General features: G+C 36.4%; 2 protein-coding genes across 6 annotated transcripts; both read left to right on the forward strand.

The window, feature by feature from the left end:
* The first annotated feature begins 63,855 nt into the window (after nt 1–63,855).
* Nucleotides 63,856–187,335, forward strand: LOC113058724 (protocadherin Fat 3). 5 transcript variants are annotated; one of them, XM_026226889.1, is made up of 31 exons: nt 63,856–64,019; nt 114,510–117,846; nt 131,056–131,174; nt 131,269–131,467; nt 140,298–140,359; nt 141,508–141,825; nt 142,681–142,894; nt 144,069–144,137; nt 147,018–147,157; nt 149,523–149,798; nt 150,531–150,741; nt 151,564–155,673; nt 159,816–160,012; nt 161,487–161,640; nt 161,718–161,951; nt 162,068–162,457; nt 163,993–164,207; nt 164,294–164,431; nt 166,215–166,358; nt 166,441–166,638; nt 166,717–166,941; nt 167,896–168,472; nt 169,176–169,310; nt 169,411–169,568; nt 170,067–170,535; nt 171,283–171,436; nt 174,310–174,983; nt 178,961–179,071; nt 179,602–179,661; nt 182,180–182,215; nt 185,446–187,335. In XM_026226889.1, the coding sequence occupies exons 2-31, from the start codon at nt 114,540–114,542 to the stop codon at nt 185,952–185,954; spliced, it is 13,803 nt and encodes a 4,600-aa protein (XP_026082674.1). In that variant the 5' UTR covers nt 63,856–64,019; nt 114,510–114,539; the 3' UTR covers nt 185,955–187,335. The 5 variants fall into 5 exon arrangements, with proteins under 5 accessions (XP_026082674.1, XP_026082675.1, XP_026082676.1 ...); XM_026226890.1 differs by lacking the exon at nt 182,180–182,215; XM_026226891.1 differs by lacking the exon at nt 144,069–144,137.
* A 19,169-nt stretch (nt 187,336–206,504) lies between these two features.
* LOC113058725 (melatonin receptor type 1B-A-like) lies at nt 206,505–218,001 on the forward strand. The gene is made up of 2 exons (XM_026226895.1): nt 206,505–207,723; nt 217,124–218,001. The coding sequence occupies exons 1-2, from the start codon at nt 207,525–207,527 to the stop codon at nt 217,990–217,992; spliced, it is 1,068 nt and encodes a 355-aa protein (XP_026082680.1). The 5' UTR covers nt 206,505–207,524; the 3' UTR covers nt 217,993–218,001.
* Nucleotides 218,002–253,158: the final 35,157 nt, after the last annotated feature.

Consider the following 253,158-nt stretch of genomic DNA (forward strand, 5'->3'; position numbering starts at 1 on the left):
ATTCATTTATACCTTCTGAATTAAATGCATAACCTTGGATTGATAGTACCATGCTCTTCTTTTAAAGCCATGGGATCAGGAATGTGTATTCATGAAATAAATAGGTTCAGTTTTGATTTTACATTGACTCTAAATCCACGTAATGCACGTCATGTTCAGAGTTTTTAATTTGATAGTCTTGTCTTGCAAGTTTTCTTTTTTTTTTACCAACATTTATTTATTTATTTAGCTAAAATTCAAAATTAAATATTTAAATATTTTTTTTTAAATAATTGTTATTTAAATGTAATTAATGAATTTAAATTAAATTAATTTATTTTAAAATAAATCTCTCTCTCTCTCTCTCTCTCTCTCTCTCTCTCTCTCTCTATATATATATATATATATATATATATTAAATGTTTATACTTATTTTTAGTCTCTCTCTGTACTTATGTATATTATGTAAATTATATAAATGTTATATATTTTAAATGATATAAATTTAAATTCAACTAATTATTTGTATATCAAAGTCAAAGTAATTCTGCCACATGTAAAGCACATTCAGAGAACTGAAGGGAACTGTCTTTATGCATACAAATAAATGAGGGGGTGTCATGAGTGCAGCAGCTCTTCTTCTGTTCAGCTGTTTGACTGAAAGAGGATATGCAGGCATCTTCTTCAGAAAAGTGGAGTGGTGGCACAGAAAGCTGGTTCAGGTCGCGGGACAGGCCTTCACAAAGTGCTGGGGCGGCCCAGTTCAGTCTTCATCCGTGTCTGTAGGGCATAAGAGTAAAAGACAAGAGTGTGCACTTCTCTTCACTGAACTGGGTCATCTGCTTCTCTTTTATTCCCATCAATGACTCCTCTGATCCGCCTGGGAGCCATCTGCATTTGCTGTCCCTCTATGGACTGATGTGTATCTGCATAAAGAGAGACACAACAAAGACTAAGCATCAATTCTTATAATGATTCAGCCGGAGATGGATGACCTGCCCGCAGGAAAGAGAAATCGCAAATGAGATCTCTTCAGTTCCTTTATTGTTTCTTCTAAACAGCAATGAGAATGATTGGAGACTTTTGCTCTGAAGTTTCAAAGGAGACTCAAATACAGGGTTATTATTTAAAAGTAAAAACATAAAATAAAAGGAAAGAAAAAACATTTGTAAAAAATTGTTCACGTCTTTAAATGAAATAAAATAAAATTGATATTATTTTAGCTAGCCAAGGCAGCATTCCTCATTTTAATTTAGTTTAACTTGATGTACTTATACAACAATTTAAACTTAAATATAAATAATTAAAAACTATATAGACATTAAAAACAAATAAAAATGAAAAAAAAAAAAAACGAAAGAAACTACAAAGATAAAAACTCTAGTAGTATCTCATTGGTGCTAAAATAACACTGCTCAAATCTAAAGAAAAGTATGAAATTGTGCTCTGGTCTGAAATGGTTTCCTCATGAAATTCCTCCCAGACCAAATTATCTGATTTACAGTATATGATCTACTTTAAATGTATAGCTCTAAACTTATTTTATTTATTTAGAATTTTTTGGCCTCTTTAATTCCCAAAAGGAATTTTATAGGAGAAAGTTCTAAAAGAAAGTAGATGCATGAATGAAATATAAATATAGTACTCCGTAGAAAGTCTCTTCAGTTATGAAAAGTATCCTCTGAGCAAATGTGTCCTCTAGGCGTTCTTCAGGTTATGAGAAAGACTGAGGGAGATCACATCAGATATATCTGTGGGCATCAGCACTTAAAGGAAAAGTTCAGCCGAAAATTAATATTTGAGGAAAATGTCCTTATCCTCAGGTCATTCAAAATGTAGATGAGTTTGTTTCTTCATTAGAACAGATTTGGAGAAATTGAGATCACCAATGGATCATCTGCAGTGAATGGGTGCCATCAGAAGTTAAAATGTCTTAATGATTAATTTTTTTCTTACAAACATGCAGCTTTTCGCTTTATAATACATTAAATGGTGGCCTGGAGTGGTGTGTATTACATGTGGATTATTGTGATGTTTTCATCAGCTGTTTGGACTCTCATTCTGACGGCACCCATTCACTGTAGAGGATCCATTGGTAAGCAAAATGTAAAGCTATATTTAGAAACAAACTCATCTTATGTTTTGGTGGCCTGAGGATGAGTAAATTTTCAAATATTTCTTGAAATGAACCACATTTGTAGAAATTATGAACTCCATTATCTTTAAATGGATTTAGGACTCTGATCAAAAATATTTTTAACAAATTATGAAAAGTTAGCCATACTTTATTTTCATACTGTCCCCTGTTTATGTGTTCTTGTAGTATTTTATGTTTCCAGTTAGACCAGGGCTCTCTTGAAATAGAGATTTTAACCTCTAGAGACTAATGTGGGGTACAATATAACTTCAGGTGTGATGCCACATAAGAGCCTGGGTCTCATTGGTCAAATCAGATTAAAACTGGTTTTATTTGAGTTTTCACTAGTGGTTTCACATTCATTGGTAACCAAGAGCAACCACACGTTGTGCGCTTTAGGCTATGCTTTTTTATGCACTGCAGCACTCACACACAATGAACAGGCCAGTCAAAATAAATGCACTTACTTTGCTAGACTGATAGATTGATTGAGAAATTAGCTGTTCAGATGAAGTAAGAAAGAATCACACCCGTGGTGGCGGCGTTTAGTTGCACATGCTGCCTGTGTTGTACATGTGTTTGTCTACAGTACATCCTGCTCTCTGCATTTGATGAATTACTCCTGCCATCAGCAATTGAAAACGTACACAATTCTGTTTTCCGTGGGCGGTAATGGCACAACGTTAATTGCGGCAGGAGTTTTGCAAACAAGGTGTGATCTATAATGAACCTAACGTACATATAAAGGAGGTGTGTTTATGCTGAAATGATTGATAATGATGCATTGTGGTGGTTAGTAAATAAGACAAGGGTTTTGCAATTCACCCCCGTGTGCTGTATGTGTGTGAGAGTGTATTTCCCACTGGATAATAAATAAATTATACAAAACACAGGTTCATATAAATTTTATAAATCCCACTTCTCCCCTTTCCACAGGATATTACACCTAAAAACTAGCCGTGGGCCGGTGCATCAACAATTTACACCACATTCTGCAATGTTTCTCTGACGTTATGAATGCATGGTGCTTACAAATGAACAGCACAGTGCTGCTTGTTCTGGTTTAAAATCACCAAGGCAGAAAAATAATGTGATCCTGTTGACATTTAATTAAAGAAATGAGCTTCGAGAGGCCATGCGTCGCAATGATTTTGAAGGATAAGACGTGTTCTTAGTTGACTAGAGAAATGATAAAAAAAAAAATAAGAATGCAAATAATCAAAACAAACAATAAAACACTGGCTGAGACAAACTGTAGGATATTGCTAACTAACATGGCAATTTTGAAAGAAAAAAAATGTTTGTGTTGTAACAGTTGTATGTTGTTAGATTAATTTAGAGATTATCAGTTTAAGAAAAGCAGTTACAATGCCCATTCAAGTTTGAAATTAAATCAGAATTGATTACATATAAATTTGGCATCTCTCCTTAAATGATTGATTAGTTAGTTGGTTGGTTGATTGGTTGATTAATGTGATGTACACTGTAAAAAGTTTACTTGAAAGTTTGGAAACCAGGAAAAGTTCACCCACAAATTAAGATTTGCTAAACGTTTTTCCAGTGAGTCTTCTGCAGTGAATGGGTGCCGTCAGAATGAGAGTCCAAACAGCTGATAAAAACAGCACAATAATCCCCAAACAATCCACACCACTCCAGTCCACCAATTAACATCTTGTCAAGGAAAAAGCTGCATGTTTGTAAGAAAGAAATCCACCATTAAGATGTTTTCAACTCCAAACCACAGTTTTTTGGGCTAAAATACAATTCCATAATATTGCTTTCTCCAGTGAATAAGGTACAAAACAGATGGATGTTAGAGGACAACAGGGGCTGGATTCTTTCACTAGAGGAAGTGTTGTTATGGTTTATGGGCTTGATTTTGGGCTAGAAGTGATGGTTTAAAGCTAAAAAGCATTAATGATGGATTTGTTTAATGTTAAGATGCAGCTTTCACTTCACTAGACTCTCTTTCTGATGGCACCCATTCACTACAGAGGATCCATTGATGAGCAAGTGTTGTAATGTTATTTTTAGAAATTTTTATGGCATTTTGAAGAGTTTACCATGGTAATACCATGTTTTTTGTGCGTGCATCATGAAAATATCAAAGAATATCTTGTAAGTACCTTGAATAACTATGTTAATATTTGTGTAATCCGTATGATGTGATATAAATAATTGCACTGTAGTTCAACTACAGTACTTAGTGTAATGTGCAGCTTTAACCAGAAAATTCTGATTTACAGATCACAGATCGACCGAGAATTCATAGACTTAATTAGGTCTATGAAAAGGTCAATAAATAAGTAGACTGTAATTATACCATGTGCACTACAGAGAAAAGCTGTAAAAAGAAACGCAAGGTTCAAAGCACAAAGTGTCTTTTTTTTTCTTACTTGCAGTTTCCTGCAGTTGCACAGACTCAGGGCTTTCTTTATTTCTCCCTTCCTGTGTCAGTCGTGCTAATTAGTGCCTCTCTCTCCATCAGCTATTTTCAGACTGGAACGCGAAATGACAGGAGTGTTTCCCTCACACAAACACTGCAATCTGTGTGCGACCGTTCAACAGAGAGAGAGAGATTGTGTGCATAAGTTTTTGTTGAGGACGGAGCCTGTAATAGAGAGTGACTGGAGTAGGTCAGGTAAATTCAGCAGTCAGCACTGTGGGCTAATTAAAGAGACACAGGCAGAGAGAGCAGTCCTAACAATGAGCCCAGGGCCTCATGATCAGCACATGTGATTAGCATCTGCTATTAGAATAAGTGATTAACTTCCCCAGCACTGTCGCTAATGCTAACTTCAGTTCTGCTGTCTCGATGGCTCAAGCTAACCTCTGTTTGAAGTTTGCATTAACCAACAGCACATTCGTATAAACGTTTCTCTTGTTTAATACAGTATATTATGGGCACTGTCGAATAAGATCATTTTCATGCTAATTCCGGTTCTTCTGTAGCAATTCACTTTACTCGGTGACCATCTTGTTTTCTATATCAGCAATATGCTCCTATTTACTTGAAATCTCTAAAAGTATTTGTCAAGATTATGTTTCATGAATAAGTAAATCTGACAGCAATGGTGCTGCCATAATCAAATGCTAAAAGAAAGAATTAGCTAATTAATTCCAGAAAAATTATTTTCATGCTAAAATGTTTTTTTTTTTTTTTTTTTTTGCTCTATTAATCAGTGAATGATTGAAAATTGGTGCTAGATGACATTTATTTTAATGCAGATTACAATTTAATGCCAACTAATTTTCTGATGTTGGCGGTTTGCTAAGGCAAGCATTATACTATTTCTCATATTTAGGGTTTGTAATTTGAATAAACCCATAACCATACGCATTAAACTTTAAATGTGTAGCCCATTTTGCTTTGTTTGTTGAGGTGAGTTGTACTGTTATACTTTCTGAAAAAGTGTGCTTAATAGTGTTGAATTTGCACTTAAGGTGTACTTCAGTGTTTTTATCATCTTTTATCATACTTTAAAGAAGTACACTTACAGTACAGTACGTGCATTGACTAAAATACTAATGCACATGTGAATTTATTCACATATATAAATGTGATGTTATATATAAAAAGCACAATTTTAATTGTGCGGTGTATTCAATATTGCATTTTAAAGTAAAAATATTTTACTTGTATACTAGATTGCATTTTCACCATTGCAAATTTGCATTACAAGAATATTTATATACATGACATACAAGTTTCAGTAGAAATTAAATTAAAGTTTACCTTAAACGTTTGTCTGTACATTCAACAGTACACTATAGCTATATTTCAAACACAATAGAAGTAATTGTGAAATTATATATAAAGATTTACTCCTACTTAACTCCTACTTACTGTAACTAATTTTAACTAATTTTAATATAAATTTAGTTTACAATACATTCTCATTTAAAATGCAATTAATTGTGTGAATAAATTACATTCTGTTTGCACAAAAGAACTTAATATTCCTTTTTTATTTTTTTTAAGTGTACTTTCTTTTTTAGAAGGGTAGCTTCGTGGCGAAAGGTTTTACACCACTCATATTTTTCCTAAATGAATAGCTTGAGCAGTATACATTAATGCTAGTACAGAATATTGGACTGTTTTTGCTTGTAAGAAGTTCTTGATTGTGCATATTTCTCTCCTGATTCAGACAAGATCAATTTTTCACTGGAGAAAGCAATATTATGGATATAGGAATCTTATTGTAGCAGAAGGCAAAAATGTATTCTCAATATACAAATATACACTTCTCAAGATGTTAATTGATGGTTAACGGATGCACCATTCACATTTTCTTCAGAAAATCGGCTTTTTCATTGCTATTTTTCTAAAATCGCATAGCTTTAGCAGTAAGCATCGATGCCAGTACAGTTAGTTGTCAGAGTGTGGTTCAGTACTCCAGACATAATCAGATGTAAGAGATTTGCTGATACACCAGCCTGAATAATCCTGGAGAGTGTTGATATGAGCGTTTCTCTGGCATTGAGGGCTGAAGTGCCCTCAGGCCCCGAGCTCTGATTGGGAGTCCTGCGTTAGCTCTGTCCATCCAGCTAATGCTAGAAGACTAATGATTTACTCTCCATCTCACACAGACCTACATACCATACTGCCTACATCTCAGACATTCACACACATGCTTTCACACTAACTTAAATGCTAAAACTAAAACAAAACAAAAAAACTATTTGCACGGCATCAACGTGGTTGAATGGATTTTCAACGACCTCTGGAAGTGGTCAAAGTGTATTTAATATTTTTCACTTCAGATCAGATCAACAAAAATTGATCTTAATATCAGGTGGAAACTGGGCCATTGCACAGATTTTTTTTTTCTTTCATTAGAAGGGAAAACCTGGATTTTCTGGATTTTTGTCTATCCATCATAGCCTAATTTTCATTATTTTTTCATCAAATATAGCATCTACGGATCAAAATTATATCATGATACTTGTTTTGATGGTGCACGGCTTTCGCTTTAAAGCAAAAAAATAAATAAAAATGAGAATTCGCATTTAATTTAACACCAAACACTGTTCAATACTGTGCACGTATGCTATCGTGCGGTTTTATTTTAGCTCCGAGTCATTAGGAAAGTGTCACCCGTGTGCACTTCACTCATTAAACTCTCTCACCCTCCCTAACATCGTCCCGCCGCTGGTGACAGTTGTGGAAGCCTTCTCGGCTAAAAGTTTGTTGTTTTGAATTATTAGCATAAATAGGCCATTTTTAAGTCGCTTGTTAGGTTGAGGCGAACACAGCACACCTACAACATCCACCTCTGCAAAAACTTCACGGATCAGTGCTAATCTTGTTCACTTTTCCTTCCGCTTTCCCCTTTCCTTTCTCTCTCTCTCTCTCACGTTTTCTCACTCTGCAGGGAATGTAAAAACGCCGAAATGAGGGCGAAGTAGAAAATGATGTGGAGATGTAAAGTGCTATCATCCGTCAGACACACACACATGTCATCGTGCCATTCATCAGCAAATTCAGGAACATAGCTCCAGTATTCAGAAGGTCAAAGCAATTTATCAGCAACGAATAGCATGCCACTGTTATGTGTGATGTTTTAGACATATATATAGTTGGCTGTAACCAGTTCATAATGGACAGTAAATGCACTGAAACACTGTTTTACACTCTCCAGCTTCAGGAACTCCAACTAACTCACTGGAAAACTCAGTTTGGCACTTTCAACATGATTTATGCATGAAGACACACATATAGGGTCATATGATTTCCACAATCTGAAAAAAATGTGAACGGAATCATGGAATCGTGACAATGATATTTATAGTATAAGGCGGAATGTCACGGAATTTGGTAAAAATTTGGTTGAATAAATCAAAAGTATGGCTATACACTTAATCAAACCGAGATAAAGACTATTGTTTTTAAATATTAAGGAAATAAACACATGAACTTCAACTTCAGAGCTGCTCTGAGTGTCTCTTCACCAGCATTTCACCATTTCATTTAATCAAAACTATCGTCATATTATATACACACAGAAACTCAAAAGCCTTCATGACAACCCGTCAAAATGTACAGTAGTTTAAGTGATTGATGGAGCTTAAGCGTAGTTCATATAGACCCCTGTGTGACAGCCAGTGTCAGCTGACGCCCTTCCCAATTAAATTAAATAAGATACACAAGTTAATAGACTCAGACTTGCCTTAGTCTGTCTCACAGACATGCACTTAACCTCCTCCATCCCCAGCTCCTCTTTATACAGGCATGATCAATTTATAGAATTCAAATTGTTATAATCATTTAAACACTCCAGAAAAATTTAAATGGAAAGCAGAATTTGTGAAAAATTTAATTTCACCGGGCCCTAAACACTTGCTCAGAGTCTCAGTGCTTCTGAGCTTTCTCATACACATAGGCGCAGTGTTATCGGTTGACACTAATGGTTTCAAGAGTCTCTGATGGTGAGGCAGGATCAGCTGGTCGATAGTATTGACGAGTCGTCAGTCACCAGTGCAATTTACCTGTTTTGTGCTGCAATAATCCTCCACTTATCTCTGCCATCAAACACCATGTACATGCTGAGTCTCTTATCAGGAGCCAAATGAAGAAAACATGATCGAAAGGTCAGCTTTATCATCCTGTTGCAGTTTATGAAATGATTTCCTACAGAGGGTGTCGTTTGTAGCTGGACAGTGATGCAAGAATTGACATTTTGATCTACATTTTGCATCATTGCTTAACTTTTACATTTATTTTTCAGTTTCATTTTAAGTTTAATAATCACACACCTCTTTAAAAGGGATCACCAAAACTGCATTTACTAGAAAAAATACAGTAAAAACAGTAATATTATGGCATTTTATTACAATAAAATAAAAAAAAATTCTAATGCATATGTAATTTGTAATGTAATGTAAATGTAACTTATTCTTGTGATGCAAAGCTGTATTTTCAGCATCATTACTCCAGTCTTCAGTGTCTACTGATCCTTCAGAAATCATTCTAATATACTGATTTGCTTATAAATGTTTTAACTGTCACTTTTGATCTATTTAATGCATCCTTGCTAATAAAATCATTCATTTCTTTCCATTAAAAAGAAAATACTCACCCATAACTTTTTTATAGTCCAGAAATAGGAACTAATAGGAGTCTAAATATTTATATACTCTCTGAAGTGCTATTTTTAAATCTCTTTTAGAGTAAATGCCATAAATACCATGGTTTTACCCTGCTAAACACAAGGTATTACCTCAGTAACATGTCCGTAAATCCATGGTTTTTGAAATATAGCCTACTTGCAAAAATACTCACTTAGCCAGCCGCTGTTGTAACACGGTTGTCTCACATCTTTGACAACTTTTTTACACAAAGTTAGAGTGCAGGTACATGGAAAGAATATTAAAGCAATGCAAGTTCTGCATAAAACAAACATTAGAGACGTGCTCTTGCCTTGAGTTTGGTCATACAAGATCACAAGGACTTACAATGCATTACATCATCTGTCTGGTGCAGAGAGAGATAGAGAGAGGGGTCTGTAGTTTCTGTCCCGTTTCTTTATTCATTCTGTCTCTTTGTCCACAAGTCGTACTGTGATGACTCATTATTGATGTTGTATGGATTGTCAGGAAGAATATATATTTCAGCATGTGAATGCTGGCTTATGACTGGATGAGTTTACTAGGAATGGCATGCTGTCATACTATCTATGGTGTGTGTAATATGAGGTGTGAGGCGTTTGTGCAGGTCAGCTGGGGTACTATGCTGTTTGGGTTATTATGTGCACAGCTGTTGGATTGTGTGTTGGACTATATTGGGAATCAAACACTACTTGGCTTACTATTTCTGAAGCGTGCAATACATATATATATCTTGCGTGATATGTGTTTTCAGCAGAATGCATGTAACAATCCCATAATGCAGTGGGATCAATTTGACGTCCCATTTCCACTATGACAAAATCATTCCCTTCTTGACTCGTTATTTGATTTGAATGTAAAGAGTTGAGACTATAAGTGATATTAAAAAAAAAAGCCAAATAGCCATTTGTTTGAAATGTTTAGTTCCATATTGTGTACATTTTCACATACAAAAAAGGCAACAAACCATGTATGTTATACAGTACTCTATACTATGTAAAAATATATATTTTTAACATTTTAAAATTTACATTCTTTTTTCCCGGTAAATTCTTCTAAATATAGCAAATACGTTTAACAAGAAAATACTAAGTTAATAAACTTCAAAATTTCATGTTTAATTAAATGTTACATACCTTTGTGTTACATATTACATTCTTTGCATTTAACTAAAAAGGTTGACATTTTACGCAAAAGAGAATTGTGAAAAAAATGCATGCATTGAAAAAGTTGACATTTTACATTGTGATGAAAAATAGCATGCAATGCAAATTTTTGGACATTTTAAACAAAATGGACTTAAGAATTACATGCAATTAAATAAATGTGACATTTTATACAAAATGGCTATGAAAAAAATGCATGCAATTAGTAAATGTTGAAATTTAACACAAAATTGCCTTACAATCTGCAAGCAATTACACTTTTTGACAATTTTTGCAAAACTAGGATTCTTTTTTTTTTTTTTTACAACAATTACAATTAAAAAAAAATTCTTGATATGATAACTGGAGGCCTCTTTCTGCATTAACGTGCAAAGTGCTGAGGTCATGTAAGACTCCATATTAATTGAATTGTTCATTGTCAATTAATGCATTATGTTTTGCATGCATTTAATGCAACACTCGCAGACAGATTATTTTGTGCATGAATCACCCGCATGCCAACAAACTAATGAGAAATCGCAACAGTAATGGAGAGTCTCAGCAGTAGAGCGCAGGCAGCAAAGTGGATCTGCTCAACCTGAATCCCTCCATAACTGGCACAGATTTGCAGTAAATTACTGTCATTTGGCAAAGCTTTATTTTACACCGATGATCAAGGAATGCAATGCTTATATTTCACCACATCCCTGAGCTCATTCTATCCAATGGCTTCGGTGTGCAGCGTTCCTAGCTTATATGAACTGAACACCCCTGATGTACAGGCTGTTGCACAGTATACTATTCCACTTCACATTGCTTTATTTTAATCAATGCACTGGCTGCAGAAGGTGGAAAAGCCAGATGGTTATAGTTTGACTCGAAAGCTGCATTCGGTTCAATTTCAGAGAGATTTGCTTTGCTCTCTCAGCACAGTTACACATCTGTCTCTCTCTGGTGACAGCCTCACTAAGGATTTTTGGTGTGCCACTTGAAATAATCATTCATTTCTAATCAGACGCCCAGATGGCAAATCACAGCAGATATAACACATACACATCATCACCTCGTCCAGCCGCCTTCACCTGCTCTCTTCATTTCACATTCATATCATGCTCATGTTTGCTTGCATATCACTGTGAGCATTCCTTTATTCTCTCACCGCTAACCCTGCCTCTCACATTTTGCCATTTTATTTCAGGTATTAGTTAACAGAATGACGCTTTCTTAAGCCGTTTCCCATATAATGTTGATTATTTCAGGTTTTACTAGCATTGTGGAGGAATTCTGTTTTCTGAAAGCTTAAGCAAAAAGCTGCCACACACACACTCAATGCACACAAACATTCGCTGTGTGTTTCACGTCACTGAAAAAAAATTACAGGCAATTATTAGAAGGTCTTTTTATGGCGAGATTAAATAAGCTTTACTGGACGAGGATTACCTGCTTCCCAAATGTACTGTGAAGAATTGCTTTACCAAATCAGAGCAAAATTAGCATTTATATACATTCCCCCTCAATACTGTAACAGTTCTGGTTTCAGTCATATTTTCACGGTCCAAATATAATGCTGAATTCCCTCTAAAATCCCTCCAAAGGCAGGCTACAGAGCGGTTGTGTTGCCTTTCTAGTTTTTATTTATTTATATTATATTCAGTACATTTTCTTATTATGTACGTATATACAAATATATAAAATTGAATATCTTTATATATGATATTCTGCATCTTTATTGAACCACACTACATTTTTTTACATTCGTGAAACACACACACACACACACATACACATACATTATGTATTCACTTTTATACATAACACACATACATACACACACACACACACACACACACACACACACACACACACACACACACACACACACACACACGCACACACACACACACACACACACATACACATACATTATGTATTCACTTTTATACATAACACACATACATACACACACACACACACACACACACACACACAAATATAATGTGTGTGTGGGTTCAAAAGTCTGAAACCCCACTAAGACTTCATTTTTTTGTTTTGTACTCCTCGAAATAAACATAATTTTAGGATGAATATAATATTTTAGTTTTTTACTGTTTATTAAATAAGTGAGCAATTTAATAGTGTGGATCCATAATAAATGCAGAATTCATTTACTGGGACCACTGTGGAAATATCTGCTCGAAATCTTCCATCTGAATCGATTATTCCTTTATGAATATTTAATCTCAGCCGTATTGTTGTAATAACTTGTGTTTGAAGGATCAAATGCGGATGAAAAAGCTTAATCAGCCAGACTTGGATCAGAGGAATAACTCTACAGCTTAAGAAAAATAATTAGATACCACAAGATGTCTTTTTCTCAGGAGACGTTTGAGTTAGAGTGTATGTGGTGTAGCATCTCTGAGCTTCTTCTGTGCTGTAATTACAGGAGTCTGAACCTCCAGGCCGAGGGGAACTGGATCCTCAGAGCAAATCCAACAGTTTCCTCTAATGCATGCTGCTAATGGCGTATATATGGAGCAGGGATGTTTAGTATGCACATTAATGTCTTATCTAGCTCAGTGCTAATGAATTCTGAGCTGAGTATGCCTTAGGCATCCATTTCAGAGGCTGTTTATGTGTTAGGAAAGCTGATGCCTTTCTGATCTAGTGAAGGCCCTATATATGACTGAAGGCAGGAGAGAGAATATGAGTAGGTGAAGCATCATTATTGATCTAATGATGAATCTGATCTCCCATAATGCCTCTGTCCATTTCAATTTCCTGCTCTTTCTGGTGTACATGTGCGCTCTCCTCTATTTCCTTCATGCTTTTTATTCCTTTATTTCCACAAATAGGTTATATAATGGGGCAGAAAATCTTAAATTAGAAAGTTATAGTTATACTGTTACAAAAGATTTCTATTTCAAGTACTGTAAATGCAGCTCATTTGAATGTTCTATTTTGATTCATGAAAAAAGATAAATCACGATTTTCACAAATATGTCAAGCACTTTTTTTTGTAAAACAATAATCAGAGGTGTTTCTTGAGCAGCAAATCAGCATATTACAATGATTTCTGAATGTTCATTTGACACTGAAGACTGGGGTAATGATACTAAAAAAATACAGGCGGATCACGGGAATAAATTGCATTTTGCAATATATTAAAATCAAGCACTGTTATTTTAAATTAAAATAATATTTTGCAATATTGTTTTTCACTGTATTTTCAATCAAATAAATGAAGCCTTGGAGAATATATATATATATATATATATATATATATATATATATATATATATATATATTATGTAATGTAATATAATATATTTTATTTATAATAAATTTTAAAATATTTAATATGAGTTGTTTAATTATTATTCATACATTTAAGTATTTTTTATAAAATGGAAGAAATCAGTCAGAACTGTGTTGCACACAAACTACAAACCATTTAATAGATGTTTTGATGTGTTTAAAACTACTTTCTATTCATGATTTTGGAAATTGATAGGGGTTTTTATGTTAGATAATAGTATATATAATATATCTCATAATTCTCACAAAAAACTTGTGCCACTAATGATTAAAAAAGAAATGGGACACCGAAGCAACCCCTATTCATGGATAATTACATTTTCATTCTCATTAGTTTTTATTTCCTGCCCACTCCTCCTCATATCTCTGAGTCTGTTTTTTTTTCTTTTGTCTGACATGCTCCAATTTCATATTCCTTCCCTCTTTCTCCCTCTTTGCCCCTTCTCTTTCATTCTCACAGGCTGTATCTCCTGAGATCTCTCTCTCTCTCTCTCTCTCTGTAACCAATGAAAGTCACCATGACTTTGACAGCCTAGGCTTCAGAAACTGGTCTATAATTAAATGTATTTGATTTTATTACGGTAATAAGAACTCTTGTCTTGTGTCTGTGTGAACTCATGCATTAGTTTTATATTCTTCATCTCAGATCTTCATCTCTCTCATAGATCACGAGACTTCACTGAGTTCTCAGTGAAAGTGAAATATATGTGTTAAGTTTCCTCAGATTGTTCTCCTCAAATTATCAAGTGATAATAAAAAGAGAATCAAGTTTTATTTTATTTTAGTTTTATTTTTTATTTTTTTGAGTAAAGTGGTTGACATGCATATATAGTATACACACACAAACCCATACACACAATAATTAAATATATATATATATATATATATATATATATATATATATATATATATATATATATATATATATATATATATATATACACATAAATTTCAATAATTTAAGAATTATATTATTATTATTATTAGTAGTAGTAGTAGTACATTATATCTTTTAATCACTTCATATAATCTTGATAAAAATATATATTTTTTATTTTTTGTGAAATTTTCAAGTGGATGTAAAAACAGAAATACATTATTTTTACATTTAAGGAAAATGCAATACACACACTAATTATTTGTAACTAATACATATAATTACGATTACATATTTTAGAATTATATATTTTTAAGCAATTTATATAAACATATATATTTTTATGATGTGATATGTTTATATAACATGTATTTGTTTTTTTAAATAATTTATTAAAATAGAATATTATTATTCTAAGAACTTACATACTGTATAGAGTATATATGTGCGTATGTACGTAAACATGCTGTATCTTTTGTGTGAATTTTGATTCGTTCAAAGACATTTTACATTGAACTTTTTTTTAACATTCACAAGCAATTTTACATAAAATGTGACATCTGTGAGTGAAACAGAATAAAAGCAAGATTGATTTTTAATATATCCTGGTTTGATTGGATCATAAAGTATGGATATTGTCATGCCTAAAAGAAAAGTAATTTCAAAGGTGCAACTTATCTTTGTGATAAAATATCTCAATTTCTCTGTGGAGTATTTGAACTGATGAATTGTAGCGACATTAAATTAGAAAATATTTTAACTAAGTCTCGGTTTGCTTTTCATTTTGCTGTCTAGGATAAACAATTAGTAAGTTAACGCACGCTCTAAATCATCCCCAGCTTTCTCTTTTGTTACTGAGGGGAAGCTCGTGCTAATATGATTTCTCATTATGATGTTGAGGTGGGGAGGGCTGAGGCTGAGCAGGGGATTGTGGGTAATGCGCCTCAGGCTGTGGGGCTTGACAGAACCCAGAGCTCTGGGGTATGAAGATGAGAAGCAGTAAAAGAGGGCTGAGAGACCGAGATCCCGAGCAGGGATTTGGTCAGTGACCCACTCGTTTTAATGCCTCTGGCTCTGTGTCTTTGTTGTTCTCTCTCTTTCGCTCTTTCTCCCTCTCTTATTCACTCTTTCTTGTACCTTTGTCAGCAAAAAGAGAGCAAGAGAAGGGGGAAGGTGAAGGAGAGGATTTCCTTCTGGTATTGAGTGCTCATCCATGTGTGAAATTAACAGACAGAAATCAGTGCCTCTTACATATATCAAAATATGCTTAAAAACTGACCCTTTATCACACACACACACACACACACACACACACAAATGAGGCCCACACTATGACCAAGGACAGATACACACATAAATGTTATATATAGGATGTATACTGTCTGTCTGTCTGTCGTATTGCTCCATCTATCATTTTATTGTTCCTTCCATCCATCCATCCATTTTTTTTTTACTTTAAGTCAGATAACTATATATTATATATTTTCAAATATATAGTAGGCTATATAACAATGTATATATTATGTATTTATATAATAGTTTTTTTTATTTGTGTGTGTATATATATTTTATATAATATATATTAATATATTATATAAATATATTATTATTTACTGTATTTATAGTTTTTAAAAACCAATACATATCTTATTTTTTATATTATTTATAAAAAAATGCATTATAACATGTATATGATTGTTTTTTGGAAATTTATTTAATGGTGTATAGGTTTTAAAATCTAATTTTACAATTAGAATTATTTCTGATATAGTTAAATTTTTTTAAATAAATAATAAATAGATATCTTTGTTGCAAAAAGATTGTATCAATCACAAAAAAACACACTACTTTAATTTACATATGAATTATATTTACTTATACACAAACTATATGACTATAAGTGAGTAAAGGGAGGATTTGCTGTTACTATGTGCTCCTGTGATGGTGACCCGTTGCTAGGGCCATGACATGGTCGTCATGGAAACAGCTGTAATGATACATTTACAGTGAGAAATATCTCACTTCTTAAGACCAGGAAGTAGAGAAAAATTTAGCTCAGAACCGTGGTCCAACTCTGTTTCCTGCTCTGCCCTTGATAGTGTGAGCTGAGAAAAACCCTGAACCTGAAACTTTTGTGCATGATCAGCATCATGTTTTCTGTTCTCTACAGCTTCTCTCTCTCTTTCCCTCTCGTTTTCTTTTCCATCAGTCTGTTTTGTTTGCTGGAGCTGGACGTGAATAACCTTCCCGTTCTCATTAGTCAGAGACTAAGCGTCGAGTCGTTGTCTAATAGAAGTGCACTGACGCTGATTGGTGTATTGCTTTTTCACAGCGGGAGGAAAATAACCATCTATTAAATATTAATCTCTTTCCAATCCAGCTCATAAGACTGAAAACTACTTCTCCAGCTGCACTTCGATTACAAGAGTCGCACGCAGACACACACACATTTTTATAGCTGTCTACATGTCAAGGATGGATCGGCCAGTGCAGACGTTCATGGTCTGGTGACATGAAACTGTCAGAACATATGTTAAAACACACACACGCACACACACACACACACACACACACATCAGGAACAGACAGACGTGTGATTGTCTCTGTGGATGGCCTGGTAAAGTCATTAGATATTTTACACCATCGCTTTAGGATCTCAGAGACCCCCACCTTAAAAAAAAAAAAAAAAAAAACACAAACCCATATTCATTCCTGCTCCACTAAGAATAACCTGACCATTACATCAGCCTGATGCCTGTTAACCAGTGACTACATGGAGTTTAACACTTACATATTTCTTACTGCGTAGAATATAGTACACGCTATTTTATTTATTTATATAATTTTTAAGTGGTATTATGTGAAACATTTGATGTGTCAAACAGTATGATGCAACAATAGCCATAATTTATCATCTAGTTATAATTAAAAAGATTTTGCGTAGCTCTGTTATTTTTCTTTTTAAATCCAATTTAGTGTAACGAATAAGATTAGAAAATGGAAACGAAAGACCGAATCAAACACATCACAGTGTTAAATGCAGTTTATGCAGGTTACATAGTTTTACGAGGTGTAAAGAGTTTTTTTTTTATGAAAAAAGTCACTTGAATCAAGTTGTTCAAGTGCAAGAACGACACAATTGACCATCTTTATGAGTGAGTCATTGAATCATTCATTCAAACGATTCATTCAGAAATGCTTCATTCTGGAGCATATCTGTCTTTATTGGTGAGTCATTAAACAATTGAACTGAATCGTTCAAAACTATGAATCATTCAGAGCTAAATAAGGGACTGTCTTTATGAGTATTTCATTATTTGATTCGCTCGACCATTTTATTTTATTTTTTAGTTGCAGAACACAAAATGACATACATGAACAGGGAGATGACAATCATGTCTAAAATATCAGTTAAAAGTTATTTTTTCAGTAATTCCCAGAAAGCCACAAAAATCTAGCATTTGTATTTTTTGTTGTGTATAAAGCTGAGGGATGAATAAAGAGAGCTGAATCCAAGAAGGGAAGTTTTTGTTTGTGAATGAAAAAATTATCATACAATATAAAGAAGTTGGCAACATATGAAAGGCTTCAACCTGTTTGTTTTCCAAAACTCAGATTTATGCTGGTTTATGAACGATTCATTGAATCATGCAACTAATTCCAGATCGCTGATTTATTCAGGAGTGAAACTACACTACCGTGCGTTGCTCAGAGATGCAGCGGCATCAGCTTTGTTCGAAAGCTATGCTATTACTAAAATTATATGAGATCATAACAAAACCTTAGCATGCAGAATTCAAATGAATGACAGCTATGCATGCTTGCAGAGTAAACAGTTCTGCTGATTAAAACGATAGCGGTGTAGTGTTCCCACGCACTGCTGGTTTGAACAGTAGACTGGTGTTTGCTGATTTGACACTACAGTAACTCCCTGCTACAGCTCCCACGGTCTGCCTGCTCTGATCAGCATCCTATTTACTTACTTTAAAAATTAAGTGCAAAACAAAACATCTCGCAAAACTCACACCTGCCATGAAAAAATGGCAACGTTGAACTTCAGAGAAAGAAGAGGTGGAGAACCCCTGCAGAATCACAGTGTGTTCATTAAAAACTCACGATAGGTTCCCTTTCCAAATATTTACCATGGTAACTATAGTTTGCACCAAAATGCCATATGACAAGTTGTTGTTTCCACTGCCCCCACAAAAATGACATTTCTGTTTTGCTATGACTTTTATAGAAATATGTTCTTACTGTGGTATTATGGTGGTGAAATGATGATATTAAATGGCAATTTCAGGGTATGAAATTGTTCATGAATGATTGACATATGTCAAATTGTTGTATCATAACTTGCCATTTCAGTGCCATAGTACAGTATATGAATTTGCGCAATGATATTTATGAAAATACCTTACAGCATCTCATACAGAGGCATCGCTGAAAATGGCTTTAAAACTTTATGACGGTTATGTTCTTGTTGTTCATAAAGAATTCATTATCATGATGAAAGCATAATCCGATGATCTTGTTCAATCAATGAGAAGGCACTTATCATTTGGAGATGTTGTGAAGAACGAACGCAAGTTTTAATGGAAGGTTTAAGTATCCATGACCCAAAATGTAGCAATAAACAAATTAGGAATATCTTTCATTAAAAGAGACGGATAGCCCTCTGATGATCTGTTATTTTGGAACACAATCATAGAAAATATCAATTGGAAAAGGGCATGACTTCTATCAGACAAATAGATAGTTTTTCCATTAAAGGAAGATTATCTAAGATTGCTACATAAAATACATACCATTTAATGATAAAACTTCTGTAGTCAGAAATGATAACTTGCTGTAAGATGAATCTAGAGAGTTTAAAGTTTAAGAAATCTCATCATAAGTTTGCCTAAACATTATGTAATACTATACTCTATTGATCAAAAGTTGGGGTTGATTTTTGAAAGACATCTCCAATGTTCTCCAAATGTATTTGATGAAAATATGATCAAAGCAGTAATATTATGAAATATTTGTACTATAATTTTTTTTAAAATGTAATTTCACAGAGTGAAATCTGAGAGCAATGTTGCCTCTGTGGGCTCATATGTGATGAGTAAATATTGGTCATGAAAGTGCTGGTATAAAAGAAGTGATGAGGGTTTGATTTGATGTCACCCCTGCAGCTCGCACGCAGCGTTACGAGCGCCTCTGGCCTACATGGTGCTTAATGCATTCCCTCTGCTGATGCGTGTGTTTTTAATTCAGCTTTAATTAAGAACGACGGTCTGAGAGGGGGATCGGGTGGAGCAGAGGAGAGTTAGCGATCTGGGATGAAAGAGAGCTGGAGGAGGCGGCAGATCAAAAGGATAAATGGTTTAAAAATGATGTCGATTGTTTGCTGAGAGCTGCGCTTTTCTGCTCTCCTAATGCAAACAAAAATTCAACAAAGTTTAGATTATAAACACATTTTATAACTCACTCGCTTTCGCTGTCTCATAATTTCCTCATTTATAAACACAAACTGTGACAGTCATAAACATTAGAACGTATGATCCAATTTTCTTGGGTGTTGTGTAATCATTGAGCTATTTATTAATGCTAAAGTGTGTGATTTCTGCTAAAGTAGTGTTTTCAAGCAGGTCTTCCATTGCTCAGACAAATCGATAATCCCACCACCATTTTTTATTGTATATTTTTCACGATTTACTCAGTGATTAAGTGCATCCACAAAAACATGCACACACACAAACAAGTCTGGCTGAAATGTAATTTTCAACCACGGCTGCAGAAAAATCAAAACATCCAATTTCCAGCCCGGCAAAAACAAGCAGCAGAAACGGTTTTATTTATTTATGGGTTATATATAGTTCATATCTTCTTTTTTATTATTATTGTGACGTGTGGGTGTTCTGAGTTGTCACCATGGAGAGAACGTTGCATGACAACTGTCACCAGGACGATGCAGCATTGCATTGACCAATCCCACACTTCATACATTTATAATGTGAGACTGGGACTGAACAGTCCAGATATAAACTTGACTCCATGTCAGGCTTCACGAGACCTGAGGCTTCTTAAAGGAATATTTCGCCCAAAGATTTACATTTTCTCACCCGAGATATGGATAAGTTTGTTTCTTCATGGGAACAGATTTAGATAAATGTAGCATTCCATCACTTGCTCATCCACTGCAGTGAATGGGTGCCGTCAGAATGAGAGTCTAAAGAGCCACGAAAAACATCAGGATAATCCACACGACTTCAGTCCATCTGTTAGCATCCTGTAAAGTAAAAAGCTGCATGTTTGTAACAAACAAATCAATCACTAAGACATTTTTTTATTAAAACTCTTGCTTCTGGCTGAAATATAAGTCCGTTATCCATAATAACGTTTCATCCAGTGGAAAACTCCATCATCTGTTGTCCACTCAAATAAAAATCCTCCCACATATTGTTTAAAGCTGTTTTGGACTGTTTTTGCTTGTGCTTGATCTGTTCATACTTCTCTCCTGATTCAGACTTCACTGGATAAGGCAACATTATGAATATAGGACTCATTTTAAAGAGTATATATTATAAAGAAGGCCAAGAACAAATATAAATAAACGATTGAAAATGTGGGGTCTGTCCTTCAGAAGAATGATGGCTTTATCACTTTATCACCAGTTTTCAGAGGTTAGACACAAACAAAAGCTTCACTTGAGGATCCACTCTTTCCTCGTCTGAAAACTGCGATGCAGTGTCAGCTGTGAGAAATATCATCAGAGAAAAGCAATAAAAGGACTTGTGCAATCAGAGCTGAGCTCATACACTGCTGAAGTATTGAGTGTGTTCGTCTGACGCTTGACCCTGCTTTAAAACTTCACTTAATAATTAACTTTTTATTGGGAAAACAGCTCTGGCATCCTGAATAAGCAACTACTTAAAATGATTAAAAGTATATGAAAAATAAAGAAAAAGACCTGGACTAAACTGAAATCAATTTCTATCTCTGGAACAGATGAAGCTATTTAGGCAAATGAATCAAAAAGCTCCTCTCAGTAAAATAATATTGAATGCTAGTCAATCAAATCCTGATTTAAATGAAACTTTACAATGAACTGACCAGACTGTGCTGAAGAAATGCACCTAACAAGGGCATGTTTAAAGGGGTCATATAATGAAAAATTGCATGTGTCTTGTCACAAGTGTATGAGAACGTTAACATAAAAACAGCCGTTAATGATCAGCCTAGTTGTGGTTTAGCAATTCTGTCTCTCAGTCACAGTGAGGTAATGGTTACCCAGCATGCTTTGAGGCCGGTGTTAAATCAGAGCGAGGCTTATTACTCATGATGACATCTTTGAAAGCAGTTTAGGGTCTTCGTATATTCATAATACTATATACTACTAGTATAGTATTTATTCATATTTAGAATTAGCTTTTATTTTAATATTTTTATAATTTTTATAAGTTTTTATAATTTTCTGCTCTTTTTTCATTTTTATTAGTTTTTGTTGTTTATAATATTTATTTTTGTTTCAGTTTTACTTTTAGCAATTGTACTATTTCAGCTTATTTTATTATTATATATATACTAATATAGTATTTATTCATTTTTGTAATATTTTGAATATTTTCTGTTTTGTTTTCATTTAAATTGGAGTATTTTTATGTGATTTTGTTTTTGTGATACTGTTAATGTTAAACATTTATTAGTTTTTATTTAGATTCAGTTTAAGTAATTGTAGTACTTTGACTTCAACTTAATTTTATTTCATGTTGTCAGTGTTTATTTTAGTATTATTTATACACTGTTATAGTATTTATTAATTTTTTGAATTAGCTTCTTTTTATATATATATTTTAGTTTGCATTTTAATGAAAGTCTTAATAATTTTGTTTTATCTTTTTATCTTGTCTTTTTTTCCAATTTTTTTTAGTAATTGTAGAACTTCAACTTTGTTTGTTGCCAAGACAAGTTTTTAATCTAATATTTGTATTTGTATTTTATTTTGTTTTATTTCTATTTTGTTTTATTTCCGTTTCATTTCAAGGAAAGGAAACTATTTGTAATAATCCTAATAATCTGATTGTTTTTGTCCAAAATGATGGATTGTTTTTTATTTATCTTGCTCCAAACCTGTAGAGCTTACTTTCTGCAGGAATCACACAGGTTTGGAATAACACGAGGATGAAAAAATGAAGACAGGATTGTAATTTTCAACTGTTCCTTTAACCTCATGCAATCGAATGCAGCCTGGGAAAGAGGCACAACTCTACTGTAATCACTTTAAGAAAAGCAAGAACCACTGGTTTTGAATCCAAAGTTCAGTAAGAGGGTAAAGAATGGTCACATGAAACCAAATTATGACTTTTTTTTTTTTTGCACTAGAAACTAACTCCAAAGAATATCATATAAGATCCCTGCAAAGATGCTGATATTTGTAGAACCACACAGTCACGGCCATTAATAGAGCTCAAATGGGTCAGGAGATTTCTTATCCAGACAGGCCGCTGACAAAGACACACGAGGCATATGGTGAAGCGACATCAGGCATCTCACTGATTAGTTTGCATCTCTAACGAATCAAATCAAACAAACAGCTCGAAATCCACACTCTGGCCAAACATATGTGAAGCCGAGGGGAAAAAAGCAAATGAAAGAGATTTCTCTCCCAGCCCAAACGCTGTCATAGATCATTTAACTGCTCTTTTCTGAAGCAGAGCACTGTGGGAAGGTGTCTTCAATCCCCTCTTCTTAAAGTGACTTAAAATTCTGAACTCACTTTCTCCACGTCTCGACTCCGAACACTGCCATAGATCATTTTCCATTTCGTAGCTCACATTTCTGTTCGCCGCTTAGGAAAATAACTAAAAAGGAAGACAACGTTGGACTGGTTTGAGCAGCCCCTGCACACACACACACACACACACACACACACACACAAGGGCAGCAGTTATAAAGTGACACATTACCAGATTGCCTTGATTTATTCATGAACAGCTTTTCTGTTTTTTTTTTCTTTTATTCAAAATAGCTAGATTGAGTCGCTGTTGCTCTTGAACAGAAATGCGATTACAGTCTTGCTCGCACTTCTATTGAAAAAATCCATTTGCAGGAACGTTTGAATTAATGTAATGCAAGGTGCAGTGGCGAGTGTTTGACAGCATCTCTCTTTCACTGCAGTGCTCAATTATGTCATATTGATCATCTGGAAACGTCTTGTCAATCTTTTTCGAAACTGTTACACAGGGTTCATGTACTGTAGGTAGCTAGATAGATGCTGTATTCATTATCTGAGTGTGTACTTGTGCAGTGTGTAGGCTTGAGTTCCTGCTGTATTGAGCTGCTGAATCATAAGTGACGATGATGATGATGATTGTGGCAATATATCTTAATGTCTGTCTGCTGGCTTCCTTTAATGGTGTTTCAGCCTGGTGGTTTCATACTCTCACATATACTCTTGAAGAAATAGTTCTGACAAAAATTGAAAAGTAATCTTGTACTCACTCTCATGTCTTTGCAAACTTCAGATATGATTCTCTTAGTGGAACAGCAACAAAGAAAGCTTGAAGAACTGACCACTTTTTTTCCCTATATACAGTATTGCTCAAACTTTGGAGACAGTCAGTTTTTTTTCTAAATAAATGTATCATTTTAAACATCAATGGTGCATTAAATTGATCAAAAGTGACAACAAAGACATGTAACAAAAGATTTATTTTATTTTATTTTATTTTATTTTATTTTATTTTATTTTATTTTATTTTATTTTATTTTATTTTATTTTATTTTATTTTATTTTATTTTATTTTATTTTATTTTATTTTATTTTATTTTATTTTATTTTATTTTATTTTATTTTATTTTATTTTATTTTATTGGAAGGGTGTATGATGATTTCCATAAAAGTTTTAAGCAGCACAACTGTTTTCCACATTGTCAATAATAAGCAATGTTTTTTGAGCAGCAAATCAGTATATTACAATGATTTCTGAGGATCATGTGACACTGAAGACTGGAGTAATGATGCTGAAAATTCAGCTTTGATCAAAGGAATAAATTACACTTTAAAATATATTTACATATAAATCGGGTATTTAAAATTTAGCCTTTTTTTTACACACAAATGCAACTTTTGTGAGCGTTTTCAGAAACACAGTGTAAGTAAGCAGGTTCTCAAGCTTTTGAGGACCAAAACAACCCAAGACACACGATAAAAGTTTCATAAATGCGGTCTAAATGACTCATGCAGTTGTTTTGTGCAAGAAACGGACTGCAATTTGAGTCATTAGTCACTGAGAAACAGCTTGTGACCTCTGGCGACCTTCACAGCCCACAGCAGATCTTCCTCCACTATATGCATCTTAAATGCAAATCATACAAACCTTTGCCTACTGTAATTTCTAGTTGATGTATGGGTGTTTCTTCAACTATGAGCATTTTTGGCCCTGTGGACTATAAAGAAGATAAACTCTGAAAACACGCTTTCACACTCTCACTAGTTTATTCATTTCACCCACTGTACAGACAGTTTTAAAACATATTAAATAATTTTGTTGTTGTTGCTTTTATATCTTATGTACCTTTATGGTTATTCTTTGTCTCTTTTATGATCTACAAGATAACTTAGATAACAGGAGAATAAAAGCATTTTTGCGATGTAATTTCTGGCACATCTCAAATGATGAACATTAATCTTTGATGGAACTGACATTTTAAACATTTTTTGGGACTATAATGCCAGATGACTTTGTTTTTCTGAGGCTAATTTCATAGCTACACTCAGAAAAAAAGGTACAAAGCCATCACTTGTGATGGTACCTTAAGCTACAAGAGCTAAAAAAATACATCTTTGTAACTTATTTGTCCCTAATGGTACACTTTATTATCTTAAAGGTACACAGCAACATTTTAAAAGTACATATTGATATATACAGCAGACTGTATATGTTAGTGCCTTTTTAACATTTTTTAAAACCAGTTTTTGTACCTTTTTTACAAGAGTGTATCAAAATTGTTATAAGGGTGTATTATTTTCTATATAAAAATAAATAAAATTTGTGTACATAATTACAATTTGAAATTATACACAATTATTTTTTACTATGATTAGCAGTTTACAAGTCATTTTATAAGGGGGTCTCATTCAAACTCATTGATTGTTTTTATTTATTTATTTATTATTTATATCTTTAACTTGGATGGAAGTTGCATGGAGTAAATACTAGTGGTGGACGAAGTACACAAATCAAGTACTTGAGTAAAAGTAGAGATACGTATACTAAAATATTACTCCAGTTAAAGTACTCCTTTTTCAATTTTACTCAAGTGAAAGTACAAAAGTACTCAATTTTTTATGTACTTAAGTATAAAAGTACTGAAAGATAGATGTTTGCAATTTTATATAGGCTAATTTAATTTTATATTAGCACTTTTTTTTTTATATATAATCCTACTGCTCAAATACCTGGGATTTTTTTCCAAAATAACCACTATATGAAGTCAAGATATATTTTTGTTGTTGATATACGCTGATGAGAGTAATGTTCACTGTGAAGCTTACACTGTGATGTACCTGAGAGAAAACAGAGATGACCATCTGATTTTCACCCGTAAGAACAAAGTATTTTAAAGTTTGTTGTTTTACAGAACATCACAGTTATATATGACATGATAATAAGGCCTGAAGATTTTAAGGAAAATATAATTATATTTTCATAATGATTTTTTCCTTCTCAAACCTTGTCTGGGGTGTAAAAACACCCCTGGCCAAACGGGGTGCATCTCTTCCCCTCTTTGATAATTACTGTAGTCACCATGTTCTGGACATCACATCCTTTCTTTTCTCCCCAGATGTAATCTATCTATATACATATATATAGGTGGTTGATTAAAAATATTTGGACATTATAAAAATTATCTCAAGTTAGCACCAGCAAGCTTGTTAGCTAGACAGTTAGCATCAGCTAACAATATTTACTTATTTTCAGTACGGTTATGAATAACGTCCTTAATAACAATGGATGAAAAGTTTAGAGCTCTACTGATGATTAAGTCTAGAGTGTGTCCACCTTTGTGTGTGGGTCCATGTACATGCTGAATCGACAGGTAAAAAAGCCTCAAGTCTAAATATTCATTCATCACCAATTAAGTGTTTGACAAACACTTCCTGCTTCGATGTTCAGATCTGAATTAAAAAAAATCTCAAACATGCTCCGATGTCCCGATCTGAATCAACCGAGTCGCGAACATGCTCTGAATCAACCGAGTCGCGAACAGGCTCCGAAGTGCCGATCTGAATCAACCGAGTCGCGAACATGCTCTGAATCAACCGAGTCGCGAACAGGCTCCGAAGTGCCGATCTGAATCAACCGAGTCGCGAACAGGCTCCGAAGTCCCGATCTGAATCAACCGAGTCGCGAACAGGCTCCGAAGTCCCGATCTGAATCAACCGAGTCGCGAACAGGCTCCGAAGTGCCGATCTGAATCAACCGAGTCGCGAACAGGCTCCGAAGTCCCGATCTGAATCAACCGAGTCGCGAACAGGCTCCGAAGTGCCGATCTGAATCAACCGAGTCGCGAACAGGCTCCGAAGTCCCGATCTGAATCAACCGAGTCGCGAACAGGCTCCGAAGTCCCGATCTGAATCAACCGAGTCGCGAACAGGCTCCGAAGTGCCGATCTGAATCAACGGAGTCGCGAACAGGCTCCGAATTGCCGATCTGAAAACTTCGACCAAAGAATGTAAAAAATAACTCAATTTCTTTAATAACTCTATACTCTAATAACTCTACAAATCTATGAAACACTCAGATCACGTATCTAAAAATAAATCGCTATAGTAAAAGAGAAATAATAAGAGGAGTGAAGTTTCCTACCGTTCTGCTGTGTATGGTCCTCACGCGCGTCTGACGCTCCATAGCGCGTCTCCGCCCCTCACACGCGCGTTTACAGCGCTAAATTAATCATCTTTGCTAATTATTATACATTTACTTCATTGTCAGCTTCAGGTACTTCATTTATTATTGTTCAATGAACTGTTTGAAAGAAAAAAAGGTTGTATTTCAGTAATAATTCTTATTATCAAAATAAAATATATAAAATAATGGTTTCTATTTTGATATCCTTTAAAATATAATCTATTTGCTGTATTTTCAGCATCATTCCTCCAGTCTTCAGTGTCACATGATCTTTAGAAATCATGAATATATGATGATTTATTATTAGAACTATTAATAGTTTTGCTACCAAATATTATTTTGGAATCTGTGATACTTTTTTCAGGATTCTTTGATGAAAAAAAGTTAAAATTAAATAAACTTGAGTAAAAGTACAGATACGTATAATAAAATATTACTCCAGTAAAAGTTAAAGTACTCCTTTTTCAATTTTACTCAAGTGAAAGTACAAAAGTACTCAATTTTTTATGTACTTAAGTAAAAAAGTAGTGAAAGATAGATGTTTGCAATTTTATATAGGCTAATTTAATTTATATTAGCACATTTTTTTATATAATCTTACTGCTCAAAATACCTGGGATTTTTTCCAAAATAACCACTATATGGAGTCAAGATATATTTTTGTTGTTGATATGGACTTTTGTTTTAGAGTGTTTTAAAGTTTGTGGTTTGACAGAACATCACATGATAATAAGGCCTGAAGTTAGGAAGAACATTTTAAGGAAAACATAATTATATTTACATAATGATTTTTTTCCTTCTCAAACCTTGTCTGTGGTCTAAAAACACCCTTGGCTTTTATGAAATGTAGTGAAGTTAAAAGTACGATCTTATGCTTTGGAATGTAGTAAAGTAAAAGTTACTCAAAATAAAACTACTCCAGTAAAGTACAGATACTTGAAAAATGTATTTAAGTAACGAAGTAAAGCTACTCCGTTACTGTCCACCACTGGTAAATACAGCTGGATGAAACAAAAACTGTCCGTCTTTTCAATACCCACTGTGTATGTAATACATTGCATTATATAGCTTCAAAAAATGCTATTTTGTATTGATGAAAGTTCATAAATCAGAAGTCTGGGAATGATAAAACCTATATGTGGAAGACATTTGAAAAGTATAAGAAATAAATCAAGTCCTGATAAAAAGTTTCCAATACCATTTTAACATGACCTTTATATAACAACAAGAACAATAAGATTGTTGCCTCTGGATCAAGTCTCAAGCTTCACGTATATGTCTTTGAATTCATTCTGGGAGCGTGTCTCAGACTGTGCTGTGGGCAGACTGAGGTCCTGCTGTATTGAGCTGCTGAATCAAAGGTGACACTGATGATGATGGTGGCGATAGATCTTACTGTCTGTCTGCTGGCTTCACATCTCTTGAAACAGCATCTCAATCACATGCACACAAGGATGCATCACACTTAAAGGTATAGTTCACCAAAAAAAATCCAAACAGTTGATAGAAACATCACAATAATCCACACCACACACCAGTGCATCGATTAAAGTCTTGTGAAGTGAAAAACTGTGTGATTAAAAACAAATCTATCATGAAATTTGTATCTTTAAACATTTGCTTCCAGTTTAAGTCCATGATCCATACTAACAGTTGCTGCAGTGTTGTGCTGTCACATCAAAGTCCACTGACATTTGTTTAGAGCTGCTTTCACTGTTTCTGCTTGTAAATGGTGTTTGATCTCTGCATACTTCTCTCCTGATTTAGATGAGATGACTTTTTAACTGGAGAAAACAGTATAAAATAGAATATAAAATATGAATAAATAAATACATTTTAAAATCTTGTCGACACAAGAATTGTGATTCTTTTTAACAGGACTTTAATTTATCAAGTGGAGGGATTAAAACATAATATCCAGCTCCTGTGCTATGACTAGACCAGGGACATATTAAAAGAATCTGCAGGGAAACTATGTATAATTTCAAAATGTCTCTTATTATTTGTACACAGAGCATTGGGGGTCTGGGACCCCAAACACAAAGGCAGCAAAGTCAATTAAAGTTAGTTATCTCGCTCTCTCTCTCTCTCTCTCTCTCTCTCTCTCTCTCTCTCTCCACTTATCTCTCTCTGGGTTTGAAAAAAAATCTATAAATGTCCAAAGGCACTGACCCATCAAATATGTGCTTTCATATATATGATAACTATAAACTTTCAGAAGCTTAGCCAAATTGATCTTAATAAGCTATTACTGTCACATCACGCACATGCAGTGTCAGTGTAGAAAATCTGTCAGATCAAATATGAATGTTTTTTTTTAAACTTCACATTGAAATCGCTCACACCGCATTACATCTGTATGTGCGTTTGTTCTGAAGCGGGAGAGTGAGTCTTTTGTCGCAGTCCCTGTTGCATCCCTGCACATGTGCGTTTGTGTCCTGAACACCCTTAACAACTGGCCTCTATCTTCCTGCAGTTGATTTGAATCTTAATGTGTCGTAATAATATTTGCTCAGATCAGTTCATTTCCCCGAGGTCTCTGCGATGTGAGCTGCGGTGGACCGAGTCAGTTTGATTCATTCATCTGGTCAGTGTCAAACTTGTTTTCCGAACTCAGGCGTGGATCATCAAATCTGCTTGGAAATTTAATCTAGTATGATTTGCAGTTAGCATGAATAACAGTTCTGTTGCTCAAACTGAGAGTACACCGCTAGCAACTCCAAGGTCATGGGTTTGAATGCAATAAAATACTGCTCAAAAAAATAAAGGGAAAACTTAAACACACAAGTGTCCCCTTTATTTTTTTAGCAGTATATATATGCAATATATATGCAACTGTAACTCGCTATTGATTATAATGGCAGATTTAAATATAAATATGTATAAATGTATGCAATGTTTGAATGAATATAAATACATCTATGGAAATGATGCAATAAATATTAATATAAAATAGGAATTAAAACAAAATGTTAATTATGAAGTATTGAATATATGTATATACTATATAATATATAAATATATTTTACAGTTAAATAAAATAAAATAATTTTTTACACCATTTACAATCTTTTAATGTGTACAGAAACTTGTAGTTCACAAATTAACCATTTTTACTGTTGCATTTGTACAGTATTTTCTGTAAAACACCTGCTGGAATCAAATAAAACAAGCCCAAAATATGACTTAAAAACACATATTTAATATAAAATTTACACACAATGCAATGTTAAACCATTTATGAAAATAATGCAATGAACATTCATTAACATAAAATGTAAAACAAAACACCCTTAATGGAAATTACTGTTAAAATCAGAAGAAACTATAATTTTTATATAAAATATATTCATATGTGATGAGTTATGCAGGGACTTCTGGGAATATCCTAGTCCAAAAACCATAAATTGCACAGTATTTTACAATAAAATGACATACAATACAATGTTACAGTTCACCGTAACATTAACCTACAGTTCACCAATTAAGCTTTTTTTCTATATTGTACCATTTTTCTGTAGAAATGACAAATAGCAGCTGGAATCAAATAGAACAGACCAAAATGTGATGCAAAAATATCCCTAAATTGCATTATTGCACAATTGTGACGCTTCAACCAATCACATACTCTAGTTCCAAACACCTTGACCAATCCCACGCCTCTTACCCCTGACAAAACCTTGAACTTTCAAAATAATGGAGCTCTTAGACGCTTGAACTCCTCATGGAGCGCTTTATGCTCAGCTGTGTGAATCGGCAGATAATGAAAGCATGTAGTGGAGATGGATGGGGACTCGGAGGAAGCTGACGCAGCAGGTGAACCTTTTCCTTCCCCTCCAGGTGTCTCTGTACGAGGGAATCAGGTTTAAATACAGTCGATCGATATAGGAGAATACACCAGAGTTCATTAACGGCAATAGAAATCTATCATTATAAACACTCTACGTTTAACTCATCCATTTTTGCTAAATAACTGGGAAAAAATGGTCCTGAATTAACCCTATATATGAATGATTGTATATACAACGGTCCAGCAAACGTCAACGCAGATATGAGGTGTGTGAGTGAACAATGAAGGTTTTTTGTTGTTTTCATGTTGCCTCTCTCTCTCTCTCTCTCTCTCTCTCTCTCTCTCTCTCTCACGCTCTCTCGCTCTCTCTCTGTCTCTGTTGTTCTCTCCATGACAGATGTTACAATGTCTCAATGGTTTTTATTGGACAGTGTAGAAAGAACGGTGGAGCTGTTAATATTTATCTCTCGCTCACACACACACACACACACACACACACACACACACACACACACACACACTCATTCAGTCAGTAGCCCTTCCTGTGACCTTCATAAGTGTCATTATGATGGCTGGCAGACTGAATGGAGACACACACACACACACACACACACACATAGACATGTGGCTTACTCATGTATAAATAAATCACAACCTTAATGTGGTTGGTTGATGAAGCATTTAAACAATTAACAGATAGAGGTCATTTGAGATGGGGAGATGGGTAATGGCCGAAATGGAACTGTATCGTCTGAGCCGATCTCTCTAACAATGATCCAAACACATCTCAGAGAGCTTTCAAACACAGGAGCAGTTCACTAAAGTTGAACGCTATGTCATCATGTAGACCCTCATGTTTATTTCTTCAGATGAAGGGAACGATTGTTGGTAACCAACAGTAGCCATTGGCTTCCATATTAAATAGTGTTCAGCAACTGAAAGAAAAATTCATACAGGTAACTGAAATATAACAGAAAACATAATGGAAATTATATTTGAGGACATTGATATCAAACTGGATTTCAGTTATATTTCAGATCTGCGTACAGCACAGGGGGGAATTTCACTGAATTAAATAACAATAACAATTTAAATAGAAATTTCATTTTGCTCCAAGTTCTATTTTGTTGTTATAAACTTATTTTTTGTTTTTGTTTTTATGGTCATTTTCTAAAGATGATTTATTTTATTTTTTGGTTTGTTCATAAACGTCTTGAACATCTCAGCTTGATCTTCTGCTCTGTTGTACTGTTTCTGAATCTTGGTGAAATATTTGTTCTAATTTCCGACTTGCTCTCCCAGAACTATTCTCGTATGTTTCCCAAACATCATTTCTTTTAAATGTTTAACTTGACACTCCTGCAGTGTTTCATTAGACTTCCTCCAAACACATCTGAGATATACTGCCATATTTAATGCAGCATATGCCTTTTTTAGCAGGAACTAATGTCATAATCTTTCCTTTGTTCTTGTGTATGCCATAAAAATGTCACATCTAGATCTCATCCAGTGTGTGATTTAAAATGTGTGTCACAAAGGCTCACTTTAGAGAGAGAGAGACAGAATAAGAGAGAGACATAAGCACGTGAAGGTGATTTCCTATTCATAGCATGTTAATGTGTCTGTGTGAGTGGATTGGATTGGTCTATACATCCCTCAGCTCAGAAGACAATAGATCATTTTAGTTTATAAAACCTTCCTGGCTGCCTCTTGAATCATACGACACACACACACAACATCTGGAGAAGAAGGAAGAATTCTCCATAGAGTATGTAGGCACTCCATCACAATGCATTTGTGTTCATGCACACACACACACACACACACACAGTGTTTTTGCCCATTTGGTCTGACCTTGTGGTGAGAAATCCCATGAATGCAACCACATCAACCCTTCTAACACACTCATAAACATAGTTTAATTAGAAGTGTTATAATATAGAATTAATATTTTAAAAATCTGTTTATATCATTGTGTTTTTTAAATACTTTTAAAAACATGTTAGATATAAAATAATATTTACATTTTTTCACTTCAGAAATACTTCAGATCTAGCAAATGTTGTAGGTCAATGTAAAGAAATGATGCTTTGTAAACATATGTAGTAAAAACGCCCTCATTACGATCAAAGTCACTTTTTGTAAAGCTTTTTCTATGCTTAATTTTCATTTTAGGGCTTTTCTCAAAAATATGTGATTAATTTGATTGATTAAGTGCCATACCATGTAATAAACTCAATTAAAATTTGCAAATGATTGACAGCCCTAATTTTAGGCTTTCTTGTTCTCCTTTGTTGGATAAAACACCTAAAGCAAAGCAGCTAAAGAGGCAGGGATATCTTAACTTGGACCTTCACACACTTCTGCTGAGAGAAAACAAGAGGGTGAATGATGTGTTTCAGTCCAGGTGGGAAAAGGGCTTCTCACGTTTCACAGTGTGGCCATTTGAAGCCTCATGGGCCTTGAGTTGACGCTTTGGGTTTTTTATGGTTGGCCCTCTGAGGTCGTAACATCTACAGCGATGATGCGATGAGACAGTGTGTCACCTGTGGTCTCACTCAAACCTCAGTGGACCTGTGCACACATACATGCATGATAGTGTTTCCATATGCACACACACACTTATCTAAGCAGACAGCAGGAACTAAAGTGGAGAGAACATGATTTGAAAACTCCCAAGTTGCACCTTATGATTTATTATTTTGATTTTGAATGCATTTCATCTAATTACTTAGCAAAATTGAGCATAGCTGCCTATATGCTAGATATTTAATGACAATAAGATGTATTGGAACAGAGCCCAAGAAAGTATATAATACCTGAGGGAAGAGATCCCATTCATCTCAATGGCAGTTTGTGCGCTGACTGAAGGAAGGAGGAAGAAGAGTCCATTTCACATTTTTAAGAGCTTGCAAAACAGTTTCAGTCACTTTTAAACATCTACTAGGAATTTGAAATGTATATGTTTCTTGCAACCAGGATTATTATAGTCAGCTAAAACTAAAAGCATAAAAATATCATTGTTGTTACTTAAAATAATCATTAACTGATAAACTATACATCAATGGAAAGCTTATTCATTCAGCTTTCAGTAAGTATGAATGTATGAATAAATAAAAAAGACACTTAAGACTGGTTTTGTGGTCCAGGGTCACGTTTTTGTTCTGACCAAACCAGGAAGTTACATTTTAAATAGCACAATAGAAAAGCAGTCACCAAACTTTGCACAGTGCTCATCTACTTTCTAAAATCTGCTCTTAAAACCTTTTTGTGAAGCTAGTTCTCTGTGTTGTCAGAGCCGAGTGGAGAATTCCCTGATTAGTCAGAGCAGCATGCGGCGAGGATGTTTCAGCTGTGAATGATGTCTCAAAGAGGGAACGCAGCGCCGAGCCGAGCCGAGCTCTACAGATGCTGTGAATCTTAAAGCAAAAGGGCCAGGAACTAAGTAAACTTCAACATAAGCCTGAGGAATGTCTGCTAAAGAAAATAGAGAGGTATTTTAGGAACAAGAATCAAACCAGTCTTCTGCTGACGTCACAGTCTGGATCCCGTCCCCGTGATGTGTGCTTCAAGGCATATCCTCTGAACTCTTATTCATTTTACTATACAAGCACGGGTCGAGATTATTCCAGTCTCTCTTTATGATTCCAGAAGCTCATCCAGAGTTTCTCTCAGGGCTCATTTCAGAATGATGATGAGCTTGAATCTTTGTTTAAGTGAAATTAATTCAGTGGCGTCACGGTCCAGAGGTCGTCTCTCCCTCTGTTAATAAAGTTCAGAAAGTAGGTAAGGACAATGCCAAATAGGCTGTGAATGTTTGGTTCATTTCAGGCATAAATGAAGCCCTTGTAGTCTCACACACACACACACACACACACACAGTCGGTTTACCTCACAAGGGAGCCCCCTCATTTAAAATTCCTCCTCACATCATGGCTGTGCTGCGACAATTTGCTGTGAAGAGCAAATGTGAAAAAGGACACATATATTTATATTCATACATTTACCGTATGGCTAGAAGATGTTATGTCCTGTGTGAAAGAGAAAAATATCCTAAATAACAGTGCTTGCAACACGTATAAAACAACCTTAAATTGTGGCATTCATTTAAAAAATAAAAACAGTTGTTGAGTGAAACTGAATTAAAGTGAAAGTAAGAATGATTTTACACTGAACATTCATTATTGATGTTTCATGAATTCATAATAGCAAAATCGAATTAATGTTTATATAATGTAATAATGTATAATGTAAATACTGAAAATATATTCCCCCCCCAACCAAAATATGTTGCAAATATTACAGTATATATTGAAAATCTTAAAAATTACAAGAAAATACATTTTCCAGTACCCAATTGCTTTGTTAATAGTCATACTTTGTACAAAATGCCAAAAAAAAAAAAAAAAAAACGTGGAGAAAACATGTTATAAGTGTTTATTTTTGTATTTTAATTTTTTTTATTATTTAATGTAAGGATTTACATGTTTCATCAGAAAAATTATATGACAAAGATGAAGTGGTCAAAAGTCAGGAAGCCAGTCAGGAAGGTTGCATTAAATTGATCAAATGTGACATTTAAGACATTTATAATGTTATAAAATATTTCTAGAATATCAAAATAAATCATAATAAATTATCTTTCAATTCATCAAGGAATCCTGAAAAAGAGCGAATTTCCACAAAATATGTAGGCATCACATCAGTTTTCAACACTGATAATAAGAAGAAATTAGTGGATATGCCAGTAAGGTTATGATGTAATGTTATGCAAATGTTATTTTCTTTGCTGCACAGCTTGCAAAATGAAACTTATACAATTTAATCATTTCCTTTAATAGTTGGTGGGGGGGGGGGGTAGTTACTTTATATATTAGTGTTGTCAGTAATCATTTTAATCTAGCTTTGGATCAGTGTGTGTGTGTGTGTGTGTGTTTGAGACGATAGGGGGTGAGCGTGCGAGGTCTGATGGTCGTTAATCTCCGTTTGTCCTTGAGAAGGTGGAGCAGTCTTGTCCTTCTGCCATCCATTTGCGATGCCAGCCACACACACACACACACACCCACACAGAGTCCCTGTATGCACTAATTGTACTCTGATGCAAATATATATCAAGACATTCCTTATCTGTCCACCCCACAAAACAGGGCACACATTAAGACACTCTCCATCTCTGATGGTGATTAAACTCGGTCCTTGCAGGGTTTGACTCCCAACAGCCCACAATAACACACTCGCTCAGTCTCGTATTCATCTGATTACTGTCCACCACCCTCTATCTGTCCGTCCTAAATGACACACCCCTCTATTGACTGCTACAATTTTTTATATGAAAGAAAAAATACAAAGACGTTAAAAAAAAAAAAAATTAAATCATAAAATCTTATATTACCCAACATGAATCTGAGACAACCAGACCAAAATATTAATAGCAATATTAATAGCAACACGCCAATGTATAACAGAACCATAACGGTAGAAGTAATAACATATGAGTAAAACATCTATGTAACATCTATGTTATATATATTTATATATATTTGCAAATGTTTATTGCTAACAACCTCCAGGTATAAACACCTTTTATTTCATGATGCTAACTGTTTGCAGGTAGGATGTGAATCATATTAAAATGAATTACAAGAACAAGTTTGTGGGAAAATAATTTGTATAACCCCTCAAAGATGTATTTCCCACAAACAGTCACCTGGAAAATGAATTATGCTGATGACTTCATGCTATTCCTTCTAAATCCCCAGTGAATAATCCACATTAGAATGCATTGGCGACTGATGTTGTCACATACGTAGGTATAGTATGCATATAATCAGCTCCTGCCTGGATGCTCCTAGCCTTCCAGCCAGACTTCATAACAGCTTTTGAATGCTAATGGGACAAATACAGGCCATAAACATTTGAAGGACTGAACCGAGCCTGTCACTGAGCCTTGCATTACACACGTGGAGGGTTATTCCTAGAATGCTAATGCTTTTTTTAAAGATTTTTTATGATTAATTTATGTAATACTTAGAGAGAGAAAGAGAGAGACGGGTAGATTACTTGCAAATTGTAGTCTGTTACTGCTTCCAAATTACATGACAAAAAACTAAGTTAATAATGTAATCCACTGCATTACACATTTAGGTAATAAAATCTGACTACTTTATGATTACTTTTAGATTTAGACCCAACTCGTTTATCACATTGATTTAAATGGGAAAGTCATAATTCATGTCGATATAAAAAATAAGACTTTCTGAATGTATATAAATAGTAGGCTTTTTTGGATGAGAACATTTTAAAGATGAATTAGGCGGATTCAATAAATTATGAATAATTAATGAATAATTAATGTAAATGATGAATATTAATGGATACTGTGTAAATAATCATGTAGTCAATAAAAAGTAAGTGTAGCCTGATCACGTTTTTTTTTTTTTTTTTTTATGTAATACATTCTAATTATAAGTAGTTTTTGAAATCTGATTACATAATCCAGATTGCATGTAATAAGTTACTACCCAGCATTTATACCAACCATGACAATGCAATCACTGCATATATATATACATTTTGCATGGATAAAATCTGTACAGAAAAAGCACAGAATATGTACAAATAAAGTTAATTAATAAAGTTAATTAATAAAGTTTGAACTCACAAGTTGAGAGGAACGTTTTCACATTTCTTTAGATATTCAAGAGTTGGAACAGTGAAGTTTAAGTAATTACGAATTCAAATGATGCATTTCATACAGGTTATGTGTGCTGTAGGTCTCGCTCTCACTAGCTGTCCTTTTCCTGCTTGTTTTGATCTGACTCAGACTTACTCAGGTTAACAATGCTGCACATTAATATTTTATCAGACTTCTCGATTAAAGCTTTATTTGCAGGAGAAAATGTCCTCTGTAATGAATTCTCTCTTTCACTTGATCAGACATGCACACACACATTCTTTCTCTCTAATTTCAAGCTCACAACCACATATATAACACACAGTGAGTGTGTGTCTGTAGCTCACAACCACATATATAACACACAGTGAATGTGTGTCTGTTTGTGTCGGCCAGGCGTTGTCTTTACTGTGAGGAACAGATGTTTCCACACAGACAGTAAAACCTGAAATCACTTACATTATGGTGTCAGCCGATGATCTCTATGAGAAAACATGTTCAATAATAATCTAAAAATGCAAAAGATAGTGTGAGGGATAGTTAAACATCACATCACAAATGATCCACACCACTCCAGTTCATCAAATTAACATCTACTGAAGTGAAAAGCTGCATGTTTGTAAGAAACAAATCCGTTATTAAGGCATTTTAACTTCAAACTAATACTTCCTGCTAAAATATTATCCCTAAAGCATTAGTTCACACCAAAATGAAAATTATGTCATTAAATACTGACCCTCTTTGTCAATTAGTCAATTGTGGCATCTATCATATTTGTGAATATTGATCATTGCTCATGGCAACACTGTATAACTCTCCAATTATCCAGAAACATGTTCCTACATAGCCATGCTTGTTCACTCTGCCGTCTCTACAAGTAAAATAATATGATCATTGAAGCGCAAATCAATATTACAAGCACATGTATTTATTTATTTATTCAGTAAGTAGTCATTCAGTAAGCCAGATAATGTTCAGCCGGATGATCATATCATAAAAATAAACCCTTTTATGCTGCTATAAGACCTGATACCTGATAAGACTTGAAGTGTTTTTTTTTTTTTTTTTTTTTTTTTTTTTTTGCAATAATGACCACTGTCTGTACATTAGCATATAAAACCCCTGTAAAGTGTTACAAAAATACCATTAACTCAGCATAAAAATAGAAGAAGTCAATGGAAAGTCACCAGCATGCCGGAAATAAATTGTGTTAGTATCTTCACATGCTTCCAACTGGCCCGAAGAAATGAAGAACTTCCAGCTCTCTTCATCTGTTAGGCAAGTCTGTCTTTCGCTTTTGTGCTGTCATTTTGTAGTTTAGCACTTATCACACAACCCCCAGTTGCACATATAAACTCCAGAGACATGCATAAAGCCACAATGCATCACCATCACCATCACACACACACACACACACACACGCATGATCTTCACAGATGGCCTTGACACTTCGGCTCATGCTTATTGCACGGCTGAATTCCTGTACTGATCCTGAGACCTGTTAGTTAATTTGTAGTTTTCTTCATGACAAAGGTGCCAGCGGTGTTTTCTCTGCCTCTTGTTGATGCATAGTGACAATGCCTTCAGGCTTTAGCGCCGTACACACACACGCTCGATCTCTAGTGGCTTCTGCTTTGATGAAACATACCCACATTCCAGTATAAACTCCACTAGAAGAATGAATGAGTTTGGACCATCATGTTCCCTTTCCAATCAGTTACATCCAGAGGCTCCCGGATCAAAAGAACAGCAGTCGGGGGCAAACTCATTCAAACACAACCCTAAATCAACAAACCTGCTCTCCAAAGACTGACACTGCATTCCAGTTCAGAAATCCGTTTACCAAACAAATCATTCCAAACTGTTTGGAGTGATATTGGACAGACGGACACCCAAACAGATCCCGAGAGAGAGTCAAAATGTTCTGATGCTAAAAACATTAGTAGACTAAATCTAAGGCTCAACAATACTCACTGTTTATAGTCCTACAGTATGCAGTCGTTAACTCTGATTTCATTCGTTTTCAACAAAGGATCAGTGATTATTGTGATTACTGGTCAAACTAAATATTACATTGTTATTTGACGTTTATTTTATAAACATTTACAGTTCTCTGAAATATGGTTTTACTACAGTTTAAAAACTTAAATTGTGCATTTTTTTTTTTTACTTAAAAAAATCCCTGATAAACATTAAGTAAACATCAAGGCTAAACGTTTTAATAATACAAAATTAAGTCTGAATGAGTAACAGTTAATTAACTTAATTAAGTAAATCAAGTTGTCAATCATCAGAGGCTAGTTACATAAGGACAAAATATTATACTTATACAATTTGATAAGTATAAATAAACAATTTCACACACATACACACACTACTAGTTTATGGTCAGTATGATTCTTTTATTTTTTCCTCAACAAATCTGCATTTATTTGATTAAAAATATAGTAAAAACAGTAATATTGCAACATATTATTGAAATTGAAACCAACACTTTTCTATGGTAATATTCTATGGTATATATTTCAGTGTCACATGATCTTCAGAATTCACTTTAATATGCATTTCTTATTATAATCAATTTTGAAAAAATAATATATTTTTTGAAGTTTTTTTTGACAAATTGAAAGTTTAAAGAACAACATTTATTTGAAATAAAAATATTTTGTAACATTATAACAGTCTTTACTTTCAACAATATATTATATTGTTTTTGAATAGTTTCTCAAAATATCAGGGTTGAATGACTTGACATCAAGGCTACAGTTTGGCTAAAACTGTGAAAATCTGGGACACAGACACTTTTTTGGACATTAAAATTAAAATATTCTTCAATATTAATATCCAACAATAAACTGACTAAAAATTGAACATGATTTTAATTTTTGAATAAACACCTTCTGTTCAGAAATACATCTATGATGCATTTAAAGTTGTGTTTTCTAGTCTTTGTGCAAATTCATGTTTCTTAAAAAGTTCAAAATGAGGTGCACAAATGTCTGTGAATATGTAAAATGAAAAATCACAGATGTCGATATCAGTGTACCAGAAAAATATCAGCCTGAACCTCAGAGAAGTTCTTCTGATAAAGAATGAAATGAAGTCGGGATGAAATATAGTACCAGCAGACAAGATTGAGAGGGAGAGATGGAGAGAGACGAGCTTTGATATTAAAAAACACAAGAATGAAAGGTGACAACACAACTAAATCTCTTCTTTTCACACACACACACACACACACTCACGCTAGCACACACCCAAAACGCCCAGACAATGTCATTAATATGATGTTTTAATTATTTAATTGGATAAAATGTCTCATCTGGTTTCATGGCATCTCTACTGAATCTCTGTGTGAGATTAAATTACATTAATAACCAGTGATTTGGTTCTGACCCACATTATGAGTTCTATTAAATTCACATTATTTGGGTTGAGGTGAGAGAGAAATAAGAGAGAGATGGGAGACGAGTGTGTGTGTTTATAAATATGGAGTGTTTTAATTATTATTAATGTATAATTATTATGTATCCCTATAATAAAATGTAATACCATATATGTGTGTGTGTGTGTGTGTGTGTGTATTATTATATTTCAATGTTTAAATAAAATTTTATTTAAACACATGTATTTATTTAATATACAAATATATATTTGCTCAAACATATGTAAAAATCTTAATTTAATTATTTTAGCATGTAATATTTTTTATTAAATGAATAATATGTGTACACACACAAAAAAATATTCAAATGCATCAAATTTAAACGTATTTAATTTTTAAAAAGTTCCAAAATATATTAAAAACTACATTATTATTATTATCATTATGTTTTTTATTATTATTATATTTTTCTATTTGCTAGGTTTTTTTGGCATATTTTAAAATAAATATGCAATAAAATATAATAGTTTTTAAAAGTATAATTCCATGTTAGAAAATAATGCATTGCAAATTTTCTGCAAAAAAAATATTATTTCAGAATTTTATGGACATTTCCATTACCTCTTAAACACAAAGTAATAAAGTGAAAAAAAATCTAAATACAGGTAAAACATCTGTAAAATAAAATCAACACGGAAAGTTCCTTCATATTAATACAGTTCATCACATTCACAGAGTGTAGGGTGGATACACAAATGATCATATAAAAACAATGGCTTGAATTAGAAACTGTTCAATTGTCAGTGAAGTACAATCATTTACTAGTATTATACACATTGTTGTGCTAGTATTATTAAACTCATTGTTTTACCAGTTGTACACGTATTGTTATCAGCAATGCTGTGCTGTTTTCAGAGTAGACACAGTGTCTCCACGCTGATGTTTTATTCGTGCACCTGGAGGAGAAACACATGTGAGTACTAACCTCAGCTCTCTGTCTGTCAGATGCACACATGCACATACATTAGAAAGGGGGAAGTTGCAGTGTGTGATAAATCGAGGGATTTAGGTTCATTCCCAGCATTCCCTTCACTCTCATTATGATCCCCGTGAGAATTCCTCTCACGCAGTGTGAAGCACAAGTGCACAGGGAATATCTGTGCTGCCGCATGAGTGTGTGCGTGTGTGTGTGTGTGTGTGTGTGTGTGTGCCGCAGCTCCATGACTTGTACCCTACTGTGGTTAACCATATAATCATCCATAACCTTCTAAAATGGCCTATATCATCTTCTCTAGCACGCACACACAAAGGCTGTTTACTCACAGTGTGTGAATTATCAGACCCAGAATGTTCCCAGCATGGCATCATGGGTAATGTGACTTTTCAGCATGGGTCCACTGCAATCACACAAAAAGAGAGGAAAGAAAGAGAAGAAAGATAGACTGTAAGGAGAAAAACTGATGATCGCCGGAGAGAAGAATACAAGAAAATAAAAGAGAGAATGTGCAATGTATTTTACAGTAAATGAGTTTAGGGTCTCTTTGGTGTCATTTGTGGAAGAATTCCTCTTTGCTTCCAAGACTGTGAAGCTTTTTTTAGAGCCTAGCGGTGTATGTGTGACTGGTAATTTTTTTAATTTACTGTAAATGCTTATTACATCAAAATGGGAGTTTTGTGTATTTTAGTATAACTATTATAAGATAGTGTATTCCAAGTTGAACTTATACAGTATTTATTTTCCAGTAAAACAAACTGGACATGCAGTTTTTTTTTTTTCACAAATACCTCCCTAACAATTCAAGTACCCAATCATTACCTTTAGTTGCACTAATGCTCATACTTCATTTAGTTTCCCAAACAATTAAAAACAACTGTTTATAGAAATCAATTCAGGTGTTTTGTCATACCTGTCATCACCACGGACTAAATCCTACTGACTTCCACCCAAAAAACTATTTTTTATCAACTTTCTTTTTGGAACCGATTGGTTAATTGATCTGAACTTTCATTAAAAAACACGTTTTTGTGGATATTTTCGTCAATCATGATCAGTCAGTTTAAAAAAGAAATGCAAATTCTATGTTATTTTAAAGAAAATAAGTTGATCAAAAGAACAAGATTTAGTAATAATGTATCATAATGAGATATTTACAATCAATTTTTAAAAGGCCATTTGTTTTTAGACTGGGAACACCACAAAATTAAGTGAAATTTGAGTTCAAGCAACTGGTAGATATTTGTTCTTGGTTTAATCATAAATTTGTTTTATTTTGATATAAAACAAGACTTTTCATGTTATTTGTACATTTTACTTCTGAAATGAATGTATCTTTATTTAAGAATCTTTAGACATTAACACTGGAAAACAAGACATGAATACTGATGAATAACATTACTTTTTTGCGGTGTGATCAAAAAGTAAGGTACAGTAAAAGTTTTGTGTTCTAGTGGTTTGGAGCAAAGCTTTTTTTTTTTTTGTAAAATTAATATATTTTCAAACTTTTGGTCATGTTGAAATATTGTGTACTGTTCAATTTATTCATTACATTTTCTTTACTTGGTCTTAACAGTCTTATATATGCCTTCATAAAACCAGATTAATATCCCTTTAAATAAATTAGTCCTGTCCGTTAGTCCAAAAATCCATCTTACTGATCTTACTGATCATTTCGCAGCATCACGTAAAACTTAAAGTCTTTGTTCACCAATATCACTGTTGAAATGCACTATATTTTGTCACCGCTGATTTATTTCACCTCTAACAGTGTCTGAACATAGAATAAAGCACATTTGTTAGACCACTATGCCTGGAGTCGTGTACACAATATTTGTCAAAAATATTATCCATTTACAGCACAGCTGTAAATAACAGTAAATCTGCATCTAAGGTCAGTAAATTCACAGTTATACCTCTGTGAAGCAATATACAGTGTATTAAAGTGTAATTCCACTCTGAGCTGGATGTGTTTTGGTGATGCGAGACGCCGAGATTTTCGGCTTGTGAAGAGTTATCGAATACTTCCACCATCAGAAAACCCATTCACTTAAGAGGCAGCTATCATCTTCCCTGGGGACCTCTTAACACACACACACACACACACACACACACACACACAGCCATCTCCTGAAGAGCCCCGTCTGATAGTGTCGTCTTGAGCTTGTGGAAGGAGCGTTTGACTGGCTATTACGACAGGAAAGTGCAGGAGAGAAAAGCAAGGCTTCAAACTTTGCCATCACAAATCACATACTGCTGCTACACGCTATTAGTACTTCACTGATGATGCAAAAATTGAATCCTCTTGAGTATGGCAATGTAAGTGTCTCAAAAGAGAACTGTCTTATGTTATGCAAGGGGTTATGGGTAACATTACAATATGGTGCATTGCTCAAATTTTGGCATGTTTGTCATTAGACTTTAGACAGAGACACTAATGCACACTGTTTAGGATGAATATGTATATATGTATATATACAAATATAAAACTTCTGGTTGGCTACGTTGACTCTTAGAGAGTGCACAATTAATCATTCTTACAAATTTGGTTGTTGAAAATCTCATACTTGAGACATTGGATTAAAATAATGAAAGCTAAATCATGTGAATGCTACACACATGTTAAATCATATGAAAGCAGCAAATCTAAGGTTTTCAACCAGAAAACTGTATATACAAATCATATCACACATATACATAAACTAATTTTAATGACCTTTCTATCTAATCATTTGTTAACCACTAACATTAAAAAGTTTGGAGTCCACAATTTTTGTTTTTAATTTGTCTCTTCTGCTCACTAAGACTGTATTTATTTCATCAAAAATATAGTCAAAACTGTAAAATTATGAAATATTATTAGCATTTATAATAACTGTTTTCTATTTTAATATATTTTCAAATTGAATTGATTCCTGTGATCAAAGTTACATTTTCAGCATCATTACTCCAGTGTTCAGTGTCACATGATCCTTCAGAAATAATTTTAATATACTGATTTACTGCTCAAGAAACATTTCTGATTATTATCAATGTTGAAGATAGTGGTGCTGCCTCAAATTTATGTGGAAAACCGAATGAATTTCTTTTCAGGATTTGAAATAGAATCTTTGGTAACATTATACATGTCTTTACTGTCCCTTTGGATCAATTTAATGCATCCTTGCAAAGTAAAAAGTATTATTTTATTTTAAAAAAATCATACAGACCCCAACATTTTGAATGCTAGTGTAATGTAGGCACTAAATGTTTAAGTGCACGGTCTGAAACAGGCCTTATACACAGAGATGCATAGACACGCTGAATGCATGACCACACTCTAAGAGAGAATTGGGGGATAAAATCTGAAATGAAATATGGTATGGAAAATGAGAGTATGGATTCCGTTACCCATAATCCTGACAATGAATGTGATGAAGATGTTTCGCTTCCAGAAAGCTTGATGTGCGAGAATTTCAGATCTCATGGGATAAAAGAGAGAGAGAAAGAACACGAGGGGGGAAAGAGAGTGTTGAGGTTAAGAGGGGTCAGACTGATATTGAAATGGATAGAGGAAGATATGGGGGGATGGGAGACACATGGAGGAGTGTGAAGGAGAAAGAGGGAAAGGAAGGAGACTTCTGATGGTGACATAAAGGGTACATGTCTATGAGAGTGAATGCAGTGGAAGCAGAGCGAGGAGGTGAGTAATTTTGGCTGGAGTGAGAAGTGTCTGTCTGAAAGATAAACTGAAAGCATTCAATTCTAGTTGGTTTTGATTTGATGCAAAGCATCAAGGCAGCCCTCATGTTTCATCAAAGGAATTAAAAGCTTAAACTGTGATATACCTGAGAGAAAACAGAGATGACCATCTGATTTTCACCAGTAAGAACAAAGTATTTTAAAGTTTGTTGTTTTACAGAACATCACAGTTATATATGACATGATAATAAGGCCTGAAGATTTTAAGGAAAATATAATTATATTTTCATAATGATTTTTTCCTTCTCAAACCTTGTCTGGGGTGTAAAAACACCCCTGGCCAAACGGGGTGCATCTCTTCCCCTGCTTGATAATTACTGTAGTCACCATGTTCTGAACATCACATCCTTTCTTTTCTCCCCAGATGTTAGCACCAGCAAGCTTGTTAGCTAGACAGTTAGCATCAGCTAACAATATTTACTTATTTTCATTATGGTTATGAATAACGTCCTTAATAACAATGGTTGAAAAGTTTAGAGCTCTACTGATGATTAAGTCTAGAGTGTGTCCACCTTTGTGTGTGGGTCCATGTACATGCTGAATCGACAGGTAAAAAAAAAAGCCTCAAGTCCAAATATTCATTTATCACCAATTAACTGTTTGACAAACACTTCCTGCTTCGATGTTCAGATCTGAATTTTAAAAAATCTCAAACATCCTCCGATGTCCCGATCTGAATCAACCGAGTCGCGAACAGGCTCCGAAGTGCCGATCTGAATCAACCGAGTCGCGAAAAGGCTCCGAAGTCCCGATCTGAGTCAACCGAGTCGCGAACAGGCTCCGAAGTCCCGATCTGAATCAACGGAGTCACTAACAGGCTCCGAAGTGCCGATCTGAATCAACCGAGTCGCGAACATGCTCCGAAGTGCCGATCTGAATCAATCAACCGAGTCGCGAACAGGCTCCGAAGTGCCGATCTAAATAAACCGAGTCGCGAACAGGCTCCGAAGTGCCGATCTGAATCAACCGAGTCGCGAACAGGCTCCGAAGTGCCGATCTGAATCAACCGAGTCGCGAACAGGCTCCGAAGTGCCGATCTGAATCAACCGAGTCGCGAACATACTCCGAAGTGCCGATCTGAATCAACCGAGTCGCGAACAGGCTCCGAAGTGCCGATCTGAAAACTTCGACCAAAGAATGTAAAAAATAACTCCATTTCTCTAATAACTCTATACTCTAATAACTCTACAAGTCTATGAAAGACTCAGATCACGTATCTAAAAATAAATCGCTATAGTAAAAGAGAAATAATAAGAGGAGTGAAGCTTCCTACCGTTCTGCTGTGTTTGGTCCTCACGCGCGTCTGACGCTCCGCGGCGCGTCTCAGCCCCTTTACAGCGCTAAACCATCTTTGCTAATTATTATACATTTACTTCATTGTCAGCTTCAGGTAGGCTACTTCATTTATATTGTTCAATGAACTGTTTGAAACAAAAAAAAGGTTGTATTTCAGTAATAATTCTAAATTATCAAAATAAAATATATAAAATAATGGTTTCTATTTAAAAATCCTTTAAAATATAATCTATTTGCTGTATTTTCAGCATTATTCCTCCAGTCTTCAGTGTCATATGATCTTTAGAAATCATGAAAATATGATGATTTATTATTAGAACTATTAATAGTTGTTCTACCAAATATTATTTTGGAAACTGTGATACTTTTTTCAGGATTCTTTGATGAATAAAAAGTTAAAATTAAATAAATAAACTTGAGTAAAAGTACAGATACGTATAATAAAATATTACTCCAGTAAAAGTACTCCTTTTTCAATTTTACTCAAGTGAAAGTACAAAAGTACTCCATTTGTTATGTACTTACTGTAAGTAAAAAAGTACTGAAAGATAGATGTTTGCGATTTTATATAGGCTAATTTAATTTTATATTAGCCCTTTTTTTATATATAATCCTACTGCTCAAAATACCTGGGATTTTTTTCCAAAATAACAACTATATGGAGTCAAGATATATTTTTGTTGTTGATATGGACTTGTGTTTTAAAGTGTTTTAAAGTTTGTGGTTTTACAGAACATCACAGTTATATATGACATGATAATAAGGCCTGAAGTTAGGAAGAATATTTTAAGGAAAATATAATTATACTTTCATAATGATTTTTTCCTTCTCAAACCTTGTCTGTGGTGTAAAAACACCCCTGGCCAAACGGGGTGCATCTCTTCCCCTCTTTAATAATTACCGTAGTTACCATGTTCTGAACGTCACACCCTAGGAAACTTCACTCATCTTATTATTTCTCTTTTACTATAGTGATTTATTTTTAGATACGTGATCTGAGTCTTTCATAGACGTGTAGAGTTATTAGAGTATAGAGTTATTAGAGAAATGGAGTTATTTTTTACATTCTTTGGTCGAAGTTTTCAGATCGGCACTTCGGAGCCTGTTCCCGACTCGGTTGATTCGGATCGGCACTTCGGAGCCTGTTCGCGACTCGGTTGATTCGGATCGGGACTTCGGAGCCTGTTCGCGACTCGGTTGATTCGGATCGGGACTTCGGAGCCTGTTCGCGACTCGGTTGATTCGGATCGGGACTTCGGAGCATGTTCGCGACTCGGTTGATTCGGATCGGCACTTCGGAGCATGTTCGCGACTCGGTTGATTCAGATCGGCACTTCGGAGCCTGTTCGCGACTCGATTGATTCAGATCGGCACTTCGGAGCCTGTTCGCGACTCGGTTGATTCATTTTTTTTTAATTCAGATCTGGACATCGAAGCAGTGACAAATGAATATTTGGACTTGAGGCTTTTTTTTTACCTATCGATTCAGCATGTACATGGACCCGCACACAAAGGTGGACACACTCTAGACTTAATCATCAGTAGAGCTCTAAACTTTTCATCCATTGTTAGGACGTTATTCATAACCGTACTGAAAATAAGTAAATATTGTTAGCTGATGCTAACTGTCTAGCTAAAAAGCTTGCTGGTGCTAACTTGAGGTAATTTTTATAAATAATGTCCAAATATTTTTATTCAACCACCTATACATATATATATATATATATAGATTACATCTGGGGAGAAAAGAAAGGATGTGATGTTCAGAACATGGCTACTACAGTAATTATCAAAGAGGGGAAGAGATGCACCCCGTTTGGCCAGGGGTGTTTTTACACCCCAGACAAGGTTTGAGAAGGAAAAATCATTATGAAAATATAATTATATTTTCCTTAAAATCTTCAGGCCTTATTATCATGTCATATATAACTGTGATGTTCTGTAAAACAACAAACTTTAAAATACTTTGTTCTTACTGGTGAAAATCAGATGGTCATCTCTGTTTTCTCTCAGGTACATCACAGTGTAAGCTTCACAGTGAACATTACTCTCGTCAGCGTAGTCCATATCAACAACAAAAATATATCTTGACTCCATATAGTGGTTATTTTGGAAAAAGCCCAGGTATTTTGAGAAGTAGGATTATAAATTTTATTTTTTTTAAATCTGCTAATATAAAATTAAATTAGCCTATATAAAATTGCAAACATCTATCTTTCAGTACTTTTTTACTTAAGTACATAAAAAATTGAGTACTTTTGTACTTTCACTTGAGTAAAATTTAAAAAGGAGTACTTTTACTTTTACTGGAGTAATATTTTATTATACGTATCTGTACTTTTACTCAAGTACTTGATACTTCGTCCACCACTGCATCTAAGTGAAGCAAAAAGATGTGTGTTTGTAAAAAACGAATCCATCAAGATATAGTTACAGTAGAGTAAAGAACAATAAAACTGAGTCAATAACAACAAACTGTGTATAGAGTCAATGAAACTGACTAAATAGAAAAGGAAGTTAGAGATGTTATTCTTAAGAATATACTGTAATTTGATCAGAGCTGACAGCATGGGTTGATGGAAGCAACATCAGATTAGTTTTACTATTTAATAAACAAACATGCTAGGGAGAGTGAGCATGTGTAGAACAACAGCAGTTCAGAATCTCTGGAAAATACTACTGAGAATGCTGTAGATTCCGTGGGGGTCTGTGAGTGAGCCAGGAGTGGAGCGGAGTAATTATAGAACGCTTTAGCAGGAAGAAGAGACTGATGTTGAAATTTTCTTTCATTTTTAGACAAGAAGGAAAAGAAAAAGGAGGGGACATCGGGAACAGGAGACAAGGCAGACTCCGAGGGAGTCCTGTAGAAATCCCCTGCAGGTGCCTCATGTACAGTAGTGTGAAACAGCAGCGAGCCTGAAGGGAGGAGTGTGTTAATGTGTCTGTGCAGGGTACTTAACTATACTTTAGGGACAACTTTGTCCCCAGAAATGAGCTGAATCTGCCAAAATATCCCTGTTTATATATATATATATATATATATATATATATATATATATATATATATATATATATATATATATATATATATATATATATATATATATATATATAAACACACACACACAGACACAGTGGGTACAGAAAAGGATCACCCCCCTTTAAAATAATCAAATTTTGTTGCTTTGCAGTCTGAAATGGAGACTGACACAGTTTTTGTATTATCTAGTGCAACTTCCGTATGACATACAGGGGGATGATTCTTTTCTATATCCACTGTATGTATACTATATATATTGAGAGAGAGGACATTTATGTAAATCAGTAAACAAATACCCTACCATTTAAAATATTTTGAAGTCTCATGTGCGCATCAAAAAGGCCCAAAATACATTAAAAACAGTAACATTGTGAAATAGTATTACAATTTAAAATAACTGTTTCCTATTTGATTATGTTTTAAAATGTAATTTATTTCTGTGAATCAAAGCTGAAGTTTTAGCATCATTCCTGCAGTCTTCAGTGTCACACAAGATCTTCAGAAATCATTCTAATATACTGATTTGCTGCTCAAAAACAAACAAACAAACAAAAAAAACATTTCTTATTATTATCAATGTAGAAAACAGCTGAATATTTTTGTGGAAACTGTGATACAGTATATTTTTATGCAAGATTCTTCACTGAAGAGACATTTCCAAAGAACAGCATTTATTTGAAATAGGATTCTTTTAAATAATATTCTAAATGTCTATAAAAAAAAATTACTGACCCCAATCTTTTCAACTATAATGTAAAGTAAACCTCTTATATCAAATAATTCCAAGCATTTTTAGACCCCCCCCCCCCCCCCCAAAAAAAAAGCACTATAATTATTGCTAATGATGATATGATAATTTATGTATTATTTAAGAACTGACATAAATAATACATTGTAAGGGTCAGCCAAATAGTCCCTAATTAGAGAACAGTTTAATAAATATTCTAAATAATGTTTTAATCAAAATGTGAAGAATGCATCTTTCTTTACCTCACATGTAATCAGTGGAAAGTCCCACTATGATTGAAAAACAAGCGTCTGTTCCAGCTGCCTGCTGAATGTGTTGGTGTTTGAGCACTGTGTGTAAGTGTGCGCAAAGCTCTGACCTCATTAGAGTGTCGCTCTCGTGCTGCTGTGTGTGAGTGAGGTGGCATGTCTGGTCTTGGCATAGTAAACGGCAGCAGAAGGACGGACTGCTACTCTTTCACCCCTCCAGACTGGACCACACACACACAGACACACACACACACACACACACAATTCTGTCTGGACAAAGAGACGTTTCCCTGAGACCCGTAAAGAGATTAGACAGCTATTTAAGACAATACATTTGCACATTTGGCAGCTATTTTATCTAAAACAACTTGCATTCAAGGCACATCAAATCTGTGACCTTGGTATTGCTAGCTTTCATCCTCCTAATTCAAGCAATAGTTCAGCCCAAAAAGGAACATTTGTTGAAAATGTACTCACTATCAGGCCATCCAAGATGTAGATGAGTGAAGTTTTATGTTTGGATTCTCATTCTGACGGCACCCATTCACTGCAGAGGACCCATTGGTGAGAAAGTGATGTGAATGCTGCTTTTCACCAAATCTGTTCTGATGAAGAAACAAACTCATCCACAGCTTGGATGGACTGAGCGTGACTTCAGAAAAAGTTAATTTTTGGATGAACTATTCCTAAAAAAAAAAAAAATTTGCCAAGAAAGTTTCATGGAGAAATGGCCAAAAGAATATGCATTCTCAACTCTGAAGTGAGTTGATTATTTTGTTATACAGTATATCATTTTTCATCTTCTATTACCCCGTGTATGTATGTGCAATACGCTTTCAACATGTTTTTGCGTACATGCATTGAGTATGTTTCTGGCCTCCGAACAAGCAAAACTCTGATATGCAAGTGTTAGAGAGAGTGCGTATGGTCTTATTTTTAGAGACATACTCTGTGCGTCAATGTTCACACAGGCGACATTAGTCTGTGTGCTGCAGCAGGTGTTGGTGATCACTGTAAGGAGAAGAAAGGGAAACTCAAAGCTAAAGAAAGTAAATAAGATCTAATTAGTGGCAAAAACTCCTTTAGCAGTGGAATGAGCTGAGGGATCATGGGAAAAGCAGTGGGAGAGAAAGGGAGAAGCAGCACAAATGATCAAAAGAGAGAACAGGGGGAATAATTCCTGTAATAAAGTGAGCCAACGCTGCGCCATGTGTCTAAATATTAAAGAAAACCGTAACCCCTTCCCCCAGCTTAACATCTACTTCCCTGTCTCCGCTCCCAAAGAGCATTTCTGACATCGAACCGGAAATCATGATGACAGACGGGTCACCGTGTGTGTCCCCGTGAGGAGGTGGTGGAATCTCTCATCAGACCATTCTGCAAAACGGCCTCTCCTGAGAATCTCGAGCAAAATCTGTGGAATTAAATCAGATATTGGTGGGAGAGAACGGCGCTTTTTCTAGAATCTTCTTAATCTGGCAGGAGGTGCAGGGTTTTGATGGATCATGTGCGGGGGTGCGCACGTCGTCGGATTGGCCGGGATTTCAAAGAGGTGCTTTCAGCTGAAACGTCTGCTTGTTTTTGTTCATCAGATTTCTCAGACTGCACTGATTTTCAAAGTCTTGGAAGTTATGGAGCTGAATACTGTGCACGTCTGTGCACTTCGGTGCGTTGACAGAAAAATGCTGCAGGGAGGCTTGACTTCAACGTATTACGAACGACTGAACGGAACGGCAGCCAATCAAAACGCAGCCTGTCAGATTCAATCGGCAGAAAAGTTCTGACGGCTGGTCTGGTTTGCTGAGAATTTGACTAAATGGAGTCTGTTTGTCACTAATGCAATACAGTTGCATTGAATAGTCAACTAGTTCTGCTACTAATCCATGTTCTGGGTCTATAACTGTGTGACAGCCATATACAGCCAAAAACAATTGAAAGGTTTGGGTCATATTGGTTTTGTATGTTTTTGAAATGTAATAAGATCAGAAATACAAAAAAAACTGTAATATTGTGAAATATTATTACAGTTGAATTGTTTACTATTTGATTTTGACGCTGCATTGTGTTTGCCAGTCATTTTCTTAATGTAAACACTGATCCACTGACTAGTCGACTGCTTTTCTGGATGACTAGTCTAGTATAAATGAGTTGCAAGCAAGCCCAACTCTGGATGTACTTGTGTACATACAGGCTTAAATGCACAACAGATTGTAGCAATAAATAAAATTAAATGCCGATTAAATGATCTAATGCACAGATTCACATGGTCTGTGAATTGTGATTACGTTATTCTGCTAATTTACAGCACCTGCATAAGCGGTTGGCTTGGTGTCTAGGGGAATCATTCAAAGTCATCTGCATAATTCATTTGTGAGGCAGCTTAAAACAGCAAGCCATTTGATAATGAGCTGACAAGCTAGTTTTAAACTTTAGAGTGATTTATAATTTTGTGGGAAATTGTTTACCCAGCTGGATGAAGGCCATGTTGAGCTGGCTGATATAGCTGGAAATGAAGATCTTTGTGATGATGCAAATTAGAGAGATGTGCGCTCTCATATGCTATAAACTGCTGCTGTGAGGGATGCTATATGCAATAAATACTGTTTTAATGCAATTAACAATTAAACTTTTAAAGGAATCATGCCAAAGAAAAAAAAAAAGGATTTTCATTGCTCTTTTGAAATAAAAGACTTCTGTAAAGTGTAGATGAATTTTGAGTTTTATACCGTACCAAACTTTAGCGTTGATCTGATGTCAGAATCTGCTTCTGCTGGTTGGTGTGAAAGTGGTTTCAATTCCATTCTTGAACAAATATATTTAATATATTATAAAAATTTATTAAACTTTGAAGAAAAATCTGTAAAATAACTACTCAGACCATTTTGTGATACTCAAGCTTTTGAGTCCATTTGACATCAGAATTTACTTCATTTGGTTGGTGTGAAAGCGATTTCAATTCCATTCTTGAACAAATATATTAAATCTATTATAACTATTTATTAAGCTTGGAAGTAAAAATCTGTCAATTTACTACCATATCATGAGTTTGTGACATCAGAATTCGCTTCGGTTGGTGCGAAAGTGGTTTCAATTCCATTCTTGAACAAGCATATTAAATATATATGAAATAAATGATCAATATTTAATACACTTTGGGTGAAAAATTAGTCAATTTACTACTTTTGTGAGTCCATGAGTCCATAAGGTTTTGAGTCCATTTGACATCAGAATTTGGTTTGGTTGGTTGGTATGAAAATGTATTCTTAAATTCAAGAACCTAAGAAAAAAAAATCTCAAATTACTTATGACTCATGACTGATAATGATATGACTCTACATTAGAGATTTGAAACTGACCGTCCGCCACATATGAGGTGTTTAAAGAATGAGGCACAGCATATCGTCATCTTCACATTACTTCATTAATATATCTTTGTAAAATTACATTAATTATCCCTGTGTTAACCTTTTGCATAGTCACATTTATAACGTACTAGCAGACATTTTTTACATTTTTAATTAAGACATGTTAACAGTAGTATTTAGTGCATGATTAGCTTCGAATGAGGCTGCCACAGAGTTCATCACTGCTTTGAAATCAAATTAATCAGTGAATAAGTCAGTGAAAATACTAAAAAGAAGCTTTTAAAAAAGGAACATGAGCGTTTCTTTAAAAAGCTGGTTTGGTGAGCGGTTCGTAGTTCACAACTGGAGTGACAGCAATCCATCTTTCCCGCTATACCTGTCACACTTACTCCAGTATAATGCATTTCTCAGGGCTGCTTGTCTCTGAATAAATTGCCTTCAGTAAACTGTGGTGCTGTGGTTAACCAATATTTACAGAGGTCACGTACATGTCGGTTTAATTCTAAACTCAGAGAGAAGGAAAAAAATGCACCATGTCAAACTACATTCCTTGTAAGAAACCTTGAATAGCATTAATGGACTTTAGGAGGACATCGCTACACGAGTTTAATACAAGTCCCCTTTTCAATCAGTCTCAGGCATAACTCTTGTAATATTTAACGCTAAAGTGCTTCAACATTTCAGTCGGTGGTTTTCGTGCATAACAAGTCTTCTGTGCCGCCCGACATCTCATTCCATCTGGCTGTATCTCACATGTGGTCTGTGTCAGTCTATTTTTGACTCTCATCTTCCTTCTATAAGCTGTGATTGAAGATTCGACACATTCTCCTCTCAGCGAGATATTCTGCTCATTTATCTCCCAAAACGCGGTTATTTGCATTAATATATGTCAGTGATAAAACGATCACTTGAATCAGTAGCTCTCGCTCTGCTTCTAATGTCGTCTGTCTATTTATCTCACAGTCTTATCTTCTAACCAGGCTCTGCTTAGTGGCTTTATTAAAAGACAGACACATCATTACTGTCTCTTTGAACCCCAAATACACATATTTGCCTTTCACATGGGTCCCAAAATATACTTACACCCACCGGTATATAAATAGCCATGTAAAGAAAAAATCTAAGCTGGAATTCCCATTAACCTAGCATTTTATTCAACAAACTCTATTCATGTCTCCCCTGAGCTCAGAGATGGGTTTATTTGTGAGTTTTAATTAGCAAAAATTCCCTCTTAATCGGTTATTCAAAATTAGGCTCTCAAAAAATGTTAGAAGAATGATTTAATTAGCAGGAAACATCAGCCTTTCTCTGCCAGAAAACTGCCAATGTCTGGCCCATCTTGATTGTATTAGTTTGTATATGTTGGTGCATGTGTGGTCCGGTCATGCAAACACATGTGTATGTATGTTTTTCAAACGTCTGAGTGGAAATGTTTAAAGTTTGCATTCATTTTTAATTAAATACAAATCTCAGCATGTCACAACTTTGCTTATTTGAGCTCAAAATTGTGGAAAATCTGACATATTTCTTGTTTTTACATCATTACATACAATCTTCTTATTTATTTACAGGTTTAAGTGGAAATCCCAGATTTTTAGACTTGATGTATGCATGCATGTGTCTAGTCTGTCTGAAAGATCATGCATGTTTGATTTATTGATTACAATGACCCAAGCTGCATGTAAACATTGTTTTCATGAAATATGCATGCATTTTGACTGCATATATGTATGAGCACATGCATCTACCTGCACTGTGCAAGTGAGCATATGTGTTGTGTTTGTCTTTTGGAAGCTAAACACTTTTGGTGCATTTACCTCATTTATCTCACTTGTGTCGAACTGTGTTTGTGGTCTTTGGATGTCTTTTAAAGGAACACCATTTTTAAGAACCAAACAAAGCTAAAAACAAAACATGAGCATATGTGTAAGTTTGTGTAGATGTGTTTATTTTAAAGCACCATGGGATGGTGACTGGTGACGGACTGTAACATATAAACAGCCTCGAAAGTCTTAAGTTTCCAAGTCTGTTTGATGAAATACATCTTGGATGGCCTGTATGTGAGCAATTTTTGGCTTAACCATTCCTTTAAAGTGTGTTATTTATACATCTCTTATATAAAACATTGATCCCCCGGCCATTAAAATATAATACAGTAATAGAGACCAAGTCGGAAACTATCTTTATCCATGTGTGTGCGTGTATCTCACCCTCAAAACTTGATTTAGTAGCAGAAGCCGGAAAGAGGAAAGAGATAGAAATAATGGCCTGATATCCAACTTCACCAACCGGATAAGAGACACCAACAACGCTCAGTCCAATAGACTCCACTTCCTGAGATATAATCCAATCTTAAAGATCAAATGTCCTTTTCTAAACAGTACGATCCACACCACTAGGCCAACTAAAGGAGGAAAGGATTATCTGGTTATTAAGTTCAGAAATCTACTGGAGTCTCTGCCTAGCAAGTGAAGCTGACAAAAAATCATTAGTTTGAAAGTGAGAACCATTAGTTGGACTGTGCCTGGGAGCTTTTATTTTTAAAACCGAGCAGTTTCAAGAATAGTTTCCCAAAATGAAAACCCTCTTTATTTATTTTCCCTAATTTAGTTCCAAACCTGTATGTTGTTGAATATACAGTTTTCAGTATACAGTAGCTCTTTTCCAGACGACCTCAGATCTGTCTGATCTGCCAGAAAACACTTCAAAAGTAGTGTACACTTTTGTAACTTTGGGTGAAAATGAGTGGGTCACGAAAAGCGCGAAAGTTATATTTACAATGTAATACCATACAATGTAATTCATATTTCTGAAATGACATATAACTATGTCACCCACTTCTCACAGTAGAGTTTGGTGCATTCAAAACACTCCTGTTTACAGAAGCTTCGAACCTGTTACGAACCATTTGTTTTGAATCAATGCTTCGGTCTCGTGACTGCAGCAAACTTTTATCATACTGTTTGGTTGATCTCAAGTTAATTATGATTTAAAATGAAAAAAAAATTACTGATAGAGTTGTAGATTGTGTTTTAATAAAAATGTAGAACATATTTTTGCCGTGTTATAATTGTATTCACACAGTTTTAACCAGTAGATATCCTCCACCTAGGGCATTTTTGAGCTCTTCAAAACCACTGAATCATTTAGTGAGTAACTGTCCAAGTATCAAAGTTTCTCCCATCAACGCCTCAGGCTGTCTGACTCAGGGAAAAAAATAGCTATGAATCGTTCAATATTCTTAGACCTTTAACTCCGAATGATTAATCCTTCTCTAAATGAACTCACCTAACCTGCCAGGGCGGCTTCAGAATCAACATATGACTCATGTATTAAAATGACTCATTCATCAGCGGCTCAATATAGTCATTAGTGAGCGCTTTCCTGCTGTGTCCAAATAAGCCATAGCTTGTTTCTTTTCATTTATTTTTTTCTATTTTTTCATGGTTATCCTTATTTTATAGCTTTAATTAATGAAATGAAATTGATAAGAAGGCTCAGTGACAATGAGACTAAAAATGTACCAGAACAAATGCGTTTTCGTTAAAATGGTGGTGATGGGTCTTGAGATCGACTGGAAATCTTGCAATGCATTGTGTACATTCTTCCACCAATGCCCTGTTGAATTTAATGAGTTAAACTAAGTCTAATTACAAAAAAGAATGACAGAGCCGGTGTAGTGATTCAGTTCTTTGATGTTCAATTCCAGGACCAATGACTCTTATGAGTCGTTTCTTTGAAGTGACTCAATAACAAACAGCAAAAGTGATGTTTGATTCCCGAACGAATGATTATTATGAACCTTGATTAAAAAACCTACAGTACAAGTGATGTCCGATTGATGAATGACTCGTATGAACCGATTCTTTTGAGTGATTCGGAAACAAACAGCACAGTCAGTGTAGTTCAGTTTAGGTACGGAATGGTTGTTATTGAATGTATCATAACTTGTTAGTGATGCACATCATGAGTTTTGCCCTTATTGTTAAAGATTTATTTTTGTATTTAATAATAAACAAAGATTTTAAAAACCGCCGATCTTTTCCAGTTAAAAATTATAAAGTCAAGTTTTTGTTTTGTTTTTGTGGTGCCATCTCTAAAATGGCTGTAACATTGATTAAAAGTCTTTGTAGACACATTTAGCAAATAATAGCTTTATATTTATTTATTAAAGAACTAGGAGTTTCACCAATTCTGCTACATATTAAACAAATCATTCACTCGTGCCAACTATTCACTGCTTTTCTGGATGGCTAGTCAACTAGTAAACATGAACGGTTTCCTTTTCTAAGCCCTGCTTCATCTTATAACGATACACTCTAGCTCTCTCTAATCAACAATTGTAGCTAATGAGAGTCCTAAAGCACCAAACACACACAATCACCATAATCCACATTCTCTAACATGCATTGGCCACGTGTGTTACATTACAGACACGCTCACACATGCACACTGAATGTGTAAAAGAGTGTAATACTCTGTGCCTAGAGTTCTCGGTTTAACTGCTGTCTGGGGATCATTGACGGTTCTGCATGAGTAACTGAAAATAACAATCATTCTTCACAAAAGCAATTATGTCTTCTAGCACTAGGGATCGACTCGGCTCGACTCAGCTCGGCTCGTCTCATTGGACCATTAGTGTAACAGTCTGGTACCGTAAGCTGTGATTGGTCAGCTGGACTTGAGTTTCATAGCTTAAATGAGAAAATGTCACAAACATTCTCAGTCAGTCACGCTTAAACTTTCAATATGTGTCTGTTTTCAAAACAGTCCAGCTTTACCAGTATAAGCGAATTTTAGTAGCAGTGTAGCAGAACAAATCTCTATATACACACGAGAGAGCAGGAATTGTACATTTTTGGGGGTTTTGTCGACACTTTTATCCAAAGTGACTTTTATTGCTTTCAGTTTGATCAGTTCATATATTTGCTGGGAATTAAAGCCATGACTTGGTGTAGCTAATTTGCTAATGATTCTCTCTCTCTAGTTGCATTGGGAAGGCTTAATCCTTTCAATGAATCATTTGCTTCAAATGATTGGATTTTGTGAAACAGTTGGTTCAGTTTTTTAACATGTTAATTATGGGTGTCTATTTTTGAAAGACTGGAGTAATGATGCTGAAAATTCTGCTTTGCATCACAGGAATAAATTCAATTACAATTACAACAGATAAATGCAGTCTTGCTGAGCAAAATATAGGCGATACTGACCTGCAGCCATAACCCAAACGTCAACTCTCAACCCTCAAATCCTCTATACCGACCATAAACTAAACCAAAGGACGCAAGCGTCACTCAACAGAATAAAACAGTCCACGTTTAACCAGCATGTCTCTGCCATCTCTGTCCTCGCCACTAATGCATTTGTGGTGTGAAACCCTGAGTCTCAGTAGTTGTGTGTGTGTCTCTGAGACCTGTATGTACACTATAGATTGGCAGCCAGTCAAATCCAGAACGGCTCCAGAACAGTGTTAACATCAGGACTTCATCAGCTCTCGCCACGTGCCGCTGCTGCACAAGACAGATGTCTTAATAATAAAAACAGCAGCTTTCATAAATGGAAGAAAACAAAAATCAATAATAAACATAAAATAGCTGGGAAAACAATACGCCTGGCTGCCATCAGAAAAAAAGTGCACTTCTCTAAAATGATTATTTCTTTTGATCTGCCACCGCCTATGCTTCTGAACTTTCCGTGTGTATTTGCGTGTAATTGATGCTCTGAATCCATTAAATAGATGTTCATCCTCCTTTTGGTGGGGAATCGTAGATCTTGTGGTAATAAACATCATGTAGGTCAGTTGCGCTAACCTCTACATCACATCTTTTGTCCTTCAGACATGAGCAAGCATGTGCACACACATACACACAGTAATCTGAAGGTGCAAAAGCAAAGCGGTTTCATTCAATCTATGCCACTTTACACCTGCTTTCTCTAACAGACTTTTTATTTATCTGCATTATAATTGGCTTGTATTGTTTTAAAATTATAGGCTAATTAGAATTAGTACATCTTAACATTACGTGTACTGTACACCTTTAGGAAACATTTTGGCATTGCACATATCATCTACATAAGCTGAAATTAAAACTATTTTAAAGACAAATTGTGCTATTTGAGTTGCCAAGGCAATAGTACTAATTTTAATTTAATAACTTAACTTAACCTAACTAAAACTATATTAACTCAAAAGTAAAATAAAAATTTATTAAACCTACAGTGGGTACGGAAAGTATTCAGAGCCCTTAAATTTTTCACTCTGTTATATTGCAGTCATTTGCTAAAATCATTTAAGTTCATTTTTTTCCTCATTAATGTACACACAGCACCTCATATTAACAGAAAAACCCAGAATTGTTGCACATTTACAAAAAAAAAACAAAAAAAAACTGAAATATCACATGGTCCTAAGTATTCAGACCCTATCCTGTGACACTCATATATTTGACTCAGGTGCTGTCCATTTCTTCTGATAATCCTTGAGATGGTTCTACACCTTCATTTGAGTCCAGCGGTGTTTGATTATACTGATTGGACTTGATTAGGAAAGCCACACAGCTGTCTATATAAGAGCTTCCAGCTCACAGTGCATGTCAGAGCAAATGAGAATCATGAGGTCAAAGGAACTGCCTAAAGGACTCAGAGACAGAAGTGTGGCAAGGCACAGATCCGGCCAAGGTTACAAAAACATTTCTGCTGCACTTAAGGTTCCTAAGAGCACAGTGGCTTCCATAATCCTTAAATAAAAGACGTTTGGGATGACCAGAACCCTTCCTAGAGCTGTCTGTCCAGCCAAACTGAGCCATCGGAGGAGAAGAGCCTTGGTGAGAGAGGTAAAGAAGAACCCAGAGATCACTGTGGCTGAGCTCCAGAGATGCAGTCGGGAGGTGGGAGAGAGTTGTAGAAAGTCAACCATCACTGCAGCCCACCACCAGTTGGGGCTTTATGGCAGAGTGTCCTGACTGAAGCCTGTCCTCAGTGCAAAACACATGAAAGCCCCCATGGAGTTTGCTAAAAAAAACACCTGAATGATTCTCTGGTCTGATGAGACCAAGACAGAACTTTTTGGCCTTAATTCTAAGCGATATGTGTGGAGACATCCAGGCACTGCTCATCACCTGTCCAACACAGTCCCAACAGTGAAGCATGGTGGTGGCAGCATCATGCTGTGGGGGGGTTTTTCAGATGCAGGGAGAGGACGATTTGTTGCATTCGAGCGAAAGATGAATGCAGCCAAGTACAGGGATGTCCTGGACGAAAACCTTCTCCAGAGATCTCAGGACCTCAGACTGGGCCGAAGGTTCACCTTCCAACAAGACAATGACCCTAAGCACACAGCTAAAATAACGAAGGAGTGGCTTCACAACAACTCCGTGACTGTTCTTGAATGGCCCAGCCAGAGCCCTGACTTTAACCCAATTGAGCATCTCTGGACAGACCTGAAAATGGCTGTCCACCAACGTTTACCATCCAACCTGACAGAACTGGAGAGGATCTCTGAGGAGGAATGGCAGAGGATCCCCAAATCCAGGTGTGAAAAACTTGTTACATCTTTCACAAAAAAACTCATGGCTTTATTAGATCAAAATGATGCTTCTACTAAATACTGACCAAAGTTTTTCTTTTCTAATAAATGTGCAAAAATTTCAACAATTCTGAAAATGAAAATGGGCAGTATAAAAATAAAAACATGCTTTTATATATATATATATATATATATATATATATATATATATATATATATATATACACACACACACATACACACACACACACACACACACACACACACACACATATATATATATGTATATATAACACTGTCTCTTTCTATGTATGCCACTTTAAACCTAATTTCTCTAACTCTGACACATACATGATATTTATTTCTATGCATCATTCTGGCTTATATTATTTTCAAATTAGGCTAATTATAATTAGTACATCCTAACCTTATGCCTACAACTTAAAGAAACCTTTTGGCATTGTTAGATTTTAATTAAGATATTATTTAATCCCCTTATGAAGCTGTTTTCATGATGAGAGCTATAAGGCTATTTCATTTGGTCTCAACAATGATAGCAAACCTGACCCTCACCCATCCACCTCCTGCATTTGATGTCAGCTCTGCATGATAAGTGGATATCCGCCTAACAGCACACCAGTGGGACAGAAAAATCAGCCCCTCCTGTCCCGGTGCAGTCAGGGGTGCACAATGAAAATCGATTTGTGCATTATATCATGGCTACATTAATTACACGGCAGTGCATTTCTAAAAGACCCCGTCGCTGCCAGTGTTCATCACTCTGACACAGTGTTAGATGGACTAGAGCTTCAGCACGAGTGGACAAGCACACTTATGCAGGGCTGACCCATATATCATCTGCTACCGCAGTGTCCAGCTGTTCTCAAATACAATGCACTACAATACAATTCAGTCTTATTAATAGAGCGTTTTGTCTGTTTGGGTCTGTAAACAGACAAAGCACAAACAGAGGGTAGGAAGACTCGAGTCAGGGTAAGTAAAATTAAAACCATAAAAAAAATGGACTAAATCCTAATAATAATAGTAATGACAAGAACGCACAACAAAATTACTTAAAATTCAAATTTAAATGTAAAGTGAAATTTAAAATGAAAACAGAAAATATTAGGTATATTATAAAAATAAAATATTATTTTAAATATTAACAAACTATAACAGTAAATCAGTAATAGTAGAACAACACTGACTTGAGTGGATGTGTTGGTTAACTATTTAGACAAGAAATAATATGTATAAATGTAGAAATGATGTATAATGAAGTGTACAATTAAAACAGAAATAATGTATTTGTTAAATAATAATTGCATAATCTAATCTTTAAAACATAAATAATTATAAAATAAATTACTGAAAAAAGTACATGCACTTAATGCAAATATAATATGCACATTAATGATTTCGCTTACACAATAAATAATGCCAAACCGTGTGTGACACTGTGTGTTGTGTGGATGTGTGTGTGCGCGCTCGTCCGGTAGGCTGCGCTATGCTCGCACCCGCGGGAGTCACTATACCCCCCCCCCCCGCCCCCTTCCGTGCGCGCGCTTCCCTGGTCCCACGCCGAGCGGGTGTGTGTGTATGTGTGTGAGCTCCGGAGCACATTGCTGTTGCAGGAGCTTCGGCGAGACGGTCGCTCTACGGTGCGCTGTCGGATACGGAACTTCTCATGGATACGGCAAAGTAGCACGCGGACGCCTGTCACTCACCGAACGGATTTATTACTCACGAGGATAGGTATGCGAAATAAAGTCATATGCAATGTGATCATTGATCAACTAACTGCGCTTGGGAGTGAAAGTTGGCTGGGCAGCGCACGGGGGCAGATTGAATGAAGGGGGGCAAGTATTGAAGCAGGTTTATTCCGCAGTAAAGGCATGCGTTGCGTTGGCTGTGCTTCGCGTTTGAGGTTTGAGACCTTTTCCAGTAGATCTTTTAGGGATAAATTGTGGTTGTGCATTGATGTTTTGAGTGCATTCAGGAGAGGCATCCTTATTTAGGTTTTCATGTGGGAATGACTGCACATAGAGGACTCGTGGACATGCAGAGGGCAGAGAAAGTTACTGGAGGTGTGGTGGATGTTAATGCATGCATGATGCAGTGACAAGGTGGGAAGATCAGAGGATCCCGACCATCCACACACATGCAGCACCCGGTGCATGTGTGTGTATGAATTCTCAAGGGGCACAGTGCATCTTTTAATTAAAACCCGCGGAGCACATGCACACAAACTGCACACTTCAGAGCCTCCTTGAGAGCGCGTGTAGTCTGTGTGCGCGCGCTTCACGTATTAATGTGCTGATTTCACTTTTTTCTCTCCATCCTCATAAGATTGGCTTCACACCGCTCTGCGCTCGGATGATGTTGGCGTGCTCCGCACATCAATGCGAGACACTCTCTCTCTCTCTCTGAAATGCGACACTGCCCTGCATTAGGCGAATGCAGAGAGAACTAGGGTCAACTAGACTCCGATATATGCATGCTTGCATTCATAAACATGTTTGCGTGCATGCATATAAAGTAAACTGTATGTCGAGCTGTTCATTAACCGCTATTACTAAAAAAGGAACAATATTTTATTATAAATGTAAAGGAAATTGTGAGCTACCTCTGGTTTGTTTTTCCACTAACTCTCACTTTTATAGATGACTCTATTATTCCCAGCATTAGATTAGTTTTGATATGGGTTGAGTTTGGGGACAAAGCCAGGTTGGGCCAGGCAGTGTATATTTATCAGAAGCTCTTTAATTGGTAATTTGGTTTGTGAAGAGATTTTGTGACCCACTTTTGAAATGAAAGGTCTGCTCCACCCAAAAATGAAAATTCTCTCGTTTACTCTCCTTAACGTTGTTCTAAAACCGTATGACTTTCTTTATTATGTAGAACACAATGACAAATATCTAAGCATCCATACAATGGAAGTCAATGGGGTCCAATGTTGTTTGGTTCCCAGCATTCTTCAAAATACTTTCTTTTGTGTTCCACAGAAAGTCAAACAGGTTTGCAAGTGCATGATGAAAGAACTTTCTTTCTTGGGTAAACTAACCATTTAAACATTTTGAGAAATTAGTTATTAGTGAGATATTTTTATATGGCAAATACCATTTTTTTGAATGGCCAATACTGATATCTAGAATAGAGAGCTTAGTGGTCAGTATAATGTAGATTTTTACATAATACAATTTAATAATAGTAATTGAGATCCTCAACCATGCTGAAATGTAAATGTTAACATTTATTTAACAAAATTTGCTAACATATTTTGCATAAAATAGAGGAATGGTTCACCCAAAAATCTATATTTAGCAATTTCTCATCTTCATGTTATTACAAACCAGAACACAAAAGGAAATATTAAGAAGAAATCTGTGCTTCTCTTCTCTATGCAATAAATGTAAATGGTGACCTTCGCTGTCAAGTGATTTTTTTTTTTTCACTGAAAATTTACTTCCATACCTTTCAGTCTATTTCTCAGATATACGTAGTTAACATATGTCTTTGGAAGAGTTTATAGTGCACAGGCTATATAATGCTTTTATCATTGAGCTTTCCTGGAGTTTGGTCACCATTCTATTTTCCATGGGAGAAATACAATTTAGAATGGCGTGAGTAAATGAATGATTATTATTTTCACCAATGCTAATCTCAGAATGGCTGATATATCAATCTAGCACTAGATAATATGACTCAACCCTATATTTATTAATGTATGTCAATGCATTTGTTTCCCTTTCACAATTGAATCACTATTGGATAGTGCAGCCAAGTGATGCGTTTATGCTCTGCTAATGCACAAACTATAACACATCAAACCACAGTGGAAACACATATTAAGATTAGGCTCAAAGTGCATCTAGGAACTGAGAGAAAGAGGAGCTAGTTAGTCTGTGTGAAGCGACACACACACTTTTGTCAGCGTTCCAAACAGCTGTCTGTTCGGATACATGATATGTTTTCTGGAAAACTTTTTTTTTTTTCTTTTTTTATACTGGTCCACCTGTTCAGTGCCGTTTGTCCTTCATGCGAGCATCAGTCTGTGTGTGTGTGTGTGTGTGTGTGTGTGTGTGTGTGTGTGTGTGTATTCTGGTAGAATGACCTCCAAGTCGCTGATCAATGCCGACTCTCTCTCTCTCAGAAACGGAGGGATGTGTCCCCGTGTGTGGGGCGACCCTTCCCCCAATCTGTTCCCAGCGCAGCCCTGTGTGTGTGTGTGTGAACCCATTCTCAGCATCTGTCTTTGCCAAATGCCAGGACTCAGTGGACGCTTCACAGTAAAATCATCGGCCCGTTCCGTGTGTGTGTGAGGGGGTAGGGGAGTCCTGATGTGCTGTTGTTGCGTCTCCCAGCGTCCACGCCATTGTTTGTGTGCGCTGTGTGTGTGTGTGTGCTTTTGTTCTCCGCTTGCGCTGGAATGCTCTTCAGTGCTGTCTCAACTGTAGAGACCCCCTCAGATCCCGTCCTGCACCCCACAGCCCCTCTCTCCAAAGTTTTCCTTGTTTTTCAGTCTCAATTTGTTTTGTCTTGCTCTTCTAGTTTGTCATTTATCATAGAGGACTGAAAGATGGAGTAATTAGAGTGGACTCTTTCTGAATGTTTCTTTCTGTGTGCGGTTGGGCCCCGTCAGAAGGACAGGGGCCACACTTACTGTATAAACAAATGTCTAAGACCACCAGAGTCTCTCTTGCTGTTTCTCAAAACCTACTGAGCTGCTAACAGACAACATTTCTGGGCATTATAGATGCATTTCACCCCTTGCTAAAGAGATTGTGGCAGATCGTTTTGTATATTATGGTACAAAATGATTGTTTTTTTTTCATATATAAATGGTACTTTAAATAACACTGTGGTATTATTAACATAATACATCTCAACAAAAACATGGGAAGAAAAGGCAAGTTTCATTTAGCTGAAAACCCAAAACAAATGTTTTTGAAATTAAACCATTTATTGCATTTTTTTTAGGAATGAGGCACCAAGTTATTTTTTAATAAAACTGAATGTTTCTGCTTAGCTGAAAACCAAAGCCAAAAATAAAGTTTTTGTACTTAAATTTGGGTCATTATATTGTTTATACTCTTTATACTGTTCTTGATGCTGTTTTTGTTTGTTGGAATAAAGTTCTTCAGGAATGAGGTGCAAAAATATTTTTTTAACTAAACTCTTAATTAAAATTAAGTAAATGGGTCTTTGAACCTTTAATGCTGTTCAGGGTGTCCCATTCTTACATGATACATTAAACCAGTCGTAGTAAAGTTACATTTAAATTCTTTAATCAAAACCAATAATTTTAATTAAAACCAAAAGAAATCTGTAATTAACTTTGGCCAATTGAACTCTTTATGCTGTTCTGGGTGTTGTGTTCTCGGGTGATAAATTAAATTAGTTGAATAAGTGATAATAAGTGAAGTGACATTCAGCCAAGTATGGTGACCCATACTCAGAATTTGTGCTCTGCATTTAACCCATCCGAAATGCACACACACAGAGCAGTGAACACACACACACACACTGTGAACACACACCCGGAGCAGTGGGCAGCCATTTATGCTGCGGCGCCCGGGGAGCAGTTGGGGGTTCGATGCCTTGCTCAAGGGCACCTAAGTCGTGGTATTGAAGGTGGAGAGAGAGCTGTACATGCACTCCCCCCACCCACAATTCCGTCCGGCCCGAGACTAGAACTCACAACCCTTCGATTGGGAGTCCAACCCTCTAACCATTAGGCCACGACTTCCCAAAATGATGTTCTTCGTGAATGAGGTGCCAGAAGTTTGCATTTACCAGGAAAGCATAACCGAATATAATGTTTCAGTAATTCAGTTTGGGTAATTGGGTAAATTAACATATGCTGTTCATGGTTTTGTGTTCTCGGTTGATAAATTAAACCAGTCGTATAAAAATTATTTGGCAAAGAGCCGCATCTTTATGTATTGCTAATCTAGCAATAGCAGAATCTTTGTCCACGGTGAAGTACAGGTACATCCAAACGGCTGATGCTTCTTGTAGCTTCTCAGCAATGTGTGCATGAATAAATACTGATGCAGTCAAAATGTCATTGTTTCTGTCAAGGATTTTGAACCTCTCAAACCATTTCGACCGAAACTGAAATTTGAAAATTTATGTTTTGGCCTTTTTTCGGTTGCAAAATTTTGGTGCATTACTAGTATTTTTGTACTAGTAACCAAAAACATGGTATTACCATGGCACCATATCCCGAAATCATATTAAAAAAAGTTGTTAATATAGCTATATTTAATACTATCTAGATCTATATTCCACTCATTTTTGGACACACCCTGTGTTTCTGAGTCTCTTAAAATACTTAAACAAGCACCTTGTTTGGACAAAAGTTACAGGTGTTTTCTTCCCTGTCTGTCTTTTATTTGCGTTTCTCAATGATCATAACAACTAATTAACAGTGTTGTAATTAGTCAGGTAATAAAGCTTCAAGTCAGAACAACCGCTCAAGGGAGTGTCTCTTTAATAAGTGCTGGTGTTATTGTGGCATTGACTGCGTTAAGCGGCTTCTCAGTGTGTGTGTGTGTGTGTGTGTTTGCTTTCTTGGGAAAGAGAGTGAGAGTCTTTTAGAGTGAGTCAAAATGAGTACATTGGGTTTGATCCAGCTCGGTAGACCAGGAGAGAGAATGAGAAAGCGAACGAAATGCAGGGTTTGGTCCAGTATATGGTCGACTGATGGTTGAAATCTGAGTATCTGATTTTAAGGCTAAGAATACATGTCTGAACGACACACACCATGAGTTAAACACAATACAATTGCATTTCCAAGATTTTTGGAGTATATGATGTTACAAGGTAAAATTTCATTTATAATTCAATTGTAGTTTCTTGGTAATTATTTGTGAAATTAAGCCATTTTGGAATAAATAAATATAGTTTCCTATTCAAATTTAAGAATAATGGACATAACTATATACCAACATAAGTTAATTATTACATTGTTGCATGACTAATCCACATGAAATAAGTGTTTTGTGTATAGATCTGTGTGTGTGTGTGTGTGCGGAGGCTGGTGAATGATGTGCTCTGAGCACATGCTTGTCGATTCAGTGATGCCCTTGTCTGTCTTGCCGGTGAGCTTGATGTGTGTTGATCCAGGATGCCACCATCAATGCCAACCACACACACACACACACACACACACACACTCTAAAACATCCTCGGTGTTAACAGTCTGAGAAAATCTCTTCTTTTCCTGTCAATCAAAAGATACTTGATCATTAAGCCAAAAATGGCTCACTTTAATAGCAGCTAACCCAGTCACAGCGTTCTTCTAAAAGAAGCAATTCGGATAGAAAACTTGTTGGCTTGTCTTTTGAAGAAACTCATTCTGTCCATCAGCGGACTGGTGATTATCTTGGTGTAAGAGTAATTTGTTGATTGTTAAAAATAAATAATGAATGATTTTTGATGATTGATTTAGCTTTAGCTTGTGGAACATGGTTAAAGTCAACATTAAGTGAAAAATTTACCCTAGTTGTTTTCTTTCAAAATGGAATACAACACCACATCAAACAACTTTCTTGTTCAGCTGAAGTCATCAAGGCCTCTTATATTCAAACCCGTTCCATTAAATGACATGTGATTGTTTCACTAGGAAGATGTTGTGAAAGTGAAATGGGTTTGTGAACTTTGTTTCATGTTGACAAGTGAAAGCAATGACCTTCATTGTTGTTGAAGGAGTGGAAAGGTTTTAGAGTGATGTCAAAGGTCAATGGCTAGGTGTACGATTACAGTGTAACATATGAAACTTGATCCCGGGCAAGTTTGGCGTTCATCTGTCAACACGTGATGTTAAATACTTAAGCCACTGAGAGCGATAACCATGTGTTCTGTGGAAACTTAACCTTAAAAAAAAAAAAATGTGAAAATGAAAGTCATTAAAAGTTTTTTTGTGTGTATCTTATATAAATGTGGCTTAAAATCTGCTAAGGGGACATTTGATGTAGCAAATCATGTAAAAATGTATCATCTTGTATTGGAAAATGAAACATTTCATTAAACTTTGGTAATTGCCTTAATCTTTTAAACATCTGAGAAATTTAAAGTCAGGTGCGTTCTCATCTTTGAAGTACCATGATTTTTTACTTTTGAAATTGTTAATTTTTCTTTTTTCTCAGTAATGAAGTGGTTTGAATTGCAAAGTTGTTTTTGTCGTTTCTTATAAGAAAAATATTTTATCTAAACTAGGGATGTTCATTTCGGTTATTTTTCCTAACTGACAATCGACACTCATTAACCGATTATTAATCGTTAATCGACAAAACTATTTTACATTTTAGAATTGAATTAAATTAGAAAGGTAAGTGTATGCAACCCATTAAAAATACTAACATTTGTTTCCCGGGAATAAATTTTACATGCGCAAGTGTGAGCAAAATTAACGATGCAACAAGTAGCCTAGTGTGCAGAGTTTCGGTTCATTTTTGTGCTGCGCAGAAGGAAACCAGAAGGCAGAAAGCAGCATCTTATTTTGCTTTAGGAGTATAAGGAGTATTTGTGAATGTACAAAAATAAGGGCAAACCTTTTACAACTTCGATAAACTTTATGACTAAAAGGAGTAGGCTAGTTGCTCCCACTGTTAGAAGGAAACATTTCAAGTGATTGCACTGACACCGCATACACGCACTCAGTTAAGCTTTGCTACCTTGACAATGTAATCTGTTTATTATCGTAATAAAATACAGTCAGTCAAACATATGATAAAAAACACACAATGCTCAGTTTAAATATATCATAAAATCAATGCTGTTAAGTGTTATTACCGTACCGCGGTGATGTTATGCAAAACATTTTGTTTTACATGGATATTGGAATAGCTAGACTACATATCATTCAAATATATAGCGAATACGGAAACGTTTGATTTTGTGTCAAATGAGAGACCCAACGCTGGTTTCAGTTTCGTTTTAACCTAAATTAACTCGTTTTGGCTTCTCTTTTATATTTTTAATTCTTGTTCTTTTCTGAATACTGTTAAATGAAAGGATTTGTTGTGCAGTAAGGGCAACTAAAATAGCCTGGCTATGTTTACAGTCTTTATTATAATTTTCAAAAACATTTAGAGTTGGCATAAGGCCTGTTTCTGAATGAAATAATAAAATGCAACTTATATGGGATTTATGTTTTTTTCTCTCTTTCTAAAAAATCTAATTTGTTTAAACGCGTAGTGTATTTTTACCATGCAGCAAATCTTTCTAAATATTTTTATAAATTACTGAAAATAAATAAATGACTTTTTACAACCGTTTAACTGATGGTATTAATCGGTCCAAATTCTTAATGGTTAGTTAACAGTTAACCGGTTACAATGAACATCCCTAATCTAAACCCATAAAAATACAGATCCTGTTGTAAAAAATAGTGATATAAAATAGTGAATTTTCCCTTTGTATTTTCAACTAATGGCATGTTACCAAACTTGACTGCATCTGACTGCAAATCTAAACTGCTTCTGTATGTTGTTTGAAATCCATTCAGTCTGAATGGCCAGATCTGAATTTATGTAGGTTTTTTTTTTTTTTTTTTTTTTTTTGGTCATTCAGTCAGTGTATCATAAGCGATTTATACACAATGTGCAATAGTAGTTTAACTGTCTGAATTTACTCAACTTTTCCCTACAGTGTGGATATAGTTTCCTCAAAGTTGCAAAACAAATTGGATTTGCAAGTGTGAATAAAACCATATTTTCCATCAGGAAGTCATGTGATCAGAAATCCATAAAGTGCTTCTGTTTTTAATGTCACTTTACATAAAGAGTTATGTAAAGTAGCAATTACGAGTCCGTTCACGGACTGGAAATGTATGCTACAAAGTGCGTTAAACTTGCTTACTGTTCAGAAAAGCTCATTTTCAAAGTGATTAGAATCTTAAAATGGACCACTCACCCACGTCCGCTCACACACATTGGTCTCTGCGCTCGTTGATATCTCCCATCCTCCTCCAGTGTTTGTCCCTGATGTGTTTCTCTAAGGCTCTGATTCATTACATCAGTTGAGATAAATTCTGTTTTTCAGTGGCTGGATTTTACAGGAAACAGGGGAGCAACTCGTTTAGGACACAGCAGTGGCGGGTCGATAGCTTGTTAGAGCTCGGTTTGTCAGGATGACGTTTGCAGAGGTAATTTACCCATAAACTCACTAAAGTTACCACTTCCGTCACTGTCGTCCACATGTTGATGAGCACAAATCAAAAGTGCATTGATTGGCGTGCAACATCTGCCTGTGCGTTTATGCAATTTGTGATAGTAGTTTATTGGTGCTCTGTTGGTTAGTGTTCGTTTGGATGTGAGTGTGACATTTATAATTAATCGGGTAGTAGTTTTATTGCTTTTTCCCTTATTAATGAATGATCACCATAGTTATGTATATGACGGATTAATCTATAAAATGTGGTAGCACTAGACAATAGAGGATATAATGGTGAGATTTTTTGGGGGGGAAGATTTGTGGCCCATATTGTATGGAGGCAGCACATAATTTGCAAGTTCATTACGTATGATAAATTTGTTTTTAATATTCGTATGGAAGTTATTCAACTATTATTTTCAAAATAATCCAGTAGGCATTCGGGAACTGCTGAATCATGTCATCATCTCATTAGGTGAGTTACTTTTACATGCATGTCTGTTATGCCATTTACAAGTACTTTTATTATGACAGACATCTTATGAGTTGTTTCTCAATTAAAAATTCAATGTAAAATTAATCAGTGTTTCACTAGTGTAATTGTGTGGCGGTTTTACTTTAGATTTAAAGTGTGAGCAAATTGTTTTGATGTTTCAGAATCAGATTATTTGCATCATAGGTTCATAATCCTAGACATGGTCATAGGTTCGATTCCCAGGAAATGAACTGATAAGATGTATACCTTGAATGAAAATGAAAAATCTCAGAAGTACAGTATGAGTTTGATCTGCATGCTTTCTACATATCTTTGTCTATCTATTATAATGGGAGATACCGGGTTTTGTTATTGTGATGTTCCACTTTAGAGGTTAGTTTTGAGATTAAAATATGTGGTCCATATTGTATGGGAGCCAGCAAATTTCTTGAGAAATTAAGTTTATGTATAATAAAGTTATAAGATAACTATAAGTTAACTTTGAAATCAATGCTGTTACTCTGGATAAAAATGCCTGTCAAATGCATGAAAGTATAAAAACTGATTATAACAGAAGTGATTGAGTTTTGTCATTATGATGTACCACTTGCCTCCAATTTAGAGTCAGAATGTTAAAACACTCTGTTTAGAAATGATTATTGTATTTTCTTGATTTCATTTCAGAATCAATATTGCAAGTGGAAGGCTTTTTACTTTTGGTAGATAGCTCTTGAAAGAGGTTGGCAGTTTGGCCGGTTTATTTTTCCTTCTTTTTGGGGGGCAAAGGTTAGTTCAATTTGGGAACTCAACTAGGAGTAGGGAGCGCCCATCCATAACTTTTGTGAGATTGTGGGTGATGCTTGTTTATTGTATATAATTATTTGTGTATCCATATGCATACATTCATTGCATATTCCCTGTGTTTGCACATAGTGGTTTACGTTGCTCTTTTGTTGTTGTTTATGTTGTTTTGTGCATGTGTGTATGTTCATACTCTGTTGTGTTGTACGTTTAGTTTGTGTGTTTGTTACAGCAGAGGGGATTGGTAAACCATGGCTGTTCTGCTCGTAATGGAATTGAAGCGTGTTCAGACTGCTCAGCTCCTTAGAGCTTTTTCTGTGTGTTTGTCTTTGTGAACACTTGTGTGTTCTTCACGTATGGAGGGTGTGCGTTCAATGCATTTGTGGAGGTGTTTGCGAGTCTGAGATCAGAGCGACTCTGTTTATGTGGGTTTAGTTACAGTAGGTGTACCTTAGGGACAAAACTGTGTCCACAGAAGTTTGCTAAACCTGACAGAAAGCTCCCTTAAGGGACGTCCTCAAAGGCAAAGTGGTTCATAAATACAAACTGTTTTCTTTTAGAGGTTGGGTTTTGGGATTGCCTGTAGACATTGAATTAGCTTCAGAAGCTGTATGTTCGAGTAAACTTGTGTGGGATCTGGTTTAGTGAGTTTATACAAGCTGTAATTGGGCTTGGAGCTGAATATTACTGCCAGAGATACACAAATCACAAATCAGAGATAATGTTTGGAAAAGAGAGATTTAGTGATGGAAATGGGGCTTGAAGACAGACTGGAAGTTGTTTCATTGCAGCAGATATGTTAGACAGTGATTAGTTTTGAAGGTGAGGGAAGCCCAGGCACACTGATACACACACACACACACACACAATGACACACTGATAGAAGCACACAGACAGACACACGTTTACGTAGCTATCTGATTCTATTTTTTTATTGCAACTGAAAATGCAGTGGACAAAACAAATCCCACACTGAAACTGTAGCTGAAAAAATTGCATTTGCAATTATTGTATGTATTTTTTTAGCATCTATCACTTGCTGAGCGAATTCTCAAATTTTGTAAGATGTAGCTCACTCAAAAGTGCACTCGAAAATGATTTTTTTATATAATTTACTCAACTGCAAAGAGCTAATGAAGCACACAATTTTTTTTTTTACTTAATTTTTTGTCTCTAATCCAATTATTTATGTAAATGATGTAAGTCCATTTGTTCTGGAACTGTTTGAATAATTTTAATTGAAACTGTACAGTAGATTTTCTGTTCCCAGCATGCTTTGCATGGGACTGGAATAAATGTTGAAAATAAATGTTCTGTGTATTTGATTACATTGAATGCTTATTATTTTTAATATTATCTTATGTGAGGGTCAAGAAGAGTTTCTGTTATATTTTTGAGATTTTGGGGATACCAGATGCACCACTTTCCGCGTTTAATAAAGTCAAAAAACTGTATTTTAAGGAAAGTGCTGTAAGTGACATTATAGTGTCAGTCTCAAGTGAGTATATTTCAGTCCGTTTCACACGCGTCACTCTCCTCTGATCTCTAGCAGATCGCAGGTCTGTCTTTCCGTGTGGGCTTGTCTCTCTTTGATGAATCGCTTATTGAAGGACAGCAAAGGGTCGTTCAGCCAGCGGTAGTGGAGCTCAGAGCGGGGCCATAATCAGTCCCCGAGGGTTCGAGCAGTGAGGACTGTAGCACCAGCTCTGATAGCAGTAATTACCCTGACCGTATATTCCCACAGCACTACAGGGGGACTAAACACACACGCATACCAACTACAAACTCCCACCGAACACTCGCTCCAGCAGCGACTGGAAGAGAAAGAGATTGTTCAGAGCACACCTGAGTCATTATTGTGACAGGAACTCAAGATTCATTGTTCTGAGAGGATGCATTGTGTTCGGTTATACTGTAGGAACTGTAATAAGATTGAAAATATGAATCTGTAGCCTTCCACTAAATTATTACAAGATGATGGCAAACGCAAGCAATATTGTGTATATAAATGTGTCTATATATATATGTGTGTGTGTGTGTGTGTTTACAATATGAAGCTGTCTTTTGTGCTAATTTGTGCCCATTTTTTATTAACTTTTGTGTCCATTAAATTCAGTTGACATTAATGCATGGTCAATAAATTAAATCAACCTTTTGGCATTATATGCCTACAGACAGACAGACTAATGTATTGTCCATGCCGTGATGTCATCCAATAATTAAGAATTAACTTAATGGACACAAACATTAAAGCACATTCTTCCAATTTCACATATTTCCATATTTCCAAATACAAGACATATTTCCAATAAAAATGTGTTCTATTGCATATTATAATAGAAGTTCATATGTACTATATTTTCCACTATCCTAATAGTTTTGTCTAAAGGAACAGGAAAAATCTTTCACAATATACATGCATGAATATTTTGGTGTGAATGCAGTTTGACATTTTTATCACTATCAACTGAAATTTTGGTATGTTCCTCGTTGCTCTAGGAAAAAACCCTAAGCAAGTTTTTGAACAGTGTTTTTAAGTGAACGATCCCTTTAACTGTGGCTGTGTGTTCTTGTCTCTACATGTGTGTAAAGCCCTATAGAAAGGCCACAAGAGTTCAGCCCCATTCAAAAGAGTCTGATTACCAGAACAGGATGTATTTGAGTGTTTGTGGACAAGGGACCAAAAGAAACCAGGAGAATAGAAAAGAAGAAATGAAATCCTAGGCCTGAGTACCTGATGATGAGGTCTTTTGAGAGCGTGTACATTGGATTTTTTTTCACTGCAGTCTCAGGTCTGATTTACTTCAACTGACCTGATGTCAATCTTTTTGTCCTTCAGTTTAACGGCGAGTCTTTTCGACACGGATTTGAACAACTGTCACAGACCATCTGAAAACGATTAGGACATCAGAACATCAATTCGCAGAAGCACAGACTTGATCGAAAAGAGAGATGCTTAACTTATCTGTAATAGACCCTAGGTCCTGTAGTGTTGATTCGATGTGAACAGAAACCACACCAATAATATGCTGTTCTCTTGTGTACCTGGTAGGGTGAACAGTGCTGTTCAAAATGAGGTGCGGATCTGTTAAATGGAGCAGATGCTGGAGATTTTGTTTTGGGAAAAACACAAAAATTGAATTCCCTACTTGTTGCATTGAAGTTTCAATGTCAGATTAATGTTCACACTAGTTACATTTAAATGTTGTATTATATTAGTTTCATCAGTTTGAATTTGAAGCTGTATTATACTGATGTTAGACTTTCCATTTATTTATAAATAATCTTTTCAAATACTTTTGATTTGTGAAATATATAAATCACAAACGTTTTGTTTAGGATTAATATAAATATTATACATTTTTAGCTATTTGTATTATTTGTTTATATTTTTCCCAATATTATTATTATTATTTATTTTTGAATTGTACCTATTTGTTTATCTTTTGGCGTGTGTTCAATGTCATCAAGTTTTCAAAGATAAAATCACTAGAATATTTGAAGTACTTTGTATTTTTTAATATTTCATTTGCAGGATTGCAAGGTTTTGATTAGAATTTATAAACGTTTTTTTAGTCATTTTTATTTATTTTTTTGCTTATATTCTACAAAATTATTATTATTATTAATTATAATTATTATTTGAAATATCATATGGTAAGTAAAACTGTTATTAACTGGCCCAAAACACTCTCACACTGGCTACAGGCCGTCAGACCATCTGTAATTGTTGAACCTTGCATTAATTTAACAAATCACATTTTGGTTATTCTGTATTCAGTCCTCTATGGGGTGAACGAGTGTGGGACTATTTGTGTTTCAAGCTAAATATTTGGCTTTGGGATGAATTTAGAGGGTGATAATTTTATCAAGAACAGCTTTGATTTGTTCCCCGCCTGTCGACTTCAAGCATCACCTCACACTGGGGCATGACGGGCTGCAAACGATCGCACGAGGATTCGCGGAGCCCTGCGGATGACGGGACGCTGTGATGGAGCCACAGCCGTGTTCGAGAGATGGGAAGCAGATGGTCTAATGGTCCGCCTGGGGGGCTGATGAAAAGGGAGAGAGTAGCAGCACTTGTTGCCTGAAGCCAGTGTTTTGAAACATGGCCGATATACAAAGAGAGCATGATGGCCACTCAGATGGGCAGGTTTTAGGTTGGAGCTCCAAACCCTTTCCCTTGATAATCGGCTGTGCTTTAATGGATTACAGCCAGAGGTGATTACAACAGGAGCTGAAGTACACACTGCAAATACAGTATAAACCTGCAGGCAACACCATCCCCATGGACTATAAATCTTCCCAAACTTCACACTAGTACTGGGTGCTACCATAGTATATACTCTACCATTGGAGAAATATTAGCATAATATTAATTACATTCCCAGGCTTTTTAATCTTTTGGTTTACGTCCATCAAAGTGTCCATTAGAGAAAATCATTTAATGCGATGAAGTACTTTTGGTTTGCAAAATATTGAATTCAAGGGATTGTCAAACAAATAACCATAACTACATGGTTATTTAATATAGGAATCTTTTTTTTTTTTTTTTTTTGGTTTAATATGTTGGTTTGCGTCATTTCAGATGTGTAATTTACTAAGCAATTCAGTTTACTTTGTAGTTTCAATTTTGCTCTTGGTGTATCCATCTGCCATTTTTGATTTACTTGATCCAAATGTATGAGCTGATTTAGTTACATTATCTAGCATATTTCACTTAAAGAAGACCAGTTAGTGTTGATGTTAACATTGCCTTGGGTTATTTGACCAAATGATTTATAGCGCATACATAAGCTGCAAAAAATGAACTTCAGAAAGTATTAAATCAGTCATGTGTAAAATGTGTCCACAAAGAGGCAAACCAGTGTATCAGTTTTTATTCGGTTCATCAGTTTTATCATAGCCACGAAATAACGAATAACAGAAACGAATGTGATTTTTATGTGAATTGAGTTCTTCCCCAAGTGTAACTGATGTGAATTAGAGGAAGAAGAGAGTAATACGAGACGGCACATTTCTTATAATAACAGCGCTGTAAGTTAGCGATCTGAAATTCGCCACGCCGTGTGATGAAAGCTAATGCTGTTGTAATGCTTTCTCAGTTTAACAAATAACACCTCTCTTGTTACAAAGTGCAAATTACTGAATTTACTCAAATTAGTCTTGAAAGGCCATTAAGTGTATAAATATATAAGCAGGAACTGGTGCTGGAGTACATAAATAGTAGTTGTCTGGCAGTGTTGGGTTGCACAGCGACACACACACACACACACACACACTTTAGCCCGTCCATCACTTGCTGATGTGGTCCTCAAAGACTGCTTGCAGCGCATGCCCTATATTTATGGCTTAGTCTGGAAAATACATTGCAGCCTGCCAAAGATGGAGAGAATTTAGGAACTTAAAAAAAGAAGGAACAAATATACGTTTGTGCAGCACACAGAGAGAGAGAGAGAGTTTATGTTGGGAAGCGGCGCAGGAAGATTCCTTTTAATAACTCTCGTAGGCCGCTCTGCTGATGCGCCGTGAGTCACTCTGATCTCCAGGAGAGAGGCAGACAGAGGCAGGGAGTTGTATTTTCGTCTGCTGACATGTGGGGGTGAGTGCAAGATGAGCAGCTCTTGGTCGAGTCTGCGGGAGACGTCGGTCACGATGGCATCAGTGTATCGCTGTGGCGAACACCTGCATCACGCCAACTCTACACGGGGGTCATGCCACAAGATATGACAAGCAAATGGTACGTAGCTTCGACAAGGAGGCCGAGAGATTGAGGTGTGCGTCTCCTCTAGTGAACATGGTGATAATGGACGGCTTCAGAATTGGGGAAAGCCATCCTGACTGAACGGTGGAGAAACCTACGGACGCGTGAACACACGGGCAAACTGAGCACTTTCACCTGCACTGGTTATCATTTCTTATAGATTCTGCAGTAACTTACTCCCTTATCTGTGCTACACCATCCCCACATATCCAAAAACACTATAAAGCTAGAATTATACTGCATTGTTTTTATTGTCTGTAATTAAAAGAAGAAATTAAATATATTCTTCAGCAAGGTCACCATAAATTCATCAAACAAAGACAAATGTTTACTGAGCACCGAATCAGTATATCAAAATGATTTCTGAAGAATCGTGTGCTACTGAATGCCAGTGTTATTTCCTGTCGTTAAGACACTATTATTGTTATTCTTAATTTTTTAATGAGTTTTTATATTTTCCTATTTCAATTTATTTAATATAATATTTTAGTAATTTTGTTATTTTTTTTTTTTGTTTTTTTATTTTTTTTTTTAATTTATTTTTATTTCATATTCCATTTAATTTAGGCTATTTTAGCATATCAAGTTAAACTAAATTAAAATGATAAATACAGCTTTTAATATTTTATTTCAGTTGACAGTTATTTTACTTCAAGTAACAGAAAATATTGTATATTTAAATTTTTTTATTTTTCAGTTTTAGTGGACTATAATAATAACCTTGCTGACGACTGGAGTAAACACTGCTAAAAATCAAGCTTCGCATCACAGGAATTTTTAAATATAATAAAATAGAAAGCAGTTATTTTAAATTGCAGTAATATTTCACTTTTACTGTTTTTATTTTTGATAAAATATATTCAGCCACGATGAGCATAAGAGACTTCTTTCAAATACATATGGCAAAGCTGATATTATATTTACTTTTATTTATTATTCCCATTAAACCTGTTGTTTTGGTAATTTTCTGGCTGATATTTCAATTTCTACCATTTCTTTGTGCCAGAAGGGGCCAATTACAGTTTCTGTGGTCTCTTCAAGTGTCATTTTTCTTAGCAGTTCTCGGGTTTCTATTGTCTCTTTCTGGCTCTTCTCTTGGGACACACACGTGACACCCTTTAGCATGGCACACGGCCAGTACATCTCTTTTTCAGCTGTAGAAGGGCTCCAATATTTCTACCGATTTCCCCAGATTGTACGAGTATTAGTGTCGTATTTTAACACAGAGACTCAACTGTACTCTACATTTATGGTTGAACTGGTAACTCGTCATGACTGTTCACTTGGGTGCGGAAATTTAATAACATCTTTTTTCATAATATCTCTGATAAAGCAATCACATGCATGGCTACACACGATACGACGGAACAAAAGGGCTGTACAATTAAACGACCAGTTTTACAACAGGCTGCTGACAACGTGAATTACGTTAAACTGATCCCCGTAGATCAGTGGCGCCCTTGACGTCGCTTCGCAGAATCGTAAAAACGGCTTAAAGACTTCCCCTCCGTTGTTCTCCTCCTCCATCTCTAGTGGGAGGGAGTTGATTTAACAGCTTCCCAGGGTAAAACCTTCTCCAGAAGGCCTCAAAGTCACTTGCCCCCGGACCGTGAAAACACATTAAGTGGCCATCATTGTACAATTGCACAGATTTCAAGCATCTTTGCAAACAACAACAACATGCATTTTGCATTTTTACATATATAAGTGTTTGCCACAAGGGGAAATCTGTCTTGGTGTTATATTTTTTTTGCACTGATGTGTCCTTACAGCAACTTTAACCCCATTAGACTGTGTCATGTACACACTTCTCTGTTCGACTGCTTCCATCAATGCAGTGCTAGAATGCTAATGTAGCGTTTGCTCAGGTTTCTTTGCCTACAGTCTCCTGATAAGCTGAAACGCGTAAAGGTCAAACTTATTAGCAACGCTGTAGTGTTTCCCCACAGAGTCTGTGAATTATGGCACGGATGCAGTGTCATTTTATCAAACAGCTTTAGTACGTTGTTGTACATTCTCAACCTTTCTTTCTTTAAGGTTATTGAAAAAGAGTTTTAATTCACAATGTAGCATGAAAATCTTTCAAGTTAAACTATGCAACATGAATTAATTCAATGTAAGAACCTATCACAATATGTGTGTATTATAACTTTATTGCTGGCTAAATCTAAGTTTCCAGTAATTATTATTATTATTATTAATTTTTTAATAATGCAAAGTTGTTTTTTACAGTTCATGGCATCCATGTTTAATTGAAAGATTGAATGAAAATGTATCTGTTTGTAAGTTAAACTATACTTTTATTATTTACTATATATTTTTTTATATTTTATGAGCTGAATGTTGCTACTTTTGACCCTCACATTGTTTGGTTGAATGCCTGAACATAGTTTGTTTTCTGGATTCAACTTTGACTACGTCCATAAGATATAATATTTCTAAAGTTGTCCATCAAGCACTATAACAGGAATAATCTCAGCAGGCCAGGATTTTCTGAAATTCTGTGTGATGTTTAAATGTGTACTAGACTTTTGTAGGTTGGATCTATGATATACATGAGTGCAAACTGTTCTTTGGTTGTTGCCTTTTATCGGGAACTGCTTAACTTGAACAATGTTAAATAGTTGCTTAGTAATATTTCCAATGGGGGAAAGAAGTCATATTTTTAACCTTATGCATGTCATATTGACTTAATATTTATTATAACAAAATATATAACAAAACAAAACATTGAACTAGCGTCTCGTGACTTTTAGAGCGTCTCTTACATGATTGTCATGTTTTTAAGATGATGTGGACCAATCAGAAGACCCCGGAGGCGGGGCAAGCTTTGCACTCTTTTATTTACGGAAGCGTAGGAGGCGTTCTACACTGCAAATCCTTCCTGTGTGCTGCATCTCTTGTATTTGTGTGAACACAGGCTGGGTTTAGCTGGTGTTTGTTCGTTCAGCAGGTTTTTGAACACTTTTTCAGCTGTTCATTCTGGGAGACCAGGTGACCTACCAGCTAAGACCAGCCAACTAACATAGGATGGTTTAATCCGTTTATTTCAGCATGCAAATTAAATGTGGTTTTAATTGGTTTTGAATACATTTTGACATTGCTTTACCCATATGTGAACTTGAGTGTGATTTCCCATTACATTAAACACCTCTGATGATATAACATAAGCTCAGTCAGTGAAAGAATTGATCTCATTTAACTCCCTAGCCTTCCGCGCACTTAAATCTAAATTAGGGTGTTGATTGAGACACACCCTGAGTGCGAGCTGAATCAAACTGCGATGGCCTGTTTAATGTGTGCACGTCAATCATTGATTCTTGCTTCAAAACATCATTCATCTTTCGATCTATACCAAAGCGTTCTCTCTCTGTCTGTTTGGCGGTGGGCAGTGAAGGGTAATTGAATCATTTGGGTTGACTGAGTGGTTTCTGGTGGCAGTTGATTATTCAGTCTCCCGCTATTTATTCAAGTTGTTTTACTCTCTCTTTCTCTGCCTCTTAGTTATTCTGCTGTGTGCGAAACACTTTTAATGGTCTCCGGTGGAATCTCAGTGGCATCATGGGACATGTAGCCTATAAGGTTTCTGGAGGCAGACAAAAGGCTGTAATTTAGTTTGTGTGGCTAAATGCAGGAAACGCATATTTAGATAATCGTGTAATTGAGTGTTGACTTGTCCTTGTTGATTAGTACATTTATAGTGCAATGGATTTCATACCATCTATGCATCGATTTTGACTCTTAGAATTAAATGTTATGTTATTTATGAACGTTTTATAAAATTGATCATTCCTGTATGCTGTCAGGTTAATTTAGTTGCATGGCCTAAATGAACAATTTTTTAAATTTGTGGGTGTTTTTCAGTCAACAAATAAGCATCCTTATACTTTGACGTTAGACGTTAGACATTGTCTGTTTCTTTCGGCATTCATTAGGTCTTATGCAGTTTCCGCTGACCTCATTAGCATATTCACAGCCTAGTTAGCATGTCTTTTTTAAATGTTGTTAACTCGAGTTGGGATCAGACCCTCAATCCAGGGCATTCATTTTAAAGAGCTCTCAACCAAATATGGTAAAGTAGAAGTGATTGCGGAGCAGAGTTTAGAGTATTGACCTTATCAAGTGTCAGCGCGTTGACTTCATCATGACTGATGGTCCGTTACATAAATGATCTTTATAATACTCTGCCCACACTCTCCACTGGAGAGTCTCCAGCAGTCTGTTGGAGACCGTTGAGTCTTGAAGTGGTGAAAACTGGATTATTTGGTAATGTAGACTTCAGTATCTCATATAAACTACAGTATCTGCTGTTTGAACCAGCTTGAGGTGTGTTTTGCTGGTGATAGTTGGTGACCATAGTGGTTTTCAATGTTCAAGTTGGTCTACTTTCATGGTTTTGCAAGGTTTTTGGGTATTTGTAAGCTGGTAGTTAAGCTACTTGTAAAGATAAGACCAACAAACCACCAACAAACAGCCAATAAGGACCAATTCAATTCCAATTCCAATTTGGTCCAATTAGGACCTAACTAATATCAATAAGGACCACAATTTTTGGGTCTCATTTGACATGAAGCAACTTGATTATAGGAAATGTAGCTTTCATATTTTTTTTAAATCTTAAATTAAAGTTAAATAACTTTTTACTTTTGTCAAATGTCTCAGCTAAGATCAGTAGTGGCCTTCAAGACAAAAAGCTAATGCTATTAAAGTGTAGCTTATATCCTAATTATTTAGTTATAGACAACAAATATTTAATGCTCCCAAAGACTACTGAGATAAAACTCAAACCAAATAATTAAAATCTTATATAATAATGTTGATGTCTTTTCTAAATAATTATCCCAATAAACCTATGTGCTTAAAGTTAAAGGGATTTTTGTGTTTATCAAAAACCCTTTTTTGTGACATAAAAGGCAAATGAATACAGCAGAGATAAAGGGAAAATTAATGAATGCCGACTGTCGGTGAACAATAACACAACATGTCAACCAGAAAATGAAATCAACATTCATAAATCAACAGTAAACTTTCACTGACGAAACTCATAAGATCTTTAATGAGCCCTTAAAACAACAGGGAAACTAAAGGCTTCGTGATGGATGGATGTAGATAGATGGATATAATGTAGATGGATAGATAGACAGATGTATTTATACAAATTTATTTTATAAATTTATGTATAGATGTAGATAGATAAAAATAGATTTAGGGGAGTAGATATAGATGTATAGGATGGATGTATGATTCGATAGATGGATATGAAGAGATGATGGATGGATGTACTGTAGATAGATATAGACAGATTTAGACGGCCGTAGATGAACAGATGTCAATATAAACAGATTTAGATGGATAGAAATTGCTAGATTTAGATACAGGTGAATGGATGAATAAAAATAGATAGATGAAGATAGATTTAGATATAGATGGCTACATGATACAAAAATGGACGGATGGATGCTTGAAATGTCAATCATTTTTGGGGACCAGGATGGAAGAATGCTTGATTTCCCAGAAATGCATTACTTGTCTTTAATTTCTTTGAATTCTCAGTAATCTTCTCTTCCTGTTCAGATTATAATTCAACTTCCTGTGCTGTGTGGCCGTTTCAATTCAACTTCTCGCTCATGAATTGAAAGGGAGTCTATCAGTGGAACAATGGCAGTGATTCAACACAAAGAGTCCCAGTTTGTCCCATGTCCTTTCCTGGTCCTGAGGCCAGAAAACAAAACGCTTGTTGGGTCGGCTGTAATAATGCAAGTCAGGGCATCGGGAAAACGTGCTTAAACCTCATTCACTGATAGAATATGTCTGTCCATCATTTAGGGCGAACTGCCAAGCGCCCGCTCGTCCTGAATCATCTTCATCCCTCTCTCTCTCCATCTCTGCTGCCAGCAGCAGTGGGAGAATGTGCCTCTTTAATGGGAAATGATGTCAGGCACTCTCTCTGTGAGTTTGGCAGGGCAGCGGTGCCCCTCTCTTGGCAGTGCTTGCGGTATGCTGGCCCTGTGAATACCCAGAGGTCACTGGCTGGGTGTCATGACAACCGAATAAAGTACCCGTCTGGCCCAGTCACTTCTCAGGGGGTCCGGACAGCCGAGTGGCACCACCTAAATCACACACACATACACTGTTTCTCACACAAACACACACACTTAAATTCACCCAGTTGTGTACAAGACGTTATATTTTCAACTTCAACTATGTGTAATGCTTGTTGTCGTCTTTGTTTTCCCAGACGTCGTGAATTTTTTATAGCCGCCAGCTGTTTTAAATGCCAATGGGTGCGTGTTTATGCATTTTGTCAGTGTGATTGATTTCCTGCGAGCTGATTTCTGCCTAGCTGTAGTATTTGCTGCACCTGGACAGATTCGTCGTCAAGACACTGATAATGCATATGTGTCACTGATTTGGTTTGCCTTTGGAAGATAAAATGTTTACGATGTGAGACATTGCTAAAACATACCTGTCAGATGCATGGTTGAAGGACATTCAGCAGATGTTTGACCGGTTTTGTGACACTAATGCTACTGAAACGACAGACAGACAGAACAATGATGGATGTATGGGTGGATGGATACATAACATTTGGATTCTGTGTTTAGCTGACTGAGGAACTGAATCGATCACAGAATAAAACACACAAACACACACAAACACACACATTTGTTTTTGTGAAAAGTGTGTTCATCCCATAGGCGTAATGGTTTTTATACTGTACAAACTGTATATTCTATGGCTACCCTACACCTAACCCTAACCCTCACAGGAAACTTTGTGCGTTTTTACTTTCTCAAAAAAACTCATTCTGTATGATTTATAAGCGTTTTGAAAAATGGGGACATGGGTTATGTCCTCATAAGTCACCCTCTCCTTGTAATACCTGTGTCATGCCCATGTCATTATACAGAGTTGAGTCCTGATATGTCACAAAAACAAGAGCACATATACACACAAACAGAGAGCATTTAGTAGAACATGTAAAAGAAGTACATGTAAAATCTCTCTCTTTCTGTCAGTTCCGGACAAACTCACACATGTGCAAAAGCTCTTAGGTGAGTGGGAGTGAGAAGTGACCAGCAGCTCTTATCACAGTCACACACACACACACACACACACACTCTTGCAGTGGCCGTGCTGAATGGATTAGTTGTATGTGCGCCAGTGAAAAGTGCTTCTGGCTGTTTGTTCCAATTTCCAGGCGATTCCTCATGTTTTCTAAAGATCTCCGACACAACTGCCCAGCTTTAACCATTACTATTATCTTTCTCTCTCAAACAAACTTTTCAAGCTCTCTCTAAATCGTCTTTTAGAGACTGACAACTACTCATTTTTATTTTATAGCCAATATGAATGCAGATTATTTATCATGTTAGGTGTGTTCAATAAATGATATACAGATCAGATGTACAGTATAGCTGTTTTATTTTTATTTCAGTTTTTAGTTTTATTCTTAAGTCTAATCATTAGACTGCATTGCAACATCAAAAACTAAATAATAAATTAATGTTTTAGTAATAATAGCAACAACAGTTAAAGCAGCAACCATATTATCAATGCTTGTTTCGAGATATAAATGGTCAAACAATTGTTTTCCATCCATTGTTAGAACAAAATTGTTATCCATTGTAACCGTATATCTATCTACTGTATTGTTCTGTCTGTTCTATTCTATCATTCTGTCTATCGTTCTGACAGTTTTTCTATTCTGTTGTTCTAAATATCATCCTCTTCATCGTAACCAATGGATGAAATCAAGTCTCACCCTAAACTGAGGAATCTGTTCTACTCAAAAACATCATATCTTGAAAATAAAATGTTTTTTGAATGCCAGACTCACTGAACCGTGATTGTGCAGCATGTAAGCGTCTTTGTTTATGAGAATTTTGGATCAAAATATTTTATTATTGAGTTACAATAATAGGGTGGCTGTATTCGCAGGGTTTCATTAAATTCAGAGGAGGATCAACTTTATTCCAAGCCATCAATGAACCTCCCTTTAAATAGCGAATTTAAATTTCAAATCGAACTTCAAAAGAAAGCAGCAGTCGGCCTGTAAATAGAGGCTCTCAAATGGCGAGGAATGAAAGTGCTTTGGAGGTGGCGACTGTTTAAACAAATGAACAGCACGTAAACGTTTATCACAAAAAAACACTTGAAGGTCATTACTCCTGCCAAAGGCTGTGTGGCAAAGAACAAGCCCCAGGACGTTTCTTTGTATTTAGTTTGTTGAATTGCCAAGCGTTAGTGTATGTTTGTTTAGCAAATGAATAAAAGCTGGAGGAGAGAAATTCCCTTTCAAAGCAGAGTCATTTCCTGACAAATAATGTGAATGCGGAGGCGCTTGTCACGTGTTCATAACAGTGTTCTGCTAAAATGAACGACCTCTCGGGTCCAGACAGATGACACGCTGGCAGAATGAAAGGTGTTTACATGAGCGGGTCAGTGACGGGGTCCTCCACATGTGTGACTGTACAGCTAGGCCATGAGATGTCATGCTCGTTTCATAGAAAGATAGTGTGCATGATGGAGTGAATGTGTATGGAGGTGCATTTTCTATCTGTTTGATATCCATCCATCTACAGTATATATATATATATATATATATCATTCTATCGTTCTATCTTCCATTCATTTTAACTATTGTATCTATTGTTCATTCTATTGTTGTATCATTCATTGTATTTATCTGTTGTTCTGCAGTCATTTGCTGTATTGATCTGTAGTTCGTTCTATCAATCATTCTATCAGTCGTTTGTTCTATTGTTCTATCTACAGATATACATCTAGATGTAGATATAGAAATCCCAAGTTACCTGAATTCACTCGGTGTGTGTGTTTATTCACATAAATATACATATATGCATGCATAGGTATTTTTAGGTTAGATGCTATGAGAGATGCTTATTTTCTGAGTGCCAATGTGTTCCTGTCTTATAGCAGATGCCATGGAGTGAGACTGCATTACCCATGATCCCGCTGTGTGGCCACCCCCCAGGGCATTCTGGTCTTGTTATGCTTGTGACACAGAGCAGGGGTCTTATTGACAACTCTACACACACACACACACACACACAGACACTGCACCAGCCTGTTAACTCCTGTGCACTCAATCTAGAGTCTACATCTTGCTCTTTCCTTAGTATTCATTTCAAAAGTGCATCAACAGACTTCATTTAACTTGTATTATATATAATTGTGCCTCTTCATCTCACATTAACATTATAATCTTTGTGTTTGGTCGCTGGGCCTCAAAGAAATGAGCAAATAGCTTTGAGTTTTGGCCTAGAAGGAGGTTTTACTTCCTCACTCATTTGTAGAGGGGAAATCAGCAGAATTCTCTGGAGTCATTTTAAATATGGTAAAATGTGTTTAATCGAGCTGAAAATAAATCATCAAATTAGTCAAATTAATAATAAACGCACCCGCAAGAGTTGGGGGATAGCGTGGACAGATAACATTACTTCTCATTTGCAACATTAGCTTTAGCGATAACGTTTAGCTGTTTTGTTTGTTGTCATAACACTGAGGGGATGATGATTGTTGTATTGGACCCAATAAATGAAAATACAAGGAAAATCACGATGGGCCTCAATGTTTATATAGTTGAGATCCAGTTAGAGGCACAATTAAATGTTGTTTGTTGCTAATATACACTGGAAAACAGCTCAATTATTACTGTTGTCATAGGAACAACAATATATATTTATATTTTAAGAAAATAAAGCAGAATGCAGATTCATGGCCAGGAAAAGTCTGCCATTGGCAGGCGTAGCTAAATGCTAATTTTGTGCCATGTGTGGGCCTGGGGTTTGTGTTTGTGTGTGCGTCCATATAGGACAGATGTTTGCGTGGGCTAGCGTGCATCCAGTAGAATTGACGGTGTAGGTGTTTGCTTGTATTCAGTGTGAAGTGTGTGTGATTGTCAGCTCTGTGTGTGATGGATCTGTGTGTGTTGTCGAGTTTGCAGTGGAGCGATTAGCATAGTGCCCGTCTCAGCGCACTTCTCTGCTCAAAGTGGATAATGGTTTGGGGAAATGCCTTTTGTCGTTTTTTTCCTTGCGTTCCCTTCTCGTCTTTCGAGGCAGCGGTGTTGAGTAAGCCTCCCTGTGTAAATAGGCCCATATGTGCCTGCTGCCACTGAATGCCAGGTAACCCTCTGTGCCAACTAAAACGTGTGTATACACACACACACACACGCACACACACACACACACATCTATATATTGGGATAGTCACGTCAAACAAGTCCAAGCATAGACCTGAGGGAATTTGTTCAGTTGTACAAATCTTTATTTAATGAGAAAAAGTAGAAAAGTTAATTCTATTAATCATGCCCCTGACCCATAAACATAAACTTAAGATTTCCTTTTTTTACATTTAATGTATATTTTACATGTATGCATGTGTAAAAATGTGCAAAACTAAATTAAATTATATAAAAATAAATTACAATACAAAAAATAATTAATTAATTAATTTAATGAAGAATGTTTTGTCCATAGTAAGTCTAGTTACAAATTTGGCATATATATATATATATATATATATATATATATATATATATATATATATATATATATATATATATATATATATATACTTTTTTTTTTTTTTTTTTTTTTTTTTTTTTTTTTATGCACAATGCCATGTATTCTTTATTTTGGAATACTGTGTAAATAGCATCATATTGTATTTGCCTATGGTAATCATTAGGTATCATAGTATATATATCAGAGTACCATGTGGTTTATTTTCTCTCATCCTGTAAGGATAGGAAAACCAGCACATGTTCCAGTTTTCAGACACACAATGGAGTTTGGATTTATGAATGTTTGTGTAAACGCAAGTATGTTTATTTCTCGTTGCATTTTTCGGTGTAGATTTGCACTTGTCTGAATTCTGAAATGAATTTTCTCCATTTAACTTTAGATGGGCACACAACAAGGACTCTGCCGCTGGAGTAACACACCATCTTGAGCGACACACTCAGAAACACACACATTAAGAGCTCTACGTGGAACTGGCATATATCTTTAGGCATTTTTTGCAACTGCTAAGTTCCACTCCAGATGTGCCCATGTAATTACCACCTCAGATACATCTGTGTGTGTGTGTGTTTGTGTGTGTGTGTGTGTGTGTGAGTGTGTGTGAGAGAGAGAGAGAGAGGGAGAGGGAGAGAGAGAGAGTTTGATTACTTGCTCAGGTTGAAACAGGAAAATGAATTCCTGCTGCTACTGTTACGCCAATTCAGCATTGTGGAAAAGGCCTTTCAGAGACTATTTATATGTGCTTTGTGTGTGTGTGTGTGTTCCCTCATTCTCAGTATATGTGGACATGTAGGCAGTGGAGATTGCTATTGGACGGCATAGGAAGCACAGCTTCTCATTTTAATAAACAATGCTTATGTGCATCCATTTCAGTATAATCTATATGTATCATATTACTTATATGCTTTTCCATATTTTAGTGAATGGAAGTGTGAAATATCTCAGCATCATCACATCGCTCAGTTAACACAATATGCCTCAGTCTGCATGAATATGTCTTTAGGAGTTAGCAGATGCAGAGCCTATAGAGCCTCAGTAATGTCATGCTTCAATGGGAGTCAATGGCAGATAACTGTACCATTGATTTTAAAGGAGAAAACCGTGATGGTAATTGGAAAATAAGCTCTGAAAATTACCCTGTGCATTGAATTTTAATTTAATTTAGATTTTATAATCTTTTTTGGTTGTAAGCATTTGTAAATATTAAATTGGTCGTTGATGTTTAAGTAAACAGATTTTAATATTTATTTTTATTTACTTATGTAGATTTTATTATATGAATAATATGGCTACTTTTGAATATTTCAATTATAAAAAGGCAAAAACATGATAAATATATTGTGTGTGTGTGTGTATAATAAAATTATAAAAAATATATATAGACACATTTTTTAACTTGAAGTTCAGTTGCTTAGTTGATGTTTTAATAAACTTTTATTAAAAGTTAATTTAAAAAAATCAAAAATAAAGTTGAATTACATATAAATTATAAAGCAAAAAGTAGAAATTGCTCTTATTTTCATAAGCTATTGACATGACTTTAAGGGCTCATATGATGCTTTTTTTAAAGATCATAATTTTGTTTATTTGGTATAACAGAATATATTGCCATGCTTTAATTAAAAAAAAAAAAAAATTATTTTTCAAATATTGTACATTATTGTAGGTCCTCTGTGCCCCGCCTCTCTCTCAGACACATCATTTTCTACAAAGTCCCTCCTTCCGACAAGCGCGGTCTGCTCTGATTGGACATCTGACCCAGTGCATTGTGATTGGCCGAACACTGCAAGCTCTCGTCGGAAATGTAACTCCTCTTTACCATAATCGCGAGCTTCATCTTTCAAAATAAATGTAAAGACAGTTAATAATGTCTTCGTTTTACCTTCAGTTCAAGCTCGAGAGAGGAACAGAGTCACGTGACAGACTCAGTGATGAAGCTCGTATGTGTTTGCAGACAGTACACAAGCCACAGACGGTTAAGACAGCTGACTCCACTGTGTGACACTGTCTCTCTCTCACACAAAAACCTGAGCACACAAACACACACACACACACACGACACACCAAACTCTGCATTTGATCAATAGCAAATACTTAAACTAATAACAAAACATACTTACAGTAGCTGATTCAGAAGCGCCAGATTGTCATAGCAAAGTCAGAATGACATCCTCTCCTAGGTTCACAAAATAGTTGTCCTTTCAGAAGGCCAAATCAAGTGCTTTTACTTTCTTCTAGATACACACAGCATCTTCCTGACAGGACTGCTTTAACACTAACTGCGGTTTCTGAAACCAAACCTTCTTTCTTTGGATTTGAGACTTTAGTCTTTGCAACCAAGAGCTTGTAACACTCCAAAGAGAATGGAAAAATTGAAATCACATCATATGACCCCTTTAATGAGCATATAACTTTTTTGCAGTGTACTTGATGGATGGGAAGCTTAGCTGCTTTGAAAGTGACATTGCAGAATCTAAAATAATACATACAAGTACACTTTTTGAGATTGATTACTGACATATGTGCTGTTTTAAAAGCAGCTGCTGCCTGTCCAAACAAACCAGCATCCCAAGAGCATAATGCAGTATGACCAGTCCACTGATATAAGCCTGTGTGTGCATGTATGTGTGCCGTTTTCCTCCTTGGCATCAAAGAGAGAGCATTGATTTCCCATCATCCATTATTCACACAAATGCAAATCAGTTAAAACCAAAAAGAACCACCCCAAAGCTTCTTTTAATTAAATATGCAAGAATCCCTAGGCGGAATTACCATGGAAACCACGATTACATCACAACCTCAGAATTCCAGCAGAGTAATATTATGGTTCTTACTATGCTCTTATGTAGGGTCTGCATTATTATGCATTATTTTTTTTTAATACGCTAATATTGAAATCTTGAGCTCGGTTTACTCCATCACTGTTGTGTATGATTAGACAACTTCACAGCCTTTGGAATCAATTGATCCACTTTTAATGAGCCGAACTGGGCAAGATGCGGCTGAATTTCTTTTATTTGCCTTGAGGGGTGAGAAAGAATAACGGATGAGCTGGTTTGAATGGTGAAAATATTTGGACGTTGTTGTGTGCCGCATCGAACCATACAGGTAGTTTCATAAATTCAGCTACCTCCTCCCAAGAGACCAATGTGATGCTGTAGACCTGAATTTCACCTGATATCTATCAGTGTAAGTCTGCAGAGCACAGTATTTCCTCACACTACACTGGAGATGGAGAATCTATTGACTTACATTACGTACATGCATACAACATGTTATTTTTCTGGCATGACGATATTTTACTTAAAAGATGTTCACATATAGTCCAAGAAGACAAAATAAAAGCTGAATTAAACAAAATTACCCTGATCACAAGTTTACATATGCTTGATTCGTAATGCTTTGTCATTTCATAGATGATCCAGAACTGTTTTTTTTATTTGTTTTGTTATAGTTGTTGAGTCCCGAACAGTTAAACTGACCACTGTTCTTCAGAAGAATCCTCCAGGTCCTGCTAATTCTTTGGTGTTATAAAATTTCTTTCCAGTGTTATAAAAGGTTCACATGTTGTATAAAAGGTTTAAACATTCACTGAGGGTAAAGAAGGAAAAACAATGTGTTAATAGCCGGGGGGTGAAAACTTTTGGATCTTTGTGTACATTTTTCTTTTGTTAAAAGATCATATTTAATACTTCCCTTCAGAAGGTACAGAAGACACCTGCATGTTTCCCAGAAGATAAAATAAGTACAATTTGATCTTCAGACTTATGTTTCCTTCTTACGTTTGAACCTTTTGTAATACTTGCATATTTACATAAACATATACACACTTGTATAAAAATCTATTGGTTCTTAAGCATATACATAATTGTATATAAAAACACATAAGAATCTATTGTCTTAAAACATTAATTAACATCTACAGCATCTGATTTTAGCTAAACGCACCTCGAGATTCGTAAAGGCCACATATAAAGTCTCATATTCATACATAACTGCCTTTTGATTGTAAATAACCACTTTTATCTGCTGAGATGTATTTAAAACATGCATTCGAATACAAAATTAGGCAAGGTTAAGCTCCTCATTTAGCGTTTGTCAGCATGGGTCAACGCTAACAGTGTCCTTTCCTTCACCTGTGTTTATTCAGATGGTCGACTGATGCTGTTTACTTGTTTGCAAGCAAAACATTTTTTGTCGGTTCCCTAGAACACGTTGTTAGAAGTCTGTAAATGTAGCTAGGGTAAAGGTGATGCTAAAATGCATTTGGTTAGCTTTTATTTCTCAAAGTTACGTTAGGCACATATAAAGTTTTTGTAAGCCACACATCTGGTTAATTTCAAGGATTTCAGACAGTGAGAATTACATGCTGTGATGTGGTGTCAGACTCATTTACTTAACTATCTAAAATTAGCATCGTCACTTAGCATCATAAGCGTTATTAGCATGGGGATGTGTGTGTGTTTGTGGGCTGCAGAGAAGTGAATAACTGCGAGTTACTGCTCTTTCTTTCCTTCTATCAGTTCATCTTTATCTCTTCTGTCACAAAACAACTTATCAGTGCAGATCTGGCATTCTGACGGTGTGTTTTTGGGTTGGAGAGCGAATGCAATCTGTGTGAAGAGCTCCTGTTGGATTGAATTGTGGCTTTCGGGCTGTATTTATGTAGGTATGTGTGTTTGCATTATGATTGTGTGTGTTTGATTGATTGAGAGTAACTGAAGAGTGTGTTGTTGTGTTTGTTATAAACAGCACTAGGGGACACTGTGTGTGTGTGTGTGTGTGTGTGTGTGTGTGTGTGTGTACATATTAGCATTTGAATGGTCTCGGGGTCATTGAGATGCAGTTGCTATTGACAGCCAGATGCTTAACATGACTGGTCACTGGAGTCTGAGCCACTGGAGAGTGTGTGAGCGTACATGAGTGTGTGTCAGTGTGTGTTTTGTGCCATTGGTCTGACAAATACAGAGACAAGTATAAATAAGTCACTGGTATTATTTCCCCCCAAAAATCACCTTTATTTTATTTATTTTATTATAAAATTGTATTTTATTTTAACAATAATTACTCCATAAATAAATGCATTAATACATATGTAATAAATAATATTTCTTAATACATAAATGTGTTTAATTTAGCATTTTGAGTGTGAAATCAATGTGTGTGTTTGTTTATATTATGCATATGCATAAGATTTATTTATAAATAAATGTGTATTGTGTAAAGATTTGTTATATATATATATATATATATATATATATATATATATATATATATATATATAATATATACACTTCAGTTACATTAGAAGTTAGTCAATAATCATACACACTTGTGACGTTTATATTTTTAAATCTTTGTAAGATCTGAGAGAATGTGCCAGAATTGACCGAAATAGCTGATTGTCTGCAATTTTGCATAGTGAAACTTGTATTTTATCATATTTTATTGCAAATTTCAAACAAAACCTTGCGTGAGAGGGAGAAAAATCAGCTGAGAGACAGTGGTGAAAGAGTTATGAGGCGTTATTAAATGTTTAATAATCATTATTGTTGTGCTGTGAAGCTCATATTTCCTGCATGGGTACTATGAGCTGGCGGCTGATAACAGTGCATCTCCTGGTGTGTGTGTGTGTGTGTGTTTGAGTGTCAGGATGACTGAGATAAGTGTGTGTCGTGATTTAAGATGCCTCTGCCATTTCAGACTGTCGCCACTAAAGATTTATTGCTAATTAGGTTAGAGAGCACTTGACCTGTCAGGTGTGTGTGCGCGCTCTTTTGTAGATTGGATTGGTTTTCTGTGTTCGCCTGACTGTCAACATTCTCTCATCACACTACATGAGACAGTCTGCCACGGCACACACACACACACACACACACACACACACACACACACACACACACACACACACACACACACACACACATGTAAAACTCTACTCGTTAGAATGTCCCTTTGACATTTCAGAAACCTGGCTCTCACAGTATAGCAAAACAAGACTAACAAACCGCTACCAAACCATGTTGTCGGAAATTTACCACAGTAATGCTATAGTATCACGCAAGAATATAATTTAATTCAAGCCTATAGGAGACGTTTAGTCTTGCATGTGTGACAGTTTGATTCCTGAATTATTGAGTTTTATGAACTGATTCTTTTATTGAACAAACAATATACAGCGCAAGCAGTGTAGTTTGAATCACAAATGAATACATTTTATGAACCAGTTATTTTTAGTAAATCAAACACATACAATACAGTGCAACCGGCTCTTTTTTTAGTGACTGTTTTTGATTAATCAAATGCGTTTTTAGTGAATCATTCACATACGGCACAACTCATCTTCAACAAAGGACTCTTAGGACTCTTTTAATCAAACACAAACACAACATAACTACTTTTTAGTACTAAAAAATGTACCTTTTTTAACATTAACAACAATAACCCTGACTGTCTTTTGACTTTGGCCACCCATCAACCTTCCTGCATGTGCAAACCCCATTTAGATTCGCATTTCATCTGGAAATTAAAAAATGTTTTTAAGTCTAGTAAAATGAAGGAAGGCAAATCTGGATAGAGGACCGGCCGTCTCAGGTCTCAGTGCTTGTGTTTGTTGAATAAAGCTCATAATTATGTTTCTAAATTTACATCAGTAATAACACAGAGCAGCTTCGGGCTGGAATGCTGCCGGCCGCGGGCCTGACCGCAGCACACACACACACACACACACACACACACACACAGAGCAGTGTATATAATGTCTTATTTTCTCCAGAGGGAGTTCTGATACCTCTCGGTTTCTTTGTCTTTCTTGTCTCATACTATATCAAACCTGATAATTTTTCTCCTCCACCCCCTCCATCCTTCATTTTTCCTACTCCACACACACACACACACACACACACACACATACCATTTCATTTCCTTATGGTGGGGCTTCTTTTCATTTGCCTCCAAGGTGTCAATGGCTCCACGACTCCATAAATAAAAGATTCATCACTCAAAAGCTAACAGAGCAACAGTATCTCTCTCGGTCTCTCTCACACTGTCTTTTTGATTCTTTTCCACACACTTTGTGTTAGCTGGCACTCACAAATATTACACAGAGTAACACAATCTCTCGACTGACCCTGCGTATGTGTTTGCACACATGTTGAAGAGTTTGACATTGACTCGCCGCAGCTGCTGCATGTGTGTGTGTGTAAGAGCAATAATAGTCGGGTCTGCTGCTCTCGTTTATTTTACAGCGCTGTCCGTCCCCTCGTTCAGCTCTTTCTCAGTTCTCACACAGTCTTCTACTGTTCTCCTCCGTTCTGGCGCTCTGCCCTCGCAGACAGGAACTCAACCGTCACACTCCTAATGTACTTCAAACCAAAGCTTTTACACTTCCACTGTGTGTGTTATTTAGAGAAACAGTTGTATTTTTAAAGTCTTTGATATATATACTCAACGGCTGGGTTTTTACAGCCAGTTTAGCTTTTATTGGACTATGATTGAAATAAATATTCTTGCTTGGTCAAGATGAAAAAGCTATTTGACTTCTGCCATGTGGTGCATTTCAGAACAAAAGGAAAAAATATTAAAGTAAATGATTCATAAATTAATAATTTGCTGATGAATCATGCACTATAACACTTTTTCTTTTTTAAGTTCAAGACATCTTTACAAGAGCACTTCATTTGGGAAACATCTGTTGTGTACAAAGATCTTTTAAAAAGTGGTATTACATGTGTTCTAAATCATAAAAATAATTTTCTAAATGTCAGTTTACAATCTGAGAGGAAATGTCTTTGGGACATACATCTTCCATAAGAAAACATCATCAAAACGTATAACCTGTCCTCACAGATGTTGCGCCTCTTAGAAAAAAAGCAATTGAGTTACAACTATGGACAACTTCATAGCTCGAGCTGCAATTACAGCGGCCAAATTAAGTAAGAAGTAATCAAATCATGTTGGTAGTAATCAAATTAAGGATATGATATGCTGATTAATTAATTGAGTTAATTACATTTAATTCCATGCATTAATGTTCGCTCAGAAAAGCCCTCAGAAGAAGGTTCACACAAGATATTTTTAAGAGATAGTTCAACCATAAATGAACATTCTGTCATCATTTACTTGTTGCAAACCTGTGTGAGTTTCTTTCTTCCATTGGGCACAAAACATGATATTTTGAAGAACGTTAGTAAAAAAAAAAAAACAGTTGTCTCTTGCCATTGGCTTCTATACTATGGGGGAAAAATGCTATAGAAGTCAATGGCTGCCGTTAACTGTGATGACAGAAAGATTATTCTTGGGTAGAGAGTAGGGAGCTATATAATATTCTGTGAAGTAATGCTTGTGTGCTGTACGATGACCGTCCCGATCGATGTGTTTGTGGCAGCATGGGTTTGTTTACCACCCACAGGCTCGTCTTTTAGGACTCCGTCCAAACGAACAGAGCCAAACCGGATCCAGTCTGAGATTTCACTTTTGGAGAAGCTCCAGGAGTTCCAACAGAAAACGGTTGCGTTATCCCAATTTGTGCCGGGTCTTTGAACCCAAAGTGTAGAATACAGAAAAATCCTCTCAGTTCCGTCCCACTGAAGTTCTCATTCAGTGTGAAGCGGCTCGATGGGACAGGCCACAAACAGATCTCTATTGGTACCCTTTCTTAATCTGATCTAATGCGTTTTTTTGTGTGGATGTCACACCACCCATCTAGTTTAAAAGGAAATCCCTGGTCATGGCTTGTCCCGAGACTTGAGACACTTGTCCAAGTGTTCTTGGATCAATGTTGGTGTGGCACGGATGAATTGGACTTTGTGTTACCTTTCAGTTTCTGTAGTCTCCTGATTTTAACGCATCAAGTGCATCCCTCTCTAAGTTTTAGGTTTTATTCAAATTGGTTTAGTTTAGTTCAGAATTTTTTTTAAATAGACTTGGCAGTTGACCGACATCGTAAAGGATAATTTACCCAGAAAACAGTAAATCTCCCCAAAAACATATACTAGTCGCATTTTGCATTAAATTATATGTTGAAAATAGAACCCATTGATGCTTGGACCAATAAAGTTTTTTATTTTATTTTTTGTATACTTTTTATTCTCAATATTGCAATACTATATTTCTTATTTTATGCATAATATTTAAATAATATTTGTAATAATATTTTGTTATTGATATTTTATAGTTGTTGTTAGTAAAATAAAGTCTCTGTTTATATATATATATATATATATATATATATATATATAAAGATTGGTCGTGAAACAGGCTGCTGTCTTATTTATTTGTTTTGTGTCCTTGACTTGTTTTGTGAGATTCACCCGAACAGAATCTGATATATTAAACCATTATAATGACTTTTTTCTACCTCATAAATTGAATGCAATCAGAATCGATTCCACAACACAACTCTGTCGTGAGGAAAAATAGCCTGTGTTTTGTAGTTTTTATAGTGCTCATCAGTTCTTAGATCATTAAAAGTTTCAGAGGTTTGACGTAAATAGGTTCACTTTTATTTATTCATTAATAAACGTAATTGGATGCTAGAAACAAACCCCTTGAGGACGTTCTACCTAGATGAACTGACTGGCCTTATCTTGTGGTCTAATTTCATGTTAATGAATCATATTAGACCAGAGTTTTTTTATTTTTTCTGTACCCTGTACTTGAATTATTCAGATAATATATGTATCCGCACCTCATTACTCCGCTATATGAATATAAAAGGGTTATTCTGTGCAAGTATCAGACTGATGAATCTAAACTGTATTTAATAGAGCTTTAAAAGATGCTGGGGAATTCATAACTCACAGGTGTGTGTGCTTTCGCAGGAATGGAGGATAAGTGAGTGTTTTTGTATAGGAGAGAGTGAATTTAATCTCTCAGATAAAGTAGATGGCTAGACTAGACCTCAAACTGACCTGCATTGAGTTCTTTTTCTGCGCATGTGTGTGTCCGTTTCACAGGTGGGAAATAGCCTTTGTCCTTCAGACGTGCTTTCGTAAGAAGCCTGGCTTTGTCTTTGATTGGAGTTCGTCCTTGGAAGTCGCACGTGTTGATAAATTTCTCAGGGCTTTTAGAAGGGCCACTGCACAAACACCTGGAGAACTCACACACTTTCTGTACTTAACAAATCCAAGCTACCTTGAATATTTACCAGGAAAGGACCTCCACGCCATCGTTCCTGGTCGTTTTTACTTTATGCTAGTGTCTGGAGCTGTCGGCATCCTGATGTATCCAAATATGTGGGTCCAAAACCACACTTAGCTTATATAAAAACCCCGTCCTGACATAAAGGATGAAGAAATTCAGGCAGTCTGTGGAGGTTTCCTGAACCGTGCGTGCAAATGACTTGTTGAACTTGTACAGTTTGACCTGAAAGACAGAAAAGGATAAGCTAATTTAAATGAAAATATGTTATCATCAACTTGCTACACCACAAGTTAACCAATCATCAGCTGCGAATCTACCAAGCTTTGGCCAGCTGTCAGCGGATTCGTATCTGATGACTGTCCAGTAGTCTTCAGATACCCGCCTTCCGATTGGCCAGTCATCTGCCTCGAATCTGGCCAATCATTAGCTACAGATTTGTATAATAGTATTGGGAAATCAGTCTTATTTTGACGTCTAAATGGTTAGTTGCAGTGCACATTCAAAAATAATTTTTTGTCCCATTTTAGTTTTCAGAAATCATGTAACTTGTAATCAGAAAGAGTTGTTCAGTCTGATTTGTGAACTGCTTTAACTGAATCGTTCGAAAGTTTGGATTCAAAGCGATTCACTTGTACTGTAAATTGCTCAACCAGCAAGAACTCCGGCCAGTCATTAGCTACAGAAGTTTTTCTCTTTGTCAGTAGTGTTGGGAAATCCGAGTTAACTTTGATAAATTTGTACTCATTTTCAAGAAACATCTTAAGACTCTTTTTCGCCAGCACTTAACCTACTAATACTAGCACTTTTCCTTTTCTTGTTTTTAATATTCATAAAAATAAAAAACCTGGCTATGCGTTCAGTACTGGACTAACTGAGACTTGTTATGGCACTTGTATACTGTTGTTGTTCTCTTGTTGACTTGACTTCTTCTATTGTTCTCATTTGTAAGTCGCTTTGGATAAAAACGTCTGCTAAGTGATTAAATGTAAATGTTAATGTAAATAAATTGGTTCGTTTGAAATTATTTTTAAATGAACATAAAAAAACAACTATTAATTGCCTATTTATATCATTTTAGTGCTAATAAATCTGACAAGTGAGTTTAACTCTAAATCAGATCAGTCAAATTCTTCCGAGAATCATTTAGTATGATTGGCGAACTGCATCAACAAATTCATTTAAAAGACGATTTGTAATTTAGTGTTGAAGTCTAACTCATTTTAATGAATCAGTTCTTTTCACTCAGTTTGTTTCAATAAAGTTTGGAATTAAAATTATGATTCGCTTGTAAATTGTTCAAACAACCGATCATCTGCCTTGAATCTACTGAACTCTGGGAATTCAGTAGCTATGGATTTTTTGATTGTTATTGTTTGGAACTTTGATTTATTTGGACAAATAAGCATTGAAAAAAATAAAAAAAACACTGAGTCTGATCAGGCAAATCTATCCAAGAATCGTTCATTCATATATATACGAACTGATTCAACTAATCCATTTAAAAGATTTGATGCAAAACAATGATTCATTTGAAAATTGTTCTAACAGCAAATCATCTTTCATGAATCTATTGAGCTCGGTCTCATTTCAACAAATCACTTCTTTTTTTTAAACACGACAACATATTAAAAAGAAAACAATCGATTAGTTTGTCTTTTTAGAGTTCCTAAACCCTGTGAGTGAGTCAGTATTCAATAGTGTTGTTGGGAAGTCTGACTCATTTAATGTCTTTTCCTAAAATATGTTTTCATAATCATGTTAATTTGTTCTTTTAGTTTTCAGAATACATGTAAGTGAGTATTAACTCAAAACCAACAATCAGATCAGTCGAATTCATTCAATAATCATTTATTCTGGTTTGTGAACTTCTTTTATTCATTAAAAAGGCTTGACTCAAATCATTGATTCCTTGGTAAATCGGTCTACTGGCCAGTCATTAGCCCCCAATCTACTGACCGCTAGAGCAAAAAGCCAAAAACAGAAATCCACAAAAGTAATTACAATCAGCAAGAGGAGAAAATACAGTTATTGACTTTTCTGATTGAGTAGAAGAACTTGAACTCGGCCTCCACACATCTCAAGAAAGAAATTATTGTAAGTAGTCCCGCAGCCGAAGACTAAATGAATCTAGTGTGCCTGTGCATAATGTATTTAATTATTTTTTCCTCTTGAGAGAGAATGTGAGACGAGTCAATCAGTGTCTTACCAACAATTTTAATATGGGTCTGCCTGCTGGTGTGTGTAAATGTATTGTAATGTCTGCTCTATGTATAGACTGTCTGTCTCCGTGTGTGTGGAGGTTAACAGGGTGTGCACTGGTGAGGGTTGAGTTACATACACGACCTGCTTGTAATAAGTGATTTACCAGTCCTCTCTCGACAGACAATGTGCATGTGACATTTAGAGATGTCTTTCGAATTGTTGCTCACTTCTGAGTGTACTCCTTTCGCCGATAACCCTTTAACATGCAGACAAAGAGAGCGAGACTGAGTTCTTGTGGAGACAGAGATATAACAAAAAGTAGAAAACCATGGAAAAGAGTAAGAGAAAACAGGCGTTCATATATGTACAGCGTTTTCCTGAGCAAACAGAACTGATTTTCAATCAGAGAAGCGAGTTCCAGTGACATGAGCAGCAAATGTGTCTAAAGAGGACGCGTTTAATAACATGACAAAGTTGAAGTTTATGCAAATGAGCAGCATTGAGATGTGACACCCTTGCATGATGTCATGTGATTTTTCTCTGCCAACGTATAGCAAAAAATGTTTTTATGTATTGATACTCATTTTCAAGCTACATTAATTTACATGAAGACATTTTTAAACTGGAATGACATGTGTGCAGGATTATGCTTTGAATGATGCAATCCAGGCATCTATCAGATGATGCATTTAAATTTGAAATGACATTTTTACCGCTAATAGAGAAAGGTTCTAGAAACACTTATTCAGATATTGTTATTTTTTTATTATTTCATCTTTATTTCAATTAATAAAAAATATTTTTAATAGCTTTACTTAATGTGTCAGTTATCATGGAAAGAGAAACCGCTTTATAAAGCATTGCAAATTACATGTCAAATGTCCATCCAAACAAGTTAAATATATAAAACAAAACAAAAACAACAAAAAACTGTTTATGCTGTTTAAATACTTAATCGATGGCTGTATGCCAATAATATATTTGTTTTTGATTCAATTTCATAATTTGAACTGCACCATAGGATGCATACCTTATTCGCTGATGAACCTAATTCATTTTACCTTTGTCTTTTTGCAAGATTTCCAGATCCAATTCACATCAGAGATGTTTGGTGTGTTGCATGGCTTTTCTGAAATCCCTATGGTGGAAAATACTTGCTTAACTTATACATCATTTGGGATCAGATTTTCAAAAGCTGGCCAAAAGTGGCCAACAGTACAGCCTCTGTGACCTCTCTTTTCTCATCTGTTTTTCTTCTTTCTTACCTAGTGTTAGATTTATACATGAAAAGTTCAATACCAGCTGGACTGCCTTTCTGTTAACACACACACACACACACACACACACACCGTTTAATGGCTATTGCAGACTTTTGACTATAATAAGCTAAATGATTGAGATATTTTACCTTAGCCTTAGGTTATTTGGGTGTTCAGAGCAAACTTGACATAGATAGACCTCAAGCGTACTTGTGTGTGTCATTTGTTTTTCATTGTAATTGATACTCTTTCTACAACTTACTACCGCAGCAACCTTTCCATTATATGTAATGAACTTACCAGATTTCCTCACTGTGCGTGTGTGTGTGTGTGTGTGTGTGTGTGTCTGTGTCTGTGTCTGTGTTTGAGTGTGTGCTTGAGCTATTTGCAATCACACGTATGGAAACTCTCCAGATTGTGTGTGTGTGTGTTGACTTAACTGAATGTCAAAAGGCTTCATAAATGTAGAGTTTCCTATTAATGATGTATGATTTCAAAATGTTATTACTGTTTAATCAAGACCGCCTGGAACTTTAATATATCACATACTATCTGCCTTTTGACATATGTGGACTTGGTTATAGTTTGAGGATAAGAAGTGAAGTAAATCTGAGTAAAACTCCCTTTGGAGACATTCGAAGATGTCTTCATTTGGAAAAGCCATTAAATGAGGAATAATATAGTTTATAGTTTAGGATTTGTAGTTGGTTTAGTTTGAGAACGTCTAAGCGATGTCCTGATTTAGGTGGCTAATTAAACGCGTTTATGCGCATATAAAACATCACAGAACTGGAGTGCATAAACGTATTTGGTCATGTCTGTTTAAGACAAATTATGAAGCATTCGTGTTTGTGTGAAATGCCTAAATGTGATTTGACAAGCGTGTGAAATTTCAGTTGCTCGCAGCAGTAGTAACAAAGGGAGGATCAGATAGCAGGGAGAAGTAGAGATTGAACTAAAGAAAGAAAGAAAGCGAGGAAAAGGAGGTGGAATCCGATCCGCTGGGGGCTGAGATTTCCCATGGCGCACTGGGACGGGAAGCTTCTGTGCCTTTGTTTGTGTTCGGAATGAGACGCTGCTATAAAACGTACATGGGCATGAGACATTATAGATTCTGAGACTGAAAATTTAAATACATCCATATTTCTGTTTGTATGATAATGATATAATGATATATAAGATTGTTGCGCAATCCATAAGAACATTCATTATCATGATAAAATCCCTGTAGTTCAGTACTAAATGGCTTATTGCGTTAAAAATAAAAAGCTGAAATTATTCTTTAAAGTGATGTAAAACTATTCAATCTCTTCATAACTTCACAACTAGTCACATTGAGACCTGCTGTTCTATCTGTCTTAATATCTATTGTTATATCGGTCTGTCGTTATATCTATCATTATGCATTATTCTTTCTGTCTGTAGTTATAACTGTTGTCAAATCTGTTTGTCGTTCTCTCTGTCTGTTGCTATATCTATGTCTGTCCGTCTGTCCGTCTGTCTTTCACACTTCAAGCTTTTAAAACTACCTCAAACTCAAGTCAACTCAACATCAGAGTTTGTCTTGACAAGGTTTCTTTATCTTTTTTTTTTAAGCTTCCTTTTTTCTCTCCCTGCGGACGATTATATTCAACTTCAATTCTTGATTGTGTTTTCTTCATCTACAGCAACTCAACTGTTTGACACCCACTGTATATTATGTATGTTATGGGGAAGTCGTGGTCTAGTGGTTAGAGAGCTTGACTCCTAACCCTGTGGTTGTGGGGCGGCAATATCAGGTGCCCTTGAGCAAGTCACCGAACCCCCAACTACTCCAGATGTGTGTGTGTGTGTGTGTGTGTGCACTTTGGATGGGATAATGCAGAGCACCTATTCTGATTATGGGTCACCATACTTGGCTGTGTCACGTCACTTTTGTAAGATTTTAACACCACATTAATGTTTTCTTTAATAAATAGAATGGACTAATATGACAGGCGGAAGTAGAGAGAGTAGAAAAACAAAACAGCTTGCAGTTATTAATTACAAAAATTACAGTCTGCTTTTTTTAACCTCATTATAACAGACACATTTTAGGCAAATTTCCAGACGCAAATCCTTGATTTTAGACTCCGAAAGGCAAGTGCTAATGAAATGCATATAAGATGTAAATATTGCACACAAACACAGTGTGAAAAGTAAATTTGCCTGGGAATTTATGTGTAGGCCAACTTTGATCTCACAGCATGAAGATTCTGCATAATAACAAGCTCCTAACGGAGAGTGGGTGTGGTCTGTTGCCGGGGTCTCTCAGGGGGCCAATCAGATCACAACAGTGTTTTGTCAGCCAATAAACATAGCCGTGATAACAGCCAATGAGGCCTCTGGTGACCACAATTAAAAACACAAAAGGAGGATTCCTCCAGTGAGAGTTTGAGCGTGCTTATGCAGTCAAACACTCCTCCATCTCTCTCTCTCCCTCTCGGTTTCTTTCCAGCAGCAGAGATTTCTGCTATATATTATGTGATATTTCTTTACAGCAGGGCAAATTAAAAAGAAATACTGCTCCAGCTTAGACGAAACACTACTGCTCTCTCTTTCTGGATCTCTCTTCTGTGGTTTCTCTGTTCTCATTCCCTTTTTCTTTCACTCATTTTCGGTCGTCTCTCACTGGTTTTTTCTTTCATTATCACACTCTGATCCTGCCCGTCCTCTCATTTTCTCTTATCACACCATTTCTTCCATCATTTGCCAGCTCCCTCATTCCCTGTCTTCTTCTCACTCTTTCCTCCAAGCTATCTAGCATCCAATCTCACTGTCTCTAACAGTACAACTCAATAAACACAAGACATTCGAACACGATTGGTGCGTCCAACATCGAGTACTATCTGAGTTGGTGGTAAATTTGAATTTGAAAGTATTTAACAGCTGCTAATAAAAGTATGTTCTACAGTATATACAGTAGAATAAATATGGGAAGTATGAATGAAATTTGGACGTACTACATCTGGCATGTTATTACTGTCACATGACCTATCTACGTCTATTATGTCACTTCACATCCATTCATAAATCCTCTCCCGTTGCCTCATGGGATAGTAAAGTGTCCATTTAATATACTCTTCAGAGTCTTGGGTGGAAGAAGTAGGTCATCCGGGTACTTTTCGCCTACTGTTTTTCGAATACTATGAATTCGGACATACTACTCGCCTGATATACTATAAAGTATGCAACATCGGACACCGCAAATTTTATTTCAGCTTCATTTCAGTTAATATTTTGAGAAAAAGGACAAAGCAACAAGAGAAAACAATACATTAGAAAACAGCATAACACATTTATTAATATTTTGAAATAACTTTATATATATAGGGACAGTTTGGATAAATCCTGGCAGCTGTTCAGGATCTCTCTCTCTCTCTCTCTCTCTCTCTCTGTCTGTCTCTGTCTTTTATATTATGCTCTTTTTTCTCATTTTTGTCTTTTAACTCTGTTCTTCCATTACAGCAAAGCTGACGTGCTCTCTGGGGGTTCGTCAGATGAGCTATCTTACTCTCTTTCTGTGTGTGTGTGTGTGTGTGTGTGTGTGTGTGTGTGTATGATGAACCACCTCAGGATTTCTGGTCAGAAGGAAGATCCTCTGTCAGATCTCTCTCTCTCAATCGCCTCAGCACTGTAAAGGAGAGAAGTAGGTCGTGTCACCTCAGGAGAAGTGAAGTGTGTTTATGTGTGAGTGTGTGATAGTGAACGTATTGTTATTCCAGCGGCACACAGAGGGTTTTGTGTAGGTGAAAGCCACAGTAGTGTGTAAAGACTTGCTGTCTCCTGAAGAGGAAAGATGTACAGACGTGTAAGATGGAGATATATGGTGTCAGTTTGCATGTGTGTGTGTATGTGTGTGAGTGTGCGTGTGTGTGTGTGTGTGTGTGTGTGTGTGTGTGTAGAGGACTGTCTTTGTGACTGAATCTCAGATTTCTGTTCACAACAACAGAGATCTAATCATATCCAACAGAACCTCACTGTTCACAACACATCACAGTCCACAAAACAGCAAAGCTCAGATCAACTCAACATAGGCCTGTTAATTTATTATTTTAGTTTAGTTTAGTTTAGTTTTGCTTGTATTATGCTATCTTTTTAATTTTATATTTTTATGGATTTTCACTATGTTTATATTTAATCATTTTCCTTTTTATTAATGCTTATATTATCTTTTTTATTTTATATTTTATTTTATATTTGGCCTATAGTATTTTATTTCTCTCTATCTTTTTATTATTGCTTATATGTTTTTCGATTTTATTTTTCTTAATTTTCTATTCTGTTTTTTATGATTGATTTATAAAAAAAAATCACTTTATTTAATATGTATTATTAAATAACAATGCTTGAATTGTCTAATTTTTTGTTACATTATTTATTTGTATTACTTAATTTATTGTTTTATTTATTTTATCCAGTGCAAATGTAGATCTAGATTACGAGAAAAATGTGTTTAACATATTTGTATATATTTTAAAATTAATTTATAATTTCTGTTGTTATTATTATTATTATTATTATACTGCTTTATGAATTCAAGTTAAACATTAATACATGTATTTTAAGGGGTATCTATAATACACTTTTCTTGTGACAAACAAAACAGACAAATAAATTGTTCTTTTTCAATTATATGCATTACAAATAATCAGTAACAGAATAAAACACAACGCATAACCAACACCAAACAACACAACCAAACACAATGTGACACAGTTCTATAATAAAAGTGTCACTCAACTCTGTGAACACTTTTTTAAGGCAGTCACTGCAGAGCTGGTGTTAACATTACTCTCTATACTTCAGCATACAGTAACTCGACACTAACAATGATACAGCACCAGCTGCACTTCACATTTCTATCCATAACAACTCCCAGAGTGCATCTGTGTCTGCATTATGATGTTTCCAACCAACAGTGCTTGAAAGCTGTTTCATTTCATTAGTAAGGCCTACAACTTTTTCATCCACAGCTCAATCTTGATGCACACATAACGTTTCCATATTTGACATTAATTAATTTTACACTTTCACATTGCGTTTCCATAGTGTCTTAAATCTGCGAATCCGCCCACTCATTAATAAATACTAGTTATACCGGGAATCATGTTTCTGTGAAGTGCAGATTTGTATGCTGAAATCATTTTTTCATTGGGGTGTGTGTTTGAGTGCGTGTTTTGATTTGAAACAGGTTTTTTGTGTCAGTGACTGAACAGCTTGCTTTTAACGCTATAGTGGCTGCAGAGCAGTAAAAGAAAAATGTAAAATATTAAAGGACTGAGGGTGCTTTACATGCTAACGACGACTGGCATGTCTGTGTCACACATGACTGCTGGACTAGAACACAGTAATGTGGTGTCTGCATGCTTCGGCTTGATTGATGTTTAATATAGCCTCGAGTGTGAACCCACACTTCAGTGTCAGCAGGGTTCGGTTCACACTGCGCCTATTATTCCTACAGAGATACAGATGACAGGGACGATGCTGTTTTGGAAACTGAAACACAAATGCGGACAGCATGGACCTTTTCATCACACTCACATTCATTTGAATGTTTCGGGACATCTTGCTCTTGTTGAGGAAAGTTATGGTTGTTCAAACTTTGAAGTTGGCTTGAGAAGGCCTGACCTGAAAGTTTGAAGCAGTAAAAGCTTGAAAGTTTAGATAGATGTCGATAGCATGTTGCTAGCCTGATTTAACATGTAGCTAACCTTTAACATGTTGCTAGCATGTGTTTAGCATGATTTAGCATGAAGTTTGAAATAGAAGTTGAGATTTTGTTTTTTTATGTAAACATAAAGCTGAACAAAGCACCCTCCTTCGAGTAAGAAAAGAAAGACAAAGAACGTGGGTTAAAATGATTATTGTGAAAAAATCTGAATTGGCCAGATTGTGAGGATGGACGGTAAGGATAACATTTTGTATGGCTCCTCTTTAATAAAACTCATGCATTCGGATGGCAGTTCATTCAAACTGGAACAAGGGTGTTGCAATGTAATTTTATTCATATAGCGACAATGTGAAAATAATGGCTGTCGCTCTCACTCTAATTGTTTTATACTAGATACCAGGGCCTTTTTATGAGACTGCAAATTAATTGGTTCAGTGATGTCCTGAGGAAAGCTGAATTAAAGAGAGACGTGGTGATTTTGGAGGAAAAAATGTGGAGGGAGTCTCAGAGCAGATTGAAGAACTCATTTAAATGCTGTTCATTTCACATACATTGAGAATTTGTAGTTTCTGGTAGGAAGTGTTGACCACAGTGCAGTGCTGTAGTTAAGACCGGTTCATTTGAGTCAAGACCGAGATCAGAAGAGGGTTGAGTCCAAGTCAAGAGTCCACATGCTCCAGAGTCCTTGACAAGACCAAAATTCAAGACCATGTTTTCATGATTTTGGTCTTATTGTGGACTCTGGAGCATGTGGACAAGACACTCTTCTGGTCTCATTATTGATTTGGACTCAAAAGGGAAAGTCATGGCTTAGTGGTTAGAGAGTTTGACTCCTAACCTTAAGGTTGTGGGTTCGAGTCTCGGGCCGGCAAATACCACGACTTTGGTGCCCTTTAGCAACGCACTGAACCCCCAACTGCTCCCCGGGTGTGTGTGTGTGTGTGTGTTCACTGCTGTGTGTGTGCACTTTGGATGGGTTAAATGCAGAGCATGAATTCTGAGCATGGGTCACCATACTTGGCTGTCACATCACTTTCACTTTCAAACACTGCCATAACGTCCTAACAAACTGTTTATGGAGAAGTTGTGGACAGAAAATGGTACTTTTAAAAGTCACAAGGATAAATAAAATCCGTAAAGTCATTACAGAGTATTGCTATTTCTATAGTGACGAATGTTTTTCATCACAATACTTTATTGTCTAAATATAGCTTTCATTAGAAAGAAAGTTGGTCGCGAGCCATTGCAAAGCTCAATAGGTGAGTGAATCATTCATTTAAATGGGTTATTTTCAATGAGTCATTCAAACCCAGTCACAATTCATGAATGATTCATTATTATATTAATTTGTTATTGATTCATTATGATTCATCATTCATTCTGATTCATATTCAAAGCGAATGTATTCTGTGGTTACAGACAACTGATCTGATTTTCAGATGTTTTTACCTGCAAAATGTCAAAGTTTTTGTAATGTTACAGGATCATTTATTACCCTTTTAGCAATATCAGTATTCTAAAGAGCCGGGAAGTCAACTGTAGGATAAAAGACAATTTGTGGTGACAGTTCTGCAATACGTCCCCTCAGTTTATAAACCAGACTCACAAATTCTTAAACTGTTCCCTCAATTTAGAAAATCATGCCCACGGATTAGTACCTGTACCCACAAATTTCAGATTATATATATATATATATATATATATATATATATATATATATATATATATATATATATATATATATATATTTTTTTTTTTTTTTTTTTTTTTTACTACAAGTAATTTCCCAGGCTCCGTAGTATTCAACATTGGTTTATTTGAGTTGAGGGTGTTGAAAAGTTTTTCTACAATCACTCAAGGAACAATCTAAATTGTTTCCCATGTTTAAATTCTTGCTCTCTCTCTCTTTCTCTCTCTCTCTCTCTCTCTCTCTCTCTCACACACACACACATGCATGCTGATGTACAATAACACATTTGACAACATAAACAAGCGCAGCTTAACTCCTTCCAGAACAGCACACAAAAACAGACCAGACATGACAGGAGAATCGCACAACTTTTCTCTCACGCACACTTGTTCCGCCTTACTTTGTCTTATGCATAATACATACACTCTCCACTGGTAGCTTTGAACTCACTGTCCTTCTCTCCTGCTCACTTCTTCCTCTGAAGGCTTTTTCTCTGCTTCTGTAGGTCGCATGATTGCATGAGGGACCACCAAATCACAAACGTCCCCTCAAACACACACACACACACACACTGCGCTTGTTAGCACCGCCCGTTTAGCCGCAGCACGTGTCAAGAAAGCAAGAGTGTGTGTATGCGCTTCCAGAGTTTGTTGGCTCAGACTGACAGGACACTTACAGAAACCAATGCCAGCAGCAATAAAGATCCCGCTTCAATTAATGACACCAAAACAAGCGCACACACACACACACAAACACACACACAGGCACATAGATCATCAGAACTCTCTGTTATGGAAATGGCCATTTGTTCTCCCTCACTTCCTCTGTGTTGTACAACGAATACTGGATTTGAAAACGACAAACAAGCAGTAGCAAGACAAACAGCAGTCACCAGTTTATGTCAAATGGAGTGGTTGGGAGTAGGTAAATTTGACCAAATAAATGTCCAAATTGTGATTCTGTTTGTGAAATTGTGAAACCAGTGTTGTAGTCATAAAATATTCCCTTTTTACTTCTAAACTTCACTTGAATTTGTTCTAGATCATTAGACGTGACGTTATGGTGCCTTCAGGGCCTGTGTGAAACTAGTTTCCTGTATGCTTTCATTCAGAAATGCTATCTCTAAACTGGTCCATTAAATAACAAGACAAGGTTTTAGTAAATAAGTATAAGTATTCCATTCCAAACATGTCTTCTTGGACCCCAATAGGTGGCCATTTGTGTTGCCTGTTCAATAACATATTGTGTTCTAGCTTTATTGTGATTGTCTTCCCTTGTGAAATTGAACCTTGGTTTTACTAAAAAAATATGGTTATTGTAGTTAAGTCTTGGTAACCACAAATTAACCATGGTTTTGCTACACTAACCATAGTTTAACAATGGTCTTTGTAGTAGAAATGTAAAAATATACAAAAGGTAATCAATCAAAAATACTCCACTGTAACAGTAATAAACCCATGGTTAATTTTTATAAGGGTTGACTGTAGGTCATTTGCTCTCCCCTCTGCCATAAAATTTCCTGGCATTGATATCAGCTGCTGCAATATTGGTATTGTGACAGCATTAATACAAACACATACATTTAGAAGAAGTACATCGGTTCGGCTTTTTTAAACGTGAAACTGACGTGAAAGGATCATGCCGTAGTCTATGGATATCATAACTTCTCACACACACACAATTCTCTCTGTTATTGAAATGTGCTTTGTTCTATATCACTTTCTCTCTGTTTCTCGTAATGTTGGATTGGTCGTCACGTAGCGGCTCGTCACCCCGTGGACGAGAGGGGTGGGGTGAGCAGAGCTCATTAGCATTTAAAGCAACATGGACTAGAACAGCGTGCTGAAAACAGAACTGATTTTGACAGGGTAAAAAGGGTGCTTTTACATTAACATTGAGACATTTTAACCAAAGTGTGTTATAGACTTTTCATTAATACCCTAAAGATTCATATCAACTTGTGGAAAATGGGCATCTGATGACCCCTTTAACATACCAATAAATAGTGTGTTCAGAAAATGTCTGAATATAAAAAAAAAATAAAATTGCTGGATAGTTTTGATATTTGATATGACATTTATGCACTGCGGTGTTTGTACTGGCCTCATAATATGCACTTTTATTGTGTTGGGTAAGTCTTTGGCCAGATGAGCTGAAGATTTGGTCAGTCTAAACAAGGCTTTAGGGGAGACAAGACGCTGCGTGTGTGCCGAACATTGACTGCTCCAAAATGCCTGCTGGTTTTAATCTTGACTCACTGTCTGTCAGTGTATGTGGACACAAAGAGAGAGAACAAGAGTGTGACAGAGAGAGAAACCGAGAGAAATAGACCCGGAGAAATAAAATAAGCTGATCTCTGCATTTTGAGTTCTGTGTGTGTGTGTCTTTTCCAATTTGTGAGACTGAGTTGGTGAGTGCGCTGTAGGATATCATTAGAGGTGGAAGGGGATGTGTGTGTGTGTGTGTGTGAGAGTGTGTGTGGTGTGTGTGTGTGTGTGTGTGTGTGTGTGTGTGTGTGTGTGTGTGTGTGTGTGTGTGCTGAGTCATGTGTGGGCTGACCACAGCAACTCTGTTCTGAGTGTGTATATTTTTTGTATGCAAGTGTGTTTTTGTATGAGCAAGTTGGACTGTGTGTGTGTGCATGGTAAGGTCAGCATTGCATTTTTGTGGACTGGAACACATCCTAACCATCCCATAGGGAACACACAAAACAATCAGTGTCTAAAACAAGAGTTGATGTGCCATACCAAAACACACATACACACTGACATGCAAAATACCTTATTTGCAAATACAAACTCCGAAACAATACTAATTCAGGACATACCTTAGAGTGCTATTGGTTTTGTATAAAGCTAATTATAACTAAACCTAAATGAAAATGTTACAATTTTTTAGTCAAATTATTTGTTATTTATTGGATTTATGAATAATTTTTCCAATTGAGGTCCTTTGTGAAATTCAGCTAACTTCTGTGGACAAATTTGTTCCCCAAGATTAGCGAAGTAAACCCACACTCACGGACTTCCTCTCCCGCAGCACTTTATCATAACCAGTATATTGCTGAATCCACAAAATTTGTCCTCTCTCAAGACCTTTTTAAAAACCATTTCATATAATGAATGTGTGTGTGTGTTCATTTTCATGGGTTGTATTTTTGATATTTCGTTCTCTATAATTATTTTGTTCCTGACTTGCATTCTCCTGCTGTTTTTTCTTCTGTGTAGAGTGTGTGTGTAAGTGAATTTTCCTGAATTGCATCCTCCTGGTTTTTCTGTAATATGTAATTGTGTGTCTGTGTCCATTTTGAGACCTGGGTAGTGATGTCATTCGGCTTGCGGTTGCCTGGCTACCAGCCCTTTTTCGGTACACGACTTCCTCTGCTTGTGTGTGATCTTTTTGACTGATCCATAGTGACCTCTGAACTTTAGATGTGAAAGGTCAGGTTGTGTACTGTCATGTCATCTGCTCTGACTAACATCTTCCTTTTTTTTCTCTCTGTCTCCAGGATGGGTTTGGTGATGGGAAGGCAGTGAGCATGGCCCTTTGGGCAGGCATATGGGCCATTTTCCTACAATTGGCCCTTTTGCTCTTCTCTCCACCTCCAGGCCACTGTAAGGGTGAAAATTCCCGCCTACAGTTTACTCAACCACTGTACCATGCATCGGTCTACGAGAACTCAGCTGCCCGCACCTACGCTGCCAGCCAGGTGCGCATGGGCATCCCTCTCCAACATCACTCATGGGAGGTGAGGTACCGCATCACCTCGGGGGATGAGGAAGGATTCTTCAAGGCTGAGGATTACACTCTGGGTGATTTCTGCTTCCTACGGATACGAACCAAAGGGGGGAATGCTGCTATCTTGAACCGTGAAGTTCAGGATAACTACTTATTGACAGTGAAAGCTTCCATTAAGGGGGATACACTTGAGGCCTGGACTAAAGTTAGTGTGCAGGTGATGGATATGAATGACCTTCGACCCCTTTTCTCCCCTACCACATATTCAGTTACCATTGCGGAAAGCACACCCCTACGCACCAGCATAGCTCAGGTCACTGCCACAGATGCTGACATAGGATCGAATGGAGAGTTCTATTACTTTTTCAAGGAGCGAATGGAGGTGTTCGCTGTGCACCCAACTAGCGGAGTTGTTTCTCTCAGTGGGAGGCTAGATGTTGACACTCAAAGCCGCCATGATCTTGAGATTCAGGCTGTGGATCGGGGAATGAAGCTCTATGGGAATAATGGTGTAAGCAGTACAGCCAAACTGTTTGTTCATGTAGAACGGATTAACGAGCATGTGCCCACTCTGAGTATTGTTACATTAGCACCTGTATGGACCGAGAAGTCCCCCATTGTAGCTGTGGTCACTGCAGAGGATCTTGATGAAGGGACGAATGGAGAGATTGAAACTGTAAGCATTGTGGCTGGGGACCTTGTTGAGCTCTTCAGCATTGAAAGGACAGAGATGCCAAGCGAAGAAACGGGAGTTGAGGAAGTCAGTCAGAAAGGATCTTACGAGTTTGTCCTTCATGCAACAGAGCAGTTCAACTGGGACAACTATCCGTATGGATTAAAACTCAGCTTGCAGGCTCGGGATCGTGGAACACCTCAGAAGTTTTCTGCTGTGCACATAGTGCACTTACGACTGTCACTTCCAGCACCAGCGGAAGTCACATTTCTGAAGCATGAATACGAGGTCATATTGAGTGAAGTTGCCCCTCCTGGAACTGTTGTGGAGGCTGTAAAACTCCAGCTAGAGCCAGATGATGCTGAGTACATTCTGACTCCCTCTGCTGATTCAGGGTTCTTCAGTATCAACACCATGACAGGCGTAATCAGCACAGCACGTTGGCTTACGCATCTCACACAGGAAGTATTTGAGCTAGAGGTCTTAGAAGTAGACAGTGACCTTAGGGTCAAGGTTAGAGTCATTCTTGAGGATGCCAATGACAATGCACCTTCATTTGCTCAGCAGTCTTATGAGGTATTTATCAATGAAAGTGTTGCTATAGGCACTGCTATTGTTGTAGTGACTGCGTCTGATGGTGACCATGGGGAAAATGGCTACATCACATACAGCATGGCTAGCTTGACAACATTACCTTTCAGGGTGCAACAGTTCACCGGAGCAGTCATGACAACGCAGGAGCTAGACTTTGAGTCATCTGTAGAGAGTTTCAGTTTTGTGGTTCGTGCTTCAGACTGGGGCTCCCCTTACAGGCGTGAGAGTGAAGTCAATGTCACTGTTCACCTAGAGAATGTTAACGATAACAAACCTCTATTTGAGAAAGTGGCCTGTGTTGGTGTGATTTCTCGAGAACTTCCGGTAGGCGAGGTTATCACCACAATGTCTGCCATAGACATTGATGAGCTAGAGCTAGTCAAATATAAGATCCTCTCAGGGAATGAGCGAGGCTACTTTGACTTAAATCCTGATTCTGGTGTCATGACCTTACATCACTCCCTAAACACTGCGGCGCCCAAAAACTTGTTCAGTCTTAAAATTACTGCTACAGATGGGGAACATTTTTCCGATCCTATGTTTGTGAACATATCCGTAGTGCAAGGGAAGTCACCGCCCAAGAGCTTTAGTTGTACCGAAACCAGAGTAGCCCAACGACTAGCTGAGAAACTTCTGAAGAAAGCCAAAGTTAGCAGTAAACCCAAAATAGAGGAAGGCTTTATTGACCTGTTCTCTGTGAACCGTCAAACGCCTCAGTTTGACAAATCCTTCCCAACTGACATCACTGTGCATGAGGATGTACAAGTTGGCACGAGTGTGTTTCAGGTAAAAGCCTTTGATGGAGACACTGGTTTCAATGGACAACTCTTATACGCCATTGCTGATGGCAACACAGACAGTTGTTTTACTATTGGAATTTTGAATGGCGTAATAAGCATCTTCCTTCCTCTAGACCGTGAGAGAACAGATCGTTATCTTCTAAACATCACATTGCATGATTTAGGCCAACCGCAAAGATCCTCCTGGAGGCTTCTTACAGTTTACATAGCAGATGCAAATGACAATGCACCTCAGTTTCTTCAAGATGGTGGCTACCAGGCCCGCATTGCTGAAAACACCCCCATTGGTACCGAAGTCATCCAAGTGGAAGCTACTGACAAAGATCAAGGCCTCAATGGCGAGATCCAGTATTCCCTACTCACCAGCACTTCACAGTTTGGCATTAACAGCTCCAGTGGGATTGTGTATGTTGCAGGCCAGCTGGACCGTGAGGTTGTTCCGTTCTTCATATTAAAAGTGGAAGCACGAGATCGAGCAGAGCGAGCAGCTCAACAGTTTTCTGTAACAACACTTAAAGTCTCACTCGAGGATGTTAATGATTGTCCACCTGCCTTTATCCCAAGTGTTGTCAGTGCCCGTGCACTAGAAGACCTCCCAGTGGGCACTGTCATTGCCTGGCTGGATACACAAGACCCTGACCTGGGAATTGGAGGGCAGGTGCGATACTCGCTTGCCAATGACTATGATGGCCGTTTTGAGGTCGACAAGACTAGCGGCGCCATTCGTCTTACCAAGGAACTGGATTACGAAACTCAACAATTCTTCAACCTAACAGTTCGAGCAAAAGACAAAGGCCGACCGGTGTCTCTCTTGTCAGTTAGCTTTGTTGAACTGGAGGTGGTGGATGTTAATGAGAACCTGTACGCGCCGTATTTTTCGAACTTCGCCATGAATGGATCAGTAAAGGAAAGCGTTCAGATTGGGACTTCTGTGCTCCAGGTCTCGGCAAGGGATGATGACACGGGGAGGGATGGCGAGGTACAGTACTCCATACGTGACGGCAGTGGTCTTGGGAGATTCACCATTGAAGAAGAAACAGGTATGTGTTGATTATGTTTTTAATACTGAATAACATTGTCTTTTTTTGTAAAGTGCTGCCAATTTTGTTGCATATATTGTGGCTTCCTTGTACAGCTGCAGTCTTTCAGTGTGAGTTAAGGGGATAACATTATAAGGTAACAATTTTTTTTTTTTTTTTTCACGGGTTTTTCTGAGTCACACTATTGTGTTGTTTTAAGTAGCTCACTTTGCTTGTATAATCACTAGGTATTGCAGAGAGCTTATACGCTGTGGATAGATCCTGTAACATGGAAAAAAAACACTGAGTTATATGCCTCTCACAGTGACTTTCATGGGCCACATAAATGAAGACTGAATAGGCTTCATTTGTTTGTCATTCACCTCAGGCCAGTTAAACACTGGATTGGCCTATATTTAATTTAGGTTGAGTTTTGACTGTTGAGATGGAGTGATTGAAGTGCGACTGAAATTTTAAAAAGAGTTATGGTTAATGTTTCATGCACTGTGTTCAATTCATGTGCACTGTGTTTTGATGGGATCTTTCTTTTTTTCCAGTTTTCTGTTAGAAAAAAGTAGGTAGGTTTGCGTATGTATGTGTGTCTGCAAAAAATGATTTCAACATAAAGAAATATGTGTGTCTGTAGCGAAATGTGTGTGTGAGGTTGATTTATGTGTTAAGTCTCTGTCAGGTGGAGTGAATTACCGCACAAAGCTCTTTTATTTACATTTATTGCAGTTGTCATGTCATTCTGTCTGACCCACACACTTAACCTTCACCTTCAGTTTTTTTCTCAGCCCCTTTTCTCTCACTCTGCCGTTTTCTCTCTTCCCTTGACAGTGCAGTTTCTGTGATAGTATCTGGGTTTTTATTAGCGTTGCTTCTGAAGGCTTACTATTACTCATACTTGGGGCTAGGGATTTGAACTAATTCCCCAACTGTAAGTATTTAACTTCAGTATGTCACTTGAATTTTCACCTGAAAAGCGATAAACTTCCCATAGACTTACAAAGTAGGAATCATTCAAGCTTCATCTAGGGACCAGAAAATCAGAGATGGGTGGGATCTTTTGACTTGTACCAGATATAAGTGTCCTGTAAGTCACCTGGCAACCACATAGCAACACCCTAGCAACCACTTACAGCAGCAACAAATTAAAAACCCATCCAAACTCCTTGGCAATGACATAGCAACACCCATGCATTCACCCACCACACCCTAGCTGTTTACAAAGGTAAACACCACTCCCTTTTTTCCCATGAGACAAGATGAAGTGTTTGTGTGTGTGTGTGTGTGTGTGTGTGAGAGAGAGCGAGAGAGAGATGTAAACCTGTAAGGTTGCATAGGTACAATAAACTGTGAAAAAGAAGTGTGTTGGATAAAATAACTGTTCATGTTGGAAAATCCAGCTTTAAGCTGGTAGCTGTGTCTTGGAAGCTTATTTCTAGTAAATCCAAAAATGTTATAAACTGGTGCAAGCTGTTTGATCAACTACAATGTAAGAACAAAGCCAGCTTGACCATACCAAACTGTATGTTCTGGTCCAAAATGGTCTACAACCTAGCACCATCTTATGTCCAGATTAGACCAGCAAGAAACCAGCTTCCATGTTTCAGTTGAAGCTGGATTTTTTTCATCAGGGGTTTGATAAAAGCAGTGATGGGTAGTAATTGAGAACATGTAATCTGTATTAAATGATAAGATTCCAAAAAATTAAGTACTTGTAATTAGATTACAGTATATAGAATTTTAAAGTTCTCATAATGTTTACTGTTACTTTTTATAGATTCTATGGTTACATATTATCTACTCAATGGCAGTAAATAATTGATAATGTATTGTTTTACTGTAATTATTTATTTCTAAAAATCCTACCATTTAAATAAATTCGTAAATGCAATACCTAATATGTGTAATCCAGCAGATTACGTTTCTAACTACAGTTTTCATCATGTATTCTGTAATCAGCAATGGACTACAATTAGTGGGTAATTTACCAAGCACTAGTTAAGAGTGTGAATGATAGCGATTGTGTTTGTATCCTTATAGTTGAAACCGTGTGCCAACCAAATGAGTTTGACGAGACTTGTAACAGTGTAAATCGAGGGACTGAGGGAAAAAGGTGTGTGTGTGTGTTTGTGTGCCTACTCACCCGCAAGCTGCCTGAAACTGATCCGGAGGTTTCAAAACAACCCTTAGATCTCCCGTGGTCTTTCACCTCTCCTTGGAATGAGGAAATCAGAAAAAAGGAGAGAAAGCCATGAATATTTGTCCGTTTCTTTTAAGACTGAAATGAGAAGGTTCACCGTGGCCTTTAAAGGGTATGAATCACACACACTGGTGCAGAACCTTTTACTTTTTAAACCCTGCTACAACTCACTGACAGCAACAAAGCAAAGTGTCTCCAGCTCTGTACTTCAGTACAAAAAAAAACGTGGTTTGTGAGATTTGTGTCCTGGCAGCAGGTGGATCAGTGTCTGTCAGGAGTCGACTTTGAGTCTTTGAGGATATCATACCTGTCTTTTTTTTTTCTTTTTTTTTCATGTAGATCTTTTCAGATGTTATTTTAGGTTGTGATTTTGAGTTGTTAAGCTCATTTTGAGGCAAAATCCAACTAATTTAGGTTTGTCTTGGCTGCAGTGAACTTTTCAGCAATGGCTAACAAATTTATATTGATATTTTTCTCACATATACATTTTTCATTCATTTGCATACCCGCACACTAACTGGCCAAACCCAGGGGGCAAAGGTTAGGAAACCCGTGTCAAAGGTCATGCACTTTGTCACTTTTCTAATGAAGAGACTGTTTGCATACAGCTGTTGTGTGTCTGTAAAGATCTGATGGAAAGAATGAGGACAAAACAGGGACTCAGCGAGAAGTGCGAGAACACAGAGGCAGTTTGCATGATGTACACCGCATGACATGCTTGCATGTTTGTAAGTGCGCATCCATAGACACACACACACATGCGCACACACACACTCAAGGGACACACATTTTGCAGTAGCCCAAGCAAGTAAGGGAATTTATTGCCCTTGTTGGCTCTGTGCTGGCATGAGCCATAAATCAACCGGGGATGGAGCGCAACTCTATAGATGCAATTACAGCTTAAAGAGCACACGCGCACACACAAATTGAAAGGAGACACTTCACACGTGTCTTTGTACATGCAATCATGACATGCCCAACACACACACATAAGAAGTCTCAGTCTGAAACCATAAGGCATCTTCTGAAAAACATGCACGTTATATCCAAAGGATTTTCTTTGCACTTGTGGCCAAGATGCAGTATATGCATTGTCAATTCAGCTCGGAAGCTTCTATTGTTTTCACAGAACAAACAGCGATTCAAGGCTGCTCAGTTGTACACAGAGCATCAAAAATGTCAAACACAGTGTGAAAAAAGCCCTTGCTCATTACAGCTGCCACTGAGCAGACGCTTTTCATCTGCAGGGACTTACAGTGCACTAATTGCACTGATGGTCCCTGCAGAGCTTCCTGGGGTTAAGTGCTTTGCGTACCACTGAAAGCATCCCGGCTTAAAGCCTTGTTATACTTTCACCTGGTTTGCATCGTTAGCCTCCGCTGACTGCACGAACACCTCCCCAAAAGGAAGAGGCATTTATATTTGTTGCATTTGCTGTTGAACTATTCTTTGAAACAACAGGGGATGACAATATGATATGGTCCACCACAAAAAAGTAAAATATTCAGCTGTGGGTTTATTTCACATTAAATGCAAGACAACGTTAAGCAAATCCTTCCTAAATAAATTCTTATTGTTTTTTTACAACAAAAATAAAACATACTTGACTGAAAAAGCCTTTTCCCTCTAAACCTCAGAAAGAACCTGATGGAGTTTGAACTTTACACAGTGTGAACTAAGTGTGCATGGCCGCACATGGCCGTCATTTTCGCGCCGCACCTTTGCACTTGAGTGGACGGGGAGAGTATATAACAGTATAAACAGTATAAATATAAATTAGACATTGGGATCCTTTACTATTAAACTGCTGATGTTGTACTTCAGTTCAGGTGGGTGATTAATCTTGGTTATTTACAACTTATAATCACATGAAATCAAAACAGATCCTGTTTGTTTTATTAATGTAGGTTCCTGTGCATGATGCATCACTGCAAAATGTGCTGAAATTACTTTCTGCTTCAGTTAAATTATGTAGGTAGGATGAAGCATGATTTTGCCAAAAATCTGAACATCTAACTTTAAAGGTGCAATAACAGAACATTTTAAATATAAAATCAGTAAAGCCTGTGTCATTTCTCCCCTGACTAAGCATTTAAAGAATTTAGGGGGAAGCATTTAAATAATCCTGCGAATGCTCTTAAAGAGTGCAGAATCAAATCATTATAATCGAATCTAATGAAATTTAATTGTGAATTGAATCAAATTGAATCGTTCTAAATTTGCAAAAAAATCGTTCTTGAATCGAACCGAAATCCTATGAATCGTGAATCTTGAATCAAATTGAATTGCTGCCTACCCAAAGATTCACAGCCCTACCTACCATACTTGCACAAGCACAAACACACACAGTAGCCTAATGAAATGCACACAAAACAGATTTTGTCTGTTTGTGCTCTAGCTAGCGTCAAAGGTTTTTAGTTACAGTGTGTTATAGTTGCAGTGAGCAATGTAGGCCAATCACATCTGTTGACAGTTAAAAAAATACAAATTGCATTCAGATTTCTCTCTGGAATGTGTTGCATTATTAAAGTAGATGGGGTTCATGTATCACAGTTCACTTACAGTATTATAAATTTCATTCATTATAAAACTTCCTCCAGATTTTCCTTTTTTCCAGAACTGCACCCTGTAAATGTGCACGTCGTCTCAATTTTGTCAAAATGTGTCTAAATAAACCAACTGACGCTCTCGGCCTCCTGCTTTCCGCATGGTCGCCACATGAGAACTAGTGCCTCAGAGTGTTCCTATCGGCTGTCCAAAGAATCTGACCATGGCTCACAATCATATATTTAATGTTCTTTTGTCACTTTACAGAGCCCAGGGCTCTCAGAGAGACAGGTGAGATATTTCAGCACATGTAATTCAGTCATATCTGTCAAAAAAAAAAATTCTCAGTGCCATTCCATTAAAAAAAAATGCTTACAGCAACTAAGGTCTTTGGATTGTTGATTTCAACAAATATCTGTTTTTATTGATTATAGGTACAGGTTGAAGGACCTGCCACTAGAGGGAGCACTACCAAAACAATAACAATCGCATGGTTTGATGACGCTAAGAATGAGCGTGGAATGATGGGATTTGTTGTCTTCTACCCAACGGCTGACGGCCATCAATCAGACGGAAAGATAAATCATTGATTTAACGCAAGTTCAATGATTTGCGCGAGTAGATTACATACAAAGTCAATTCAAAGACGCGATCAGACTATGGATCAGACGCACCATTGTGCGGGTCTAGAGATGCGATGCCCCGCGTTTGGCGTGTATACCCCATAATACTAATCTTGTTGATCGTTATAATAGCATACGTTTTCTGTAAAGATACGAATCAAAACAACTCACCTGTCGAGTAAAACACAAGCGAGATCGGCATCTCTTTCTAGTTGAAGTTTGTCACAAAGCTACTTCCGCATTTGTCCACGACACTGTTGTCATGTGGTTTTTCTACGTCAGTAAAGGTGGTAACAAAGGTGAACTAACGTCATTGACATGCGACTGCACTGCTCCGTGTCACTGATTAGAATGAGAATATTCTCATGATTTACAAGTAGTTGAAAACAGTAGAGATATTGTTAGCAATCAGCTGGACAAAATATATAACACTAGCCTAGCGGTTTTTGTATATTTTACTGGAAATATCTTACAAGTTGTACCTTTGAAGGGGTCATATGATGCGATTTAATGTTTTCCTTTCTCTTTGTTTTATTGTTTTTGTCCTGTCATGCCGGTGTTCTGACCGAGACACGCAAAAACAGTATATGTTGAGGGGCGTAACATTTCCATCAGACGCGTGAAACATTTGACCAAACACAACGCTATGAATAGTTGGCCAATCAGAGCATACCTTGCTTTTCAGAGCGACAAGCCTCGTAAAAGTCGACTCATTTCAGAAGGTGGGGCATAGAGGAGAAACAATATTTATTCACTGCAATAAAAAAAAAATGTATACATGTTTGTCTATCTATCTATCTATCTATCTACAGAATAAACATATTGATTCACTGTATAAAAAAAAAAAAGAAATAAGAATTTTTTTCTAAATTTCATGTCGTAATTATTTTTACATTTGTATTTGTGTTGTGAAATTATTGGCAATTTCTGAGTGGAAATTGTTACTACACCCAATTTTTATTACATTTTTTATTTTTCTAGTTCAGCATTTCACAAGACTTTGAAACGCAGCCAATCTCTTTAGAGCAAAGTACCTCTGCGGTCAAGTTCATGTCCCATCATATCCAATCAAACGCTAAAATGACACTGTCAGCCACGTAAATGCTACACGGGCCATCATCATACACCTGTCCCTGCTGGTTTCACTCTGATTTCCCCGTCCATCTCTCGCAAAGGTTCAGTGTAAGGGTCGTGTAACCTGATGTGATTGGATGAAACCCTGCCTCGTTCCCCCTTATAACCTCACAAGGCTTTGACTCCTAAATATAGGTGGGCAATAACAGGGGGAAGTGGATGAGCGCACCCAAATGACAGACTCAATAAAGGCTTTCTCTGTGTTTTTGTCCTTTCATGTCTCCCTTTCTTTTCATTCTGTCTGTCTTTTCTTTTTCCGTCTCTGTTGCAAAGTGTGCGTAGGAGATTCTGAGATTTCTCCTCTGAAGTAACACGGAGCACAATGCATCCTGCTTATGCAATGCATGTATTTGCCTGCTCTAAAAACATAGTGCTTAAGTGCAAGTACATTGCTGAGACGTCTGATAGCAGAAGCTGAATGGTTATCCATATGCAATATCTCAAAACCATTTTAAAAAGACAGAATTTGAAAGTATTTTAAGAATAAAAAATATGGTTAAAATGTTGTTTTGGCAGCAAATAAAAGCCCTTCAAGGAATGTTGTTTGGCAAAAATTCCAAATGAAAATGCTTATTCACTGTAAAAATAAAAAAAAGGAGAGGAGAGGTTTCAAAATGTAAATGTTTTCAAAGTTGTAAATAAAACTACATTAAATTAAAAAATATATATTTATTTATTTTTTACTTCAAAATGTCCTTTTTTTTTTTATTCAATGTTAGCTACTGATTTGTGAAATTTTCTAATTTCTGAGTGATTTCTTTTTGGATGCAATTCTTGGAAATGAATATGTAATATCTCAGATTCCTGGGATGTTGCTGATGCTGGCATTAACATGTCTCATATTTAGCTTTTAGTCCATACACTGTAAAACGCAGTGATTATATATGTACTGTATGAGTGTGCATGAATGCACCGGCGCTCTCTTGAGAGTATGTCTTCCAGTCTGATGCCAACTGTACAGAAACTACGGCTCACTACAGCTCCAAACCATTATGAAATCAACCAGAAAACATCTTAAGCAGTTTCCAGTTAAGCCTAATCTCAGTCTGTTTCTCCGTTAAAGGACTAATCAGTTGTAAAGTATTCTGTTCAAGCTCTAAATCTGTGTTTCTCTGTCCTACAGAAAACATAACAGCTGTGTTGATGTCTAATCATCAAAGTCGATCATTAGAATAGATGCTTCCCTCTAGTACCATAGTGACTCCACCAGCTGCCCCAGTTTCTTTTTTGATCAATGGTTCTCTATGGCAAGGTATTTTCTTCATATTGCAGTGAATTTGAGACCTTTATGGAGTTCAGAAATAGCTGCCAGTCATTCAAAGCACAGAAGATAGTGCTTCTCATTTGCTCAGAGCCAATGATGTGTGGCAGCAGTCGGTGCTTTTCTTTTAACGTTTTCCTTGTTCCACATCTTGGCCTTTCGTAAATCATTTAAAGAGGACACGTCATGAAAACTGGATTTTTTTCTTCCTCTTTTGAGTTCATTGAGTGATAATTTAATGTCTAAAGCTACTACGAAGCTCATCCACAGAACTAAGCTTTAAAAGCATGTCCTTCAGAAGTTCCTGATGTCAAATTAATATGACATATTAACCTGCCTATATTTAAAGTTTACACGTGTATGTATTCTTTAGTAATAGTTAAAGAGATTTTTATTTTTATTTAGCAATGGTACATTAACTTGATCAAAAGTGATAATAAGACTTATAAAATAACAAAAATGAATTGAATGAAGCAGCACTGTTTTCAACATTGATATTATTAAGAAATATGCAAATCAGCATATCAGAATGATCTCTGAAGGATCATGTGACACTGAAGACTGGAGGAATGATGCTGAAAATGCAGCTTTGCGACAAAGGAATAAATTACACTTTAAAATATATTCAACATAGAAAACAGTAATTTTAAATTGAAATAATATTTCACAATTTTACTGCATTTTTAATCAAATAAATGAGTGATGGGTTAGTTTTTAAAAACATTTTTGTATACAAATGTGTGTATACAAATCAAGTACTATAGTAAAAAGACCATGTTTAAGGCTAAACTATGGTTGTAATAACATAAAGAGACCATAAATAAAAGACTAAAAAAAGTGTATTAGAGGCTTTAAGTGTCTCTAATTTTGAGGTTGTCTGTTTGACTTTGTGTCTTGAGATTTGAGTTTCTGTCAGACTGTAGGCTGTTATGTAACTGTGATATTGTGTAATTGCGTTCTGTGGTTTAGTTTCCCAGGCCTCTGTGGTTGGCACATTGTCTTTGTGCGGTTTTCTCCAGAGCTCTGCGGCTTTTTAGTGTGTTATGAGCTTGTGTTTAGGGAGATAGTAAAGTCTGCTCCCTGTCATCACTTTCTTAACACCTTCCTTTAAAACCACAGGGATATTTTGAAACCACTGAATCTGTGAATTTCCTTTTCTGTCGTACACACACACACACACACACACACACACAAAAGCTGCTCTACTCAGACAGTGAATGTGCCACCTACGCTTGTGTCTCACTCACAGACTTGCACACACAAGTGTCTAACACACACTGACAGATAACACCTTCTACACACACACACACACACACACACACCATATACATCCTGCTAAAGTGTTAATTGGCTCATTTAAATGTGCTTTAAATAAAGGCTATGGATTTAGTGCATGTGTGTGTTTGCTGTTGCGTGTTTTTGATGGAAAGGCACTTTTGATGGTTTTGGGGCCTGTTATTCATACTTCGTTCAGGTTGCTAGGTTACGGCCTGGAAAAACGCTCCTGAATGAAGTGTGATGTCCCACTGAACACGCACACGCAGTATCACAATGACCTGTTTCTAGTCTCTACAAATGTATTTTGTAATTACACAGCTGAAATTACAATTGTTCTTTGCCCTTCTGGGTGCAATGTTAATGCACAATTGAATGCACGCATCTGAAAACTAAGCCAAAAATTAACATTCTGTCAACATTACACTTCCGTTCAGTGAGACATTTTTTAAGGTTTTTGAAAGAAGCCATTTATTCTCACCAAGGCTGCATTTATGTGATCAAAATACTAATATTGTGGAATATTGTTACAATATCGGTTTTCTATATGAATAGATTTTCAAATGTAATTTATTTCTGTGATCAAAGCTGGGTTTTTTTTCAGCATTATCCATCATAAGTCATTCTGATATGCTGATTTGATGCTCAAGAAATATTTCTTATCGTTATTAATGTTGAAAACAGTTGTGCTGCTTGATATCTTTGCAGAAACTTATACATGTTTATTTGTGAGGATTATTTGATTAATAGAATGTTCAAAAGAACAGTGTTTATTTGAAAAAGAAACACTTATTACCATAGTCACTTCTGATCAGTTTAATGCAGAATGAATGTATTCATTTCTTTAAAAACAAATCTTACTGACCCCAAACTTTTGAATGATAGTATACTAACTATACAAACTTGTATGACTTCCTTTCTTTTGTGAAACAAAGATTTAGCCAGGCTGCTTTTTTTGTCAAACAGTGAAAGTAAATGGGGACTTGGCTTGTCAAGCTCCAAAAATAACCAAATATCTCTATAAAATGATTACATATGATTCACTTCACCACATTTTAAGTCTTCTGAAGCCATACAGTAGCTTTGTATTTGAATTAAACAACACTTTAGTACATTATTTTTTTTTAATCATGTCAAATTTCAATTTATGCATCTTGATGCATCACATTTACACACAGTGTGAGATCCACAGGAGGAATTCCTAAATTTGTGTGTTTCTCACACAGATTTATTTTATGACTTGAGAAGACTTGTAATAAAGTGCACAAGTTGTATGAACTAAATTTAGAGAGTATTTTTTTCACTATTAGATTTGACATTTTCAATGTATGGAAAACAGCAGCCAGGAAATTCTATTAAATATCTACTTTGGTTAACATAGAAGAAAAGAAAGTCATAGGTGTTTGGAGCAAAATGAGAGTAAATGATTTTTCATTTTTGGATGAAATGTCAGAATTTATATTTCTGAGTGCTCTGTCTCTTTAAGAGGTGATTTCAAAACTAATGTATGAGTGTATCTGTGCAGGGAAACAGAGCTTTGACACACACAACACGTTTGTAATGCCAAATAATGCGTGTGCCATGTCTCGAAAGCACCAGGATCAATTATTAAACCTAAGATTAGTCAAAGATCAAAGATTGGAAGAGAGATTACATAAACATACAGAAACCCCTTCACATTTCCTCTCATCCTAAACACATCGCTCTTTCACCAGACTAATTTGTATTCTGTTCTTAATGAATCTATAAGAGGCCTGCATATTTAATGGGCCGGTCTATCTCACTTACTCTCCCTGAGTTACAGAAAGAGGATGCTGGGAAAGGCAGGATGTAGATAATTGGGCGCTCATTAATAATTGATCACTGAGATTATGCCAGTGAACAGCATTACTAACACACATATTTGCACACACACGTGCATGCCTCATGCCATCAGGCTGGCACCCTTTCATTGACTCCTATCGTCCTTATCTAGGTCAGACAGCAGGAACACAACAACCGACGGAAAAGCTTAATAATCTCCTCATTTCCACACGTTTATTTCACCTCACTTTTTCTCTCTCTCTCTGCTTTTCCTGTCTGCTCGCTCAGCTCTTGCAGAAATATCAGCTTCCAACCAGGACTGTGTGTGACTGCTTAGCTGTAGACTGGGGACACAATTGTACACAAAAATGAGCTAAATTTGACACAACCCCCCATTTGGAAAGCAATTATTATGTGTGTATATATATATTAATGGTTAATATAATACTAAAATGCCTTCTGGTATTATCAGTTTTATTATTTAAATGGTAGTCCCTGCATAAAAAAAAGCTATATATATATATTATTATTATTATTATTATTATTATTATTATTATTATTATTAAAATAGTTGTGGTTCTACTAATTATATTTAGCTTTATAATTATAAATTAGTCCCATTTTTTAAGAATAAAAAATTTTAACATTTTATGTTATTGGAATGTTTTGTATTTTATTGTTAATAATTTTTTTTCATAAAAAATATTGAAGGGTTTGAGTTTTGGAGTAATAATAATTAGGTTAATGAAAAAAGGAAGCTCTGCTTTTAAATATTAAAATGTATTATATTATTAGACTCTTTTATTATGTTACAATTAATTAAAAAGTGTTTTCGTAAAATAAAACAAATTGTAGCAACTAATTTTAAAATTAATTTGTAGTAATTATAATTAGCTATATATTAAACAAATACATGTCCTCTATTAGAAGTGTGTGTGTGTGTGTGTGTGTGTGCGTGTGTGTGTGTGTGTGTGTGTGTGTGTGTGTGTGTGTGTGTGTGTGTGTGTGTGTGTAATGTGGTTGAATAGTTGGTGGTAATAGTGTGAGATGACTCTGGTTTGTCAGGGCTGGACTTCCAATCTGTCTCTGATTGGCTAAAGTGAGTTTCTATTACCTCAGAGAATAGAATACACTCTCTCTCTCTCTCTCTTCATATCTCCTTTTTTTTTTTTCGAGATGTCTACTCTCATTTTGAGATTCCTCAGGCAGTTCTGCTGGTGTTCCGAATATATTACGTGTGCTCTTACAATGAACTAAAGGATTTGGTGAATCCTACAGGCTAACAGACTGAATTATTAATGCCTCACACACACAGTCACACACAAAAGCCCAGGCTGTTTTTCAATACAGTGAAAGCTGATCTGATTCCTTTATCTGATTCAAGTCTGATCCTAGTTTCCTTGCAGAACATTTACCATGGTAACAGTAATTTCTGGCAAAACACTGAGGTGTGTAAAAGTGCATAGAAATAATACCGAAATTATTGGGGGGGGGGGTTATATATTTATATATATTATATATATATAATACTCTATCATTAAATATTATCTTTATTTTTATAAAGATTTATTTACTTTCTGTTAAAATAATTTTATAGACATTTTTCTTTTTTTTTTTATAGACATTTTCTTTTTATTTGATGTACCTCAACAGTCGCGCCAGAGCAAAGACTCGCTTTTTGTGGCAAATCTGTGCCTGAGATGAACTGTTTTTTTTTTTTTTTTTTTTTTTTTTTATGTTCTGACAGTGGACATAATTAAATGTTTTGTCCCCAAGACTGAAGACCTCAGTTTACTGTTACATGGAACAATGGAAAATGGAAAATGTCGGGCTGTTGATGAGGTCAGAGGTTCAGGTTTTATTTTGTCTTTAGCCTGAGGGTTGTGTTTTCTTCTGCTGTGTTTCTGTCACATGACTTATGGAAGTGACCTCCTTATTGATCTAAATTGACCACAACCTGTGTGCTGCTGTATTATCACAGAAAAACTGATTTTTAAAGGTACCTCACCACCAGCATCACCTGCTGTGATAAATAATGACTGTTTTCAAACAGGTTTCCAGACGAAGAGGAACCCCTGATTCCTGTGTTATACTCAAACAGTTTTTTTGTTTTGATAGCCCCACACACAAATCCCTCACTAAGCATATAAATCTGAGACAGTATTTAAAAAATAAAACAGAGCAGACCTCTCAGCATTAGTAATTCTGCTTTTTGTCCGTAATTATTGCTGTCGCAGTTAAAATGAGTTTCACAGTCTCAGCGTAGAATGCATGAACTGTTGGCATTGAAACTAAATGATCAACCCTGCCACTGTTTCACTGGAATTAAAATATTCAGTCTGTGATGTTTTGATGTTTTTATCAATTTTATTTTGCAGGTGTCATCTACACTACAGATTTGTTGGACCGAGAGACGCAGGACTCCTATTGGTTAACGGTGTACGCCACTGATCTGGGAGTGGTCCCACAGTCAGCAGCACTGCAGGTGTACATACAGGTGAATAAGTGTGCATCCTATGGGAGAGTTTGTGGTTTTTGCATGAAATTTTCATTTATATATATATATATATATATTGTGTGTGTTTTAACAGGTTGAGGATGTTAACGATAACGCTCCCCTCACGTCTGAACCGATGTATCATGCCACCATTCCGGAAAACTCCCCAAAGGACCAGTCAGTCATTCAGATCCAGGCGCAGGACCCTGACGCCACGACAACTGAGCCTCGCCTGTCATTTCGGATCTCCAGCGGCAACCCGCAGAACTTCTTCAGCATCAACCCACGCACCGGTCAGTGTCCTGTCCGTCAAACTGTATCTGTCTGATAGATAACATACATTAATGTCAGTTTTAATAAGCTGAGTTTATATGTGTGTCCCTTAAAAAGTACCATGGTACAATGAAGGTATCAGATGGTGAAACCATGGTATTAAATGATTATCATATACATACACCTATATCCGTCCATCCTTCCATCCATCATTCTATCTATAACTATCTATAAACTGTGATTTACCATGGTATCACTTCTGAAAAAGCATGGTAATTGCAAGAGTGTATTGCAAGTCTGTGATGGATATAAAGCTAATTATTCCTTCCCATGCATTAATTATTTAGTAATTAAGTTCACCTGTTTAAATATGTTCATCTGGGTGTGTGAGTTCTCAAGGTCTGTTGCTGCTCTCTGCATTATGACATCATCGTCTGAGCCTACTGTAAATCCTAGCTGCTGATTGGCTGGTGATATGGTTTTGGATTTGATTGACAGATTAATTTCATAGCCACAGGCCTTTCTCTCCAGCCACACGCCCCGTAGTGCATGTCAGCAGGAAGCACCGAGCCTAATTAAAAACTTTGGAAAGGTCACAAAAGGTCAAGCTGTCAGAAAGACGGAAGGCAACGGGGAAAGGGAAGCGGCCAGAGAGAGAAAGATCAGAAAGTGTTGTGAGGTTTGACGCAGTAAGTCGGTTTTCGTAAACAGGGTTCCCAGAAAAACTCACAACACACCAGTTTTCTGCAGATAATTGTCTGATTATGTGTGTGTGTGTGTGTGGCAGAAGTTCGATCTTGTTGCAGATCAATGTGAAAGCACTGGTTACCATCTATGGACTATTTTTGAAAAAAAAAAGTATTCGTGTCTATCTCTCTGTCTGTCTGTGTGTGTTTCTGTCTGTCTGTCTGTCTGTCTGTCTGTGTTTCTGTCTGTGTGTGTGTGTGTGTCTGTCTGTCTGTCTGTCTGTCTGTCTGTGTGTGTGTGTCTGTGTGTGTGTGTGTGTGTGTGTGTGTCTTGTCTGTGTGTGTGTCTGTCTGTCTGTCTGTCTGTCTGTCTGTCTGTCTGTGTGTGTGTGTGTCTGTCTGTGTGTGTGTGTGTGTGTGTCTGTCTTGTCTGTGTGTCTGTCTGTCTGTCTGTCTGTGTGTGTCTGTCTGTCTGTCTGTGTGTGTCTGTCTGTCTGTCTGTCTTTCTGTGTGTCTGTGTCTGTGTGTCTGTCTGTCTGTGTGTGTGTGTGTGTCTGTCTGTCTGTCTGTCTGTCTGTCTGTGTGTGTGTCTGTCTGTCTGTCTGTCTGTGTGTCTGTCTGTGTGTCTGTCTGTGTGTCTGTCTGTCTGTCTGTCTGTCTGTCTTTCTGTCTGTGTGTCTGTCTGTCTTTCTGTGTGTGTGTCTGTGTGTCTTTCTGTCTGTCGTTCTCTCTCTCACGCAGAAGTGTGTACTGCTTGATTTGTCGTGTATTTGTTTGTTCTAGTGAAAGCTGTCTAAATGTTAATCTGACGGCTGCAGGCCTGGCCTCTGCTCTCATCTGTCAGCATCATGAGAAAGGCCTTTCAGCCTCGTCATGTTTAAATGTATCTGTGTAACAGAGACGATTACACATCACCATCTCGCTGGCACACACACACTGCAGCTCTGTCTGTTGGGCTTTTATTTGGAAACTTGTTTGTCTGTTTATGGATATAGATTACATGAATTATTGATGCCGAGTCAAATATGCCAAGCGCACAGAGAGGGATGAAATTACAGCTTTCAGAAAACTTCATTCAGTTCCAGGTTTAAATAAAGTAGATGTGAGGAGGGAACTTATGAAAAAGTATTGAGCAGTACGGTAAAGATGACTTTAGAGGGGAACGCAGGGGTCATTTCATTATTCTCCTATAAAGCAGAGTTGAAATTGATGTTTCTGAGATAGCCAAGTTGATTTCCAAGCGTACACCACAGGAAGAACTTGATGCACAGCTTTGTAAATTCAGACCTTGTTCTCATCAGAATCAGACTTGAATGAGGTACAGAAATCAGATCAGCCTTCGCTCTATTGAAAAAACTGTCTGAGCTTGTGTGTGTGTGTGTGTGTGTGATTAATGACATCTTTGAGACACTGGAGTTTGTGCATGCCACAAGGAAATGTTTATTTATTGACATATTTCTGAGAAATCAGAGCCAGGGTGTGTGTTTTTTGAAAGTGTGTGTAGTCAGCACGGTTGGCGGCAGATGTTGAGGGTATTTTGATGATGCACTGTGAAGTGGACTCCAAAACAAAACATCTTTAGTTCTTTCACAAGACTCTCTAGACACCACTCCACTTCTTGTTTGTGTGCTCCCTCGACAGCGAACACATCTGCTGGGACAGTTAGACTTGTAGTCTGATCCCTGCGTTGAGAAATGTGAGGTCTCTTATGATAGTTTACACATGCTTCGGAAAGATTTCCTCACTGTCATGGGGGACGTTGCTTGTACACTTTATTGGTTTTGCAGATGTGTTTGTAACAGAGGAGTTTATACACCAACTCCAAACAACTCAGTTGATCGATACTAGAAAGCCTCTGGTGTCGATACTGGATTCAGACAACAAATAAAAGACCAGCAGAGGAAAAGAATAAAAACATCTTAGCTTGGTGCAAAATAATTACATTCACTAAATCCTTTCATAAGGATAGCAAAGAAACTGCAACATGGTGCCAACCAACCCCACATAAATAATACAATAATAAATAAATAATAGTTTTGTATTATTATTGATGTTATTGTTATTAATAATTATAATAATACAATTATTGTTATTGTTGTTGTTATGCAAATAATATTTATAATAATAATAATAATTGTTGTAGTTTTGCTGTTAGGTTAACTAATAACATATAATATTTGCAAATGATTAAAATCATAATTTTTATTAGCATTGATATAATATAAGAAATCAACCGAAAATAACAACAATATAAAATATAAAAAATAATTATAGCAACATTGTATAAAAACATTTTATTATTATCATCATTTCATTTCTTTCTTTTGCTATTGTATTTAATAATAATAATAATAATTATTATTATTAGTATTATTAGTATTATTATTATTATTTTCATAATCATCATCATCTTCGTTGTTATATGTTGTTTTATTTTATTTTTATGTTGGTGGTGGTGATTTTTGTATTTTATATAATATAATATTAATAGTAATAAAAGGGTACAAATCATAAAATGTATTTTAATAATTTGCATATTTCATCAATCCATCGATAAAAGAGCAGATTTTTTTATATTACAGTAAAAAATAAGCAAGTCTTATTAAAGAATGGCCTTATTACATAGAATTATGAATTAAACTGAAGTAAGATCACATAATATTATTATTATTAAAGCCTACTCTTGCTGTCCCTCAACTCCTCTAGGGATTCACTGTATTCTGTGGCTCATGTTACAGTGATTAATACATTTAGACAGTCTGGTTTGTACACAGCAATGGGAAATTGCACCATTTTAAGGCAGGTTTAAACTTATGTTCAGAGTCTGTTCTCCCTAGTGCATCTCCAAACAAAGACAGAACTGAACAGTTTACACACGCTCCCTGAACAACATGAGCAAAAACCTAGCATTCACCCCAAAGAACAGAGAGATGGACTGAACAGATGAATAGATGATAGAAGTACCATTTTAAATGCATAGATGATTGAATAGGTAAATATATATGACTAGATGGAGGAATTAAAGTTTGTGTGTAATATTTTTTTGTGTGTTTCTTACCAGCCATGAAATGTCTTTTACATCATTTTTCTTTGTGAAAAAAAAATTAAAGTTACAAAATTTTTTACAAAATTTTTTACAAATGTGTTGAATTTATTTTTTTAATATAGCATTTCACACAGAATAATCGGGTGATTTTAAGTATCTGTAAAGATGACATTCTAAATGAAAAGCTGCTAAATTATTTATATAAATTTATAAATATATTGACATTTCATTACAGTGTATAAACATTTATGTAGTGTGTAAGGAATAAAAGCTTTTATATATTACAATATGTACAATATTTAAAATAATTAAACAGTTATATAATAAGATTTTTTCACATTTTGATTATATTATATATTTATTAATTATAATTTTAAATATTTCAATATTTTATAAATACATATATTTTATCTATATAATATTTGTTATGTATAATATAAAATACAATATAGGTATTTATATATAAAAGAAACGTTAAAAGCTGCTCTGCAGTCAGTGAAAAGACTCTCCGTGTAGACGAGGCGACAGCATGTAAGATCAGAGGAGAACTACACACAAACACTTCCGTCATTATTAACACATGAACGTCTTTCATTCACTTCCGTCAGGGCCAGACTGTCATTATGCAGCAGTTCCTAACTCACTCGTCAGTCACAGTCTGTTTGGTCAGATGAATGGTTGTGTGGATCGACGGAGGGTCAAGAGTCTTCAAAATGCTGCAAGCTTCTACAGTATAGCTCGTTTTCAGCTTGCAACTCTTGAAAAGGCTCGCTCTTTCTCTCTTCTGCTTGTCTCAGCAGTAATTTGCGTCTCTGTGAATCTCCTCTGCAGGTTTCACACATTCGCGTTTAGTCTCCTCCAACCCCGAGTTCTCCTCCTCGCCTTTCCTCCCCCTCCGTCTCATCCTCTCTCATCTCTCTCTTATCCCTTCCTAACACCTTCCTCTCCTCCCTGTCTCACTGTATCACCCTCCCATTCTCTCGTTCACAAGGCCTTAAGTGTCTTTTTGTCTCTTTCTTGGGTTCTTACTCTCCCATTCCATCCCCCTGCGACTTCTTAGCATCCTTCCGTCTTCCTCTCGTTCTGTGCTGTCTTCCTCCTTATGATGAAAGACTCTAAGAATAGCTCTCTCTCTCTTTCTGTCTGTGTCTGCCGCGGCTCGATAATCACTGCATCTTCTACAGCATGTAAACAGCCTGTTTTCACTGTTCCTGAACCAGCGATGCGGCGTGCAGATCCGCATTCATCCTGCTCTCCGTGATTGCGATCGTTCTGATTATCCTCCATAATGGATCATTTGGAATAATAGACGACTCACAGAGTTTTATCAAAAGCATTGTTCGTCATTTCTATGATCGCATTCATGGCCTGAGGAGCAGTAATAAGCTATATCTTTAAAGAACTCCTCTAGTGACGTTTCTTTATAAAGCTGCACGTTTTATCTATTATGTGTTGACAGAATTAGGCCACACTCAGAGTTAGTGTTAATGCATAATGTTTGCATTTTTATTACAAATTATTATGGATTTAAAAAAAAAATACAATTATTGTTAATACAAAAATTGGAAAACAGAAAGTTTTCTATTTCCATACATCTGTGAATGTTGTGTTTCAGTGGAAGCAAGAACAAGTCAGTTTTTGCATTAGGCACATGATCAATGAAAATATTTAAATCGGTTCGTATTTTATTAATCAAAGATGAATAATTGATCAAAAGTGACAGTAAAGAGATTTATAATGTTATACATTTTTTATTAAATAAATACAGTATATATATATATATGTTTTAAATTTTCTATTCATCAAAGAATTCTGAAAAAAATGTATCATGGTTTCCACAAAAATATGAAACAGCACAGATGTTTTCAACATTGATAATAATCAGAAATGTTTCTTGAAGCAAATCAGTATATTGATTTCTGAAGGATCATCTGACACTGATGCTGAAAGTTCAGCTTTGTCATCACAGGAATACATTTTTAAATATATATTAAAATAGAAACATTTATTTAGAACTGTAATATTTCACAATATTTCAGTTTCAACTCTATTTTTAATCAAATAAATGCAGTCTTGGTGAGAAACGGAGACTTGTGCAAAAACAAATCTTTTGAATGTTAGTGTACATTTGATCACCTTGAAATAGTACATAGTTGTAAATATCTGTTCCTCTGATAACTTTTACTAAAATTTTTCATAGCCCTACAAGAAGACATTTAAAGTTTACAAATATTCGAATGTAAGTATTTGTATAAAATGTTTCATGCCTTAGAGTTTGCATTACTACTTCAAAAATGATTTTATATTTATATATTTATGCATTTTTTTATATAATATATATATATATATATTTTTTTTTTTTAAGCCGACAAGCACATTGAATAACTGACAGAAGGTGTTTGCATGCAGGACAAAAGTGGGGCAAGTGGGGTAATATATTTTTCATTTATATCAATATATAATAATATATTAAAAATAAAACTAATCTAAATAAAAATGCTAATTAAACACAAAATCAAGTTTCAAACAAAGATGTACACTTGAAACGACAAAAGAATCATGGATAATTACTTAATTTGTCTATGATTTCAGTCTCTCATTATATAAAAAAAATTGTGCTGGACATCAATTCGTTGAGCATTTTTGACATTTACTTCAAAGACATCAAATGTTGATTTTAATAACCTTGTTCAATAAGTTGTCTATTAAAAATTAAACTGTGTAAGACTCTGCCAAAGTTTTTTAATTTGCATGAACAGCCGATATAAATTATTGGATGTCATTTTGACATTTAGAAAAAGCATGCAATTTAAAAACCAGCGTGACTGGCCTCTGCTGAATTCTGCCACTCTCTTGTTTCTTTGTCTTTTTCAGACGGCTGTTGATTTATAGATGCAGTGTGATCTCAGCGTGTGTGTGGCCATTTTACGTTCCTTTGGTGCGCGTTTCGAATTTATGACGCCGACCCCGCCAATGAATCACAGACACTCATATTGGCCAATTCCCACTTGCAGCACAAAACACGCGCAACACTGGCACTTTCCAAAGGTTTTGATGTTATTTTTATCCACAACGAGTTTCTTGGGAAATCAAGGCCTCCCGTGTGAACTCTAACAACCGAGGAACACAAAGACAAATGCTCCGTGAAATAAATGCATGTGGCCATCATAAAATAATCCCAAACTGAGATCCTACAGCTCATGCATATTCTAAACGCAACGCATTACTGGCCTGTATAGGTATGCTGTTGTATACTGTTGCTGTTTTAGTTAATTGCTTGTAATCACTCATCACTCTAATTAATATGCTAATTCCAGTGAATGCAGCTGTTCTTTAGCGAAGCGCTCTCATTCTCACTGATTGGATGCTTATACAAAGACACCCTCATTAGCAAATCCATTGCTGTTAGTTAAAACTAGATGAAAGCGATAGATCGGACAAAAATGAAACTTGTACGAGTTTATTTCCTCTCTTGAGCACAAAAGAAGATATTTTGGAGAATATTGGTAACCAAACAGTTGATGGTAGCCATTGTATTATTATTATTTTTTTCTTATTGTGGAAGTCAATGGCTATCTTCAACTGTTTGGTTACTAACATTTTTCTATATATCTTCTACAGTAGTTAACAGAAGAAAGAAATGATTAAATTTTGACATAATTAATTTGACTTTTTTTTCCTGGCGAACTGTCCCTTTCAGAGAAAGTTTCAACTTTTGAAAATCTGTATCCGGGGGATTGTTTATGGCAGTTTTTTCTTTTGAGTACCCTATATCACAGAAGTCGCATAAAAAGCTTGCGTGGGTGTTCGGCGTCCCACGTTAGAGCTCTAATTTGTCCGTTTTTTTTCCCCTTATGCGGATTTACTTTCCCACACATGCTGGTCCAGATCTGTAGCTGTGTAACGAGCCTCTGGTTGCCATGAACATGAGATCTGAAGTCTGTAGACGTTAAGACCTCGCTTGCCCACTATGACCAGTAAACCCTATTCAGGTAGCAGCAATTATCTGATGGGGCCTCAAACAGACGGTGTGTGTGTACAGGCATGATGTCATCAGAAAACTTTTGTCTCTGGTCTTTTTGTTTGCCCCTACATCGCCGTCCTCTCCCGTTCTTTTAGTTTCCCCTTCTGTTTTCTCTCTCTCTCTCTCAGTACTCTCTGTGACTGGATTCAACACTCTCTCTTTCTCTTCCTCCTCACATGTCTCTTCATCTCTGATATGGGTCAGAGACGGGGCGCCCTGGGATGCGCCTGATCAGAAAGCATACTTAAAGACCTGCAACCACTTTGACTTGCTACGGAGAAAATACTGGCACTGTAGGAGCAAAACTCTAGGGCTACGAAAATAAAATAAATCATTTTATACATAATAAATAAAAATCTCTATAGCAAAAATTCATTATTGTAGCAATAATTAATGTATGTATTTGAATGTAAGTGTTCAACTTTAGTTGTATTTATATTTAACTTACATGTGCATGTGTATATACAGTCTATACATATATTTTCAAATATAATTTATTCCTTTGATCAAAGCTGTATTTTCAGCATCATTACTCCAGTCTTCAGTGTCACATGATCTTCAAAAATCATTCTGATATGATGATTGCTGCTCAAGAAACATTTCTATTTCTACATTTATTGTGTACTGTATTTTTGCTTTATATTTTGATTAATTGATTTAGTGTTTTCATATGTATGTGTATATATATATGTGTGTGTGTGTGTGTGTGTGCTTGTTTGTATATGTTTTTTTTATTAATTAGATTAATTGTCTTCTTTCATGTGTTTCTATTAGTGCTTTTTAATATTGCACTGTAATCTGTAGTTGCATTCATGAGAAATGACATTTTCGTCCGAGGTGTAGCATGAAGTCTGAATTGGATGTGATGAAATAAAGACCTTGTACCACAAAACAGTGGCAAGTAAACTACTAAGTTGCTGTATGCAGCTAGTCATTACTTTCAGTGATGTTCATCTTGAAATGAAGCAAATTTTATGACTTTAAGAATGTGAAAGGTAAATCACTGTCATTACTTGTAGTTAGAGACTACGAGTGGTTGGGTCAAAGCATATTTATAAAGCGCCTGCTAAAACGAGTGATTTTGTGTTTTGCAGGTCTGATTACCACAACCTCACGGAAACTGGATCGTGAACAACAGGCGGAGCACGTCCTGGAGGTGAGACACGCTCAAGCTAACCCACGTTCACACAAACACACATCCGGTGTGAGAGCTGCGATCCATGCTGATTTGTGCTCCCTCCAAATTGCAGATCAATTTTGTGTGAGACGGGGGAATTACGACAATTTGCACTTCGTATGAACGCAAGATTATCGACGTGTTCTGATTGAGTCACGTAGACGCCTGTTTGAAATTCATAATGCTTGCTCTGCGAGTCTGTTAGTGTAGGTTTAAGTGTGAAAGTGAATGATTGTGAGTGGGTGTTTTGTGTTTGTAATAAAACTGATTTGTCATGTTGATCTTTTGAGAACGAAATTGTCACTTACCCGTTCACCGTGTGATCCCTTGACACCCAACCATTACACAGACCAAACGCCCCTTTTATTTATTACAACCCCCTCTTTTTTCTAATTCATTGCTGCCTCTCTCTTTCTCTCAGACAGACACAGGCGTGGCGCAGAAGTCTGTGAAAGGAAATGAATAAAGTGAATTGAATTAATCGTTCTGTTGTTGCTACCAAGACGGATGGCACACCGTGACTTTTGTTTTTAATGATATTATTTAAATGTTCCACAGCAGTCTTCTGATTGGCCGGTGGCCACGTGCGGCCATGCCGATTGGTGGATGAGGGATGGCCAGGTTTGCTAATGAAAAAGAAAAACGAATCGAATGACAGAAACAGGAAATGAGAGATAAGCAGAACATGACTCATCATCACTCCATTGTTCAAAGAGAAAAATGATGTAGAAGATCAGATGCAAAGACAATCTTATTTCTCCTTTCCTGTCTGTCTATAATCGTTTTTACCATGATTAATAGTGTTTACTAAGGCAAGCATCACTTATGCTATTACACATGCTACAAGTTTGATCTGAACAGATCTGTAACTCGCCCCACAATTAAATTAAATATAATTAAAATATTTTTCGAGCAGCATATTAGCATATCAGAATGATTTCTGAAGGATCGTGTGTCACTGAAGACTGGAGTAATGATGCTGAAAATTCAGCTGCGCATCAAAGAAATAATTGCACTTTAAAATATTTTTACATACAAAACAGGTATTTTAAACGGTCATAATATTGCATAATTTGATGCGAAGGTGTGTTTTATCCTCATGTTGATTGCTGTGGTTTTGTGTCCAGGTGACTGTATCAGATGGTGGTCCTTCTCCCAGACACACTACAGTATGGGTGGTAATCCAAGTGTTGGATGTTAACGATAACAAACCAACGTTTCCAGAGAAGATGTACCAGGTCCGTTTACCCGAGCGCACCCGTAAACAGCGAGGCGCTCCGATATATCGGGTGTTCGCCTACGACCAAGACCTGGGCGCCAACGCTGAACTCTCCTACAGCATCGTTGATGGCAATGAGGATGGGAAATTTGTAATCGACGCAAAAACCGGTGTGGTTTCATCGCCCAAGAAACAGTTCACAGCTGGAACCTATGACATTCTTACCGTGAGTCACCTTTGACCCTTGAGTTTCTGAATGAAGCTAATTATGTTTGTGCATATAATTATAATAATTGCTATATTATGTGACTAAAAAAAAAAAAAAAAAATAATAATAATAATAATAATAATAAAATAAAAAAGCAAAACAATTATAAATAATACAATTCAATTGAAAATAAGAACATAAAAAAATAATAAATTAAAACGAAAAAATATAAAATTTTATAATAAAATAAAATGAATGATAAATAAGAAAATTATAAAAGAAAATAAAGAAAATAAGTTAATAAAAAAATTAAATAATAAAAAACTAATAAAATGATATATAGAAATAGAATAATAGAATAAAATTAATAAAATGTAAATTTATTTTTTTTTTAAATCTTATAAAAAAATCAATTAAATTAAATTATGCTAAGCTTGATAGACCATCTTGGCCATGCTATTTAGAGCTGTTAGACCACTCTGGTAATGCACCAAACTTACGTGACTTGCCCATAAACCAGCTGGACCACCTGAAAATGGTATGATCTATTTATTTATTTATTTATTTTTTCCCACCTAACTGGAATTATATAAACCATCTATATGAGATACAAGGATAAGAAATAGTCTCAGAAGTGTGAACTCAAAGAGAATCATTTCCAGGTCTTGTAAAACTCTCAACACATAGCAGCTCAATTCTCTCAATGAGGGAGTTGACATTTTAAAATATTTTTTCTTGTAAAAGGTTTGTTTTCTTTTGTTTGTATTTCGCTCAAAGGTCACTACTAGATGCATTCTTCCATTTCAGTTCAGCCCTTTTAATGTTCACTTGCCTGGTATTTTTGTCTGACGTGTGTTTAACCTCTGAGCGCAGGTGAAGGCTGTGGATAATGGGCGTCCTCAGCGCTGGACGACGGCTCGTTTGCACATCGAGTGGATCCGCCGTCCTCCTCCCAGCCCTGTTCCTCTCGCCTTCGACGAGCAGCTTTACAATTTCACCATCATGGAAACCGACAAAGTGGCGGACATCGTCGGCGTGGTGTCCGCCCAACAGCAAGGCTCCGCCTCCTTGTGGTTTGACATCACAGGTGAGCGATTGGATGGGTTACATTAATGTGATGATCTATGCTACGTGGAATTGATACAATAGAGCTTTTTTAGCATTTAGAGTTGGGTTGGGGTTTATTGTAACTAAAAACTAAAATTACTTCAAAATTTTAAAACTAAATTTTAAATGGTGTGGGGTTTTTATAGAAATAATTGTACTTTATATATGATAAAATCTTTAAATATATGTATTTTTGATTCTTATACCTAGTCCTAAGAGGTTAGGATCACAGTTAGGTAAAGATTAATTAGGCCAGATATTTTCATCTGGTTTAGAGCTGGTGGAATGTTTGTGATTCACTGCATGATTTGTGTTGTATTGCTATCTTTGCCATTCCACGGTCACCATGGCGATTGCTTTCCGCTGTCTGTATCTATGGTGATATAAGGTTTGTATACACACAAACAAATAACTAATACACTGAATATTACATTATATTATGATTATATTAAATATATATATTATATTTGAAAATCTGGAATCTGAGGGTGCTCAGAAAAAAAATCTAAATACTGAGAAAATCATCTTTAAAGTTGTCCAGATGAATTCTTAGCAATGCATATTACTAATCAAAAATTCAGTTTTGATATATTTACAGTAGATCATTTACAAAATTTCTTCTTGGAACATTTGGAACTTTAGAACTTTACTTAATATCCTAATGATTGTTGGCATAAAAGAAAAATCGATAAATAACTTGTACATTTCTTTATTATATTATATTATATTATATTATATTGTATTATATTATATTATATTATATTATATTATATTATATTATATTATATTATATTATATTATATTATATTATATTATATTATATTATATTATATTATATTATAATATGCTCATTGAGCTGCTGTGTGTGTGTGTGTTGGTCTGGGGGGCAGGGGGAGAGTCCGGGTGCAGCATGCTTGCGGTTTGGTGTTCAGATACCTTCTGTTTGCTTCGGCAGCACCTGCTCTGCACTCTTTCTCTGCTCTGCCTCTCTTTTTTCCTCTTCTTCTTCTCATTCTTGTTCTCTTCACTGCCCTCTTTCTCTCCTTTCTCTTATTTCTTTTATCCTTTGACTCCTCATTCTTTACTTCTGTTGTTCTATCTCTTCTCCCTCTTCTCTTCCTCTCTCTGTTTTTCTAAATGCTTCGTATGGGAAGGTCCACGCTCTTTCCGTGAGATGTTCTATGTACTCCAGACCGCTTGTGGCAGGAACTGTTCTACAGAAGGTATCTTTACCAGTTCAGCCGAACTCTTTTCCTCTTTTCTTTCTCTTAACTCTCTCTTTCTTTCGGTTGTTTTGGTGTTGTGATCTCTTCTTCTGTCTTCAGCTATGTCTGCCAGTCTTTTTTTCTCTCTGCGTGTCCAGGGCTCAACAATAAAGGATTTCTTTCAGCCTGCCAATTTTTATTATTTCCCGACCACACATTATTTTTGTTTTGGTTTTTTATTATTTTGAGTCATGTATTCTGGTAAATAAGGTTCTTATAGCAACATTCCAATTTTAATTGGAAAATGGATATAACATTCAAACATTAAGTAAACCGTCAGTAATAATGAGAACAAAAAAGCATATTATGGGCAACAGCACAAATAAATACAATAGAACAGTGATACAAACTAATAAACAGTGCTTTGAGTTTCTATCACTATATTCAGGAAAGATACTACTGAAATCCAATAATACAATGTAAAATAACATAGTATAGTCTTCACTGTATAAATTAAATATAAATTAAAGCTACAAAAGTTATTCAGTTAAGTGAGTGAGTTACTTTTTTTTTAATTTGTTGTTTAATTTCTCATTGAGGACATGAATAGCAGCAGATTTATTAGGCAGCTGTCACTTTAAGAGCAACTGCATGGGTTCAATACACTGATACACATGCAGGTTTTCTCAGGATCTTTAGTTTCACTTCAGACAGAACCGACAAAAATGATGATCTTTAATGAATTCTGTGTGCATCTGTCCATTAAAGCAGGACAAAACCGCGAAAGAGAACTCGATTCACTATTCGCTCGCTGAGTGAGATACACTCGTGCAGAAACTGTTTTCGGTCGCACCTCATTGAGCTTTAATGGACGAAAACCGACAGAAACATGTCCAAATTCCAGTCTTGGAGAATTCTCTTTTGTGTCTTTAATGGTTTTAAATCACTTGCATGTTTACAATGGTGAAATAATGCTTTAAAACACGTACAAATTATAAACATATTGACAATTTCATTTACTTTCCTGAGCGCCTTCCATTCTGGCACTGGGTAATAGTGCAGTCCTTATTGTCCAGCCCTGATTTCTGTCTCTCTCTCTACCTGTTTCTCATTGTGTGTACGGTCTTCTTTCTCTCTGCATGTTCTCTCTTCGTGTGATTCTGTTTGTCTCTTTCTTCTCCTGTCTTTCTCTCTGTATTTATAAAAGTTCAGCAGAACTGATCTCGCTCTTTTGCCGTTTAACCATCAGCTAGCTCTGCTTTCCCATCATCCTTTGGTATTGTGTTGTATTGCTTAATCTTGATTGGTTGGGATGTGAATCTGAGGACGTGTTTTTTGATACAAATGTGCGTTTTAAATGTGTTTGATATATTGCTGTATGCATGCGTGTGTGCGCTTAGCATTTTTTGTCCAGTGGTGATAATGGTCTAACTGGTGCTTCCGTCCATCTGTGTGTCTGTGTGAGTTTGTGTATTGTTTATGAGGTACCTAAAACCCTTCTGGTGGTCGTTGACCCAGCCGTATCATCTGCCGCCTGATTAAATGCTTCATTAAACAGCCAATCGAGTGTGCATAAAGGTCAGGGGTCCACCTAGAGTTAGCTTGCCAGGCGAGAGAACGCTCAGTGTGGAAAACAAGGGTGTGTGGTGATGAATGAAAGGGTGTGTAAGTGTGTGTAAGTGTATGTCTCCACCAGGTGTTACAGCAACAGGCGGCATGATATGATTAATGTGCCCTGGGTAGAACGAGTGTGAAGAGGGAACATAACACACTTTCACCTCTGTTCACATGCATAGGGGTTCGAACACACTCATGCAACATCCTGAGCTATGTCTAAAAGCAACAATTCACCTGTAAATGACAGGTCTGTCACCATTTGCTCACCCTTATGTCATTATAAAACTATAGCCCTGACTTTTTTTCTGTCATAGGTGTTAGTCAGAATGGTGACAATGGAAGCAAATAGCAAAAAAAGTGTTTTACAAATGTTTTTAATGTTCAAATGTTATGTTTTAATGGACATGAATTATGATTGTTATTTTAGGTGGTGCAAGAAAATGGCAATTGTAATCTTAATATAGGGGGAATTTAATTTGATATGAAATATCAGCCAGTAATTAAAAAATATAATAATAATAAAATGATACATATAAACTACTTTTATGGTGCATTTTGGAGCTCGACGCCCTCTGGTTTAGTCTGTTGTGTGAATAAGATCAGCATGAATGTTTTTTTTGTGTTCCTTGGAAAAAATGTTTGGATCAATGTAAGGATGAGGAAATAATTACTGATATCTTTTGCTCTTTTTGGGTGAGCTATAACTCTAGCAGTTGAGTTTCGCTGTGCGATAATAGTTGTTTCTTCAATCTAAATGTGTGGTTTGCCTTTCTGTAGCTGCTGTTTAATAGTCTATACGCAGCGGAGTGTTTTTGTGTGTATGTGGGTGATGTGTTTGTCAGACTGTGTTTGTGTAGGTTGTATAGAAATATAAAGACAGTCTTAGAAAATGGATAAATCATCTTTTTTTATCACTTTAGAGTGGCGTGCACACATGTATGCATGGATGTCTGCATATATTGTGTGAATGTTTTGCATATGTAGGATGTTTGAGTTATGTATCTGGCATACAGTATGTAGAGTGTGTGTATTTTAAATGTGTGTGCTTTACTCATGGGATGTGTGTTGTGTGGGTGTAATGAGGAAATCCCATCCTACTTATGTTTCGCCCTTCAAAACCCTGTATCGCCCCCATCTGGTGAACATGAGTATTACAGTGGTGTGAGATTGAATCTGTGTGTGTGATATATCTGTATATATGTGTGTGTGTGTGAGAGAAAGATATTTCCATAATGTAGAGAGAGTTCTTGTGTGTAATGATGTTTTCTGTTTTCACGCAAGGCGGTGATGTGGACAGTATGTTTGACGTTGAGAAAGGCGTCGGCACTATCGTCATCGCTAAACCTCTGGACGCCGAACAGCGCTCGTTTTACAACCTCACTGTGGAGGTCACAGATGGGACTAATATAGCATACACTCAGGTAAACACACTCTCACCAACACAAACAAACTTAAGACACTCGGAAAGCTCTGCTCCAAAAACATGATACTAATAAACGCATGTAGATTTAAGATTTGATATTAATATAAATAGTAATTATAATTTATTTTGTTTCTTAATATTACATTTTAATCTTATATATTAGTATAATCAGTTTTATGTATAATTAATATTTATTTGTATTAATTTATAATCAGCATTCCTCCAATCATGCACCATTATATATTCATATTACTTTATATTATTATTATCATCAGCATAGCTATCCACAAGTATGCTAATATATTATATTAATATTATATATTAATACAATTTATTTATATGTAATTGTTTTTAATGTATTTAAATTGTTAATAATAATTCATAGTAATAATAAAAATCGTTCTTGTACGCAATTATTTTTTATTATTACTATATATTAAGTAAATTAATTAATACTAAATTATAATAAAATTAATACTGACTCATATTAACAAAAATAATTTGTGTATATATATATATATATATATATATATATATATATATATATATAAATTATTTTTGTTAATATGAGTCCGTATTAGATAGATTTTAGATTAAATTCTTTATTTTATAGAAAATATATATTAATATTTTAGTTTTAATAATATTAATATATCTATATTAATTTGTGTATAATCTGCATTTCTCTCCACTTAATATTTTTTGATGTTTTTCATTAATTATTTGGAAAAAATGCTTTTTCTTCCTTAGAATATGGCCAGACATGATCTTAAAAGGCAGCATAATGTTGTTGTTTTTTTTTCATATCTTTTGGAGCAGCTCTTTTTGTCTTTTACACACTTTTGATTCTTAAAAGTGTCTAGGAGGGAAGTTCACTAGGTTTCGGAACAGACAGACAGACAGGCTGTTTAGTCGATGATTGATGCTGATGTTTGATGCTGAGGGTTTGATTGATAATGTCTGTCATCGTTCAGATTACACATCCCTGATGTCAAGGTCCCATCGGATTGATAGCTCCGTTTCCATGGATACCAGCCTTTTTCAGTGAAATGTGTCCGTGAAGGTCAGAGTTTAAAGGACACAATCCATCCTGAAAGAAAAAAATGTGGGATAGCGAGGAAAAGCGAATGATTGATCTGTGTAGCAGAAGCTGCTGGGGTGTTTGGGAGGAGGGGGACAGGAAGTGCTGTCACATTTATTCAGTTAATTCACTCACTATGTACACAGAGCAAATTAACATATGCACACGCATGCACAAGAACATAAACACAAAAGATAACTCACTCAAATTCAGTCGATTGCATATTAAGCAGCACTTTGCATACACACACACACACTGTTCCATGCAAATGCACTCCTTTAAAAATACAAAGTACAAATACACACGTGAACCAAGAGCACTGGAGGGAGGGTCAGAGAAGGAAAAAATGGAAAAAAGATGCTGAAAGTGATTGGATTCCTCTCTAAGACTTGTTCTCAGTTTAGAAAGCACCATCTTTCCCACACTTTCATACACAAATGTACATTCATTCAGAGTCTGTGATGTACACACACAGATCTCCGTAAGGGCGAGTGTGAGATGTAAGTGCACGTCTGTTATTACTTTATAATTAGATCAGCCGGTGTGGTTGGATCTCACACACTCGCAGACACACTCTCAGTTGTGTGTGCTCCTCTGACCAGTGTGACTATTAATACAAGTTATTGACAACGAGTATTTGCATCAGCCCATTCGTTTGCGTTTTCTGCATTTAATCAACTTTGATTTGTTTCGTACACTCATGGTGCGTGCACGTTGTGTGATTTTCTTTCCAGTTTTGTCAGTATTGGTTAGAGAACTTCACTTAGTCTCACAGTAATAAAAAAATCCTGAAATGTAGAAAATCTGTAAACACATCTGTTTTGTTACTTAGATGTGATCAAAGTTACTAATATCATATACAGTGCTTGAATTTCATCAGTACAGATGATTTTTAGACATTTCTAGAACGCTTTTTCCACTTAAGATTATTTATTTTGATAGAAAGAGCATGAAACAACATTTTTGTATTTCAACTTAAACTTTATTGCTTTATTTAAAGCATTTTAGTGAGTTGCCCAGGCAAAATTTTTCATCTAATATTTGCATTTTCTTTTATTTCAACTTTATTCTAATTAACAAAAAAAAAAAAAAAAAAAATATATATATATATATATATATATATATATATATATATATATATATATATATATATATATATATATATATATTATATATATATATATATTATATATACAGTTAATACTTACAACACTTGTACTTAAGGTAAATTTCATGTTGACCTCCTGAATGTTTTATTATTTTTTTTAATTTTTTTTCACAGGTCCACATTTCAGTTCTGGACAACAACGACAACGCCCCTGTTTTTTCCCAGCCTACCTATGACATCACAATCACAGAAGACACGCCCCCAGATACTGAGGTGGTTCAGGTGTTGGCGTCTGACCGCGACGAGCGTCACCGTTTGACCTTTAGCCTCCAGAGCAGCGTTGACCCCAGCAGCATGCAGCTCTTCAGGATCGACCCTAACAGTGGAATCATCTACACGGCTCGCAGACTGGACCACGAGAGCCGGACACAGCACATCCTCACCATCATGGTAATTCAGCTTTTTATGAAAATGCCACATAACCAGAATACCACAGCAGCCACATACTAATGCGCTACATCTCTTAAGAATTGTGCTTTGACAACCATTATTTTGACTTGGGTTTTGTTTTATTTATTTTTTTATTAAAACTTGGACCAGTAAGGCTCATAGATCAGGAAATTGTATATATATTTTTTTACCAACATAAAATTATATTCTTGTATTTTTGAGAGAACAATGTGACTCTCGTTGGATAGGTAAAACAGCAGATGTATCATTTGATTAGTGTTGATGGTATAGCGTCCCTCCTGTCTCTCTTTCACGCTCTCCATGCTTGAGTGCAGGTACTGTATGACAGGAACAGGAGATTGCTCCTTGTGCTTTAGCAGCCGTCACTAGTTTAATGTCGTCTGTACCTGAGTCATTTCTCCACTGTGATCTAATTATTGATCTGATCTGTATCACTCCTGGTTTCCGCTCTCCCCTGACGAGGGTGAGAGACAGTGAGTGTCATATCTAATAAGCACATGGATATTCCTGCTGCCTGCAAACAGATGAAATTTGTTATTATAATCCGGAGAGAGATGTTATCCACTCCGTTTGGCAGTGAGCGAGTTTGTTTTGTGTGTGTCTTGCTGTTTCCTTGTGTTGGATATTGCTGTCTTTCTCAGACAGGGAATCATTTTTCCCTACTGCTCTCTTTATTTCACTCTGTCTTTCTTAACTTTCCTTCGATATTAGGTGAAGGATCAAGAGTTCCCGTACAGACGTAGTCTTGCTCGTGTCCTGATTGGTGTAGAGGATGTGAATGACCACGCCCCTCTTTTTACCATGGTGATGTATAATGGACAGGTGTATGAATCAGCGGCACTGGGATCGGCTGTTCTCACGGTGACTGCACTCGATAAAGACAAGGGCCAAAATGCACAAATCACTTACAGCATCGACTCAGGTATGCATGTACTTACATACACTACCTGTCAAAGTTTGGACAAACTTTTATATAATTTCTCATGGTCTTTACTTTACTTTTGGATAAATAGATTTTAGATCCATTAGATCCATTTTGGATTTTGTTACATAGGACATTAACAATGATTTTTTTTATTTTATTTTATTTTATCTTATTTTTTATTTTTTTGCATCCACATAGATAAATATTTCTTAATATTTAATTTCTTTACCAGCTGAATGATTTTTTTTTTTGTATTTTGTTTCATTTTGTTTAATTTGTTTTAGACCATATAGTGAAGAAAAAGCAGCTAGAAAGCAAGCATGCACAATTTTTTTTTTAAGAAGCTGATTTTTTTTTTTTTTACATTTTGTTTATAGTTTTTTTTTTCAGAATTTAAAAGATTTTATATTATTATTATAAAATGAGGAAAAGTAGATTTTTGACCATTTTATCTACACACATAATTTCAAACACGCATGCCATATAATGCATTATGGCACCTGTGTTCTTGTATACAATAACATGCAAGCTAATACAGTTTATTTGTTAGATCGGTAACACTCTAGTTGCTTATTAGCATGCCTATTATTAACATATTGGCTGTTTATTAGTGCTTATAAAATACTTATAATGCATGACATGCATAATCCTACCCAATACCCTAAACTTAACATCTATCTCATAAACTTTTAATGAGCAGCAAATTAGGAGTTAATTGAGGCAAAAGTCATAGTTAATGATTAGTTAATAGTGAGAATTGAGCCTTAAAATAAAGTATGACCGTAAGATCTTATTTTTCTTATTTCTCTTTCGATTTAGGGAACACAGGAAACACTTTCCGGATTGATCCTGTTTTGGGCATCATCTCATTGGCTCGGGAACTGGACCTGTCCAACATCGGTCATTATGTTTTGTCTGTCAAAGCAATGGATAACGGTTCTCCAGCATTGTCTTCAACAGCTGTCGTCCGGATTGCAGTCACCTTGTCAGATAATGCTGGTCCCAAGTTTCCCCAAAGTGAATACCAGGCGGAAATATCAGAAGGTGTTGCCATTGGAACTTCAGTCATCACAGTGAATGCTCTAAGTCTGTCAACCCTTACCTATGACATTCGCCACGGCAATGGTCATCGGACATTTCGGATCAACCAATACAGTGGAGTGATCACTACGCAGAAGCCTCTAGACTTTGAAACAGTTTCAACCTACAAGCTAATAGTCACCGCAAGCAACATGGCTGGACAGGCCTCAAATGCTACAATAACTGTTACAGTTCTTGACGAAAATGATAATGCACCGCTGTTCCAACAGCTGCGTTACCATGGAAGTATCAGTGAAGGTGCCGGGCTTAACAATGTTGTGCAGAGTGACAATAACCAACCACTAGTCATACGAGCAAGCGACGCTGACCGCAACCATAATGCCCTGTTGGTGTACCAGATCATGGAAGAATCTGCCAGACGTTTCTTTGCAGTAGATGCCGGTACTGGCTCCATTAGGACAATTGCTCAGCTTGACCATGAAACCACGCCTAGATTCAGTTTCCATGTTAACGTCCGAGACAGTGGACATCCACAACTCTCAGCTGAGAGTCCTGCAGAAGTGACCATTGAGGTGCAAGATGTTAATGACTGCCCGCCTAAATTTTCCCAGGATTCCTATGAAGCTGTCCTTTTGCTCCCAACTTATGAAGGTGTGGAAGCACTAAAAGTTTTTGCTACTGATCCCGATGGTAATGGCCAGTCGGAGCTCACCTACTCATTGACCGATGGCAGCATAGAACATTTCAGCATTGAGCCAAGCACCGGACTGTTGACTGTGAGAAACAGTACTTTTAGCAAAGAACGATTTCGCTTTAATGTCCGTGTTTCAGATGGACGCTTCTCCAGTACCGCTCTGGTAACTGTCCTGGTTCATGAAGCTCTGGACAGTGGGTTGGCTTTTACTCACAATACCTACAGTGCCAACATTGAGGAGAACAATGGTAACATAACAACTGTTGCTGTCGTTACAGCACTAGGGAACAAGTTGAACGAACCCCTGCGATACACTTTGTTGAATGCAGGTGGGAAATTTCGCATCAGGCCAACATCCGGTGCCATTGAAACTGTTGGAGTCCCATTGGACAGGGAAGAGAAGGAGGAATATGGACTTCTGGTACAAGCAGGCCGTGAGGAAGACCGTGTCCGTGTTGCAAGGGCACTGGTCCGGGTTCAAGTCACCGATGTCAATGACAATTCTCCAGTTTTTGTTGGATTGCCATACTATGCTGCTGTGCAAGTGGAAGCAGAGCCTGGGACAGCAATATTTCAAGTGACAGCAGTGGACCGGGACAAAGGACAAAATGGAGAGGTGAACTATTTTCTTCAGGATGAACTGGGACATTTCGAAATAGACCGTGTGAGTGGGGAGCTTCGCCTACGGAGAGCTTTCGAGGCTGATCTCTCTAGTGTGGAATATCAGGTTCTGGTGTTTGCCCGTGACATGGGAACACCACCTCTTTCTTCTTCAGTCACCTTTCCTGTTACAGTGGTAAACAGAGCAATGCCAGTGTTTGACCGACCATTCTACTCAGTAAAAGTGAGCGAAGACATACCAATATGGACTCCAATTCTGGGAATAAACGCCAGCAGCCCTGAAGGCCAGAGTGTCCTTTATACAATCACACACGGTGACCCGGGAACACTGTTTTCCATTGGATTTGACACAGGGGTTGTCAGTGTCATCACTGCCCTCGATTATGAGACCAGCCCTTCCCACAAACTCATCGTCAGAGCAACAGACTGCCTCACAGGCGCTCGTGCAGAAGTGGATGTTGAAGTTACTGTTTTGGATATCAACGACAACCCTCCAGTCTTCGAGCAGCCCTCGTACAAAGCTGTAATTTCAGAATCTGCCATGATTGGCACTGCAGCCTTGCAGGTTCTCGCAACAGACAGAGACTCTGAGAAAAATGCGGCTGTACGATACCAAATCATTCCAGACCGTGCCAACAACACTGACCACTTCCACATCGACAGCAGCAGTGGTCTTATTCTAACAGCTCGCTCCCTTGACCATGAGACCATCCAGCGCTATGTGTTTCTTGTCAAGGCAACAGATAATGGCTTTCCCCCATTGAGCAGCGAAGTTTGGGTCACAGTCGATGTCACGGACACAAATGACAATGCTCCTGTATTTAACCAACTGCTCTATGAAGCCTCTATCAATGAGTTGGCACCCAAAGGGCACTTTGTTACATGCATCCAGGCCTCTGATGCAGACCGTTCAGACACAGAACGCTTGCAGTATGGATTGGTGTCTGGAAACGAAAGGATGCTGTTTGAGCTTGATGCTGCCACCGGTGTCCTCACCCTGAGTGGCCAGCGGCGAATGCAGCGCATGCCTTCCACCATCACCCTAAATGTAAGCGTTTCCGATGGAGTGTTTACTAGTACGGCCCAAGTACACATTCGGGTAGAGCGAGCTAATCTACATGCCCCCCAGTTCACCCAGGGCATGTACGAGGCCGATGTACGAGAGAACGCACCAGTGGGATCAAAAGTCATTGCAATCAGGGCACAAGATTCTGACCCTGGACCATTTGGGGATGTGAGGTATGTGCTACTCTCAGATGCTGCTCGGGATTTGTTCAGTGTTGATGGCAGTGGACAAATAACAACACTTGAACGTCTGGACCGGGAAGAACGAAATGAGATGGTGCTGTCCATTGCTGCTGTGGATGCAGGCGGCCGATCTGGATATTGCAGTGTCCGGGTCATCGTATTAGATGAAAATGACAATGCTCCACTGTTTGGCGCCTCGGACTACCATGCAAGTGTGCGGTCCGAGGTTGAACCCGGTACCCTTGTGACGCAAGTACAAGCTTGGGATCTAGATCAAGGTGCCAATGGACAGGTGAGCTATAGTCTGTACAGCGAAGCCAGCATGCAGGTTAATGAACTTCTGGATATCGACCCAGAGAGTGGTTGGGTTGTCACAAAAGGCAACTTTGCCCCTTTGCGTGGATCTGTACTGTCATTTTTCGTTAAAGCCTCTGATGGCGGTGCACCAATTAGACATTCCCTTGTGTCTGTCTACATACATGTTTTGTCTGCTGATGCCCACATACCTTCCTTCAGCCAGCCACAGTTCTCCTTTACTGTGCCAGAGGACATGCCCATTGGTTCCTTGGTGGGAGCAGTGCATCTACACTCCTCAACTAGCCAATCTTCCTTACCAGTGAGCTTTTCAGCAGTGATCGGACAGACTCTAGAGAGTAACAGTGATGGAGTGTTTGTGGTTGACAAAGTAACCGGCATGATCAAACTAGACAAAGCACTGGACCGAGAGCTGACAATGGCCTATCATTTCAAAGTGATGGCAATGTTGCAGCAGGGACGTTTGGACGCAGTTTCAGCCGTAGATGTTGAGATCAAAGTACAAGATGTCAATGACAACAAACCATCGTTTGAGTCAGATAACTATGAGGCATCAGTCACTGAGGGTCTTTCTCCTGGGACTAGAATTCTGCAAGTGCGAGCCTTGGATCCTGATTGGGCAGCTAATGGTCAGGTGACTTACAGTCTTGCTCCCCCTGGGTTGCTCGGTGGCTCTGGTGGGGAAGACATTGAAGAGCATGGAGCCTACTTCACGATTGACAGCAGCTCTGGTTGGATATCAACAATGAAAGGGCTGGACCATGAACAGAACCCAGCCCATAGTCTCACAGTCTGGGCATTTGACCTTGGAGATCCTGCCAGCCAGTCATCCTCAACAACTATAACTATAGCAGTGAGCGACTCCAATGACAACGTACCACAGTTTCTTCAGCCCCGTTACTATGGAAGTGTACGTGAGAGTGATGCACCTGGTGAAGTGGTGGCTGTACTGAACACACGGGACAACGACAGCTCACCTGGAAACCGACAAGTCACCTATCATATTACAGGTAAGAACTTTTGAAACTGGCAAACTGCATGACTTTCCACAATGCAAAAAAAAAAAAAAAAATGCAAAAATAATTCTTAATTATAATTTTATCTAAGCTTCCAGTAAAAAATATTGAAAAACCTTTGACATAATTGTAATTTTTTGATACGCAGCAATACATGGCGTTCCAAACACAAAAGAAGATTTGGAACCAGTACAATTAATGTCAATGAGGAACAGTGTTATTTTGGACACTTTGAACTTTCTTCAAAATGTCTTTCTTTCTGCTGTGAAACAATCAAGTCAAATGGGTTTTGAATGACATGAGGGTCAGGGAATGATGACAAATTAAAGACTTTTTTCAGAGTACATTCTGCATATCATATATGCATAGCAAGAATACATTTTCTGTTCCAGCTTGACAATGTCCCATACACAAAATTACATCCATAAAGAAAGACAGAGAGAAGACAAACTGCCTTTTATGCCCATTGTTTTGAATATGTTCAACAAGCAGATACAGTTTGAGTGTCCTCATACTGTTGGCCATGTCCCGTATCTCTGTGTATGTCTGTGTGCTCTCAATCTAAACACAACCTGATTTTCTGAAGCCCTGTTCAGCATGTAAGCATAATGTAGAACAACGCTATAATGGAATGTCAGAAGTCCACAGTAATTACACCTCGTTCATCCTCTTCTGATAATGGATTATTCGCTCTAGGGCTACTAGCAGACTTCTTGCTGGAGAGCAAAACCACACTCGTTTTATAAGGATTTTAACAAAGCTGTGATGCAACTGCATGCAAATTACACCAGTGGGGATTTGCGATGTGGAAGCGCATCACTTCACGAACTGAACATAAAACAGTGATATTTCCGAAAGCAGTTGTTAAGAAAATGGCAAATATAAACCTCCTCTGTATCAAAATCTAGCTCAGCCAGCTTTAAATGTACCTTCATATTCAGACTGTGTTGAGCACCTTGCTTGGTGACAAGAAACATATTATACACACAAACACACACATACACACCTTGCACATGCTCCTAAGCAGCACACACTTGTAATTTAGGCGCTCAGAAACTCATAACATTGAATTAGGAGGCTGCCTTGTTCTATAATTCATGCTTTTTCTCACACACACACAGAAACGCACTTCTCGGCCTGAGCAGAATTTCGATTAAGCTTAACTTTTATGCTGTGATCATGATTTAGACTGTGCTGCCACCAGCAGGAGCAGTATTTTAACAAGATTTACCATGCACGACACACACACACACACACAAGCACACTGACTCTTAAATAAATTACAGCCCACAGCAATGAAACTAAAGTAAACATCGTGACTCTGGAACTTGTTCAGTAGCTCATTTTTGGTGTGTGTTCTGCTGAATATCGTCTTTTTTACTGTTGACATACATTTGTGTAACAGTCACTTTAGATAAGAATTACTTACATTGCATTCAAGGTATACATTTTACATTTCTAAAATATAAATGTGTGTATATATATATATATATATATATATATATATATATATATATATATATATATATATATAATAAAGAATTATTAATATTATCTATCTATCCTACTGTTTATAATAAATATCTAAATAAGTAAGTTATTAACTATATGTAATTTTATTGTGTGTGTGTGTGTGTGTGTTAAATATATACATTTTGCACACTGTTTGTCCACACTGTTTATGATTTTATATATTTTAAAGCCAAAAAAACCTACATAAAAATGAATAAGCATAAATATAAAATTATAAATATGTAAATACATATCTAAATTTAGTATAATTTTAAATAAATGAACTTTTGGTCCACTTTTATGATTTGTTAAAAATATTTTAAAGCAAAAGAAATATTAATTTAATTGATTGTAACTGCATCAAAAAATGCAGCCTTTAGAGAAAAAGTCTTTTAACATCACAAATATATCAAAATGAGTGATTGATCCCTTTAATTAAATCATAGCCCACGGCATGTAAACTTTGTGACACAAGCCCTTGTTTAGTTGGCATGGGACACTGAGAATAGTCTCCTTCCCTACAGTCCACACTTTCATGACGTTTAAATCCTCTTCAAGATGAACTCAAAGGTCAAACAGACTCTAATGCTCTTGTCACAGCCCAGCGGCACAAACTGGCTCAAAGGCCTGCAACACTGTATCACCATACACACCGGAGGGAAAGAAACAGACAAATACTAACAGATTTGAGTTACTGCTTTAGGAAGCAAGAGCATTGTGGGTTATACACCTCTCAGGATATTTTACTGCTGTGTTCAACAGAGCACAGAGCAATTAAACAGTAAACAGTTACTCTGTGGTAGTTAATTGGATAACTTGAACTTTTATTTAGAGGTTCTTTGCTGAAAGTCGTTTAAAGGTTCATAAAGTAAGAGTTAGATGAGCACACTGTGTATCTCAGTACAGCTACGATTTAACAGCCGTTAAATAGCTCTTCATGTTGCTGCCTCGTAAAGGTGAAAGGTCACTGCAGAAACATTAATCGGCAGAACTGACTGTAAATGGCTGGAATCACATCTGTTGAGTTTAATTGTTTGACGAGAAGAGGGAAATATGCTCTTTGAGAGTTATATTTTATGCAGTTGTGCATACAGTATAGTTGATTTTCAGACAAGATCTTTGTGTGACAAGATGAAGTACTGCACCTATTTAAAATAAAATTTGCATAACATTTATTTTCCAGTGTTATGTGACCATCAGTAAGTTGTATAGGTCTATAATATATTTTTTGTTTTTTAATGTGTCGTGCAATTCGGTATATTACATTCTATTTTATATATAGATACATATATAATTTCGTGTGTGTGTAGTTTTCTTTTGTATATTTTTTTTTCTCTTATTTTTTAAGCATCCATACATTAACAAAAGTTTGATGTATCTTCAGAATATTTTTTCAGAATATCAGTTTTTGAAAGAAGACTCTTATGTTCACTGATGCTGCATTTATTTGATTAAAAATACAGTAAAAACAGTAATATTGTGAAATATTATTACAATGTAAAATAACTATTTGCTATTTGAATATATTTTCAAATGTAATTTATTTCTGTGATCAAAGCTGATTTTTCAGCATCATTCCTCCAGTCTTCAGTGTCACATGATCCTTCATAAATCTTTCTAAGATCCTTACATTCTGCTCAAGAAACTTACTGAGAGAGAAATATTTTAAAGAAAATTATTATCAATGTTAAAAACAGTGCTGATTCATTTTTATTTTGGAATAATTACAGAAGAACAGCAAATATAAATATTTTGTAACATTCGAGTTTATTGTTGCTTTTAATCAATTTAATGCATATTTGATGCATTAATACGGTACTGTATATTGCATTATGCCAATGAAAATTAATCAAATATCATGTGATTAACCTGTGATTACTGTGCTAGAACACCTGTGTGAACATTTTATTTCAGATAAGTAGAGTCTATTTTGAAGTCTCCAAATACTTTGTGCATGACAAATACTTTGAGTCACTGTGCATGAGTAAAAAAAAAAAAAATGTGCAAGAAAATCTAATGTTTCAGATTTCAAACTATCACTTAAAAAAGCACAGAAAAAGCGTGCATTATGAGAAAGTGATTCTGAGCGTGGGATGAGAGAAACGGAGTGGGAAGACGTCCAGGTCTTTGTTGAAGTGTCTCTAATAGAAGCTGTTCTGTGTTATCAGCCCCCAGCTGAGATGAATTACACTCTTTATTAGATGAATAAGGCAGTGTGTGTTTGTACTATGAGTGTACAGTAATTGGATGCTTGTCAACGCAGCTGCTTTGATTATAGAGTCATTTCCATTTAACTCTCGCATTTCTTCTCTCTTTTCACCTCTGTCCGCTTGAGGTTTAAAAGATGACCTGTCGTAATGAGTCAGGTACGGCTGCCGTCCGTTTGACTAATTATGAGGACCTTACTGATGGCAGTCTGATAATTGAAATGTGAATATAAAGACCTGATTATTATAATTCATACTAATGAGTGTGCCATCACTGAGAGGACTAATGCAGGTTATTAAGACACGCAGATAATCCTGGAAGTGAGCGTGTGTGGATTTTATTGCTACTTAAATTGTCACGGACTATTGAGAGATTAACTGTGCGGTGTAATTTCTCTTGTGTGTGTGTGTGTGTAGGTGGTAACAGAGGCGGGGTGTTCGCTCTCGGGTTGGTTCAGGGCGAGTGGAAACTGTACGTTAAACGCCCGTTAGACCGCGAAGAACAAGAACGGTACGTCATCAATGTCACGGCGACAGACGGACTCCACGTTTCAACGGCAGCCGTAGAGGTCATGGTCATTGACACCAATGACAACAGCCCTGTCTGTGAACCGGTGAGTTCAGACTCATCCTGGGAAACATGCAGGAGTCATTGGTTCTCTTGCTGTTTTTGCAGTTGGTTAAAAATCTACACGGTAAAGCCAGGAATATTTTTGGAACCGGCGAGTCCACTTATGGCAGCCAAGCATGATCTATGAGCATAAAACATGACCTTGTTAAAATAATTTCAAACTGAAAATCAGGTCAACGGGGTATTTGGAATAAGTCACAAAACTCAGTGAGCTGTCTGGCTAGATAGCATTTTTGAGCATTAAAAGTGTATAATCTTTGGGTTAATTAAAAGTGAAGTGTTCATACATGAATGAAATGTTTAAATGTTTTTGAATATAGTTACATTTGAACTAAATTGGTCAAAAATGTTTGCATTGCAATATGTAGATTGCAAAAACTGAAGATTCAGATGTGCCCATAAGCATTTAAATCAAGGCTTGAAAAACGCTATTATGGTCCAAACATTCAGACATGCCTATGAAGGCCAAAAACAAGATTGCATTGAAAGTTTACGATGGCCCAAGGCATTTGAATGTCCAAAAATGTTCAAATTTAGATGTGCCCACGATTGCCAAAAAATGTCTGAATGCACCCATGCTGGCACAAAATGATTAAATCAGATGTTTATACAGGTATGTGCTTGAATTGGACAAAAACTATTGAACTGAATGTTGAAATGTTCCTGTGATGCATCTATGATTGCCAGAAACATTCGAATCAAAGGTTAAAATGTACCTATAATTGCCAAAAATGTACAAATGAGATGTTCTTCCCTGCCTTTAAGGGCCCAGAATGATTTAATGTAATATTAAAAATGTTCAGGCGATGGCCAACAATGCCAGATGCACATATGATGGTTTAAAATGATTGAATTTAATGATTTAATGGGGCTACATTGGCCAAAAATGTTTGCATGCATCTTTAATGGACAAAAAAAATTCAGATCAGATGTCCAGATGTGCAGATGATGGCTAAAAAATGATTTAATGTTTAAGTGGACAAAAAATGTTGAATGCACATTTGATGGTGAAAAATGACCACATTGAGCGTTTGAATGGACTTGTGATGGGTTGCTTGCATACATATTCTGTATGAGGTCGGAAAATGTTCAAATGTATATAACTGTATGATGGCTAGAAATGATTGAATTGAACATTTAAATGTGCCTTTAATGCATTTTTTGCATGCATTTATGATGGCCAAAAATAACATTCATATAATGACTGAATTACATGTTTGAATGTACCTATGATGGCCAGATATTTTCAAATCAAGTGTGCAAATGTGAAATAGTTCCTTAACTGATCATTAGTCCTGCAGACCTCGATGTTTAAATAACATTTTCATTTCGCTCTCCGTTTTTGGCACTGAAAATATGAGCACTGAAAAGCTCTTGACTCATTACAGCACAAGCCAACCTGAATGTGAAGCCCGGAGCTGATGTGAGCTCTGTAATGAGTGTGTTTGTGTCTGCAGGCCGTGTACTCTGTGTCCGTGTCTGAAGATGTGGCCATAAATAAGCAGATCCTCTGGGTCAGAGCCACAGACGCTGACGTGGGTGCAAACGCACAGATCCAGTTCTCCCTGTCCGGTTCTGGAGCAGAAGACTTCATCATACACCCACACACAGGTCTGTGAGTCAGCTTTGAAGAAGCATTCTGTTTATAGCCTTGTTGTTTCCTTACAAGTCTCTTTTTCGTTCCGTAGGCGAGCTGAAGACCGCCGCGGCGCTGGACCGTGAGAAGGTGGCGCAGTACTCTCTTGTTGCTCGTGCGACGGACAGCGGCGGTTTGTGGTGTGAGGCTGAGGTCGTGGTGGTTCTCCTGGACGTGAATGACAGTCCGCCGATGTTTAACATGCCTCATTACACCGCAAGTGTCCACGAGAACACCGCCACTAAAGCCCTGCTGACCCGAATACAAGCCATAGACCATGATCTGGGTACGAGCGGGTCATATTGAATTTTGACAGCATTGTTTTCGTTAACAGTAGACAGTAAAAGATCGTGATCTATATATACGCAGCTTATAAAATCCAGCATGTGTTTTATTTTGCAGGTGTTAATCGTAAAGTGGTCTATTCCCTTGTTGATTCGGCTGACGGGTTCTTCTCCATTGATAAATCATCTGGGATTGTTGTTCTGGAGCGTCTGCTGGACCGTGAGGTTCAGTCTTCATATCATATAACGGTCCGTGCGTCAGATCAAGGCGTTCCCGTTCGCCTCTCTTCCCTTGCGAACATAACGATCACAGTTTTGGACATTAATGACAATCCTCCTGTGTTTGAGAGGAGGGACTATCTGGCCACGCTTCCTGAAGATGTGTCAGTGGGTACAGAAGTGGTACAGGTTTACGCTGCCAGTAAAGATATAGGCACCAACGCTGATATTTACTACAACATCCGATCCGGAAACCAACAGGGCCATTTCACCATCAACATCAACACAGGTGAGATGCATTACATCAGATTTCTATGCACACTATACAGAAATGTTCAAATGAGAATTTAAATATATCATTTTGTTTGGTGTATGTTTTCAGTAATGCCCAAAAAAGTTCAAATCAAACCAAAAATGTTTGAATTCACAGATGACGGCCCAAAATGATTAAATCAGATATTCCTACACGCCTATAATTTACATAATTTATAAGATTTAAGTGAATATTTATATGTTCCACTGAATATGTTGCTTCAGTTGTGGCCAAAAAACAAACAAACAATCAAATCATATGTTCCGTATTTTTGGACTATAAGTGGCACCTGAGTATAAGTCGCATCTGTCAAAAAATACGTCATGATGAGGAAAAAAACATATATAAGTCGCACTGGACTATAAGTCGCATTTATTTAGAACCAAGAACCAAGAGAAAACATTACCATCTCCAGCCGCGAGAGGGCGCTCTATGTCTTCAGTGTAGACAACAGGAGCACTGAGCAGCATTGAGCGCCCTCTGGTGGCTGGAGACGGTAACGTTTTCTCTTGGTTCATTTCTCTTGGTTCATGTCAAATTAATTTTGATAAATAAGTCGCACCTGACTATAAGTCGCAGGACCAGCCAAACTATGAAAAAAAGTGTGACTTATTGTCCGGAAAATACGGTTTATGCATGTAAATAATGGCTAAAAATTATCAAACTGAGTGTTTGAATGTGCCTGTGATGACCGAACATGTTTGCATGTATCCGATTTCCAAAAAGGCTCAAATCAGATGTTCACACACGGCCAAAAATGATTGGACTGAGAATTTAAAAAGTGCCAACAATGACCAAACATATTTGGTTGCATGTATTATGGCCTAAAGGAATGAACTTCGTTGCTCAAATACCAAATGAAACATCTGAATGTTCCTGTAATGCTGAAATGTTCCAAAAATCTTTAAATGCAACTATGATGGACAAAATGTATCAAATCAAATATTCATGAATGAAAATTTAATTAAATATTTGAGTGTGCCTGCCAGTGTCGGGGAAAGTTACTTTTAAATAATGCATTACAATATTTCTTTTTACATAAAAAAAGTAACTTATTGCATTACTTTATATAAGGAACTTTTTGGCAACCGTAAAGGCCCTTTCACACTAAAAGTGAAAAGAATAAGCCTCAGGCTGAAGGAAATGCCTCTCTCATCCCGAGGACGGGAGAGATATCAGTGAATAAATGGGAAAACGATGTGACTTGAGTTACTTATTTTAAAAAGCAACTCATGCATTTCATTGTAAATTTCAAGGTAATGTGTTACATTACTAGTAACTAAAAAAAAGTCATCTGATTACTGGTGCCTGTAATGGCCAAACATGTTTGAATGCATCTATAATGGTCAAAAATGATCAGGAGTTCATATGATGGGCAAATATGATCAAATTAAATGTTTTAAGGTGCCTGTGATATAAGTGTAGAATATAAAAAACATTGTTATAAGTTAGTTTTATGTATATAATATGGACTCTGAGTTGTGCGATGTTTACCCTTGTGCCGTGTACAGGTGCCATCTCTGTATCTCGACCGCTAGACTTCGAGTCCTGCAAGGATTATTTCCTCACGGTGGAGGCAACTGATGGCGGGACTCCGCCCCTTAGTGCTGTTACCATGGTGAACATCAACCTGACAGACGTCAATGACAACGCCCCGGTGTTCAGCCGCGACGCCTACAGAGTGTCCATCAGCGAGGACGCTAACATTGGAGACACCGTGGTCAAGGTATCCGCTCATGAGATTGACACCAGTCCTCTTTAAGTTTCTTTGAGAGACACATTATAATTTGGTGATTTGTGGTGGTTGGACAGGTGACCGCGGAAGACATGGACAGCCAAGCGAACAGTGACATCCTGTACTCGATCATCAGCGGTGACCGAGAGAACCAGTTCTTCATCGAGCCAATCACGGGCCAGATCAAAGTCAACAAGCAGCTGGATCGAGAAACGGTGAGGATGTTACCATCACGAAAGAGTCACAGAGAAATATAAGGCTTTTAATAGGACAGACGCCCCACAAAGGGTTAATTTAATTGACACTGATCGGGGAACAGCCGAAGTAAAGAGTAAATCAGATCCTTCACGGCAGACATTCACACTGGAAAGTCTTTAATAACAGACACGGTGTCATATAGTGTTTGATTTAATATGAAAGATTCTCCATGTCTTCAGTGTCACATGATCAGATCATGCTGATTTGCTGCTCAAATATTATCAGGTATTGTAGGTGTTCAATTATTAATAACAGGTCTTAGCATTGTCAATATTGAAAACAGCTTTTGCTGCTTAATATATATATTTTTTTTTTATTTAATCTTATTTTTTGGCAAAACTGATATTTTCCTGGATTCTTTGATGAATAGAAATATTTATTTCAAATAGATTTTTTTATTATTTTTTTAAGTCTTTTGTCACTTTTGACAATTTTTTTTCAACGTCGCTAATAATAAGTAATGTTTCTTGAGCAGGAAATCAGCGCACTAGAATTATTTCTGAAAGATGATGTGGTATTGAAGACTGTATGATGCTGAAAATTCAGCTTTGAATTACATTTAAAAATGTATTAAAATACTGTTATTTTAAACAGTTATCTTTTTGTTACCACGTGCAAAATACTGCACATTAATATTAGACAAAATGTGTGAGATTAAGATTAACGCATTACACCTGTGAAACCTGATATAAAAAAAAAGAGATGGATGAGTTTGCTCTAGTAAAGCATATGCTTTTTGAGTTCATTTTTAGAAATTGGTAATATGAATATAAAAAAATATATAATATCTAATATAAATTTTTATAAAGCTGAATTTTGAAAAAAGCAGTCTTATTTCAGTCTTTATTTCTTATTTGCTATATATATATTGTTTTATTTATTTACAAATAGGAGGTTAAAACAGGATTGTTTAGACATTTTTTGTAACAATATAGATGTCTTTACTGCTACGTTTGTTCGGTTTAATGCATCCTTGCTGAATAAAAGTATTAATTTCTTTAAAAAACTAAATTACCGAAACCAAATGTATTTTTTCCCCCGTGTTTATTTTAAACATTTTATTTAAAGTAAATAAATAAAATAAAACAGCTGTCTTGAGTTGGCTTTAGTGGTACACAATGGTATAGAAGTCTGCAACCACTAGATGGCGCCAAAGCATTCCTAGATTACACGCAGGCTCTTCTTTATACTCTCAAGTCATTCGCTTAATGAAGTCATTGTTGGCTTTAGCCTCCTGAGTCTGTATAATTATAGATGGTTAAAATGTGTCTGATTATTTCCAGGCTCTTTTGAAATAAGACTGTAATGAATGATGCAGACATACTCTTTTAACTAAATCCTCTATAAAGTCCATTAATTGTAACTAAGCTGCGAAATATAATGATTCGTTTAGACGAATCCCTTCTGAATAGTGCTTAACATTGTAAGTAGAGTTTAAAATAAAATAACTATAACTGGGCACAAATGTCTAAAATACAGTGCTTTCAGTGAAGAGAGAAGAAAAGTAGATGAGAACTAGCACAAAGCAGAGAAACCGACAGCAAGTTACAAACCTAGATTGTGTGTGTGTGTGTGTGTATGTATAGAGCTTCAGATCATCTGTCAGCCTGTCATGAACTATTTATGACACAGTCAGAATGAAAGAGAGTGTATAGATATGTGTTCGTCTCTCTTAACTTTCTACTTTCTTGTCGTCTCTTATTCTATATGTTTTAAACCTCTCTCTCTCTGTATCTGTAGATGGCTGGTTACTTGTTGTCCATCAGAGCTCTTGACAGCGGGACGCCTGCGATGTCTTCAACCGTTCAGGTCAACATCGACATCACTGACGTCAACGACAACCCGCCCACCTTCACTCCAGCCAATCACACTGCGGTTATACAGGTGAGATTAAGAGTGGCAGGTCCATCAGCCAATCACGTTCAAGTCATTCCAGCAGTTTCATGTGAGCTTCACTCATCAACAGGAGAACAAGCCTTCGGGAACAAGCGTCCTACAGCTGTCCGTCATCGATAACGACGCCAGCCACAACGGCCCGCCTTTTCATTTCCAAATTCTAGCAGGAAATGAGGGGGCGTGGTTTAAACTGGATCGAGACGGGCTGTTGACATCCAATCAGGTGTTTCGTAGGTCAGAAGGCACAGAGTATGTCATTCACGTACAGGTAAAGAGAAAGTATGTTTGAAAGTCTCTTATGCTCAGCTTGCTTCAGCCAGTCACTGTCCGCTGTTTCACCTCATAGGCCAGTGATTCGGGAAGGCCGCCCCTGTCGTCGATGGCCAGCGTGCTGGTGCGTGTGATAGAGGAGAGCGTGCACAAGCCAGTGGCGTCACCTTTACACGTGCACATCGTGACCATGGAGGATGAGTTTCCAGGAGGTGTGATCGGTCAGATCCACGCCACAGACCAGGACGCCTTTGATATTCTCACCTACGGACACACACACCAGCAGAGCAGCCTGTTCAAGGTAAACCAGTGTGTGATCCAATGCTTTCCATTTTCTCTGTGCTCGCATCACATTCATATTTTGACAGATTTTTCTTCAGTCCTTCTCATGTCTTAGACTGAGTCCATTTTTTAGCCCTACAGCAATTATCCTTCAATTATTTTTATCATTTATTTATTATTATCATTCAGCTCATGTTTATTATTTAAGTAATTATTTACTTTAAGACAGGTTGAGATTCAAATAAATATAATAAAAAATTAGTTTTTTGTCTAAAATGTAATAATATTTTCAGTCAAAGATGGATTTATGGGCATTATGCAAAACCAAAAAGAAATTCAAATCAAAACTGTCATAAGCTCCTTTGAAGTTCATGCATTTTTTAAATCATGAATTTAATTGTAATTCATTAAATTATTTCTCTAATTTCAAGCTTTTCAACAAACTTTTAGTAGTTTTTTTGTAGATGTTTTTACAATGAGAACTATTAATTTGTTAATTAGTTTGCATACATCAAAAGTTCAGACTTTTTACTTAAATTTAAATTAATTTACAGTCAAATTAATTTGCAGTTAATATTAATAAAAAAATATAATTTGATAGTCTTTTCAAAGATTGACATACAGATTAAAAAACAGTTAAAATGTTCATTGATTGAATTTAAAAAAAATAATAAATAAAATAATAAAAAATAATAATAAATAAAAGAAATAAAATACTATAATAAAAAAAATAAAAAAAAATCTTTTTTCCAAGAACATGCAATTACATGTTCAGCTGATACAATTCTAAAATAAAAAAAAAATATTATAAATGTATACTAATTTAGAAATAGTATATATGTATAATATAAATATATAAATATATATTTTTTTTATTCATCAAACATGGTCAAAAACAACATTCATAGGGTGAATGTAAATATTGTGAATCTTAATAGATGTCTTACTGTGTGTGTTTTTGTCTCTGTCTCAGGTGAGTCCTCGAGACGGTCGGATCATCGCTCTGAGCGGGTTGGACACGGGCCGCTACACTCTCAGCGCTACAGTAACAGACGGCCGCTTCACTGTGAACGTGCCTGTGAGCGTGCACGTGGAGCAGGCCTCGGCCGAGATGCTCCACGAGGCTGTGACCATCCGTTTCGACCGCGTCTCCCCTCACGACTTCGTGTCCCGTCACCTCCCCTCGGTCAGACGCGTCCTGTCCAGCGTGATGGCGACGCCGCGGCCCGATGCTCTGCACGTGCTCAGTGTGCAGCCGGTGGAGTCCACGGGACAGCTGGACCTGCTGGTGGCGGTGGAGACGGTGGACGGCGGTGGGTTCTACAAGGCAGCGCTGGTGACACAGAAGCTGAGCTCGGCACGCAGACAGCTGGACCAGGTTCTGAGAGTCTCAGCGGTTCTGGATAAGAACTGCTCGGGTCTGGACTGCAGAGAGGCTCAGTGTGAACAAACCATCACGCTGGACTCACACAGTCTGCTCACATACAGCTCCACAAAAACCAGCTTCGTGTCGCCCAAGTTCCACAGGAACACACGATGTGTGTGCAGCGGTGAGTGTGTGTGTGTGTGTGTGTGTGTGTGTGAACAAACTGTTGGCCCAGGATCATTTTAAACCAGTGGTTCTCAACTTTTTTTGATTCAAAAGCCCCAGTTTTATTCAAAATGACTCAAAAGTGGAACACAATATCCATGCATATAGGCTACTATGATATTTCTGCTGTAAATAGGACCAAACAAACTGAATAGAATTTATGACCAATTTTAATTTATTTATAGATTAAAATAAATAAATTTTTAGAAATATAATTTATTTATTTTAATAGAATTGTTTATAGAAACTTTAAGTATTGATATTTAATAAACCACAATTAATTGTGTAATTCTTGAAGTTTCAACAAGTATGTTGTTAAGTGGGGGAATATGTGCAATTGTAGTTTTTTTTTTTTTTACGCTCCTACATTTAGTATAATTTTAAATGAAAGTTTAATAAACCATGATATCTGCATGTCAGTGTGTCATTGTGGCCTGTTGGTTGGACAGATACTATTAACCTTCCCATGTACACTTTGGTTTGCATTAAAAAATTAAATGAATAAAATAAAAAAACATTTTAATCAATATTTTATGAGGGATTCACAAGGCAGTTTATTACCATCTCACCATAACGTTCTCACTGTATACAAATGTACAGCACTATACAAAGAGCCTGTTTGTGTTGCAGTAGTAATTTGTCTGTCCCTCTCCTCCTCTCAGACGGGAGTTGTTCTGCTGCGTCGGAGGTGTGTGCGGACATGAGATGTCCCGGTGACATGCAGTGTGTGGGAACGGACCGCAGCAGGGGGCCGTACGTGTGCCAGTGTCCGCAGGGCAAACTGGGAGAGTGTGCAGGTATCGTATAACCCCGTGTGAAAGCTCTTTACAGTAAGAGCCGTTTCCTTTTCAGTGACTGATGTTGTGTGTGTGTGTGTGTGTGTGTGTGTGTGTTCAGGACACACCTCTCTGAGCTTCTCTGGGAACAGTTACATCAAGTACAGAGTGACAGATGGAGAGAGGAGCGGAGAGATGAAGTTAGCGCTCCGCATCAGAACGCTGCAGAGCAAGGGAATCATCATGTACACGCGTGCAGATCCCTGTAGTGTGCTGAAGGTATTATTATTATTATTTATTTTAACTGTTTTCTGTTTGAATATTTTCTCAAATTTAATTTATTCCTAGTGATGCAAAGTTGTATTTCAGCATCATTACTTCAGTCTTCAGTGTCACATGATCCTTCAGAAATCATTCTGATATTCTGATCTGATGCTCAAGGGACATTTATCGTTATTATTATGGAATTGTGGAAAACATTCAAAAATTCAGTGTTCTTTGATGAATAGAAACTTCAAAAGAACAGCATTTATTTGAAATATAAATCTTTAACTGTCACTTTTTGATCAGTTTAATGCATCCTTAATAAAAGTAATAATTTCTAAAAATAATAATAATCTTATCTTCCACGAACTTTTGAGCGGTGTGGTATATTTGTTTTACATTATTGAAAAAAAAACACTTATCACGTTATATGTTTGTTTTCACATGCCATTGTTTCACAGTCTGATCTTTAATGCATCACATTTAACAGAGCGCGTCTCGTTTGACTGACAGGTTGAAGAGGGAAAGCTGTGGTTCCAGCTGGATTGTGGGAGCAGTCCCAGGAGCATCGGGATCTCCGGCCGTCCGGTCAACGACGGGAGCTGGCATCACGTGGTCCTGGAGCTGCGAGGAAACTACAGCAGTCTTTCTCTTGACGACATGTACGTGGAGCGGCGTCTGGCCACCACCAAACACCGACCTCTGGGAGCAGATTTGGCCATTTATTTCGGAGCGCAGGTGTCGCCTCCGGACGCCCGTGGCTTGACGGAAAGGAAGGGTCCGGGGGTCACCAACGGCTTTCAGGGCTGTTTGGACTCCGTGGTTCTGAACGACAACGAGCTCCCGCTGCAGAACAAGCGCAGCCCGTACGCAGAGGTGGTGGGTCTGACCGATCTCAAGCTGGGATGTGTTCTGTATCCGGACGCCTGTGCCGCCCAGCCCTGCCTCAACAGCGCCACCTGCGTCAGCCTGCCGTCTGGAGGTGTGTGTGTGTGTGTGTGTGTGTGTGTGTGTCCAAACCCTGCTTAACTCTCCAGAAATGTCTGTTTTTAAGATTGTGCCCTGATTCATCTTAATGTTATTACTCCTCCTGGTTGCTTCATTTACTCTCCAGTAATCTGCTTGTGTGATGTAATTACTCTGGTTAACAAGCTTTGCTCAGTTTTGGCGTGAGTCAAATAAGCTCGCTTCTGTCTTCCGAGTGAAGCTGTAATTCACATCTACTGCGTCTGATGGAGACCGAATCAGCAATTATGATGATTAAATCAGCGCCGGCTTTCCACATGCTCTCGAGTACATCTCATCTCATCTCATCTTCTGTTCGGCCCTTGTGTTTTCTCTCGCATTTCTTTCATCTTTTCTCTTCTCTCTCTTCATGTCAACTTTCTGGTTCTTCTCCTCTTGGCTTGGTCTCTTGTTTTCCTTCTCTTGTCATCCCTTCTGCCTGACTGGAGTCGTCTCTCTCTCTCTCTCTCTCTTTCACTCGTTCAGTGGCTCTGATGAACGGAGCAGTGCGTTGTGGGAGTTTTCTCTGTAAAGGTCGTTTGGGAGGAGTGTCTGGCAGACGTATATGTTTGTTTTTGTGGGGAGGCCTGATAAAGCCAGCGCTTTGTTTACTCGCTGACATTTTCCACGCGACTTCCCACCGGCGTGCGTGTGTGTGCGTGTGTGTGTCTGCACGATGGTTTTGCATTTCATGAACTAACCGTCTCTCTCTCGTGTCTCTCAGGTTACTCGTGCAGTTGCAGCGCTCTGTACACCGGAGGACGCTGTGAGACCGAGATCAGCGTGTGTACGCCGAGCCCGTGTCAGAACGGCGGTGTGTGTAAACCCATCGGAAACGCATTCGTCTGCAGCTGCAAGAGAGGATACACCGGCGCAACGTCAGTTCAACGCCATTTCAGCTACTTTGGTCTTAGCTATTCAGTTTTTGAGCCCAAAACATCCCACATGATGTTTTAAAGAATTGATATATTTCTATACTAGATGTGTCCCTGGACTTCAAAACCAGTCATTAAGGGTCAATTTCTCGAAATACATCATCTAAAAGCTGAATAAATCATCTTTCCATTGATGAATGGTTTATTAGGATCGGACAATATTTGGTTGAGATACAACTATTTGAAAATCTGGAATCTGAGGGTGCAGAAAAATCTAAATAATGAGAAAATCACCTTTAAAATTGTCCAAATGAAGTTCTAAGCAATGATGTTCTTTTTTTATCACGTTTTGGTATATTTTCAGTAGGAAATTTACTAAATATCTTCATGGAACATGATCTTTATTTAATATCCTAATGATTTCTGGCATAAAAGAAAAATCTATACTTTTGACCCATACAATGTTTTTTGGGGGGTATTGCTAGAAATATACCCCAGCGACTTCATACTGGTTTTGTGCTCCAGGCTCACATACGTTAAAAAAAAAAAACGTTTTCTTTAATGTGAATTGTTTAAAAAATATAAATAGTATTACATATAATAGTTATAATAAAATATATTTCTGAATACATGTAAATATATATATATATATATATATATATATATATATATATATATATATATATATATATATATATATATATATATTTGTGTTATATTCATATAAATATTATTATAGAAAGAATATGCGCCTATATTTATAAATATATTTTTATTTTGAATAAATGTAATATTTAATATTTTTTTAATATAAATATAACTTATTTGTAAAAATGTAATATTAGCAAAATAATGACAGAAGTATATGTATATTCAAATTTAATTAACTTGTAATTAATAGTTGTAGCATAGATCAATTTTTAATTATATATTTTGAACTCGTTGTTAATAATAACTTTTGTTATATAATTATCATATATTACCAAGTCTATACTCTATCTCTCTCACTCTCTATATAGATAGATAAAGAGATATATAGATAGGTAATGTTTTTAAACAAACATTTTTGAAAAAAAAATTGATTGTAAAATTATACAATAATGTTCAGAATTTTAACGTATATTAATATAACATTATTCAATGTAACTATAGAAATAATAATTATTATTATTATTATATGTTATATCTTATTATATAATAATACAATATTATAATACATCATTGTATTATTTTAATATTTCATATATTAACAGGTCAATATTTTCTCTCTCTCTCTCTCTCTCTCTCTACACACACACACACACACACACATATATATATTTATATAGAGAGAGAGAGAGAGAGAGAGAGAGAGTAAACAAGCAACCAAATTATAGTGTGATTTTCTTTTGTGTGTAGTTGTACACAATGACACTGTGTGTGTTTTATGTGTGTAGTCTGTTAGATAGATGAACTTCAACTTTCCAAAGTCAGGAGCTGCTTACAGAATTTAATAACCAGCATCTGTTTCAATCTAAAACATGTGCACGAGTCTGTTAGTGTTGGCAGCACACCGTGAAAAACTGACACAGGCTTAACACTGACTTGCTTGCCATGTTTGCATACATATTCATACATGCATGTCCTCCTAGTATAATTGTATACAGTCGGTGTTGTCCTCTCTGAAGGGAACTGTAGCTCTACCTGTGGCCACTGGATGGAGGCATCAATCTGTCTTCATCTGAGCAGTGCTGGTCTTGTTTCAATCCTCTCTCTGTATGGAGGAGATTATACTGCTGCAGTCTCTCTTGGCTTATGCTAATGTAGTTCATTACAGACCACAGACACTTTTATTCGTTCTTTTAGCAGTGCTGAAGCAGATACACAGACAGCAGAACACTTTTTTTATTTTATTTATATTTACAGGGCCTTTCATGCACCTTCAGCGTCTCTCACACACTCGCATATCATATTATATTGTGTTATTTAATTGATATATATATATATATATATATATATATATGAAAAGTAAATAATATTACGTAAAATGTGAAATTAAAATTGAATTTATTATTTCAGTTATTTCAGCTTATTTTATTTCAACATTTCATGTCTTTGTTTGGTTACTAAAATAGCAAAAACTAATAATAAATAAACTAAATAAATAAAAACAAAACCTAATAATAAAAATAAATAAAAACTATATAGACAAATAAAAAACAATACAAATGACGTGCACAAAAAAAAATGACTAAAACATGACAAAAAGTTTAAAGTGAAAACAGAAAATATAAAAATTAAATTAAATGCTAAAAGCAATAGAAGTATATCAATTATACTAATATACTTATATGCATGTGTGTGTGTGTGTGTGTGTATGTGTATGTATACAAAATGTAATCAAATATTAAATATAAAAAAATTTTAACAGTTATTTTTACTTTATTGTATTAATATCGTTTTTCTTCTCATCTGTGTAGCATTAGTTGCCTCTAAACTTGTTTATAAAGCAGAGAAAGTTTCATTTTGATTAAAGTTTTATGAAAAAGCCCAGCAATATTTATTATGGGAGTTAACAAAATCACAATTGATTTTACTTTGTCTTTAATGAAACATTAGCTTCCAAAAATGGCTGAAAAAAAACATCTTTGTCCTCCTGACCAGCTGTGACAGCTCCAAAATCCTTCTCCAGATTTATAATAAAAATATCTTCTGATTGGCCTTTATTGTGTGGTGTCGCCCCGCATTAACCCTTTCACTATGGATTACTTTAGGCTGTAAATGTATCCCATCATGCCTGCTCTCAGACACAATGTCAGGTCTTTGTGTCAGACTGATGCATTCCTGCTGAATCCCAGTAAACTGATGCAGTAAAACTATTTATTTCTCCTCTGCAGCTGTGAAGAGGACGTGAACGAGTGTGAACGCGAGCTGTGTGAGAACAGCGGTGTGTGCGTCAACACTTTCGGCTCGTTCTACTGTAACTGCACACCGGGTTTCGTGGGAAGCACTTGTTCCGTTCGTCCCGTGGTTGTTCCGGATATGCAGGCTGGCCACGCCTACGTTGGGAAGGAGGAGCTTATCGGGATCGCCGTCGTGCTCTTCCTCATCCTCACCCTCATCCTCCTTTTCATCGCCTTCCGGAAGAAGGTATTCCAGAAGAGCTATTCCCGGAATAACCTTTCCATGGTTCAGGATCCGGCTACGGCTGCCCTGCTGCACAAAGCCAACGGTGGGCACTATCCACCGCTACGCTGCGCCATCGGAGAGCCAATCAGCTTGTACATGGAAGGAAGTCTTTCGGGTCCGCCTCAGGTCCCCGTCAGGCCGATGGCATACACGCCGTGTTTTCCCGGAGACACTCGGGGGACCCTGGAGAGACGGCCAGGTGACGGCCGAGTCATGGAGCTGACGGAAATGAGCACTTTCCATCCATCGGAGTCGCCGCGGATTCTGGGCGGGACCAACCGGAGGGGAGTGGTCGTGTGCAGCGTGGCGCCGAATCTGCCGCCTGTTTCTTCGTGCCGGTCTGACTGTGATTCCCTACGGAAGAGTCCCTGGGAAGAGGAGGGTGAGACATTTATCTGTAATATCTGTGTTGTGTTTGTGTGAGTTTCGAGATATTGGAGCGGATTGCTGTTTCTTTAATCGCTCCGCTCCGAATCCACTCCAGGATTTCTGTTTGCAGCTAGAGCACAGCTTAAAGAAATCTCACTCCGGTTTCACTCCAGAGCAGATTTTACACCCAGTTACTGCTCCACACATTTATAAATACAATTTGAATATACTATAGAATGTAGTATTAATAGTAGACGAACACTAGTAATTGTGCATGTGTATAATTTGAAAAAAAACTAATAAAGTCAATGTCATTCGCATCAAATAATCAACATCAAATCATTAATTTTGTATATTTGATCATTTTTTCTCTAGCACTATTTCCCAACTTCTATTGTTATTTGATTTTTTTTAATAAATTTAAATTAATTATTAATTATTAAATTAATTATTTATTACAATTTATTTAATATCAATTCCATATATGATTGTAATATAAATAGCTGAAATTATAAATAAAATAGTAATATTGCACGTATAAACAATTAATTTTGCAGGGATTTTTTATCCATTAAAAAAAAAACTTGAAATGAAGATAAAAAATAATTATTTTTGTTGCTATTGTTGTCATTTAAAATTGCTCAGTTGTTTATTATTTATATTAATGCAACATTTTGTATATTTAATTTTTCCAGTAATATGCTTCCCAAACTTTTTTCCATTAAAAAAAATGTAAATATAATTTTATTTTCATATATAAAGTTAGTTTAATATTAATAGCTGAAAAATGCTAGTAAGGTTGCATATGTGCTTGTGCATTAATTTTGCATTTATCCATAAAAATACAAAAAAGTACCCCAAATTAAGAATAGTCAAAGAAAAATTACTATAATTATTATTCCAAATTGCACATTCATCCATCATTAATTTTTAACTAGACATTATATTTCCCAATTAATATTTCCCAAATTCCATCTTCTTTTATTCCCACTGTTAAAAGTCTATTTCGAATAGTGTGTGAAATATTGCTGACATCAGATGCAGATGTTGAAGTGTATAGTGGTTGTGATGGAGTGCTTTGGGAGCGATCTCAGCCAGAACGTGCTGACCCTCTGATTAAAAAAAGAAAAAAAAGAAACTGCTTCTCGCTTCAGGCAAAATCATGCAACTCCTCTTTGCATCGCTCACATACTCTGGTGTGTTTGCACAAATATGTTTATGCATGTTTGTGTTTGCCAGTATCAATTTATCAGACGGCTTTGATCAGTTCATGCCCGCCAACTGTGAAATCCATCTTTCCCTTAACATGTTTTATTTAAATGTCGCATTTAACTTCTTTTAACCTCATGCAACTCAGAGATTGGCTGAGATCACTGCCGTTTCTCACACACACACACACACTTGCTTGTATCTCAGTAACCATCCTGAGGTGTTTTGGCATGCACATTTTGATATTCAGACTCTTAATGAACCTTACGCCAACACAAGCAACTTCACAGCATTCAAACTGTATGGCGATGTATCAATGGTAAAGCGACCTATGACTGTTTTCAGCTCAGAAACGCGACCTGCTGCCAGATTTCACCTTATCAGTGTATGCAGTGGCACTTTTATCTTCTAAAACTCAGCTCTGTTTCCTGCTGTGACAGTTTAGGCAGAAGCGCACAGGATCTGGGGGAAAAGCTTATATTTGTTGAGACTGTTTCCATCTGCAGCTTCCCACTAGCTAAGTTCATTTTTATGGTGTTTTCTGTAAATCAAATCAAAATACATTTACATATGAGGGTTACAGAACCGATTCTGCAGGTAGAAGCTGCTTTTTGTAAACCGAAGTCCCTTCAACTGAAAATGACCTGGAAATAGATTTATAATTCTATAAACAGGCCCCTGCAGAATCAACAGGACTGTCATTAAAGTTCTACACATCCCTTGCTTATCCATTTATTTGATGTTTTAGAACTTTATTTTGATATCTGGATTTAATTTAATCTGCTACCAATAAGAGTAGTATTTCTAGATCTGATTAATCAGTTTTACCCTGTTTAAATCCAGTCTACAAAATCCACAGCACTGCGATTGTGGGAAAAGACCTATTTTAACAGATTTGTGTGTGTGTATTTTATTCTGTTTGATTGAGGTGTTACTTTTAGGATTCATATTGAACCCCGTGTCACGTTTTCTGCATTTGTTTTCATACAGATCAGTAGAAAGTAAAAGTAGAAATAAACCTTGAATTGCGAGATCTAAACACAGAATTGCAAGATGTAAACTTTGTAAAAAAATAAAAATAAAAATAGAATAGAAATTGAGAGAAAATGTCACAATTATAATTTCACATGGCAGAAACAGGCTTGCATTTTTTCATTCCAAGATGTTTTGTTTGTTTCCTTTTTTTTTGGTGCATTTTTGTTTAAAACACATTCTTTATTTTAATTATGTGTTCTCTGTTGCTTTGTGTGTGTGTGTGTGTTTGCGTGTGTGTGTGTGTGTGTGTGTGTGTGTGTGTATGCTCTGTATAATGTCATGGGTATGACACAGGTATTACAAGGAGAGGGTGACTTATGAGGATATAACCCATGTCCCCATCTTTCAAAACGCTTATAAATCATACAGAATTAGTTTTTTTTTTTGAGAAAGTAAAAATGCACAAAGTTTCCTGTAAGGGTTAGGGGTAGGGCGATAGAATATACAGTTTCTACAGTATAAAAACCATTACGCCTATGGGATGTCCCCACTTTTCACAAAAACAAACGTGTGTGTGTGGGTGGGTGGGTGGGTGGTTGTGTTTGTGTGTGTGTGTGTGTGTTTGTGTTTGTGTGTTGTTTTTCATTTGTTTTCATTTGTTTTCTTATCCAAGATGACAGCAGATGTAATTCAAAATATTTCTCTGAATCTGAGATGAGGCTCGTTACTCTACGGTTGATTGACAGTGAATCTGTGAATCTCAGAATCTCTCCTGTTTCTGGAACAGAACTTTATTAGAAAAGAACCCAACTTTTATCTTCGATCAAAGCCATTATTAAAGTCGGGGTTGGTGATTTGGTAAAAAAAAAATTTGTTATTCTGGTTCAAAGTCTCTTGTCATCCTGATAGCAATCACTAAGCTAAGAGGTCTAAATATAGTTTATAGCATTTATATAAATGTAAAGGTGTAGGGCAATAAAATGTTTGTCCAATCAGAATGTCCTGCATGCATGTCCTGCGTATGAATTTGCATATCTCTGTGCACCCGGTTTAATTTATTCCTGTGATGCAATGCTGAATTTTTTAGCAGCCATCACTCCAGTTTTCTCTGATTTTTCTTCAGGATTTATTAAAATAGAATCCTTTGGTAAAAAAAAAAATCATGTATGTCCTTGGACTTTTCATCAGTTGTGTCTTAGATAAAATTATTAATTAAAAAAAAAAGTTTTTTTACTGACCTCAACCCTTTGCATTGACTCTCATTGTAGCAGCCTGGGATCTTAAACGTGACTTTACTTCCTCAATGACCAATAATCTGATTGTAACTGGCGTTTTTATACATCTGTTGCTGTTTTTGTGTGCATGCATCAGGCGATCTGAGACCGGCCCACCGAAAACATTTCCCTTAAGACTCAATATACTGTTAATCTTCACATCAATAAATACTTATGAAAGTATGTATATGGGTCCATTTACTGGAGAAGCTGAAGGGAAAAGCCATTTTTACTCTGGTATTAAACTCTCCCTCATCTGAATCCTCCAAGGCTTTTTACCAGCTATAATTTCTTCATTTTTCACTTTCTTGTGGTTTATGGTGTCCTCTGTTCAAACCCTCTTAGGTCTTAAACATCTCCACCTGCGTGACGGTTACATGCAGCTGTTCTGTGACAACATTAGAGGAAAGATCAAAGGAAAAATTAAAAGGCAAACATCAGAGAGAGCGCTTCTCGGATACAGAATGGTGTGGAGATTGTGTTTACTGTAAGTTCGGCTGTGATTGGTTGACGTCCTGATCTTTGTGTTTAGGTAAAGTGGATTTGCTGGAAGAAGTCACATGTTTCTCTGGCAGTAACAAGGGCAGCAACTCCGAGGTCCAGTCACTGAGCTCCTTTCAGTCTGATTCCTGTGATGATAACGGTAAGCCCAGTGTGTGTGTGTGTGTGTGTGTGTTTACTGTTGCTCCTGCTCATCGTGAAAGGATAAAACAACATGCATCTTTCCTCAGGATTCTTCATTTACTCATCCTCATCGGCAATTACAAAATTCCGTCGGTTTGTCTCTACTAATCATTCTGCAATTATTCTTTGATTGATATATTTACATTTTAAAATGTGACGTGACTTTAATTTACTCTCATGTAGTAATTTTGTGAAAAGACTTGAATGCTGCGTGTGTTTGTGTGTGTGTGTGTGTTGATCACATCATTACCATCTCTTCTCGGATTGGCTGGAATGATGTCACGCTTGCCTTTCATTGGTCACTGCTAAATTCATCAACAGCCAATCAGGCCACAGAAGCTTCTGCAGTGGACCACCAGTGTTACGGATATTGTGGAGTTGATTTCTCTTTTTGATTGGTCTGCGGCTCAGTTCGGTTCTTGTGCCTGTGTGTGTGTGTGAGCGTGTGTGAACGTTTCTGACCGGTCTTCATTGCTTTCTCTTTCCAAGCTTCCATAGTGACGGTAATTCGGCTGGTCAATGATGCAGTCGACACGATTGAGAATGAAGGTACTCTTTCCCACCGCTGGACTCTGAAGCAGCTTCCTTAAAAGAGCTTGAAGACTCATGCACAAACCTTTTAACACACAGCTGAAAAACACTCTTTCTTTCTCTCTCTCTTTTTTCTTTTGTTTAGGCACATACACATTTACTTAGAAGTGTACATATGGACCATAGACTTTAATTAGTCTCTCAATTAAATAATTAATCAAATTGTATGCAAATTATATATTTGAAGTATTCATGATTCATTGCATATCAATATTTCATACAAAAAGCCCTCAAGTAAAGATACTTAAAATTACATTGTATGTCCATTTCACTTTAATATGTATTTCTTATATATATGGAATAAAAATTAAAGATAAAAAAAATGTAAATTTATATTTTTAAAACAAAGATTATTATGATTGCTAACCCTGTCCCTTAAAATTAGACTTTTTTGTACTTTTAGTCTGCAGTCATTCTAATTTTATTGTTTATTATTTGTATTGCTATATTGTTTTTTCAATCGAGTGCATTCTCAAAGGAAAAGATTTTGTCAGATTTAGCTTTGTTCTTCTCATTTTTTCCCCAAACTATAGTTAACTACACTACAAAGTAACTTTACATTATTAAATACTAAGTGTGTGTGTGTGTGTGTGTGTGTGTGTGTGTGTGTGTGTGTGTGTGTGTGTGTGTGTGTGTGTGTGTGTGTGTGTGTGTGTGCGACAGCATTACTCGTGAGAAGAAACATCACCCCAGTCAGAAAGATGATCCAGCAAACACACACGAGTCCCTTCTCAAATAATTCAGCTGACAAACACACACCCCAGATCATGTTTTACCCTGAACGGAAAGAGCACAAATCTTGCAAACACACACGTTTGAAGCTGTTAAAAAAAAAGCTTTTCAAGTGTATCTTCAAAGCTAGACATGCTAAAGTAATGTAGGCTGATGAGCTTGTCTGAGCTTTTCCACTTTGATTTAGAGATTGTAAATATCACAAACTTCTGAATCTTGAAACTAGCTCATGCTGAGACGTCTCAAAACTAGTTCATATTTACATTTGTTTAAATCATTCTTTCATGTTGTCAGACTGCTCTTGCATATTCATTAAGGTTTTTCTTTTATTATTGGTGGACACAAAGATCTGTTAGCATTAGCATTCTCATACTGCTCATTTCCTGAGGAGTAATTTGCAGTATTATTTAGTATATACTGCTATAGTATTGATTAATATTTTTTATTCTTTATTTACTTAATTTATTGATTGGTTTTAATTGTAGTTTTTGTAATTGTATGTGCTTTTATTTTTATTTTTATTATTATTACATTTGTATATTCAGTTTTTATAATTTTAGTAGTTTAAAAGGGTTTTTTTTAATTATTTGACATGTAATATTTATTGTATATTTATTTTGTCATTTTATGAGTTTTTACATTTTCTTATAGTTTTAGTTCACAGTAACAGCACTGCTTTAAAGTGGACAAAAATACTAATGGCACCTTTAAAACCAGTTCACAATGACATATTATACACTGATGAAACTATTTTTAGCATAAACTATTTTTATGTATAAGCTTATGCAGTAATTTTCATAATTTCCCTAATAAACTAGTTACTGCAGTTATTGCTACTTAAAAAAAGAAGATTTTATTTAATAGTAACAATAAACCGCATAAGCAGCATTTTTATATATTTCTGTGTAGCTTTATATTTATTTTAGTTTAGGTAATTCAAGCTAATTAGAAACTGTTTAATTTTTAGTTTTAGTAGTTTTGTGTGTTGTGCTTTTGTTGTTATTTGTTTTATTATTTCTTCATAGCTTTAATTTATATTTATTTTATTTTTTAGTAATTTAAGCAAAAATAAATCATGTTTATTTTTTAGTTTAAGTAATTTGATGTGTTTTTGTCATTGTAGGTTGCAATTTTTTTGTATATTTTAGCAATTCAAGCTAAAAAGAAATCGTTTAAATTTTAGCTTTAGTAATTTTTAGTTTGGTGCTTTTGCGGTTATTTTATTTATTATTCTTTATTATATTGCTTTATTATTTGTGTAATTTATATTTATAAAATCTTTAGTAATTTAAACTGAAATATTTTTTTATGTGTACTTTTGTCATTGTAGTTTGCTATTTCCATTTAACTTTAATTTATATTTTAGATTTTGTAATTTTAGTCAGTTCAAACCGCAACTAATTTTAAGCTTAAGTTTTAGTAATTTTGTTATGTGCTTTTGTAATTGTTAGTTACTTTAATATTTCTGTATAGCTTTAATGACTTATTCATTAAATAAAGGAACCACGTTACATTTTTGTAAGGGATGCATCAATATCACAAAGCACACAGAAAATACAAATGCTAGTGTTTTTTCACTGAGATAAATGTCAAGTTTGATTTCAAAAACATATCTACATGCATGATTGAGTGCATTTGAATATGGCATCTGTACACAAACACGCGGTTAGGATGGGTTTACTGCTGACCCACAAATCTGTCTCTTTCTCTTTCCCTGTCTTCCTGCTTCTTTTCTGCCTGCCAGTGTCCGTTATGGATCAAGGTCAAAACTTCAACAGAGGTGATTCACGTTCTCTCTCCTGCTTTGTTCAGCTAATTCTCCCAGAGTTCTTGCCCTCCTTCCTATTCAGACTCTGTTCTCTGTCTATTCCTCCCTCTCTCGCTCTCCCTTTCCGTATTGCTGACAAACTGAGCTGTTGCATTCTGGGAAATGTCACATCATCCAGCAGCTAGATGCTCTTCGTCGACACACACACACACACACACACACATCAGAGTACCTGCAGTCCTCCGTCACCCTTTTCCTCTCTTTCTCGTCTGTCTCTTCCCCCGCAGTGCTTCCATTGCTGACTTTGTGTTATTCTTTTGTTTGATATTGATGTTTTCTGATAGCGGGGTTTAGGCCGTGTGTGTACAGTGTGTGTGTTTGTGTGTGTGTGCGTCCCTGCGCTTCTGTGTTTTCATGCATCGCTGCATGCAATCCTCACTCTCATTTATTTTGGTTTGTGTTTATTTGCTGAATGCGTTTCGCTTGTGTCAACAATGCGTCACTGACCTCTGAACCTTGACCTCTTGTCCTGGCTGTGTCTTCGGTCACCTCACAGGCATGTCCACTCACTACAGCAAGACCTGCATGTGGAGATGTTCACTGTAATGTTTATGCCCAAAATACCCAAATGGATCACGAATGAGCAACCAAGACTCGTTTGAAAAACGTGCCTGTGGCGACATTTCTGAAAATTAAATTAGTTGCTTCCTGCAGTTTCCAAAACATTTTTAAAGTGAAATATCCAGGGAGTGACACTAAAATTATGTTCACTTTCATCCAAAACACATGTGACATGGTAAACACATGAATACGGTAATGTTTTATTATGTTGGTAGTTGGATGAAATGCTTGGTTATATTAGAATCAAGTTACTTTTATAGTTTTTATAAATATTTAGAAATTATTTTCAGTAATTAAATTTTATATTTAAATTTTATTAAGTTTTATTCATTTTGCTTTGTGTTTATTTTGTATTCATTGATTAAAGGCAGGGTAGGTAAAACATGTATAAAAAACTTTTTTTTCCAAATGTGTTTAAACTTTATTTATATATCAATACATAATTAAAATGTAAGTACTCTGAAAAAGAAAGTATAAAAATCGAGTGTCTCTAGACTTCTAACGACTGTTTAAAAGACAGCTCATTATTTCCATTCACACCACCCCCTCCCTTCTGGGCTCCTTCCAAAGCCACGCCCCCAAAACACATGAACGCGCGACTCCGACCACTGAGCTGGAAGACGCATTATTTACCTGAGACGAGCGGAGAGGAAGGAGCACAGTGCATGTAGTGAAATCATGTCAGAATCACATGTAATAAATATAACTTTATAATTATGAAGATAAACAAACAAGATGTATTTTAGTACTCACTATCAAGCTAGCATATTGATATTGGTAAAGTTTAAAATATATATTTTTTGATTCGCTAACGAGCTAGTTATCTATAAGGCAAAGCTAAAAACAGGTTGCATGATACACGTTTTTCCATTACCATCATTTACACTGTGATGAAGATGAATTTCGTGTAAGATTCATAACATATACGTTGTTCTGCATGTAAGAGTTTCCATGATGAAAGCATTGTTGACTCTGATGAGGACTACACTCCAGAGACAAGTACCGCATCGTCAGCTCGAGGACAGGTCCGGGGTCGAGGGCGAAGCAGAGGAGGTCGTGCCAGAGGCCGTGCAACTAGGGTCCGAGGAAGTAGAGGCCGAGGACGGGGTGGTCGAAGTGTAGGGCAGGAGCACTTGAGTTCCCTCAGTTCTCGCCATCGCTGGAAAGGCACGCCGATATTAACTCGCGTTTTATTTCTTTGTTTATCCAAAGACTTTTTGTTCATTGCCTTTTCTTGTACTGTTACTGTCTTCCTTTTTTTGCCTGGTTTGCCTTCACTAACTGCATAGGCCGGTACAGTGAATTTTGCTTGCTGTTTCTCTGCCATTGTTTTGGTATTCCTAGGATCCGTGCCTCTTGAATTCCTCAAATCAAACGTGCGTACGCAGGTGGGCAGGTCATGTGTGGCAAAAGGGTGGTTGCCATGGTTGCGAGAGAGTGACAGTCGCCTAAGCCAATCCTATGTTTCGTGCCGAAAGGAAATAATGAGCTGTGTTTAATACAGATTAAACGGTCTAGAGACACTCGATTTTTATACTCTTTTTATCAGAGTACTTACATTTTAATTATGCATTGATATAAATATAAAGTTTAAACAAATTTGGAAGAAAGTTGTTTATAAATTTCTTACCTACCCTGCCTTTAAGTTTTATTTCCGTTTTAGTTATATTAGCATAGAATTTCATTTCAAACTAAATGATATATTAATATATATATATATTTGCCAAGGCAAAATTTCTAATCTTCATTTAGTTTCAAATGTATAAAGTATATAAAAAATCCTTATTAGTGGTATAAACATAACCGATAGTGTTTACAAAACCAAACATGAGATAAAAATGCATTTACATCACAACAGTGCCATTTTAGCTTACTTTACTCAGAAGCACAATGATTTACCAGGTGTGCTACTGAGCAAGTTTACTACATCAGAAATACCATACCATATGTAGCTATTTATGTTATGCATGAAACATGAAAATAAATTGCACTGGAAAACAGTGGTGTGGAATTTACTTTGAAACCATTTTCACTCCGAAATATCTAGTAAATTTCACAAATAATTTAAAAGAAACTGCAGTTAACATTGGATAAAACATAAAAAATGTAAGTAGAAAGACTAAAAAAACAAATATAATACAATATATATATATATATATATATATATATATATATATATATATATATAGTAGCTTGCACATTGTGGCTGCATTGGATCGAAATATAATATAAGGTATAAAAATTCAAGTTTGCATAATCACAAAAAAATTTGTAATCTGACATGTAATCATAATTTTTGTGTTAATTTAAAAAGTTGTTGGTGTTTTACCAGCACTAGTGCTCATTTCTGCTGGAAACAGTATAAGTACATATAATTTATTTTTTGGAGTTTCGGAAAGCTTTAATTAGAGGCACGTTTTTCCCATGAGCTTAGGTTGCGAAAGGGACGCACTACAGTCTCAACAAATGCACCATTTGGGACAGGGCTGATGTCTAACCTGTTAAACCTCCCTTCAGAATGACCAGGCATGCATCCCTACATGATTGCGTACCTACCGAAGGATCCCCTTAGTTGTTTGCCCACTCGATGTTTACTAACTTCCTGTTTCCTGTTTCTCCAGCATACCACTGGGACACTTCCGATTGGCTGCCGAGTACACGCCTGCCTGACATCCAGGAAGTCCCCACCTATGAGACAGGCGAAGTGGGCGTGGCCTTAGAATCCGACTATTACCTCGGTGGATTTGATATTGACAGTGACTACTCACCGCCTCAGGAGGAGGAGTTTATGTCCCATGACCAGCTGCCCCCGCCCCTTCCCACAGAGGAATATGACACCTCACCCGCTAATCAACCCGTGTCCAGAGAGAGCACTCTGAGCGGGGACCGCAAGCCCCGCCCACACTTCCACCCCAGCCAATACCTGCCTCCCCATCAGCTGCCACTCGGCTGTACGGGGGAGGAGTTTAGCACTTTTACAGGCAGGGAGGAGCGCCTGTCCATCAACGCCTCCTCTGCCTCTGACGTTTCCTCCGTGCCCTGCGGGTTCGAAGACTCTGAGACAGGAGGAAGTTTGGATAGTTTGGAAGACGCGCATATACACCCACATACACTGCAAACTGAGGTCTGATATGCCACCTGGAACTAAAGACGCAGTTAGTGATGTTAAAAGGATGTGTTGTCCCACGTAAAAAAGACACTAAACTCTTGCGTCTGTAAGATGCAGCAGATTCAGTCTGAGGATTGCTGATGCCGCAGACAGACTCTTAGCGCTGCCCTGCATGAGCAGCTGAAATATAAAAGCACAGGAAGTGTCTGGAAGTGATGTCATGGGTGGAGCCCATACAATTAAAGCAACAAGAAGCATCATAGCGAACAGAGACCAATGATCTGTAGACGTGTTTTCAGAAATCACCTGGTGCATTTCATTGTTCCTTCCAGTTCCTGGTTTGATGGCGCTTTGCTTTGAGTGTTTGAAATCTGGATCTGTTCTAAAACCTAGTGAGCTGCCTACCTAGACGGTATCATGCTGCCTTCTAAGATACAAATTGTAAGTGTAATTGTATTTTTATTTGGAATTTCACTAAATAAAATCCTTTCCAATTACATTTTTTTAAATGATTAATGCAAAAACAAAACTTGTAATTACATAAAGGACAATAAACAAAATCCTAATAGTAATAGCCAACCAAAATTAAACTTGGAAATTAATGAAAATATTTATTATTAAAACATTTTTAATACAAAACCATAGTTTTGTTCAAATACACAAATTTTTCATGCAAAAACAAAACTTATAATTACATACAATAAAGAATGAAAATAAATAATATACTAATAGTAATACCAAACCTATATTAAAATTTGGTAATTAATAAAAAATACAGGGTAAAAGAGGTAGCATCGCACATATACATCCTTGAATTCATTGTAAAAAAAATGATTCTATAAATAGATTTCATTCAATTCTGGAAAATATCAAGACAAGTTGTTAAATATAATTTACAAATTACTAAATAACGCAATATTTGTGTGTTTTGACATTTGTATTTGTGGTTAGCATCAAACTCTACTGTCAAGAGTCAACTGTGCCTCAAGACTCACATGAAGAAAATAATACAACTAAACAAAGCTTTAGCGGGTTTGCTGGTCTTAGCTGGTTTAAACTGGTTTAACTGTTTTTCTAGCAAGCATATGTTTTGCTAATGTTTCCAAAATGTCCAGACCCCCCTCTATAACGATCAGAAATATCCAGCTTGGCCACCTTGGCTAGTTTCAGCAGGGGTGCGCTTTGCATCAAACTGGGCATCTGAGGTGATTTCTTTGTAGATTGTTCCAAATCACTCACTTCAGTTTGGATGCCACCTTAGAAGGCAGCTCATTAGGTTTTGGAACAGATCTGGTCTGTGTGCACAGGTGGATATGAATATGAAACTGTTTTCTATAAACAGTCAAAAAAGCACATGAGTTTGCTGTATCTTCCCAAAATTTAGTTTTAGTGTTTATATATATATATATATATATATATATATATATATGTTTAAATGCATTGATTTTTTTTGCACTAAAACAATAATGTTCAGATCTACAATGGCCCTGTCTAAAATAATCCTGTCATGTCACATTTAAGGCCTTGGATTGGCAGTCGAGTTATCTTCTGTGTGAAGCATTAGTCGGATCCTGAATAGCACTATGTTTCAAGCCGATCATTTTAGATGAGTGTTTTAAAGGAACGTAACTTCTGTAACTTACGTCTCCCCTTTTTTGTCTCGTGAAAAAATCACGATTACATATCAGAAAGCCATAAGCAGAAGATCGTCTATTACGTTTGTGTGTTCACAGGTACTTACAATGCAAGAATGACACATGCCTGTAGCATGCAGTCCAAAAACCTCTGGTTCTGAACCGACCCAAACCAGAGAAAGGAGCGGAGCGAGAGAGCGAAGCAATAACGGCGAGTCAGAAAGAGGGAAACGCTGAGAAGTCCTGAAACAGAATACTGAATACAAGAAATGTAAAGAAAGTGAAAAATCAATAAAACATAAATCAAAATGAGAACAAGGGAGAAGGAAAGAGAGAGAGGCGTGGGACTGTGGACCAACTTCAGCTCGGAAAGGCGTTTCGGCCTGAAGGGAGCAGGATTGAGATGTTTGGCAGAGTTTGCACTGTCATTTTGAATGCCATTGGGCAGATTGTTTTTTGTAAAAGCTGTAATTTTGACGTCAGTTGTTGTACAGTGTATATAAGTCGTTCAGATGCAGATTTTGTAGATATTGAACTGCAATCATGGAAGGGTTTGTGCATCCTGTGAGCATTTGGAGAGGGTGAAATGGACAAACACAAACTCATGTACTTTTCCTGACATTTTTAACCGATGTGCGCATCTTTTTTTGCAACTGTTTTTCACCACTTTTTACTTTTTCACAATATCAGTTTCTCCACCCATCTTTTTAAATTGTGTTTTTATTTCTATTTCACAGTGTTTATATTATAGAAAAGGGAATTACTCTGCTCCTGATGGATTCCTGCAGGGGGTTTATTTTTATTAATGATTTAATTTCGCCTTTGATTCATATTGTTCTTTTGACTGTGTAAAACAGTATTAAAACATGCTTGTTATACGTGTAAACATGCTTTATTCACTCCTGTTTTATTTATTATTAGTATTATTATTATTATTAGTGTGTTTGGGTTTTTATTAATGCCAAGAATTGATCAAAGAAAAAACTAATATTGATCAAACTCATTATCACTTCAAAGTTTGTGAGTGATTTTGTTGAAAGGCAACATGAAATGAAATTTGTTCATCTTCGTTATCATTACTTTATAAAAGTGAAACCGTTTGTGTTAGCTCAAGTCCATTAAATATAAACAGGTACAAGGTTTGATTAGTTGAGATTAATAAATACTTTACAATTATTTTTCGTAGTTTAATTGTTAACTAATGGAAGATTTCTTTGAAGTATTACTAAAATTATTCTTAAAAATTATAAATTACATAAACAGTAATACTTTGCAATAAGGTCCTATTAGTTAACTTTAGTTAACTAACACATATCATTACATTTATTAATTGTAAAAGATTTTATAATATTAATTAATGCTTCAGAAGTATGATTCATTGTTCCTGTTAACAAACGTAATTAATGTTAACAAGTAGAAACTTATGATCTAGTCTAATTCTATAAAATTAAATCCTGCCTTACGTTATTTTCAACTGAATATGGAAATGCTTCCTGTTATGGACGATATAAATGTTTCATGTTGTCTTAACACCTAAACGCATTACAAATGCCATACGTTGTGTAATAATTTCTATGTTTGACCCGAACACACATTAAAAAATCTTGTTTTGAAGATTAACACTTAGCTGGTGAGCGCAATAACTCCACATCAGATGTTTACAATCGGTGTGTGTATAATAAGAGTTCGGGATCGATAGTTACTCATCAGAGTCTTTGCAGAAGCGAGGAGAACGTATGCGGTTTGCTGTTTAATCAGGTCTGTGTAAGTGTGTGTGTGTGTGTGTGGTTGCAGTGTAATCAGACTCTCACTTTCAGAGCTTCAGAGGCTCATTATCTTCTCCAGGACTGTGGCTTTTGGACTGGACATGGTGCTTAGATTTCTTGTCCTCAATCAATTTTGTATTTTATTTTTTTTTTACTTTAAGGGCCTATCCAGCTGAACTGATGTGCATGTCCTCTCTGATCACGATGGGCTTCTACTGAGAAAACCTCCAGATTAAACATGATGGACGGCGGACATAGATCGGTGCACAACTTCATGATTACTGCTATATTTTGATGACAAGAGAGGTTCAATTCTGTTCCAAAATTAGCAGCTAAGAAAACTGAAATGTATTAAGCATTGTTGGGTCATGAAGCAAGCAGAGTCATGGAAAGTCATGGAAAATGTAATAATAATTATAAATACTGTAGTTCATCAGATGGCCAGATTTGCTCACAAGCAATAGCGAAGATCAATTAGTAAGTGAATAGTTAATTTACTAAGGACAGAAAAGATGTAGATGAGTTTATTGCACAGAAATGGATGCTCTGCAGTGAAGGGGTGCCGTCAGAATTAGAGTCCAAACAGCTGATAAAAATATCCTAGTAATCCACACCAGTCCATCAATTAACATCCTGTAAAATAAAATCCTGCCTGTTTGTAAGAAACAAATTCATCATTAGGGGTTTTGACTTTAATACCATCATTTCTGGCCAAAATTTGGAGTTCATAATCCATAATAACACTTCCTCCAGTGAAAACATCCTTCCCTTGTTGTTTTCTCACATCAGATCCACTCATATTTGTTTAGCGCTGCTTTTGACTGTTTTTGTTCATAAATGGTGCTAGATCTGTGCATATTTCTAAAGCTAAACATAAAAAATTAAAAAAACGAATAAAATAAATAAACCTTAAATTAAATAATTGTTATATAAAGTTGTTATATGTTTAGGTTGTTTTCTAAAAAGTCCCTCCTTTCGACAAGTGCAGTCTGCATTGTGATTGGCCGAACACCGCAAGCTCTCGTCGGAAATGTAACTCCTCTTTCTATAATCGCGAGCTTCATCTTTCAAAATAAATGTAAAGACAGTTAATAATGTCTTCATTTTACCTTCAGTTCAAGCTCAAGAGAGGAACAGAGTCACGTGACAGACTCAGTGATGAAGCTCGTATGTGTTTGCAGACAGTACACAAGCCACAGACGGTTAAGACAGCTGACTTCACTGTGTGACACTGTCTCTCTCTCTCTCTCTCTCTCTCTCTCTCTCTCTCTCTCTCTCTCTCTCACACACATGCACACACACATACACCCACACGGAGCGCAAAACTCTGCATTTGATCAATAGCAAATACTTAAACTAATAACGAAACATACTTACAGTAGCTGATTCAGAAGTGCCAGATTGTCGTAGCAAAGTCAGAATGACCTCTTCTCCTAGGTTCATGAAAAAGTTGTACATAAAATGCGTCGTTGTTCTGTTGTGAATAATCTTAAAGATTCCTAAATGCATCTCCTTTCGGAAGGCCAAATAAAGTGCATTTCTTTCACCTAGATACACACAGTGGTGGACAAAGTACACAAATCAAGTACTTGAGTAAAAGTACAGACACGTATAATAAAATATTACTCCAGTAAAAGTAAAAGTACTCCTTTTTCAATTTTACTCAAGTGAAAGTACAAAAGTACTCACTTTTTTATGTACTTAAGTAAAAAAGTACTGATATATAGATGTTTGCAATTTTATATAGGCTAATTTAATTTTATATCAGCACTTTTTTTTTTTTTTTATAATCTTACTGCTCAAAATACCTGAGATTTTTTCCAAAATAACCGCTATATGGAGTCAAGATATATTTTTGTTGTTGATATGGACTACGCTGACGAGAGTAATGTTCACTGTGAAGCTTACACTGTGATGTACCTGAGAGAAAACAGAGATGACCATCTGATTTTCACCAGTAAGAACAAAGTATTTTAAAGTTTGTTGTTTTACAGAACATCAAAGTTATATATGACATGATGATAAGGCCTGAAGATTTTAAGGAAATATATAATTATATTTTCATAATGATTTTTTCCTTCTCAAACCTTGTCTGGGGTGTAAAAACACCCCTGGCCAAACGGGGTGCATCTCTTTCCCTCTTTGATAATTACTGTAGTAACCATGTTTTGGACATCACATCCATTCTTTTCTCCCCAGATCTAATCTATATATATACAGTATTGTTCAAAATAATAGCAGTACAATGTGACTAACCAGAATAATCAAGGTTTTTCGTATATTTTTTTATTGTTACGTGGCAAACAAGTCACCAGTAGGTTCAGTAGATTCTCAGAAAACAAATGAGACCCAGCATTCATGATATGCACGCTCTTAAGGCTGTGCAATTGGGCAATTAGTTGAATTAGTTGAAAGGGGTGTGTTCAAAAAAATAGCAGTGTGGCATTCAATCACTGAGGTCATCAATTTTGTGAAGAAACAGGTGTGAATCAGGTGGCCCCTATTTAAGGATGAAGCCAACACTTGTTGAACATGCATTTGAAAGCTGAGGAAAATGGGTCGTTCAAGACATTGTTCAGAAGAACAGCGTACTTAGATTAAAAAGTTGATTAGAGAGGGGAAAACCTATAAAGAGGTGCAAAAAATGATAGGCTGTTCAGCTAAAATGATCTCCAATGCCTTAAAATGGAGAGCAAAACCAGAGAGACGTGGAAGAAAAGGGAAGACAACCATCAAAATGGATAGAAGAATAACCAGAATGGCAAAGGCTCAGCCAATGATCACCTCCAGGATGATCAAAGACAGTCTGGAGTTACCTGTAAGTACTGTGACAGTTAGAAGACGTCTGTGTGAAGCTAATCTATTTTCAAGAATCCCCCGCAAAGTCCCTCTGTTAAAAAAAAGGCATGTGCAGAAAAGGTTACAATTTGCCAAAGAACACATCAACTGGCCTAAAGAGAAATGGAGGAACATTTTGTGGACTGATGAGAGTAAAATTGTTCTTTTTGGGTCCAAGGGCCACAGGCAGTTTGTGAGACGACCCCCAAACTCTGAATTCAAGCCACAGTACACAGTGAAGACAGTGAAGCATGGAGGTGCAAGCATCATGATATGGGCATGTTTCTCCTACTATGGTGTTGGGCCTATTTATCGCATACCAGGGATCATGGATCAGTTTGCATATGTTAAAATACTTGAAGAGGTCATGTTGCCCTATGCTGAAGAGGACATGCCCTTGAAATGGTTGTTTCAACAAGACAATGACCCAAAACACACTAGTAAACGGGCAAAGTCTTGGTTCCAAACCAACAAAATTAATGTTATGGAGTGGCCAGCCCAATCTCCAGACCTTAATCCAATTGAGAACTTGTGGGGTGATATCAAAAATGCTGTTTCTGAAGCAAAACCAAGAAATGTGAATGAATTGTGGAATGTTGTTAAAGAATCATGGAGTGGAATAACAGCTGAGAGGTGCCACAAGTTGGTTGACTCCATGCCACACAGATGTCAAGCAGTTTTAAAAAACTGTGGTCATACAACTAAATATTAGTTTAGTGATTCACAGGATTGCTAAATCCCAGAAAAAAAAAATGTTTGTACAAAATAGTTTTGAGTTTGTACAGTCAAAGGTAGACACTGCTATTTTTTTGAACACACCCCTTTCAACTAATTGCCCAATTGCACAGCCTTAAGAGCGTGCATATCATGAATGCTGGGTCTCATTTGTTTTCTGACAATCTACTGAACCTACTGGTAACTTGTTTGCCATGTAGCAATAAAAAATATACTAAAAACCTTGATTATTCTGGTTAGTCACATTGTACTGCTATTATTTTGAACAATACTGTATATATATATATCGAATAAAATATATATCTAAAATAATATATATATATATATATATATATATATATATATATATATATATATATATATATATATATATATATATATATATATAGGTGGTTGAATAAAAATATTTGGACATTATTTATAAAAATGACCTCAAGTTAGCACCAGCAAGCTTGTTAGCTAGACAGTTAGCATCAGCTACAATATTTACTTATTTTCAGTAGGCCTACGATGTCCAGATCTGAATTAAAAAAAATCTCAAACATGCTCCGATGTCCCAATCTGAATCAACCGAGTCGCGAACATGCTCCGAAGTGGCGATCTGAATCAACCGAGTCGCGAACAGGCTCCGAAGTGCCGATCTGAATCAACCGAGTCGCGAACATGCTCCGAAGTCCCGATCTGAATCAACCGAGTCGCGAACAGACTCCGAAGTGCCGATCTGAATCAACCGAGTCGCGAACAGACTCCGAAGTGCCGATCTGAATCAACCGAGTCGCGAACATGCTCCGAAGTGCCGATCTGAATCAACCGAGTCGCGAACAGGCTCCGAAGTCTCGATCTGAATCAACCGAGTCGCGAACAGGCTCCGAAGTGCCGATCTGAATCAACCGAGTCGCGAACATGCTCCGAAGTGCCGATCTGAATCAACCGAGTCGCGAACATGCTCCGAAGTGCCGATCTGAATCAACCGAGTCGCAAACAGGCTCAGAAGTGCCGATCTGAATCAAAGGAGTCGCGAACAGGCTCCGAAGTCCCGATCTGAATAAACAGTCGAGAACAGGCTCCGAAGTGCCGATCTGAAAACTTCGACCAAAGAATGTAAAAAATAACTCTGTTTCTCTAATAACTCTATACTCTAATAACTCTACAAATCTATGAAAGACTCAGATCACGTATCTAAAAATAAATCGCTATAGTAAAAGAGAAATAATAAGAGGAGTGAAGTTTTCTACAGTTCTGCTGTGTATGGTCCTCACGCGCGTCTGACGCTCCATAGCGCGTCTCCGCCCCTCACACGCGCGTTTACAGCACTAAATTAATCATCTTTGCTAATTATTATACATTTACTTCATTGTCAGCTTCAGGTACTTCATTTATTATTGTTCAATGAATTGCCTGAAACAAAAAAAAAAGGTTGTATTTCACTAATAATTCTAAATTATCAAAATAAAATATATAAAATAAAAGTTTCTATTTTAATATCCTTTAAAATATAATCTATTTTTTTGTATTTTCAGCATCATTCCTCCAGTCTTCAGTGTCACATGATCTTTAGAAATCATGAAAATATGATGATTTATTATTAGAACTATTAATAGTTGTGTCTGTGATACTTTTTTCAGGATTCTTTGATGAATAAAAAGTTAAAATTAAATAAATAAACTTGAGTAAAAGTACAGATATGTATAATAAAATTAAATATTACTCCAGTAAAAGTCAATTTTATTCAAATGAAAGTACAAAAGTACTCAATTTGTTATGTACTTAAGTAAAAAAGTACTGAATAATAGATGTTTGCAATTTTATATTGGCTAATTTAATTTTATATTAGCACTTTTATATATATATATATATATATATATATATATATATATATATATATATATATATATATATAATCCTACTGCTCAAAATACCTGGGATTTTTTCCAAAACCACTATATGGAGTCAAGATATATTTTTGTTGCTGATATGGACTTGTGTTTTAAAGTGTTTTAAAGTTTGTGGTTTTACAGAACATCACAGTTATATATGACATGATAATAAGGCCTGGAGTTAGGAAGAACATTTTAAGGAAAATATAATTATATTTTCATAATGATTTTTTCCTTCTCAAACTTTGTCTGTGGTGTAAAAACACCCCTGGCCAAACGGGGGTGCATCTCTTCCCCTCTTTGATAATTACTGTAGTTACCATATTCTGAACATCACATCCTTTCTTTTCTCCCCAGATGTAATCTAATATATATATATATATATAGTATATATATATAAGTGCTAATATAAAATTAAATTAACCTATATAAAATTGCAAACATCTATCGTTCAGTACTTTTTTACTTAAGTACATAACAAATTGAGTACTTTTGTACTTTCACTTGAGTAAAATTGAAAAAGGAGTACTTTTACTTTTACTGGCGTAATATTTTATTATACGTATCTGTACTTTTACTCAAGTTTATTTATTTAATTTAAAATTTTTATTCATCCAAGAATCCTGAAAAAAGTATCACAGTTTCCAAAATAATATTTAGTAGCACAACTATTAATAGTTATAATAATAAATCATCATATTTTCATGATTTCTAAAGATCACGTGACACAGAAAGACTGGAGGAATGATGCTCAAAATACAGCAAATAGATTATATTTTAAAGGATATTAAAATAAAAACCATTATTTTATATATTTTATTTTGATAATTTAGAATTATTACTGAAATACAACCTTTTTTTTGTTTCAGACAATTCATTGAACAATAATAAATGAAGTACCTGAAGAGCTGACAATGAAGTAAATGTACAATAATTACCAAAGATGATTAATTTAGCGCTGTAAAAGCGCTTGTGAGGGGCGGAGACGCGCCGCGGCGCTTCAGAGGCGTGTGAGGACCAAACACAGCAGAACTGTAGAAAACTTCACTCCTCTTATTATTTCTCATTTACTATAGCGATTTATTTTTAGATACGTGATCTGAGTCTTTCATAGATTTGTAGAGTTATTAGAGTATAGAGTTATTAGAGAAATGGAGTTATTTTTTACATTCTTTGGTCGAAGTTTTCAGATCGGGACTTCGGAGCCTGTTCGCGACTCGGTTGATTCAGATCGGCACTTCGGAGCCTGTTCGCGACTCGGTTGATTCAGATCGGCACTTCGGAGCCTGTTCGCGACTCGGTTGATTCAGATCGGCACTTCGGAGCATGTTCGCGACTCGGTTGATTCAGATCGGCACTTCGGAGCCTGTTCGCGACTCGGTTGATTCAGATCGGGACTTCGGAGCCTGTTCGCGACTCGGTTGATTCAGATCGGGACTTCGGAGCCTGTTCACGACTCGGTTGATTCAGATCGCCACTTCGGAGCCTGTTCGCGACTCGGTTGATTCAGATCGGGACATCGGAGCATGTTTGAGATTTTTTTTAATTCAGATCTGGACATCGAAGCAGGAAGTGTTTGTCAAACAGTTAATTGGTGATAAATGAATATTTGGACTTGAGGCTTTTTTTCTTACCTGTCGATTCAGCATGTACATGGACCCACACACAAAGGTGGACACACTCTAGACTTAATCATCAGTAGAGCTCTAAACTTTTCATCCATTGTTATTAAAGGGGGGGTGAAATGCTATTTCATGCATACTGAGTTTTTTACACTGTTAAAGAGTTGGATTCCCATGCTAAACATGGACAAAGTTTCACAAATTAAGTTGTACGTTTGAAGGAGTATTTTTGTTCCCAAAATACTCCTTCCGGTTTGTCACAAGTTTCGGAAAGTTTTTTTCGAGTATGGCTCTGTGTGACGTTAAATGGAGCGGAATTTCCTTATGTGGGTCCAAGGGGCACTTCTGCCGGAAGAGCGCGCGCTCCCATATAGCGAGGTTGAGCAGACATTTCACTGATCAGAGCGATTCACTGATCAGAGCGAGAGCATCGTGAAAAGTCACAAAAGGAGTGTGTTTTTGTTTGGCAGGGCAAGACAACCCTGCACAGATTACCAAAAAAAAAAAAAAAAAAACAGCATTAAGGGACCAGTGAATGGAGTTTATTATTACAGAGCATCAACGGAGTTGTGCAAGTGTTTTTGTTTGTTCCCTGCATTTCGAAGATACTTGTTCACAAGGCCCAGTTTGACGACGGATTTGCGTATCGTTGTGTGATGTCCAGAACATGGTGACTACAGTAATTATCAAAGAGGGGAAGAGATGCACCCCGTTTGGCCAGGGGTGTTTTTACACCACAGACAAGGTTTGAGAAGGAAAAAATCATTATGAAAATATAATTAGATATTTCCTTAATCTTCAGGCCTTATTATCATGTCATATATAACTTTGATGTTCTGTAAAACAACAAATTTTAAAATACTTTGTTCTTACTGGTGAAAATCAGATGGTCATCTCTGTTTTCTCTCAGGTACATCACAGTGTAAGCTTCACAGTGAACATTACTCTCGTCAGCGTAGTCCATATCAACAACAAAAATATATCTTGACTCCACATAGTGGTTATTTTGGAAAAAATCCCAGGTTTATTCCCTTTCAGTACTTTTTTACTTAAGTAGGCCTACATAACAAATTGAGTACTTTTGTACTTTCACTTGAGTAAAATTAAAAAAGGAGTACTTTTACTTTTACTGGAGTAATATTTTATTATACGTATCTGTACTTTTACTCAAGTACTTGATTTGTGTACTTCGTCCACCACTGTCCAAACAATATACATATGTATAACGTTACTGTTGATACACAATATAAAAACAGACGTCATGGTAGCATTTTAATAAAACTGTTAATATTACGGTAGCGGGGAATTTGGACATGCATGAGTTATTTTATTTAATCTGTGTTAGTTTAAGGTTATTTTATTTTATTTTTTAACCTAAAACACAGAGACGCTGATTGATGTGTCTGCATCGTTTGCACTGGAGCATTTCAGTGGGCTTAAACAGATCACTCTTTACAGCAGATTTAGTTCCCAAACAACTGACAATTTTGACCTAAATATGATTTTCAGTTACAATAATTAATCCTAAATTTCGACATTAATAACTTACTTTTAGCAACATCAGACGCACGCACGCTCACAAGATCTGCCGGTTCTTACTTCTGGAGACTCGCACTAAACGGTTCATTTGAATCAGTGAGTGGTCGACTCCAGAACAGCTGCAATCGGATCATTCTAATTCGTAAACGAATCATTTGATGCGATTCGCGATCCGATTAAAGTTTATTTTGAAAAGACTCGGTTCGTTCACCGCTTCTGCGTGTCGGAGCACGTGATATATTATAGGGAGTAATAATATGTTTTATGAAATGTAGTGAAGTTAAAAGTGCGTTCTTATGCTTTGGAATGTAGTGAAGTAAAAGTAAAAGTTACTCAAAATAAAACTACTCCAGTAAAGTACAGATACTTGAAAAATGTACTTAAGTACAGTAACGAAGTAAAGCTACTCCGTTACTGTCCACCACTGGACACAGCATCTTCCTGACATGACTGCTTCAACACTAACTGTGTTACTGAAACTATGCCTTCTTTCTTTGTGTGAACATTTGGATTTGAGACTTTAGTTTTGCAACTTTACAGATCTATTTTTTGCACAAAGAGCTTGTAACACTCCAAAGAGAAAGAAAAATGGAAATCGCATCATATGACCTCTTTAATAAATACTATATTAGAAAACATTGCTAACATAAAGCTGCTTGAAAGCTCAAGTACTGCTGATCTTTTTTTTTTCTTTTGTAAAATTAACATTTTCAATTTGCCACCTAGCAAGCACTTATTGTTAAGAACGAAACATCTGGAAAGTACTGCATATTTGCATGCAAAAATCAGATAAACACCTCAAGAGCCAATTCACGTACAGTGTAAAACATGGATGCCTTGAAAACAGAAGGTTGTTCTCACATCCAACCGGGAACTTTTTATGAAGTTTTACAGGCTAAAAGTTATAAATACAACATATACTGAGTACTTTCAGTGTGGATTCAGCCTTTCTGCGTTTGCCTGAGAAGATATTTTCATTGAATTATCATAAACACCTAGAAATGGGTACAGGGCCCTTGGGGAACAACTGGAGATTATAATATCGCTCTCTAACATGTTCACTGTTCTGTTACATGCATGCATAATTGCTTTTTTTAAATTGACTAGCATCTTCCTTGCTGTCCTCCTGCAGTCTGTTTTGTTTTTTTACAATAGCATCTGCATTTTCTTCATGCTGTCTATTTAGATCAATTGTCCTCACTCGAATGTATTTAAAGATGCAACAAGCGTAGTTGTAGTTTCGGCCCTTGATGGTATTATTCATTACCTCTGCTGAGATATTCATGAGCTGGATCTAATCGAGCACACAAGGCAGATGAGGACACGTTTGCTAATGTGTGGAGATGTGTTGTGGCGTGACACCGTGTCAGAGTTTGCAGGTGGTCTTCTCCATCGGATCTATCTTTATCTCCTCTGTTTACTGCAGTAATTGTGTGTGTTTTTGTCGTTTATGTCACTGGCTGTCGAAGAACTCGCTGCTGTTTGGTTGCTGGGGATTTTGAGCTTCATGAAGGGTTTAAATTGCAAGGCTCAGGTGTGACAAACAATTAGATGAAGACAATCCTTGAAGGTTGTCATTACGATCACTAATGGTTTTGTTAACTGAAGGGGTTTGTTGTATCTGGCTGCAGACTGACGGTCTGATGGGTTCAGGTTTTGTCAGCCAGGCTCTGTTCGATCAGATTGAGTTGGTTCATGTTGTGTCCTACACTACTGCTGTAAGAAAGTCCTGTTAAAAACCAGCACTTGTGGTTGCCAGATATTCACTTACATTTCAATTAGATACTTTATTATTAATATATAATTATATACGGTACAACAGCAACACTTGTAAAGTGAGGAAATCAATTTAATCAGGAAATGAAACTTTTTTTTAAGTAAAATAAACTTGTAATAAAATTAAATTGTAAACATTTAATTGAATTAAAAATTAAATTAAAAAGTAAATTAAAATGAAAAGAATATTTTATAAAGAAAAACTGCCATGTAATTACCAAAGCAACATTTATAAACTTTTTTTTTTTAATCTGAAGTGCGCTTATAACTATAACTAAAAAGAAAAAATAATCAAAATTTAAAGTTAACTGAAATTAATATATACAATTAATTTATATTCATATAATATAATTAATATGTATATTAATGCTTTGAAACGATGCTGTCATCCAAAATAAAAGATTTTGTTTACATAATATATAAGTGTATGTATTGTGTATATTTATTATGTATAGAAAAATACACAACATATATTTGAAAAATATTTATTTGTATTTACATGCATATATATATATATATATATATATATATATATATATATATATATATATATATATATATATGCAGGCGTTAATCATGATTAATCATTTGACCGCAGCATATATATATATATATATGTATGTATGTATGTATATATACACATAAGTATATTGTGTGTGTGTTTTATGTTTAATTTTTATTCATAAAATTAATTATGTATAATTAACTTATATAAGGTAATGTGTCACAAATTCATTTGTCAAAATAAAATACATTTGTAAATAAATAAATAAAAATTTATACGTTGGTATAACATTAATGTTATATAAGTTTATTTTGCTGGTGTATTGACTATTAATTCTGAAAAAGAAAAAAAAATATATATATATATATGTATATACTTTCAAAATGATAATAATAAATGTTTCTTGATCAGCAAATAAGCATATTAGAATTATTTCTGAAGAATCATGTAATGGCGTCTATTCTTTACAATATAATAATGCACGCCAGTGAACAGTATATATATGTATATATAATTTTGTTGTTGTTGTTGTTGCTTTTCAATGTGGCCTTATAATATTTTATTTAAAAACACAAATATATAAACCTAAATAAATGTCCATGCTTGAAATGTACTGAATTAATTTTTTTTAAACAGGGTGAGTTTTTGATTTGATAGGGGCCGTGTGGATGAGCTGCCGGCCGTGTCCCAGAATTCCTTTGGAGCATAAGGTAGCTGATGAAATTAATCACACACATTGATTTGACCTTGCGAACACTCACGCGCATATAGTGCTGTCATTAGGAAGAATGATGGAGATGAAGTGAGATGAGATCTGAAGAGATGCAGGTGTGTGTGCGTGCGTGCGTGTGTGTGTAACCACAGCAGATCTGCTTCTGTTTGACTTTCTGTGTGTTTGTTTGTGTCTCTTAAGATTTAAAAGTTAGTTTAGAAGTGTGAGTGTGGAGTGTTTTTTTGATTCTCTCTCTCTCATCTTCTTTAAGAGAGTCTTTAAGCTTCTCTGCAAATGTTTTTGGCTTTTGGCAGAAAAACAGAGGAAAATCAAAACAAAAGCCTGTTGAAGAGGAAGGTGAGAGGGGTATTTAGGAGGAGAACAAAGCAGCGGTGCCTCGTGTGAAGGGCTGTTGTATTATTAAGCAGATGAATCCAGCCCTGAGCTTTGAAACAGCTCAATAGCTTTATTTCCATGCCTGGATGGGTGTCCCAAAGCGTTCTGCTCCTTGTTCCTCTGCCAGGCCTTTTTTGTTCAAGCAGGTGACAGGTCAGTTTTAGTAGCACTCCTCAGTTTCTTTGTCTTTGTCTCTAGAGCAAGCTTTTACTGTAGTCCTTGCAGCTTTTTTTATCCTTCTGTCAGAGAAAGCACAGGTATATATCTATATACGCTTCTCAAGTGGTTTTGCTTCATGTCCTAGATTTTATGTTGGTGTTATTTCAGTATTGTTCAGACATATATACATTTTATTTTTACATTTTTAATTACTTTTTATTTTTTACTTTTATTTAAGTTTTAATAATTTTATTGTCTTTTTTATTTTTAGTAATTAGATTTTTTTAAATATATCTAAATGTTTTTCATTTATTTCAGTTGAAGTTATCTTAATACATCCTTTTTACAAACCTTTTTATTTATTTTATGTTTCATAATTTTATTTCAAGTAGCAGAAATGTGTTCATGGTTTAAGTAAACCATGTTGGAAATGGTGTGTGTGTATGTATATATATATGTGTGTGTGTGTGTGTGTGTCCATTTTGACATATATCACACTGAACCTGTTCATAAACCTGACAGTAAAAAAAAGATGTTAAGAATATGAAAAGTAATAGCAAATTTGACAAGAAATTGCATTAGAAAATATTTTAAATTCTACTCTATTTTTAAATAATATTCTAAAAAGAGATTTTATCACATTTTGCTGGCATAATACAGTTGGTTTTATCTCCACTCTAGTTTTCATATGTGATTTTTTTTTTTATTAAAAAAATGTTATGAACTTTTAGAAAGCGTTAGTTTGATTGAATGCATGACCTTTGACAAAACATTCAGGAAGTGTCTTTCTTCATGTTTTAAAATGCTACAGTTTATTAGCATTGTTTCTCTCTGTTGTCTGTGCTTCACCACTGTTATTGTGTGCCGCTTGCGTCCTCATTTTCTCAAAGACTGAATTGGCACCCGGATGTTCTCACCGTGTGTGTGTGTGTGTGTATGTACAGAAAAGCTATATTCTGTCCTGGTTATGTCGAATTGTATGTGCATGTTCTCCTTCTAGCTCTTTGTTAATCGTGAATGAAGCAATAGATCACAGTTGTGTTTTCCAGGATTGCGAGTAGAAAGCGCATTACTTTGCCTTTCTCGTTCTCTTCTCCGCTAACCACAATTTTCGTTTTCTTTTTTTCCTTCTTTTCTATGCTTTTAAACTTTTTAATATTTGTTTTTGTTCTTTCTCTTGCCTTTATCTCATCCCCTGATTAACACAGAGACAGACAGATAGACGGGAAGAAAACTGAAGCATGAACTGACTTCAGATCAGCTCCAGCTCAGCTTTATTAGATGCTTAGACTGACTGTAGATTAATAGAGATAAACATAATCAGTGTAAGAAAAAACTCTACATAATATGAGGATAAAGACAGAAGGGCATTTGTCATTTAAACAAGACTTACAGTAACTGTCCTAAGTTTCCTTCCATCGTTCTTTAGTGAATTCATCTTGGGAAACAGATTGGACCCTTGTGCTGACTTATGTGATGGTAACATCAAAATCAGTGGAGCGTCTCAGAGAGACTGATGTAACATGAAAGATTGATGTGAGACAGTTAAACCTGATAATGGAGACAACATGTCAGCAGGGAGTAAAGCCGAGCGATGACAGATCAGTGGACATGTTGTTGTGAACCGGTGATGCATGAAGACATGATCAGGACGAAGCTTCCAGACCCAGTGACCTCAAAATGTATTTGCACAATAAAGTCACACTTCAAATGTCTGTTGTTATGTTAAATACAAAATATCAATATCAGCTAGTTTAAACAAATTATTTGACACTATCTTCATCTTCACCTAGCTGATGATAAAATTATAAAACATTTATGCACACCAAAAGCTAATTCAATTATCTGGGCAAGTAGATAACATACAAAGTCAATGCAAAGTATGATAGATGCAAATTTTGACACGGTGATGTAAATGACGTGAACTGGGCGACGCGATTCCCACGTGATATTCACCTCAGTCGTGTCTTCTGCGCAAGTTGAGTGGGAAATCTTGTATGATGTGTTGTCGCACAAGCCAATCAGGGAGGAGCTTATTGACACATCAGTTTGAGACGACCCAATGTATCAGAAAACGGATGATAGCATTATTACGTTGTTATTTACGAAAAATATCCCAAGAGTTATCTAAAGCGATTAATGTGATGCTTCACTTTTGGTATGTACACAACACAAGGCCGTGTGTCCCCTAAAGTGTTTTTAGCCAGCTGAAAGCTTAATTATATTTCCTTATTTTGAGAAGCTTTTACTGTTATAATACAGAATAACTGTGGAAGTGCAACTAGTTTCTGCTTTCGCAGATCATTTATTTCTGAATATAAAAATGTTGACACAATATGAAGTAGTTCTACTTGTTCTTGCCCTTTTATTCTGTTTTTATCGTTTTGTACTGTTCTCTGAGATCCACTTATAATGTTATTTAAAAACTTGCATCATAATTTAGATATTTTTCTTCAAAATATGCACCACACTGGTAGGCTATTTGATAAGAAGCACAACATAAACTGATAGTAATAGAGAAACAAGCACACAGCCATCTTTAGAATTGTGTCTTTGAACATCTTTTGTGTGTGTCTGTGTGTGTGTGTAGTTCTAGCATCACTTGCTAATTAGCTGGTGAAGTGGATTTACTAACTGAAGTGTTTACAGAAGTTATCATGCGCATTGTAATGTTCGAAGTGGATGTCATAACAAATGTCACTAGACAGTTTTTTTGCGATTCTGTGTGATATGGGCTACAGTTTACACTCATGTGACTTTTGAAGTGGCTGTACGTTGTTCTTCCAATGTTCGGAACGGTAGAGAGGGTAACATTTTTTTAAAAAAATGAACTCATTAACCAGTCTCAGAACTGCACAAACCCTTTAACTCACCCACACACACCACTCTAGCACAGACACGCAGTTCAATTCTTTCACATGCCCTGCAAATGAAATAAAACACATAGAAAGTGACAAGCACCGCTGGACTCGAGAGGGTTTCCTGTAGTTTCACATCTTAGAAAGAGAGGCCTCTCTCTCTCTCTCTTTCTCTATCTCTCTCTCTCTTTGTCCCGGAGAAACTTACCCGCTTACATAACCTGATTTTCCTAACGATACAGACGCACACACTCAACCGAAGAGTCGCAGCCAGCAGTGCTTTCTAAACGGTAAACACCCCCTTTATTCAGAGCGGTGGTGTCGTGGGTGTTCAAAAAATAATCATTCAAACAGCTGGCACTGGACTGATTTGAGTAGGCACATTTCTCTGCCATATCTGTATTTGTAAACAGAAACAAAATATGTGTGTGTACCTGTATGTAAATCTATCCCTATTTCTCCTTTAACTTTTAAACATACACAAATACATAAAATATGTGATTATGGCAATCCATACATCGCTCTTTCATCATGAGCGTAAAGTTTTGATGTATTTCTATCATTGTGGAAAGATTTATTCAAACCTCACAGGGCTAAATTTATTTCAGTGTCTTCATGATTTATCCATATCCTTGGTTTAATTTAGTCATAGTTAATGATATGCTGGAACCCTTTTCCCCATGCTGCAAGGAAATTCACAAGGTGAAGCTGTGTTAAACTTGGATAATTTTCGTTTCTGACTCAGGTGGTGGCATCCTCAGGGGTGGCACGGACCCCCGCCCCGTCACACTGCTGTCAGACATGCTCTCTCTGCAGTGGTTGTGCCCTTAAATGAAGTGTGACAGAGCGGGTAACTTTTCTTTGGAGTGGCTCCCTGTGTCATACTTCTCCACCCTCTCTCATTTCAGCTGCTATTCGTCTGCACCATAGAAATAGGACAGACTTGATGAAAAAAAAAAAACACTTTTATCTGCTAGAAGCCAGGAAAAGTTCAGGTTAATCAAATCCAGTGGCATAGGTTTCAATTGATCACTTGCAAGGACACATCTACTCTTAAAAACGTATTTTAAACCATAGGAAATAAGTAAACATTGTAGTTTTGAAAATTGGATTTTTTAGCCGGCCTTTACTGGCAAGTGTTTATGAGCTCTTCAAGAGCCATAGCTCATTTTTAGCAGGCACGACTCCAGCGCTAGGTCATGGGGACTCTCAGGATGGGCCGGCTGTTGGGAGAAGTGAGTGGTGAGGTGGTTGCCAGGCTGCTTCATGAATATATTATATTCAGTGTTGTTTAAAAGTATGTGTAGTCTCAGTTTTAAACAATGCTTCAGGCGGTATGCCCACGGACCACCTACAGTCCATTCACACACCATGTATTGTGTGTTGCAAAGAAAACTGGATGGCACTTTCTTGACCTAAACTCTAATCTGATTGGCTGACTTCTACTCCATCTTGGAACAAAGTTTACAATATATGAGGAAGAGATAAGAACTGAGCAGAACTGAATATTTTGAATAATGTAAAATAGACTCAATTTACTGTATTTTCTGTCACTCAACATTTTCTGCCTGTGTTTTTTAACAATCTGAGATTGCTATACTAGGTTATTTATTTTCCCCCACACATGTCTATTATTAACATATGAATTAATTTTAGATGAACCCACCCCTATGGCACAAATAAATGTGACAGATCATTTTGCATGTCACTTAGATTCTTCATCCTGTCAAAGTGAATGATTTATGGCTAGAAAAACTGCAAAAATGTCTAAAGCACTGGGGGCAGGGCTTTAACTCCCAGCATGCATTGCTGTTTGGGAATATTGGAACAACATATTTAATTCGCTAATAGTAAGTTTAGTTAGATGTTTTTGTATTTTATTTTTTTTCTCATTACATTGCATACAGGTATTTATATATATTTACACAAGTTAGACCCATCACCCACCAGTTATGGTAATAAATGGCGTTCTTGTAAATTAATTTTGTCTTTTTCACAGCTTGAGTTCACTGCTCCTTACAATGGCTTTTAATTATTTAAAAGAGGCGATATGTTAACGAGACATCTTTATTTGCTCTGTGGTAATTTTACTACAGATTTATCTGATATAATGTATTCAGATAAATTCTTGGTGTTTGGTGATGTTTGTGGAAGCTGATCAGCAAGCAATCAGTGAGAAAACGCTGCAAGGCCTTTTAATTCAAACCCGTTGTGGCAGGACGCCCTCACGTGCACCTGCGCGCTCTCAGTTCAAGTTCAGACGCACGCGGAGGCTCCCTGAGCGAGTGAACGGAGCAGCTGTAAACAGCGGTGGCGCGCGCTCGCGGATTTCGGTCCTCAATGAGGAGAGCGCGAGAGACCGGTCGTGCGGAGCGGGTCGAAGGAGACGACTCACCGGCTGGACTTAACCGAGAACTGGACCGGAAACCGCTCGCTGAGGGACGTCGCTTTTGAAGCGGCAAAGCACGGAATTACCGCTCAGAAATGCTCGTTTTCTAAGTTGGATTCTTTCATTTAACGACAGTCTTGCCCCCTCAAACACGAAGACCATCGTAGAAAAAAAAAAAAAGCGTTTTTTAACCACACACACTTGTGCCAAAACCAGTCACACATTGCACTTTATGGTTTGACACTCCCCAGACGGGAATTCGACCGAAACGGGAGCCCATCATCTGATCTCAGGCATCGGATTCCGTCGCCACCGAGTGAGTGAATTAATGAATAAATAAAGTCTGACTGGACAGAGCGGCGAGCCGACGCGTCACACGTTTAACAGCCTTTTGACGCCTCTTAGCTCAAGCCTCGATGTAAGGCAAAAGGATGAAGAATTGGACGAGGAGGAAGAGGGTTGAATTCACGCCAGCGTGATTCTTCAGTCATCAATGGGAATACCGGAGACCTTCTCGTGCGTCTCTGCGCTCTCACCGTGAGCGAGTTTTAAAAGAGCGCGCGGCGAGGGAGAACGAGCACTGTGAAGTTGAACATATTTAATAATCAAGTGGAAAAAATGTTTTTATGTGGCTCATGAATGAGAAAACAATGCGCGTCACCGAGCTCCCCAAGGCTCGCTGAGAATGTGGGAATGTTTAATTGTTGACGAGGATGAAGATGGCAGAGGCTTCGTGAGAAAGATACCGAGCGTGTTTTTGTGAGAGAGGGTGAAGTTCATTCGACATGCCCGAGAATGTCTCCCTCATCAGAAACCGGACGGAAGTCGGGCAGGGTCGCGCTTGGGGTGGCGGAGCGGGCGCGCGGCCAGCATGGGTCGTCATGGTGCTCGCCGGGGTGCTGATCTTCACGAGCTTGGTGGATGTGCTCGGTAACGTGCTGGTGATCATCTCGGTGCTCAGAAATAGGAAACTGAGAAACGCGGGTGAGTGAGTGAGTGAGTGCGCGCGCTCATCCAACATTAATTAACGGAGACATGAGGGGATGCTCGCACATGACCCGTTCTTGCATTCAAAACAGCTGAACGCAAGGTAACGGAAACGCATTCCTAGACTCCGTTTCCAAAGTTAAACTACAATGCAAAACGATTTAAAAATCGTCCCTGGTGAACGACCCTTAAAAGTAGACTATCATTCACTGGCTCATGTCCTCATGACAATAAGTTATTAGGATAATACGCGTATGACTCATTTGCAGGTTCAGATGAGGGTTATTAATACTGTCATCAGCTGGCGTGCATGTGTTCCCGTGAGAAATTCAAGAATAAACCTAGTGCTTCATTCACACGGTTACCAGCCATTCACGTGTACACTCTGCCCTGAGCATGAATGACAATACAAATCTCGTACTAAAAGATGACAATTGGTCTTAAATCATTTCCAGTGATTTCCATCAACCGTCCTGCATGCATACAGCATTTGAGGCTCTGTATTTGATCCTTTAATTCCTTTCATTGCCTTTAAATCAGAAAATGTGGAAATTATTTCATTTCTTTGTTTTTGACACATCTGTCATTCATTGCTAGTGAACCCATTCATTATTTAGTTTGTTCATTCATTCAGTGTTCATTGAACAATATGTTTCATGGACACTATAGGGATGTTACATAACACACAGATATGGAAGACTGTTAGAGCCAGAGAATAACACTGTGCACTCAAGGCTGATACTTTAACGTACATTTGAAGAGAGTTGTGGTATGCTTATGAAGATGACAAATGTATTTTAGGATATTTAATTTTAAAATTCAGAGAAAAAAGGCAGTCCTTTGGTGTACATCAATAATTTACACACACATACATATGTGTGTACCTGAGATTGAATGCTGGGGTGTGAATTGCATGTCTGAAACAGCAATAGCTCAGATTTACCACCAGCATTTATCACTTGTGTGCTTGTGTGTGTTGGTGTGAGTGAGTGTGAGAGAAAATGCAAAGCAATTACAGTTAATTTCACTCAGAAAAAGCATTTTATTGGAGTACCTCATTCATTAATATGAAGTACCATATGGTTTCAACTGATAGATTTTCATTTGCATTGTTTTCATTATTATCTGGCAGTGCTTCCCAGTCTCAAGCTTCACATAGCTCTGATCTCTTCATAATGTGAAGTGTAAAAAACTTTAAAAAGCATGTTCATTCTCTAAAAGAAAGAATCTAGTATGTATTTAGAAAAAAGGGGACAAATTGAGATGTGAGAGAGTGAATGCATAAGCAAAGGACAATGTAAAAATAAAATAAATAAATAAATAAAAAGTGTTTTTTTTTTAAATTACAGGGTTGTTTTAAAATATTATTTTGTTCTGTCTATAATTAGCTTGATCTGACCTCAGAATGCTGAAGTTCTTGCCCTGTTGCCTCTGTGATGTCTTAAAGGTCAGTATGGTTTTAAAATGCATTATTTTAGATTACACAGGAAAAATAAAACTGTCAGTGGCAACAGAAAAAAGACTGAAAAAGAGAGAATAGGTAAACAGATTTTAACTGCATTATCTCCAAACATGCAGTCCGTCTCAAACCATTCACTAGTGCTGTGTTATTAGGTCAGGGTTTATATGTCGGCTGTGTTCTTTAATAGTCATCTGTAATATGGAGAGTGTGAGAGTGAGAACAGACAAAGTGAGAGCATGCAGCAAGGGAAGAGACATCTTTTCTATGCATGTCATTGTGTCTTTGGAGATTTTTGACATTTTCTTATCTTGAAATGTGCAGGTGGTATCATCCGATCACTGTTTTAACAAATGTACCCGTTCACCAGCACGACCCTGCACTCCAGCTTTCAAATAAAACTTGTTGTCTACATAAGGATGTAGAGAGAGTCCGAAATGACAGAAATGCTGCAGTCATTCCCCTCTAAACACTCCCTTTCACTCTTATTCTTCATCTCTATCATGCTTTCAGTCCAGTCAGCTGTTAAAGTCGTAAGTGTTGAGCTGGTGTTTATTCAGACAAATAGATTTGGTCCGTGACCTCTTCTGCTTGTGTTTGGTAGAGTATATTTGTGTACCACAAGGTGACATTCAGTGTCTCATTAGCATAGAGTTGATGAGCTTGCTGGTGCTCTATATAGATACTCAAAGGGCATGCAATAAATGTTGCCCTTGACTGCATCCTTCACTTTGACCTGTGATGATTAAGGAAACACTTGTATCTGAGCTCTCAAATGATGGCACGAGTGCCTTTTTGTTCTTTTACATGACCAGCTTTGGGCTGTGTCCAGTTGAACTGCAGGAGAAGTGAAGTATTGATTAATGCATCGGATCTGTTTAGTTTTTCCTAAAGGTTCCTATTGCTGTGCAGTTCCGGACAGAATGGCATCCTGTTGGGTCTGGGTAAACCTTATGCAAATGAGATGACAAAACCACGCCCCTTACTTCTGTCCAGCTGTGTTCCATCACACCCTGGCGGCCTTGCAAGAGGAAAAGAAAGTGATGTGTTTAAGACATTTTTCTTGTAAAGTTGAGGGTCATATCCCTGAAGAGCAGTACAGGCCATTCAGAAGATTGATGACAATGTTTCCCGAAGCATTGAACTATGCGGAGTGAAGCATTAATCGGATAGTTTTAAATGGAAAACTTTCTTCTTCAGAGGATCTTTTGGGAAAAAAGTGTGGGTTTTTTGTAGATACAATGAATGTACAACACTTGTCAAAAGTCATTCGGCAAGTCATTTCTTTTTGCAGTAATTGTAAGGACTTTTCTGTTAGCTTAAAAGCCATGACACACAAATCAACAACAAATAAGGGTTTTTCCAGGGTAAAAATGGTCTTTGATGGTAGTTGATGAACATAGTAATTCATGCACACAGTATAAAGTACTCCACTATGTGAACTGCGTCCCAATAAATCCAAAATAAATGCAAAATATACAGTTTGTCATATCCTGTTAACATGCATTGGGATACGTATGACCCTCAGTTTTGTTTTAAATGTCTTACAGTGACAGTAATTTCTTCATTTTTGTCAAGAGGAATGCAAAATCCAAAATTCTGTCCATGCATTTACATATGAGCTTCTTATGCTTTCACTGAGAAAAAAATTATTTTAACTAAACCAAAAAAAAAGTCATTTTAACTAAACAATGTCTTTCAGGGCTCATAGTCCAAACGTGCTTAGTTAAAGAAAATGTATGGATTATCATGTTTACTCAAAATTTCTTGAGAGAGGAGTATTATTTATTCTATTTTTACCAAAAATGGGGCATTATGGAGTGCTAAACACTCTCAGTAATGTCCGTTTCATTGATACTCGTAGCTGCAGGGTGCCTTTGCACAGAAGGTCCACAAGTGAGACTCAAAGAAGTCATAGTCTGCATCCAAAATTGCACACTCTTGAGTAGGTACTTTTTTAAATAAGTAATTACTTCAAGACTACAAAAAGAGTACATTGTATATAGTATGAATGTGTGTAGTATGATTGTAATGTGGATGTACTTTATTTGCCCTGTTCTCATTATCACGTGACCTTTTACTGTATGGCCTCATTGGATGGTAAAGTGTCCATCATATGCACACTTCAGAATCTCTCTGGACATTGCAGGTCATCTGGGTACTTTTTGCTATAAATTTGGACACATTTGTCACATACTGTTTTTCACTTACTATATAGAAGGGAAGTATGCGATTTTGGATGCAGTCGTAAAGTTGCAGGAAATCTCAAATATGGACTACTAAGGCATCCATCTATTGCTGTAGTTGAATAAAATGCAGGTAGAGATGTTTTGAATGATGAAACATGATGGCAATAAACATGATTGCCTAAGAATACGGCCTAAGAATACGGTATATTTATAATTAAGTGCTAATCAACATCCTCTGGATCACAGTATAGAATTCTATCAAATAATATACTTTCTGTCTCATTCAATTATAAAATTGGATCAGAGAAAGAGGTTATTTTAAACACTTGACTGATGTTGTAGTTAATATTGGAGCAAACAAGTTGTGATTTAATGCTATGCTAAGCTAATATGCTAGCCTAGCCCCATGGTTGCCAGAATGTGATTTATATTTTATGATTCATTTGAAAATCAAATCAGCATAATATTTCTTTTTTAAGAAGGTCATTTCATACAGAGGCAAAAAAGGTGAAGTGAGAAGTCTGATCAAAGTAATGAGGGAATAAAACAGCGTGACTAGACGAAGGCATTCAATCCTGCAGTCATCAACATGCGCTCCACATTGCCATCACAAGCACAGCAGTCATCTACATCACCCAGTAATCACATTAAATGATCAAATAAACCTTTGGCAGCTGCCAAAATATTAGGGTCTTGAAGCAGCTGCCACTGATGGAACGGCATTCAGACGTCATATTGCGCATGCGCAACTTCAGCTACTACTAAGAGAACAGAAGGTTTGCCGTAATCATTACAATGTGACAGATTAGTTAAGTAAATGTTACGTTTTATGGTATATAACAGTGCAATTGCTTCAGTTTATGACTCTTCTTCTGACAATAGATTATCATTTAATGGCAAAATGAATCCTTCTCTTGCTTTAAAAAAAACCCCCCTGTCTTGGGTTTCTTAATGATTTTTACGTTCTGGGCTTTGGCTGTGTAACCACTTACTTCCAGTAGGCATAGCCATTCCATTCACAGGTGTTGCTTAAAGTTGCTTATTACCCCTGTGTGTTGCATCTGGGCTAAAAAGTTGCACTTAAACACACCATGAAGATGACAGCCAACAGCCATCTATCACATATGTTTGAGTGGTAATAGTCTAAATTTGTCATTCAAAAAGCGAAACCGAAACCAGGACTGCTGATATACAAACCGTTACCAAAGCAGCACTGCCTTACCATTTTGAATATCTGAATTTTGTGCATCCTCTTAACTTTCTCATTTGCACACTTTCATCACTTTCACTTTTCTTCCCATGCACTGGTTCACCGACCTGAACAGCTAATCTGAGTAATCTGTCTCCCCAATTGTCCGATGCCGATTCAACACGCTCATTGGCCAAAGATGCAGATGCTCGACAACAGCCTGGTGTTTGCTGCCAGCTGACAGTCAACTTGGTGTGTCATGGCCTCTTGTAACTTTTTGCTGTGCACACTTGAGATAACCCAGCGATCTTGTAAAATCACAGCGAGAGGAGGCTCTTTGTCATTTCTGCAAAGAAGCATAAGCGGTCAGAGTTTAGGAGCTGTAAAAGTGATTGGTGCGTTTGGAAATGTAGAGGTCGAAGTGTAAAAGTTTGGAATGGAACACAGGCTGCAGAGGTCAATCAAAAACAGCATCAGTGTCAACGGAGACCGGCCACGTCAGCGACGCGCAGTGAAACGTGATCCGTAGCTGACAAAGAAAAATGTTTCGTTTTCTACATGAATGCGTGTGTGTGTGAGTGTGTGGCTATTTTATACAAAACACTTTGATCATCCAACAAAGCCGTTCTATTATACACACACCCACTAAAATTTCCTCAGATACAGGGTTATTGGTGCCAAGTGAGATTACAAAGTCCTCGGGGACATTGCCACGCACTTTAGACCCGCATTCATTTATCTTATGCACACACACACACACACACACACAGTTAGGTAAAAGAGATGTAGTACTGTGGTAGAACCCTTCATATGTGTTTTTACCTAAAGTGATTGAGTTAGTGAAGTCCTCGTTAGTTTGGGGTCATTAGAGATTTAATTAACATTCATGTTGACTAAGCAGCACTACTCTTGGTTGCTGTCATTAATGGTTGTGTGTGTGTGTGTGTGTGTGAGCATTCTCTGTTATGCTGTTTTTAATTAAAGCCTTTGTGTGTGCTTATGTGTGGAAGAGAGAAACCCGCAGGAAACTTTAAATGCTCAGAGGTATGTGGCTCAAAAAAAAAAAAGACCTAATGGAGTTTTTATGTGTGTCTCATTTCAATATCCCCTTCCTCCTAGAATTTCCTGCATGATGCTAAATTAATTTAGCTGTTACTCGAGCAAATCTGACCACAGTTTTTTTCTGACCACAAGACATTGTTGAGCTCTTTTCTGAAACGAGATGTGATTTTTTAATGTCAGTGGTGCCTAGGAGAAAGCATTAATGAGTTCCATTGGTGTGGATTGACATTTAGGCAATTGGTGGCCAAGACCATGATACTGAGTTTCTAGATTTAATATTAACCTGTATAAATAATAGGCTTGAATTACTCTTACACATCAGTTGTGCTTATATGTAGCTGAATGTACAATCCAGTTTATCCTAGGCATACATTTGAACCATATACTATAAGTGTAATATTTAAACAGTTGAAAACAGAATATTCTTACTCCAATTAGCCAGTTTTCATTTCCACTGTTTGACATTTAGAATTTTACTGCATGGAAATTTTGTAAAATGACTTGAATAGTTCAAGGGATACTCCACCCAAAAATAATAAGTCTCTCTCTGACGACTTACACTCATGCCATCCATTGTATTATGCTTTAATCAGCAAGAAAATACATGATTATTCGTTCAATTCTCAGCCTATTTTTCCACATGTATAAATGATTCAGAAGACATTTCCACCTTTTCCAATCCTTTGCCAATTGTAATACATACTGTATTCAACTGCTTTTGTTATTTTGAATATGAATTTGAATGCTATTTGAATTCAGCATCTTCAAATGAGGTAATATTGGGTAAATCAGCAGAATTTTTTTTCAAGATGCGTGATGTAAACGTGTTGACTATCGACATGACACATGACAGTCTTCTGTTTCTTCTAGATTATGGATGAATGGTTGCATTCATTTTGAAGTACCAACTTTGAGGGTACCCGTCCAATTGTATGAATGAGAGTTGGATTATTGTAAAATGTAAAAAAAAATATATATATATATGCATGTATGTATGTGACATTGATATCATAGGAGCTTCAGCTGTAACAGCTTTAGCTGCATTCTGGGACCACAGTAAAAAAATAATAATAATAATTCCATGAATTTTTTCCATACTCTCATTTCTCTTACAGATTCACATGCATCTCTCTCTGTGTTTTGTGGGATGCTTTTAAAACTTTATATTCTCTCCTTGTCTTCACTTCTAATCCCTATTAGCGTTCTTGTTTCTAAAGTAGGGAAATGTTCTCTCAAATCATGGCAAGCATTTTACATTTAATTTATGCATTTGGCTTACACTTTTATACAAAGTGACTTTGCATTGAAGATATACAGTTCATTTGTTCACAGAGAACTGAATTCTGAAATATACTGAGTATGATGGTTTTGGTAAACAACATCGATGTAATAAGTAAGTGGTACAGTCATTTAAAAGCAGGGGCCAATGTGTTTTTGAGTGTGAAGGCAGCAGTTCAAAAATTCATCTGTTTAGCAAACAGACTTAATGTTTTTCCAAATGTCAAAGCCCAGAATCCCACAGGAAGCATCTGTGTATCTGGCACACTATTCATCTCCTGAACACTTATTCCTCACACCAGTATGCAGCAGGATCACAGAGGTAATGAGCGCAAGTGTGTGTGTGTGTGTGTGTGTGTGGTGCTCTACTAAAGCCGATTTTTATTTGTTTCTTTGCTCAGGCATCTCTGTCGAGCTAAACTCTGTTTTCAGGTTCAAGAGCATGCATTCTGGCCCAGTTTCTGAATGAGAGATTAGACCAAATTTCTCTCAGAAAGCCTTTCGACGTTCCAATTAAAACATTTAAAAGTCCAGCTGATTTTTTTCCTCTTGCCTGTTAATCTTCTTGTGAGAAAGGTCGAACGAGAGGGAAGGCAAATTGAGTTGTAATAAATGAGAGGAAAAGAGATGGATCAGAAATCAGATATGGTGAGAGATATTGACACGGAGCGAGAGAACGATAGCAGACACTGATGGATCCAAATGAGAAAGATAAAAAATTTAAAAAGAAGAGAGCGCGTTAGATAAGGGGAAATGGGCGGCTGTGAAAGTTGACAGCAATTTGTGTTGAGCTTAAATCATTCCATTTCTGGCGACATAAGCGACCATGCAATGCAGTGTGGGCTTGTGCTATGATGCAACAATTTGAAAAGGTTTACATTTATGCAAATGAGCATCGATGGAATTTAAACAGTGTCAGAAAGTGCCATTGTAAGGGTGTTTGAATGAATCGAGCATCAGTCATTTGCATGAGGAAGAGATTATTAATTCTTTCTATATGAACTCTCTTTTGCAGATGCATTCAATTGATATTAACTGAATGCATGTATCCATTACAAAAACTATTTCAGTTCTCTAATGCATTGGTTTAGGCATAAAAGTGTGTGTGTTTGTGTGTGTGTGTGTGTGAGAGAGAGAGTGTACAGTACTATGTTGGATTCAATATGAACTCCATCTTTTCTTTAAATGCTTATACAACCTGATCTGTGGAGAAAACCTCAACTCCCAACAAACCAGTACACAACACATGCATCAACTGGTAAACCAAGCAAACGTGTGGTGTCGGTGACACTGGGTGTAGAGGAGAACTCAGTGTCACAGACAACGCACTTAATCTAATGGAGCTGAACTTTGTGTGACCCAAACAGGCAAGATACTACAGTGTCTGAGCCTGTCCTACACACTCACTTACACACACACACACACACACACACACAAACACACACACACAAATGCTCCCACACTCCCAGACATGCAGTATGTCAACAACAGTTCAGGTGCTGTTATCAAGTTACCCTTCTTGTGTCTTTGTGTTCTACGTTTGTAAAAATGTATATAAAAAATACATTCATTTTATCTCTAGTGGCAAAAAATGCTGCATCAGTGTCATGATTTCATGAAAAAACAAATGTCGAAATCTGAAGAACCTCATGCATTTTTATTGGAATCAGTTTTTAACAGTTGTACTTAACATGAAATTGCTGTTCTGACACTGAAAAGCCCTGTCATTGGTTTAAATCTTATTCCACACAGTTATATATTAAACACATATTTTTTAATCTAGATGTTAGTAGCTACACTACTGTCCATTACATGTCAGGAAGTGTTTTTTTTTTATAAATCAAAACTTTTATTCAGCAAGTATGAAATGTTTCTTGTGCATCAAATCAAAATGATTTCTGAAGGACCATGTGATGCTGAAGACTAAAGTAACGATGCTGAAAATTCAGCTGTGCATCATAGCAATATATTTTTATGTGTATTTTAATCAGTAGTGTAGTTACAGTACTTGACTATGTCTTACTGTTGTTGCCATTTCCAATTAGCTTGTTTTTATATAATGTAATAGTCAAGTCTTTGAAGCTGTTTTAATGTCATTTTGAGTTTTTACAATTTAGAAACTGGTAATTATAGTAATTTTGACATGATCTGAATGTAACAAAACAGTTCACCTGACTCTAATGCCATAACTTGGGTCTTTTTTTTCTGTGTGTGTATTAGGTAATGCATTTGTAGTGAGCCTGGCTTTCGCCGATCTCCTGGTGGTTTGCTATCCCTACCCTCTAGTCTTGCATGGCATGCTGCACGCGGGCTGGTTGCCCGGGGAGTTGGAGTGTAAGGTCAGCGGCTTCCTGATGGGTGCGAGCGTCATCGGCTCCATCTTCAACATCACCGCCATCGCCATCAACCGCTACTGTTTCATCTGCCAGGCCAACACCTACGAGAAGATCTACGGCCGCGCAGGAACCCTGGCGCTACTGATGTTAGTCTGGGTGCTCACCGCCATCGCCATTCTTCCAAACCTGGCACTGGGGTCGTTGACGTACGACCCTCGCGTTTATTCATGCACCTTTAGCCAGACAACAAGTGCAGGCTACACCATTGCTGTAGTGACCGTGCATTTCCTGCTTCCTATCGCGGTAGTAACGTTCTGCTATCTGAGGATTTGGGTGCTGGTGCTCCGTGTGAGGAGGCGGGTCACCACCGACGTCAGGCCACGCCCCCGTCCGGGTGAGTTGCGCCACTTCTTGACCATGTTTGTCGTCTTTGTGCTGTTTGCCGTCTGCTGGGCGCCGCTGAATCTGATTGGCTTGGCTGTAGCGGTGGACCCGCCCCGTGTAGCACCCTTGGTCCCCGATTGGCTGTTTGTGGTGAGTTATTTCATGGCATACTTTAACTCCTGCCTGAATGCTGTGGTGTACGGACTGCTCAATCAGAACTTCCGCAGAGAATATCGAAGAATACTTCTGTCACTTTGTAAGCCACGCCTCTTCCTGCAGGAGACATCAAGGGGCGGGACTGAGCGCAGCAACAAACATTCACCTGGCAACAACAATAACGATGATCAGCCCAAAGCGAACACAATATAACTTACCAACTATACATTTAATTGTTCAAAGATATCAAAGAAAGAATGCTGCAAAAATATTATAAATTGTGTCCTCTAATATTTTGAAAATGTCGTTTTTATGTCTCACTTTAGATACCACCCCAATACCTCATTTGTTAGAAACCATACAATTATAATAATCCTCAGTATTAGAATAGTTAATTACATCGCACAAGTATTACAATCACATTCAATTAATGCATGCTAATGATTGAGAACAGTGCAATAAATCATTACCACACAAAAGGTGCGAGCTTGAGAAAGACAAAGACCGCAGAACATGTTCATCTTCTCCAAACAAGCGCCCCTAGAAAATAACTTATTTCTCACTATTAGTTGGAGGCTGTTTTTTCCATCCATCCATAAATTCTCACCTAAGAAATATTTCACAAAAAGACAGCACCCAGAGGACTCACAGTTTCACAAGTGCTTCCCTAATGATATAACAATATTAAAGAAACGCTCCCTGAATGCTTACACATTTGTGACCGTTCAGCACCTTGACATACGTTTTCCCAGCACACCAATAGTGTTAGCGCTTTTGGCACTGTAGAGCCTCCCCTAGTGCTATGCAACCAATTAATTTTAAACTCAACGGAGAAAGTGTAAGACTAGGACTCCCTTAGGTTTGCAGTAAAGTTTATCCAAACGTTCCCCAAAACACTGCAGCATCATTCTTGTAAAACTCCCCTATTGCTATGCAAACTCAACTTGAGCTACTCCCACCGCTGCATTCATACGAGCACTGTTGAACTCTCCCTATAATCTTCCCACAATATTCCTCTACTAGGTCTGTGGATGCAGTCCTATGGGAATATGCCAAACTGCTGCATGAACATGTTTTTATATTCTCTATAGGTTTAAAAACATGATACTATGTCTTCATGTGCACCAGAACACATCTGCACATTCTGCACGTTATGCCACACTTACATCGAATCCATTAACAGGGTTCAAATGGGTTCAAAAATACAATCTATAAAAAATAATGAGCATAGGGCTTCATATTTATTTAACACCATGAATAGACTATTTGTCAGGATCTTTAATTTCTTAACAGTCTGATTTATAAAAATATTAATAAGACAAAAGTTGAAATAATCTTTATTATTATACCTGCTTTAATATACCAGCATGTGACTCTGTGTCAATTGATATTTTATACATACACACTTCAAGATGCCAGTCAATCAAACCACAAAATTAAAGAAGGACCAATTCTTCATGAAATACATTTGATAGCTTTGATATACTGTATGATCAATTCATACAGATACAATCATTTATAGATAGTTAGAAAGTTAAAACTCAGTCATTTTAGTGACTAAAATTACATTTTAGTATTTAGTAGTTTCACTTAACAAATAATGTAAGTTTTACTTTGCTTACCCAGTAGTTGTCTGTCTGTCTGTGATGATAAGCAATGGGCTCTGGATGTTACCATTTCAGAAAGAATGCACTTTGTGTTCCACTGCGCCGCTTTTGAATAATTTTTGAAAACCGAAATCTTTGATTCTACCTTCTCAGTGTCTTGCACATGCGCTCCCTGTTTTTAAATTGGTGTGTATGATTAACTTTTAAAGCACAAGTCGAGATCCTGCAATATTTTCCACGTCACTGAGCTGTGTTTTGCGCATTTAAAAGCAAAAAAGCGTTCTGTGTTAATGGCCTCTTGTGGCATCTTATGTCAGCTCTCCGCAGTTTTAAAGCCCGCCGACTAGGGGTGGAACGGTTCAACTTTTTCACGGTTCGGTTTGTTTCACGGTTTTAGAGTCACGGTTTCGGTATGGTTCAGTATGTGCTATGTTTTATGGAGAAACTATACTTTAAAAGAAAATCTATCCAACTATGACCAACAGCACAAATAAATACAATAGAGTAAAGATACGAATAAAACAAACAGTGATTTTCAGTTGTTTTTTTTTTAGGGAGGTCTAGCATTATTTTTTTACGTACAGAAATTAAATAAACCAATCAAATGTAAAACAGCATCACATATTTGACTGTATAAATTAAAGATTGTTCTTTATTAAAGTTTAAAAAGCAGATTTAAGTTGAACCGTGGTCCCAGCACGTGCCGAACCGTGTGTGGTGAACCGAGCTGTTTTTTTTTTTTCAGCGAACCGTGCGATCCCTACCGCCGACATTTATATAGCCATCTGTTTGACTGTAAGTTTTAAAGAAACATCATTTACTGAAGAGCTGGACGAGGAAATAATAAAACTGTTCAGCGTAATTGAGTACGTTTAACTTCTTCGCTTTCTAGAGAATGGAATGTTAATATTAGTTTTAATAACACCTTACTAATTAGTCCTCATTTATTCCTGACATCCGTTTAAAGAAAAGTTGTAAGTTACTGATTTTTAATGCCTTTTCTTCTGGTGTAATTAATTTTTCGTAATTAATGGGGTCATTTGATATGTTTTCATGTTTTTCTTTTTCTTTAGTGTGCTAAGATCTGCAAAGTCACAAAGCTCAAAGTCTCCCACAAAAGGATTTTTTTTTTCTTTCGATTAGCGATTTTGGCCAAGATTTGGTCGTCTGAGACAAATTTTGAGAATCCTAAAAGATTCCTATAATCCTAGGCTATTATCTGTAGTCTTTAAATCTCTGGTTGGACATGTTCACCGAAAGCCGATGAAATCAACACGTTAATGTACAGTATGTGTAGATAATGTGTTTTTTGAACATTAAAGCATGCTAATATGATCTTTAAAAATAGCATCAAATGACCCCTTTAATTTCCACAACTTGTGCTCACTTTTTTCATTATTCTAGAAATTATGTCCCTAAAATATTTTTTTGTCTTTAAAGATTCCACTACATTGTCAGACTGTGTGTGTATATTCTTTGTGTGTATGTGAACTCTTTAAGCCTCAAAAATGCAAAAACTAGAATCTGCCAAAAAAAAAGACGAACTGACGTGAATTCACTAAAACATTAATTTACATTAAAACATTTAACAATTCAGCGCAAAATCCCTCGCTATAAGCTCCCGTATTTCAGCACTTAATAAAAAATTGACATGACCAGACACTGCATTGAGAAAACTCCATTCATCACTAATTTTGTGTCTGTTTTTGCATAATTCATTTAGTGTCCCAGGTGCTTAAACAATGTACAGTTTGCAAATAAACAAGTCACAGACATGGGTTACTTTTACTCATTAATCAGTGGATCTTCCAGTTCAGGGTCAGATTTAAGCCTCAAATTTTAAGTACTTCAAAAAATGAATACCAGTATCAGTAAAGTTTTAATAGTTTATTCCGAAGAGCTTTTGGCTCCTTTTCAAATTGAGCTTTAATTCTGATTCCAGTGAGTAATAATAAAGCTTTATAAAAGGCAGCAATGCACTTATTTAAATCTTAAGTATACTGCAATCTTTAAAAATCGTATTTTATAATCTTTTGAACCATGGTGCATTTTGGCAGTCTGTAATATTTTTATTCTGTGTGATTAAAAATATATTTCATTTTTGAGTCTTAGTAAATTAGGAAAAATGTTACTCAAACCCAAACACCACATGGTCCGAGAGTGCTAAGGGTGGTAAAAAAAATACTCCTACAAAGAGTTCAAGTTTACCTGACTGCATTTCAAGTTCTTAGTAAAAAATGATCAGCTGTGAGTTCATATCAGACCATGTGAAGTGAGGGTTTCAACATATTTAACTGAGGTATTACTACACAATAGGCTGCAGTCACCCATGATTCGAAAGCACAACGAAGATGTTTTTAGAAAGAGAGTGGCGTATTTGTTCTGTTTACAGTTCCAGTGTTATCTTAGTAATGGAGTTTATCGCAGGACAGTGAATGACTCCATGTGTCTCTATGCATTTACAACATGTCACACCATCAGTCACCAATATCTTAGTACTCCAACTGAGCGCCCGAGCACTCACATATCGTACTGTTTATATGGGTATTCCTTCTTTTGATTCTGAGTATTTTATATCAGTTTGTCTCATGGGTAACCTGATCTTAGTATTTACGATGAGAGTAGAGTAATCTTAGTAACTTCATTGAGTATCTCACACTTCTTACTGCGGCGAGATCTCATACTCATTTCTTAGTACCTCTACGATGAATAATCTCTGTATTTACGACAAATGTTCATTTAGTAATCTCTTTGTCTTGGTAAACCTGATGAGTGCTGGCATCTTTGTGTCTGCAGTTAGTATTCTTGTCTTGAAATTTCTGATGAGTACTTAAAAATCGAAGAAAAGCTTTTACCCTGTAAAGTGATATTCGCATTGGTGGAATAATTATGATGTGCTTTGCTGAGAACGAAGAAATATATTTATTATTGTATGTATTTGTTATTTATATGAATTATTTTTTTAAATAGTTTTTCTTTGTTATTGCTACCATCTGTACTTTGATACCATTTCCCAGTTTGTGAGCATTCATTTTGATCACTGTAATTGTACTGTATTTAGCTATATTTCTTTTTTTTTTTTAGGAAATGAAGACTGAGTATACTTCTCTTCGTTTCCATTACAAGTACTGAACTGTCTTAAATGAGTTTGCTTAAATGGTTTATGTAAAATGATTATCCAATTTATTTCCAATTTTATTTAAATGTGAATACCCAGAAAGAAGAAGAAAAAAACACTGTGCAGATTGTGTTACCTCAAATTAAGTTGAAGCCAATAAATGAAGTAATCTTATCCAACAGGTGCATCTTCTCAGTGTGTCTTAGTACTCGGGTAAGTTCTCTCATCTTAGTAATGCTGCTGTAGTGGTGAACATGAACTGATGTACTACGTTTGTAAAACTTAACTTAGTAAATCAAAGCATTAATCGGGTCAAACTGTTACAGCTCCAGACACTTGTGATATTTCATACCGCAAAATGAATGTGCATGAATGTTGACTGTTTTATTTGAAGTTTTTGAATTTGTGCGCTTAAGGAACAAGGTACCGAGTGATTACTTTTGGACAAATCACGGAGTGATAAATTGCTAAGAAAAAAAACAGACTGATGGGGAAAAAAGAGCCAAGAGGCTTTAAAAAATAATGTGACATGGTCTAAAATGAGACTATGATGAGTGCTGGTGTAAGATTTTACATGTTAATAAAACTTATTTTTAAGAAGTGTCCAATTGTGTTTGACTCTTTGTTCATCCGATGGATTTGTGTGTATTCTTAAATAAAGGGCTTTCACGTTTTCTTTTTCCTATCCCCTCCAACGTCCTTTTCTTGTCAAACGCCTTTTTCCATCATCACTCAATCATGACCTCCCCTTATCACTCACATCACTCTATTTCACTGTTTTCTTTGTCTCCTCATGCATTTTTCTCTTTCTTTGTCAGATCCTATACTTATTTAAGAGTGCTTGCTAAATCAAACGTCATTGTAACTTGGGTAATGATTTAAACTCCTAAAAGCACACCAAGAACGATAACTTTAAAGAAAATGACACAGCAACAGCATCACAATAATAAGTACGCACTCCAATTACATTGTTTGTCACTTTAAATGTTCAAGCTCTTTAAAACTAGAAGCTATATCTTTATCGTTATCATTATAGTTTTCATCCTTGTTGTAAACTTCATTAAATAGTGGAGCGTAACTTATCCCAGGGCATTTGTGCTACAGACAGATAAAACTGTGTTTTGTTGATGAGAGGTGTGCTATTACTTTTCACAGTAATCAGATTTTCACAGAGGTGGGTAGTAACGAGTTACATTTACTTCGTTACATTTACTTGAGTAATTTTTCGGGGTAACGAATACTTTTCGGAGTATATTTAAAGATGGGTACTTTATACTCTTACTTGAGTACATTTTTTGGGAAAAATCTGTACTTTTACTTCGTTACTGTGGGCGACGCCCCTCTCGTTACTTTATCTTAATGCAATAAATGCTTCAGTTTATTCCAAACGCGCCGTCTACTTTTCTCTGGACAATGAGCGATGCCCATTCGCGAATGATTCATTCTTTTGAGTCAACTCTGTTCAAAGGCTTGATCAAACCAATTGGCAAACGAGTGAATTGGTTCATGAATCAGTTTGATTGAGTCGTTCAGTTCCATGCTGCACGCGCTGAGCTCTGAAGCGGTTGTAACGTTGTAAGAGTTGTAACGTTTAAGAATATTAGCAGCGTTGAAAACGGGGCTATGGAACTGATCTGAATTGAAAGCTAATCTGCAAAGGCTATTATTTGCTTGCGATGGAGATCCTTATTAGATGAACGCGTGTGCTGTCTACTGTTTAACAGGTAATAACTTGGGCTACATTCGATTACAGTACACGATACCACTGTGACATTAGTTTGTTGTACGTGTGTGGCTTATAACAGGTTGAATGCAGCTTCCAAAAGACAAAGAATAGCCGATTAAGATTTTATTAATTTTAATACAATCACACCAGTGCGAGTACGTTCAGCAAGTCATATCATCAGCTGCTAAATTCAGATCTGTGATCGCTTGCTGGCGCTGAGCCAGAGACAGACGCGTTTTTACAGCGCTGCGCATTAACCAATCACACACGGTTCTGTTGAGCTTTTGAATGCAATGGCCAATCAGAGGTGTTCCGATGAGTCATCGCTGAAATGCCGGTGCTTCCTTCACTCGCTCACTGACTGAATACCTCTATCTGCCGAATTCTCTCGTCAGAAACAACAAAGTGCAGATGTGTGTACGAATCTATAATTAAGATATTGATTTCACAGTGTTAACAGTTTCAGTGATTTTAATGGTAGTTTCTGAGAGTGAATGAAATCTAGACTGTCAGTGAAAATTATGTTTAATAATGTAAATGTTATTTGCTCTCTTTCTGAACAATGAAAGATTAGTAGCAATATTTATATCACATTAATTTTCAATGTTAAATTCACATTTAAAATAAAGTCAGTCGTATTAAAAATATGTTATGGCATGATACCTATATTTGTTACTTAAACAGACAGGGTTTTATAATAAATTACATAAATTGGATTAAAGGCTGATGAAATATATACATTTATACACACACACATACATTACATACATTTTTTGTCTATATATCTATATAAAAATAGGCATATGACCCAAAGTAACTAGTAACTAACTACTTGAGTAGATTTTTTATCCGATACTCTTTTACTCTTACTCAAGTAACTATTCAAGACTAGTACTTTTACTTTTACTTGAGTAAATATTTCTAGAATTACTTTTACTTTTACTTGAGTAAAGTTTTTGGGTACTCTACCCACCTCTGGATTTTCATTTGGTAGATTATAAACTGCCAAAAAAGTCACCAAGGTGAAGGACGATCTAGAATATCAAATAAGCTTTAGATTTGGGAAACCTATTTTAAAACTATTGAAACCGATAAAATATATTTTATACTTAAAATCTAAAAACTAAAACAAACTAACTAAAATAAAAACATTTAGGATACACCATAATTTGTCTAACGATGATAATAAATGATGGACGGATTTAAATATTCTTCTGCAAAATAAGGATAAACGCTAAATCCCTTCTCAGATATGAAGGTACTAGAATCAGTGAATCATAGTTTGAATCTTTTAATTTATATGAACTGTCTGAGCGAGCCAATTCACTAGAATGAATCAGATTTCCCAACACAATAAGCAGCGAGCTGTTCGAACGAACTGATTCATTAGAATGATTCATTTGTTTCAATGTTACATTTGAAACCGAGGATTCAATTAAAACGAATCAAATCTCTACGATGAATTGAGTTCCTCTTTAGGAACTTGAGCTGCTTCAAAGATGCTTTGGGAATGCCTCCAGCGTGACAAGCTCTGAATCTCGTGTGTAATCCATCCAATGGATGGGCGAGACGTCATAGGCGGGTGATGTCAGAGACCAGGAAGCTTAAAAGCACATGTGGTTAAGCTTCCTGATCTCTGACATCATCCTCCTATGATGTCTCGCCCATCCATTCGACGGATTACACATGTGTTTCAGAGCTGGTTACGCTGGAGGAATTCGCTGGAGGAATTAATTGCTGTTAAGTATTGTATGTAGTTTATAGTTGTGGGTATAAGCTTAAAGAAAACAAAAAACCTTAGCAAATGCATAGCAACTCACCTTAGCAAACGCTTAGCAAAACCCTGGCATTCACATCACAATGCCAGAATGCCGATGTTTTTCTTAAGAAAATGTAAAAATTAAGCTTTCTTTTTCTTGTTATTTTTTTATTCTCATTATCCTTGTATAAATGAGTCTGTCGTATGTGAGCAGCTAATCTGATTGGCCTCCTGCCTGCATAATAACTATCCAAAGTTTCTTCCGAATTCAATCCATTTTCTATGTGGGAGAGAAAGCCACATTCAATCATATCGAGGCAGTGGGAGAAAAAGAGGCGGCATGTGATAACCGAGGTGTACTGACAGTCAGACAGACATAAAAAATAAAGCTCTTGATTTTCCTCGCTCTGATTTATATGCAAATGAAATCTGTCAACAGTTGATATCTTCCAATTGAGAACCGTGGATGTTTGTGTGATTATGCATGAAAGAGTGAACGTGACTGAGAGGGACTCGCCACAATTATATGAAAAATGAATCTCAGATCTGTTAATGAAAGGATAAAGCTCTTTATTTCCCCGAGGGCATTCCTGTAGGACACCTTCAAAAGTTTTAGAAGCTGCACAAACTTCCTGAGTCAGGCTGACTTTCTCAAAGCAGGCACTGACAGGAACTGATTCTGTTAAGCTCAAATTATTACTTTTAAATTATAGCTCATACTTAAGGTTAGGGATTTAAACAAACCCCTTAATCCTAAATATTAAACTTAGGTGTGTAACTCATTTCACACCATTTTATGCTACAGATATGAATGATATTCTACTTTTGTCATGGAGAGGTCTCCGTGTGATCAGACGTACAATTTTTGTATGTAAAATAAGTGAAAAAAAACCTCACTTTGTACAAATAAGCAATGACATTCTAACCCAGTTAACAGGGAACATTCTCAGACCTTTGGCTACCGATATGGTAAAGGTTGTCTCAAAGGTATTAACAAACATTCAAGTAACAGAATGGCTATTCAAAGCTATTTGGTATTTATTACAATTTTCAAAACTTTAGCACAAAAGCATTATTTATGCTTAGTTCATGGAACCTTTTTAACCAAGAAAAAACACTCCTATTATGTCTGCAAAATGATAAAATGGTCCCTTAACATGAAGAAACGATGAAAAAAAAGGAACAGCAGTTCTTAAAACATATTTTTGTTAGCTGGGAAAATACTCCAAACACTTACTTGAGCAATGCCTTAGAAATGACTCACAAATTACATTTAACACACACACAAAAAAATTGTGGTTTTAATTATTTATTTATTTATTTATTTATTATATATATATATATATATATATATATATATATATATATATATATATATATATATATATATATATATATATATATATTAGGGATGCACCGAAATTTCGGCCACCGAAAATTTTCGGCCGAAAATGGCCTTTTCGGTTTTCGGCCGATAGACTTTTATCACCGAAACAACACGGCCGAAATGTTGTGATGACGCAAACAGAAACCGCGACGTGCACCTGCATAGCGCAGACCACGAGCTCCGCGCGACATTCACTTAACACCAGTGAGAACATTCTCTCTCTTCGTATTCCTTTATACGCAGCACTAAAACGTCTCCTAACAAAGAGATTAAGACGGACCACGAAGTAAAAACAAAGAAAAGTACAGTCTTATAGAGTCTGTTAGCACACGTCTCATTGAGATCTTTTCGGATCCTCTGCACTTCATCGCGAATGTGCTTGATCCGCGTTATAAAGAACATTAACGTTACTTGGATGCGGAAATAAGGCAGCGCGCACAAGAAATGATCCAGGCCGCGCTGGATGCGGAGAACCCGCGTGGAGACGGAGAAGCGCCAAGCACAGGAGACTGAGATCAGAGCGCAGAAAAAAAGACTCGTCTCTGCACCAGATGAGTGGCATGCACCATCGTTGTCTGATATGTTCAGTGGAATTCTGCAAGAAAGTGCCTCAAATAATAATAATACGTTGGCTATTTTGTTCTTAGGCTACTATATATATACACACACACACACAAACATACATACATAATATCAGATTGTAGCCGTATTTATGCTAGATTTCTGCTTTAATTTGATAAAAATGTTTATTTATGCCCTGGCCCTATTTAAATACACTCTCTCAAATATTTCTCAAATGTCAGGCAGATGACAAGCTCAACTGCTCAACAGCTAGATGGTTATCTGTCTGAAGTCCCCATCCCCAGAAGTGATAACAGTCTTGCCTACTGGAGAAGTGATGCACTTTCTAGTCCTACAGAGAAAAAATTCAAATGCACTTCACCTAAATGCACTTTGTTTTTATGAGAGAACTGTTCATTTTAAAACCTTTCTGCAGGCCAGTAGGCCTGTACATTATTATTAAATATACACATGAGTGGGATAAATTTTTGGTTTGAATTTTATTTTATACTGTGCATTGTTGCAATGTGCTTAATAAATATTTGCATCATTTGTAATTGTGTATTTTTATGTTTTTTTTTTAAATAAGTCATGTAATTGTAATTATCTTTGAAACTTTAATATTAATTTATACAATTGCAATGTCTTAATTTTAGTAAAGTTAGTACACGGTCATAGCAATAAATGCAATGGTACTAATAATTGGCATAATTTCTTTCGGTGTTTCGGTTTCGGTTTTCGGCCTTGGTTTTCTCTTTTTCGGTTTTCGGTTTCGGCCAAGAATTTTCATTTCGGTGCATCCCTAATATATATATATACACACACACACACACGTATGCAAGTATGAGAGCTGATTAACAGAACTGTTATATGTGATTAATCATCAACAACATAATTTACAGTAATGAACTTACATTTGCACAGACAGTAAAAAATATGTCCAGGTGAACTAGACGTTACATGCTAGTCTGATTTTTTTAACTTACCTTAAAGTGCACTAAACTTAATGCAATTACCTGTAACTCTAAAACATGGAAAAATTCTGTATAATAAGAGTAACAGTAGTTACACTTTAAAGACAGTTGCATATTATGTGTTTTATATTAATGTGATTTTACTCGCATTAAAACAATCTTTTTATCTGCAGTGTTTAACTGTTAAACATTCCAGTTGAATTTTCCCGCCTGTAGAATATTGAGGCGTGTCATCTTCCGAAATCATAATTTAAGCTCCATCTCTTCACATGGGACCGTTTGTTGTACGTCAGGCGAATGAGTTATGAGCGTTTGTCTCTGTGCCACACTGAACTTCAGCACTTACTCCAGACCATTACGAAGGTGAAAAATGACAGTCTTCCAGACTTCTATCTGCTGAACCTGCCCCAGGTCTCGTTTCAGACTTCTTGCGTGTGTGTGTGTGTGTGTGTGCTTAAAGGACCAATCCACGGTGACCTCTGTATCATCATCAGTAGTGACGCGGTTATTATGGGCTGTCTGCCATGTGTGCTGTGAATGATGACGCCTTTGCTGCGAAAGCAAAAATGTCTCATCCGGTCATATATTCTGATGGAATGTTTCAGCAGGGTCGTGCTCGGCCTCATCTAACAATTTGGCAATGTTTGCAAGTGGCCTATTTTATTTCTGGCTCTAGCGCCGCATCCTAACCAGATGTGATAGAGCGATAGCACACTCTCTTTCATGTAAATCTGCTTTTGTCCTAAACAGCCGCAACAAATTTAATTTTGTTGCTTGGTTTACATCTGTTTTATCTCTAAATCTCATTGGTCGACAATAATGTTCCACATAACTATACTTCAAACATCATCTGAAGTCTTACTGATCCAGTTTAACTCAATGGTATTTTGTTTCCAGCGGTTCTTTGGTGAGTAAACATAAGTGTAATTTAAATTATTTAATTATTGAATCTATATGTATGTATGGATTGTAAATCAGAAACCTTAATAACGTTTTTAGGATTTTCCAGAACCAATTGTGCGGCTTTGAAATTGCCCCACCCATTCTCTAATGAGTTTTCTCAAGGTAACAAACCTCCTGTGAAATTCGGAGAAATTGTTGAACATGTGCTTTATCAACAAAACGCCTCGGGAAAGAAGGTGAATATTGCCTTCAAGTAGAAAAATGCATAAAACATCAGTTCTTCTGTTGTTGCTCTTCAAAGCTTTGAAGGTTTGAATAGAAGCTCAGGTGAAGTGATTAGCTGAACACACAATGGCTGGGCTTTCAAAGGGCTCGATGTGCTCTACTCAATTCACTGCCAAGGTCCCTACAACAGGGCTGCTGGGATTTTATCCTCTGATTGACTTTTGACTTAAGAGCTTGGAATTTACCTTCCTGGTAAGCTAACGCTCAATAATCAATGACAAGACAATCACATTCTCATGCACACACATGCATGAGCAACTTTGTTTAGTTTCTGCTAGTTTTTTTTTTAGTAGAGTCCCTATGAAATAGTCACTATCAACAATGTTTAAGAACTCAACTTGGGCTCAGTTCTGTTCGATTAGTTTAAATGTCCTAATCTAGTGCTTGAAAATAGTAAAGACAAACAGATTAGAAAGTGTGAACAAATGTACCTCGTTGTCCATAAAGGAGGATCTCGAACATGAGATTCAACCCAAGCTTCCCTCCAGATTATGTAATTAAAAATAAAGATTAAAAATGAAGGCAAATGTCGGAATGCTAAAAGAATTGTCACAGGAGTAAGTACGTGCTGCGTGCATGCATTTGCATTGTGATTGACACATACTAAATTTATAATCTCCTCATGAGCTTTCATTTTGAACTTCATTATGATTTATTACAGATAAGGGGAGTGTTAATTATATGCAAAACTTGCCACCATGATGCTAGACAGTTCTGGTGGTTGCAAAGTGGGGTGAAGGGAAGTTTAAGGGGGTGTTTACATGACACCATCTTCAACTAAAAATTGGAAATTTCTTCATGCATTTTGGTGGTTAATCGCTTTTGTGGATCCGTGCAGAGTAAAACTTTTCAGTTTTATCCTAATAAATAATAAAACCTCAAGGATTATTATTAAGGGTACATGATATTTAAGGTATGTGTAATGTCTTGAATAGTTGAGCAGTGGTTTCACTGGGAAAATCTTCCTTAAAGTGCCCTGAATGATCTCTGGCGGTGTGGTGTGATTACAAACTGGTCCTGACTGTGGAGAAGTCTCTGACCCGTCTGATTAAAACAGCGATTGTGATCAGCCTTATGTTTAACCAAAGCTCTGACCTCTGTGACAGATGCCATTGTTGGCACAATAAAGGTCTGCAAATGGCACAGCCGTGATCAAAGCCCTAATGAAAAAGTGGTCAAAAGAAAGTCATATTAGAAGTTCTTACCTGAGTCGCAGTAACTTTGAGAAACGTGATGACATTGCATATCTTCAGTTTAGCTCCCTGCAGGCAGCCTTTGGGAAAACCTGACACTTAACCTGAATAACACTGGTGTGTTTGAGAAGAAAATAAAGTCTATATGTATTATTATAGAATGCACATACAAGCATATGCATGTGCTAGAAATAGAGCTGTGCATGCATTTCACTCTCTTTCTTTCTCTGGGTTCATCTTGTCCTTTGAGAAACCAGTTATAAAAGTGCATTTATACAAGTAAATACAAGACTCAAACAGATATACAAGAGCAAGGATGTTAGCGCTTTCAAATATCATATCTTATAATTTTACCAGTCATTTTTGTTATTTTAGGTTATAAAGAATAAGATGCATCATCTTGGACATAAATTACATAGCTATATTAAGTCATATTATGGCTGCGTTCAGTGTGCATAATGTTTGTAATATTTATTCCAGCATTCAAGATCAGGATTAGTTTAACAAATCATAGTGTGTTGGAAACAATGGCTGGGTGTGAAATCAAATAGATTGTTGCAGAGTAAATTGTAAATATAATGTCAGTATGTTTTAATATCCTGCATATTTTAATGCAATTTTAATCTTTATTTAATCCATATTTTATTTCAACATGCTGACAGTTACAAATTAACGCAAACAGTGTTAAAGGTGTCAGTCTCCCAAAACTGGCATACTTTCTTACTACACACTCAAAAGAACATACTTTCCAATCATGCACAAAATAAGAAAGTGTGAAAAAGAACAGTGGAATCCAAAAATCTGAAACCACTTGTGCATTTTTTCAATCAACTTGTACAAAGAGTCACATGATCAATGACAGTTGTTTACTTTTTAAATTTGATTAGTGAAACAGAAATAGTAGTGTTTTAAAGTATCACTTTACATCATGTCTTTTATTTTTATTATAGAAAATAAAAAAAAATAAAAAAATAAAAACTGTTTAGGTCAGCAGCTGTGGTTGCCAATGTAAAATGTAAATGTAAAAAAAAAAAATTTTGCAGAATACCATGTAAATTATCCAGTTTAAAACTGTAATTTACACATCAATACAACAAGCAATGATAATAAGCCTTTGACATATATAAAAACTGTTGAAAAATAAAACAAACAAAGAAAAAGCCGATCGCTATAAGTTCCGCCTCCATCAGCTGACAGGTGCGTCAGAGCACGTCACCAGGGAGCGCCAAATTCAAATAAACTACTTTCGCCTGTCTGTTATTCATTATTTTTTTCTGGTGGATCATCTCATTCTGTTTGTGACACTGAAAGCTGCTAAACCATGTTGTTTTTTTACTACCAAGACGCAGTTTCCGACCATAACGGACGCAAACAGTCTTGTCGCTGGAGAACTGAAACGTAAACAAAGGAATTATGATCCATATTACAACGTTTTTGCTTCGTTGGACTAAACGTGCTCCATGAGATGTCGTTCAGTGGACCCTTACCTTCCTAACTTTACAGCTGTGGATGTGTTTATGACTCGTTATTACGACGGATCTGGTATGTACAGCGTTTCTAATGTTCATGTTTGTATGTGTACAGCTTACACAAATGTAGCAAATACAGTCTTTATAAGCTTTCCATTGGAAAACAGCGATCGGTCGTCGATGCTTGAGGCTTAGATCTTTATAATGATACATAGTTTATCAAGATTATATTTGTCCCGTTTCATTTAATCTATTCATAAACACTGACACGTGCGAGTTGAGAGGCTTTCAGGTCGAGGGGGTCGGGGTGCAGGCTAAGAGGTTTTAACAACCACGACAAATCAAAAATAAAAAAGTCCATCACCGCTTTTCCACAAACTGATGTAAATACTAGAAGGTGCACAGGGTTAGATACATAAATACAAAACACCATAGTAACACACATGATATGAAAATAATTCAGTAAACAATAATTAAACCTCATAAGTACCAGTAACATAACACCGACCATATTATACATATCTGATAAAAATAAAATAAAAAAACTATTAAGAAACACATAATTCTGGGACTGTCAGTCTAAAGTTTTTTACTGTAAATTATAAGATGATTTGTTCTTTTTTACTTCAAGAATGGTAAATTTATTGGTATTTTACTGTGGACTTATATGAAATTTGAGGTTGGATCTGTTACAGTTTTCCTTGTATAGTAAGGAACTTACTGTAAATGGATGGAGAGAGACTTTATGTATATGCATATTTATGTAGTGCAACATAAGCATGATCAATTCCAACAAAAATAGGGGCAGGGCTATGTGCAAAAGTAAATGTTCAAATATATTTAGCAAATAAATGAGTTAATTTTATGTATGGCAATGTGGAGAGAAAAAAAGTACTGTATAAATAAAATAAAAAAAATGTCATATTAACCTATACTACATCAAAACATTTTTTGTTTTTTCATGACTCATGTTCTGGCTTTCTGTCAAGGGTGATAATTTTTGAGCAAGGCATAAATGTGTGGATGATACTGTGATAGATTCAGTACTTGAGTTCCCATTAATGTCCTTTGGCATGAATAAATGGTTTAATTTATTGTGTTAAAAGTAAAGATGAACTAAAAATTGCCACATGATGAATCAGTAACGCAATGTCTGTGTCCCACAATATTGTGGTTTGTGTGTTAAATGTTGAGGCTAATTTGAGCGGTATCTAATGATGCCAGACATTCAGATTGGACCAGTTGCTGAAATAATGAGTTGGATTGAGTTTCAGTGCAACACGCTGCTTTCTGTCAGTTATGATCAGATGAGAAGCATCCTGGTGGTGGATCATGACTTGATCTTTTATTATGGACTGCTTGTGTCTCGCGTGGGCCGTCTGGTACATGAGGGTATGGGTGGATGTTGAAATTATGAGAACAAGAGAACAAGAGCAGCAGCATCATCAATGGGCATTTGTATCCTGATTTCTATTGTATTGTGTGTGTATGAGTACACAGATTAATAATGTAGTGAAGACATTCACTGGGTTATTCATAGTTACAGGAAGCAAGGTGTTTGTGTGTGTGTGTATAAAAGTAAAGTTTCTTCTATGGGTTTTTGCCAAAAGAAGCTTTTTTCTTTGCATATATTTCTTGGGTTATACTAAAACCCTTCACCTTCAGAGTTCTTTGTTGTTTTCTTTAGATCAGTATGCTGTTGGTTTCATGTGTTATAATAACAAAGTACAAACAATGCTAGTCATACTAGCTTCATACTATTTTTCTTTATGAAAAGTCAGTATAACATTTTAAAAACCAATACAAGTTTGTGCTGTTGATTGCCACAGAAAATTATTCACCCTTCAGTTCACAAAGAGCATTATGCTTTTATTCAGCAAGGAGGCGTTAAATTGATCAAAAATGCAATTTAAAGACATTTTGTAAAAAAAAATGTAAAAAAGTTTGTGTTTGACAAATTTGACATTTTGTTTTCTGCAAAAATATGGAAGAGCACAAGAAATATTTCTTGCACTGCAAATTAATCATCATATTAGAAAGATTTCTGAAGGATCATGTGACACTGAAGACTGGAGTAATGATGCTTAAAGCTCAGCTCATATATAATGCAATAGAAAACCTTTCTTTTAAGTTCTAATAATATTTCATAATATTAAAATTTTTACTGTACATTTGACCAAATAAATACAGCCTTTTAGTGAATGAGACTTCTTTGAATATGTAATATAATATAATGCATTATAAAATAGTATAAATATAATATTTATATTATATATGTACACATTTTAATTACATTTTTAAGTGCATAAACTTTAATGAGTTTTGTTTACATTTATTTACTGAGAGATGAGTATCCTGTGCAATCAGCCTCATAAAAACCTTCAGGAAACCATTTCCTTTCTCATTTTTCTTTATTTTGCATTTCTATCCCTGGGAGACAGCAATTAGTGACAGTAAGAAACCGAAACATGCACAAAAAAGCACCAGATCTGATGTTTTGTGTATTTACAGCTTATTAACCAAATACCCTTTGCAATCTGAAATCTACGACGTTGGCAGTGTGTGTGTGCAGTGGGCACTCTCTAATTGGTTAGAAGTAGCGATGATTTAAACAATGCAATGTGTGAGTGTGCAGGTGCACCAGGCTCACTTAACAGGGTAACAACACCCGATTTTTGCCAGAAAAACACAAATAATGTCTGTGTCCAAAATCACATACTCTTTTGAGGTAGGTGCTGCACAGGTCATTTAAAATTACATACTTCCCTACCGTATTGTATGAAAAGCTCTATGTGAATGGAGTTTATATGTGTAAATAGTATTCATAAACTAAGTTTATGAATAAGTATTCATTAACTAAGTAATAACTTGTTCAGAAGAAATAGGCATATTACTACTAGAAATAGAAATATACCTACTCAGAGAATATGCAATTTTGGACACAGCCATAGTAGGCTATTCATAAAATAGCAGAAGAAAAATCTTAAAATGAGTGGTTCATTCATAAAATTACGAAGTCAATGAGTATAGTGCTGAAAAGGGGCGGGGCTTCAGAAGGTCTATATAGAATGTTCTTTTTTGGGCTCGTGAAGCAAGTTTCAAAACAAATGCAGACCTACTATACAGTATTAGATTTCAGACGCAAACACATAGAAACCACTCAAAACACCACTGCAACCACATAGCAATGTGTTAACCGCATAGCAACACCAAACTCATTTCAGCATCAAGCTATGCACGAGCAAACAGCGCTAAAACTCTAATTATGCAACATTTTCTATTTGCAAATGCCTTAGCAATACAAACGTACAGTAGTTTGTCATACCAATAAAGCGTATTAAATCTGACAGATACTGAGAGAGAGGGAGAAAGAGTTTTGCATTGCAAGAATGGTCAGATAATTAGAGGACATCATCTGTATGCGCGAAATAAATTATGATTTAGAGCATCTTTACAAACTGATATGATCCAAATGACATTCTAGAAGGACAAAGGGAACTGTTAATAACTTTTCAAAGGCTTTGCACCTCAATAATCAGAGAATAATTGTGTCTGCAACAGAGACAGTCTGCTATGATCAAGCTCCTGGTGTGTGTGTGTGTGTGTGTGTGTGTGCGTGAGTATCTGTTCAGAGCTCGTGGGCTGTGTTTTTATCCCACCCTCCTGTAGTTCCCCTGTCTCGTACTTAATTGAATATGTTTAATATTTTAGTTCAAAAGGTTCCGGCCGTCTGAAATATGTTGATATCAGTGTTGCAGAAGACGGTAATTACTCCAGCAGACGTGTGCTGTGCGCACGTGTGTTTGTGTATGACTTTGAAGTGGACCGTTTTAATTAATTTGCTAAATTATATTTCAAAGCTTCTAATGAAGTGCCGCAGATTAGCATACACAATAAATCCATCAGTGGAAACAGTGACAGCTCCTCACACATGCACACACACACACAGTGATATTAAAGCTGGACGTCCTCTCTCATCTCTGTTACGACCTCCTGCATGCGCTCTGTGTAATTAGCTTTTATCTGAAAGGACACCCTGGCTTCTGCAGTCACCCGTCGATGCCGATGCTGTCATGAAGCACTTATGAAGATCTGCACCCCCCTCGAGACACCCGGACCTTGGGAAGCTCCCCAGACACTGCGCGTGCATTTTCAGAGTTCGATGGCGGTGAACATTCTTGTGGGTTTAATTACCAATCCTAAAAATAACCAAATTAAAAGTGCACTAGAAGTTACATAAATGAAATGACATTTTAATTTATTAACAAATATATTACTGTAATTATATTAATCTATAGTGGTTTGAACATCATCCTATTAATTCTAAGAACTAGCAATCAGATTGATTTGATAAAACTGAAAAAAAAAAAAAGGACATCATAAGCCCCTTTCACACTGCACGTTGGGCCTGGAAAATTGCCGGGTCACCTTCTGTGTGAAAGCAAACCCGTCCTGGAATTGATTACGGGATTGATCCCGGGTCGGGGACCTAGTAACATTGCCGGGTTCAGTCCCGGAATGACTTCTGTGTGAACAAAAGTCAGAACATGTCATGTCTTTACAGGACCTTTATGGGTTGTGTGTGAGCGCACGCACATATTCCAGGTAATTACTGGCAGTGTGAAAGTGCAAAATCTAGCGACCCGTGAACAATTGCCGGGACACTTTACCTGTGTATTTTCCGAAACTGCAGTGTGAAAGGGGCTATAGAGACATGGATCTGGGAGTCTTTCACTTGGGCCATTAAGCAACTGCCTAGAAAACTGACTGGAAATCATAGCAACCACCTAGTACAGCCTAGGAGCCACTTATGACACATTTCCACTGCATAGTGCAGTACGGCTCAGTACGGTTCATTTTGGGGGGTTTTCCACTAGGAACAGTACCTGGTACATGGTACTGTTTTTTTTAGTCATGCAAAAACGTGATGTGTAAACTCTGCTGATCAAGGATTGGCTGGAGAGAATCATTACTACCTACATCACTGAACTTACGGCACAAACGCAACAGAATCGCTTGATTTAAACCAGCACAGCCAGTGAAGAATCGAACGCAACTGTTTTGAACTAGCGCACCTTTTTTTAACAACCAAAAATATTGTTGTCTGGTGAGGAAGTACAGACATTCCTCTCACTGATAGCAGAGGAGCAGTTCCAGTGTGAGCTTGATGGGGCGATGTGGAATGAAAACGTTTTTCAGGAGTCACGGCAGTAACGACTGTGCAACCATGTGAACTAAGTGACATGTGAATAATCCTGCCCACTCCTAGGCGGTACTAAACTTTAGTGGAAACGCAAACTGAGCCGTGCAGAGCTGAATCATACCATGCATTGGAAAAGCGCCATTAACCACTCATAATACCATAATACGGGAACCACCCAGAACACCCTAGTAATCAATCAGAACAATGTAATAACCACCCAGAACACCCAAGCAACTTCCAAGTAACCACCTAGAGCACCCTAACAACCGCCTTCTTGTAACCACCAATAACTCTTTAGTAGAGGACAACTATTTTAGCAGAACTATAGTAAAGTTTTTTTTTTTTATAATGAAAATGTTTACTTGTAGCCATCTGCCATTTGTCACCTGAAATATCTGAAAAGCACATGAATATCTTGAGTGTTGAGAGGATTTAGACAATGATGCTACAAACTGCAGTCTGCTTGATAAACAGCTAAACTAGCTAGCGTCTGGGCTCAGTCATGAATGTTTCAAAATACACTTCATCATGTGAAGCTATTAAATGCCATTAAGTAGTGACTGACATGCTAAACACAAGCTGGCACCATGAATATTTTAGGAGAGTGTGGAGCATCTAGAGAAATAAATGATCTGGTCTGGAAAGAGCTGATATGACTTTAGACTTAGCAGGTGATGTATGAAAGAGAACTGAGTGGAGAACAGGTGTAGCATACTGACTGAGCGCTAGTTTGTTGGGTATTTCTTTTTGATGCGTGTAATTCAAGCGGAGCGGTACAGACATGAGTGTGGACTTTCATTGATGGGTCCTTGCAGCTCAGCGCTGAGGACTCCTGGGAGATAAGGACGCTTGTAATTGAGTGTTTGTTGTTTTGTTCCGACGATGACTTTCCGCTGAATGTTGACAGCAGAAGATGAATCTCAAACACTTACAATAAAGACTGACTCACTGAGGTACAGAACACAAAACACCGTAAAGCTACTCCTGGAACTCATCGACAAACAAATAACAAGAACACTAAAAAAAAAGCTGTAAAAGCATTCAGATGTACAGAGATGTTTTTGTTTCTATTAGCCATGTGAAAGTGAAACAGAGCAAGACTGAGATGAACAGGAACATCTACAGAGATGAAAATCGGTAGATTTAAATGTGCAATAATATAATGCGTAAGACTTTACTGTTTTTGGCAGGCCCAAGTTCCCTGCATGGAAACAACTTCATGTGAAGAATTTTACGATGTCAAATATGATTGTGTCTGCCCATACTACATTTGTCCCCATCTTCTTAATGTCTTATTGCCAGTGTGTGGTCTTATTGCCTCCTTCAATGCTATTCAATTTCTATGCTATTTTTTTTTTTGCCTATTTTACCATTCAAGAGGTGTCCGAATCTGTTCACTTAGAAAGTAATAGCCTTAACAAAGCCATCAATTATTTGTATAAACTACGCGCCACAAAAGTGCTGGCAAATGATAAAAAAAAAACACACACACACAAGCTAGCATACTTTTGTAAGCACATAGCAACCTCTCATCTACCACCTAGTAATGACTAACTACATCATATGTAATTGTTTTTGCCTGCTTAATCATCCAACAGGTGAAAATCCTAAATCTGATGACTTAGAAAGTAGCAGCCTCGGCTACACCACACAATATTTTGTATTAATTTTCTTAGATGCCATAAAACTATCAAGCAGACTTCAGTTTATTTATATTTTCCTGGCAAATGATAAAACGGACAAAAAAAAAACCAGCAAAAAAAAAAAAACGTACATTGGACGTCATAAAGACTAGAAGGTGAATGTTTTTGACCACCTACAGTAGTAACCACCTTCTGGAATTCTAGGTGGTTACAAATTGGTTGCTAATGTTTTCTGGGTGGTTACTATTGTAGGTGGTCAAAAACGTTCACCTTCAAGTCTTAACACCCTAGTAACCTCCTAGCAATCACCCAGAACAGAAACATACAAGTATGTGTTTTATTAATTTGTTCTTGAAATTCTACTTCCACTATTTTAGTTAAATGGGTTGATGATTGATTGATGAAATGATTTACTTAATTGTTTCCATGTTTTGGGAATTGATTAATAGAACATACAATTTAACTTAAATGGAGGAAATACGAATTAAAAACCATTAGCAGAGGCTACAGCTAAAAAGTGAAAGCATCATGCATTCTTGCCGTTCATTTACACAACAGTGGAGTTTGAGGGAACTGAAAATTAAAAACGGGTTTCAAAGTGCACATTTTTGAAAATGATTTTGTTATTGTAAAAAATAAAATACAATGGTGAAAACAGTGACATCATGCATATTACGTGTTCCGTCAGTATGTACTGTACATATTCGGTTGTTAAGTGGCATCCCCAACTACTGGCCAGGAGTGCATAATACATCATTTCAGTTGTTTTTGCAGATCCTATGTGAACTATGCAAACTTTTCAAAAATGCAACAAAAAAAAAATTTGTTCTGTTTTTAGTGCAATCATTGTTGTGTCAGTGCACCCTAAGATGCAAGAGTTTTGAGCAAATCCCTTACCCTAAATATGAACAGTAATAGCAATGCTAGCATTAGCAAACACAGTAATTAGCTTCACTGAAGAACAAAGTCAATTGAAAATTCCCATCTAGAAGCGTACATTGCCCAAATACTGTACACTCATTTTTTCAGAGTGAGTGACTCCTTAGAGACGTGTTTGCTAATGAGGACACTCGATGAGCTCTCTGCACCGAATGACGTCAGGACTGCGGCCCACGCGCTGACCTGCTCGTGTCGATCTGTGAATGAGTGCGTGAGAACCAAAGGATGAGACAATGAGTTGGGTTGTGCAAATGACTCCTCAGCTTAAGGGACTTAAACAGGGAGAATGGCTCAACAATTGGGCTCTATCAAGTGTTCCACAAACTTTTTTTGTGTGTTTATTAGTCCTAGTCTGTCAGCTGATGTGCAGATGTTACACAAAGGTCACACGTTCATGTAGTTATATATTATATTCACAGCTGACTGTACTCAGCTTTCTGTGTTTGTGTCTGTTATTTATACAATTGCTTTAGTTTCACATCACAGGGATAAATTACAGTTTAAAATAGTTCTTTTTGAATGGCAGTGTATGTTAAATCATCTTTTAATAATGTACTACAGTATATGGCTATGGTTCTTACATTTTGGACCTGAAGAAAATCTGTATTTTGAAATGATAAAAAAAGGCTTTTTAAGCACACACGAGACAGTTTTGTGAGATTGAGCCTCACACACACTAGTATGGTTCCTAGCTGTGCCTTGTGTCTGTCTCTAGCTATTATACCATACACACTTCTGTCGCTGCAGGCTATCAGTTCTTCTTATTGGAGGTTTTTGACAAGGTCTGCCACATGCCTTTACCACTGTCCATCACTCCAGACCGCGATGGTGCAATAGCACACCCATAAAATGAAAACTCTGTCATCACGCTGTGCCAAACACACAGGACTTTTTATTTCTTCAGTGGAACAGAAATCGAATTCATGAATTTTCTTGTATATATGATGAAAGTAAAACGTTAAGCTCCAAAATGACACAAAAACCAGCATAAAATTTTCATAAAGGCCTCGTGTGCTATATATATATATATATATATATATATATATATATATAGAAGCTTGTTTTTGTGATAAAAAAAATAAAAGTTGTGACATTTAATAGACAAAAACTTAAACTTAACATAAAAAAATACAGTTGTGAGATACTGTAAAAAGTTGCAGTTGATTTCTTTTCGTAGCAGCCAAAAGAGTTAAATGTACACAAATTTTGACAGTAAAGTTAGAATTCTTCTCAGAACAGAGTTTATATCTCGCAATTCAGAAAAAAAATCAGAAAAAAATTCTGAATTGTGAAATAATAAGTCATAAAATACCTTTTCTATTATATTATTTTGTCTCAGAAAATGGGCTTCTATACATATGTTAAAACAATATGGTTTTAACTTCTTGAAATAAAGGGAGCATAACAGTGTGCAGATCCTTTTTCTATTTTTTGATTCATCCTTTGATCTTGCACCTTGTCAAGACTTTTTTGGAAGTGCGTATTTAGATTTTTCTTTACTTCTATACATAATGTATGTGCAATAGTCTGCTTTTAACAAAGAACTGGAAATGTTTATCCACTGAAAATGCACCAGGTTTGGATCATACATGTCTTCTGTTTGTTCCTCAGTGACATGAAATAGTTTTTTGATCAAAGTGCAGAGTACATACTGTCTAATTTTCTGAAACGTTCATGTTACATTTTGTGTCTCATTGGAGAATTTTCGATTTTAATTTCAATTTGGAAATAGAAAGAGTAACCTGAATAGACCCCAAACATTCACCTCTTATGTCCTGCAGAAAAAAAATAGACATTTTGGGCCAAGCTATTCCTTTAACATTGATGTCCCAAAGTAAATGCCCTGCTTTCATTCTGCCATGTTCCAGCAGGATCTTTAACTTTTGGCTCTGGAAGGAAACCAGGTGTCTTTATCTTTAACTGGAAGACAGAATTTATGTGTGTGTGTGTGTGAGAGAGAGAGATCCAGAGTATAGCTGAAGTCAAAGAGGTCAATCATTCAACTGTCCGAGACTGTTGCTCCAGCTGGCTTGTGTCTCTCTTACACACACACACACACACACACACACACACACACACACACACACACAGTGTCACTAGGGTTCAGTAAGCCATCTGCCAAGACACTAGACTGATAAAGACACATCATCCAAAGTATTACATCTCTCACTGTCTTTTCTGCAGTACACACACAACAATAAACAACTGACATTTTGTGTGAGCTAAACACTGATGACAGTTTGCGTAAAATAAATGTACAATAATCTCTCCAAATTGGAAGTAACGATTTTCTTTGCAGTACTAAATAAAAAATCGGCACACCAGTGTTGTGTGGCTTTAACAGGTTCATGCATTTGATGCACTGCCACGGCTCTCCAGCCTGCTTTTCTGCAGATAAACAATATTATTACACAAGACTAATATATATATATATATATATATATATATATATATATATATATAATATATATATTTTTTTTTTGCAATGCACACTATGTTTATTTACTGCTGTGAAGTCTGCTAAATGGAAAATCAATACAGGAAATGAGAGCAAATCTCTAGTTGCAGTTTTTAAGGCAGATGTGCAGGTGTGTTTAGGAAATCCTCTTTGACCGCGTACAGTATTATACAGTCCACACTGGCACGGTTCCTAATGGGCTGCGAATTTACCTGATGAAGTGAGAAATTTCACAGCATGTGGGTACCTGCTTGAAGAATGAGTCATTGAGGTGTTTCCTGAGGCAGCGCTCTGACTGTGTTGGTCATCTTTTATGTGACTGTTGGTGGTACAATGGAGACTGAGCTTATTAAATATTTATTCTTAAGGAATGAAACAACTAAATTAGGGGTCGGTGATATGGCAAAAATACATCAAGATTTATTTTTAGAAAAATCACAATGAGGTTCCTCCTTCTGTTGAACATAAAAGTTATTTTAGAGACTTACTTTTGTGAGTGTGAATAAGTGCAGTGTCCCATGAGTGTAACTCTACCGCAAAGTTAACATTTAGTGTGAATGTATGTCACGTTATATATTGAAACGGTAATATATCTTCAAAAGCAGATTGTGGAGACATTTTAATCGTCCATATTCAAAAAATTGTGATATTGCACACCCCTAACTAAAGTGATATACATATCTAATGTTTTAGTCGTTTACATAGTAAAAATGAGTACTTATACACCTTAATAACTTAATTTTACTATAAAATAATTTGATTTGAATTTTCGGAAAAAGGAAAGGTCTTTGAAGTTTGAAGGTTTACACGAATGGATGGATAGAACGAAAGATAGATGAGTGGATGGATAGAACAAAGGAGGAAGAGATGGATGGATGGATGGATATAATGATGAATGAATAAATGGATGGATAGAATGATGGATGGATGGATAAAATGACAAATGAATAAATAGATGGATGGATAGAATGATGAATGGATGGATGGATGTATAGAATCACTAAAGGACAGATGGATTGAATGACAAATTAATAAATGGATGGATAGAATGACAGATGGGCAAACAGATGGATGGAGAAATGAATGACAGATGGATGGATAGAATGAAGGATGGATAGATGGATGGAATGACTGATGGATGGATGGATGTAATGACAGATGGACAGATGGATAGAATGACATATGAATAAATGAATGGACAGAATGACAGATGGATGGATAGAATGACAAACGAATAGATGGATAGACAGAATAACAGATGGATGGAATGATGGTGTACAGCAACATGATCAGTATACATTGCTTAAAATGTCTTACAGCCTGCTACTGTTCACTACCAGCTTTTCCCATAAGAATCTTTTTTTTTTTTTTGGACAGCAGTGAAATCAGTTCAGATGAGATTTGTTTCTTAATGACATTTGAGCTACAATACTCAATGTCTGCAGGCTTTAAAAGGTGGGAGTGACTGTTGTCTGAATGTCTGCATCATAACAACACCTGAAATGATCAAGACTATGTGACAAATTAGAACATTATGCATATAATTAAGGAAATGATTTAATTGACTTAATTGATATTATTATCTTAAGTGGACACTCTCCTTTGACTCATTTCTCTTTGTATGTTGGATGTGATGCCATCAGTACTTGAACCACCAGCTGTTATTTCAATCCATAATGAAGGTTCACCAGACAGCGTGACGAGAAATTTAGTTTTAATTCATATATATAACAAAGGTCAAAATAATTTGGGGAAGAGTTGTGAAAAAATATTTTACCACAGTGAGAGGATGGCTGAGTTGGTGCTTAATTTGCTCAGTAATATTTAGAGGGTATCAGAATGTAGAAACACAAAACAAACATTTACCTAATTTACATTTGGCTGACTTGCATTTTGTTTGCGTTTCAGACCGTCTCTTCTTCAAGACATGCATCCGTTTATCCATTATGAATAGCTCCATAATCTGGCTGTCAAAAATTGCATCATTAGTTTTTGTATTTAAATTTGTCCTGATGAATTTTAGGAAAAACATTTGAGATAAAGTTAATACTTAAACTTGAACTTCTTGGTGTGAAATGTGTCCTACTAATGGTCTTTTCAACTGAGTACCAAAAGAGCATCCCCTGATTTATTTTGGCCAAACAGAAATGGAAGAGAAAAGTATTAGATAATGATATATATAAGTTGAAATACTTTGCAATATAACAGAAAACAAAGATAAACTATGCACGTTTAATGATAAAAATATAGCATGTATTCATTAAAAACTAAACCTAGTCCATCCTTCTCACAAGGTTTGCTTATGCTTTAATCAGCAGCTAGCAGGAGCACTAAAGCTCTTCTCAACCCCAAATGTTACACTTAATACAGAAGTTAATACTCGCACCAGAGGCAGAAGTGCACATCACACCAAATGCACTGGATTTCAAACTCAAGAAACACTCATTAGTTCTTTCGTCCCTGTACGACCTCAGTCCTGGTGCACTGCAGATGGAGTATGGAGATACTTTCCCACAAGGTGCTCAAATCATCCAAGTTCTCCTAAAACCAGAAGAAATCATGGGGCGACGCAGCATTTCATTTTCAACTCAAGACTGCAAAGAGCCTCATAGATTATCCGAGGACAACAGAATTATTGAATAAGTGAAAAGTAAAAGTCACAGAGGGATACTTCACAAACACTTTAAATGCAGAAATGATCCTTAGTTAAACATGCTTATTAAAATGACTACATAGAGGGACTCATTTGGAGCAACGCAAACATAAGTGGCTTTAAAAGACATGATTAGAAGTTTAATGTGATGGATGGAAGGATTACAGAATGATGGAGGGATGGAATGATAGATAGAATTATAGATAGATCATCTGAGGACACCAGAATTATTGGAACACTGAATTGGAGAGAAAAGTAATTCACAGAGGGATATTTCACATATAACACTTAAAATGAAGAAATTAATCTTAGTTTTTGTTTGTTAGTTTTTTTAAATGACTCGCCAAGAGGGACTCATTCGGAGCACCGTGATAGTTACATTTTAGGAGGTTGTGTCTTTAAAAATTAAATTGCACAATTTTCACAACGCAATGCATAGATAATTTGAGTTTGGTAGTGATGTGAACAGATTAGGGGAAAAAACCAAGTCAAATTAAAACACCTTTGACCTTGACTTATGCCAAGATTTTCCTTAAAAGCACAAATTTCAATGCAACTTAACGAAACAATGTCATGAATGTTTATTTAAAATACAATTGCATGACTTAACACAATCCATAGAACATTTGTGCTTGGAAATGGTTTGAACAGATCAAGTCAAGTCAAGTATGATTCGCTCCAAGCAAGCATCATAATTTGCAAAACCAACAGACAGCACCATATGCATAGTGCAAAAACCAGAGAAATCAATAAGCAAGTTAATCCGCTTTGGATTTGTTGGAAACAACAAAACAGATTTGCGAAGAGATTTGAATCACAGATGCACTGACTACATTTTCGTCACGTAAAAAGGCAATTGTTTAATCCACTAAAGAACATTAATTGACTCACGTTTGGTAAACAATCGCTGTTGTTCACGGGACTTAGCAAGCCAGCGATCCTGAATACTTTATTCAGTGGATCATTGAATCTGGATCTTTTTTTTTTAAATGTCTTTGTTTGCACAGATTAAACTAGTTTTTCCTCTGTTTCTGGCAACAATATAGACATAAAAACAATGGCTGTGTCAACTGAAGTTTTCATTTTTAGTTAGGATACAGCTTATATTTCAGGTTTGTCGTCATTTTGTGACAAGTGCATTGGTGAATAATGAATTGTTCACAAATCAAATTCTCAAATTCAAAGAATCTTTTCTATCATCATCTTAGATTCGACTGGGAAAACAAGCACTTGATGCCTGATAGAAAAATGCTTTACTCATCCCTGAAGGGCAATTCAGGCATTTTTCTCCAACGTTTCTGCATTCAGATGAACAGAACGGTACACAACCGTATTTCGTCACACAAGCACAAATGCATAAAGATTATGGATTGCAGTGATTTTGAGCGAGGATGTGTGACAATGACACACGGTCTGCTCCGGGAGCCACAGATGACCTGTCAGTCATCACTGTGTGCGTTTAGACAGACTTGGCTCTTCCCATCCTTTACTCTGAATGTTTAGCCAAGCCTGGATCAGCTCATCCATTACTGATCACTGAGGGTAGACACATCCGTCTCACTCCATCTTCTGTAGACACACGCTCTAGTTCACACACCAGAAAGCCATGCATTTCATTGTGAGCATACCCACAGGACTGTAGCAGTCATTATCATATTCATTCAGCCCTTTTTAGGGGTGAATTTTAATACACATACAATGCACGCAAATATGCTATTAAAATTCTTTTGGACGCACATCATGGTAGCATCATTTGTTGCATGAAAAAAAAAAAAAAGTACCAAGGTGGACAACTTCATTAAATACTTTTAATGCTTTTTTGCACACTTTTAAGTCATGCAGTGGTGCATTCTGAAATGTGTCAGATCACAATTCATTATGCAGGAGCATGTGACACTGAAGACTGGAGTGATGATGCTGAAAATTCAGCTTTGCATCACAGGAATAATTTACATTTTAAAATATATTCACATAGAAAACAGTTACTTTAAATTGTAATAATATTTCACAATATTACTGATTTTACTGTGTTTTTTATTATAAAATAAATGCAGCATTTGTGAGCATAAGAGACGTCTTTCAAAAACATTTACAAAAATCTTTTATAAGCAAAAGTAAACTGGGTTGCACAGATTTGGTGACATTAACAGGTTTCAATAAAAATGTGTGTTTATATTAATTTATTATTAGCCTTCAGAAAAGAATTGACCTATCATTTAGTTTGGAAAACCTGCATTTACAGTAATGCACATTTGCATTATAATGTTATTTTACAGTGTTTGCGATGTACAGCCACTAGAATTTTCTGTATTAACTGATATTGTAAATGTTTTATTGGTGAATGTTACACCGGATTCAAAAATCTGTTACATCTTCATAATCTGTTATTCTCTCTTCCTCTGAAACTACCTTCCTTTGCAGGAATAAAATGGCTTGCGAGTTGCAATTCAAGCATGTTCATGGGGACTCGTGCAAAGTCAAGCAAGCGTTCATACGTTTCTGTCCTTCCAGACAAACACATATGTGACAAAGGCCTCCAGACATGTCAGATCCACGAAAGAAAGAAACTCTAAATATACTTTCTCGTAGGCTGCACCTATAAATACACATCACGTTGAGAGCCTTCCCTCTGAATTATGCACGCTTTTAAAGTGAGTCCTACTGCTCCCATTTGAATGATAGATGTTATATTTTGTGCACGTTGAAAATAGATTTCCGAAATGGAGTCGGTGGATGGAGGAGGGTGTGCTCCTTCAGAAATCATTTCCAAAAGAGCGGGCCAGTCCTTTCTTACTTACTCCATCTTGCTTGCTCAGTGATCTGTGCTATATTTAGCTCGCAGAAGTCTATTTTTGTCCTCACGTGCCAGACAGACTCCCCTCACGCACTCGGTGCTCTCGTGCAAATTCTCCCCCGTTCTTTCTTCCTCCCTCCCTCTCTCCACGCCTCGCTTCTCCCTCTATTTTTCAGCTTCTAATTTGCTCCATCTCTCTCTGATCCGAGCATTTTGCCTCTCGCTATTCATATTCGATCAGCCTCTCTCTCTTTTTTTTTCTCTCTGTCGCGTGCCAGTTGTCAGGTGTCCAGCTTTCTGCAGAGAGAGGAGCAAACATGAGGAGAATATAAACAAGACCAGACTAATGAGCCAGAGAGAGAGAGAGAGTAAGAAAGGGCTGTCTGGTGTCACTTTGGAGCTTTTTCAGATCTTTTTAATTAATCAGAAATAGAAGGAAACGGACAGACCTTGGGCAACTGGACTGATCTGTATTTCTATTTAAAGTAATCAATTATTAAAAGTGGCAATCAGCTGACTTATTTCGATTCTCTGACTGACACCGATGACCATCAAGATATGGACAACAAGCAATTACGACATTTAATTTAATGCAAACTAGCAATCATTCTTTCTGAATATTGCACTTTTCATTGCTAATTTGACCCCATGTGCATTCATAAAACACGTTCTGAGCTTATTGTGAATGAATTATCAGTGCACATTAGACTTTCATCAAAATCGAATAACTTCCTCTGGCCGTGAAACAAATTTCCTTTTAGCTGACATCACCAAATTTTCTTAATGTTTTTCACCCAGGCTTTATTCTGGTATAAACTGTAAATTCAGCAGCAGCTCAAATAATGTGTTTGTAAAGAAGTTAATCTAATTATTAAATATTTTTTTTTAAATATATTTTATTCCATTTAACACATTGTTTTGTCTGACTTTTAGTTAACTATATTAACTGTACTTAAACATTGCTTGTTTAAAATACAATTCAAAACAAAAACAAAAAGGTCACAGATTAATTTTAGTTTTGTATACATGGTATATTATACAATTTGGAAACTTCACAACTTTTATTTATTAACATGAAAATGCCACAAGTCAGCAATAACACTGTGAGCGCTGGGAAATAGAATTCTATTAAACAGTTTTAAATAACACCAGCCCTGAACATTCTAAAAATAAAAGTTAAACTCTGAGAACACTAAAATAATAGATACTGTATACAAAAAAAATTAACTAAACTGAAGATGAAATAGAAATAAAATGTATAAAAAAAGAAGAAAAAAAAGATTTTTGTTGGTAAAAATCAGAAATTCATCACTAAAAGTGTTCCTGTAGCTCAATTGGTAGAGCACTGTGATATCAGTGCAAGGTTGTGGGTTCGATTTCCCGGGAACACATGATAGGTAAAAATTGATAGCCTGAATGCACTGTAAGTCGCTTTGGATAATAGCGTCTGCTAAATACATACATTTATTTTATTTATCTGCTAAATGCATAAATTTATTAAAATGTTTATTCAGAAACACACTGTCATACTTAAGAGTTATAACTATAAAGCTTCTTGAATGCCTTCTTTTGTACATGCATCGGTTCAAACTTGACTTTTCTTTGTCTTTACAACCGAGGGATGTCAAAAACCATTTTAAATGGTGACAAATTACAGATACGGTGAAAACCGCATGTTCTAGATCCTGAATCATTCTGCTCCTTTTCTAAAATCAAGAGTTAAAAGCCTGAAATACATTTAACGTTCCAATGTTTGTCATTAAATAAATACTCATTAATCCCCCTGAATACTGCAGAAGTCAAAAAAAGAACTAAATAAATAAATTAAATACCGCAAGCCTCAGGAGAAACGGTTGGTTTATTAATAATATCTCTAGTCAGCAGGAATGTGCATTCTTTACAGAGTGGAATATTTCTTCCGGCGCTCTCTCTTAGTGTTAAAAGCTGACGGCCCGTCATGTTATATGGTCCACTGACCTGATGGAGTAAAACTCCATTCCATCTACAACAGGGTGGAGTCACGGAAAGTCCATAAGCCTGTTTGGAGGAAATATTTCCCATGCACACCATCACTCACTCGCACATGCATCCGCGCTAGAGACGCACACCTCAGGCATCTGCCTGTGGAATGAAAATGACTGAAACCTCAAACCCTAAAAGACAAGCTCTCCACCCAGAGCCACAGTCACTCACAGGAAGAAGAGGTACAGTATTTAAAATGACACTGTGCCCTTAAGAACTGTGCCTTGATTGGTCCTTTGTTTGTGGGCGTGGTCTTCAGGGCTGGTGAGGTAGTGTGTGTGTCACGGAGACGGTCCTTGGTCGTCGGGATAAATGATCTCCTCCAGCGTCACGTAGGTCCCGGTCAGGAAGCCGATGAAGCCAAGGAAGGCGATGGAGAGGTCTTTGAGGAGCAGGAGAGGAGGAGGAGGCTGGCTGGGATACGCCACCAGCTCCACCAGCGGAGGAAAGACGAGTGCCAGCGCCGAGCTGCTCACAGCACCGACCAATGAGATCACCAGATCTAACCGCGGAATCAAGACTGCTGTCATACCTGAGAGAGAGAGAGAGAGAGAGAGAGAGAGAGAGAGAGAGACGAAGAGTAATGAGATTAAGAAAAACATGAGTGGTGTTTGATCATGTGAAACTCAGTGGTGTTGCTAGGGAGAATCTGCTGGGAATTGCCATGTTTCTGTAAGTGTGTTCTGCAGTTGTGTTACTGTCAACAACTAAAATAGTAAAAACTTTTTTGTTGATAATTGAAATAAAACTGAAATAAATTAGCCTGGTTGCCCTGAAAACTACTGAAATGAGCTGAAGTTCTAAAATTACTAAAACTAAAAATGAATCTAAATAAATTAAAGCTAAATAAAAATAAATAAAAAATAAGAAAGCACAACAGAATTACTTGATCTAATTGAAAACTAGAAAAAATGTTTATATACCAATATACAGTATATATATTACTAATTACTGTAATGGCATTTAATAATAGTAAAACATTTGTAATCATCACAATGCATTTTCTCATGTTGTGGGTGGTTGCTAAGGGTGTTAGTACGTATGTGGTTGCTTAGGATGTGTTGACACAGTGTTACAGTGTCGTTGCAACTTTTAGGTCTGTTTTTGCTCGTTTGCACTACAGAGCATGTTACATATCAAACATCAACTTATGGTCATCACTAATTATAATAAAGAAAAACAGACGCAGATGGAACCAGTTTATTTATGAAGCAGTTTGTGTAAGAAAGCTACAAAAGCTGAACTGCAGTGTGTGGTGTGCGTGCAGTGCGTGCGTGCGTGCGTGCGTGTGTTTGTGTGTGTGTTTAACTCTCTGCCATCCTGACTGGTGTGAGACTGGATGTGTGCAGAGGATCTGGCTGAAGGATTAAATCAAAAATCAATATTAATCTTTTCTGCTGATGTTGAAAAGACAAAACCCCTTCTCTTTTCCCTGAATAAAAAAGGCACAACAATTTATATCTGTGCAACATATACAGCTTTTAGTGGAATGACTGTAAATGCTCCTCGCAGCCTTTAACAAAAAACACACACACACACACTCAGGATGTCCACATATGTTTAATTCATGAGACTCGAGTGGGAAGTGTCACACCTGCTCTCTAAGCTACATCTCTCTGTCTCTCTCTCCTTCTCTCAGAATCCAGTAACATGTAACACACACTGGATCCTCGCTCTGTTATTCTGAACACTCTCTCACAACCACGCATGAGCGCTTCAGTTTCTCCTCTCTGTGTGCTACTGCCACCCTCAGGAAAAACGTTTGACAGTTCAGCACATGATATGAGAGATAAACCAACACCAACAAATGGACCCGCTCAAAAAAGAAAAACAAACAAGCTTGCAAACAACCAAATATGAATACTAAGTAAGAAAGAAATGTTTTATGGGTACTGATGAAGCAAAACTTCTTTTGCTATTTAATATACTTGTTTTAGAGACAATCCAAGTCAAGCATTATCGAGTTTAACCCTTTAACTGCCCCACCAAGAAAAAAGCATTTTTTTTGCATTTCTTATCTCCTTATGTGATTAGTTACCACACTCAATGTATTTTTTTTCCAACACGTCCCATAATTTTTAAAACATTAGCTTAGCTTTTCTACGTTTACCATAAAGTGACAAATCAACCATTTGGTTGAGCACGTTTTGAAAAATTATTGAAAACATACTAAAGTTTTTTCATGGCACCAAGTAAAATAATTTTGTAAAGTGGGCTCTTACAGTGTAATATGTCAAAAAAATATGCTTACCTTGCAAAATTTCACCAAAAACAGTTTACATGGCAGGAGTGATTGCTTTCTCTCTGACATCCATCAAGAGAGAGAAGTGTGTGACAAATGCTGTTGATTTTTTTGGGCTTAACATACCTCTACCAGATGGTAGAGATGCTCAATAGCTTGAATTAGTTAGGTACTCCTCTCAATAAAATATAGTGACTCAAAATGTGCTCAACCATTTGGTCGAGCGGCAGTTAAGGGTTGAAGAAAATATAATTTCAGATTTCAAAATTAAAATATTTGTGTATTTTTTTTTATATTAACCCTAATATATATATATATATATATATATATATATATATTTTTAATTAATAATTTTACACTCTGTATTCCACAAATCTATATCATCATTAGAATCAATTATAATATTCAAAACACTTATTAAAACTATGTTAATATGTAATGAT

The sequence above is a fragment of the Carassius auratus genome, chromosome 40 (assembly GCF_003368295.1).
Source record: "Carassius auratus strain Wakin chromosome 40, ASM336829v1, whole genome shotgun sequence".
NCBI classification, from domain to species: Eukaryota; Metazoa; Chordata; class Actinopteri; order Cypriniformes; family Cyprinidae; genus Carassius; species Carassius auratus.

What these genes read in the sequence shown, in the direction of transcription:
- LOC113058724 (XM_026226889.1), top strand. Translation starts at nt 114,540, where the DNA reads ATGGCCCTTTGGGCAGGCATATGGGCCATTTTCCTACAATTGGCCCTT. An exon ending in AGTCACCTATCATATTACAG is followed by an intron (nt 155,674 to 159,815) that starts GTAAGAACTTTT and finishes GTGTGTGTGTAG; the next exon opens with GTGGTAACAGAGGCGGGGTG. An exon ending in CGACACGATTGAGAATGAAG is followed by an intron (nt 179,662 to 182,179) that starts GTACTCTTTCCC and finishes TCTGCCTGCCAG; the next exon opens with TGTCCGTTATGGATCAAGGT.
- LOC113058725 (XM_026226895.1), top strand. Translation starts at nt 207,525, where the DNA reads ATGCCCGAGAATGTCTCCCTCATCAGAAACCGGACGGAAGTCGGGCAG. An exon ending in TAGGAAACTGAGAAACGCGG is followed by an intron (nt 207,724 to 217,123) that starts GTGAGTGAGTGA and finishes TGTGTGTATTAG; the next exon opens with GTAATGCATTTGTAGTGAGC.